At 49.6% G+C, this 273213-nt stretch overlaps 18 protein-coding genes and 1 long non-coding RNA gene across 63 annotated transcripts in view; 7 read left to right on the top strand and 12 right to left on the bottom strand.

The window, feature by feature from the left end:
- The first annotated feature begins 1633 nt into the window (after window positions 1-1633).
- IHO1 (interactor of HORMAD1 1) lies at window positions 1634-24758 on the top strand. Of its 11 annotated transcripts, none has more exons than XM_086846949.1 (9): window positions 1793-1993; window positions 2395-2554; window positions 2981-3067; window positions 10013-10172; window positions 11526-11683; window positions 13504-13552; window positions 14203-14290; window positions 21513-21616; window positions 22433-24758. In XM_086846949.1, coding segments are annotated over exons 3-9 (1875 nt in total). In that variant the 5' UTR covers window positions 1793-1993; window positions 2395-2554; window positions 2981-3065; the 3' UTR covers window positions 23747-24758. The 11 variants fall into 11 exon arrangements, with proteins under 11 accessions (XP_086703071.1, XP_086703070.1, XP_023791041.2 ...); XM_086846948.1 differs by having other exon boundaries at window positions 1852-2010; XM_086846950.1 differs by lacking the exon at window positions 1793-1993 and adding an exon at window positions 2041-2195.
- Window positions 24759-27464: 2706 nt separating this feature from the next.
- On the top strand, window positions 27465-31999 carry PRRT3 (proline rich transmembrane protein 3). The gene is made up of 4 exons (XM_086845985.1): window positions 27465-27541; window positions 28343-29451; window positions 29538-29678; window positions 30118-31999. The coding sequence occupies exons 2-4, from the start codon at window positions 28362-28364 to the stop codon at window positions 31851-31853; spliced, it is 2967 nt and encodes a 988-aa protein (XP_086702111.1). The 5' UTR covers window positions 27465-27541; window positions 28343-28361; the 3' UTR covers window positions 31854-31999.
- An 81-nt stretch (window positions 32000-32080) lies between these two features.
- Window positions 32081-35264, bottom strand: CRELD1 (CRELD disulfide isomerase 1). Of its 2 annotated transcripts, XM_086845996.1 has the most exons (11): window positions 35070-35264; window positions 34524-34606; window positions 34335-34445; window positions 34160-34251; window positions 33880-34056; window positions 33696-33791; window positions 33523-33606; window positions 33314-33409; window positions 33087-33230; window positions 32711-32976; window positions 32081-32589 (listed from the first exon to the last, which is right to left on the bottom strand). In XM_086845996.1, the coding sequence occupies exons 1-10, from the start codon at window positions 35250-35252 to the stop codon at window positions 32756-32758; spliced, it is 1287 nt and encodes a 428-aa protein (XP_086702122.1). In that variant the 5' UTR covers window positions 35253-35264; the 3' UTR covers window positions 32081-32589; window positions 32711-32755. The 2 variants fall into 2 exon arrangements, with proteins under 2 accessions (XP_086702122.1, XP_086702124.1); XM_086845998.1 differs by lacking the exon at window positions 32711-32976 and having other exon boundaries at window positions 35070-35259.
- Window positions 35265-35968: 704 nt separating this feature from the next.
- On the bottom strand, window positions 35969-40600 carry IL17RC (interleukin 17 receptor C). Of its 3 annotated transcripts, none has more exons than XM_086845988.1 (17): window positions 40112-40600; window positions 40017-40038; window positions 39559-39932; window positions 39265-39376; window positions 39154-39198; window positions 38877-39016; window positions 38621-38680; window positions 38417-38471; window positions 38142-38326; window positions 38012-38062; window positions 37883-37928; window positions 37663-37772; window positions 37486-37554; window positions 37356-37413; window positions 37128-37223; window positions 37014-37052; window positions 35969-36595 (listed from the first exon to the last, which is right to left on the bottom strand). In XM_086845988.1, the coding sequence occupies exons 1-17, from the start codon at window positions 40502-40504 to the stop codon at window positions 35982-35984; spliced, it is 2469 nt and encodes an 822-aa protein (XP_086702114.1). In that variant the 5' UTR covers window positions 40505-40600; the 3' UTR covers window positions 35969-35981. The 3 variants fall into 3 exon arrangements, with proteins under 3 accessions (XP_086702114.1, XP_086702113.1, XP_086702112.1); XM_086845987.1 differs by having other exon boundaries at window positions 38621-38683; window positions 40112-40340; XM_086845986.1 differs by lacking the exon at window positions 38621-38680 and having other exon boundaries at window positions 40112-40594.
- A 44-nt stretch (window positions 40601-40644) lies between these two features.
- IL17RE (interleukin 17 receptor E) lies at window positions 40645-45051 on the bottom strand. 7 transcript variants are annotated; one of them, XM_086845995.1, is made up of 16 exons: window positions 44936-45051; window positions 44840-44855; window positions 44224-44379; window positions 44019-44125; window positions 43819-43942; window positions 43606-43745; window positions 43456-43524; window positions 43289-43355; window positions 43013-43200; window positions 42800-42847; window positions 42651-42696; window positions 42386-42534; window positions 42246-42314; window positions 42117-42168; window positions 41940-42041; window positions 40645-41750 (listed from the first exon to the last, which is right to left on the bottom strand). In XM_086845995.1, the coding sequence occupies exons 1-16, from the start codon at window positions 45035-45037 to the stop codon at window positions 41143-41145; spliced, it is 2043 nt and encodes a 680-aa protein (XP_086702121.1). In that variant the 5' UTR covers window positions 45038-45051; the 3' UTR covers window positions 40645-41142. The 7 variants fall into 7 exon arrangements, with proteins under 7 accessions (XP_086702121.1, XP_086702118.1, XP_086702117.1 ...); XM_086845994.1 differs by having other exon boundaries at window positions 41027-41750; window positions 41940-42168; window positions 43606-43748; XM_086845992.1 differs by lacking the exon at window positions 44936-45051 and having other exon boundaries at window positions 44224-44893.
- A 76-nt stretch (window positions 45052-45127) lies between these two features.
- RPUSD3 (RNA pseudouridine synthase D3) lies at window positions 45128-52036 on the top strand. Of its 5 annotated transcripts, none has more exons than XM_086846008.1 (9): window positions 45128-45554; window positions 46794-46861; window positions 46938-46982; window positions 47067-47163; window positions 47252-47359; window positions 47428-47512; window positions 47585-47711; window positions 47794-47933; window positions 48015-48280. In XM_086846008.1, exons 1-9 carry the CDS (start codon window positions 45520-45522, stop codon window positions 48183-48185), a joined length of 876 nt encoding a protein of 291 aa, XP_086702134.1. In that variant the 5' UTR covers window positions 45128-45519; the 3' UTR covers window positions 48186-48280. The 5 variants fall into 5 exon arrangements, with proteins under 5 accessions (XP_086702134.1, XP_086702133.1, XP_086702131.1 ...); XM_086846007.1 differs by lacking the exon at window positions 45128-45554 and adding an exon at window positions 46333-46429; XM_086846005.1 differs by lacking the exon at window positions 45128-45554 and adding an exon at window positions 46341-46477.
- Window positions 45163-46384, bottom strand: JAGN1 (jagunal vesicle mediated transporter 1). Its single transcript, XM_086846011.1, has 3 exons — window positions 46253-46384; window positions 45953-46050; window positions 45163-45873 (listed from the first exon to the last, which is right to left on the bottom strand). Exons 2-3 carry the CDS (start codon window positions 46039-46041, stop codon window positions 45411-45413), a joined length of 552 nt encoding a protein of 183 aa, XP_086702137.1. The 5' UTR covers window positions 46042-46050; window positions 46253-46384; the 3' UTR covers window positions 45163-45410.
- On the bottom strand, window positions 48569-54965 carry TTLL3 (tubulin tyrosine ligase like 3). 5 transcript variants are annotated; one of them, XM_086845984.1, is made up of 13 exons: window positions 54862-54965; window positions 54558-54676; window positions 54115-54226; window positions 53946-54041; window positions 51618-51941; window positions 51347-51475; window positions 51165-51279; window positions 50960-51067; window positions 50542-50710; window positions 50326-50474; window positions 50004-50250; window positions 49490-49925; window positions 48575-49416 (listed from the first exon to the last, which is right to left on the bottom strand). In XM_086845984.1, the coding sequence occupies exons 1-13, from the start codon at window positions 54862-54864 to the stop codon at window positions 48670-48672; spliced, it is 2754 nt and encodes a 917-aa protein (XP_086702110.1). In that variant the 5' UTR covers window positions 54865-54965; the 3' UTR covers window positions 48575-48669. The 5 variants fall into 5 exon arrangements, with proteins under 5 accessions (XP_086702107.1, XP_086702108.1, XP_086702109.1 ...); XM_086845981.1 differs by lacking the exons at window positions 53946-54041; window positions 54115-54226; window positions 54558-54676; window positions 54862-54965 and adding exons at window positions 52066-52225; window positions 52302-52679 and having other exon boundaries at window positions 48569-49416; XM_086845982.1 differs by lacking the exons at window positions 53946-54041; window positions 54115-54226; window positions 54558-54676; window positions 54862-54965 and adding exons at window positions 52066-52166; window positions 52249-52679 and having other exon boundaries at window positions 48569-49416.
- Window positions 54966-55166: 201 nt separating this feature from the next.
- Window positions 55167-58244, top strand: TADA3 (transcriptional adaptor 3). The gene is made up of 8 exons (XM_023935283.2): window positions 55167-55716; window positions 55842-56092; window positions 56278-56383; window positions 56536-56677; window positions 56822-56925; window positions 57027-57136; window positions 57270-57455; window positions 57532-58244. Exons 1-8 carry the CDS (start codon window positions 55510-55512, stop codon window positions 57722-57724), a joined length of 1299 nt encoding a protein of 432 aa, XP_023791051.1. The 5' UTR covers window positions 55167-55509; the 3' UTR covers window positions 57725-58244.
- Window positions 58245-58590: 346 nt separating this feature from the next.
- On the top strand, window positions 58591-62235 carry CAMK1 (calcium/calmodulin dependent protein kinase I). Its single transcript, XM_086845999.1, has 12 exons — window positions 58591-58681; window positions 59096-59203; window positions 59912-60043; window positions 60288-60362; window positions 60432-60570; window positions 60663-60789; window positions 60884-60959; window positions 61054-61166; window positions 61269-61347; window positions 61444-61531; window positions 61618-61744; window positions 61822-62235. The coding sequence occupies exons 2-12, from the start codon at window positions 59118-59120 to the stop codon at window positions 61875-61877; spliced, it is 1098 nt and encodes a 365-aa protein (XP_086702125.1). The 5' UTR covers window positions 58591-58681; window positions 59096-59117; the 3' UTR covers window positions 61878-62235.
- On the bottom strand, window positions 62182-64096 carry OGG1 (8-oxoguanine DNA glycosylase). Of its 5 annotated transcripts, none has more exons than XM_086846002.1 (7): window positions 63820-64096; window positions 63457-63737; window positions 63201-63380; window positions 62940-63118; window positions 62720-62861; window positions 62578-62627; window positions 62182-62505 (listed from the first exon to the last, which is right to left on the bottom strand). In XM_086846002.1, exons 1-7 carry the CDS (start codon window positions 63927-63929, stop codon window positions 62434-62436), a joined length of 1014 nt encoding a protein of 337 aa, XP_086702128.1. In that variant the 5' UTR covers window positions 63930-64096; the 3' UTR covers window positions 62182-62433. The 5 variants fall into 5 exon arrangements, with proteins under 5 accessions (XP_086702128.1, XP_086702129.1, XP_086702126.1 ...); XM_086846003.1 differs by having other exon boundaries at window positions 62720-62825; window positions 63820-64007; XM_086846000.1 differs by having other exon boundaries at window positions 62182-62627; window positions 63820-64007.
- A 129-nt stretch (window positions 64097-64225) lies between these two features.
- BRPF1 (bromodomain and PHD finger containing 1) lies at window positions 64226-75953 on the bottom strand. Of its 4 annotated transcripts, none has more exons than XM_023945838.2 (13): window positions 75114-75953; window positions 73269-74228; window positions 70847-71003; window positions 69621-69752; window positions 69154-69282; window positions 67866-68178; window positions 67050-67361; window positions 66214-66501; window positions 65978-66125; window positions 65301-65437; window positions 65097-65215; window positions 64838-64992; window positions 64226-64752 (listed from the first exon to the last, which is right to left on the bottom strand). In XM_023945838.2, the coding sequence occupies exons 1-13, from the start codon at window positions 75707-75709 to the stop codon at window positions 64569-64571; spliced, it is 3630 nt and encodes a 1209-aa protein (XP_023801606.1). In that variant the 5' UTR covers window positions 75710-75953; the 3' UTR covers window positions 64226-64568. The 4 variants fall into 4 exon arrangements, with proteins under 4 accessions (XP_023801606.1, XP_023801607.1, XP_086702138.1 ...); XM_023945839.2 differs by having other exon boundaries at window positions 65316-65437; window positions 67050-67364; window positions 75114-75922; XM_086846012.1 differs by having other exon boundaries at window positions 65316-65437; window positions 75114-75733.
- Window positions 75954-76391: 438 nt separating this feature from the next.
- On the bottom strand, window positions 76392-83295 carry CPNE9 (copine family member 9). Of its 4 annotated transcripts, XM_086846018.1 has the most exons (21): window positions 83178-83292; window positions 81642-81682; window positions 81506-81552; window positions 81197-81300; window positions 80974-81013; window positions 80274-80350; window positions 80005-80068; window positions 79788-79891; window positions 79602-79706; window positions 79189-79230; window positions 79021-79096; window positions 78897-78950; window positions 78723-78784; window positions 78395-78441; window positions 78137-78318; window positions 77816-77943; window positions 77598-77700; window positions 77465-77522; window positions 77247-77320; window positions 76946-77130; window positions 76392-76845 (listed from the first exon to the last, which is right to left on the bottom strand). In XM_086846018.1, the coding sequence occupies exons 1-20, from the start codon at window positions 83252-83254 to the stop codon at window positions 76978-76980; spliced, it is 1638 nt and encodes a 545-aa protein (XP_086702144.1). In that variant the 5' UTR covers window positions 83255-83292; the 3' UTR covers window positions 76392-76845; window positions 76946-76977. The 4 variants fall into 4 exon arrangements, with proteins under 4 accessions (XP_086702144.1, XP_086702143.1, XP_086702145.1 ...); XM_086846017.1 differs by having other exon boundaries at window positions 76392-77130; window positions 83178-83295; XM_086846019.1 differs by having other exon boundaries at window positions 76392-77130; window positions 77247-77385.
- Window positions 83296-83667: 372 nt separating this feature from the next.
- On the bottom strand, window positions 83668-114737 carry MTMR14 (myotubularin related protein 14). Of its 3 annotated transcripts, XM_086846014.1 has the most exons (19): window positions 114501-114737; window positions 114287-114432; window positions 110052-110160; window positions 108938-109013; window positions 108164-108224; window positions 107513-107635; window positions 106912-106985; window positions 104099-104169; window positions 103427-103501; window positions 101070-101136; window positions 100017-100102; window positions 99702-99778; window positions 99423-99459; window positions 97896-97966; window positions 97222-97271; window positions 96875-97013; window positions 93993-94169; window positions 87200-87355; window positions 83668-84042 (listed from the first exon to the last, which is right to left on the bottom strand). In XM_086846014.1, exons 1-19 carry the CDS (start codon window positions 114720-114722, stop codon window positions 83865-83867), a joined length of 1995 nt encoding a protein of 664 aa, XP_086702140.1. In that variant the 5' UTR covers window positions 114723-114737; the 3' UTR covers window positions 83668-83864. The 3 variants fall into 3 exon arrangements, with proteins under 3 accessions (XP_086702140.1, XP_086702141.1, XP_086702142.1); XM_086846015.1 differs by lacking the exon at window positions 87200-87355 and having other exon boundaries at window positions 114501-114667; XM_086846016.1 differs by lacking the exons at window positions 83668-84042; window positions 87200-87355 and adding an exon at window positions 93091-93541 and having other exon boundaries at window positions 114501-114667.
- Window positions 114738-116163: 1426 nt separating this feature from the next.
- On the top strand, window positions 116164-127188 carry LHFPL4 (LHFPL tetraspan subfamily member 4). Its single transcript, XM_086846671.1, is given in 5 exon segments — window positions 116164-116628; window positions 125827-126063; window positions 126245-126261; window positions 126571-126933; window positions 126936-127188. Coding segments are annotated over 5 exon segments (1194 nt in total). The 5' UTR covers window positions 116164-116222; the 3' UTR covers window positions 127107-127188.
- A 2283-nt stretch (window positions 127189-129471) lies between these two features.
- Window positions 129472-195650, bottom strand: SETD5 (SET domain containing 5). 3 transcript variants are annotated; one of them, XM_086846024.1, is made up of 24 exons: window positions 195370-195650; window positions 169152-169326; window positions 165279-165384; window positions 164203-164411; window positions 163824-163882; window positions 163229-163416; window positions 162145-162183; window positions 160384-160626; window positions 155216-155364; window positions 154791-154908; window positions 154268-154377; window positions 153736-153982; window positions 153465-153545; window positions 150835-151137; window positions 149679-149999; window positions 148954-149196; window positions 145471-145600; window positions 144025-144278; window positions 141652-141708; window positions 139762-140229; window positions 137810-138096; window positions 135046-135179; window positions 131991-132064; window positions 129472-131812 (listed from the first exon to the last, which is right to left on the bottom strand). In XM_086846024.1, exons 2-24 carry the CDS (start codon window positions 169220-169222, stop codon window positions 131210-131212), a joined length of 4494 nt encoding a protein of 1497 aa, XP_086702150.1. In that variant the 5' UTR covers window positions 169223-169326; window positions 195370-195650; the 3' UTR covers window positions 129472-131209. The 3 variants fall into 3 exon arrangements, with proteins under 3 accessions (XP_086702150.1, XP_086702147.1, XP_086702148.1); XM_086846021.1 differs by lacking the exon at window positions 195370-195650 and adding an exon at window positions 195058-195221; XM_086846022.1 differs by lacking the exon at window positions 195370-195650 and adding an exon at window positions 176550-177440.
- On the top strand, window positions 130903-141236 carry LOC147650987 (uncharacterized). Its single transcript, XR_015275022.1, has 3 exons — window positions 130903-135234; window positions 135663-135800; window positions 140991-141236. It is a non-coding gene; the product is annotated as an uncharacterized LOC147650987 (long non-coding RNA).
- Window positions 195651-197562: 1912 nt separating the features above from the next.
- On the bottom strand, window positions 197563-208483 carry LOC111935303 (SRSF protein kinase 3-like). Of its 2 annotated transcripts, none has more exons than XM_086846029.1 (12): window positions 208405-208483; window positions 206523-206645; window positions 205024-205161; window positions 204757-204865; window positions 204187-204274; window positions 202608-202695; window positions 202258-202364; window positions 200247-200409; window positions 198957-199042; window positions 198400-198507; window positions 197897-197966; window positions 197563-197813 (listed from the first exon to the last, which is right to left on the bottom strand). In XM_086846029.1, the coding sequence occupies exons 3-12, from the start codon at window positions 205067-205069 to the stop codon at window positions 197647-197649; spliced, it is 1032 nt and encodes a 343-aa protein (XP_086702155.1). In that variant the 5' UTR covers window positions 205070-205161; window positions 206523-206645; window positions 208405-208483; the 3' UTR covers window positions 197563-197646. The 2 variants fall into 2 exon arrangements, with proteins under 2 accessions (XP_086702155.1, XP_086702154.1); XM_086846028.1 differs by having other exon boundaries at window positions 207410-208441.
- A 584-nt stretch (window positions 208484-209067) lies between these two features.
- Window positions 209068-273213, bottom strand: part of PLXNB1 (plexin B1) — a 77540-nt gene continuing 13394 nt past the window's right edge. The window contains exons 1-38 of one of the 3 annotated variants that reach the window (XM_086846027.1): window positions 266992-267302; window positions 264777-264838; window positions 247260-248403; window positions 242622-242804; window positions 242094-242222; window positions 240222-240322; window positions 239427-239559; window positions 238586-238742; window positions 235646-235754; window positions 235439-235547; window positions 233988-234851; window positions 233739-233864; window positions 232550-232672; window positions 231474-231567; window positions 231058-231224; window positions 229878-230029; window positions 227918-228023; window positions 226403-226539; window positions 225607-225783; window positions 225249-225417; window positions 223892-224134; window positions 222452-222628; window positions 221970-222118; window positions 221654-221754; window positions 220670-220887; window positions 220303-220481; window positions 219749-219815; window positions 219044-219190; window positions 218395-218572; window positions 217459-217562; window positions 216720-216804; window positions 215839-216005; window positions 215325-215485; window positions 214936-215083; window positions 214165-214229; window positions 214006-214081; window positions 213577-213651; window positions 209068-213029 (exon numbers count right to left, since the gene is read on the bottom strand). In XM_086846027.1, coding sequence (XP_086702153.1) covers window positions 212925-213029; window positions 213577-213651; window positions 214006-214081; window positions 214165-214229; window positions 214936-215083; window positions 215325-215485; window positions 215839-216005; window positions 216720-216804; window positions 217459-217562; window positions 218395-218572; window positions 219044-219190; window positions 219749-219815; window positions 220303-220481; window positions 220670-220887; window positions 221654-221754; window positions 221970-222118; window positions 222452-222628; window positions 223892-224134; window positions 225249-225417; window positions 225607-225783; window positions 226403-226539; window positions 227918-228023; window positions 229878-230029; window positions 231058-231224; window positions 231474-231567; window positions 232550-232672; window positions 233739-233864; window positions 233988-234851; window positions 235439-235547; window positions 235646-235754; window positions 238586-238742; window positions 239427-239559; window positions 240222-240322; window positions 242094-242222; window positions 242622-242804; window positions 247260-248393 — 6615 coding nt within the window. In that variant the 5' untranslated portion in view covers window positions 248394-248403; window positions 264777-264838; window positions 266992-267302 and the 3' untranslated portion in view covers window positions 209068-212924. Of the gene's footprint in view, window positions 213030-213576; window positions 213652-214005; window positions 214082-214164; window positions 214230-214935; window positions 215084-215324; window positions 215486-215838; window positions 216006-216719; window positions 216805-217458; window positions 217563-218394; window positions 218573-219043; window positions 219191-219748; window positions 219816-220302; window positions 220482-220669; window positions 220888-221653; window positions 221755-221969; window positions 222119-222451; window positions 222629-223891; window positions 224135-225248; window positions 225418-225606; window positions 225784-226402; window positions 226540-227917; window positions 228024-229877; window positions 230030-231057; window positions 231225-231473; window positions 231568-232549; window positions 232673-233738; window positions 233865-233987; window positions 234852-235438; window positions 235548-235645; window positions 235755-238585; window positions 238743-239426; window positions 239560-240221; window positions 240323-242093; window positions 242223-242621; window positions 242805-247259; window positions 248404-264568; window positions 264839-266991; window positions 267303-273213 lie in introns of those variants that run through there. The other 2 variants (XM_086846026.1, XM_086846025.1) reach the window with 2 other exon arrangements.

A 273213-nucleotide genomic window follows, 5' to 3' on the forward strand; every position in this document is an offset into this window, starting at 1 on the left:
TGCTTTTGAGCACAAGACCAGAATTCCATTTGAATGAAGGGAGAAAATTTACCAGGAAAATGTTAGAGGACATCTCAGGAATGGAGAGATGAGGGTCCTGACCACTTTTGCAGACTGACGTGTTATTAACTGAAGAGCTGCTATGAATTTCTAATGAAATGTGCTATGAAGTTAAAAAAGTTGAAACAGTATATTGCTGTCTATCTCCTGGAAGCTTCTGCTAATTTTTACTAAAGGAAAGACTACAGGTATCTGGCTACCCTCCCTAGTGCTAGAAGCCCAGACTGTTATTTCAGATATAAGGAGAGCTATTGAGCCAGCGCCTGGCAACGTAGTTAATCTCTCCAGAGCTTGTTATGGACGGGGGAGATGGAAATGGAGGTAGCTGTCAGACCTATAATTAAAAAAATGTGTTTCCGTATAGAAATTTCTTTCCGTTGTCAGGAGAGATGGAAATACAAAAATCTCATTTATCATATTCCACAAACTTGCTAGACGCTGATACCAGAAGGCTCCAGCCACATCAGAAATAGGAATAGCTCTTTCTAAGTACCTAAAATAACATGTCGAGCCTTATCACCAGTGCACACAGCACCAGCAATTCCTTTTCTAATGGCAGTGGAAGTACTGCAAATGGGTACAGGACTCTACAGTCTCTTCTGCAGGGAGATCTGAACCAACTTCTCAATCGTGAGCAATAAAATAGTGGAAAATCACTGTTTATGATGCAGGGCCATATAGGGTCTGGATGCACAGCAAGGCTCTTGGCAGCAGTGCCACATACTGGCCCTGTACAACAGAGCCGTAGGCAGTTCAGGAGCAGAACAAGGCTTTTATTTACTTAAAAATCACGATAAACATCAACATTTCCATCAGCTTGGCACTCTGGAGGAAGTTTTGCCTTCCAGCCTACGGTTGCCTTGGACAGCCCAGCCACTACCCCATCCCTGAAGTCCAGGCTGCAACTCTCTACTCTGGTCCTAGAAAATCAACCCATCAGAGTCTTCTCATTTAGCGGGGATGTATCAAGCTGCCTTGATTAATCCAAGCTATTTAAACCAACTCTAGTGATGTAATGTCAAGCAACGCAATGCAGTGAAATTGCTCCAATAAGGTTTTTTATGGGTAAAAGGCCAGAATTTTATCTTTTTATCTAAAGTGAAAGCTTTATCTACATGGGATTTGATTAGGAAACCAGATATATACATCAAGAAAGCCATTATTTTGACACCCCTGAGCTCTGGGCTGCCTTTAATCCTAAAGACAAAAGAGAATAAAGGGGAATGTAAGTAACTTCCCTGATCTATCCATGAATTTATGTCAACCTTATTTCTGCAGTGGTTTAGTGCTTAAGGAGTATCTTCAGAGCCAGGAAACAAACATTTTAACTAGTACTGAAATAGTTTTGAATTAAAGGAGGAAAAAATAGGCAAGCAGGCATGCCTGTTTTACATTCCTAAACATGGGGGTTACAGAACCACAAGGCAAAAAATCCAGTAAAACCATATTTGAGAATGTTTCTCTGGGGAATGTTTAGATGGTAGTTATTTTTGTCATACTTCTGATGGATGAAATTAAATCCTTCTGCATTTCTGCCAGAGGTATTTACATGAGAGACCACACAGCCTCTGGAAATGAAGGAAATGGGTGATGTGCTCCCATGGGAGCAGCCCTCAGTGTGCCAGATTCCAAGCTTCAGCTTTTTCTTCCTCCCAGTGTCCCGTGACGAGCCCCTGTGCCCAGGGCTGTGCTTCCAGGTGGGGGGCAGTGGCTGGCTTGCAGAGTGACTGGAGCTGGGGCTGATCCTGGCTTCATGGCCATGGGGTAAGATCCAGAGATCCCCCAGCCTCAGGGTGAGATCCAGGGACCTTCAGCACTGAGGTGACCACTGGCACCCTCAGCACTGAGTGACCACTGGGACTCTCAGCTCCAGGGAAGGAGCCTGGGACACTCAGTCCTAGGGTGACCCCAGGGACCCCCATAGGACCTTGAGGTATCTCAAGCCTCAGGGTAAGGTCCAGGGGCCTCTGGCCTTGAGGTGAAATCCAGGGACCCTCAACCCCAAACTGAACCCAGGAACCCTCATAGGGCACCCAGGCCTCTCAAGCCTCAGAGTGCGATCCAGGACCTCCCAGTTTGGGGTGACCCCAAGGACCCTCAGGCCTAGATTGACCCCAGGGACCCCCAGCCCTGGGGTGAGACCCAGGGGCTGCCCCAGGGCACTGAGGCCCCTCAGGCCCCACAGGTGGGCAGGCCTAGTGGTCGGCTGCCTCCCAGGCCTGCCCTGGGCCTGCAAGGCCGTGTGCCCCTGGGCTGCCCCCACAGCCACAGGACACCGGCAATTCTGCCCTGAGTGGGGCTGGTCATCTCCTTCCATCTCCCTCCTCCCTGCAGGGCTCTGTGGCACCATGGCTGCTGCTGGTGGGGAGAGGCCATGAGGGCCAGGGCCATGGTGTGGTGTGGGGGCTCCCTGCCGGGGTGTCAGCCCTGACAACAACATGAACTTCAACGTCTGGAACATCAAGGAGATGCTGAGCACACCAACAGCCCTTGGGTGAGCATGAGTATGGGGAGATGGAGAGGAGATGGGGTATAAAACCAAACACCTGGCAAGGGTGATGGCAGTGAGATGAAACATGTCCAGAACTCATCTGTGGCTAATTAGGGAAATCTAATGGGAATTCATTAGCCTCCCCTGGGATCCTGTTTATGCTCCCAGCCTGCCAGCACCACCATAGAGCTACTATTGGTGGGAATCTAAAAATCAGCATAGGCTGGAATCTGTACCCTTGTCCATTCAGGGTGCATTTGGGGAAGCCCTGTGAGCTGTCCTCATCTCATTAGATAAGTGAAGTGTTCCTTTTGCCTGTGCAGAGGGCAGATAGAACGAATCGTGATGTGCAATATTATTGCACATTATGTAACTCAAAAATTATTCCATATCCTGCATTTATACACATGGCTTGTTTTTTCCCAGCAGAAGCCAAAGAGCAGCTAGAAACCCCCACATCTACAATCTACAGTGAAACAACAAATATTCAGATGTAAACATCTGGAGGGCAAATATGTAAGACAAGCTGCAGTTTGTATTTCAGAGCATCCTTTGTATCACATGGCTAAAAAAGGCAGTGGGACTCATCCCCTGTTTGACTCCAGAAAAGCAAATTGATGAATTTGGTATTCTGATCCTCTGTTAGTTAAATAACCCACTTACATAACTAACTTGTTCAAATTCACAGTTTCAGTCATACTGTCTCTTTGGCCAGATGTTACCACAATGATGGATGATAATGAAAACATAGTAGTTATTTTCTTGCCCATTATAAAAATGCTTGTCATATAGATATGAATTAATTTAATTTTGCACAGATGCAGGGGGCAAAGAGGAGCCAATTCAGGGAAAAACGTATTTATAACTGTCACAGTTTTGTCTTTATAATTGAGCATTGCTTAACTCTATTGTCTTCTTGGTACTTGTGGATTTATTTTATTTGTTTTTTGGTGTTTCTTTTAGTTTTCTGAGTTTGAAAACCTGTGACTTTCCTTTCTGTCAGAGACTGAGAAGGGGAAATTTAGAGAATATATGAAAAAGACATCATATTATATATAAAATAGATAATCACATTTTTATATTATATACAAGATATGTAAGATTATTATTTTATTTTTTAAAATAAATAATTCTGTGGAGTTGTGCCATAGGAAAGGAAATGAGTGGAAGAAGTACAGATACCTGTTTGGAAAGGGATCACTTGAATTTCTTCCTCCTCCAAAGTAGTCTATCACCTACAGCATCTTCCCTTTTAACTCATTTATTAATGCAGGAAGAAAATATAGGCAAGATTTTAACACCCACTCCTCAGCGTTCCACATTTTTTACAAGTGAGTTCAAAAGGGTCAAATAGGGCATAAAATGTTACTGGAAATGCAGCTGGGTTTTTGGAGGAGGTAAGAAGGGGGAGAAAATTTTCTGTGGACAATTAACTTTTTCTAAAGGAAAGAAAATTTTCCCACAGGAACATGTGTGTGTGTGTGTGTGTATTTGAAACAGGGGGAAAAAGTGTTGATTACTTTTCCCTGGCTCACTTCTATTACTAGAAACCTTTCCCACCACAGCAGGGTATGCTGTTTAATCCCCAGAAAACTCTTTCAGGGAGCTTTAAAAATGAAACATAAAATCAGCGTATAATCTAGGCAGTGTATGACTCACTCTGTGAGTTCTTTGCAAGTTTGAGTCAGGGTGTTACTTCTGAGAGCAGCTGCCACCAGGTCCCCAGGAAATGCAGAGCTCCAGTGATGCATTACTCTCACAGCCACAGCTCTGTACAAGCCCAGAAATGCTCAGGGTTTTATTTGTTAATTGTCAGACACAACAGCGCTTCTCTGCAGAAGTATTCTCTGAGAAATTTCTCTGAGAAATAGGGTGTGGGGAACCAGAACCCCTGTTCCATCTGGTTTTATATATGAATATTGACATAATAGAGATACTAAAAATGAAGCAGAGTGAAGATTATCAGGTTGGACATTAATATCAAGATGCCAGCTATTTTAGAGGGTGGAAGGGGGGCACATGACAGCTATACTGGGAAAACATAGTCTCAGTTGAAGTGTATTGACAAAGGACATGGTTTTTATGGATTGAAATGCCAGCCTTCATTAGAGAAAGTGCCACATTAGAGTGGTGCTGCCTCCTGCCCAGCCAGGAGGGCTGGCAGAGGGAGATCACAGAGGATGCAAGAACAGCAGCCACAAAAGCAGTGATGCTTCAATCAGCCTTTGATTGACTGGGTAAGCATCACAGGGGTGTGATGCTGAAAGTACATTTTCACACACCATCAATATCTGCCTTGGCCAGGGAGCTCCCTGGAGAAGAGACACATTTTGCTTTGGCCCTGAACTGAGCACAAGATCCCTGTTCAGGCTATTTACTCTTGTAGTGCTACCATGAGAGTGGCAGTAAGGAAATGGAGTCAGTATCTCTGCAGGAGAAGCAGAAGCCAAAAAATCCACTACTGTTAATTAAAATAAAAAATACTCTGGAATAGTAATAAGAAAACTCATTAAAAATAAATTAAACTGTACAGCCCAAAGGGTTAAATGTTTGCCTGAGGCAGAAAGATTATTTAGACTTGATTATTTAGATTTGAAATTGAAGTTATGAGAAATTGCTTGTACCATGACAAAAGAAATAACTTGCTAAATGCATAAAAGCTACTCATATACTGTCTTCCAAAGATATCAGAAGCAGAAAGCCTGCCAGAGAGTAAGGCCAAGAAATTATGAAAATATTAAGGAGACATTCTAAATGGATGCTTGAAGTTAAGGCCTACTTGGGCCACTACTCTCTGTGGTTTATTTCTGCTGTTGAGAATAACTTCCAAGTTTAAAAAACTAATTCAATCCATTATCCCATGAAATTCCATCCCACATCACAAGGTCACCTAGTTTGAAAGTTGTATTAAGGTTTGAGAATAAGCAGAAAATGAAGGAGACAGCCAGGACAAAGACCAGGAGAGCAGCTGTAAATTTCCAGAGCCTCACAGGAATGAGAAACCGGGGCTATGAGTGCAGGCTGGAAGATAGCTTCAGGCTAGAGAGGGGTGTGGCAAAAAAGATCCCTGTCTCCAGATGCATAACTTTTAATATGGTTGGGGATGCATTTTGTGGGAGCAAACAGGAGTACTCTGCAGAAATCCCAATCTCTTCTTAAAGCAAATGCTCTGTTGTAACTGGCAACCAAGCTCAGGACAAAATACTAGCATAGATTCCAAAGTAAGGATATCTGGGTAGCATTGAATCACAGCTGAATGAACAATGAAAAAAGTAATAGAAAGTAAAAATGACCTTGAGAAATTAAAATAAGACCAGAGGGATTTCGAACCTGAAATCTGGAAACTGGAGGCAGTGTTTGAGCTGAATAACTGAGAGGGATTTCATCGTGGTTAATGCATTAGGGCCAGTGCCAGAATCTGTAGAAATTCCTTTTAGGATGTGGTGCAAATTATTTGCAGCAAGCAGGTCATGCCATTCCAGGGGCCAGAATAATAAGGAAGCAGAAGAATAATTTTCTGCTGTGACTGTTTCCAGTGAAGATGTGGCAAATGGCTGGAGGCTGCAATAGCAGCTTAAACTCCTTGATTTAAACCCCTCCAGCTCCCCTGCACCCGAAGCCAAGGCTGATCCTTGCTCATTTGCTGAGCACATTGGCAGGCAGCTGACAGTGAGGATGAGAGCAGTATAGCAGAGCTAGAGACAGTTCCTATAGATACAGGCTATAGCCAGGAGGAAGAGCAGGTGAATGGCAGTTCCCAGAATTTAAATTGGATTTGTTGTGATTCACCCCTGGTCCCTAAATGAGGAGAAGCAGAAAGGGCTGAGAGATTTTCTGGAGGGGAACCAGGAGAAGAGAGACTATGGCACTGATCCTACTCAAGACACTGCTACTAGGAGAGAAAGATCTCTTCTTTGGGAAAGAGGCTTTACTGCACTTTGAAGAAATGTGTCAGAAAGGTGTAAGTGAGCTTCACCCACAGTGCTTGAGAAGAAGAGAGATGTTGGCACAGCTTCAGTGGGGATGACAGAACCAGAGAAAATCACTTAAAGCAGCACTGCAGATAAATGTTACGTTGAAAATTGTAGAAGTTTCAGTTTGCTTTTTCAAATGACTCTTAAACCTTGGTGTTGGCACATTAGGATGGATCCAAACAACAGAATACAAATATCAGTTCTTAAAAAAAGATTGATTAGGCCTATGGCAATTTACAGTTATGAAGCTTTAGTTTGTCAATGTCCCTAGAACATCTAGGAAACATAAGAAGAGGGTATTTATGGCATGCCATGTTTGTTTTGAGGTAAGGCAGAACCTTTGAATGACAGGTGAATGTTTGTATGTGATTGTGCTAAAGTATTTGGAATGGAAATTAGAAAAATTAGGAAAATGAAAGAAGTTCCTGAAAGTTCTAACTCCTCCTCTAAAGGGGGAATTTCCACTGACAACAAGGAAACAGATACTGGGAAGATCTAGCTGACCCCTCAGATATGCAGAACGCTGCAGATTTTTTTAGATCACACTCATATCACGAGAAAGGGTTGGAGATGCCAATATTGCAATACCTTGCAGTAAGTTAGGTAGGAAAATGGAATCATTTCACCATCGACAGTCAGCAGAGGATGATTAGCCATTTTTTTGGAGCTGTCAAGAACTTGTTTTACATATCTAAAGTTGGTTTTACTTTGGATGCATATGCTAATGCCAGTACCAAAGGAATGTTATGGGCACCAACACACACGGATGATTTGGGGCATGGCTCATGTTAGCAGAAAGCCAGAAGTTCTCCTGAGGTAAACTATTGCACTCCTCACTTAGGAGGGACTGCTAAGTGGGATTGCATACCTGGGATGTTTCCTTGCTGTTTATGGGAAAGGGTTTATATTTAGGACAGAACATGCATCCCTGCACCTCAGGCATTCTGAGGAGAATTGTCACGTGGTTAGAAGAGCTGGAGTTGCCTGATCACAGATCTGATCCCACATGTGATCAAGGCTGTCTGATCTCTCTGTCAGGGACAGGCCTGGGCCAAGCATGGCCAGGCTGATGACTAGCCCAGATGGTCTTGTTAGTAAATTAATTGCCAGCAGTGTTAAGCAAGGGAGAAAGAAATCCATTGCTCAGGGGAATGAGTATATTCAAAAGAGACATCTGTTTCACCTCCCCCTTTAATTTGCAAAAGTACCGTGATTCCTAAACCAACTGCTGAGGTAGTGGACTTAAGACAGAAAAACTGGGCTCCAGTGCAGCCAACAGCTGTCTTTGGTTGTAGTGCAGAGTAAGCCTGGGAAGTCCCTTGGCTCATAAAGTCCTTTCAGCTCAATACTCCTCATAAAATCTTTGTTATAAGAATCTTGGGCTTCGGGTATTAAATAACATGAAGCATCCGAGAAAATGAGCATATTGTGGGGTGTGATATTCACCAATTGTACTGGACACTTTCAAAGGAGGTTTGTCAAGACTGTAAAGCATCTAAAGATTATAAAAACCCTTCCTCAAACCAAGACGGAGCTTTTTTTGTCTGGAAGACAGGAGGATTTAGAAAACTGGTGCAGGAGATGTGCTACTCACATTGCAGGCAGGGACTGTGCCTGTGTGTGTGGTCATGGCAGCCCATGTGCTCACATCTCCCCCACATACTGCATGTAGATTAAGAAATTTTATTTTATTTTATTTTTTACAAAGCTTAGCTAAGATGGAAACAAGAAGCTGTGCAAGTAAAATTGTATTCAGATTTTTTTCTTAGCAGATTTGGGGTCCAGAGAGAGATTAAGGGAGAAGGTTTGAATTCAGACAGACTTATCAGGCTTTTTGAGAATCCAGAAACCCATACCTGATCTATTTTTGCCTGAAGCTCAGTGTACTCAGTGAGCTTAAAGCCAAAAGTATTAATATGATACTGTCAGTGACACTACTATATAATGGAAACTGAGCAGTTCAAGTACTGTTGCTAAATCCTTTCCCTGTTGTGTCTAGGATGTTTGGGCTCTTTCCAAAACTAGGGATTAACCAAACACATCACAGCTAATAAATGTTGGGGTGATCATCTCTTGTTATGCACATGAGTTATTCTCCAATTCTTTCTCCTTTACTTATATCATTTGATATGGAAGAAAAACCTTGCACAAAATTTTCATTAGTTATTTTCATTTATTTTGGTCTCTAGTTTTCAGCTTCAAAGGGAGCAACACATCTCTCCATCTTGGTAGGTCAAAAAAAACAAGAACTGAGAATATAAACCCAGCACAGTTTGTTTTGTGTTTGGTCCTAAACTAAACGCTCTGCCAGACCCTGTGGATGTGGAGCAATGGAATAGTGATCATTTAGACTGAAAGAGAGTAGATTTAGATTGATTGTTATGACAAAATACTTTCCTGTGAGGGTGATAAGGCACTGGCACAGGTTGCCCAGAGAAGCTGTAGATGCCTCATCTCTGAAAATGTTCAAGGCTGGAAGGGATGGCACTTTGTGTAATGTGGTACAGTGGAAGGTGTCCCTGTCCATGGCAAGAGGATTGGAACTAGGTGATCTTTAAGGTCCCTTCTAACCCAAACCATTCTGAAATTCTTTGTGAAAAATGAAAGAAGTCTTTTGTATGTATTTTTGCTAACCAAATACTGAAGCCAGCCTCCAACACAATGAGAAAAAATGCAGCTGTGCAGGGAAACCCTTGTCTGAGGGAAGCTGGTCCTGTGCCACAATCCTAGTCCATAAAGCAGGAGAAGAGTATAAAAGTGTTTCTGAAGAAGAGTAGAATCAGAGCAACACAGCAGAAAATCAAGGGTATCTAGAAAAGATTTATTTGAGTAATGCTCAAGGGAAAGAAGCATGTTTTTTTTGAAGCAGCATGTTAATATGTTTGAAATGCTTCCAACAATTTGTATCAGTTCATCCAGCCATATGCTATCTCTATTTATTTGTTGTTCTACTGTGTCAGACTTAAGGCATCTGGGGAACAAATGCCCAAGAAATGTCAACTATTAGTCAGAAAGCTTTATTCTCTTGGAACTGCCTTCCAATTCATTGAATCAACACCTGAGCTACAACAGAAATTGTTACTCAGAGTAGCTGAAAGGGAGAGACCCAGCACTTGCTAGGAGCCCAAGATGTCTCTTTAACTAAGACTGACTGGCAAGGCAGGTAGGATGAGCTGTTTTAGATGCCCAGTCCTGGGTTTGGTCTTTTGTCTGCAGGACATGCTGGAGAAACACCTTCGCTCCTATAAGGTGAATGTGAAACTACCACACTCTATTTGTGTGGATGTGCTAGTTTAAGATAACCCGTCTGGTTTATCTTATAATTCTACCTTATGCCATTATAGGAACAGCACCTTCCAAGCAGAGAGTAAAAATTAACATGTTGGTGTGGGCCATGACCAAGCAGTTCAAGCAGGCCATGTAGGGAATTTTGTTTGTCTTTTTAATTGCTCCAGACTTATTCACATCCCTCTCTGCACCATTTCAGGCCTAATAAGTTTTCCATGCGGAGCAGCACTGCCAGTGATTACTCGAGTCTGAGTGATTCTCAGCTCCTCTTTGGCTCCCAGTTCTGCCCGGAGAATGTGCAGTCGGCAGCAGCACCACTGGAGCTGGGCACGCAGCCGGGACAGCAGAACTCCCAGGATGTGAGTCTTGCTCTCAGTCAGTGCTGTGCAGGCACACAGCCACCATTCAAAGTTAATGGAAAATGCTGAAATCAGGTGGTAACATTTGCAAATGTCAGTAACTGCTGAAATCAAGTTATCTTCTTCCTACATGCACATATTTACTGTGACAAGACAAAGTAGCAGCGTGGTCAGATGAATGTGGTATTTATAACAGATTGCTATAAATTATTATCGAGATGGGTATTACTTTCTTCAATCACATTTTTTAAATTTACTAAGATAATATGAAATTATTCTCAAAGTAATGTCTTTAGACCACCTACCTAACCAAGTTAGAATACTGCATCTATTTTCTTTCAAAAGTTATGTGTTTCACTTTCTTAGCTTTCCATAAGAATGAGAGAGCTACTCGGTGTTTGCTTCCCTGCACTAACAATGACCTTGCTGCATTGTTGTTATGGTAGGTGCTTGGATGTTTTTGGATAGGGATGAAGAGTTTCTATGCTCACAATGTTCCTCCTACAGCTCATGGTTTCTGATGTTACCAGCCACCACTAAAATACTTCCTGCATTGCTAACAGAGAGAACCAGATCTGAATAAAGACACCTGGAGCAAAGATTAGGAAAGAGCAGTGGTGCCAGCTTGGAGGCCCTGGGCTGTCCTTCAGTTCCAGATGCTATCTGCTGTCCTATACATTTTGCCTAGGAGCTGTTTTCATCAGACACAAAACAGGAAATGCACTTTTCACTATGAAAAAAAATAAATGGAATTTACATTTTCTTATGTTTTAAGGAAAAGGCATTTCCATTTTGGTCACACAGTGTCTGGAAATTTTGTAGAACGAAGCATTCATATTAATATTAAATTTCTTGTTCTAAAATGTGTATTGAAGCATGTGAAAAACTCATCTACAGTCTGTCAATGTTGCTAGTTGGCAGCAAAATGATGTAATCCATCAGGAAATTCAATAAGATTTTTTTTAGATTCCTGCACAGAGAGATTCTACTGACAACTTGAACTTTTCCACAACTCCAGGAACACTGAAATTCATTTATAGTCTCTGTCTTGGACATAGAAGGGAAAAAAAACCTGCATGCCTTATAATTGTAGCAAACTGAAAATCTTCAAGATGAGAGAAAAGCCTGTGTCTGGAGGAATTTGGGCTGGATCCCAGTTCCACAGGAAGTTGATCTAACTAGGCACATTAAATGAGGCATAATCTCAAAAAATTCTTAATCTCCTCATCCAATCTAATCTGACATGTCCAATCACTGTGATGTCAGTCTGCAAAGCACTGGATAAACAAATTGTTTCTTCTAATTAATGTTCTGATTATTTTTGTACTTCAACACTTTTGTTTTGTGTCACAGAGCGAGCCCAGTATTTTTACCAAATATCAGACAAAACCACAGTTATTTGATGAAGAAACAAGAGAAAAAGGTTCTCTTAATTTTGGTACAGGAAGAGTGAAAAGTGTCTTGGAAAATTTTGAAGTGAATAAGAACAAAATAAAGGATAAATATGACCGGTATGTAGACATCCACAGTAAATTCTTTCTCTTCTGGTGGTTATCACTCCCTGAAGTTTTTTCTTCCTCTCTTACAAATCTTTTCTCCAAGAAAAGTATTTTTAAGATTTTAAATAATTTCTAATTGGAAAGAGTCACAAGGTAAGAGAATAGGGTTTATTTGCAATTTATGTAACACATTCAGTTTTAAGACCTATGGAACAGCAAAACTCTACCCTGAATTTACTTTTGTCTTTCTTTATCTAATCAGCATTGTTTCTTTTTTTTCTGTACTGATTCTCTGTTAAAACTCTTATTTCTCAAAATTTTGTAGGCTATGAGGGGACTGATAAAAGGGATTCTGAGGATGGCCTTCACATTTGGGCCAGATGAGGGGATTGCCAAACACATTTGTGTGCAGATTACATCTTCATAAACCTGCACACATCTCTAGAATTTTATTTCCATACAAGATTTTTATGTATTTTTTTTTTTTTTTTGTAACAGACAAGTTATTTGCTAATGTAATTTACTCTTTGTCAGATGTCAAGAATTACATGTACCTGTAGGTCATGAAGGACTTTAAGGAACAAGCCAGCAATTTGAAGCTCAAAAATGAAATATGGCAAACTCCTCAGTGCACCTATAAATAATTCTTAGCACTGTACATCTTGTAATGTAACATCCAAATTGAAGTGTGTTTTTATTAAAAGCATTTGATCAAATCTGGCTATGTATCTCTCTTGCCTTTTCAATGGGCACTATGTTTCTGATAAGACAAAATTTTGTTCTCTATTGCCTATTACAGGAAGATTTTTGTAATGAAATGAGAAAGTAGTTTTAAATATTTAGACATCACTTACAATTTTTCTTTATTTTTTCTTTAAATGCTTTTCTATATGCTACTTCCTACACTCCAGACTTCCTCCCAGGTTAGAAGCCTGTTTTTAGAAATAACTATATTATCTTTTTTTTTACTTACAAAGATAAGTGTATAATTTATCAATTTGTATCCCCCACAAGTTTGACTAAGAAAATTAGTATCTTCCTTTCCATAAGGCTAGAGAGATTTCAGAAGCACTTCCTAATTCTCATAACTAGATTCTCCCTGGCCTCTCCATAATTTTTGCTGTTGTAATTTAGATCACTCTAATGATTGACTTAAAATGACCCAAATCTTCAGAGAGGAAAAGATTATCACTTTGCTTAGCAACCATCCATGCATTTTGGTGTGGCAGGTTAATCATGAATGTAGCCTAGTTCCTGATACTCTGTCTCAATTTAAAAGGATAGATAACAGAAACCACAGGCATAATCTCAGGAGAAAAGGATTTGCAGTATTTGTTATTCGTGGCCTGGGCTTTGTTGATGCTGAAGCTTTTCCCGTGTTTTTCCCAGTTATTTTAGTCCAAACACAATACCCATGTATTGCAGCAACCTGCAGGTCACCGCGCCGGCTGGGTCCTTCTGAAGGAGATAACATGGTGATAACACCCCAGCAGCTAATGGCCAGTTGTGCAAATGCCAACTAAAAATCTGATAGAGAGGCCAAAAATCTGAGAGTAAAACCCCCATAACTTCATATGTATGACATATATGGACATGAGGGTGTATGTATTTTTTTCTTAGTTTACGTTACAGAGTCAGTGTTTTCCTAAAACAACTGAGGTGACTTCAAAGGGTTATGCCCCCCAGAGTAATCATGTTTCCATGCTAACATTTCATACTACACCATGCCTTGCAGTGTTTCCTGTCTCATTTTTACAGTGATCTTTTCAATTTTTGAACATTTTGGTAAATTACATTTCTGGTTCATACTTGTTTGTTTTTTTCCATTTTAGTGAAATCCTAAGTTCCTTTATTTCCAGCATCAAAGACAGGCTTCAAGAGGTAAGTTACTTCAAATTCAGGATGTAAAATAATGAAGAGTTAGAAAGACTGCAGATCATTCAGTGTTCACTTTCTCTCCTTTGCCATGATGATATATAAAATACTACATTATGTGTCTTAAACACTCAAATACTTTGAACCAACAATTATAAGGTTTTTTGTATATACCATTGCTTTTGTGGCCTTAGGGTCAAGGTCTCTAAAGAGACTTGCCTCAGAGCCAGTGGTGGAATTTCTCTGGGTCTCTGGAGCAAAACAAGCTGTAGTGACAGCTTGCAAATACCAGTTCTTTTCCCCTTCTGCCTGAAGAAAGCAGTCTCATCAGGATTAGTCATTGTGGTCGGAAGGTGAAGGTCTCTCCCCCAACACTTCAATAATTAATTTCATTAGTTATTACTTATCCTATTTTAAAGATCAGTATCTCTTTTTTTAAATCTGTTCAGATTTCATGAGCCTTTGAGCCGTCCCAGATCTTCTTTGGGGCTGCAACCAGCAGCTGTACAAATTGTTTCAAGTGACAGATAAACAACCATTTTCAGACTGTTCCATTCCATGAGTTGCAGTCATTGTTCTGTGGCATCTGGGGCTGTGATTTTGCAAAGAAAGAAAAGGCAATGTTTTAATTTTCCCATTTGCCTTTGTTTTTGCAGCTGAAAGTGTGCTTTGAGAAGTTTGAAGAAATGTTTGATTCCAAACTCAAATCCAGTTTGGTTTGGCAAGAAACCCTTTCCAAGACATGTAAGTCCTTCCTGTGTTCCTGTTAACAGCAGAGGGCACAGTCAAACTGCCAAATATCAGTGTGTTGTCTGGAGGCTGAGGTGAAAGGGGAAAGTCATGCCACTCGTAGCTGTTCTCCCTAACGGAGGAGAAAAAATAAGACTTATCCATAGTATGGACTTCTCAGGTTTTCCGTTCCTACTCTAATTTTTTCCCTTTCTCTGCTCTCTTGTACTTAGGTTTCACATAGTTAGACAATGTGCTCAAATAGGTAAACACACCTCTGTTTTTGTGTTTTGCCTGGAGTAGAATCATTTTTAGACTATCTGGAGTACTAATGGAATACATGGTAAAAATTATTTAGATATTTATACCCTGAATATCCAGTTTCAGTTTTTAGGGCTTTCTCAGATTTTCATGTTAGTTTGAAGTCTTCCATTGCTTCCCTGTGCTTGAGGTGATTAAGTTCTGTATGTAAACAAAAGTAGTATTGCTCATTTCTTGAATGAGAAGCACATAGTGAAGCACGCTATTGCCATGATAAAGGGGTGACCTCCAGAAAAGCTAATAATGTAAAATACTTTTGAATAACTCTGTCTCTGAAGTGGCTAATCACAGGAATCTTTACTGAGGGAAAGTGCTTCAAGAAATTGTTTCTAATTTAGCTTAGATCTGAGCCTTTGAGAGTACATTAATTTTTAATGCTGGTGTGATGCTTTATCAACACCCTGTCAGGACTGCACAGAGCTTGCTCTGCTCTGTACAAGAACAAGACGCCATTTTCAATACACACGAGAATGTGAAGTGAGTTGTATCTTGTGAGATGAAGGTAGCAGACCTTCACAAAAGCATAATAGTATTCACTGTGTGGCAAAATGTGGCTTCCACAAAGCACATCCTTGACAGATAGTTTTAAATCAACAGAGCCCTCTCAGGCAAAAAGAGTGGAGCCTGATGCATTGTACTGGAGGCCATGATAGACTGTACATTTGAAATGCCAATCTCATTCTACTAAGAACACTCCTTTGCTGTGCTTGGCAAGTGCTCTTAGTGGGACCCTAATGTAAACAAGAATCTGTCTGCTTTGGCCAGCACAGCAAATTCCCTATTACACATTTTCCCATCTCCTAATTACTTCAGTGCCTCAACTTGTCCACTCTGCAGCAGGACTTTGCCTAATTTCGCATACCTCATGTACAGAAATTGTTGTCATGGCACTGAAAATCAAATCTATTGTTCATGACTCCCCCTCTTCATTCCATACCATTTACTCAGCTGTCCTGTCTCTTTTCCATATCCATTTTAAATGAATGTGCCTTGAATGAAATGAGAATCCTCCCAGAGGTGCATGCTGCTAGATTTTCAAAGCAATTGAAAAGAAAAATTGGAACTTTCTGTAATGCATCATGCTGCAGAATGTTGAATATATAATGAAAATCATCACATGCTGCACAATGTTGTTCTTTTTATATTTCTGGGAGGTTCATCTATCACTGGTTAATTGCAGATAAACACTGTCATTTGACTGATATCACAGTGATGGATAATCAAGTTCCCACTAAATAGATACCTACGCTAGTGCCTTGAAAAGAGGCAATTCCCTTGAAAAACCGGTATAAAATTCCAAAACACAGGTGATCAAGAGCTAAATTTAGAGTTAATAAAATTCTGAATGCCAGTGAATGATTATATAGTACCTTGGGATGTGGGTGACATGGCAGAGACATGTTAAATCATTGGCAGTGGAGGATTTCACAGGTAGGAGAGAAGTGCAGAAGATGAAGAGAACTAGTGCACCAGGACAGTCCAACAGTTCTGAAAAGCAAAGGAAGGTGGAACTTGAAATCAAGTCTGTCTTCATTAAAAGCTTATAAGGAGTATCACAGGCTGCATTTTTAGCAGTGGGGAGCAAGCACATTTGGCACAGTCTGCATAGCCACCAGGCAAGAGCAAAACAGAAAATATTTTTCAAAATGTATTTCCAAAGCATTTCCAAATGCTGTTGTGCTGGCATGGTCTGTGCAGTAAGATTTTTTAAAATGTTCTCTTTTGAGTGTCCATATGTGCTTGCACACATTGGATAGAGCTGTGTCTGGCACTGGAGATGAGACAAGGTTTGGATGAGCAGCTTCCACAGAGGCACAGGTGCTCTGTGCCTTGCTCACATTTCAATGTGCAGTGCACAGGGATGTAAAGAGGCAGACAGACCCTGTGGCCTCAGTTCTTCCACCTTATATACATACAATTTCTCTGGTTGACTTGCCCATTCATTATTTGCTGTTTCCTTCTGGTTTCCACTCCCGTAGCTCATTTCTTTCCATATTTTTCAGATTTTAATTTATATACCCACATTTCTATCAAAGCCTTCTATTTTTTATAAAAATACCAATTTTCACCACTCAGCCCTCTCTGCACTACTTTGCTGTTCAAGTATCTGGTAGTTCCAGCTGTGACAACTCAGAACAGCTGAATCCTCCACAACACCCTGTCTGCAGTGCACATGAGCAGCATCCTCCCAGCCATCATGGCACAGCAATCCTCTGACAAAGGGTGACAAAGTAATGTGCAATATGTCACTTACAGAGGTATGAAGTGATGCAGCTCTCTGACAAGATCTGGTGCCTGGTGAGCAGTTTGCAAACATGACTTGCTTCCAGACTCCCCAGGCCCAGCAGCTGCTGGCAAAGTTTCCAGGGGAAATGGCTGTGTTTAATATGATGGGATTTGAGCTTGTTTACCTTGAACTGTATGGTCCAGACTGGGACACCCAATACAGACTCCTTTATGTTCTGTATGGATTGAAAAGTCAAAAACTTTGAAACTTATTTTAAAAATGTTTTTCCATGTAGCTGCTAAGTAGCCATGCAGTGACTAACAAAGCTATTGAGGTTGAGAGACTTAACCAGACTCCAAAACACCTCAGCATGGATGGTTAGAGGAAGTGTGGATGTTCCAGTAGATACTGAAATCCCTCATTGTCACAATTCAGGGCTTGGAGCACCATGTGCTGTAGCACAGGTTGAGGTCAGGGGCAGCACATCCCACCGTCCCCTGATGCAGGTGCTATCTGATGTCTTGTGGAATGGAAGCCAGGCTAAGCCAGCACAAACCTGCCATCTGACTGCTTGGAGTATATCTGAGCATGATGCAGCCATGACAGCCCAACTGTCTCACCCTCTGGCACAGCTCCATGGCTGCCCAGGGAGAACATGCAGTGCTCTGCTGAGCTCCAGAGCTGTCTTCCCTGCCCATGCCTCACCAGGTTTATAGCACCTCCATTTTTCCCTACTGAATCTGGGTGTGGGGGAACCAACTTCCTTTCAAAGTGTTATTTAAAGCTCCTGTGCAGTTAGTGCCAATCTCAGGATGAGCTGCATAGATGATGATAGAGAGACATCAGAAGCAGTTGCTGTTTAATATTCCTAGGCTGAGAGGCTGGTGCTCTCTCCCTTGACTGCTTAGGCTGTAGTTTTCAGCTGCTGGAGTGCAGCTGCACCTAGGTACAGGCTGATTTGCAGGGAACTCTCTGCAGCACAGGGTGGCAGCCCTACCCTGAGATCCTTCAGCCTTTTATCTCATGCCAGATTTCATATTCCAAATGTTATTATTGTAAACAGTAGCATCCAAAGACAAGGGTACAGCAAATCAAAACACAGCGACTCAGACTGTAAAAAACTGCTTTGTTAAAATTACCTCAAGAGAGGCACAAGTCTGTGTATAAGTCACCCATTAACTGAGTAAAGATTTTCTTGTCTGTGATCAAGTTATTCAATAACTATCTGCTGCAGGGTTTTTTTGAAGAAAACCTCTGATGCAGCCTTTCTTGATCATATTCAAAGACAAGAGACTTGACTTAACAGGGGCCTTGATCTGATCTAATTTGGCCGTCTCAAGGCCTGGTTTTTTTTGTAAGCCTTTATTAACACTTATTTTTACCTTGTTTATTAGTGTTTGACAAGTCTGAACACTCCTCTGGGTATGGAAGCAGAGAGGGAAGGAGAGTGCCCCTCCTCTGTACTGAGGGTTTTTTCTGCAGAACACTCCTACACGTACAAATGAAACGCTTTCAAAAGGCTGGCTGCTGGTTGCTTGCCGGCAGCATGCTGTGCTGAGTCAAATGTATGTGCAGATCACAAGCCCAGTGGATGCAGGACTATTTTTAGACTGAGGATACTATGTTGAAGAAGAATAGACAGACCAGGGTAACCAGAAAGTTTTAAAAATAATTCTGAGCTAAAATTAAACATATGGGGAAGAGCAGAAAGATAAGGTAAGCTTGGAGATGCTGCCCTTTCTGTATCTTCACTATGTAGACATGGAAGATGATAAAGCGACATGAAAGGAGTTTCTTCCTTTAGTCACTGCTGCTTTCCTTCTTTTTGTAGGTTGGCAGGCTCCCCAAAACCTGCTCTCAGATTTCAGGTAGCCTTTGTGTCTAACCAGGGAGATGAAAAGTCTAGAAGGCCCACTCAAACATTCACTCCCCCGTTACAAACCCATTCTTCAGGTTATAGATTTCCAGGTTTCTAAAACAGTCTAAATCTGTCAGAGCAAAACACTAGAAGATTAAAAACAACAACCAAATTGTCTGCAACAGCATATTTTTTGAAATATGTGCAGATAATTCTCAGAAATCAGCCAAGCTACAACAGAGAACAAGGCAAAGCCATGTGGTGATGTGCATCCTGAAATAATGGAGACATTCTCCTTGAGTTCAAGTCCAGGAGGTGGTTTTAATTCAATGTATGTGAGGATGATGCATGGATGAGGGAACTGCAGGGTTCCTTCTCCCAAAAGACAGCTGTGTGTACTGTGCCCAAGCAGGACTCCTTCAGAGGAGGCAAAGTCAAAAACACATCTGGGCACAGGGAATTCCTGGTGCCAGGAGGTGCCATTCCTCATGTTCATCCCTGAGCGGCACCTCCAGCCCTGTGCCACCCCACACCTCTGCTTTGCGTGGCTGAATGAGACAAACACTTTCAATCTCCTTTCATAAGAGGAGATTACCATGTAAGCACTTAATTAACTTGTAGCTTTTCTCTGCCCATGTCTTAGTTCAGTCTCTTTCTTTCCTTGCACACAGAAAGCTGGGAAGGTGTGTGAGCTTCCAGACACCCTGGGGTGCATAGCAGTTCTGTTAGCCAGAGCTGGTGCACTACCACGCACCACACTGCCCTGTCTCACCTGTAGCTTCTGCTGCTGACATTTGCATCCTCATGTTACTTGCTAATTAACTGAATGCCCTTTGGCTTTTGTACCAAGGTGACTAAAGTAGATTTTAAGCCTGTTTAGCTCATGAGAAGGCCTTGGTGAGCTTCTTTCAGGGATGCCTTGTCCCCTCATTCCACTCAGCTCAAGAGCTGATGTTTCCCCTTTAGTTGAGGCTTGTTTTTTAAGTTTACCCTCATTTTTTTTCCTTTTTATATTACATGATAACTTCTACTGAAAAGCTTTGTTTGAATCTACAGAATAGCCACTGTGTTGTCTTTGTCAAAAAAGTCACCTGTCTTGTCTTAGTGCATTAAATCACAATCCACCTTTTATAAAATCTTGTTCTTATTCAATTTCTCTCCATATCTTTGAGTACTTTTCTCCTCAAAGTCTGCTCTAAAACCTTCCACCATATGAGAGCAAATTACTAAGCCCATAACTGCTCAGATTTTTTTTCCTTTATTCCTTCTCAAAATTTTAAAACATCCCTGGTTTTTTTTTCCCAGAAACAAAGCCTGTACAATCACTTTCTGCCTGCTGCTAATAGTTTTTAGCTCTTTAACAAATTCCATTGACAGTTTGACAGAAGGGCACAGCTCGCTGAGATAATTAAGTCCCTGGAAACTTAATGAAAATAGCTGAGCAGGAGGAGAAGGGATCCCCAGTGCCCTGCAGCTCTGCAGCCTGTGAGCGCAGCACTGTGGGGCAAGAGGTGCACACCGAGGAGCTGAGATCAACACTGGTGAGCAGGAACAGCTGCAGATGGCTCTTCTGACCTCAAAGTCAATCAAACACCTTGGACCTGTATCAAAAGAAGATTCATTAATTGCAGAGCTCTTGTAGCAACTTGTTGAAATGTAGGCTTTATTCTGATTTTTATCAGGAATGCAGTACTCCAGCACTCCAGGCTTTCAGTTATCTTGGCCCATTGGTTTGGCAGTGCTTTACTTTAGCAAGAGTGCTTTGGATCCTGCTTTATGACAACCAGCCAACATTCCACACCATCTGTACACACCTTCCTGCACCCTTCACAGGAAAAACCAGACATGTTTAGCTCTTTCTCTCTGCTCTTTCTCAGCTCTTTATCTCTGTCCTAATTTACAATTTTAAAGTAGACTTCCACAAGATTGCTAAAGATTTTTCATCTCCAATCTCCACACACACACTGCAAACTGTGTTCCCATCCTGTAGTGTATTAGGCGCAGCAGTGGTTCCTATTAGAGTAATTGAAGCTGTATGGGGGAGTTATATTCTTATCCAATCATATAACACAAATCCCTGTTTTATCAGTTTTTCAACAAGGCTGACTGAACCCAAGAGCAACTTGCTCCAATTTGAAACCCTCGCAGGGAGCCTGTGCCTCCACAAGACTCTGCTGGGGCCCCCACTACCAAGTGCTGTGCACAGTTGCCTGATTCAGGTGGTTTCTGACCCCATCTTTTCCCATGACCAGAAAATGGAAATTCCAATTCTTTGCACACTCCTTCATAACTTCCCTCTATTCCTTCCAGCATTTTTCCTTCAGTTTTCAGCCTTCTGTGCATTTTTGACACAGTTTCTCTGGTTGCCCTTTTTAGCCATTAATCTTTTACACCTCCATCCTGCTCAAGCCCCATTTACCATCACCGGGTTGCATGAGAGTGTTGTTTATACAGGGGTGTATCAGCTATACTGGGGTCCCCCTGCCTTGGCCATGCCTGTTGTGCACCTGGCAGACAACCAAGTCTCAGCCTTCCCTGCTTTCAGCCTACCAAATTCTGCAGCTTTGCACAGCCTCTCTTCTCCAGCTGCCACATTACCAGAGGGCAGTAAATGAGGTTTGGCCTATGTGCAGCGTCTTATAAATTTCAAGTGTCTTGCATTAAAAATCCACCCCATTGCTCATTGCTCAGGGTTTGGGGAGATCACAGCAGGAGAATTCATATGGTGATTCATGCCAAGCCATGCAGAAAGTAGCAATAGTACTGATGGCAGTTTATTCACATTTACAAATGAAAGACCAAATGTGGTTTTTATTGATTTCCCTGTTTAGTGGAAGATGCTCTTCAAAGTCACTCTAGCTTGATGCTGAAAGCTTTGACAGATAAAAGTCAAATGGAGCAGGCACTGCTGGAGATGGAGAGGAGACTTGCAGCCGTAAGTGAAGAAATTAATCTTTTATTCTGAATGCTCATTCTGAATCTCTCCTGCTTCTTCAAAATACTGACCGAATATTAAATTGCCTTTGAATGGTGGATTATAAAGCAGACTGCTCCTGTTATAATGAAAGGGGAAAGATATATTAAAATGCTAATTCTAGGCCAGACACTGACAGAGGCTTACCCAAGCACTGGCTAACAGTGCTGTAAGCTCTGATGAAATCCCCGTCAGTAAGAGAAGAAGCCAACAGTGCCTTGTTGTGGCAGGCTGTGTGCCTGACGCATACAGCAGGCTGTGTGCCTGAGCTGTCACAGCTCCTGAGTGAGGAGCACTCAGTGCTTCCTCACCTGACACATGCCTTTGCTGGAGGAGATGGTGCAGTGCATGTCTGTGAGGGGAAAGCACCTCGCAAAAGTGCAGCACCTTGTCCCTTCTGCCAGGGAGAGGAAAAAAGACATGAAAAGGAAACAAGTGGATGTGAGAGATACAAGAATGAACTGTCAAAGACCTCCTGATCGGGTCTGATTTCTCCAAAGGCCCTGTTGCAGGAATTGCTTTTGGCAAAGATGTATCACACCAGCGTGTGAGAAGGCAGTGTTCCTAGGAGAGGGGGCACACGGTGGGTTAGGGGGATCTCCAATCCCAAACCTCTCACCTTTGTGGGATACTTTGAGGATATCTATTACACAGGAAGATACAATTGCTAACCTTTGGGTCAATAACAAACTGACACATGATAAAAAAAAACTTTCTTACTATTGTGCTTTTTTTGTGTGTTTTTTACTGCTTCTGCTTTGCCTTCTGCTTCCCCAGAAAGATATGGAGATTTTGGATATGAAATCCAGTATCCAGCTGCTGAAGGAGGGTGTGGAGTCACTGCCAGCCCAGCTGAAAGACCAGTTCCTGGAAGTGTGTAAAGAACTTGGCTTCCCGAAGCTATGTAATAGCTCAGCTGAGCAGCATACACTTGCGTCTAGTGCCAGCCTGCCCCCTCACATGATAGATAAGTCATCCCAGACCTACCCTGGGCTGTGCCAGCACTGTGTCCTGAGTAAGGAGCACCCACACAGGCCATGCTGCCCAGGCAGGGGAGTTTGCAGCTGCTCAGGCTGGTCTCATTTCCCCTGTGTGACAGCAGGGCAGCAACAGGAAGACTCTCCTGGAAGGAACCAGGTCACTGGAGATAGCACATCTAACCTAAACTCAGCCTCAGGAGACAAAGCCAGCCTCATTGCTACAGCAGCCTGTGGCAGAGATAACACCTTTTATCAGGAGGTGAAATGTAGTTTGGAGACACAGAGCTGTGCTGACCATCCTTGCATGTGCTGGGCTGGCAGACACTTTTTGGGGAATAGTCAGAAGAAACAAGATGCTGTACCACTGGAAGTGCCTCTACCAACCCCACTGAGAAAGGCATTCAGGAGAGGCACTCGAGGGTTTAAACCCCTTACACCATCACAGCAGCAGCAGCCTCAAGTTTGCCACCATTCTGCACAGAAAGCTACACCTAGGCAAAGACACGGCGACTGGTTCACAGACCACGAGGTGGAAAAGGCAGCTGTAGGGAACAAAACAAAACAGAGTCCAGGAAGGATGTCCTGGAAAAAAGAAATAGGGAGAAAGAAAACCTGCTCCACTAAGAAAAAAGGCGAACACTCTGGATGTGCTGACGGTGGGCTGAAGCAGAGGAAGGCAAATGGGATTATTGACTGGGAAAGCTCCAGAAAAAAATCCCTTCCCAGATACTTGGTTGATCTCAATTCAGAAAACTCTGACCTGGTTTTTGCAGCTCCTCATCAGCAGATCCTCAACAGTGCTCAGCTGGGGCTTACAAAGAGTTTCCCACCAGTGCCACGCTCTGATAAAAGCCTGCAACAACTTGCAAGCAGAAAGAGAAGTCCTGAAACTAAAAATACAATTAATGTTTCCAGTGTAAAAAGGTATCTCTTGAATTCCTCTCCTGAGGAGGATGTACTTTCCTTGTGTAGCACAAAGGGTGTAAAGAAAATGAGCTGTTTCAGCCTCCAAAGCCCCTCAAGCTCCAAGAAACCACATCCTGTCAATCCACTGGCTCAGCAGAACACAGACTGTTGCTCTTTACTGTTTGATTGTGATTCTTCTGATTGAAGGGGTTTGTTTCATGCTTGGAGCCCTTAGTGAATGAACATTTCAGTTGCAGTTTATTCCTCTAAGTGTGTTACCTGCTTAGTCAGAGGCAAGACTCTGGCCTGGATGCTTGAAAATGCTATTGCCCAGTTTGAGATATTGTAAGGGACTATGTGGGATCTAAACAGGGCTCTCCCCTGGCTTGGAAAGCTGAAGAATTTGTATTGCTTTACTTCCCTGCTCCCAGCAGAGATGCCATGGGCTTGAGTTACCTTAGCATTTACACAGCAATGAAGTACCTGACATTCCCACGGAGGAGAGGGCTGGCAGAGCAGAGGGTCAGCTCAGTCAGATTTGAGATCTATTGGAAACTACTCAGCTAGAGCTATACAACGCTATCTCTGTGGCCAGAGGCTTCACTCTGTTTCTTACTTGTAGTATTTGTGTTGGTTTGTTCTGTAAAAGTTCGGGATATTAGTAGAGTAGTGTTGTTCTAGTTGATTTACATCAGGTTCAGATTTGTCTCAGGAGTTGTTTGTGAACTTTGGGCAGGGACAGGTTTAACTGAGGAAAACCAAACCACATCATCTCAGGATCATCCACTATTGTATATCTTCTCCTTACAGGCTTAAATTCCTCGGTTTCAGAGATTCCAGGACATTATTTTGTTTCTACTTTATTTGTCTTTTGTATCTCTTGGCTGATTAAGTAATTCTCCAACATACCCTTTTCAAGGGCAGTGGTTCTGAGAGACCAAAGATGGGACAGGTAGATCCAGCAGATGAGATGTTAGACAGTCCCAATTCTCACAAAGCAACTCTTTTCAGGGTACCCAGCTGTGACTGTGGGCAGCTCCCACTGCTTCGGGCATTTGTGTCACATTTGATTTTTGATCTGAAATGTTACCAGCAAAAGAAACATTTTGGTGTTGACAAAACCGTATTGCCACAAATTCAAATTATCCAGCTTTGTCATTCCAAGGAAAATGGCTGGGATCCCTTTTTCTGTCTTTAATAAACTCATGTTCACCAAAGCCCAATGTCTCTATGCTGTTGATTTTTTTGGGGGGGAGAGGCAGAGTCCTCTCTGTCCCAGCAGGAGAACAAGCAGCTGCTCTTTAGCTGTTTTAACTTCCTTGGATTGTGGAATTGTCAGGATTCTTTTTTTAGCTCCTCTCTGGTTTTTAAAGATGGAAACCTTCACCCTTCTGATTTAACATTGGTCCAGTGATGTTAATTAACAAGGAGAAAGTGGGGGGTGGTAGTCAGAGATGGGGAGCCTCCAGAGCCCCAGGACACCCCTGTCAGCAGAAGTGGTTGGTGATGGCTGCCAGTAGCAATGGCTGTTTGTTTTGTTTCACATTGCCCTTGTGTACCCGCCTCCCCAGCAGCCCCAGCACGGCCTTTGCTGGGCAAAACCTGCCTGGTGGGCTTCCCACCCTGTGCACTTTGGGATTGGCAAGGACGGGTGCAGGTCTCTGTGCAGCCCCTGGTCTGGATGCAGGGAGCTCGGCAGCACATGGCTGAGCTTGGAGGGACCTCTGGAGGTGTCTGCTGCAAGCCCCTGTGCAGAGGCAGAGCAGGGACTGGCTCCTTGGCAAGCCGAGATGGAGCCTCAGTGCCGTGGGGGGCGATGCAGGGCCGCCCTGGGGACCCCTGCAGTGCCTTGCCACATGCACACATTGGAACAGAGTGCAAAACAAAATCCCTGGAGATGGAGGTGTAACAGCAAGAGCAGCCAGCAATGCCTCCCCCTGCATAGGACAACTTCCCTGGTGAATGGGATGAAGCCCCAGGGTGCCACCCCGGTCCCCACAGTCCCCCTTTCCACTCAGGGTCTCCTCCAGGATTTTAGCTGCCAACAAGAGCATTTGACCCAATATGGCTGTGACAATGGCAGCTCCTCTCCCAGCCTTACTGGACAAAAATGGAAGCATGCATGCTGCATGGCAGCAGGTTCCCCAGACACTCTGCTTGCATCCTGGTGGAACTGGTCCTGCCTCCCAGCCTGTACTCCCAGCTCACTGTCACTGGCTCCTCGCTGCATCAGCCATACCCCAGGTATGTGTGGTTTCTCCAGGCCTTTGCCTCCACAGAGCTACCAGTACCAATGCTTGTAGGGGTCTTGCCCCACCTTTCAACCAGGGAGGGTGCCTGCAGCACAGCCAAGAAGAAGTGTGGAGGGCACAGGGCAGAACCATAAAACACATACATTGGTCAGGAAAAAAAGATAACTTGCGTTCCAGTCTGTCAGGGCATTTAATCAGGGCAACTTTTTCTGAAACTCTGAACCTGGAGTTTTGGAGCTTTCTTGGGGAAGAACCCAGGAGAATGGGAAAAACAGTGATCAAAAGCCTGTGACACCCAGGTGGCCATGGGCACAGGGGCTGAGAGAACTGGTTGCATCCTCCACCCAGCATCCCCAGCTGAGCAAGCAGCAGGCAGGTGGCTGCTGCAGCAGCACAGAGTAGAGGGCTCAGCATTTCATCTGCCAGTGAGTCACTTGGCAGAGGAGGAAACCTCTGACAGCACCGAGGATGTGGAGGTGGCTGCTGTGCTCCTGCCTTGTGCTAAAGGTGCTTTAGATCCTGCTCTCTTCCCATAGTCCCACTGCACACTCAGCACTGCAGCTGCACCTTCCTCAGCATGAGACCATCCAGCTGTGGTGGTGCTCAGTGCTGGCAGTGCGTGGTGTGGTGCAGGATCACTTTGCACTCTCCCCTTGTGCGGCCTCTCCAGCACTAATCCCCAGACTAGCTGCCTGCCCCGCCTGCTTTCTGGGGCCCAGGGTGCCGGCATTGCCCAGATTCTTGGACCCTGTGCTCAATTGGCTGCCACAGCCCCCTGATCCCACAGAAGAGTGTGGATCAGGGACCAGAAATGCCTCATGCACTGGTGGTGAACACATTGCCCCGAGAATGGAGAGGTGGCAGGGAGCAGGCGTGGGGCACTGTGTGCTGCTGCCAGCATACAGGTGCTGCCATGGGGACCTGAGGTGTCACATGTCCCTGCTGGCCTGACGAGAGAAGAGCGATGGTGATGGCAGGACTTTGCCAAGGCTTCGGCGGCTCAAACACTGCTGAGGTGCAGGCAGGGAGCTGGAGTGCAGGTGTCACCATGCAGGACATGTTCCTGAGCTGATGTGACTTTTTGACGCCATGGCCGTACCATTGCCAGCTCAAGCCCTGGCAGGGTGGGCAGTTTTCCAGCCGGACAATTAAGTAGATTAACTGATTACCTGAACCTTGGCAGGGTCCCACAACCCAGTGGCTACCAGGGTGCTGCATATCCGTGTCGGGCAGCTGGGAGACAAGCGTGGGGCAGGTGTGGGGTAGAGGCCCCCCAGACCTTCCTCAAGACCCTGTTAGTGGGTCGGACTGCCCCCTCCCCCCCCCACCCCTGGGGGCCGCGGGACCAGTCTCGGACTCAGCCCGCTGGCACCGCGCTGCTCGCTCCGGGCAATCCTGACTGCCCCGCGAGCAGCATCCCCCCTCCGCCGCCCCACCGTGTCCTGGCCCCCGGGAACCTGCCTTGGCGCCCCTCCGGAGCCCACGTCCCGGAGGATCTGCGCCACGGTGATCCCGTCCCCGGGAGTCCACCCCAGCTGAGCCCCCCGGACCCGCCCGCCCCCGTGCCCGGCCCTGCGGATCCCGTCCCGGCGGCGGCCTCGGCCGTGCCCCGCGCCCCCCCTCCCGGTGCGGGCGGGCTCCCGCGCGGGTGCCCGCGGCTCGGGGCGGCGCGTGACCGGCTGCCGCCGCCGCCGCCGCCCGCTCCGCCGCAGAGCCCGGCCCGCCTGCACCGGCACCGGCACCGGCAGGTCAGCGCGGGGGACTGCGGCTCCCGGGGCACCAGTACTGGGGCCGCCACTGCTGCGGCGGGCGGCGGGGGGGGGCACCGCGGCCCGCGCATCGCGCACCGGGCACCGAGCGGCGGAGCCGGCCCGGCGCGCTGCGGGCGGGGTCGGCGGGATGCGGCGGCTGCACCGTCCCCGCTGTGGCCCCGCACCAGTCGCGGCTCCACTCCGCTGCGCAGCCCCGCCGGTAACCCGCACCGCGCCGCGGGGCCACCGCTGCAGCACCCTGGCGGTCCCGGCCCCGTTCCCGGCCCGGCGGGTCTGAGCCGTGTGTGCGGCGGCAGCGCGGGGCACCGGGCCGAGCATCCCCGCCGGGATGCAGCCGGGACGCGCCAAGGTGAACGGTGCGCGGCGGAGCGGGGCCGCCGGCAGCGGGGACATGGGGCGAGGACACTGGGGATGGAGAAGCGGGGAGGTGACGCCGGGAGGGACGCCGGGATTGAGCACCGAGGAGAGGGCACTGGGGATGGAGCACTAGGAAAGGGACAGCGTGGATACTGGGGGTCGGGACCACTAAGCACCAAGGACCACCCACACCGGAGATACCGGGATGAGGAACACCAGGAGACACCGGGAAACAGAAGACTGGGAATGGGGCCTCTGAGGGTGGGTACGGCTGGGAACAGAGCCCAGGGCTACCCGGGAACGGACAGCCAAGCCACTGTCTCTCTCCCTGGCCAGTGGCACAGCAGCCTCGTGGCCAGTTACACGAGTTCCCTGAGCAGCTGCAGTGGATCCTGGCTCACCAGACTCCCATCCCCACAGGGTCGACTCGGTCCTCACCATGACTGCAGCACAGCTTGTCACCTGGGGGATGCTCCTGGCCACCGGGGTCCCTGCCAAGACCCAGGGGGTGTTGCCGGCAGGGCTGTCCTTAGGTGGGGACCCCTTGCACAGCCCTGCCTGGGGACAGCAGTGGCCAGGCCCATCCCCCACCTGGGAGGCATCGGGGGAGCCGAGCGGTGCCGGGGCCCCAAGGAGTGAGCGCTGGGGGGTCAAGCACCCCGTGCACTGGTCCCCACCGCTGCAGGCGGGGGATGGCACCAGGGCACCCCTGGAGATGGAAACCACTGTGACAGATGCTGATACCAAGGTCTGGAGGGATGGCAGCACAGTCCCGGCTGTGGCAGACGAGCCATTTCTTGCCTGGCAAAGGCACGAGGCTGAAGGCCAGGACAGCTCCCTGCCCCACGGCTCTGCACAGGGGACGTCAGGCTCTGAGGTGTCCACGAACAGAGGGGCAGACTCTCCAGAGTCACCCTGGGCAGGGCAGGACCTGTCCTTGTCCAGGCAGAGTGTCTCCAAGAGAGTCGGCAGACCCAGCCCTCAGCCAACCGTATCTGCCATTGCCCCGGACGCCAGGCTGGCAGCGGGGATCAGGACAGCAGATGCCCATACAGCGGTGGAGGGACACACAGCCGCCCCGGGGCTTTCTCAGGATGCACAACTCACTTCAGCCAGCAGCCAGTCGGTCCCACTGGGCACAGCCCATGTGTCCAATTCCACAGACGCGGGGCCAGCCTGGAGTCCCCATGCCAGCCCTGGCTCTGCGCAGCCGGTGGGCAGCTGGGGGGACACAGGAGGGCCCCCCAGCCCCTCCCCGGCCCTGCCCAGCTCTGCCCCACGGCTGCGCCACACAGCGCCGTCCTGGGCGTTTGCCGAGCCCTGGACTCGAGTGCTCCCGTCCCACCAGCGCAGCACCCGGAGGGCCCCACTCAGCGCCGCCACCATCACCCCTGGGGATGCAGCCCCCCGCACGGACCCTGGGACTGCGGGGCAGCGGGGACCCCCGGCCGCCGCAGGGTCTGTCCTCAGCACCGGCCCGGCGCCACCCCCCGTCTCCAGCACGGCCACCCCCAGTACCCCGAGCAGAGGTAGGAGCCAGCGCAGGGCGGGGGGATCCCTCGGCGGGGACCAGGCCCCCGCAGGTGTCAGCGCTCTGCTCTGCTCTCTCTTGCAGGGTTGCTGCCCGAGGAGGACGTCGGCTCCCCGCAGCAGGTCCGGGGCGCCGTGGGCCCTGTGAGCGTCCCAAATGCCACCAAGACGACCCCACAGCCAACGGCACATCCCACCACGGGGACGCTCGGGACAAGGCATCCAGGTGATACAGGGCTGCGTCCAAGCTCATCCACTCTGCTGATGCTGCGGGAGCCCATCCCTGGGGCGTGTGGGCTGCGGGGGGATGGCAGCTATCTTGGGCTGCCCAGCCGAGACACAATGACACCTTCAATCAGGATTGCCACCTGACAACGGCCCTAATCTATTCCTGCCAGCAGGGATTAGCGCTAAATGCTCGGTGGGTGGGGGTTTCCCCAAGGGGGCGGGGGACGTGACCGAGGATGTGCCACCCCTTGCACTGCGCGTCGTGACAGAGATCGCCGGGAGGCACCGGTGGGCATAGCCCCAGCCAGCACAGGGCATGCCCCGCTGCAGTGCTGGGGTGCCACAGCTGATGCAGCCCAGGGTGGAGTGCAGGTGTGGGCCGAGTGCCACTAAGCCCCCCACTTCCCCTTGACCGTCCTCCTCCTTCCTACCTGCAGACATGCCAGGGACCCAGACCCCAGCGTCCAGCACCGCGACCCCCTCCGCCACGTGGCGACGGGCAGGGATAACGCCTCAGCCAGTCCCCCGAAATCCATCATCACCGCAGCCACAGTCCAGCCGTGCCCCCGCCGCGTCGGGAGCCAACACGACCGGGCTGCGCTGGGCCGAGCTGCAGCAGCAGCTGGGTTTCTCCTGGGAGGCCCATGTCTATGGATTGGCTGCCGTCTTCCTGCTGCTGGCGCTGGGCTGCCTGGCCGGGTTGGCGGGGACAGCCATCCTGCGGCCCGCACACCTTCCCCACGTTGTGGGAGCCCAGGGGCTGCTGCTGGCCGCCTGCCTGCTGCGGGCCACCTTCCTGCTGCTGGATCCCTATGGGGCACGGGGCCGTCTGCCCGCTCCAGCCCTGCTGCTGCTCAACACAGCCCCTTTCCCCCTGCTGCTCGCCGCCTTTGCCCTCCTGCTCCAGCGGCTGCAGCGCCTGGCCCAGCTTCAGCTGCTGCCATCCCGGCTGCGGGGGCTGCCGGCGCTGGGGACTCTTGCTGCCCTGCCGGGTGCGGTGATGGGGGCCGCCGACCTGCTGCCGCCTCGGCTGGGCCTCACCGCCGCGCTGGGGCTGCAGGCTCTGGGCTGCTGCCTGGCCGGGCCTCTGCTGCTGCTGGGGGGGCTCTGGGGGTGCTGGCGGGTGCTGCGGGCGCCCTGCGAGGGGCCGGGGCCGCAGCCGGGGGCGCTCCTGGCGGCAGCGGTGGCGGGGCTGCCGCTCTGCGGGCTGCAGCTCTACAGCGCTGCGTGGCTGCGAGGGGTCCTGGGGCCCCACGGGCGCTTCTCCCGGCCCGGCTGGGCGGCACAGCTCTGGCTGCGGATCGGCGAGGTGGGCACGGCCGTGGCGCTGCTGGCGGCCGCCGCCGAGCCTGTGTGCCGCCGGTGCCGCCGCCGGAGCCCCGCCGGCCACTCTTGCTGGGCCAAGGCACTGCGGTACTTCTGCGCCGGCCGCAAAGCTGAAGCACCCGAATACCCCAACAACTGCTACGACTGGGCCGGTAGCAGCACCGGTGGCACCGGTGTGGAGCGAACACCCGCCAACGACATCTCCAAGAACCTCATCCGCAACCCGGCGGAGCAGCTGCCCCTGCGGGCTCTGAAGGACAGCAACGAGGTCTGGGCAGCTGGTACCGGGATGCCGGGGCTCAGCCCCAAGTGCCCCAACATGTTGGCCGCCCGCTCCTGCGCTGCCTTTGAGCAGGGCTCGTCCCCCTCCCTGGGAGAGTTGATCTTCCGCCCGCCGTCCCCCATCGACCTGCGCCGCAGCATCGACCAAGCGCTCTGCCGCCGCCACCTCCTGCACGACGGACTCTTCAGCCGGCCCCGACGCGGCTCCGGCTCCTCCCTGCACGGCTCCCCAGCCCCTGACAAGACCCCCAGTTTGGGGCGCATGGTGCGCTGCAGCTCGCTCACGGAGCTGCCCGGCCCCCGCCAGCCCCCCGGCACCGTCACTGTCACCGTCACCGCCTCAGCCAGCTCGCTGGAGAGCAGCTCACTGAAGATCAGCTGGAACCCCTGGCGTCATGGGCTGTCCTCACCCGACAGCCTGCCCCTGGACGAGGCGCCCAGCCGGGCCCCTCTCCTGGTGCCCGCTGGAGCAGCCGGCTGGGAGCGCGAGGGTCCCCACGCCTCCCCAGCCCTTGGCAAGGCGGTGGACTCCCGCAGCCTCTCCAGCGACACCATTGAGCTCTGAGCCCGGGACAGGCAGAGACTGGGGTGCAGGAGGACAATGAGCCCAGTGTGAGAGTGCAGGGGTTTGATCCTACACCCCTGTAGGGCCGGGCAGGGGTGGTTCCATTTGTGCCAAACGAGAGAAATAAAGAGTTTATGCTGGGAGAAGACAGTCCTGTTGGCATGTGAAAGCGGTGGCAGGCAGCAGCACCCCCAATCCCCGCCAATTCCCACCCTGAGCAGCCAAGCTGGGTGTGCAGAGCTTTATTTCCTGAGATATGGACACATGGACAGATGGGCACACCCCGACAGACAAACCACGGACAAATGCAACAGCCACACTCATGCATCCCACAGGGCCCCCTCACTGGCACAGCACCCTGCCAGTGGCTAGGGGCCCCTGGCACCCCAGCCTGGGAGGGGAGATGGGCTCTGCCCAGGGATGGAGGACAGCTCTCGCAGCCACACAGCTCAGGGCATGGGGGGACCCAGCCTCCCACTCTCCCACAGGGAATGGCCTCATGGGAGGGGAGTCCTACAGGGCCAGGAGCCCCAGCCTTGGGACAGATAGCAGGTTCCCTCCCTCACCTGACCCTCCACGCCCTCACCTGTCACAATGCCAGGCCTCTCCTCCAGAGCACGAGGAACTGGGGGCAGCATGCTGTGCCCCCCACAGGATGCTGCACTGCCTGATATCACCCCTCCCAGCCAGAGGAGGCTGTGTGGGAGCCCCCAGGATCAGGTACTCCTGGCTCATTCTGCAGGGACAGGGAAAACAAGATCCTATGCTAAAGGGGGGCTGGGGGACGCATGCAGGGCACAGCATCATGTGCAGGATGCGGCCTTGGCAGCCAGTCCTGCTTGGGGGAGGCCCTGTACCCCAAGCTGAGTCTGCCCCTCCACTTGCACCCAGCAGTTCCAGAGCTATCTGCCCTTCATGAAGCCATCGAGGACACGGTCACTGCGGTCAGAGAGCCAGTAGCCGGCCATGGCGGCCACGGCGCCGATGAAGATGGCGGTGAAGACCATGTCACCCTTGGCAGCCAGAGTGGCAAGGGCACAGATCATCACACCAAAGAACATCTGCTGCAGCACCACCACCTCGTCATCAGTCACGTCATCAAAGAAGCCCTTCTCTGGGGCATCTGTACGGACAATACTCGTGGGAGGGCACAGCTGACCAACAAGAGCCCCCCACTGTGTCGCACACCCCCTGCCCAATGCCCATGTTCCCCTGTGCTGCATTAAGCCATACCAGGGGGCTTGTCCTCAACGCACTGCCCGTCTCGGCGGATGTGGCCTTGGGCACAGACGCAGCGGTAGCTGCCCTCTGTGTTCTCACACACCTCCTGCACCCCTGTGCACACTGGCTCCTCGGCACTGGCACACTCATCCACATCTGGAGGGGAGGCAGGGCTCAGGCAGGGCTTGGACAGTGAAGAGGGGGAAGTATGGCCTCCAAGTCCATAGGGAGGCACTCACCCAAGCACTTGGCTCCATCCCGCCAGTAGCCCTTGTTGCATTTCTTGCAGCGAGCCGGCCCAGCACCCATGCAGCCAATGCAAGCCGTGGAGCAGTCTGCCTCAGGGAAAGGAGACAGGGTTGCTGCTGGAGCTCCTCCCCAGCCTAGCCAGGGTTGGCCCCAAGTAGGGAAGAGCCACCTGCATGAAAACTCCCCACCTCCCCCTGACCTCGGCACTCGTAGGAGCCCTCTGTGTTGACGCAGTACTGGTTGGCTCGGCAATGCGCCATCTCTGTGCCACACTCATCTATGTCTGCAGGAAAGATGGGAATGGCCCCACTGAGCCTTAGCTCTGGGGATGCAGCCCGCACAGCCCTGAGCTCATCCCTGGCCTTCACTCACCGATGCAACGGTGCTCATGCAGCACCCAGCCCCTCTTGCAGCGAAGGCAGCTGGAGTCCTCGGGCCCTGTGCAGCGCCCGCATGCCTGGTAGCACTCTGTGGGCAGGGAGGGCAACGTGGACACAGGCAGGGGGCAGCTGCCTGTACCCACTGCCTGGGCAGCACCGGTAGAGCCCCCACGTACCAGCGCACACAAGGTGGCTCTTGTTCCGTGAGGCCTCATAGTAGCCGTCACCACACTCGGCACAGAAGGGGCCACCGTAGCCCGGGCTGCAGACGCAGAGGCCGGTGCCGCGGCGTGTGCCGTCACCGTCGCATCGCCCGTTGCCACTGCAGGGCTGTCGGGGCCCACCGGCACAGGCTGCATGAGGAGAGACCAGCCAGCTGGCAGCTGGGGCAGGGGGCAGCAGCCAGGGGGGCCCCTCCAGCCCTACCAGCACCCTGCTCATCCCACAGTTACTCACACCGGCAGTCTGGGCCGTAGGTGCCAGGTGGACAGCAAAGCATCAGTCTGTCCACACACAGCCATTGGAAAAAGTCAGGGTGCTGCTGCCGCCTGGGGAGGGGGAGATACAGCATTCAGCCCCCTGCCATCCCCTGTGCCCCCTGTCATGCCCCTGTGCCTGTCCCCAGACTCACTCATGGAACCACCACTGCTCCACGTGCTCCTCACTCCGCTCCAGCAGTTGGTGGCAGGTGAAGTCCGAGGGGGCACAGACACCCTCCAGCACCTCCAGCAGACGGGTCTCACTGCAGAGACCCGAGTCAGTGTGGGATATTACTTCTGGAGCAGCTGGGCTCCCCCAGCCCCTCACTGGGGTCACTTACCTGTGCTGGTACTTGGACAGCTTCTCCTCCTCCCAGGCTGTGTTACCCCCACCAAAGCCCTCATGCTCTGTCCGCTCCAGGCCCTGGGTGCATGGGGGAGTGGCAGTGCAGGCATAGCACCCCCCCAATAACCCCTCTATCCGTAGGGTTCCATGAGACACATCACTTCCAGGGACTTGCCACCCTCTTCCCTCCCCAGAGCCCAGTCACTGTGCCCCTTGGGAATGCTGCAGGAGTGCCTCCACTTCACCACCGTCCCACCCAAGACACCCCTCTACTGGGCCCAGTCACCCCCCCCTTACCTCCCGGCCTGTGATGCCTCTGGGCCCCCCAACCGCATCACCCCACCCAGGACCCTCTTCGTCCCTGCTCACTGTCACCTCCAGGCCGTGTCCCCCACGTGTGCCACCCGCGGGTCCCTCCCGTCACTGCCCCCAGCTCCCCCCCGAAGCAGCGGCTGTGTCACCCCACACCCCTCGATGCCATTACCCCCCGCGCGCCCCCTCGCCGCGGCCTCCATCATTCCTGTGCCCCCCTGCCCCGCACCCTGATGAAGCTGTCGGTGAGGCCGCGGCAGGCTCGGCACGGCTCAGCCCCGTCTCGGTGGGGGTCGGGGTCGGCGTGAGCCGCCAGCAGGACCCCCCCGAGGAGGGCGGCCCCTAGGAGGGCTCCCCCCAGCCCGGGCCCCCTGCGCCGGGGCGACCGCGGCAGCAGCGGCAGCGGCCCCATCGTCCGCCCGCCCCGCCCGCACCACGTGGGCCACGCCCGCTGACTCAGCGCCCGCCGCCCCCGCCAATGGCCGCGCGCCGCCGCCGCCGGCCCCCCGCTCCCAGCCAATCCGCGCCGCTCCCTGGGCCCGCCCACCAGCGCCTTAAAGGGGCCGCGGGCAAAGGCCCGGGCGGGGGTAGCGCCGATGGGCTGGAGTCGATGACCCCGCACGCAACGGGGCCGGTGGTCCGGAGCGCACCGGCCCGGTCCCCGCCTGGTCTGGGTGGGGCCCTCAAACATCCCCCACCACCCCCGGCCAGACCAGGCCGGTTCACCTCCTCCTCCCCCCCCGCCAACTGGTCCAGTTTCCTCTCACTGTACCCAAATTTGCCCAGTTCTCCCTCATCTCACCCTAAACTGGTCCAATTTCTTTTCACACTTTCCCCTCAACTGTCCCAGTTGCCAATCACCCCCCCAGTGAGCTTGTCCAGTTCCCCATTACCACCCCAAATTGGTCCAGCTTCCCTTCATACCCCTAAACTGGTTCAGCTCCCCATCCACCCTCCAACCAACCAAACCCCCTCCCCCTTCATGCCCCAAACAGCCCAGCCCCCTTCCTGTCCCCCCCTGTACCTCCCCATCATCCCCCTCCACACTATCCCAGTCCACCCCATCATTCCTGCCCAACCCATCCCAGTCCCTGCTGGACTCAGAGCTGGACTCACACTCAGCAAGAGTACTGTCACCCCTTTATTCCCCTACTGCTCGCTGCAGAGCCTCGGCCACCACTGCCACATATGGCTCTAGCCACCGGCCCCTCTGCCGAGCTGGTCCTGCCAGTGCCTGCAAGAACGCCTCCATCTCGCTGGGCAGTGCGAAGGCAGGGGCTGCCCGCAGTGCTGGTGGCACTGCTGGCACCGAGGTCTCCAGCCGGGCCACCACATAGTGCCCACCAGCACTGGCCACCGCCAGCACCGGCATGGCACAGGACAGAGCCGCCGCAAACACCTCGCAGGGCGCCACAGTGGGGACATCATCAGGGCCAGGGTTGTGCCGGGGCCCAAGGCTGCTCTCAGCAGCCCTGGACTCTGGCACAACCCTGGCCCCGGTGTCCCACTGATGTGCAGCAGCCACGGCTGCCGGCGAGAGGAGCAGGATGATAGTGTCACTGTCACGCAGTGCCCGGTGGTGCTGGGCGTGCAGCCAGGGCAGTGGCCCCAAAGCCGCTACCCCGCTGCCACCCCCCGGTGCTGCCACCACTGTCAGCCCCAGTGAGTGCAGAGCTGCCATCAAGGCACATGCTGCCCGCTCCGCCACCGGCTCTGCTGCATGCACCAGCAGTGCCCGCCGGCCGTGCAGTGGACCTGAAGGGGGCAATCATTAGTGTCTGGATCCCTCTGGGCACCCTGTACCCACCCTATGGTGGGAGGCATGTTGGGAAACACCCACGATGGGGGAGACCATCCCCTGCCTCTGTTGCCCAAGCTTTGCAGCACCCCCTGTACCCAAGCTAAATAGCCCCAATGGGAAGCAGCTGAGACCTCACTGACGTGAGTCCCCCAGTTCCCTCTACCTACCCTAAGGGACAGACACAGTGGGAGGCAGGTTGCAATCCCTCTTCTCAGTTCCCTAAACCCCTACACACCTGTCAGGCAGGCAAACATGAATTAACCCAGGTAGGAGACCCCCTCACTCTGTCATCTGACCCCTCTGCGATAGCCATAGGCTGCCCACTCGCCCTGAGCCCCCACTCTGGGATAGGCACAGGCTGCCCACACTCACCCCTAGAGCCATAGCCAGCCCTCAGGGATTTCAGCCATCCTGTGGGGAGGAGAGGCAGTAAGATCCCAGAAGGGATCCCAGGCCAGGCACAGCCCCCAGAAGTGCACTACTCACCTTTCATGTCCTCCTTCTTCACCAAGAGCAGCAGTAGGAGACAGGTGGCCCCCAGGAGCACCCCCATCCACACCAGTGCCCAGTGGGTACGCAGGTCTGCAGGGCAGAATCTGCATCCACCAAGGGCCCCCGACACCCAGCAGAGATCTCCTGTGGTTCCACAGGGGGGTCCCCTCCCTCAACCCTCTATTATCCCTCCTCTTCCCCACTGTGGCTGTCAGTACTCACACTTCTGCAGGGGACAGGCCCAGAGTGCAACCCCAGTGCTGTTCAATGGGTGCCACAGCTGTGGGAGACACAGGGACATGTCAGACACTGCCCAGTCCCTGCCCACTGCCCGCTGGCTGCTCACACTGACCTGCTGGCACTGCCCTACTGCCACATCCTGCTGCAGCTCCTGCTCCAGCAGTCCAGGGTGCCCTGCTCCCTGCAACAACACAGCACATCAGACAGCAGTGCCACCACTGCTGGACACAGGGGTCCCTGTGCCACCAGGGCCACTGCTGCCAGGACATGGAGGTCCCTTCCTCTTTACCGTGCTGGTGAAGCTGGCAAGGGGTGTGCAGGCACCCTGCTCCATGGCACACAGTGAGGTATTCCCATGTTCCAGCAGCAGGAGGTCATCAGGGCGGCCGGGCAGCGCTCCTAGGAATGTGCCAGGGGGCTGGGTAGGTGGTGAGAGGAAGCCAAGGAGGGCCCTTCCCCCCAGCTGGACCCACAGGCTGCCTCTACCCTCCCACTCCAGCAGTACTCACGGTCCCGCAGGCACTGGGTCAGCCGGACCTGCCCACTGCTCCACACCTGCCCCAGAGAGTGGATTAATAGTGCCTGGGGGTGATGTAGAGCTGCCCGTGGGGCAGCTGTGGGGCAGAGCGCTGTCCTACCTGCACGCAGAGGTTGGGGTGTGGCTGCAGCCCTCCAAACTCCTGGGGTCCCTGTGAGTGGAAGGGATGCTCCATAACTGTCACCACCACCCTTCACAAAGCCCCCAGTGCCCCACAAAGCCCCACTCACCTGCCCCCCAGCAGGCTGCTGCAGGCCAGGGAGGGGTTGGCAGGGCCCAGAGGGCACTGGTTGCCAGCAGGGCACCAGCTCAGCCAGGAGGTCGCAGGGGGCTGAGAGAGAGGAGGTCAGCACCTGCCCCTCGACATGCAGGATCAGCTGGCTCTGCGCCCACAGTCGCTCCCAGGCCTCGGCATCTGCAGCAGCAGAAGAGGGGTGTCACTCCATGTGCTGTCCCCTCAGGTCCCATGGTGTCCCAGCTCCCCCCAGCCTCAGAGTGAAGGTACCATGAGAGAAGGGGCACAGGGTGGCCCGTAGTGGGTCCTGGGTTTCCAGCCAGACCTGGGAGTGGGGAGAGAGACAAGAAAAATATCCGTGCTGTGACTGTGACCTGGCTGGACCCCATGGAATGCCAGAGGAAGATATATGGAGCTTGGAGCCCCTCTTTAGTGTCATCCTGCCACCCCCGTGGTGCCTGGTTGGATGCCCACCTGCAGGCAGAGGCAGGGCAGCACCTCATCGGCAGGCAGGACAAAGTTCATGGGACTGCTCTGCTACCAGCAACCAGATGTGGGTCACCCCATGGCAAATCACCATCAACAGGGTCACCCAGGGAGATGAGCCCCTAGGGGACCCTCTCCCAGCACACTGCCTATAACACAGACACGGCTTCTCGGGAATGGGGAGGAGGGCAGTGACTGGAGAACAGACAGGGTGGGGGGGTCAGGGAACAGGGTGCATACTCACCGTGGTCACTGCACGCCCCGGCCCACTGCTGCCATGGCTACGGTTGTGGTACAGCCGGAGTGTGTAGCTGTGCCCTACTGCAGCCCCCTGCACCTCCACAACCACCTCCTTCTGCCCCGGGGAGACCCGCAGCCTGGGCACTGTATCAGAGGCAGCTCAGGTCACCCAGCACCGTGGCACAGAGCACGGCACCCCCAGGGTCACTCTCAGCCCTGCTATCCAGTGCCTGGCTCCCCCCAGGGGATGCAAACTGAGGCAGGGTGACACCAGCACCTACCTTGGCACTGGGGGACAGCAGCCTGTGCTGCAGGCCACGAGCAGTCTGTGGGGACAATGAATTAGTTGGCAGGGGGGCTGGGTCCACTGCAGGGGACCTGCCGGGACTCACCTGGCACCTGCTGCTGCTGGCTCAGCCTCTGCCGGCCCCGTGAGTTCATGTATGCTGAGATGTGGAGTTTGGAGCCCAGCGGCGCCTCGAAGCACCGGAAGATCACCCAACCCTGGGCAGGAAAACCACCACCCGACTGTGGTGAGGCACTGGCACTGCCAGCACCCACCTCTTTAGGGCACAGGAACGGGACCCCCGTGCCAGAGAGATGTGCTGACGCCAGTGCCCACATCCCCAGTGGCCAGGGACTGACACTGTTGGGACACCCATCCCCAGTGCCCCACATCTACGCACCACGGTTCGGCCGCGCAGCATGGGGCCCGAGGGTGCCCAGACCTCCACGGCCACGCAGCGGGATGAGGTGTATGCGTGCCCGGAGAGGAGCAGCAGCCCAGTAACGTTGGGCTGGGACGAGGCAGCCCCAGTCACTGGTGACCACTGTCCCCCATCACCGCTATCCTCTATCTCAGAGGTGCCTGGCTGCACGGAGAGACGGGGCTCCGTGGCGGTGCTTGTGGCAGGTGGCAAGGCCAGGCGCACTCGTGCCTCCAGGCAGGGTACACAGGCCATGGGCTCGGTGCAGCGCAGTGCCGGCTCCAGCCGCAGACGAGCCAGGGCCAGCCCGTGCCTGGGCCCCGGGGGCTCTGTCCCGCACAGCACATCGGTGTCTGGGGGGACAGAGAGGACAGCATGGGGGCGAAGTCCCCATGCCCCGGGTGGGGTGGGGGCCATGGCACGGTGACGGCACTTACCCAAGAGGCGGCAGGTGAGGCCCTGGGGGAGGCAGGGGTGAGGCCGGAGGTGGTGCCAGGTGCCCCAGGCCTGCGCGCTGCTGACTCCAACCCACCTGGGAGCAGGCCAGGGTGTCGCGGGGGTCCCCACGGCCCCCCGCCGACCCCACCACCAGCACCAGCAGGAGCTGTCCCAGGGCGTTCATGGTGGGGCCGGGACTTTGGGGTGCCCCGGCCCCACGCTGGCTATTTCCCAACAGCTTCTCTCCTGGCTCCACGGGCCCCGCCGCCGCCGCCGGCTCCCGCTTCCTGCTCGGATCCCGGACACCCGGGTCCTTGCGTGGCGTCAGCAGCCGCCCTGGGGTGGGGCCTCCTGTTCCCGCACCGGCCACGCAGGGCTCCGCGCCCCGGCACCCTTGGAGGGCTTGGGGCCCCACAGAGACGAGCTGGCTCCGTGGCACGGGCACGGTGCCAGGCTGCCCCGGACAGCCGCTGCGGCTGTGGGACATGGTGTGGCAGCCGTGCCGGTACAGGCAGTGCCCAGCCGGGTGCGTCCTCTTGCCCCTCCGTGCTGCGGAGGAGCACTGGGCAGCCCCCGACCCTGCAGGGCACCAACGAATCCCCCCGGTACAGCAGAGAGACAACAGGGCAAGGTGGAATGACACCTTTATTGCTTCCACCCCAGACCAAGTCCTGCTGGCAATGCCAAGGCAAAGAGCAGGGCTAGGCTGTGCCCAGCACCTGCCTCTCCAGCCACCTGTGCCTGGGCAGGGCAGGGAGCCTCCTCATCTCTCAGCTTCTTCCTGCACCATCCGAACCCCTCGCTTGGCTGCGGCATCCAAAGGGGCTTTTATGGGCTCTCCTCTGGAGCAGGTATGGGAATAAAGCTGCCCCTGCTCAGGACAGCATCTCCACTCCCGGCCACACATGACCAGCTGGATTGCTCGCTTCGGCCTCAGCAGCACACTCCATGACTGAGGCCAGTCCTGCTTGGACGCTTCCCGGGGCACCCATGGGTACCCTTCCTGCCGCCGCAGTGGGCACACCCGGGCTCACCTGAGCCCCGCTTTTTCCTGGCAGAAGCCCTGCGTTCACCAAGGAGCCGGGCCCAGCCCTGCACTCCCTGCAGCACGCCCAGCCTGGACACTCAGGTGCCAGAAGCTGCCCCGGGGGGCCGGGGCGGGGGGCTGCCCTCCCCAGTCCCCACCTCCAGCAGCCGATGCAAGAGGCCCCCCACCCTGCCCCGACGGCAGCGGCGAGGGGCCGGGGGGCTGCCCCGCAGGGCACCCAGCAGACCGGGCAGCTGTCGGGGCAGGCGGTAGGTGGGTAGGGGCCGAAGGGGTCGGGGGACATCATGGGGGCTGCAGAGCCGGCTGAAGTATGCCAGGACCCACCCACTGCCGCTGCCCGCCGCCCCCAGCTCGCCATGCAGGCATGCCATGGCTGCCCCAAAAATGTCATGGGCATCCCCAGGCGTCCCGTCGGCCATCCCGACCTGCCACCGATGAAAGAGCCGGGCACTGCCCTGGCTCCAGAGGAGGAGGACAGTGCCACGCTGGCGGCCCACGCGGCCCCGCTGGGCATAGAGCCAGGGCAGGGCGCCCGCCTGACCCAAGCCACCCGTTTCCCACAGGTCCAGGCGCACATCGCAGCCCAGCCCTGCCCGCAGCCGCTCGGCCAGGGCACACACCAGCCCCAGATGCTCCTCTGAGTCTGGCGAGTACAGCAGCAGCACAGGGCGCCCGCCAGGGACACCTGCAGGATGGAGAGGACAGCAGTGACAACTCAGCTCTGTGTCGTACTGGCATCCCCTGGGGACACCCCGGCATCCAACAGCATCTGCCATCTACCACCCTGGGACCCCCTGCAGCCCAGGAACTGGCACCCCCTGGCATTCCAGCCCCTTTTGCTGTCCCTCCTGCAGCCCCCTTGGGTGCTCCTCACCATCATCTGGCCTCCAGGTACCACGGCAGTTGAGGAGTAGCACAGTCACCACCAGTCCCAGTGCCAGCACCAGCCCCAGCAGCCCAAAATGCCTGCGGGAGACTGGGAGAGGGGCAGTAAAGGGGATGTCTGCCCATTTCCACTCCCCCCTGATTCCCCTCCGGAACCCCCTCTCACCATCGGGACAGAGCAGCTGCTTCCGAGCAAAATGCACATCCGAGCGCCACACCTGGGGAAGGGGTTGGGTAAGAGGGGGACCGTGTTGGGTCTCCCATAGCACAGATGACAGCACAAGAGTCACCTTACCAGCACGCAGCTGCCCAGGATCTGCACTGGCAGCAGCAGCGCCAACTCCCCTGGAGCAGAGCCCTCTGGCTGCAAAGCACAAGGGCAGGGTCAGTGTGGGTCTGTCCCAACCACGTCCCCCCCAGCCCTGCACCACTCACCTGTGTGACAGTGTAGAGTGGGGCCTCAGGTTCACACTGCCCACCCCGGCGCTGGCACAGGGCTGCGCTGAAGGCTGCAGGGATGCGGGAGGTAAGGTGCAGGCGTAGCTGGAGCCCCCACACACTCACTGAAACGTTCCAGGCAGTCTCTGCAGCCACCAGAAAGAGTAGTGAGGTTGCAGGATGCCCAGTAGGGTGAGGGGTGCAAGAGGTCCCAGGACAGGACTGTGCTTAGCCCAGGGCTGCCCTTGCCCATAGATCTCACCTGGCTGGTGGGGACACTCCACATGGCTGCTGTTCTTGTAGGAGAACTGAGGGGAGGTGGGATCAAGAAAGGGCAAGGTGAGCTGCCCTCACCCACCACAGCCCCCCAGCCCCTTCCAAGATGGTGCCCACCCACCCACAGGGGCTTACTCGGAAGCAGAGCTGGGGGTGCACGTCCACCTTGTCCAATATGTACACCTGGAACAAATGGAGAGTGTAGCACAGTTACCATCTCTGACCCACACAGTCCACAGGCATCCTGGTGCCCACCCACTGCCCTATAGGGACCCTGAGATCCAGCGGATGCCCCAGCCAGTGGCACGGTCCCACATCCTGTGACACCTCAAGATCACGAGGCCTCACCTGCCCATCCTTACTGGCTGTGGAATTGGGGATGTCATGACAGGGTGCAGCCTCATCTGGTGCCTCCCTCCAGCAGAGGGTGGCCCGTGGGTGCAGGGGGCAGGTGGCATTCAGCTCCATCGCCATCTGGTCCTTGCTGCTGGTGCTGTAGTCGTGGAAGTGCACTGAGGACCACAGCTCAGGACCATCTGTGGGGCACCACATCAGTGGGGTGGTGAGACACCAAGGGACACCCCTGGGACTCATCTCCCCTCCCCACAGGCACCAGGCACTCACATGCATCTGGCCGGTCATGGAAGGGGCAGTGTTTGCTCCTTGGGCTGTCATGGTGGGAGTAGGAGGCCTGGGGCAGCAGAGCAGGATGGTCAGGGCAGGATATGCCCCCACCCCTCATGCGAGGGCAGAGGAATGGGTTCTGGTGGCTGTAAGGGAGGGCAACCCACCTCAACGCATAGGCAGGGCACCAGGAACTCATACTGCAGTGAGATGTGGTGGCCTCCTGGCACCAGCACCTACAACATGGAGGAAACATCAGCTGTCAGTGATTGTGTTCCCCAGTCTGGGCCGGGGGTTTCGGGGGGCAGAGCCGTTACCTGCTGGTGGAAGGGCCGGGGCAGCTCCTCACACTCCAGGGCCAGCTGGTGGCACAGCCGCACCATGAGGGCAGGACCCGCGGGCACCCACACCTCAATGGCCCGCACCTCAGGAACCCAGGCATGGGTAAAGACAGGCCCTGCTGAGCAGGCAGGGGGTTACAGCTGGTACCGGCGTCCCCCCAGGACACCTCCCAAACCCTTCAGTCTCACCAGGTGGCTCAGCGGTGACCAGATGGCTGCAGCTTAGGGAGAAGCCCCGATCTGGGATGGTGCGAAGGGAGACGAGGACTTGCTGCCCGCTCTCTGCCGGGAAGCAGTCGAACTGCACCTGCCACTGCAGGAAACAGGGGCTCACTGGGGGTACTCCGGGCCTCGGTGTCCCCCGGCTCCACCGCCCAGCGCAGACTCACCGCTGAGCTGCCCAACACCCGGCGTCGCTGCCAAACCTGCAGCCAGCCAGCCCGGTTGGAGCTCAGCTCCAGGAAGGTGAGCTGCAGTCCCCGGACACCGCCGAGCTCTGCGAGAAACCGGCGTGGGGTGCTGACATGGGTGGGGGGACGGGGTGTGTGTCCCCTGCCCCGCGGGGAGGCCCGGCCCCGCCACCCGCGCCCGTACCTGAGGTGGGGAGGGCCAGGCGCACCCGCAGGCAGGGCTGGCAGGGCTGCGCGGGCAGGCACAGCCGGGCACGGCTCAGCGACAGGGCGGGCGGCTCCAGCGGCCGCCCTGGGCGGGAAGGGCGGAGGCAGCGGGGGCGGCTCAGCGTCCTATCGGCTGCAGGGGGAGAGCAGACGGGAGACGGCCGTGCGCCGGGGGTCCCACAGGCAGCAGGAGCCCCGGAGACTGGGAGTGCTTGGAAGGGGGAGAGCCCCGGGGAGGTGTATGCGGAAAGGAGGTGCCCCGGGCAGTCCTGGCAAACCGGGAGCCCTCCGGTGATTCGGAGCCCTCGGAAGTGGGAATTTCTGGAGATCGGGAGTCTTCGGAAACAGGGAACCCCGGGGATCCGGACTCTTTGGAAGCGGGGAGCCCCAGAGGCCAGGAAGTCAGGAAGTTTCGGGGATCGAGAGCCCTCGGAAGCGGGGAACCCGGTACCCCGGAAACCGGGAGCGCCCCCCCTTCCCCCCATCCTCCAGGACCCAGTAGCCGCGGGCAAGGGAAGCCCCACCATGCCGCCGCACTCTGGAGCCGGGCAGGAGCAGCCCCGCGCTGACAGCCCTGCCCCGCCGCTACTCACCGGTGGCCCGGCACTCCTGCAAGCAAAGAGACGGGGATGAGCGCGGCGCCGCCCGCCCCCCACCTTCCCCGGCCACCTCCCTTCCCCAGCGCTCACGAAGTTGGCGGAGACCCGGAGGCGGGTCACGGCGGCCCCGGTCCCGGGCGGTAGCAGCAGCAGCAGCGCGGCGGCAGCGGTGAGCAGCACCGAGCGCCCCATGGCCGAGCGCCGCCACTCCCCGCCCCGCCCCGGGCCGGCCCCGCCGCATTCCTCCACCGGCACGTGCGGCCCCGCCGCCCCCCGCCCCCCGCTGCCAGGCGGCGCTTCCTGGGCGCAGACTCGCGTGGGAGAGCGGACGGTGCTTTATTTCCATAGAGCAACACGCGGAGGAAAAGGGCACGCACCCCAGGGACCCTCCACGGCCCCAGCCCTCGGGGGATCTCCCCCTTGCGTGAGAGCCCGGGGCCGTGGCGTGTCTCAGACACCCACCCCATGGTCCCCGAGGATCCCCACCCACCGGAGCCGCGCCAGCGCTGCCCCACAGGACTGAACTGCAGAGCTTCAGCACCTCACGGAGCCCACCTATCCCCACTCATTTCTTCTTCTTCTCCTGCGTGCTAGTGAACCAGGAGTCCAGCAGCTTCTTGCTGTAGTAGAGTTGCCAGCCATGCACCTGCGCGGCCACCACCACCACCAGGTACATGACAGAGACGGCCGAGAAGCCGAAGATGAAGCGGTAAGCTTTGCCGTGGCGGTACAGCTGCTGTGCCATGGGGAACATCTCCATGGCCCCGTAGATGAGGGGAGCCATGGAGAAGAGGCCGGTGCTGATCATGGAGAGTACCAGGTAGCTGATGTTGTTGCGGGGGAAGGACAGAAGGCCCAGGAGGGAGGGCAGGATGCTGAGCAGGTAGGGATACTCCCACTGGTAGGGCATGGCCACCTGGTCGTGGGGCAGCAGCTTGAGGTGCCCCACGACCATCTGGGCCAGGAGCAGCAGCCAGATGACCACATGCGTGTAGATCAGCTTCTTGATCTCCGACTTGAGGGTCACGCTGGGGAGAGAGTGTGGGGCCATCAGGGCCTGCTGGGGTCGCGTGTCCCCCCCGGAACCCCGGGAAAGGGGACACCTACCTCATCTGGTAGTGCGAGGCCACGCGCTCCCGGTGCTGGAAGTCGCTGCCGTCGGTGCCGGCGGCGCGGGGACCCCCGCGGGAGGCCATGGTGCTGTCCTGGGGACACACAGCGTCACACGGGGCCGCCCTCCCTGCCCGCCTCCCCAGCGCAGCCCCGCCACAAGCCCCCCGGGCCTCCCTCCCACAGCGACAGCCCCGGGGCTCCCTCCCCGTGACCGCCCGGCCCTCCGGGACATCCGCGGGGTGACCCCCCCCCGCCAGTGACACCCCCGGCCCGCCGCTCCCCGCCGTGCCGCACCTGCGGGCGGGACCCTCTGCCCGCGCTTCCGCTGCTCTATGGCCGCGGCCGCCGGCTCCGGATGCCGGGGGGAAGCGCTCGGCGCAGGCGCGGCGGTGCCGCCATGGCGGCCATCGGGAGCGCCGCCGCCGCCGCGCGAGGGCTGGCGCGCCCGGCACCGGGAGCGCGCGCCGCGGGGTCAGCGGGGCGCGGGGGCGCGCGAGGGCGGAGGGGTGAAAACATGGGGTGCGTTTATGTGTGCAGAGAGGGCGGGCGTACATGGGGTGCCCGCCCAGGGGTGTGCTGGCACCTGGAGATGCACACGCGTCGGGGCTGGTGGGAGCCCATTGTACCCGAGGGTACAGAGAGGTTATGAGACTGGGACCTGTGGGGTTGCAGATGTGTGAGCACAGAGGGGCTGGGGAAGCATGAGGGCGCAGAGACGCGTGGAGAGGAGGGCAGACAGTGGTGGGTGAGATTTATGGACACGCAGAGTGGCGTGCAGGGGAGGTGGCTGGGGGAAGTCCCTCCTGTGTCTGCCTGCTCACTCCATCCCCTGCAGGTGGAGGCGGCTGCTGGGCCCCAAGGAGACGCTGAGGCTGTTGGAGGGCTCCGTGGTGCACCGGGAAGGTACCTGTGACAGGGGAGAATGGGAACAAGGGAGACAGTGAAGGAGGTACCTGCTGACCAGACTTTCCCTCATTAGGAGCCCTGCTGGCGCTGAACAAGCCCCCGGGCCTCCCCATTCTGGGTGAGTACAGGACAGCAATGGGGGGTCTGTAGGGGTAGCTGCACGAGGGGCTCAGTGGGTGCTGACCCACCAGCATCTCCTCAGGGCGCCCTGGGGACCTGAGCCTGGATGTGCTGCTGCCGGCACTGAGACGACGCCTGGGCCTCGCTGCTGAGCTCCATGTGGTGAAAGCTCCTGCCAGGTATGGTAGGAGGTTCCAGGCCGGTGGTCCTAGGGTGGAGCTGGGACTGCCTTTCGCCCACCAAGTCTCAAGCAGCCATGTTCCACAGGGAATATTCTGGCCTTGTCCTCCTGTCCAGCTGCTACCACACCACTAAGAAGCTCCAACAGTTCTTCACCAATGCTCGCTTGAGAGGCCAGTACCCTGTCACGTATCGGTGAGTCCTTGGGACCCTGCCATGCTGGCACGGGGGTCCTGTCCCCTTCTCACCACCTTATCCTGCAGTGCCATCACCGTGGGAGTCCCGGCGGAGGTGGAGGGTGAGATCTGCACTGGGCTGTGCTGGCAGCAGCAGGGGGACAGAGCCATGGTAAGGGGGTGCCGTTGGGCTGGGGGCATGAGGGATGATACCCCAGGGAGTGCTGAGGGCTGTGCTCTGCAGGTGGTGCCGGTGCCAGCCCCAGGACGCCGCAGCCTGGCCAGGAAGGATGTGAAGAGCACCCTGACACGCTATCGTGTGCTGAGCGCCGTGGGGGGCTGTGCTCTCCTCCAGCTCCAGCCCAGGACAGGTGAGTGGCCCCCCAACATCTCCACCACCCCAGCCATGCTTCCTGACCCCTGCAATCTCACCTTCTCCCTGTTCCTCCCCAGCCTTCCCAGAACAGCTCCAAGTGCACCTGACACTGCTGCTGTGCCCAGCCCTGGGTGACCATAAGTACTCTTCCCACGTGGGGAGGGTGCTGGGAATGCCCTTCTTTCTGACCCCCGAGACTGCCCCGACCCGCACACAGGTACATGGCCAGGGTGGATGCTGGGTAGGGCATTCAGCACAGCCCTCAGCAATCCCACTGAGCTGCCCACTCACATTGCAGGTGCTGGATGAGGAGTTGGTGTCCCAGCTGGGGCTTTCTCCACGGCAGCTCTCTCACCTCCCACTCCACATCCACCTACAGGAGCTAGTGCTGCCTGAGGGTCCCCTCTGTGCCCCCCCTCCACCCTACTTTCTGCACACTCTGCATTGCCTGGGGCTGCCTGAGCGCTAGGAGCCCTAATGCTGCAGGGGGACAGCCACTTCACCCTTCTGCTCTCTGCCACCCCATTAAAATCCACCCCTGCTGCCTGGGTGGCTCAACACTCAGTTCTTTTCTTGGCACACAGAGGATGCGTTTTTCCTGGCTGTCTGTCTGGCATTGGTGGGGGCACCAGCCCTGCCACCACTCTCTGCCTGCCCTGGTTCCAAGTGCTAGAATGCAGCACTGTCATCACCCACTGCAGCTGTCTTGCAGGGGCGACCACAGGCAGAAGCAGAGGCAGCTTTTCCTGCCTGCTCTCTGCCCTGGCAGCCCCAGTTCCCACCCACAGCCCCATTCCAGGGGCAGTCCTAGCTCTCTCCACAGCTCTCATGCACAGAAGGTCTGAGACAGACTCCTTATCACAGAATTATTTTAAAGCACGCATGAGGGAGGAGGTGGGTACCACAACACAGCAGTGGGAACTCTTTGGGATGAGAAGTGCTGCAGTGTTGGCCTAACAAAGGACAGGTGGAGCTCTGTCCACTCCTGGGGGTGTCTTAGTGTCCCAAGTCTTCTGCATCCCAGTGGGAGCTGCCACGTGCTTCTGCTCCAGGCACAGGGTCTTGGTGCTCTGTGCAGACGGAGGTTGTCGCTGGGGCTTGGCGGGATGGAAGGAGCGTGCACAACCCTGGGATAGCCAGGGTTTGCTGGGGGTTCCCCGGGGTGGTGGCACAGGCACCCAGTTCATGGGACAGCCATTGATCCGGAGCTGTGCAGGCAGGCAGCCGAGCCATGGCAGACCCTGGCTCTCAGCAGAGGAGACCTGAGGCTTTGGTGGTGCTGGGGGGTCAGAGCTGGAGGAAGAGCAGTGGTTCTGTTGCTCCAGAGGAGGCAGCTTCTTTGTTGCTGCTCTGGGCTGGGTTACCTGGGTGGTTCTGCCCCCTGGCAACACAGACTGCTTGGAGGCAGTGGGCATCGTGGTAGGAGAGCGATGCCATGTTCTCTGGGGAGCCTTGGTGGTTCTGACCCCTGGTGACAGGAGGAGCTTGGGGACACAAGGCACCATGGTGAGGAATTGATGCTGTGCTTTCTTGGGTATATGGGTAGCGCTGGGCCCTGGGGACAGAGCGTGATGGAGGGCAGTGGCCACAGTGGTGGGGGGCTTGTTCTGGTCTTGCTGCTGTGCTGGGTGGAGCTTCTTCAGGGAACAGCCTTTGACCATCAGGTTCACACGTGTTGACAGGGGCTTGGGCACAGCTGCCTGCAGGGAGACAGCAGGGAGTGGGGGGCTCAGTGTGCCTGGGGGGTGTCTGCCCCCCATCCCCTCAGCCTACCTCCTTGTAGATGAGCTCAAACGCTCCAATGGGACAGGTGGGGTTGTCCTTGCGGTCGAGCACGAGGCGCAGCGTGTCCCGCTGGACGTTGGCACAGAGCCGTCGGGTCACCACCGAGGAGGGGCTCATGGTGGGGCAGGAGTTGATCTCCAGCAGCCAGGGCTGGAAGTCCTCCCCGACAATAAAGTCGGCCCCATAGAGCTCGAAGCTGCCCTTGCGGAAGCGCACCTGGTTCTGGGCGCTGCGCAGCGTGTTCAGGATCGCCGCCTTCATGCCGGGCACCAGCATCTGGTGCCAAGCATCTGCCTGCCCCAGCTGTGCCAGGTATTTCTGGAACTGCTCGTTGGACCAGATCCTGTCAGGGGGCACACGGGGGTCCTGGTCTGGTGATGTCTTGTACCACTTCTGGACAGAGACGTTGCAGAGGTGCCTGGCACTAGGGCAGGGAAAGTGTGGCTGGGTCAGAGGGTGCCAGGGTGCTGGGGTGTGGGGAGCTGGGGTGGGGGGCACTCACCGCTCCAGGTGACACAGGGAGAAGGGCTGGGAGCAGAAGCGCAGGTAGCAGTCTCGGTAGAACCAGACAGTCAGTGGCTTCCAGTCAGTCACAACAAACCATTGCCGGATGTCAAATTTGGTGCCAAAGATGGTCAGCAGCCGCTCCACGTACTTCTGCACCACCCATCTGCCCACCTGAACTGAGGGTGCCATGCAGCTCCGTGCCAGCTGCAGCACCTCCTCCAGCTGCGTTGTGCAGACGATGCCTGGGGAACACAGTGACTGTGGGATCCCTCCTAAATGGGGAGCTTCTGTGTGCTCCCCGCTTCCCCCAGCCTTACCCCTGCCTTGGGATTCAGCACCAGGCTTGAGGATCCAGACGTTGAGCTTGCCCTCCATGTCAAGCTGGGGCAGCTGCTGTGCCAGGCGCCACAGCAGGTTCTGGCATTGCTTCCGCTGCTGCCGGGTCAGCAGCAGCCCTGCCCCCTTGCTGTGGGGAGGAAGAGGCCGTCGGCATCAGCCTTGCCATGGTGCCCCCCATCCCACTCAGCACTCACTGTGCCACGTGGTAGTATTCGTGCAGGAAGCGGTCCCAGTCAATGCATGTCTTGCAGGGGGACGGGGTGTTCCTGTCGATGTCCTGGTGCTGCAGAACGCCCAGGTGCTGCCTACAGACCTCCAGGGCTTCCTCCACCAGCTCAGGGTACAGGGGGGAGGCTGGCCATGCTGTGGAATGCTTGGGGTGAGAGACACGACTCCTATGCCAGCCTTGGGGCCAGAGCTTCTCTGTGGGATGGGTAGCTTTGGGTGCATGGGGATGGGGTGGAGCGCAGAGCACCCATAAGGTGGGCAAGCAGGAGGGAGTGAGGGATCCCAGGCCACAACCATGAGCAGTGGCTATGCCTCCAAGCTCAGGCATCATTTGTCTCTACTCTCTGCCATCACCCCCAGGTGATGTCACCTCCATGTACTCACCTGCTCCCTTGGCATTGTTTGGGACCTGCTCAGTCCCCACTGGCCTGTCCCCAGCCTCCTCCAGGGCCAATTTGAGCAGGCTTCGTGCTGCTGTCAGGCGGAAATCCTCTGCAAGAGGGAGGCATCATCCCTAGCCAGTCCTGCACAGGACATTGGAGCAGTGGGAGCACAAGGAGGGACAGGAGGGCAACAGCCTTCAGCTCACCAATGAAAGTTTCGCGCTCATCCACATTCCCCAGCCGGTAGCACCGGGGGAAGAAGGTGTTTGGGTCAGCTTGCTCAATCCATGGCAGGTTTTGTAGGCTGAGGCACAGCCCCTCCTGTTTAGAGGAGGTTGTCAGTTCCTACTGGACCTCATCCCCCTCCCCAAGGGCTCCAGCCTCCCACCTTGGTGGTGAATGCATCCACCCGGGCATAGTGGTTCACCACGTTGTCCTGCTGCAGCAGCTGACGGTCAGTGGCCTCAAGGAAGTTGGTCCAGATGAAGTTTGGCAACTGGTCCCGCACCAGGTAGGACTGGTGGAGGAAGGAAACCCGGGTGGGACACAGAGCCCCCATCCCACCCTCATCCCCTGTCCAAGGCTGTGCACCCATGCTTGGGGTCCCAGGGGAAGGGTGTGGGGGCAGTGGCAGAGCTCAGCCCCAGCCCTCTGCTAACCATGAGGTCATGGATGCCGTTGGGGTCCTCATCACACTGCTCTTCCTCCTTCTCTTCCTCCTCCTCAGCAGGTCGCCATGGGTAGTGCGGGGGGTGTTTGGTCCCCAGAAAAGGCTGTGCCCCCCCACCTGGGTTCAGCAGTGCCTCCTCCTGCCCACCACCACCATTACTTGGCCCTGTCTCCTGCTGCTGCTTGTCTTGGTCACCACGATGCTTCACCATCCGTCTGCCTGTGCTGGGGACCTTCCTCTCCACCCAGCCCCGGGCTCGCATCAGGCGCCGGATGATGGGGTAGGGGCCCTGTACTGTGAAGATCTTCTTCTCCTGTGCAGAGACCAGTGGGCTCAGCCTGCCCCAGTCCTGGTTCCTCTGGCTCACCTCTCCTGAGCCAGAAATACAATAAATGCAAGCAAGTGGCATTTGTAGGGTGTAAAATCAGGTCCCTCACCTTAATGGCCATCTCCACATGCAGCTTGGCCTTTTTGAGCTGCTCAAAGTTAAGCAAGTGCTGGTGGCCAACCTGGTGTCTGGTGGTGGCTGCTGAGTGCCCTGTGAGGACAGCCTTGTCTGAGCCCACTGTCCCCAGTCCCACAGGGGCTGCCACGGCCCTGGAGAGGTAGAAAACACTGACCTGCCTTCCTCTGACTGACCAAACCTCGGGCCCTTGAAAGGGCAGTCTCTGACCTGCTGAGCCTCGTGTCAATGTCCCAGCTGCACCTCACAGTCCCAGGATGCCACACTGTGCCCTTGTCCCCAGCCTGCTGGGCCGTGGGGTGGCTGGAGTGTACCCTGCTCAAGTGCTGTCCCTGTCTGGGGTGGGGTGTGCCTGGAGTGCTGCTCTCTGTGTCACATTGTCCCATGGTAGATTGAGAGCGAGGGGAGCTGTGGGTGGCTCTTCCTCTCTGTGCTAATCTGGTTGTTCTATTCCCCTGTCCTGCGGGGGACTGAAGTCGGAGTCCAGCACAGGACATGGGCTCTAAACCCCAGTACCACAAATGTCAGAATGCAGGATGTGGTTCTACCAACCCCAGCACCACTGTGATGTCACAGCCCCCAGCTCCAGCCACCACCACAATGGCTCCACTGCACAGAAGGGGGGACACAAACATGCCCACAGCCAGCCAAACCTCACACCCTTCCCAAAATCCTTCTGTGCCCCACACCCCAAGCCCCTTGCTGCCCCCAGGCTGACTTCAAGTCCTTTCATGCTCTCCTGACACTCCCCACGGCTCCTCACCATCAGGGCTGACCCCACTGTTTGCTGTTGCCACACTGTGCCCATACAGTTCCATGTCCTACTCCCATTCCATCATCTGCCCCCCAGGGCCACAATGCCCTCCCCCCCCATCCCCTGGTGTGGCCCAGAGCGGCGGGAGGGAGGAGACGGAGGCAGCAGATACAGCAAACAAGACTGTTTAAAAAACAAGACGAGACAGGGGCAGCGGCTGGGGCCGCTCTGCCGCAAGCGGGGGCTGCTCCCGCCCAGCCCAGAGAGGGGCAGGCAGGGCCCGGCCCCACCCAGCGGTCCTCGAGAAACGGGAGCAGGCACAGGCACAGTGCCCGGTGGGCACAAGCACAGGGGAGCCACGGGGTCCTGCACCACGGCCTAAAACTGGAGAGAAAACACACTGCTGTTAGTCCCTGCTTGAGCGGTCTGAGAACCCTCACCACCCTCCCGGCAGCTGGGATGGAGGCTGAGTGTGGCCACTGCTCACAGGGATCCATACTCTGCCTCCCCAGGCACTGCACATCCATCTCAGCACCCACCAAAAGGATCTCATCCACCCAAGGCTGCTGCTGCCACTGAGCAAGCTCTGGGGGTCTCAAAAGGTGGCACTTCATGAGCAAATGGGATGCAAGTGCCTTTGGCATCCTCTTCTCCCTGTGTCCAAGAAGTTCCTTGGGCAGGATGTCAGCTTGTCCTTACTAATGGGACAGGGGGGCTCTGGGCACAAGGGCCACACTGGCTTTGACCTCACACCCCACTCCCCAAATCAGAGACCCCTCCTCCCATTTCAGAGCCTCACATTCTTAAGGAACTCCTCTGCCACGATGCGGGCCCTCGCATTGACAGAGAGTTTCATCTCACTGATTTCCTTGTCGATCTCTTCCATGAAGTGGATGACAAAGTCCACTAGCTTGTGCTTGTACATCTGCTCCGTGTGGAAGTTTGTGATCAAGAAGCTGATGTCATAACCCTGTACAAGAGAGAAGCACCAGAGGGTTTAGCACCGAAACTGTTGGCCATGCAAACTCACATGCACTGGACACCCTCCCAGTGCCAGGAGTGGAGCCAGGAGTTGCTTTGTCCTCTCCCTGTCACCTCACCTCCACGGGCTTCCTGCGCAGAATAAAGAAGTTCTCAGCCCTCATCATCATAAAGCGCATGAATTTGTGGCATAAGATCTTCTCGATCTCATCAGCCTGGAGAGAGAAAAGGGAAGTGAGGCTTCCCCACAGGCTGAGCTGCCAGCCCCCTGCCCAAACCCCCCCTCACCTGCTTCACCGCGATGCTGACGCGCACAGAGTTAATGGAGCCCTCGATGAGGACCTTCTCCTTCTCGTTCCTGCTGATGATCACCGGCTGTAACAGCAGCTCTTTGCTGCTCCTGCGAACAGAGGGAGGGCAGGAGTGACTCAGAATGAAGCATTTACTGGTGGGAAACAGGGAAGGGGAGCCGCAGGGATCATGGGGATGTGGGGGCTTTGCTACAGGATGCTCCTGCGTTCCGAAGATGTTCCTCCTCAGAGCAGATGCTCCCTCAGTCTCAAGCTAGATCCCCTTCCTCCTTCCCGCAGCTCCCCGGCTCCCTGCCGCCACCGGCCCCGTGCCTAAGGGCTGGGGGGTGCCCAGTGCACGGCAAGAACGGGCCAGCGGCCCCCAAGGTGGGCAACCAGGGCTCCGCAGGGCTCCCCTGGTGTCTCCTCCCGCCCCCATACCTGACTTCCACCTCGGGCTTGTTGTGCCGCTCCACCACTTGCGAGGAGAAGTTCTCCAGGCACAGCGCGGCCTGCAGCGTGGCGCGCACCGCGTTCAGGTACGGGCGCAGCGTGGCAGTCTGCGGGGACACGGCGGCGGCGTCAGACCCCCGAACGGAGCCCGGGGGTCAGGTCTCGGCCTTTGCCCCAGCCCCCGACCTGCAACCCGCCGTCCCCTCAGCCCCTCTCACTCCGCCGGCCCCGATTCCGACCCTCCCCAGCCTCCCCGCTACCACGGCCCCTCACAGCGAGCCCCCCGCCCTACCATGGTGGCAGCGGCGCTCCGGTCCGGGCAGGCGGAAGTGGCTGATCACCTCTTCCGGGATGCGCGGCACCTCCCACTGCGGCGGGAGGGAGGGGGGGCGGCGGGAAGCTCCCGCCCTGCGGCCTGGCCCCCCCGCGGCACGGAGCCGGGTGGCGGCGGCGAGACTTCGCGCGGCTCCCCCCGCGCCTTGCAGCGCTTGGTACGGGCCTGTCAGCGCTTCCATATTAGGGAAGGGAGATGGAGGGCGGGCTGGGCCAATGAGCGGTGGCGCGGGGCGCGGCGCGGCCAATGGGGAGCGCGGGGCGGGGCGCCCGCGGGGCCGGAAGGGGCGCCCGGCCCAGGCCCGGCCCCGCGGCCTCCGCTGCGCCCCGGGGCCGCCCCCGCCTTGTCCCCGCAGCCACCCGGTGATCTCCCTCCGGTTCCCCTCGGTGATCCCCCCACCGGGTTCCTCGCCGCCTCGGTGATCCCCCCGCCTTGTTCCCTCAGCGGCCCGGTGATCCCCCACCCCGGGTTCCACAGAGCCCCGATGCCCCCCGACCCTCCGTAGCCCCCCACTCCACTCCCTTCCCTCCCGGCTTCCCCTGTCCCCGGCTCCCCCGTGCGCCCGTCGGTTCCCCAGAGTCCACTCGGTGCCCGGTCCCCACCGCCATGAGCGAGCTGAAGGACTGCCCGCTGCAGTTCCATGACTTCAAGTCGGTGGACCACGTGAAAGTGTGCCCCCGGTACACGGCCGTGCTGGCCCGCTCGGAGGACGATGGCATCGGCATCGAGGAGCTGGACACGCTGCAGCTGGAGCTGGAAACGCTGCTGTCCTCTGCCAGCCGCCGCCTTCGCGTCCTGGAGGCTGAGACACAGGTGCCGGGGCCACAATGGGTCAGGGACAGACTCTCTGTCTGGCTCCTTCCTACCAAGGGGCTGCTTCTGGTCTGCTCCTGCCCAGCACTGGGCACAGGACCTTACGGTAGATCACTTTCTTCCAGATTCTGACAGACTGGCAGGATAAGAAGGGTGACCGGCGGTTCCTGAAGCTGAACAAGGACCATGATGTGGGCACATCTGTAAAACATGGGAAGCCCAAGAAGCAGAAGCTGGAGGGCAAAGGGGGCCATGGGACTGGGCCTGGGCCTGGCCGGCCCAAGTCCAAGAACCTGCAACCCAAGATCCAGGAATATGAGTTCCAGGATGATCCCATTGATGTGCCCCGCATCCCCAAAAATGATGCTCCAAATAGGTGTGTGGGTGTTGGGAAGTATTTGGATCATCTTTCTCCTTCCTTGGAGCACATAGCACAAGGGCTGCCTCTAGCGTGAGAGAAGAGGGGCCACAGGGGTAAGGGGACATGTGTCACCTTCCACATGCTCCCCTGCAGCATGTGGAAGGTGACACATCCCTCTCACAGTTTGTACATCCTTGCAGGTTCTGGGCATCGGTGGAGCCGTACTGTGCCGATCTCACCAACGAGGAGGTCAGAGTCCTGGAAGAGCTGCTCAAGCCACCGGAGGATGAGGCTGAGCATTACAAGGTGAAAAGCTCCTATGCCCTTCCTCTGCCCTCTCTCCCCATCCCCTCTGGCACTTCACAGTGACTATTCCTGCCTGGGATGCTGCTGTGGCACTGGGGAGGTGGGAGGCAAGGCAGAGGCTCCAGGAGCTGTGCTGAGCCTTGCTCTTGCAGATTCCACCTCTGGGGAAGCATTACTCCCAGCGCTGGGCACAAGAGGACCTGCTGGAGGAGCAGAAGGATGGAGCCCGGGCAGCAGCTGCTGCTGACAAGAAGAAAGGTGTTCTGGGGCCACTGACTGAGCTGGATACTAAAGGTACCCCAGTCCCACCCCTGCCTTTGCCCAGAAGGGCTGGGAGTGCTTGTGCCCAGTGCAGCCACACCGAAGAAAGGCTGCACTGCCCCGCTGCTCATCTCTCTGCCTTTGGGGGTGCTTTTTCCCTCTCCTGCTTCCTCCTAGATGTTGATGCTCTCCTGAAGAAGTCAGAAGCCCAGCATGAGCAGCCAGAGGATGGGTGTCCCTTTGGTCCCCTGACACAACGTCTCCTGCAGGCCCTTGTGGAGGTGAGGTGCTCCACCGACCCCATGCCATGGTGGCCTGGCACTATGGGGCACTGCTGCCAAGACCCAGCACCGTAACCCTTCCCTCGTGCTCCCTTTGCTAGGAGAACATCATCTCCCCTGTTGAGGACTCCCCAATCCCTGAGATCACTGGCAAGGACTCGGGAGCTGACGGTGCTGGCACATCTCCCCGCAGCCAGAACAAGCCCTTCAGGTGAGCAGCTGTGGCGGGCCCGGAGCTCAGCAGTGCCCCTGCGTGCACCGAACACGCTGCTGGCTCCCTGCCACTGTGAATCCCAGGGAGCAAAGAGCGTGTGGTGGGCAGCAGCCACTCTCCACCCTGGCAGTGTCCCCCACACCAAGTCACTGGAGGGGCGCATCAAGGAGGAGCTGGTGGCCCAGGGCCTGCTGGAGTCAGAGGACCGTCCAGCTGAGGACTCGGAGGACGAGGTGTTGGCTGAGTTACGCAAGAGGCAGGCAGAGCTGAAGGCACTCAGCGCACACAACCGCACCAAGAAGCACGAGCTGCTGCGGTGAGAGCAAGCAGGCAGGGATAGGTGTGGGCAGGGGGCTGCCCAGCAGGGCCTGACATCCTCCTGTACCCCCCAGGCTGGCCAAGGAGGAACTGCACCGGCAGGAGCTGCGGCAGCGTGTCCGCATGGCTGACAACGAGGTGATGGATGCATTCCGCAAGATCATGGCTGCCCGGCAGAAGAAGCGCACACCCACCAAAAAGGAGAAGGACCAGGCCTGGAAGACCCTGAAGGAGCGGGAGAGCATCCTCAAGCTGCTGGATGGGTAGCAGGGACCAAGGACCCCCCACTCTGTGTGGACCTCACCTGCAGGATGCTGCCCTGCCTGAGCCCTGTCACCACGGGATGGAACCGGCACAACCTCACCCATGCCCTGAGTCTGCTCAGCCTCCCTGCTCTGATGAAGGAGCCCAGCTGCTGTCCCCTCCCTGTCTGGGGCTGTCACTGACCGAAGCTGGGCACTGCGTGGAGTTGCGGAGGTCCCTCCCTTCAACACCCCGACCCCGGCTGGTGGCTTCCACTCCCGTGTCCTCCCTGCACTCCCCTGTTATTCGGGTGACATCAGCCAGGTCGCTGCAGGGGCCAGATGTTATGGTGCGGTTCTCACGGTCCCCTATCCTTCTCTGTGATGCGGAGCAGGGGGAGGTCCAGCCCCCACGGGTGGTCTTGAGGGAGTGGGGAGGGGAAGGGGCTGGAGGGGTGGGGGGCCCGGTGGGTGGGTGGCCGAGCTCTCCGTGTACCGGTGGTTTCTATTGCCGCGAGCACGGGCAATAAAGGCAGCCGTGTGCAGGTGATGGTGTGGTGATAGTTGGGGACGTCACGGGGGACAGCGCTTCCCGGCTGTGGGGGTGGGTCCTGCCGGTGCTGGGCTCAGTCTGGAGAGAGATACGAGGAGTGGCGGGGCTGGGGCTGTCCTGCAGTTCCACGCGTGTCCCCCATTCGCGTCTACCCAAGGAACGTCCTCGCATCCTCACAACAGATGCGCAGGGACAGCGTGCGGGTGATGCCGCGCCGCGCCTGGCGCTCTCCCCGCGCCTTTCCCGCGTGTCCACGCGCGCCCGCGGTCACGCGTGTCCCCCCCTTCCCACCGCGGCCAAACCACCCCCTCCCATTGGCAGCGGCCGCGCGCTTGCCCGCCCCTCACCGTGACGTCAGCGCTGTCCGGCGGCGCCGCGCCGGGAGGAGTCGCCGCTGCTCCGCCGCGGGGCCCGGGGCCGGGGCCGTCGGTAAGGGCGGGGCGGGGCGGGGGCGGCGTGCCCACGCGCGGAGGTCGTGCCCAGGCGTGACACTGAGTAGCGGCGGTGGAGCTGCGCATCACCTGCGCCACGCAGCTCTGCTCCCACGCGTGTCCCGCCCGGCGCGGCTGTGCAGGCTAGGGGGCGTGGGGAATGGCGGTGGGGACCCCCCCATGCACCTACGCGTGTGTCTGGAGCCCTCCTGCTGCCTGCCCGCCCCGCACCCGCCCCATGGGCGGGCATCGGGAGGGTCCCAGCATGTTTCCCCACTGGGGCAATCTACGCCAAAACTCCTGCGTCGACACGGATTGTTCCCATCACCCCACGATGCCCCAGCATCCTGTCCCCCGTGTGTCCCCGTGCCATCCCAGCACGCTGACAACCTGTCCCCCACTCGTGTCACAGGTGGGAGTGCCCACAGGGCACCATGCCGCTGGGGCAGGATGGACCCAGCTGGAAGAAGAGGATCGAGGATATTCAGCGGATCTATGATTTCCGAGATGTCTTGGGCACGTGAGTTGTGGACTGGGGTGACACGCCAGCGACAGCCCACTCCTAGTGATGGGTCTGGCCCCTCAGGCTTTGCCATGTGGCAGTGACCTGCCATGTGGAACCAGCTCAAATCCCGGCCCAAGGTGGGACTTGCATATGAGGGGACATGCTATGGAGCACAGGTGCCACCTCACTCTGGCGCTTGTTCCCTATGCTGTGGGTACCTGAGGGTGGTCTCCTGGCTGGCAGAGGGGTTTCTGGTGGTGCCCACGGCACCGTAATGCTCTTAGACTGGATTAGCAGGTTAATTACGTCAAGGCTTAGGGCCCAGTGAAACACACAGCCTGTCACTCCTGTCTCTTCCCCACCTGGGCACTGCCAGGGGTTCTGGTTGGCTCCTGGGTGGCCATGGCTGCTACAGGGTGGCACAGCAGAGGGCTACTGCAACCCACATGGGGGCTCAGCCCAAGCACAGCTCGACCTCGGCAGCACCACAGCCTTATCCTGCCTGATATGGGGATAGTGCAACCGCACTGGGAGGGCGGACGATGCCAGGCATCCTATCGCTGGCAGGGTCCCTGTCTGGCCATCCCAGCAGGCCACTCCTGCTTGCTTTTCTCCTATAAATAGCTGGACTTTCTGCCTGTCGCCATGACAATCATGGCATGGCGGCATCGGCAGCTCTGGCTGGTGGCCCCCGTGCCCTGCTTATCCCTCACCCCCCCCCAGGGGGGCCTTCTCCGAGGTGGTCCTGGCAGAGGAGAAGGCGACGCGGAAGCTCGTGGCCATCAAGTGCATTGCCAAGAAGGCACTGGAGGGAAAGGAGACCAGCATTGAGAACGAGATTGCCGTCCTCCACAAGTAGGGGCTGTCCCAGCGCCAGGGTGGGGGTTTCACTCTGGGGCCCCCACACCCACACCTACACCCACACCCAGCACAGCCCCCCACTGCCAGCGCTCCTTACCACATGTTATTGCCAGTGCCCAAAATAGCCAGTGGCACGTGATGACCTGTGGAACAGAGCCTGGCTGCTCCCTGTCCCCTGGGGGCTGCTGTCGGGGCAGCCTGGTGCCCTCTCACCACCCCTCTGTGCCTCCCCCTGCAGAATCAAGCACCCCAACATTGTGGCCTTGGACGACATCTACGAGAGTGGCACCCACCTCTACCTCATCATGCAGCTGTGAGTGACGTTGGGGGGCTCCAGAGGGGTTGGGGGGGCCATGCTGACGGGTGATGCCCATCCCTGCAGGGTCTCGGGGGGAGAACTCTTTGACCGCATTGTGGAGAAGGGCTTCTACACTGAGCGGGACGCCAGTGCCCTGATCCGACAGATCCTTGATGCTGTCAAATACCTGCATGACATGGGTATCGTCCACCGTGACCTGAAGGTGAGCAGTGTTGAGGGGGGACACACACAGCACTGTCATGGTGGTGGCAGGAGGAGACCCCAGTGTCACTCCTGCCTCTACCTTCCTCGCAGCCCGAGAACCTGCTCTATTACAGCATGGATGAGGACTCCAAGATCATGATCAGCGACTTTGGGCTGTCAAAGATCGAGGGCTGCGGCAGTGTCATGTCCACAGCCTGTGGCACCCCTGGCTATGTGGGTGAGCGCCTACCATGGCCTGCCACCACCCTAGGTGTGGGGTTGGGATTCCCCCACAGGTTGGGCTCCCCCCTCACCGCTGCCCTCCCCCCCAGCCCCTGAGGTGCTGGCACAGAAACCCTACAGCAAAGCAGTGGATTGCTGGTCCATCGGAGTCATTGCCTACATCCTGTATGTATCCCCCTTCCCACTCCTTTTCCCTCCTGGGGGCCTGGCACCTTGGGGCTGCTTGGGACCAGCAGCCCCCTCCCCACTGCCCCTCTAGGCTCTGTGGTTACCCCCCTTTCTATGATGAAAACGATGCCAAGCTCTTTGAGCAGATCCTGCGGGCCGAGTATGAGTTTGACTCACCCTACTGGGACGATATCTCGGACTCAGGTGAGCTGGGAGCACCAGGGCAGTGGGGCAGTGGTGCAGCTTCATAGTACCCAGAGGAATGGTGGACACAGGCACTCAGAGCTGCTCCATGCTCTGTCCCAGCCAAGGACTTTATTCAGCACCTGATGGAGAAGGACCCTGGCAAGCGATTCACCTGTGAGCAAGCCCTGCAGCATCCCTGGTAATGGGGAGACTTTTGCTGTCTGCCCCCCTCTCCAGCTCACCCCACAGCAGCTGTGGGGTAGGGGGGCCCCTGCTGAATTCTGCATTGCTCTAGGATTGCTGGGGACACAGCCCTGGACAAGAACATCCACCAGTCAGTGAGTGAGCAGATCAAGAAGAATTTTGCAAAGAGCAAGTGGAAGGTGAGTGTGGGTGCTGGTGGGTGCTAGGGGGTGCAGCAGCCCCTCAGGCACTCCATACCAGCTGACGGAAACTGTGGGGTCAGTAGCAAGCTTTCAATGCCACGGCGGTGGTGAGACACATGAGAAAACTGCAGCTGGGAACCAGCCAGGATGTCCCTGGGCAGACGACTCCCACCAGCCCCGGCGAACGGCTGGTTGGGGGGACCAGCAATGGTGAGCCCCAAACCCCCTATCCCCATCCCACACCCCTTGGGGCTGCCACCAGGATCTCACCCTGTTCCTCCTTGCAGGGTCAGAGTGTGGGCGCCCACCCACAAGCAGAGCTCAGCGTCTCCCACCAGACTGAGCATGGCCCCACAGAACTGCCTCCAGGGGGGTCCAGCCCCCCATGGGCACCGTGTAGGGTGGGGGGCTCTGCAGTGCAGGAGCAGGGGAGATAGTGTGGAGGCACCCTGCTCAGCTTGTCCTGGATATGTGAGGATATGCCCCCACTGCAGCCTCACAGCAGAGTTCTGCATCAGGGCAGGAGCACACCACAGAGCCCCCCAGCTTGGGGCTTTGTCCCGGGCCCCTTCCCATACCCCTTCCCTCCCTCCACGCCTGGCCTGGCACCGTCCCACACCTCCAAACCCCAGCATGTTCAAGGAAAATTTTCCAAATGGATGTTTCTATTTTATTGCTTGTAATAAAGGCAAGAGGCCAAAGGTGCTTGGCTCAGCTCTGCACTGAGGGAGCTGGACACAGCCCTGACCCCCAGCTTCCCCCAGGCACACAGTGGACAGGTGACAGGCAGCTGTCCACACCCCTCCATGCCAGGCTGGCAGCAGGTGCAGTGTCCCACTCAAGTCACTGTTCCTTTCGGGGTGTCCTTAGAGGGGCCCACCCCCATGGCTGTCCCAGCCTCAGCTCTCCCAGGCCTGATGCTGGCTGCCGGCTGACTTCTGGCCTTTGCGGAGGTCAGCACAGAACAGGACCTGGAATGGGGAGATAATGGGGTGGGCATGGCTGGGGTGGGGGGTAAGGGTGCCAGGATCTGGGGTACTCACTGCCTGTGCCCAGCCGGCACGAGGGCCCCACAGCCCCCGGAAGAAATCGCCTGTGGAGAGAGGGTGAATGCCAGTGTGGGGGTACACTTGCACCATCCACCATCCCTGAGGGTCCCACATCAGGATGCAGCCCTGCCCTCACCGATCTCTTGGTAGGCCCGGGGGGTGAGGCTCTTGCCGCCCAGCGCCACGCCGTAGCGCTGCCGTGCGATGTGCCAGACGTGGGTGTCCACCGGCACCGCCTCTGCCTTGTCCAGGGACAACAGGCAGACACAGTCGGCCACCTGCCACCAGCAGCACCCAGTCAGTCCCCAGTGCTGCTCACTGCTCCCTGTCCCACCCACCCCCATCCTGGCACCCACCTTGGCACCTACACCAGGCAGGGCACACAGCACCCTCCTGGCCTCGGCGTAGGGCGCGGTGCGGAGCTGGCACAGCCCCTCGGTGCCGAGCCCCTCAGCGATGGCTCGCGCACTCCCGCTGACAAACTTGGCCCGGTAGCCAAAGCCCAGCGCCCGCAGCCGGGCCTCGGCATCAGCGCCTGCGGGGGCACAGCAGAGGGACGTGAGAGGGTGCAGGGCAAGATGAGCTGGAGTGACAGCCGCGGGGTGGTGGTGGTGGACCTGTGAGTGCCGAGAGGGATGGGAAGGCATGGAAGGGCCGGGAATCGAGGCAGCAGAGGCGGCGGCCGAAGGCCTGGCACAGGCGCTCGATCATGGCAGTGATGCGGGAAATGTGGTTGTTGGACGTGCAGATGAAGGAGAAGAGGCACTCGACGGGGTCCTGCCGCAACACCCGCACCCCTGCAGGCAGGATGGGGTGAGGGGACGCCGGACAGGTGCTATGGCCATCCCTTACGGCCCCGTGGGGCCACCTCACCTGGGAAGTCACTGGCCACCTTGCGGAACAGGGGGTCGGCCGCCCCCCAGCCACGGTACAGGGCTGACAGCTCCACGTCCAGTTGGAAGTAGTCGCGCAGGATCCGGTCCGTCTCTGTGGCGTCCAGCTTCGCTGCTTTGGCGGGGCACCCATCCCGCTCCCCCTCCTGCTCATCCTCCTGGCCGTACACCGTGTACCAGAGCCGATCCCCGTCCTGCCGCAGGGTCCAGACGCGGCCCCCTAGCACACCCGTCCAGGCCCCCGGGCTGCTCTCCCACCACCTGCCGCACACGGGGGCGTCGGGGCCGGCTCGGACGCGCCGGACTGGGCAGGGGGACCCCCGAGACCCCCGGGCTGGCTCACCGAAAGCTCTGTCCCGAGGAGAGCACCAGGTCCAGGCGCAGTTCGGCCGGGGGGCACGGCAGGCAGCGCCACAGGGACGGGCAGGCGCCCGGGGCGTCCCGCAGCTTCATGGAAGTCGGGGAGCAACTGCGCGCCCCTGCCCGCGGGCTCAAGGCAGTGCCCGGCGCTGCCCCCCAGCCCCGGCCCGGCCCCACACCTCCCCCCAGCCCCCCAGCCCGTGCCCCCAGCCCCGCACCGCCTCGCCCGGCCCCACGCTCCCCACCATAGAGAAACCCGGGCGGGCGGAGCGCCCGCCGCTCCCCGCCCCAGCTTCCGCTCGCAGCCGGAAGCGGGGCCGACGCTGCCGCACGTCCACCCCGCTCCCGCTCCCTCCCCGCCCGCAGCGGCCGCGGCTCCGCAGCGGAGGTTTATTTTCTAAGAATCAATAGATTTTTCTTCCTTCAAAATAAATACAAACAACGTCCGAGCGCGGGGCCGGCCAGGGGCTGGGCCCAGGAGTGGGGGGCAGCACGGGGGTGCGGGGCGCGGGGGCCGCTCTGGGGCACTGCGGCGGCCAGAACGGCATCCCGGGGAGCGGCGGGCTGGGGGGAGCGGGCACCGGGAATGGGAGAGTGGGGGGGGAACGGGGGACCGGCCCCACCCCTCCCGGTCCCCCGGCCCCCCGTGGGTGCAGGCCAGCTGCACGGCGTGGGGGTCACCGAGCCCCGTTTGCCCTGAGATTCGGCGGGGGAGCGGCCGGTGGCACCGGCTCAGTCGCTCTCGCTGGAGTCGCTGCTCTGCTCGCCCTGCACCTTGTTGCGGTGCTGCATGGCGCGGTGGTAGGCGATCTGCACCGACTTGCGGATGTTGGACTTGCGGCCCTCCAGCATCTTCTCTTTGTCCAGGTCCTGGTTCACTCCCAGAGGCACCAGCTTTGTCCGGGGCAACCACTGCCTGCGGAGAGCGGGGGGCCACCTCGTTTGAGGGTTACAATCGTCTCTGGGGACCCCCCCCCAAAACCCTCGGCGCCCTGGCTTACCAAGTGCGCTTGTTGTCAAAGAAGAGGACAAGGTAGAGGTGCTCGCGTGCTTCCTGAGTCATCTGCTCCCCCAGCTTCAGCACCTCCAAGGGGGGCACGGGGATGGGGACACCATGGTGGAACATGCCTTCCCGCGGCATCTTGGGATCAATGATCTGCAAGAAGAGCAGGGGAGGGCTGAGAGAACAGGGACCGCAAGAAGCAGTCTTCAGGGAGGGGACACGGATTTCAGGAGACCCCGATGACAGGCAGTACTCACCAACGCCGGGTAGGAGGGGTAACCCCGGCACTTAGCCCACACCAGGTCCAGGGCATCCAGGGAAGAATCCTCATCCTCAGACAGCCACCCCGTGCCACGCCCCATGCCCTTACGCACCACTGTACAGGAGGAGAGGGGAGTCAGCTGTGTCCCCCCAGGTGATGGTGCCAGCCAGGCACATAGCTGCACAGCCATAGTACTTACTGCCATGCCCCACACCTCGTCCCGTGCCCACGGAGTAGGACTCGTTCTCCGTCCCTGATGTGTCCTCACTGCTGTCCTCTGGGAAGTTCACTCGGGAGAAGGAGGGTTTCCCTCTGCCCTGCTTGGAGGGTGTTGTGCTGTGGAGACATGGAGCAAAGCCATCAGTAAGAGTCACGTTAAGCTTCCAGAAACTGTTTTCCAGAGGGCTAGGCTGGTTGGACACCAGGGCTTGTGGCCTCCAATTGCTGGCCTTGGCACCAGGAAGGACTTGGCAGGGGTACCAAGCAGAAAGGTGGGATGGTGCTTCTGCCAGGGTGCAGACTCTCACTCAGTTCCATTTGGGAGGACCAGAAGAAGTGCCCTGGTCCAAATCAGAGATGCAGGCAGGAACCTGCTGGTGCTGGCTGCTGGAAGGGTCAATGACAGAGCAGCCATTGTACCAATTCAAAATTCCCTAGCTCATGCTTCCTACTAGCCCTTTGCTGCACACTTACACCTTTAGATTTTGCATTAAAAAAGGCACAAAGACTAGACTTCTAGGGATTAGCAGCTGAGCTGCACGATGAACAAGATGGGGACCACCAAACAGGGTGCTCAACCAGAAACTCAAGGCTGAGAGCTGCCCACTGCCACCCTGGGCAGCACAGCTGTCAGCAGAGCTGGGCCACAGGCAGTACCTCGTGCGGTCTGAGGCAGCGCTGCTGCTGCTGCTGCTGCTGGACTCCGAGTCGGAGCTGCTCCGGGGAAGATTGCAGTCATTGCGGTACACCAGGAAGCTCTTCTTCACAGGCTGGTTCCCACTGCTGAAACCGTTGGCTGGCAGGTCTGAAAAACACACCAACAAAGAGCATTACCACCGCAGAGAGCCTGCCACATGCTGCCAGTGGGACCACAGCTGCCCAGTTGCACTCACCCATGGTAGCGTCCTCTGTGGACTTGTCACTGTCACTATCCGAGCTGGAGCTGGGGCGTGGGCTTCGCCCTCTCTTCCTCTGCCGCTGGGAGGACCCCATTATTGGCAGCTGGGGGGGCCCAATGGGGCTGCTCCCATGCCCAGGAGTGATCTGGCTGTCTCGATTCTTCGGGGGGCGTCCTGGACGTTTCGGAGGGCCTGCAGTTTTAGGGTTCTTCTTGGAGAAGAGCACAGAGGTCCTCCTGCCAACTTCATGTGCTGGAGTAGAAGAAGAATTAGGACCCAGACCTGGAAGAGGGAGAAAGTGTCAGCTGCAGCCCTGATGGCAGGGACTGCATGGCAGTGGGGTGTCACAAAACACCTTTGTTTCTGGGGAACATTATCTCAGAAGATCCTCCCTCACTTCAGGAAGAACCTGCTTTCCCCAGTTATTAGGGGACAGGACTGGGATGCAGAGGTGGCAAACCCCAGTGACCCACGGTAGCTCTGCCTGGAGCTTTTGCTGTGCTCCCCACAGAGCCCACCCAGTTCAGCATCTCCATCCAGGGAGCTGGCAGATGGCCTATTTGACTCTCAGCCCTGGGAGAGCATTTGGAGCTCAGCAGTCCCTGCTGCTGCAACTCCCTCCCATGACCTCTGTCAGGAAAGGACACTGAAGGCAGCCTGCTCTATAATGCCCCTAGAATCCAGGCAAATGGCCAAGCTGACAGGTCCCGTCAGGAGGAAACAATCCACCTCATGCCCCATATCACAGAGCTAGAACTGTCACCATCCATGCCTGTCCAGAGGCAGCTCTCCATGGCTCGCCAGACAGGCAGTTCTGGAGGGAGCATTACCTTTGCCAGTCTCCTGGCTGCTGCTCTCCTCTGCAGCACTGTCTGTCTGCAGGTCCTTCTCACAGGGGTTGTGGGACTGCAGGACTCCCCTGGCAGAGGAGCTGTGCCGCTCCAGCCCATCCCGGCCGAGGTCCCGCGGGTGTGCGAGCTTCCGCCGTAGGACTGTGATCTCCTTCTTGATCATCTTGGCCCGACGGGACCGTCCTATGCTCTGCTTGCCAGCATTGACCTCGTCCAGCCGCTCCAGCAGGATCTTTAGCTGCTCCTCCAAGGGCAGGTGCTTCTGATTCTCCGAGAGCAGCAGCCGCACATCTTCTGGGGAAACAAAGAGGAGCAGAGGGATGAAAGAAATCGGGAACTTGTTGGAGCTCCTCTACCTGAAACGGCATGAGGCAATCCAGGCTCCCTGCAGGGGAGAAGATGACATGGCACCAAACACCTGTGAGCCCTTCAGAGAAGTTACCCTAAAAGACCAAGAGAAGTAGCCCTGTGGGAAGTTGGCCAGTTGGGGACTACTGGAGAAAACTACTGGAGGCTGATCAGCAGTGTGGAGAATACCAGGGTTCGCATTGTCTGGAACAAGGATGCAACAGGAAAGAAAAGACACACAGACAAACCACTGCCTAGAACCAACCTAATGGGGCTGATAAGTACCTGGCCAGCAAAACCACCAGCTCTCCAGGGAGGGGGGACACACAGCCCAGCATTCAACTTAACCTCCCAGAGGAGGCAGATCAGACTCTCTGGTGCCTTCATTCTGCCCAGGCTTTACCTCTGAGTAGCCCTCATACCCCAGGACAGGGAACAAGTACCCACCATCCTCAATGTCTTGGATCTGAGCCTCTTCCACTGTTACACAGTGGGGGAAGTGCATGCCTGTCTCAAAGTCAATGCCCATCTTCTCTGCCTGCCGGCGAGCCTGCCGGAGCACGGCACCTCCCTGCTCCCGCAGACGGATGGCTGCCCGGTAGAAGATTGTGTCTTTGGCATTGTATTTCAAACAGTTGTTAATAATCAGGTTGAAATCCTCCTCAAAGTCATCGAAATTCAGATAGCGATAGGCTTCTAGATTTTGTTTCATTGTCTGAAAATCCATTGGCTTCTTGATGTGATCCAGGTAGTCTGGGACCTGCATGAGGAAAGAGCCAGAGTTAAGAGCCCAGGAGCCACAGTTAGCAGTACCTGCTCCAAGAAAACAGTTGTTAGAGGAATCAGGTATCACTCCCTGTGCTCTGCCCAAATGCACATCGGGGAATGCCGTCTGCTTTTGCAGCTTGAGGAACAGCAACGCCTCCGGACTAGGAAGCCCATGTGCTGTGCTCAACCTGTTAGAGCGGATATGCACTCCGAAGCATTTTTACGGCTCCAGCACACACGCCAGCATCCTGTCCTCAACTCCTGCCTGCAGGCAGCTGGGATCCAGTATGCTACATGTTATTCCCTGGAGAGGGAGCTGCAAGTGCAGCCTCAGGGGTGAGTGTTAGCACGGAAAGGTAAAACAGAGCCATCCAGGTGGCAGCACTGGCTGCAGGTGAGATGGTTCAGCCTTCCTCCCCATCTGCTAAGATGCCTCCATGCTGACCTGCTGCCAGAACCTTGCAGAGACCATGTGAACTTTCGCCATGTTCCTAGGCAGGGACTCAGTGACAGTCTCAGGAATTATCTCCCCTGCCTGGTAGCAGTGACAGTCTAAGGGTCAAACCCATCCCTGTGCTGTGCTCAGTCATCTAGCAGAGGCCTTCACAAAAGGACAGGTAAGAGCATGCCAACTGCTAAGGGCTGGCACTTTGTCTTTCCCAGAGGGAATCCCCAACTGCTCACAGATCCTGGGGTGTCACCAGTAACACATGTAGAGGAAGAGCCAAGTCCTGTGCCCCAGCTGTCACCAGCTCAGCTGTTCTGCATTTGGCTCACTCAGGAGGGGCACTGCTGCACACCCCCCTCGGGTGAGTGAGTGGTGCTGGGATGCATGAGCCAGGACTAGGATACTCAGGGATCTTTTGGTCCAGAGTACACCCTAGGCAGCCCTTGGCACAAGCAAGGGACAAGTTTGAGTGAAGTAGAAATCTGGGGAGGGGGTTCTTACTTCGTAGATTTCTGTTACCTCAGACAGAGGGACCGGCTCACTGAAGATGTTGCCCGTGTCTTTCTCCTGCAGCTGCTCAAGTGTCTTGCGGAGGAGGATGAGGAAGGGGGTCAGTTGCATTTCCAATGCCACCTGCTGCACTTTGATCTGAAACAAAGGAACAGAGGAGGGCTGAGCCCCTGGCCCCAGCCAGGCAGTAGGGACCGTCCCCACGAAGCAGCAGTGTAGTTCTGCAGGACAGCAACCACTCTCTCTCCTTGCTGAGGACAGGGACCACCCGTCACCCCTGTTTCTGGGGAGCAGAGGTGTAACACTGGCTCCAGCACCTGTGTGTCCCACCTGTGCCTTGCAGAGCAGCCACATTTGCTCGGAGCCATTGGAGCAGGATGCAGCACAGCCGAGGGGACCCCGGCACACCTACAGCACTCTAAGGAGCCCCTGCTGATGCCCACCCCAGCAGCTCCCCAAGGAGGGACAATTGTTACCGTCTCTCTCTTGAGCTTCTCCCGCTTGCGTATCAGCTCCACCAGCAAGCGCGCACGCTCAAGGTCATGGCGCAGGCGCTGCCATGACTTCAGCTGTTCCTTCAGGGCCCAGTTCTTATCCTCAGTGTCTCTCTGTGGGAACATCAGAGACCATGAGCTGATAGAAGATGTGCTCCCATCTCCACCTTCCTGACTTTGTGCTGGTGCTCTTCCCTGGCAAAGGGAACCAGCATGCCTGACCTGCTGGTGCAGCAAAGGTCACAGCTCCTTTCTTGTAATCTAGGCAGGTGATTCAGGATCAGTATCACCTCTGGTGAGAGCTAAATACCTGCCCCTTGGTCACCAAGCCCTTAGGATGTCAGAAGATGCACATCCTGAGCCTCTGGAAATATTCCTCCTAACATGACCGACTGACTGCCTGCAGTTGCCCAAGATGTCTATGCTGCTGCTCACAGCTCTGACAAAGTGCAGCAAGTAAAAAAGGGAACACAGCCCTGGTTGCTTTCATTTCTGGAGCACCAAAAAAATTTGGCAGGCTTTTATCCTGCCATAGCCAAAACTGAGCAGAAGCAGTCTCAACTCTTCTCCAGCAAAAATAGTAAGAGCGGACAGAGGCAGGAGAAACCCCTGCCCAGTCATAGTCATCAAAGGGCTCAGAAAGAAAGATTTACAGCTCAGATGGGGAACCAGAAGAAAAATCTTCCTCTCTGGCACCAGACTTCACATCTGTAAAATGGTGACTGTGGGCTGGAAGCAGCACCCGGAGGGAGCACTCCTGGAGCACTATCAGAAACTGGAAGTGAGGCTTTGGTTCATTCCAGACTGTTTCTGGAGATCCCTGTCCATCTCTCTCAACACTGCCTGACACAGCAGCCTCATATTAGGGCCATTTCTGACAGGTTTGCCACCACCACTGGCTAAATGCAGGCACAAGAGAGAAACTATCTTCAGCATGGCAGCCTGAGAGGGCAGGATTCCCTTCTTGTGGCAGGCTGCCAGTGGCGTCGCTGCCTGGCAATTCTCTGAACACTGAGAGCGGAGGAGAAGGTGAAGCAGCAAAAGCAGCTGGGACTGCCCTTTCCTCATCTGAAAGCTCATATCCCTGACCCCCATTCTGCACCTGCAGGCACCACATGCAGCAAAGGTTCTGAGCCCACAGCTCCAAAGGCGCAGGAAGCACGCACACAGCCAGGGTTCCCTGCAGCCCCGCAAGAAGCAGCCCTTACCTGGTCGCAATTTCTCTGTGACTGCAAGTGTGTCTGAAGGCGGCGGAGCAGGGGGACACCATTGCGGGACTGTCTCTTCAGAGTCCAGTAGCTATGCAGCCTCTGCATGAACTGGCTCTTCCTCTGGATGGTTAAACGGTTTGTAATCTTACTGAGCCTGAGGAAAGGAGAGGAACCACAGAGTCCATCAATGAGACAAGCCTGGCTGCTGCAGAAGCCCTGGCTAGGGACATGTAGCAGCAAGGCCACCTGAGAGCAGCTGAGAAGCTCCTCAGGCAGAGAACATCCTTTTCTGTGGCAGGAGTTTGTGTAACACCAAGGCACACAGGGTTGGCACAACAGAGGATGCCAGGAAATGTGCAGCCTTGCCTCTCTGTAACACACTTTTCCTTTCTACTTCCTGTCAACTTTTGGGCAAAGCCTGGGGCAAGTTGGGGTGCAAGACAGCCACACTGGGGGCTGGACCTCTAACAGCTCCCACAGTCCCTGAGACAAAAGTGTTATGGTGCTATTACCCCAAAACCATTATTTACCTGGCTAAGGGCCACTTGCTGTGACACAGGGTCTGGACAAATGTTACCAGAGAAACTCAAACTCTGGCAAAGCATGTCAAAGGAGCAGGAGGCACGAGTAAAACAGAGGTGCCATCCAAGACTATCCTAAACAGCCCAAAACACCACAAAAGGGATTGCTTACTTCCTACAACAGCAGATAGTCTGGAGCAGCTGGGACAGCCTTGTTCAGCAGAGTTGGACAGAGATGCCCTGCTAGCAGAGAGACAAAGGGATGAACCCTCAGCATCTCCCCATTTCCCAGGGACAGCCCTTCTCAGGGGATGACCCAACCTGCCATCAACCTCAGCTGAAGAGACTGGGAACAGCAGCCTCATATGCCATCACTGGCCAAGCATAGCTCCCACAGGAAGACGTGGCATTCTGGCAACAGCACCTGAAGAAGAATTAATCCCAACAGGAAGGCCTGGGAGAGTTAACAGCTTCTAGCTCAGTGGATTTTGCTGTGAGTGCAATAGCAGCAAGACCCTACAAATTGCCTGCCAACATGTCCACACATAAGAAAAGACACTCTTGACATGGAACAAGCCCTGAGTGAGCAAAAACTTAAGTTTGGAACACAAGCAGACTGTGGCAAAAGGCCAGCAGCCTTGTGTCAGACCTGCCTCCCCAAGTCACCAGAATGCTGCCCAGAGAGCATAGCCCACGGTTTCTGTGTGCTCCTTTCCAACTGCACAGGAGATAAGCCTTGAGGGTCTGAGGGTCTTGACAGACCCTCAGTCCCATGATCACAACCCCAGCACAGCTCATGCCACAGGAAGGAGGACAGCTCAGCAGCTCAGGATTCGTGGCTTACCACCACACAGGCAAACGGTTCCATGCCCAACCTGTGCTTCTAGTGCCTGCTGCACTAGAGTGACAGTGAGATCCAAAAACATTCTAGGATGCCCTTATGCGCTTTTACATGCTGCTGAGGACACCCAGAGTTATAAACTACACTGACAAATTCTGGCAAGGCTCTTAGATGCTCTTGTTTTGGGATGTGCACACCAGCACAACAACCTAGCAAGACCAAGGAACAGTGAAGTTTCAACTGTAACTACAGGGTGTTTGCACCTTCCCATGAAATCACAGGTTTGGAATGTGACAGAAACAACCCCTAGGGAGGCCTCATGCTGGGCAATCAGCCTTAGGACCACAACACCTCGGCAGGCAGGAGTCCTTGTGCTCTCCAGCCATCCCTCCTCTGAAGCTGAAAGACAGCTCTCAGCACCCGTGGCTGCCGGCCCTGATCCAACAGGCAGTGCTGAGGAGGAGCAGCTGCTGCTGTGCCTGGCAGAGAGCACTGAGGAAGCCCAGCAAGGAGTACATGGCGGCTGGGATGGATGAGCTCTGCTCAGCAGAGCATAGGGATCCCAGACCTCTCTGCTCCAGAGCCAAAATAACTCTGGGATAAGCCCGTTTCCCAGGCCTGAATCACTCCCATACTTCTGTCTTTTGCCTGACACAGCCTCAGGAGAAAACAGAGCTCGGCAGAAAGGAGAGCAGCTCCCTCCTCCCCGCTTCGTTTACTCCGGGTGCCTGAGGTCAGCACAACAGGAAAGGAGTGCTGGGAACCTCCAGCTGCTTCCTGATGCATCCGGCCAAGTTCATTTTCTACTGTTAAACTAACACAGCTATTTCCTGCCCTGCTGAAGGCCCAGACACCTTTGCAGGGCAGTGCATGGCCCTGCCTCTCTGCAGGATTCCCAGAGGAAACCACCACAGCCCTCTGTGGCAACAAAAAAAAAAGTGAGAAGTAACTGCAAAAAGCTAAGGAGAATAAGATAATGCCCACATGGAAAGCAGGACACAAAGCACGGAGGAAAGGAGAAATTTCTCCCTACTCCAGGGACGGTGGCAGGTTGTACCTGTGGGGAGGGATGCAGGGCACGGAAACCACAGGTGCTGCAGCTCGCTTCTCCGCCAGGATCTTCCGTGCCTTCTTCATCTTGATCCTAGACTTGGCCTTTGCTTTTTTGACTTTCTCAGAACTCCAGCCCTTCCCCTCCTCCTCTTCCTCCTCATCCTCCTCTTCCCCCTCACTGTGGGAGAGGGCGGGAAGCCTGCGCACAGAACCTGGCGGTGTGTGGATGTCGCAGTAGGCAGTTTTGCGCACACTGAAGGAGGTACCGTTAGCACCCGTCTCCCGGACGGGCTCCATCTTCATGTACAGCCCGGCCTGCTGGGCACAGGTGACATGGAAGGCAGTGTAGCAATTGGCTTTGTGACACTGGATGCAAGCCCCAGAGCCACGCTGCTTGCAAATGTAACAGGTCAGCTTCCAGCGTGCAGGTGGGATGTGCTCAATGCTGTCGATGGGCTCCAGGAAGACGGTGTTGGCAAAGCACACCTCTGGGATCCAGAGGGCACAGACCACATGTGCCCAGCGCCCATCGTCCGTCTGCTTGAAGGCCCCCCCCTTGTTTGGGCAGAGGGCGCAGTCCACAGCGCGTGAAGGTGACTGCAGGCACCGTCTGCAGAGCCACTGTCCCTCAGGGATGTAGGGCACCCCATAGCACTCCTGGTGCACAGCCAGGTTGCACATGTCGCAGAAGAGGATGACATTGCTGTTCTGACACTCCCCGTCGTTGCAGATGCAGCAGACTGCATCCTCATCCACCAGGGCGTTTGGGTCCCCCTTGTTGTGGCTCTCGAAGTAGGACTCCTTCTCTAGTCGGTCCATCAGGTACTCAAAGATCTCCTGGGGAATAGGACTCACACCTTCGTTCTTCCGCCTCTCATTCATGATGTCCAGCCAGATGTAATCCTCCTCATCCATGTCGTACTCCACTTCCTCATCCAGCTCCTCTGCTGACTTCTCAATGTACCTGGAAAGACAGCATGGGAAAGTAAGGGCATGTCTGACACAGCTGGAGCTGCTGAGCCCCAACTCCAAGATATGTCTGTGACTGAGGGAATGCTCAAATGCTCCAGCTGAGCCATAAGATGAAATAAAGAAACAGGAACAAGAGAGGAATGTGCAGAAGCAGGAGGTGCTGCTGCACCCTGACTAGAACAGCGGCACAGCAGCTTGGAGACAAAACAAGGTCTAAGGAGCAAGGTCAGGCCTTGGAGACTCATCAATGCAAGGAGGGGGCCTGCATGTGCCACCCAGCAAGTCCCAGTGCTCTGGAGGCAGCAGCCTCATGATCAAGACACGATAACCATGCACAGAGGCACCATGTTTCGTTAACTCTGGTTAGGGGGCTCTGTTAACTCCTGCCTCAGGTATTAACTGGGGCCACTGCATCCACCAAATCTCCCACAGAGTACTGTAGGATAACAATTAAGAATTGTGCCCACAAACAGACAGATCCTACAGTACACCTTGGTGCTGAAGGATATCTGAAAATATCCTAGCACACCTCCAAAGAGCAGAATGAGAGGCAAAAGGCCACATTTGGGTTTTGTTTTGATTTTATGTGCTGTTCCAGCATAGAAAGAGTGCAGCAATTAAACTGATGGCAATGACCTAAGCAGCAACTTAGAGCTCTGTTGATGCACCAGACCCCCTCAGAACTGTGATGTGACACCAGGCAGAGCCCCAGGAGCCGGAAGCCATGGAATAGCCAGTTCTACGAGACCTGGGAGAGGCAGACAGAGACCATTCTCAGGAGCCACTGGCAAGCCACTTGAACAGAGTGGGGCCAATTCCACCTCCAAACCCAGGGCATGAGCCTAGGAGTCTCCTTGCACCCAGCCACGGACAATACCTGTAGTACGAGGTGGGACGAGGCGGGGCGTCAGGGGTGTCCTGCTCCAGCTCTCGGTACACCACCTCGGGCAGCTTGGGGGTAGTGCTGGCCGAGGCGTTGTGGTGATGGTGGTTGGAGTCCTTGCGCTTCTCCTTGTTCTTGTGCTTCCCAGATTTGGGCGGGACGCTCTGCGTCTCCGTGTTCTCCTTATTGCTCCCATTCTCGGGCACCTCCTCGGGAACATCCTCGTCCTCGGACACCACGTCGAGATTATCGAAGATGCTGATGCGGTGGACGCGGCCATGCAGGTCCACCTCCACCATGCGCTGGGCCTGGGCGTAGGTCATCACCTCTCGGCCGGGCGACTGGGAGGTCTCGGAGGGGCTGGGCGACTGCTTGTTGGCGGCACGGGCCTGGCGCCCCTTCTTCTTGTGCTTGCGCAGGGGGGTGTGCTGGGGCAGGGGCGGGTTGTCGTGGTCATAGTGGTACAGGTGGTACTCGATCCCGCTGTAGCTCTTGTAGATCTTGCGGCAGGTGCCCACCGGGCACTCGTAGGGCGGCTTGGTGGCCCGCAGGTTGTGGCAGAAGGTCTTCACGTCGAAGTCTACACCCATGGCGGGGCCGCGGGGGCCCAGGCCGGGCCGGGCCGGGCCCCCCGCCCCGCCGCCCCCTCCCCGGGCCCCGGCCGCCCTGCCCTGGCTCCCCGCTGCCCGCTCCCTCCCTGCGGCGGCGCTCCCCGGCGCGGGGCCGCGCTCAGCGGGCGGGCGGCTCCATGGGCGGCGGCGGCGGCGGCGGCGGGCCCGGGCCGGCCCCAACAATGGAGCTGCGGCGGCGCCTGGCGCGGGGCGGCCGCTGGGTAAAGCGCCGCGCCGCCCTTAGCAACCGCACTTTCGCCACGGCACCCCGAGCAGCAGCACCGGGCGGCGGCGGCGGCAGCGAGGACGGAGGGAACGGGAAAGGCGGCGGCAGCGGCGACGACGGGGCGGGGAGGCCACGTGGGAGCGGCGGGGCCGGGCCGGGTCGCGCCGCGATGGCGGTGGCGAATCTGCCGCCTCGAATCACAGACCGCCCGCCCCGCCCCAACCCGGCCCCCCTCGCCCCCCTCACCCCTTCGGTCCTCCCGCTCCCTCTGGACCCCTCGGTCCCCCGGGTCACTCCAATTTCCAAGGTCCTCCCGGTTCCCCCGGCCCGGCTACACGCCCCCCGGTACCTTCGGCCCCCCTGACCTCCCCCGCCCCAGCGGTCCTCCCGTCCTCCTCAGTCTCCCCGCTCCCCCTGCCCCAGCACGGCAACAGACCCGGTTGAGCAGTTTATTTACAGTCGGTAACGCAGTAGAGACCCGCCTGCCCTCCGCCCCGGCACCCCGCGGTGTTGGGAGCCCCGGCCGTGGGGCAGGGCATGAGGCAGGCCGGCCAGCCCGGGTTAGCAGAGCCGGAGGAGAGGGCACAGGCAGGAGCGGGGTGCAGGCAGGAATGGGGCGCAGGCAGGAGCAGGGCGAGGCCGCTGCCCCAAGGAGCAGCGAGGCTGAGACCCTCGGCAGGCACTCAGGGTCAGCCTTTCCCCGGGGCAGACGCCAGGCTGCTCTCCCGGGACACACACACGCACACACCGTGTCCTCCCCGGTGCTGGCCCTGCCTGCACTGCCACTGCCGAGGGACAGTCCCGCCATGGCTGCAGGACATCTGGCAGGAGGAAGAGGCAGCCGAGGATGTCCAGCCCTGTGGTCTCACTGCCAGAGGTGGTCTCAGCCCTGTTTTGACCAACCATAGCAGCTGATTATCTCCCTAATGGGGCTACATCTCCATAGTTAAGCCCTGACCACCGGCAGAAAAAAGGTGATATATCCTTGCCTCACCAGCCAGTCCCATGGCTCATGGAAGAGCTACTCGGGACCTGCCTGGCGAGGCTTGATGTCACGGGTCTTCATGTAAGAGAGAAGCTGCTCGGGGATCTCAGCCAGCACATCCTTGGCCAGGCGGGCCATGCTCAGCACCTGGTTGCCTGAGTCATCCACGTAATCCCGAAATGGCACAAACTTTGAGGGCAAGAAGTTTGCAGTCAGGTTGGAAACAACTCTATTGGTGTGGGGTTCAACAAGGGGGACTGAGCATCTCCCACCCATGGCAGGTCTGGATTCAATGCCAGAGTTACCTGTACAATGTCCCTCTCAGCATACCGTCCCCGGGAAGACAACCGTACCTCATCACCATCCAGCTCCTCCATGGCTGGGGGTGACAGCTGGTGTCACCAAGCCTCGGCGGGGTGAACACCGGGGATGGAAACACCGGCCCTTTGGATGCCTTTGGCATCCCAGAGAAGGGGACGATGTTTCCATCCCTCTTCCCTGGTGTCCCCAAGTCCCAACTCACCCTCAAACTCAGCTGGACCTACTCCCACGATGATGATGGACATGGGCAGGGAGGAAGCCTGTGGAGCAGAGGAGGGTGTCAGCCAGGATAATGCCCATGTGAAGTGAACTCAGAGCAACAAGGGTGCACTCACGGTGACAATGGCTTCCTTGGTTTGCAGCATGTCAGAGATGACACCGTCAGTGATGATGAGGAGGACATGGTATTGTGAGCCATCAGTCACCTGGGCAGCTGTCCTATGGGGAAAAGGGATGGGGTCCTTCAAACACCCCACTGGTGTGGGCCAATCAACCCTGCTGTGGGACAGATGACATTTGGGGATGGCAAAGGGGACAGTGCCCCAGTGCTCACCCAGCCACCTGGTTGATGACAGGAGCAAAGTTGGTAGGACCATAGAGCTGGACAGTGCGCAGGCTTTGGAGGTAGGACTCCAGCACGCCTTCAATGCCAGCACAGCTGGGGTTCTCTGCATTGTTGTTCTGGGGACAGAGATGAACACTTGGAGGGGCACTACAGCTCCTGGTGTCCCCCAGGCTGTAGGATGCTGGGGCAGAATGTGGCCAGGGTGCTTCCCCTCTGCACCTAGCTACCATGGACACCCCAAGACCAGCTCTGCCCCACAGCCAGGGGGTCTGGGTTCACTCTTAGCCTTGTCTCACAGGGAGGGCGCACCAGAGGAAACTGGTGGGAGATCTTGCCGTCAGGTGGGACTTTGGCACCAAAGCCGTAGGCAGGGAAGAGCTTGTCACTGTCGTAGTCCTGGATGATTTCCCCCACTGCCTTCAGTGCCAGGGCATAGGCGCTCAGCTGGTAGGGGCTCACGTAGTGCAGCGAGGTGGGCTGTGATGGCAACCCTGCAGCACAGTGCCCATCGCACCCCATGGCCAGCCCCACGGTGATGGGGACCCCCCAGACACCAGGTACACTCACCATTGGAGGCCGTGAAGTCAATGGCAACAGTGAAATTCAGCTGTGTCCTTTAGGGGGAGAGTGAAGGAGGCTGCCGGCCCCATGGCACAGGGATACCATCTTCCAGACCCCTAAGTGCCGGTGTTTCCCTGCCCAGACTCATTGCCTGGGCGCCCCTTCCCCAGCCAGCACCCCACAGCCCCATGCCACCGTTCTGCATCTACTTCCCAGCCCCACTGCCCCCTTGTCACTTCTTGGCTGAACCTTCATTGTCACCACTGTCCTTGCCCCAAGACCCCCAGCCATGTGGGATCTCGAGGAGCCGGGGGGCTCCTGGCCCCCCACTCACCCGCCCCGTATGTAGTCAACGAAGGTGAACTCAGACTCAACGGAGAAGGAGAGCAGCGTCACCTGTGGGTGCAGGGGATCAGGTCTGGAGCCCCCCAACCTGGCACACACAGCACGTGGAGCAGCACCAGCCCTTGGAAGGCAGGAGGCCCAGGAACTCCCCAGCTCCACTCACGGTGCCAGAATTCACATATTTCTTCTTCTTGCATTTCTTTCTGGGATTCAGCACCTGCAGGCAAAGCAGTGGGTCAGTCTCAGCATGGAGTGCACCCTGCCCTCACCCTGACCCACCATCCTACCTCATACACTGTGAACTGACTCTGTGCTCGAGAGAGCTCCCGGTAGCTGGTGGCAAATTCCCCAATGAAGTCGTGGCTGCAGGAGGAACACAGGGTCAGTATGGCCAGGCACCTGGGTGAGAGGTGCCCTGGGAATCTTCAGCAGCACCCTGATGTCCCTTCCCTCACCTCCCATCCCGGTCCCAGTCGTACACATCTATCTTCACTGTCCTGAAAGTGAAAGCACATAGTGGGTGAGCCACCAGCCAGGCTGGCACAGCCCCTCCAGCCCCTGATTTGGGGACACCCAGCCTCACAGCCCAACCCACAGTGAGCACCCTGCCCACCAGCTTCCAGCAGAACCGCCCTGCCTGCCCAGCCTGTGGCTCTGCCAGGAGGGAGCGGGAAATTTGGGTCACGGTGGGGGCCCTGGAAAGGAGGGGGATGCCTTTATGTAATTTGGGTTGCAAAAGAGAAAAAAACCCAATCAGGACCCAATTCTGAGCTGCCTGCCACTGCAGGGCCAAGTCCACAAAGAACTCCTCATACCCTGCTCTAGCCCCATGGCTGCCCCTGTCCCTGTCCCCATCCCCATTCCTTACCGGTCATAGTCGCCGTTGCAGAGGGCGCGCACAGGGATGGTGAAGGGCTGCCACACCGGGTTGAGTGTGTTCTTCACCACCTCTGTCTTATGGCAGATTGTAAAGCTGAGGGGACAGGCCAGGGTTGGGCCATGCCATCTGGTGACGCTGGCACCCCGTTCTGCCCCACTGGGTCCCTGTGCTCACGTGCCATCCTCATTGCTACGATAGAAGACGAGGAAAGGATCGGATTTTCCAAAAAAGTCCTTCTTATCCAGCTTGTTGGCGCACAGCTGCATCGTGACGATGTCCTGGGGACAGGGACTGTCACTGCCATCCACCTCCTCACCCCTGGCACCAGCAGCTTCTGTTCTGAGGGACCATGCAGCCCTCTCCACACTGCAGCCGGTACACGGGTACTCACCCGGCAGTTGCTCAGCTCCTCGGCCAGCAGCAGGATGGTCCCACACCGCTTCCCTGGGACACCCCTGGAACCAGAGGCACATGGTCAGCTTGGGGACAAGGAGGACAGTTCAGGGGCAAGAAGTGAGGTGATCTGGGGCTTCTGTCCCACAGCTGGTGGTGCTTGGCAGTATGACCAGTACAGGACACGCAGGGAGAGATCCAGTGGGGCAGTGGTGGAGACACAGTGTGGGACCCTCCCACCTCACCTCACCACATGGTGTTACTCACGTTAGGGGTCTCTCCAGGCGTCCCCGCTGGGACCCAATCACCTCTCCCAGTGCCACAAATGCCTGACCCAGGAAGTCCTGTCCCCCAAACAAAGCATTGTGAGACCCTGGAGGACTGTTGCTCCAGTCCCCCACCACCCCCACCCACCACTTTCTCTCCCCATGCACCATGCAATCTGACCTGCCATGAACTTGGCTCTGGGTCACCCCAAGTTTCCCTGAACCTACACTGTGACCCAAGAGCTACCTCGCAGTCCAGGACTCATTGTGCATCCCCAGGACTACCCCAGGTATGCACTCCATGTGCCTTACACTCATTCTGTGCCCCCAAGGCCAGCCCACATCCCTGGACACATCCTGTGTCCCCCCTCAAACTGCCCTACATGCTCTGACCTGTCCTGGACCCCTTGGGTCACCCTAGACCCATCCTACTCCTCAAGAGCCAACCTTATAGAGTGTCCTGGCCCCATCCTGCCCCACCATGCACTCCCATGAGGGCTGGGTTCCCAGGGCAGAGCAGGGGCTGGTGTGGGGCAGGCACCTACCTTCTGCCAGTCCCCATGGGGCACAGAGAGATGAAGAGCAGGTTAGAGCCTTCCAAGGGGGACTTATCCCCCCCAGACAGCACCCACACAGGGCACAGCCTCGGGGTGTCCCACCATGGCATCACACCGAGTCCCCCCGGCACAGATTGTGCTCACCTGCTTTAATGCAGAGCAGCTCTTGGAGTCCACGTTGTAGCTGGTGTGGGAGAGCAGAGCCTTGAGCTGGTGCCTGCAGGGATGCTCCAGCACACAGCCCCACTTCCCCACCCATCTGGGCTATTCAACACTGTATTCTTATTTATTATCCTTATTTATTACTGACTCGGTGCTTTGTTCCACCCTCAGCGGGGCCAAGCCCTTCCCTGGCCACCCTACTCACACATCAAAGCGGAGGTTTTGCTTCTCCTCGAAGTAGTAGTCGAGGACAAACTTGCGGACAAAGTCGGGGTTCAGGGTGTTGTCGATCACCTCGGTGCGTCCGAACTGGAGGGAGAGGGGTGAGGGTGGCCCCCCCCAGGACCCGTCCCCATCGCAGCTGCCTCGGCGCTAATCCCGGTGGGGGATTAGCGCTGCTGGCGGGGCCGGATCATTAGCGTGGACGGGGAGGGATCATTAGCGTGGACACGGGTGGCCATATGGGCCCGTTTAACCGAGCCGGGGATTAGCCAGGAGAGGGGGCCACGCTCACCTCCTTCCACTCGCTGCTCCCCGAGACCTGCACATAGAGGACCACCACTGCGGAGAGAGGAGCAGAGCCAGGCTGCCGTGCTGTACCATGTCTGTGCCATGACATGCCATACCCCCTGCCTGGCTCTGCCACCCACCTGGGTCGGATTTGGAGAAAGTGTCCATGTCCAGCAGGTTCCTGGGGGAAAAGCCGGCCGTGAGCCACCCTGAGTGCCACCCACCTGCCCAGCAACGGGTCCCCATGTCCATCCCCCTGATCTCAGGTCAGCACCATGCCAGAAGGCCATTGCTGGCACCCATGGATGACAGCATCTGCACTCCCAAGGAGACAGGCTGGCTCCCTCTGCAAGGCTCGGTGGGGCAGCAGGGCAAGCGGCGAGCAGCGTCTCCAACGCTGATGATGATTGAACATGACAGGGAACCCATTTACAGGATGAAACCTTCCCCGATGCCGCTGGCTCCGGCTGAGTGCCCACCGGGCCCCGGCAGCAGGAGCTTGGCTAATGGCAGGGTGTAGAAGTGAGAAGAAAGGAGACACTTGGAGCAGAGGCTGAGCAGCCAGTGGGCATCCCCCGACACACCTACCGGCAGAGCGATTGATCGTCGTCTTGTGCGCGGTGTGACACCGGAAAGTGCCGGGGGATGTTACCGGCTCTGCTGGGATACTTCCCGCACCCCCGGGGTGGCAGCACAGGGTGGGATGGGGCAGGGCCGGGGGCTGCGGGGCTAAGCCAGCTCCCCTGGCTTCAGCACGCAGAGGAGAGACCCCTCCCTGGTCTGGGTCCTGGGGCTGCGAAGCCGAAGGCTGCCCCTGCCCTGGGTTGTCTCCAGATGTGACCCTCCGTCCCTGCCTGGAGCTGCCCGGTCCCGCGGCCCCATAGTCCCTCTGCCTGGTGTCCGGCAAGCCGGCAGCGGGGGCCAGGGCTCAGCCGCGGGGAGAGGGCACGACAGCCCCCGGCCCAGAGTTTGCATAGCTCAGGGATGTGCTGGAGGTACCCATCCCGGTCGGGGCGCTCCGTGCCACAGGACCCACGCCAGGGGAATGCCACCCTCCAGCAGGACGCTGGTGCCTGTCCCTGGGAGCGGGACCCCCGGCCGCGAGCAGCGGAGCCTCCAATGTGCTATATTTAGCAGCCGGCAGACCGGCTCATCCGCCGCCGCTTGACCGGCGGACCCTGGCCAGAAGCTGGGGCACAGAGCAGCCCCTCTCCCGCAGTCCCCATCCAGCTGCCACGTTCCCGGTCCCGTCGCCTTGCACCGAGCTCGCCGAGCCGGGCAGCCGCTCGCATCAGCGCCGGCACCCCGCGCCCCGCCGGCATCACCCACCTCCCACAAACATCGCCCCGCCAGCGGCCGGCCCGCGCCCCAGCCCCGGCTGAGAGCATCGGGTCGCTTCACGCAGCCGAGCCCGGTGACAGCATCCCATGGGACCCCAGGAAGGGGACGGGACGGGTAGCAGCAGGGCAGAGGGACGCTGGGCATACGCCCTGGCACCGAGAGCTACCCGGGGAGAGAGGAGGACGCGCAGCTCGCAACGCCTCGAGCGAGGGGCTGACCGGCGGGCAGCGGGACGCAGCGAGCAGCCCCGCAGCGCATCCCGGTGCGTTTCGCACCCACCCGTGTCCACGGACTAGCCGCCGCCCTCCCGCTCCCTCGCCCGGCTCCCGGCTCACCGGCAGGACACGGTGAGCTCCACCTTGGTGCCCGGCACGCTGCCGGCCGCCGGCTCCAGAGCTCCCGGAGCCGCCATCCCCGCCCGGGCGCCGCCGATGCTCCGCGCCGCCTCCTCCCGCGCCGCCGAGGAGGCGCGCCCGGGGGCGGGTACGGCACGGGCACGGCGCGGCTCGGCACAAGCACGGCTCAGCACATCTCGAGCACGACGGCCCTTCCCTGCCGGCAGCGGGGGCACCAACCCGGGCACCAGGGGGTTCGGCTCCTGGGGCTCAGCTCCGCCGGAACGTCCCGCCCGCTATTCCCAGTCAGGGAAAGAGGGGGCTCAGTCCGAATCCCGCCCCGCCGGGGGCTTCCTCCCGGGTTCGGCTCGGTGTTATTTCGGTGCCGACGCTCGCGAAGAGTGGGCCGGGCTATTTATAGTGAGCGGCGCCCCCGACAGCGCGGCTCCCCCGCGCCGCCCCCCGCACGCAGCCCAGAGAGGAGGCAGGAGAGGGCACAGCTCGGGTCATTTACTGCAGAGACTCGCCGAAGACCCCCGCACCCCCCAGCCCCAGGCAGAGGGGGCTGGCGGCAGGCGCTGGGTGCAGCAGGTGCCCGCACCAAGAAGAGGGTCCCAGGACTGCTGGGGGATGCTCCAGCCCGTTTTCCAGGCAGTGGAAACGTTTCCAGGTCTGGGAACGCCGTGATCAGAGGGTGCTGCTGCCTCTCAGTCCCACGCCCCGCACGAACTGCTCGAGGAGGCCACCGATGGCCCCTGAGGGGCTGGGGGGCACGGCCTTTAGGCCGATGGTCCGGCTGTAGTTTGCCAGAAAGGCAGAACGCACTTCCTCCAGACGGGACTCACGGTCACTCGCTGACACCAGTCTAGGAGAGAGAAAGGGAGGTCAGTGACTACAGCCATCCCTCTCCACACCCCAGATCTCACTCCTAAAACAGGTCCTGTGGTGCTCAACAGGCTGCAGTGGATAAGGCAGTGCAAGCCCCAAAAGGCTGTCCACAGAGCTGGTGGCAGCTGGTGCCACTGCCTCCTCATCCAACCCAACCCACGGAGCCACTTGCAGCCTCAGTCTCCTGCTCCCCACAGGGTTTCCTTCTTCATACATCCATCCCACTGTCCCCTGTTTCTCCCACCACTGTGGTGCTCATAAGGCTGCAGTTCATAAACAAAGTGGTGCTTTGGCCAAGTGGGTGCTGACATCAGTCCCTGTGCCAGCTCCCTCCCCTCCTCACACAGATGATGCCTGTCCACAGTGCTGTGCCCAGACAGCTGCTTCCAACCTATTTGCAACCATCCCTCACTTCCACCAGACCCAGTGTGTTTGTGCCAGCACAGACAGCTCTCTGGAAGGGGGGATGAGAGGGAGCAGACAAGGTGACAAAAGCCCCAAGGAACACTCCAGCCACAGGAAGAAGAGAGCTGAGCAGCGCTTTACTTCTGCTCCCCAGCATGGCTGTTCTCAGCAAACAGGAGCAGAGTAGGCCATGACGTCCCATGGGACCTGCTCTCCTCTCCTGCTGATCCACGCACCTGGTTAGGGGCAGGGGGAAAACAGCAGAAGGAAGGCGAGACTTTGGCTGAGGGAGCCAGGGGAGAGCAAAACTGGGGCCCAGAGGCAGCTGTTCCAAGCTCTCCAGCCTAAAATGATCCTTGCTGTGGTGCCTCTGCGACATGCCAGTGGTTCCCAGAGAGATTAAGACATTCCTCAAAGGTCACTCCAAGGGCACAGTGCAAACCTTCCCCATAAAAAATTCTCTTTAATCTTCCAGCGCCTGGGCTGGCTATAAATTGGCACAGCTCATCTGAATGGAAGTGTTAACCACCCACAGCCAACAGCTTCGGTCCGGAAACAGCAGCAAGAGGATATGGTGGGAGGCCTATAAACAGCAAGCGATGCCGAGGCAGCCAACCAGGCCGCTGTTTACTGTGTCTGATAATAAAGAGAAGCCAGAGGGCAAAAAAAGGCAACAACATATCTAAACACATTAGTGATGCTTTTTGGCAACCTAATTAGGACATGGAACTCGCAAACCTGCTAGAATTTAAAATAAACTCCATGAAAGCAGGACTTACTTGCACCCGAGTTCAGCGATCTCAGATGTCACGCGCAGAGGTAAGCGAGGGCGTGCAGCAGTTAGGTCCCATGTCTTGTGGCTCTCACACCTCTTTACAGGGCAGATTTTGTATTTGGGTTTTTCAGTTTGTTTCATGGAGTGAGACACTCCAAGGCACAGGGTCAAGCAGCCAGCCACTGCTCCACACCAAGCCCTGCAGACTGGCTGCAGAATTTCACCCTGAACTGCTCACCGCGGAGGCAGGTCGTGCTTCCTTGCCAAATCCACGGCACTCTGCCCCGCTACACTTCCTACAGCCTGCCCGCTTGCCTGCAGCTTGGGGTGCGGGATGAGAGGAGGCTGTCAAAGCCCCAGCTCGAAGTAAGCCCTGACAAGCCCCACACAAGCACAAGAAGTAGGCTGTGAAAAGCATACCTTCATCGAGCTGCTGCCAGTGAAGATGCAAAGTGGGAACGTAAATGGAATTAAAAGAAAAAAAAAATCATACTGTGTCGGGCTGCAAAAACTGGGATAAAACCACAATGGAGTCCTGAGCAAACAGGGCTGATGCAGAGCAGAGAGAGGGTGGAGGCTCTGTGTTAAGCTCAACACAACACCGCTGGGAACTCTTCATCCTTTCAATGCAGTGCCTGGTCCCAGCACCTTCAGTTGTGCAGTCCCCAGCCCTCAAGCAACACAGCTTTAGTGAATAGCTGAACAGGGCAGAGCACCCACAGGAGAAACACCACCACTGTTCTCTTCTTTTTGAATCCACTGCCCCAAGCAGTCACTCTCCAAACGGCATAAGCCTATCAACTTTGATTCATGTTTCTCTACTGAATTCCCTATTCTGACATTGGATCCAACTCCAAGGGCAGCAACAACTTGCTGGTGATCAGCAGTGACCAAGCACAGCCAGGCTCAGGACACAGTAAAGCAGTTACTATTCAGATGCCCATCCTTCATCCCTTCTCTCTTGCCCATCTCCAAACTACTGCAGGAGCAGCTCAGTGTGTCCTCAGGAAAGAAGAACAAATCCTGGCCAGGCCATGTCCGACATCTCTTGCAATGTTTTGATCTGTCAATTCATGGATCTTGTAGCTTCACCGTAACTTGAAGGCAGCTGCTCTGCTCTGTTCAGCAGCACAACATGCACCCAACACGAGATACAGAGCCAGGGCAGGCAGCCTGTCTCACAGGACAGGTTTTCATGTTGTTTGCCCTCTGCCTCCAAAGCACGTACTCAGATCTCAGTAAGGGACCAAGCATCTGGCAGCAGCAGCCCTGATCTGCCATTTCAGTTTCTTGATGGCGAGTTTGCAGCCTGAAGGCACAAACCAAGGTTCTCCTCTAACAGCAATTAAAGCACATCTCCAGTCTTTCAAGCTTCCAGAGGTGGATTATTTCTATTTGGGGAGGAACATTTGCCTCACAGCCATTTCACATGGCAGGATGTGGCAGGACACAAGGTTTCTGTGGCTCTACACTGGCCAGGCACAGCACCTACAAATGATGCTGCACAAGCCAGACAAAATTTGGGTTACAGAAGGAAAATCCTTCTCTTACTCCAGCAAGGATCTGACCCCAGTGGGGAGATGAAGATGAGCAAAATCGAAAAGCAAGAAAACTGGGTTACCAGTCCTGTCCTAACAAACATGAATCCTCAACTGCACTCAATCATGCTCAAATTCAGCATCTTTGAGGAAGAGAGAAAAACCTCTTCTTTCTACAGAAAGTAAAGAGCTCCTCGTCATTAGGCGGAGAAAGTACCATTTTCTTTCCACGTTCACCATAAGCAAAGAATGCTCAGGGACTGAGTTTGTGGATAGAAAACATCAAGGCAGAGAAGATGGAACAGTTTGTTATAGGCTCCCAGGCTTCTCCAAAAATGCCAGAGTGATAAAGTTGCAGTGCTTGCAGGCAGCCAAGAGAGAGACCCAAGGAGAGATCCTGCATTTGAGACACTTACAGGCAAGTGCTAGAGAACTCATCCGGGAAGCTGCAAGGGAGAGAGGCGTCTGCGCTCAGGATTGCCTGCTCCCGAATACTGCCACACCCTGTCACCATCTGCCAGCTGCCAAAGTCTGTGGAAACGGAAGATCCGGGCAGAGAATGGTCCGCCGATCTGGGGCAGAGAGAGAGGGAGACGGTGCGATCAGTCAGATCATTCAGCACACGCTTTCTGCTGGTGCTACTGCCAGGGACCTGCCGGGCTGACGGCCAGCAGCGCCTGTGCCAGCACTGTTGACACTCAGGGACCAGGGTGCAACATGCAGCTCAGGCTGGGCTCCAGACCAAGTCTTTCCTTTGAAAGTGAAGGGAGAGCCAAGCTGTCTGAGGCCAACAAAGCAGCAGGAGCACACCAGGAGCTGGACAGGAGAGAGCCAGCATGAAGCAGATGGCCATGCAGAACTGAGAAACCCATTAGTGAGATGGAACAGCATATCCTGCCCTGAATCCTTCACTGATGTGAAAGCTGTGCTGTACAAGGGACATTCCCCTGTTGCTTGTTGTAGCTGTTAGCACATCACAGGGCAGCAGGGCAAGTCAAGGCTGTGACTTGGTTAGTGCTGGGAAAGACTTACAGATCATTGTCCTGGCAGCAGTTAGAAAGCAGATCACTCCTCAGCCATTACCACCAGATCTGAACAGAGCCAACGCTCAAGATGTACCCAGGACACCTACCCCCAGCACCTGAACATCTCTTCATTTCTCTGGTAAAGAAAGGGCTGTGCCAGAAATGAGGTGACAAAACATCTTTAGGACAGGCTAAATAGCCAAGGAAGGATAATTGTTTGATGCAATCTCCCACCAGGAAAGAAAGAAGCATGAAACATGGTAAGTGAACCTGAGGAGTCCCTCCAAAATCTCAGAGAAGAGGGCACAATCACTTGAGACAAACCCAGAGCTCTTGGCTTCCAAGGGAGCAAGCAATTATTCAGCCTTGCTGCACGCAGAGTCTACATAGCTGGAAGCACAGCCTGTGGCAGAGCTGCTCAATTACACACTACCAAGATCTGGATAATTTATCTGAGTTCTGCTGGGCAGAGAGCAATGCTTCAGCTCCAGCTCTGCTGGGCCAGGTACTTGCACGCTGTCTTCACAGCTAAGAATAGCAGTGGCGCACTGCAGCTGCTCCCCAAGGGACCAAGAGAACAGCCAGAAAGACAGGCTCTCCCACAGCAAGAAGGACCTCAGCTAGACTGGAAGGCAAGGGTGGGAAGAGATGCACAGTAGGAAACCTATTTGCAATCTCAATCTAATTCCAGGCCTGCCATTTAATTAGTCTGATCGATACAGCCAAGTTTGAGCAGTGTGAAATGTGGTCCTGAGCTGGCTGTGCAAAAAGGGAGTCACACAATTCCCTGTATATCAGCTTCCCATCACAGCTACAGTTTGGGGGTAATATTCAGGCTCTGAAAGGACATGACAGCAGAAATCAGGAAGAGCAGAGTTTCACTGTCTCACACAGATCTTGCTCTTTGGCTGCTTAATGAACTGAGGAGTGAGGGTCAGAATATTGGGAGAACCCTCTCTTGCAAAATGCTGCTTTTCCTGGGGTATGTAATGCCAAAGTAAGAATTGGGGCACTTCACTGAAAGCAAAAGCAAAGCATGTACTGTTAGAAAGATCTCCAGGAGATCAGACAGGGATAACCTTCCAGGGAATTTGTAAGGGAAGGGAAGCAGCTGTTCAGTGACATCTCCTCTCCATGACTTTGGAAGATAAAGTAGAGGGAGTCAGTGTGAAGGAGAGCAGGCAGAGTGTTTGGGCCCACAGCACAGTGCCATGATGGAAGCACAGTGGGAATAGTGCAGGATGCCAGGGAGAAGCATGGAGGAATGCTGCTTCTGTGCAGAGTGAAGAAGATGTCACCTCCCTGAGGGCACAGCACAGCCAGACAGGAAAAACAAGAGTGTCACACATGGTGACAAGAAACTGAGCTAAAGGAGTAAAGATATCTGTAGGCAATAGGCTTGGGCTGAAAGTAGGCAGAGACAGGATTCTGCCAGAAAAAGTAATGAGTTGCTGAACAGAGGACAGGTTTGTGCCCTTGGAGAGGGCAAGCATGAATGGCAGAGGAGGGCTTAGACTATAGCAGGATCTCCAGGTTAAGAGTTCTGAGAGCAGAGTTCTGCAGCTCTTGCAAAGGGAGAGTAGTATCTGAAACCTGCTCAGGAGACTCTGCCCACATGGCAAGCCATGATCCAGAGCACCAAGGACAGCAAAAATATCCCTCTGCCCAATATCATCAACCACACTAATCAGATAAGTCTGTGCTAAAGAAGGTGAACATAAAACTGTTTTTTGCTTTGGGTGTGTGGCCTTGGCTTCCAGCTGCTGGTCACCTTCCATGGCTGTCAGCTAAGATTAGACTGATCTTACACCACCTCTTGGAGGCAGATCAAGTCATCTCTTGAATTCTGCCATGGACAGGCTGATAACAGCACTGTGTATCTCCTGCAAGACTGACTTGGTGACTCTCTAGTCCTCCAGCCCTTCCTGGGGTCCCCAACCCTGTCAAGCAGCTGTGCAAACTTAGTAAGATTTCATCTAATGAACAACACTGGGGTCTAGGAGTTCAAGGTAGTCAATTCTGTGTCTTGCCTCCAGGCACCAGAACACTTGTTGATTAATTGAATAAACTGATTGACTCTGCAATAAGTCTAGGTAATTTATTTCCTGGCCCAAAGATGTGAGCCTAGTCAGCAGAGCTAAGATATTGTGGCAGACCTTCCCCTCTATCCCTGAGGTCTTCTCAAGGGAGGGTCCTGAGGAAATGCCCCAATCAATAAGTATCTTGAACAGCCTCAAGAGACAGCAGGGGCCAAGCCTGGGAAGACACAGCATGGGAAATTTTGTGTTCACACTGCAACGGCAGCAGAGATTCTTAAAAGTTGAGCTTGGCTTGAGACCAAGACTAGATGTCTGGGGTGACTGCAACCCAATGCAATCCAGTCAGTGCTAGAGGTGAAAGTCTTCCTGTAATTTCTACCCTGAATACTTCTTGTAAAGTCTTATTGCAGAGGCCGCAAAAGAGCTTCAGTGAGGCCCTTGGAAAGAGCTGGAACTGCTGGGACACCAGAAAAAGTTCCCAAGTCTGTAAGAACAGCATGCCTGCAGTATATGACAGCCATGCCAGAGGCTGGCTAGGAGTGAGGGCAGCCCTGAGTCTTGGGAAGCAGCCGGACAGCCGGGAAGCTGACATGGTTAGAGGAGATGAGATACAGCCAGTCTTCAAGTCGCTGTCTCTGCCACAGATATCTAATGGCAGACAGAAAAAGAATCCAAGTGAGCTTCACACACCCACCTCTTCGGGTCCACGAGTGGGAAGAAACTCCCTCAAAAGTGCAAGATTAACTAAATTAGATTAGCAAAACAGAGATGAGCTGCAAGCTGTTCCTTCACACAAGAAGGGACCTCTTGCAGCCCATAAACTGGCAGCTCCTAACCTGGAATGGTTTCTTTTAATTAGGTCAATGCTTCTCATGCAACATGCTGTACAAGACAGAATATTTCAGAGCACATGGACACTCACTTGCCTGCCAGAGAAGAGTCAATACTGGAGGCAGAGCAACAGTCAGGGATCCTTCCCTTTCTTAATACGTAACTGAGATGAATGCCAAGTGCCAACAGCTAGGCTCCCATCCTGCCCCATGCTGCCCCCGCTCACCTGACGTATTTCCACACACCTAGAACTATTTGGGAAGCAGCTCATTTGCCAGCATATGCTCTTGCCTCAAACCAAAGCATTAAGTAGGTTCTGTACGTACAGACAGACTGGTGGCAACCTGGAGTAAAGGGCAGCCCTTCCCACCTTTGCGTGGGAAATGTTGGCAAGGAGTATGGCACCCTGCCAAGAACAGTGAGCCCTGGCTGAATCCCAGACAGTTCTCTACAGGCTGGGATAGTGCCCGAGCAGCCCGTTCTCTGCGAGCACCATTTCTGATTGCAGCACATAGTCATGTGCCAGCCAGCAAGCCCATTTTGTGGCATGGTCGTGCAATAATTACAGAAAACAATTCCTGTAAACAATTCCTCTCCTACTGTGGTTACTACCCCAAGCTGTCACGTTGCACATACACCTTCTGAGCGAGAAGGAACAAGACACAGTGCATACACAGTCTTTTCACTACCAACAAAACACCCAAAGCAATGGGGCAGCAGCTTCTCTGTCCCACTCTGCTCTCACTGTGCTCCCTCCTGACCCACAGCTGAGCCATCTGTGACCGCTGGTCAAAGTAGATCCTCTGCAATTTAACTCATCCAGATCGCAACTCTCTAGATCACAGTACTTTGGGTTTTGCTTAATTGACTTAGCAAAAGCACATTCAACCAAAGATTATCCAGCTGCTAATCCACATTAGTGCTATGTAGACACACACTAAATCCCTGACACAGACACAGAATTTTTTTGCAGTGTCATGGGGTGCTTAAGACCGCTAGTGTCAAATGCAAATACAGGAAAAGGTTTGCAAACTGCAACCCCGTCACGTGTAAGGGGTTCAATTTGAGGCACAGTGCCATATTCAGAGCTCTCTGTAGAACAAGCAGCACCTTGTCCTAGTCTGCAAATAGTCTGCAATATCCTCCTGTGTGTTTGTCCTCCGCAGATGTGATCTTACCATCATATTGGAATAAGCTAGAAAGACTGACAGGAATTGCCTTTGTAGTGTTTTGCCTAACAAGAACTATTCTGGGATTTACAGGTACCCAGGACCCCTGGATCAGAGCAAGATTCACAAGACAGGCTGGTAATGTGACAGCAGCAGCCTGTTGACATTGTCTGGCCAGGAGAGGGGCTTGGCTTCTAATGGCTTCTTCTACTGGGCATTTGTGACCCCTTCTTTTAGGACAGCTCAGTTCCCCGCTCCCAGGCCCAGTCCTTGCCTTTCTGCTCTCTCCAGAGCTCCCCTCCATACCAGCACCTGGACTGGGCTGTTGGCCTGAACTACCTGAAGGATACCTGCTGGCATTTTACAAGCAACCATTTTAACCACTGCAGCAGCAGTTGAGGAAAGTATTTTGTTGCTATGGCCACATGAACAGAGGACTGGAAAATCAAGTACAGTGGTTTCTTCATCTCAAGAGCCCTGGGTGTTAACCTGCCAGCATCACTGCAGGAATAAAGGTATTTCTGGCATCCTGATCAGTCTCTGTGCTCCTGCTTTTCCATCTCAGTACAATTTTTCAGGAGGCAAAGAGACAGAATTTACCTCCTCCTTCCATCACAGTCCTCCACCAAAATGAGACTCGTTGTTTCCTTCAGGGTAGAAAATGGTGACTGAAGGTACTGTGTTATCTACCAGACCAATTCAGACTACCACAGTTGAAGCAGGGAGATCAAAAGCCAAGTGGAATGACAGAATTTCTTCCAGGAGAAAACATACCATGCTTAGAACCCAGAAACTGCAACCCATGACAGTGTCTGATAAGGCAACCCTAACCCTCACTGTGGTGCTCTTCTGCCTACACTCCTGTTTCTCCTCTTTGCTCTTGCAGGGCAGTCTGGCTGAAGCATTACAAGCTGCTTCTTCCTGAGCACTGCTGCAAGGTTGCTACCAGCAAGCACTGAACAGCCTGTCAGGCCTTGGGAATGGCACAGGACCACACACAGGAATTGTGGCACTACCATTGTAAACAAAGCAGCTCCCAAGACAAGCTGTTTTCTTTCCAGTATTTTCTTCTCTTCTTGGGAGATTCTTTTCATCTTACAGAAAATTCAGAGGTGGGCCCCAGCAACAACTCAAACCCCTCCTATTGATGTCTTTCCCTGGGGAGAACAGTTAGCATCATTTATGAAAACTGTCAGACACTGGGATTTTTCTCTGGAATTGAGAGACACTTGTTAAGAAAGTCTTATAAATTTTCAATGCTTTACTTGTTTGTTATTTTATTTTCCATATGATGAGAAAGTACTCAGATTTGGCTGGTGGCTGACTCAGAATCACTAGAAAAAGACTCATCAGAAAACCTGCAGAGGCTACACAAGCATTTGACACTGTTAATAGCAACCTCTTATCTCAGAGTCTCTTTATTCCATGTTGGTCTAAACACATGGTGTTTGCTCCACAGGCTCTTTTCTTTCTTCCCTAGGCCAGCTCAGTGCTAGACTCTGCCCTATTGCCGCGTCAGACTCCAGAAGGGTGCCTTTGTTATGGTGTGAGATTAGGCTCAGGTCCAGGGTCCCCACTCCCCAGCAGGAACACACAGCCTTCTTGGCAGAATCCTTTGTGCTGGCACGATGCTTGCAGCTTGCCCCCAGCAGATTCCTACCTCTGCTTGCCACCAGCACCCAGTTTTTTCCAACCTGCGTTATCAGGAGGGTCACCAGGTGAAAAGGGGGACAGGATAGATGCAGAGTGAGGTCTGTTTGGTTTGAAAAGCTTCCTTCCCCAAACACCACAGCCATTTCAAACCCTGCTGGATGCGTTAGACAGAGAAAGTGCTCTGAACTGTAAGCATGCAGGATGCAGAGATACCAGAGCTCAGAGTTGAGGCATGCGCTGAGGACAGGCATAAGACAGCTGGCTGTTATCAGCACAGTTCCTTGCTCCTCTAGGGGCTCAGGCAGGAGAGTCTGTGTTTAATGGCCAGCACTTCAGACAAGGTCAGACTAGAGCAGAACAGGCCTCCCAAGGTTTGTTCGTAGATACAAGCACAGGCGCTCCAGTGTTTCCAAAGCCACGCAAGTGCAGCCCTGCACTCCCTTTACCAGACACTCATTTTGCTGAGAAATGCCCTGCTCTGTCCCATCTCACCTGGATCCGGGCACTTCTAGTGGGCTGCTTCCAATCCTCAGGAAGTTATCAGAATGGGTTGATGAGGAGGAGCTGGAGGACTTGACTTCAACCATCCCTGTGGAAGGCAGCCTGTCTTCAGACTGCTGTGCTCTGCTCCAGAGCACGGCTTGTGGTGACGATGCACAGCTCTTCCTCCTAAGGGGTAAAGGACGTGGGTGAGAAAGCTGACTTTTCTATGTACTCCAACTAGGCAGCCTTTCCACCACAGCCTGGAGTTTAGCCCAGCAGCTACAAGCTCTTGTTTCCACTGAACCCGCCCTCCTCCCTCCCAAGGAACCATGAGTCACGGGTAAACGCTCAGGGAGGGGGTACACTGAGCTCAACCCATCTTAGCCCATTCTTTTATAGATCACCATCCACGTGACCTGGAAATCAGAGACGGGAGAATGCATCAGCCCACACACACACAGCGATTGCTTTGTTTAGTCTAGCAGCAAAAATGCCTTGAGCAAGGGGCCTCCCAGCGGGGAAAGACCATTTCAATCTGCTCCAACTCCACAGCGCTTATCAGCCCAGGTGGGCGTTCGTGCGCACCGAGGGCGACGGAGACACGCCAATAGTGTTATTTTCCCTTTTAGCAATTCCCTTTGGGCACCACTGACCACACTTCTGACCATGTGCTTACGGCTGACAGCCACTCCTGGTGTAGGTACACTTCAGTTCTCTCTCTGTCTATGCTGACAGCCCAAACTGCTCTGGCTTCTTTCCTTTTTCAGACTCAGTCATGATTCACTGTCCATTGCTGCATCAGGCCTTAGCTCATGGTACCATCAAACTACATGTCAAACAAGCATGCATTTGGGACTAATTCACATCACTGCTGCTCCATGTTCAGAAGATTTTCCTTCTTATGTCGGTTGTTTGGTTTTGTTTTTTCCCTGGAAGAGTCCCAAGAATTTCTCCCCTTCCGAAACCACACTGAATTGGACAAAGAACTCCCTATGTATAAAAGTAAAAAAGAAAAATTATGAAGCAAACAAACTCAAGGGGAAAAGATGTTATTCCTCCTGAAACATGGAAAAGCATCTCAGCTTTGTGATCTCAAGCACTGTCAGCAAGTGCAGCTAAAGACAGGCTCATTGTATAGTGCGATATCCTCTCTTCATTTCTTGAAGGGTGTCCACCCTCAAACATCACACCACAGCCTCTCTTAAGCTTTATTCATCTCATGTTATCATAGCTGCCAACATCTCCAAGTACAGCCTGCAGAAACAGGTCTGAATAGCTAAAAATCAAATGCCTCTCCCTGCACAGAGACTGTGAGGTCACCTGTTTTCAGGGCTACAAAACAAAGTACATCCTTTCATGCTATGCACAGCCCAGCTCAGCTAGCTTGTAGCAAGTCCTATGTATTCTCCAGACTACAGAGCCACAACAGCCTGCAGTAAAACATCCGTGACCAGTCTCCTCACTGAGCACTCATGGCAAGGCTCACAACCTTCCCCTTTCCCAAGCTCATGTCCCCCAGCATGGCCCAAACCATCCCTGTGGAGCAGCTGCTAGCCCCAACACAGCCTGATGTCTCCCACAGAAACAAAAGCAACCTAGAGCTTGGCAACACACTGCAAAATCAAGCCCTCATCCACACAAGTGCAGCTATTTTCTGCAGCATGCTTTGGTCATTTCACATCTTGTAAAAAGCACACATAGGTTCTGTGCAGCAGTCTGTGTGTCCTGAGCATTCAGAGCAACATAAATGCTTCAGTTTTACTACCCTGCAGCCCTGCAAGTGAGAAGTTGTTCTCTATTTGATTAAGTTGCTTTGATGTGGATAGGTAGGCTCTGTGTGTTACAGGACTCTGTGTTGCTCAATTGGCTAAGAGTTTGGGACTCTCCATCTCCATTTTGTGATTCTGCAGGGATAGTCTCCTTTCCCTTCTCAGCACTTTAAATTGAATATACAATGTGCTTTAGAAAGGCTGCTGCCACTAGCATGGCTGCAAGCTCCGTCCCAGAGGATTTAAAATGCCTCCAGCACAACCCAGATTTAATTTAAAATAATTGCAATATAAAATAGCTTCTTCATATGTGCTGAGGGAGAGGAGAGAAAAATTAAACTGAGAGGGGCAACCCTACAGCAAGACTCTGAAATCCCCAAACAGCACCAGAAATTCCACAAGTAAGTCCAACACCTGTCCCAGAGTAGCGGAGTTGCCAGACACCTTCCCCACTTCCAGACTGCCACCTGCATCCCCAGGCAAGTCCTGTGTGACCCTCTACTAAGAGGCAGTACTGAAAACTCTGTGTTCTCCCCTGGAAATGTCTCTGAGCAGTGCTGCAGGCAGGAACCTGCTTTCAGTTCACATGCCTCATGCTGGTAGAGGGCCTAAAATTTACAGGGAATTCTTGGCCACCCAGCCCAACTCCCACTAACTGCAGACACTCTCCGTGTATAGTGCCTTTCCTGAACTCTGATTAAGCTTCATTTTAGGGCAGCTAAACCATCTCCACTTTCCCCTGGGGAGGCTGCTGTCAAATGTAATTTTTCTGGTAGCTTGGAACTATCTTTTAAAAGTAATGAAATCCTTTGTGGATGAAGTTTAACAGTGAAACTGGTGAAAATGAAACAAATGTGCTTTACTCTCATCTATGAACAAACTTAAGAGCATCCCTGCAGAAGCCTGACAGCCTTTTCACAGGGGGTGGCCTCAAATTTTTGGTGCAGAAGCTCTAGAGTACAAGCTGCAGCAAAGCTTCTGACAGCCAAATTCCTCCCCCCACTGTAAGGAATCCATGCTACAGAGAGCAGAGCTGGAGGGCAAGACATTTCAGAAATATTTTTTCTATCAGGCTCAGAGCCAGCCCCTTTTGTTCAGCCCACTAAGTGGTTATCTCCTCACCATGCTGCTTGAGCCTGTGCTCCTGCTGGCATCAGCTCCACTGCTTCATAGGTAAAGCTCCCAGCTGCTCCAGGGGAACTTTCCATACCCAGGGAAAAGTCACTGCTCAGGCTTGTGGTACTGCCTCGGTCTTTCTGCTCTAGAGAGAAGAAAACAGAGCTACCTGAAGACCAGCTCGATTTCTTTCTCTCCCTTTAAGCAATACACTTCCCTGTGCTCTGGGCTCTTGCAAGGCCCCACAGGCAGCACATCCATTTGAGGGTCATCCTGAAGCTGGGAACCCGAGCTCACAAGCAATGAACCATTAGCAGCACCCAGGGGCACTGATGCTTGACAGCAGCACTCACTGAGCATGCAGATCTCTTCCAGGGTGAAGCCAGGTGGCAAACTCTTCCTTCTGGGGAAGGAAAGACAAAGTTACCTCAGGCACTCTTCAAGGCAGTGTGGAGGCTGGCCATAGCCAGGTCGCTGTAACACACAGCAGATCAGAGTAGTGGGGAATTAACTATGCACAGGCAGAGGGGAGAGGATGGGCCAGTGTGCACATCCTAACAATCCCAACCCAAACTCCCTGTGCTTTGAGAAGCTGGTAACAGCCAACACTGCACATGATGTGCTTATTCAGGGCATCTAGGGTGGGCTTTGCTTCTTTCTGTCCCTCCTGAAATAAGAAGGGTTTATGCTGGGCAGTCCATAAAAAAACAGCCACCCCTCTGTCCCCACCAGTGCCTGATGGAGCTTGCTGTGCAGCCTGCTTGAGCCAGGGCACACATCTCTGTGTTCATCCGTGCTAAAGCAGCCACGGACAGTTGTTAAGCAGAGAGCACATTTCAGCATGGACAGTTTTTCAGAGCACAACGTAGCACCTCACAAGCCTCGGCCCCGTTTTGCAGCCTTCAGAGTGCAGAATAAATTAAAGAAAACTGGGCCAGGACACCAGGGCTTCCATTTCCCCAAAGAAGCAGCACTAACAAGCTCCCTGGCTCTGTAGCCCATGCAGCAGCAAGCACAGGCTCCTTACCTCTGTGACTTCAGAGCAGAGAACTCCTCAGAGGTGATGTGCTTCAGAAAATTGAAGCAGAAAAAGAAAATCTGAGCAAAGGGAAAGAGAAGAGCGGTTCAGGAATGAACCCGAGGCTCCGTGCAGCCTCTTATCTTGGTGAAGAGGTGCTGGCAGGAAGGAGATAACAAAAATCTGCAGCTACCAGCCTCCAGTGTGCCATGGACTGCCACAATCCCATCCTGGGCCTTCTCTTCCATATAAACTTCCCCCCTGCCCCCTACCAAGGGAAGGCCCAGAAAGGAAGGGGAAAGAGAAGTCTCCTTTTCATGTACACACGCTGCAAGCCCACAGCAGGTACTTATGCCATTGGTGCAGAATGGAACAGAGATGGCAGCAGCTGCTTATACACCCAGGTAAGCAGCAAACCCGGCAGGACTTGCATGGTTAGAGCCACATGCTCCACCTCAGCAGCAGACCAGTACCACACCTGGAAGCATGAGCTATCTACATTTTGTGGCCCCAAAACTGTGCCCTGCCACACCCCAGTCTGCTCTGCATCATTCACCCCACTGTGCTTCTGACACCTCACCCACCCTATGCAGAGCTGTGCCCTTCTCCTAGGAGAAGTGGGGAGCAGGGAGTGCCAGAGGCAGCCAGGCACCCCTTCTCCTGCTGCAGCTGACTCCACCCATGACCAAGCAAGCACCAGAGCAAAGCTCTCAGGCTTGAGCCAGTACAACTCTAGGAAAGGTATGAATAGGAGGAATGACACTAAATCTTTCAAGGGATTCTGTTCCCCTGAAAGATGAAAAATAGGCCAGGGTCCTGTCTCTGCTGTTTGAAGGCAGGAGATTCCTTAGTAAGGTGAGAGTTTGAGGAGCAGAGGAATAGCAACAGGGTAAGCAACACACCCCACCTCTTCTCTATTCAGAAATTATACTGCACTATACTGCAACTATAGTCAGAGCAATCTTTTGCTGTTAAACAGTGAAAGATTTTGAAGATAATTACTTCCACTCATTTTAAGTGCATCCCAGACCCATATGTGCACCCAAAAGCACATCCCACCAAATTCACACACTGGAACCAGCACAAGCTGCTCCATGAGCCTGTGTTCACATGCAAGCCACATGCAGCTGCAGCACCCAGGCAGGAGGGCTGGCACTCAGGACAAGCACACAAGACTATCCAGCTTTATTTTCAAGGAGTCACACACCTTAAGCATCCTTTTCACTGCTGAGCTGAACAGCAAGTCCTAGCACCCTTTGATGTGGGGTCTGAACACTAACGGCACAGGAGAGAAACTGGCAGGAGTGACACCCCCCAACAAAACTGCAGCCTGAGAGAGAAGTAACTCCACAACTTATACATCACAAAGTGACAGGGCAAGGCTCTTACCTCGTATTTCCAGCACCTGAACAATCTTTTTAGAGCCCAGCCACAACACTGATACTACCACGAGTAGGCAGTGAATGCTGCTACCATAAACAGATATCCTGAGAACACAAAGCAGTGCTCAGCCAGTGCCCCAGACTCAACACTCACCTCCTCTCCTTTACTGAGTCGATCAACTAACATGTGCCTGGAAAGAGAGCAAAGGAAGCTCAGTCACATGCCAGAATCAGCAGAAGAGTACAAGCTGTCAAGAACAGCCAGATACCTGAGCCCTTAGGTAAGAAAAAGGTACCAACCCTTCTTGTCCCAGCTCACTGGGAACTGCTCAAACATCAGCCCTTGGCTGTGAACAAACATCAAAGATGACCCCTCAAGGCTTCTCCCCTGTTGCACAGGGATGCACATGCAAGTAAAACTTATCATGCCTACCCAAAGAGAAACCAGTCATAGGCCACTGTCAGGTAGAGAATCTCAGCTGGCTCCAGGGATGTGTGGATCAGCCCATCCTGCAAAGAAAATGACACAGCCTTCAGGCAGCAGCCCTGGGGACTAAAACTTGGGAATTCATGATCTGCTGAAAACCATCACAGTCTTCCTCTGTGCCCATCTTCCTCTACCTGCCTGTGACAGCACCTCCAAAGGAATGTTAGGAACATTAACAGCTCCACCACCACTTCTGGGTGATAGTCAGTCACCCTCCAAGCAATCAGCCCCAGAAACAGAGGAGGTCAGCCAGGTACTTACAGCCCATAAGGAGAGGCGCAATAAGGAGATGAAGAGAGGCGTTCGATCCCAGCCGGATATACAGTGCACCAGGAGCCCGCTGTCATCTGTTTCAGAGGTAGGAAGGAGAAGGAAAAAAAGGAATATTGCAATGAGAGCAATGACTTTTTTTTTATGGCAAATCTGTAGAGACAAGCTACTCTCTGTACCCACAGCCCAGGCTCAAGAGCAGAGCTCAGCCAGAACATTCTGTCTTAAATACAGCAGCCAACAAATTGCTCAGAGTGTCCTGGGTTGTCAGCAGCACCAGCTGATGTGCTGTCCTGGTCCTGACAGCTGCTCAGGACATATAGTGATTAGATATGAACATCACTTTACTACCCTGAACATACACCTACCCAGCTGTAACCCACTATGACAATCTATTCCTACAATGGTGAGAAAACAGCCCCAACTGAACATTTTTTCAGTCTCACTAACTTTCCTGCTGCACAATGAGCACACAAAAGGCACAAATCCTACACCCTACAGAAAACCCACAGGTACTGCAGGAGAGTATAGCTGGCCATGCTGTCAGAGCCAGCCACGGCTCCATCCATCAGTACTAGGTCACAGTGCCCAGAGGGAATGAGACCACACAGGGCAACAGACACTCTTCAAAGAGTTGGGGTGTTCTTGATGAAAGAGGGTGGAAGGGGCTCTTAAACAGGTACCAAATGAGATCCTCTGTTGAGGAGACAAAACACAGGTAACCAGCAAAACAAGAGCAAGAGTCAAAAAGCAAAGACACAATGTTCCTTCTCTTCAGGTTTAAAGTAGTAAAACAATAGGCTAAGTTTTCAGATGTCCCTTCGTGTTCAGGAAGAAAGGGTTTTCAAGGAATTAGTAAGTCCCTCTCTAAGAGGACAGCTGGAGTTCTGAGATGGTAGGACCATTACCCTGTTTTGAAGGGAGAGAATTAAAAGTGACTTCTGTATTGAGAGTTGATCCACAGTCACACTAATACCATCAGCTGTTCTTCCAGGGACAGGGACTGCTCCAGTTACACTGCTGGGAGCAAGGAGTTTGCCTTACCATCACTATTGATAATGGAGATCAGTAGCTTCAGGTAGTTCTGTGTCTGTTGTACAAGGTCCCAGCTCTGCAGAAAGAGGAATGTTGATGGTAAGGGTCTGCCCACAGCAAAAGGCTGCTCTGCAGTTCAGAGCTGTTCTATCCAGAATAGCAGCAAAGCAGAAATAACCACATGGCCATTCCTCAAAGTGACAGACTTCTCCTTTGTATCAATCTCCCCACCCTCTGCAAAAGGCACTCTAGGACAAGGTACCAGGTAGGAAAATAAAACAATAAAATGCCATCTCTACTGTCTTCCTGGCTTGCAGCCCCAGAGCTCCAAGAGAGGCAGCTTAGAGAGGCAGCAAACACCTGCAGAGCACTGACCCAGTTCTGCACACGTGCACTTTTCCAAGTGGTTGAGCCACATTCCAGCCATGTGTGCAACACCAGCAGCACAATGGGACGTGCAGGCCAAGGCCAGCGGCCTGTTCCCACAACCCAAGCACTTTGCTCAAACTCTGTGGTCCCTGAAAATGTCCCCAGCAGGCTGCTGGCAGAGGGCTGACCCTCAACCAGCCTCCAGACAGGCACTGGACTTCTTCAGTAACTCCCAAGAACTACAGAAGGGCTCTGAACTCAGAGAACTCCAGTACTACAGGACATCAGAACAAGCCCAAGCTTGTCACTTGACCATCGTGTCACAAGCAGGTTCAGAGAATTTCAATGGTTTGATCAGAATCAGGACTAGCTCAAGGGAAATAAGATAACACTGGCAAGGAAAAAGCAGAGTGGGACACATTTCACGCAGAAGTGTTAGTGATACAAGTGACATGTGACCACAAACAACAGAACCCTCGCCGTGTGCTTGCATGTGTGCACATCTGTGTGTAACCACACTGAAGCCTAGTGTCAGACAAAGAACATATTGCTCAGCCACGAAGCCTGCCGAGCCACAAAACAGTAGGAAAACGGGGAACACAGTCAGCCTGCAGCAGAAAAACACATAATTACAAAACCTTTTATCTGCCCAATTCAATCCATCTTCTGCTTATTTCAGAAGGCATCATCCAATTATCCAGTCTGATCTCTCTATACCACAAACAAGCAAGTTTTCTTCAGTTGCCCCACGTAAAGCCTGAAGCTTGCACTTGGCAACATCTTTGCCCAGAGAAGTATCTCAAATAGGGGTGACAGCTCATTACTCCTCTGGCAGCATGTTCCAGCAGATTATCCTCAAAAATAACATGCAATACTGATTTTCCTCATCTGAAGATCTGATTTCAGATGCAGATATTGCTTCCTATGCAGCTCTTCTTTTTCCCCAGATTGAAGAGTGCTTTAGAATTACTATTTTCTCCCTACAAATGTACTTACACATTAATCAAGTCAACCCTCCATCATGTTAGTGATTAGCTAAACAGACTGAGAACTTCAGTTTTGAGTGAAACATGTTCTCCGGACCTCAAATAATTTCTGCATCTATTTATTACACTCTCTTCAATTTTTAATATCCTTTTTAAAATACTGACTGCTCAGTATTCTAGTGAACGAGTTTCTAGCCATACACAAGCTGTAGTTCTATTAGTTCTGCTTCAACTTTTCTGTGATTCTGCATGTGTTAGCACTTAAACAGTACTTACATCACTGACAACAAACAGGGAGCTCTGCTGGTTCTGTGGTGCTTCCAGCCACAGAGCACAGTAATGTGACATGCTTCAGCACAGTCCATCCCAACAAAACCTGGTAGACCCACTGATGTGTGAAATGGAACATACTAATCAGTAGTATAAGGTGATACTCCCTGGTGTGAGCAAAGGTAGACTCTGAAGCTTGAGCAAACAGAAGACTTCAATTACTGTTTGCCATGCTGTCCATAATAAGGAGTGGAAACCTGCCATGGTCAGTTATGATTCTCTGCTCCTCTCCCATAAGAAGGCACCTTGCACGCCCATGAAGAAGATGCCCAGTCCCTTGGCTCTGCTCACAGAGGAGAAGGTTGACCTCTGTCAAGATTTCCCACAGCCAAGGCAGGCTGCCCAGGGCAGGCCCAGACTGTGAACAGGTAATACTGCTTTCTGTTTCCTGTCTTGTTCCTTCCCTTTGTTAGCAACCTATCTCCTTGATGGATTGCAAATTTTCAAAAGCTACAGAATAAGGTTTGAGTTTACAGGCAGCTGCCTGAGGGCACAGCAAGCCATGGAGCTTTCGGGTACAGGATTTCCACTGCTGTTCTGAGCTGTCAAGCAGCCTCGCCCCCACTGGGATGCTATGAAATGAGCCAGATTACAGCAGTAGGAGAAAGTAAGACTTCAAATCTCTCCTGATCCTTCCTGAATACATCCCTGACCTCCCACAGAGACATCCACTTTGCTCACCTGGTACTCGCTCCAATCAATATTCAGAGATTGGGTCAGAGAGACTGGGATACTTAATGGAGCATCTACATAGTCCTGTAAAAAAGCCAAACACAGTTGGTCAGATAAAAGCCATGACTTGAAGAGAGTGAGTTCCAGAAAAAAAAAAACAAACAAATCAAAAAATGCCAAATGGTGCATGAGAAGAAAACATCTCAGCAAAGCATCTTTGAATGCAAAATCCTGAAGATGTAAGAATAAACTCAGACTTTTGGAAGGACTAATGGACAAGAGGAGTTTTTATGTGTTCCCAACAATGAAACTAACTGGGCATGTTAGTCTCTGAATATCTGTAAGACTGCCCCACCCAACCACCCCTCAGCTGGAGACAGAATATGAAGAAAGAACTGAGAACCAAGGCTATCAATGAGGTCAGAATTCAAAATTGGAAGCAATCCATACTTTCCATGAGAGGTCAAGCATCCTGCACTTCAGGACAACGGTTCATCTATTTCACATATGAATTTTACAATCAATAATTTAGTACGTTTCCTATCTGTTTTGTTTGTCCTGTTGATTTCCTCCTTGTGATCAGAAATAGGCACATGACATACACACCATCACTGAGGAACAGGGAGGCAAGACTTAAGCCCACTAAAACACAAGGCTCTCCATTTTGTAACATCCATGTACCTGTTTCCAGTTAAATATGAGACCTTCAGCTGTATAATCCCGGTCTTTGTAGTCCTTAAAAAATTCACAGCCTGAAAGAAAAGGAGATAATGAACAAGGATTCAGCTAACTGGTATCTAACAAGTGAAGTGCCCTGTGGGACTGGGAGTGCTGGCAGCCCCAGGCTTCAGAAATCCAAACCAATCAAAACTGCTGCCTGTGAGAAGAGAAGAGCAGCAATCCTCAGTACACTGTGCAGCATGGCCTCCAGCAACAACAACCCAGGGCACTTAGCAGTACAGACACTCACACAGCAAAGGGCAAACTCCAAATACAGCAAATGGGGAGCCTGAGGGACTGATTTAATTTTTTCCTGAACAAAAGGTTTCACCAAAGAGCTATGTTTTGCAGGACCATGGACTTTTGCACAGATCTAAGGCATCAGCTTGACATGCTGAGTGAGAAGGAACCACCAAATGGTCTTGGCAGAGCCCCAGGGAAAGCCAACTTTCACAGGGCATCTGCAGCAGGTAACAAGAAAGGGCTGTCAGAGGTGGCTGTGATTTCTCTTACATTTAAGTCTTCTCTTTCAAACATAGGATTTACCCCACCTGAAGGAAGGAGTAACCATGTAACCACTTCAAAGCTGTCCCCTAAGGCTTCCCCTCCAGAAGTGTGTCCTTTGGCTCAGGTCTTCTCAAACAACTATTTGAAGTCTCCGCTGCAAGCTGCAGTCACTTAGTCACAGCTGAGCAGCACCATTAGCACTGCGGCTGACTGCAGGCTACACAAAACACCTCTCCCAGTGTGCTGTGTACACCTCAGCAGTGCCACAGTGCCCACACCACCCAGACACCCCTGGGCCAGGCACCGGACATGGAGAGAGATTCCCACCCCACAAGTCACAAGTAACTTCAATGGAAAAAAAACCCAAAAACCAAGTAAAGAATCTTTGTGCAAGGATAGGACTAATCCTCAAATATACAGTCAGGACACAGTCTGTCAGTTGAGATTTAACTCCAATTAAACAATGACTTCATGCAAAGAATGGGGGATTATGGCATAAGTGTTGGCATCCACAAACACTAAAAGATTCAACAGATACCCCATTTTAACTCAAGTCTTTCACTCCAGGCAGTTCTTACTCTTTCCTTGGTAAAATCTGTCTCGATGGCTGAGCCCAAAGAGTGGTGGTGAATGGAGTTAAATCCAGTTGGTGTTTGTACTGGGGCCAGGCCTATTTAATACCTTTATTGATGATCTGGATGAGGGGAACAACTGTACCCTCAGCAAGGAGAAGAGTCACCAGCCCTGGAGATATTTAAAAGACAGGTAGATGTGGCACTCAGGCACACAGTTTAGTAGGGGACTGGGCAGTGCTGAGTTGACAATTGGACTCGATGATCTTAAAGGTATTTTCCAACCAAAACAATTCTATGACTGTTTGGACACTGCCTTGCTCACCTAAGGCAACAGGATCTCAGAATAACTTCAAAAACAAATTATGAAACAGAAATTCTTTCAGTACAACCCTGGAAACATTAATAAGAATGTATCATGGCATTTGGCCAGTCACTAGAGGGGTTGCTGATCCTTAGATGTGTATGCCTTAGATTTAACAGAATGACAACATTCCCCCATGGACCAGCACTGCTGAAATCAGGCAACATCTGCAGGGAGTATTTGCAGTTTTATAAGGTTTATCTCTAGCGTGGCAATGAAGAGCTGCTAAAAGAAAGCAGCTGTCCCAGAGGGCAGAAGAGGAAGGACCATCACTGAATAATATTGCTTACCATATGCAGATCCCCATACAGAAACAACTCTGCAGCTTAACTCTATAGAGTCACTTCCTCATTCCTTACAGCCCTACAGAAGACCTATGTACACAGTCTTTCTCATGTTCCAAGTCTGGTAATGTGTGCAGCAGCAACATATACCTCTGCTATGTACTACAAAAATCAATAATACTCTTATTTCTGCACACTTTAGCAACCTGCATGGCAAACTCGATAAAAATCTTCATGCAGCTTCTCTATTGTCACTAATTTCTGTATAAAAGGAAATACACCTTTAAAAAAATGTTTAAGAGTAACAACTAGCAGTCAAAGAAAAGTCTGGCTCTGGATCATCCACCAGTTTTGCTGGGTTTTGGTTTTTTCTCCTCTTCCTTTCTTTGTGCACTAGGGAGAAAGAAGAGTCTGCAGACAGACCTCAAGCACAGCAGCCTCGCATCTGATCCTGTCGCCAATCCTGACATCAGCAGGCAGGCAGGAATATTCAGTTCATCTGTAAGAGTGCAAGTGACCCAGCAGCGGTTGCTAGGCACAGGGATGGATATAGCCAGGGAGACAGGCTGCAAAGGGCTGCCTCTGTTGTACACTGCAGGCTCAGGTGAACTATTCTGCAAGCACTCAGGATTTCTTACAGTGGAGCTCTGAAACACTAGACTAGAAATTACCCTTAAGAATTGGGTTTTTACATAACAGAGAACAAGATATATATTTTGCATCAAGTAGTAGTTTGGAGTTGCAGAGATGTCAAAGGCCATCTTAATCAGCTACATCTCTGGGACTTTTCCTACGTGCTTGAATTAATAAGGACTGTTGAGAAATTATTTTGCCACCTCAAAGAATGCCTAATAATAACTCACACTGCCAGAGCATCCAGGTTCATTGCACTGGTCTCAGTTTAAAGGAGTTTTTCTCCAGCAGAAACACAGGAAGCAATCATCAAGTCACGGTCATTTCCATAAACACACACAGAGTTATTTCCCAGTCCCCAGAAATGGATTGTCACCTGTCCCTTGTGAATCCCTTTGGACATCATTCCTGTACCTGGATATGGGATGGAGAGAAGTGTGAAATCAGCGTAACGTTGAGCTTTGTCCACCTTCTCAGAAGACGTCACACTGCATAGGACAAGAGGAGAACAGCAGATATTTACAGAGTGTTTTTCACACAGACACCAGCACCCAAAAACCCACCTGCTGTATCTCCCTGCACTATGACTTGACTCAGTTGTGAGCAGAGGCAGAACTTACTCAACACATACACATAAATAGGTACAGCCCAAAATCACTAAAGCTTTTCTCTGAGATAAACAGGAGAAGTATCTCCCTCGGTTCCTATGCACAGAGGGCACCTTTGCTGTCTCCCTTCTGAAGGGGTGACTGTCTTCTTACTATAAGCTCTACAGGGAAAAAGCCATTTAGACTGCAGAAGACAGATACAAGCAGCTCTGTTGCCCATTTATACAGTTTTCTGTGATCTAAAACCTTGGGGTCTTCTTTACAGCATCAAATAACCTATCCTGCTGTGTAATTCTTCCAGGGATTGCTTCCAGGATGCTGAATGCACACCTGACAGCAATTCACATGTAAGGGCTACACTAGCTGCAAATCAAAGCCTGCATAAAAACAAATGAACCCAGACTCACTTCAAGCCAAATTTCACCTTCTTGTTTTCCACCATCAGGTCACAGATGTATCGGACAGACAGGTATCGAAGCAGCTTGATGTCGTGTCCTCTGACCTTGTCAAACAGCTGGGAATCTGCATTTCTGCAAGACAGAACGAGACAAGCAAGGTGAGCATGGAAGACTGACCAAGTTGAGTCTGATTCTTCCCAGCTAAGCCACAGTTCCTCCCTGAACCACTTCTAGCCATAAGCAGCACTCCACAGGTCTGAGTCAGACTGCAACCTCTGTGCTCATAGCCTCTTCCCACATCTAATTCCTTTCTGCAACAAATACATAATATACAGTACAATTTCTACACCCTGGAGATGTACTTTTTGATGAAGTAAACACAGCTATGCCCTTCAAATACCTTTTTTTAATGGCTCTACATATTCCTGTCTCCAGCCTTTCCCTCTGGCAACAGATTAGCAGGCTTCAGCTACACTAGGTTCAGCCAGCCATTAATACTCAAGACTCTTTTCCAAAAGCAAGGAAAGTAAGCCCCTGAGCCTTGTGATGGGTCTTAAGCCTATGTCCAAAATCCAAACTAGAAAAGAGCAGAACTGAGTGCCTGAGCCAGACAGCTTATGTCCAAACTCCCTTTTCCTCATCCCAATGATGCATACAAACCTAAATGCAGAGTCTTCCTCGGAAATGTCTTCTGCATCTGCCCAAGCATCATCAGAACCTCCTACAAGAAAGGCATTAAGAATTGAAGCTTTTGTAAACCAACTTGATCCCAAATCTGACAAGGTATGTACACTAACAAAAAGGTCATGGTTTGGTGCCTTCTTTTCACACCTAAATGTGGCTCTCCACATTTCCTCTTCCTGAAAATCTTGTTTTCTAATGTAGTCCACTCTTTCCTTGTCATTGCAAAGTACCTGGGCAGGTCAAACCCATGACTGACAGCCAGAGGACACCTCAATAATAGTACGCAGTGCTTTTTTAAGCGAAGCTTCAGCTCCCACACTACAGACACCCACTATTCCCCTGAAGAGCCTTCCCTGGAGTCCAGTATATCTCACTATTAGCAGCATTGATTCCCAATGATTAGTCAAGCAACAGCAAGTTCTAATCCTTTTTCCTCCACTATTCCCATCCCCAGTGTTTGGGAATTGGTACCCTGAATCCTTTGTGATGCCTTTATTTGCCTACGTTTCCTGTAGCTCACTCTTCAGCCTCAAGTTCTTTCGTCACTGAGCTGTGGCACTGTCCTGTAGCAAAGTGCTTGGAAACCAGACATGAGGTTTCAGTCTTCGCTCTGTTATGCTAAGCCTGATACAAGCAGCCCATGCTAGAGCTCTCACTGGTCTTAGGAAGAGCTTGGCCTCATGTGCAGGTCCCTGTCCCAGCACTGACCAGCCTTACCATGCAGACTGTGATAAATAGCTCCTCACTCACCAGAGAAGATATAGTTGTAGCCAGTGCGCCCATAGAGCTCACCCCAGCCGGCCAGTGTGGCTGATCTGCAAATATGCTGGAGGAAGATTTTTGCATTAATCACACAGGCTCCAGGAGTCTTTCCCTTATCATGACTATTTGCTGTCAGGTTACATAGAAAAGGTTGATACCTACAGCTATCATCTCTCAGCTGTCTGCCCTGCAACCGTGGTCCCTGGATTGAGTTCTCTAAACAAGGAAAACTCCCAAGTGCTTTTATCTGTAGCTGCTTTTTAAATCATATTTCCATTTCCAGTTCTCCAATGCATTAAGATAGTCAGTTCCTGCCAAGTTAGCAACACATGTTCTGTAAATGCCTTGCTTGAGCCTTATTTCCACATTCCTCTGGATGAGATTATGGATGGCCTCAAGACAACTCTGGGCAGTTCACTTCTGCAGAAAAAGGTCAGCAGATGCAGTCCATGATGGCTTCAGTCAAGCTAGATTAAAATTGTCACAGGTATGATTTTGCTATTCATACAGTATTTCTAAATTCAACTAAGAAAACTGAATTAAGCTACTTAAATTCTAAATGAGACTATTCCTACAGGGCTTCAACACAGTTTAAGTAATTTACATAAAAATGAATCTAATTTCACTTTCTTACAGATCCCCTTGCAGACAAGCCTACACATTCATAAGACCATTTATGCAATCTTGCCTCCCGAGGGAACAGACAAAGGAAACTTCTCTCTCGAGAGAGGAAAGTTACTCAAAGAGAGCTGTTGGGAAGAGCAAGGGACAAACAGGGACAATAATTATCTTTCCCCTCTGAAATGCCAAATATCTTAAAGATTTCAAAAGAGACATCTAGAGGAGGGAAAAAAAAAAGCTAGATCTTTGATGCAAGGCTCATGACTTGGTGGGGGAGAAGAGCCTGAAGTGCCTGGAGACAACTTATGCAGCGTAGACAGCAAATGCTACCTGCTAATACAGGCTGTCTGCTTGTAGTTAAGCACAGATTTTTATACCACTTGGAAAAGTGACAAATGACTGAAAATATGTCTGCACAGTTCAAATGGCAGAGAGAAAGGTAATTTTCTCAGTAAAGACAGGTAAACCCATGAAGCTTTACCTTTCCCTTGTACAGAATGACTGGGCAAACAAAGCGTCCTCTACACCTGGCCATCTTACTCCGGTTGATGAGGTCCTGCAGTTTGCCAACCTGCACAGTGCTCTCATACCTAGTGGGCAGAGATTCAGGTCAGTACACAGAGCATGTTCTCACATCTTTCAGCAAAGCCACCACAGACACCCTGGGCTGCAATCCCATCCCTTTCCCTAGAAGTCAGCTCTGAAGTTAATAAGCATACAAACACTTCTTTGAGAATTGCTTCTGCTGCTGAAAGACACATTTGGACACTTTTCTGACTCCTTTCTTTATTTTGAAAGACCAATGCACAGTACATAACAGCACCATCGGGAACTGGCAATATGAGCACCATCAGTAGGGTCTGCCACAGACTTTAGACGTGGATTACTGGGGAAGGACAGCCAGTCTCTACAAAAATACATGTTCTGTTTTCCTCCCTATCACCTTTCCATTCGTAAGCAGCTGAGCACTACCATCACAGTAAATTAGCTATCAGTGATAGTTTTGCAAGACAAAAAAGAAATATAATAGAAAATCAAATCTTGAACACTCCATGATCCTCAAGCATTTGTGTTGTCAAGTAATTAAACAACTATATCAGCTAGTGGGTTGAGTAGGGTACTTAGATTACTGTCAGCTGCATCTGCAGAACTACATTTTGTTTGGTTTTCTTGTTGGAGTTAAAATAGAATTGTGCTTCATACAGGAGACATTTTGGAAACCTGTTAAAATTACTCCAGTTTGTCCAAGTATCAGCCCACATCTGACAGGAATCCAAATCACTTCTGAACTACACAGACCTCCAGAAGGAACTGTCAATGCAGAGAACTAGAGTGGGAACTGGAGAAGCATCCAGAGTGATATATTAGAAACCAGATGAAGTCTGGACATACAAAACTGCATGGCTATGCACTTGGGTGTGATTAACAAGAACTTCCAGTCAGCCCTTTCCAGTAATGGAGCACAGTAGAAGAGTCAGATGAACTGCCTGATCTCTGGATGTTAATACATTCTCAACATGGTAAATCTGAAAAATGGGAAAAATAAGATCATGGGAAATTCCCTAGAGAGATGTAGATGTAGCAGCATTACAGTGCAGAGCACAGGCTCTCAGCTGAGATAAAGCATCTGATTCTAGTGACCCACCCCTGCCTAAAAAGGCACAGGAAGATGAGTAGGATGGCCAAGGGACTGTCCATGCTGCAAGAGAAACCAGCAGGGTCTGATGGGAAGGGCAGATGAAGATGAGCAGATGCACAGCAATATGTGCATCAGGGTGAAGAATAGTACAAAGGAGGAGGAGGAGAACTCAAATGCAAAGGACAACCCTGGCCTAAGAACAAACTATATCTTTATGATGGAAGGTAATGAAAGTTGCGAAACTTCAGAATCACTGAGAGTGTGGAGCAATGTACTAGCAGCTGACATTCTGGGAAGGATTGAAAAAAGAATCTATTATTAAAATGCAAATAGATCTGTTTATGGAAAATATTATACAAGGTGGTACCAGTGGAAGTAGTGAAACAGAAAACAAGACTTTCAAATCCTTTTATTTTTTTCTAAAGAAGGATTAAGTTCTCAGAATTCATAGTAGTCGTTTAAGTTTTTTTCATGTTTTCCTGCATATACAATATTTTGCTGTCCAGCTCCAAAGACCTTTGACATATATCAGAATTTAAAGAACAAAAACCCAAGCCAATCTTCTTTAAACAATGTGAACATGAGGGTGCTAATTGGAAAGGCAGGAAAATGTGGGCAAGTGTGAGAAGAGATGCCTCCGTGTGTAATTCCAAACACCAAACTACTTTGAAACTCAAAAGATTCTGATACATAGATTTGGTTGTGAGGCTCTTTTTAAACAAATGCATGCAATTAAGCAATATATCATATCCTGCACTCTGCTCCAGCTCCCTTTACATCGCCTTTGCAAAAGCAAATATGGAGGGAACAAGAACTTAAATGTGGTGTTACCAAAATAGCTCCATGGCACTGTTTCCAAGTCCAGAAGATGAGAGTCGACAAAAATGAAATACCTGAAAGATCAGAAATTGTAAGAGAAATACCTCTCTGGGAGCTGAGACAAGGCAACAGGTTGCACTCACTGCACATCCCTGGAGAGGTTTCTGTAGAACTTGGGAATGAGACTGAGCAGCTTGGCAGGAACCCAGGACATGGAGTGAGCAGGAAGCCCAGCACCCCACTGGGGACATGGATGGATTAAGCCATCAAGGGGGAAGATGCTCTAAAGAACAGGTGTAATGCTTTTACAGGAACTAGTGATTAAATGCAGCATAAATAGAAGTAAAATCTACAGAAAAAGGTTCAAAACACACAGAATTCCTCCTGCACCTGCCTGGTTTTGAAAGTACTGTTAGCAAACTTTGATCAAGCAACGTCCTTTCTTCCCCCAGCTGCCCAGCTACAGAATTAACTGACTTGGGTTAAAAATACCCATTTTTTGCCGTTTTCCCACAAGGCTCCAGAAGCAGCTGTACTGGCAGAAATGATGGTGCAGAAGAGAGTTTGTACATGTGAAAACTGCTTCCAAAGCACCTCAGTATTCTCAGAGGTGTGAAGCTTCAAGTAGATCTTACCAGCTGATTACAAACATTACAAAGAAAAACCAGAAGTATTCTAGGTCAGATTGGAATTGGATGATCTTTAAAGTCCCTTCCAACTCTCAAGCCATTCTGTGGTTCCACAAGAGGCAGAGACTCTATCCTAGATGGAGATCCTGCTCACTGAAGAGGTTCTTGCCTTCCTTAACACAAGACATGCAAATGTCTCTATTTCATAATTATTCCACAGGAGTAAAATGATTAAACTAAAACCTGCATTTGTCTAAAAATCACTTAGATGCTTTTACAAAAATCAACACCCTGAAATCAGGAGAGTGATGATGAAATGCGGTCTCTTTTTGTGACTCTCTTTGGGACAGTAAATCAAAACTTGCCAAGAATCAGTATAAATACAGTTAATTGCCACTGCTGGCTTGAAAAATGTCACAGAAAAAAATGGGGCACCAAGTGTAAGTACTTGTTTTGAATACTTGTCAGAAAAATTAAGCATCCTCTCCTCTTGCAAGAGCAGGAAAAGCAGAAGTATTTGGTTTCCCTTCCCTAAAGCTTCTCTAGTTACATTTAACAGCTTCAAACTTCAATTTCCTGTTTTTTGCAGCAAGGAGTTTAATCTTTTCTAATCTCATCCAACTGTTAGTCAGAAATTCTCCCACCTGGTAGTCAGTTGTGGCTGGTTTCCAAAGACCCCCTCCTACAGCACCCAGCCTACATGCCAGCACGGCAGCTGATGGTTTTCCTTCCTCAGGCAAAGCAGCTGGACATGTGAGAAGGACTTGTTGACTCTCCTTTTGAGCACATTACTCTTGTCATGGACACACAGTCAAGACTGCAAGACTGCATTATGTTTTGTTGAAAGATAAAGTAAAAGTGAGAGGCTGTGGTTGGAGCTGGAAGGAGCAGCTCATACTCAGCCAGAAATGAGATCAACGTGATCCTGAGCCTGTGGGTCAAAGTCCAGAGATGTGTTGGCTCAGACGTGCACCAAACTGAACAAGCATTTCCCGTTAGCTCACTAAACCTCAGCGCCCATTGACCTGTTCAACATGGTGGGCAGAGACAAAATAACCTGGAACCTCATCTGGAATGACAGAAATATTTGTCTAGACTGTCTTGTCTGCCTAGCCCCATCAGACCTCCTGCCACAAGATTTGCAGACCAAAATTTCCCACATCAGAGGCCTTGCTGCAAGAACACATGTGCTTCATCAAGACAGGGAAAGCATCACACAGGCTTGCTCCCAACCCTGAGCCTTCGGGCGAATTGTAACACAACAATCACCAGGAACCAATGCTGTGTTCAGGTTTACTCCAGGGTCACATGCAGCGGAGCTGGCGCTGCCCCGGAGCACCCACCCCGTTTCCTTCACACCCCTCGAGTAACAGGCTCAGCTTGGCAGCTTTCACCAAGGCGGCCCAAGAACCCTGGGAGGAGCCCCACGGGAGCTCGGCAGCCCCGGCAAGCAGCGAGGGGAGTCCCGGCAGCGGTGGCTGACACCACCGGCTATAATTAGAGCAGCGCAGCCCGCAGGGCTTCCCCGGCCGGCGGGAGCCTCGGAGCGCCAGGCGCGGAAGCTCCCGAGACAGCAACTCCGCTGGGCGTCAGCTGCACCGGACGGGACACGGGAACCGGGGGCCTTACGAGTCCCGGCTGACGCCGGCGTCGCGCTCCAGAAGGACGATGTGCCGCGGGTAGTGGGCGCAGATCTCGCCGTGCATGTTGGGGATCACGCTGTAGCGATAATCGCGGCCGAAGAGCTCCAGGCACCGCCGCTCGATCCGGTCCACCTGCGCAGAGCCATCGCTCAATGCCCGCCGCGCCGCTCCCCGCGCCCCCCGAGCCCCGGTGCCCTCACCTTGGTAGCGGCGGCACCGCCGCCGTCCTTGGCGCGGTACTGTACCCGGGAGAACTCCAGCATCAGCTCGGCCAGGGCGCGGTCCCCGGAGCCCGCCGGGGGGCAGCCGCGGGCCGCCGCCGCCGCCATGCCCGCGCCGCTCACCGCCGCCTCGGGCCCATCGTCCCGCCCGCCGCTTCCGCCCGCCCGCGACGCGCCCCTTCCGCCAGCTCCCGGCGTCATCGGGGCGCGCCGCGCTCCGCCCCGGGGTACCCAGCCCCGCTCCGGGGCTACCGGGCTCTGCTCCGGCATCGCGTTAAGACCCGCAGAGGGACGCGGCAAACGCTGTCAGGACTCGCCGAGTGGGTCCGACCGTGGCGCTGGCCGGCGTGCCCAGGGCGCTGCCCTACAGAAAGAATCCCGAGGCGGGTTTTAATTAAAGAAGGCTCTCTCGGAGTGTGGTCGCATGCACTGAGCCTGGGGCAGAGGAGCTGCGGGGTGAGCGGTGTAGCTGCCCGGAACACGGCTGAGGGCGGCACTGGCCCGTGTGCCCGGGCAGTGTCACGGAGCCAGCTCGGGCTGTGCGTACTGAGGGTGACGGGCACTGCCCGTGCCCAGCCGGAGGCACGCGGCTCCTTGGCTCTTGCAGGAGAACACAATGTGTTTTTTGTCTGCATTTGTCTACTTTTCAAATCAGCCGTGAATCTTTATAAGCATTTAATGACAGCCGAGTTCAGCTGCAGCTAACGCAGTGCATCTCGCTGTCTGAGAATGAAACTGGCCCGACACGGTCGGTCTCTGCTGAGTTTGGGACCGGTGTGAGGCTGACAAAGCGGTGGCAGGATTTCACAAGGGCACCTGCTGGCATCCAAGTGATGACAGCCTGTGTGACACTACTGGCATAGCCATTCACCCCAGCCCGGTCATCCACCACACCTAGCCTGACGCACGTTGTGTACCCCAGCCCTGTCACCACATCTGACCTGGCACAGCCGTGTACCTGGCCTCGGTCTGTCAGAGGTTTTGTGTCTACTCCTGTTGCCCCAGAGGGGGAGCAGCCACAGTGGCGGCAACGTACTTGCTCCATCTCCGCCAAGAGGGTGGGGAAGGTCTCCTGCCCGTCTGGGGGGCTACGCCGGCAACCCGCGGGCCTTCCCCGGACTGCTGAAGGCTGCGGCAGCACGGACGCTCTCCCTGCGGGCGCACTCCGGCCAAAGGCACCCACGCGGGGACCTTCCAGCATTTATCGGAGCCATGCCTTGGGGCTGCCCCGGGCGGAGTCGGTCCGGGGAACGGTCCTGCCGGATCAGGGGGGAGGAATGGCCCCGGGGATCCGACCCGAGCCAAGCCGAGTGGATCCGAGCCGAACCAAGACGAGTCGGTCGCAAGGCGACCCGAGCCCGGCCGAGCCCGAGGCAAGCGCAGCCGAAGGCGGAGTGGTCCGATCCCCGGAGGGCGCGCGTGGAGGGTCTCGGTTCGGCTCGGGCTCGGCTGGGCTAGGCTGGACGGGACCGGACTGGGCTCGGCCGGGCTCGGCTCCGCAGTGGCGGGGGGGCGCACGGCCGCGCGCGCGCGGCGGGAGCGCGCGGGGCGCAGAGGCGGCAGCCAAGATGGCGGCGCGGGTGTCGCAGGGCCCGGCAGCCCGCGGGCGCTCTTAGGCCGCGGCCCCCCCGCCCCGCCGACCCCGGGCGGGCTCCCCGCCGCCCCGGCCCCTCCCGCCCTCCGGCAGCGGCGGCCGGCAGGATGCTGCCCTCGCAGGAAGCCTCCAAGCTGTACCATGACAACTACGTGCGGAACTCGCGCGCCATCGGCGTGCTCTGGGCCATCTTCACCATCTGCTTCGCCATCATCAACGTGGTGGTCTTCATCCAGCCCTACTGGGTCGGCGACAGCGTTAACACGCCCAAGCCCGGGTACTTCGGGCTGTTCCACTACTGCGTGGGCAGCGGGCTGGCGGGCCGGGAGCTGTCGTGCCGCGGCTCCTTCACCGACTTCAGCACCATCCCCTCAGGCGCCTTTCAGGCGGCCGCGTTCTTCGTGCTGCTCTCCATGGTGCTGACGCTGGGCTGCATCACCTGCTTCGCCCTGTTCTTCTTCTGCAACACCGCCACCGTCTACAAGATCTGCGCCTGGATGCAGCTGCTGGCAGGTACACACCGGCACCGGGAGCCACCGGCACCGGGAACACTGGCCTGCCCCGGGCCTGGCGGCGGGAGACGGGTGGGGAGAATGTGGGCAGCGCTGAGCGTGCGGGACTCCGGGAGCCCCCGGCAGTGGTAGTGGGATCCCTGGCTACAGGGAACACCAAGGTTGCTCAAGGAAGCTGGGCTGAGTCCAAGCACTGCAGGGCCAGGATCCAGCCCTACAGTTTCTTGGGACACCCAGGCCAGGTGCTAGCGCTGACAGATCTGCAGGAATGGGCACCAGTTGGGGACACTGGCACCGAGGGCTCCGTGGTATGCCCTGGCCACAAGGAACACAAGGGCTGCTCAGGAAAGCTGCACTAGGTACAGGTGCTGTGCATTCCTAGGGCATCGCAGCCAGGAGCTGGCCCTAGGACGTCCCAGGACTTACTAGCACAAACAGGTCAGGCACTGGCACTGACAGAGCACCACAAACAGGTACTGGCTCTTGGCACTGGCACCTGGGTCTCCCCAGGCAGAGGGTGGCCATAGGGAACATCGAGATTGCTCAAGGAAGCTGGACTGGTACAAGCACTGTAGGGCCATGGGTCTTCTCAGTTAAGAAATGTCCTCTGGACACTTCAGGGCTTCCTGGGACATCCAGACCAGGCATTGGCACTAGGAATGGTGGCATCTGCTTGGGGCACTGGAACCTGGAATTCCCCAGGCAAGGCCTGACACCAGGGAAACATGAGGCTCCCTGGGACACAGCTGGAGAGAGAGCTGGATCAGGGACCCACCTCAAGCAACCCCAGAGCAGGCACTGACCCTGGGATGCCTGGATAGTCTGGAGCACTTCAGGACATCCTGGGCTAGGGACCAGCCTTGGGGTACCTCAGTGCACCCCAGTCAAGGACCAGCATTGGGATGCCCTTCAACAGGGACTGTTGCACAGAGGCAAGGACTAAGTGCAAGTTGGCCTAGGACACACTGGATCAGCTCCCTGAATCCCTGGGGATTCAGACACCCCAGCACACTCCACATCAGGGAGTAGTCTCCTTGTCAACCCCAGACACATGGGGTTGTCTCCAAGAGATACTCACTTTAGGGGAACACTCAGCCCCCAAAGGGACCCCAGCACTGGAAGAAACCCATGGATGGATCCCCCATCCCTGTAAAAGAACCCTTCAGCTCCACCTTAAAGACAAATTGTACCCAGGCCCCTTTTCTCCTGAATCATGAAAGGGCTGTGAGGACAGGCCTTTCCCACCTCTCTCTAGTGCTTCACACAGAGGAATACTGTACATTTACCGTGATGTCTCCCCAGACATGACCACTCAAGCCTAGTAATTAACCTCCCCTCCAAAAGTGACACTGCCTATAGATTCTCCTTAGCTCCCTCCACAAATGAAACCCCACTGTAGATGTACCCCAAAACCCTCACAGACTCACTCCTCAAAGTGACACTGTACAATAACCCAAATCTTTCCCCAAAAGAGGATCTGATGCCTATATTGATAAGGATCCCAAGTATCCCATTATGCTCAGACTTCCAAGGTGTCCTCACACAGGGTCTGTCCTTTTGGGACAAAGATCCTGAGGAATGATGTTTAACTTCCATTGGTAGCAAGACTCTTTGCTTCCTTCTCTGCTCAGTTTTACCAGGTGTGGACAAGTATGGACAAATACTTACCCTCTACTGCATACCTAAAACTTCCACTGGGAAGGACCTATAGTGACTCTTATTCCTAATGAAAGGACCTCATTCATCCTCTCTGTTAGAAGGGCCCCAGTCCTTAATGTGGAAGGATACAGTCTCTCTGTGTGAGGACCTTTCAGCTAGCCCAACTCTTTCTCTTGCAGCTGGCTTGGGCTGGAGAGCCTGACCTCCGCTCACCCAGATCAGGACCACAGTCAGACCTGGAGCTGCCTTGGCTTATCAGGAAATTCCCTCATCTTTAATTTTCCCTGTCCTGAAGATTTATCAGTTTAAAGCAAGCTCAGAGCCCAAATCCTACTGATTGTCAGCAGCTTAATCAAGTGGCTTGGAGTGCCCAGCTGCTACTGCTGCACAGGGAGCTGTGTGTCAGAGGGCACTGCACTGGAGGCAGCCCTGGGTCTTCTCCCTAGTGCCTCCTGTCCTGTACTGGCTCAGGTTTGGGTGGCCATGACAGCACTTCGATGTTGTCACCTCTGGGTACCCTTCACCTTGCCTTGGGGCTTGTCCTTGGTCACACTTTGCACCTTGTAATTACACATATTGCTTACAACTGCACTTGCAAGAACCCTGGGTGCTCAGCTCAGTGGGGCCATGGGCTGGCTCTTCTGGCCCCAGCCAGCCCAGGCTGGCTTGGAGCTCTCCCAGAGCAGCAGGGCTCCATGGCTTCTCTGTTGGGGAAAGTCATAGGCAGCATTAATAGACACTGACCCTCCACCCTGCCCTGAGAGAGGACAGTGTGAGAGAGCTGCTGTCCTACAGTACAGGCTGATGTTCCTGTCAGAGAGGGCCTGAGTGCAGATGTGGTGGTGTGGTGTGTCCAGCAAGAGTCTTGTCTGGCAGGGATCAGGCAGGGCTGAACTTCCCTGGGCACAGCTGAGGCAGCCACAGGTGGATGTGTTACCTTGTGCATGGAGAAGGAGCTGCCATGACCTATGGAGAGAACATCACAGGCCAGATCTTATGGGCAGGGCAGGGACGTAGCCTGATGCAGGCTCTGGCACATCATGTTGGCAAACTTCAGAGATTCAACCTGTCTGGGAAGTTGGAGGATTCTGCCAGAGCAGAGAGCTTGGAGTAGCAGGGAAGGAAAGGACATTCATCCTTACTCAGTGAGGGTTTAGCTAAAGAAGGACTTGCACTACTACAGCAGAAGCAACTGTGAGGCCCAAAGTCTCTTGGTCTCACTGGTGAAAGCCAGGTGAGGCAGGTGATGGGCAGAGAGATGGGGCAGAGGTGTCCCCACCCCATCCCTGTGGTATGGCCAGTGCAGAGTAAAGGGCTGCTGATTGTGGGCATGGGTGGGCTCTTCAGAGGAGAAAAGACAAGTGCAGGAATGTGGGGGAGGAGGATCCAGAATTCAGGATCTCTTTCAAAAAAACCCAAAAAACTAACCAACTTTAAATCATCAATGTCTAATTAGTGGACAACAATCAAGGCAGGGTTTAATTAGAGCTTGACAGAAAGCTCCAGCTCAAAAGCCACTGCCCCCCTAGGAGGAAACTGGATCTAATTAAGAGGAAAGACTCTGCTTTATCACAAATAGAAATGTGGCCATCTGCCCTGTTCAAAATCCCAGTAACGCAAAACTGGAGATTTTGCTAAATCCTTCTGTTATAAAACCAGAGATGGGCCCTTAACATGAGCATGTCAACAACTGTATGACTGACAGCACCTGATGCCACCCCAATACTCCAAATTAGTGGAGGAGCACCTTCAGAAAGTTCCATGGGATGATGCTTACTTGAAGAGAAATGGGCTGTGAGGGTGATCCCTCTTGGGATTTGTCTGCAGGAAATCAGAGCATAGGAATACAACCATCAGGCTGCCCAGGAGCCTGAGGATTTCCTTTGATTCCCCACTACTCTGCTGTAGCATAAGACACAGTCACCCTGTGAGTTAAGTCAGAGCTTTGAGCAAAGTTGTCCTAGTGCCCAGCATTAATGCCCTTGCAAGACAGCCCAGCCACCTCTGTGTGACACTGCATCCATGTGCCTCCCATCAGGATGATTACCCCAAGTGGATCCAGGGCTGTTTCCAGAGAATCTTTGATTTTGTACTTAGAGTCTGTTGAGGGGCAGAAGAGGAAGCCAGCTGAGCACACCATCCTGCTTGCATGGAGGAACTGACTGGACACATTTTAAGGTGTTTCCCTGTGCTCCAGGTTCAGCAGTCAGTGTGGTGAGACCTTCACAATCCCTCCCTTAGGGATACACAACACATGGGGTGTCTTCCCACCTGGGGCTGTGCTCTTGGCCTTTGGGCTGGGCTTTGTCCTTATCAGTGGCATTTTGGCATTGATTGTGCCACGTCCAGCCACCTTGCCTGATGGAGAATGTAGTAATACGTATCCATCTGAGCTCTTTCCTCCTTTGGGAGACTCTCTTCAGAGCCACACTCACCTCTTGGATGGGCCCTTCCAAGGCCTGAGAACAGAGGCAGATTCCAGAGCAGGGCTTCATCACCCTCAGCTGTGTTTGCCACCATCTGAGTGGGGACCCCTTGCATTGAATGGTTTTAGTATATCCGTGGAGAGGAGTAGTGAAGGAATTGTTCCCAGTTGCTGGGCTGAGCATGGTGGAGCTGTGTGATGGTGTGGCCTTGGTCCCAAGGGAAAGCAGGATCTGGCCTGAGTGAGTGCTACAGCCCCAAAACTCTCCCTGGTTCGGCAGCAATTAGTGGCTCTGCTGAACCACATCAGGACAGGCTCATCTTCCTGACTGTGACTTCCTGGAGACCCAAGTCCTTTCAGAGACTTTGAGGTTTCAAAATATTGTTTTCATGGATATAAAAGTCATTCATTGAAATTCTTAATGATAAAATATGAGGCAAATACCGCTGCTGCAAACTGGCTTAGGGTGTAAGTGGGACAGCTGCTGAGCATGAGACTGCCCAAGGAGGTTGTGGAGTCTCTTGTCTCTGGAGTCATTCAAACCCCATCTAGACATGTTCCTGTATCACCTGCTCTAGATGACCCTTGGCAAGAGGGTTGGACTAAATGATCTCCAGAGTACCCTTCCAACCTTAACTATCCTGTGACTCTGCAGTTTGTCCTTTCTCTGTCAAAGGGAGAAATATTGCCTGTGTATGAACCACTTCCACCTGCTGACCTTGCAGCAAAAATAACAACACTGCAAAAACCCTCAGCATTTGCTGAATTACTGTCTTCTGGACCCCCACAAAAGCTTTCCTGAAGATTTCCCTCTTCTTTCCCTACCACTCAGGTCTTGCAGAGGGGACAGGAGCCGGGCTGCAGCCCATCCCTTGCATCCGTGCAGCGCCGTGTGCTCCGCAGCAGCAGCAGCCGCGGGGTTTGCGCGGCAGCGCAGCTCTCCCGTCGTGGCTGTTAATGTGCCTGTGTACTCGCGGGGAGGGGCTGAGCCGGGCGTCTCGGAGCCCTCGTGTCCTGGAGCTTACATCCCTTAACTGTTGTTCCAGATAAAGTAACTGTCAGTTCTGATTCATACAAACTCATAACTCTATTCTGAATCCTGCTGATTTTTTGGCACAAAAACAGCCTGTGGAGCAAAACGCCGTAAGGGAGCTCGTGTCTGTGTAAATGGCCGGTGCTCGCTGTCCTGAGCATGCTGCCCTTAGTGTTGATTTATTTTTGAAGGATTTCAGTTTTTAGGGGTAAGAAGGGGGACTGTGTTTGTTTCCTTTCCTTTTGGTGCTCAGCTCTCAGGAGGTTTTCTGGTGAGAAGCAGCCACTCTAGACCCCAACAGCACAGCCCAACCCATGTTTCCCAGGGTTTTTGGATGTGCTGTGCCCATGCCAGGTTTAAAAAGCCCTTTTTGGACCCAGTGATTGCTGGTTTTCCCCCCATTACCCCACATCTTCCCATTTGTGTGTTCTGTGGAAGTGTAATGCTCTGAGGAAGGTCACATCTTAGCTGCAGGGCATGTAATGAGCTCCTTCCACCCGTGGCAAGCAGAAGCAGTAAAAGCCAGTTTTCACTTATACCTGCAGACTAAACTAGACGGAAAAAGTAATTTTAAAAATCAGATTTTAATTCTGCAGGCACAGCTGCTCAGGACAGAGGCAGTGATACTCAGCAAACATAGAGGTTACTCAGACAGTCCAAATTAGCTAAATGCACCTTGTACCAGGAGATGTTATCCTGCCAGGAGGAGCCTCCTCTTTCTGCTCAAATCTTGCTCCAGTGTTGCAGCCTGAGTCATAACATTGCATTCCCTTTGATTAATTTCTTTTGTGAGGATATCAAAAGCCCTTGAGATGCCCATGTTGTTTCTAATGAACCTTGACAAGGGAGCACTGAGGAGTGAGAATCCATGAACCATCTGTAAAACCAAGCCAAGAAATGCCAGCTCTATGGGGCCAGAGCCCCAGCCCCAGCATTATCATCTTCCCTCTGCATACACCCTGTCCCAGTGATCACTGAAATGCCTGCACTCAAAACTGTTTTTACAACTGGGAAAATTCTACAAGAGGGACATGGAACCCAGGGGCTACAGGAAGGATGGCAGCTGTGGGATGTGGCAGACCAGCCAGCCACTGACAGTGAGGACTGGCACCACACCCTCAGAAGAACAGGAATTAAAAGCAAAATGGACAGGAGTTAGGGTTTTTTTTCTTCTTTTATAGTGGCTCTTCATACTAGTCATCACTGGTGCTTTTCTTGTGGTTGGAAGGCATAGAAATAGGCTGCTTTAAACAAAACCCAAGCTTTTCTTGCAGGTCTGCAAGGGGTCTTGGGGCATCTGGAGTTAGGTGCTGGCAGAATGGTGCTATGGGCAGAAGGACAGGAAGGCAAAGCCCTGACCCCACATCCCTCAGAGCTGTTGGAGAGGGCAGCGCTGAGGCCTGTGGACTGTGCGGGGATCCCCTCTTTGTTCTCGCTCTGCTCTTCAAAGTCACTCCTTGCTGCAGGCACGGGAAGGTGTTTCCAGGACATCGGGCGGCCTGGGGATGTGCAGAAAAGGGAATTGCTTGTGACAGAGCAGAAGACTCGACTTGCTTCTGGGAACACATAGGACAGATGGGAAGAGGAGGGCACTGAGCTGCTCTTCACCAGGAAAGGACCAGCCTTCAGTAGCACAGCACCACCTCAGCCACTTCCCAGGGAGCTGTGGAGTAGTGAGGGGTTTTTGGGAAGAGGCCTGTCACCCTCAGGCACAGGGATTTGGGTACATGTGGTGACTTGGGCACATGCCTCTGCCTGGCAGTAAATTTGTTGTTTAATTCTGTCAAATGGGCTGTGAGTGCTTGGGCAGTGATCCTGCAGCTGCTCGGTGGGACAGGGCACAGACTCCCTTTGCCCTGGTGCAGTACAGAGGAGGCACACGGGGACACATGTGAGATCACAACAAACAGACACAGGCTGAAGCCAGGCAGTGTCCTGGCAGTGGCCATCACTGCCTGTCCGCTGTGACTGTGCTGTGACAACTCACTGCATGAGTGTGTCCCATACCTTTTTGAGCCACCTTACTTTTGCCTTAAACCCCATCTCTCATGTCCTCCATGAGTGCTGTGGCTCTCCAGCATGTTAATCCACTGCCTCATGTGTTGCTGCCTGTCCTGCCACGTTTGGGTCCTGCAGATGTCCTGGGAGACTCTCACATTTGTGGTGTTTTCAGAGCAGTGAGCTCTTGGCAGGCTTCTGTGTTACCTGGGCAGCTGGACCCACCTGGATCCTGAATAATAGCTCAGAAATGCAGAGGACATGCCAATGCCTGCAGCGTCCAAGGACAGACCCAGGGGCTGCTCTTCTGCTCCTGTGAAGGACTGACTGAGGGCTGTGCACAAAGGCTGGGAGCCTGCCCAAGCCCTTTGCTGGTGCAGGTAAAATTAGTACCTGATTCTTTAACTCATATTTGCCTACCACCTTGGGAACAGCCCTGTTCTTTGGGCCCAAAGTGGCTGTTGCTGAGGCCTGCTGCTCACCCAGGTAGCTGGAGCTTCTGCTTTCTATGCTTTCTCCCAGCCTCACTGCATACCTGTGGTCCTTTTCTCCCCCTCAGTGATTTCAGCAGATCTCTTACAACTGTGCCAGTTTCCAGGCGGGGTTGTGCCAGCCTGAGCTATGCCATGGGGGGTAAACCCACCCCCTTGCTGGGGATTGCCACAGAGCACCTTAGCTTGTTTCACAGCTGCACTGCACTGGGAGTTCAGAGAATCCTAAAATCCTCTTAGCATTTCTGCTTTCACAGGAGCAGTCCCTGGCACAGGTCTGCTGCACCTGATCCCCTTTAATTCAGGCCCTCAGCTGAATTAATGCCATCCTATTCCAAGGCACCCAGGTCAGCAGCAGGCCATGCTCTTCACCATTTACTATTACCATTGGTGCTGGTTGTGTTTCCTTGCAGTGGGATGTTTTTGGGTTGGCCCAGTCCCAGCGAGCAGGGAGCTCCTCCAGACAGGCTGTGCTCAGTTGGAAGTCCCTGGTGATGATGTGCTGGAGATGCCGGCTTGGTTCTATGCAGCCATGAGGTGCTGGGGTGGTACCCGGGCTGTGCATTGCAGTAAATCAGCATGCAGGGCTTGCCACTGTCCACAAAGACACTTTCACCAAGGGGGTTTGCTATGTGGGTGGAGGAGTCAGAGACCAGGCAGCAGCTGTGGCATGACATTATGTGCCAGTGTCCCAACAGAGTCCCTGTCCTTTCCTGTGTGCAGCTATTTGTGATGCGAGGGCTGTACCTACTCTTGGTGTGATGCCCTGCAGGCACTTCCCTGCCTTCTGGGATTTCCCTTCCCCGTGGAGAGCAGTTCAAAACACATGCCAGCAGGCAGAAAGCTCATGCCAGACTGCCAGCTACCTGTCTGCAGGGTGTTTGCTGTAAGGGATGGAGAGATAACTTCTTACTGGTATGGGCACATGCCTCTTGGTGCTTCCTTAACTCAGGGCAAAAGTACCTGCAGGGCACTGCAGCCAACATCATTACTATTTTTAGCCTTTCCAGCTGATAGGGGTGAGGAGCTTTTGTACTTGCTATAGTCAGAAAAAGTCACCTCCTTAGCTTGACAGTCACAGGCTTTGTCTTGACATTTCCATCCTTGTGTTCTCTGATGTCTCCTTGTTCAGCATAGAGTGTGCTGGGTGGACGCCTGCTGGGAAGATGACCCCTCTGGGACTGGTGCTTGCAGGCTGTGTGGTGATCATGTGGGAGCTCCTGGGGATTCCAGTCCTCTCCATAGGCAGCATCTCTGCCCACAGTGGACCTGTAGCTCCTGCCCAAATACAGGGAGCTTGCAGTGATGAGGGAAGCCCGTGTACAGCCACTGATCCTGTTGCCAATGCTGGTAGAAACGAAGAGCCTGAAGTCCCTATTTGTGTGTGGGCCAGGTTTGGGACAGCCAAAAACGCAGTGCCTGGGACTCCTGAGGCAGTGGTGGCTGTCACCTGCCGTGTTGCCTGGCTGTCATGGGGCCAAGGTGGGCTCCCTGCCAGACACGGGCTGCACTCATGTACTTGACTGGGGGGCCCAGTGCCAAGCATTGCCACTCGATTGTCTCTGATTCTTTCCCCTTCTCTCCTTCTTGCAGCGCTCTGCCTGGTGCTGGGTTGCATGATCTTTCCTGATGGCTGGGATGCAGAGACCATACGGGACATGTGCGGGGAGAAGACAGGGAAATACTCCCTGGGCGACTGCTCCGTACGCTGGGCTTATATCCTGGCCATCATTGGCATCCTCAACGCCCTTATCCTTTCCTTCCTGGCCTTTGTTCTTGGCAACCGGCAGAATGACCTACTGCACGAGGAGCTCAAGACAGAGAGCAAAGGTGAGCACCATGCTACAGGGGGAATCCTGGGTGGGAACAGCCGCAGGGCTTGGCCCCTTTGGCAGCCTGGCAAAGGTCCCATGGACTTAACTGCCACCTACAAGCAAACCAGGCTGGGCAGGGTGGGAAGGAGCTGCTGAGCCTCTGCCCTGCCTGACCTCTCTCTCTTCTGTTTCCACAGACTTTGTTGGCACTGCGGTAAGCCTTGAATGTCACTGTCCTGTCCCCTGTCCCTTTGTGGTGTCTCTGGGTGTGACTGTGCTGGGTGTCTATGGGGATTGGGACGGGATTGGGACGGGATTGGGATGGGATGGGTTGACCCTGGTTGTGCAGGCAGAAGGGTTGGAGGCAATGGGGCAGGGAGGCAGCAGAGACAGGGTGGCAGTGATGGGGACAGGCATATGCCTGGCACATGCAAGTAACACGATTGTGCAGTAAGACCTGCTCAAGACCATCCCCAAACTGCTGTGCTTTCCCCACAGAGGATATAAGGCTGACCATCCGCAGCAGGACCCTCTTCCCATGGCCAGCAGCCTGGGCGCTCCCTCCCTGTCCTGCCCTTCATTTGCTGCCAGCGGCCACACAGCGTCCCGCGCCGCCCTCCGGGCCCCGGCGCCCGTGCCAGGGATGCGCCAGCCGCCCGCCGCATCCACGGCCACCTCCATGTCCACGCCGGCACCACCATCCCACGCACCCTGCCAGCTCCGTACCCACCGCTGCCTGCGGGCCGCCGCTGGGGGAGGATGCCTCAAACCCGCTTTGTCCAAGAACAGAATCCAGCTGCGGTTTTGTTTCAAGGAAGAAACAGTCTTGGAGTTTTTAACAGATTTCTACATCCCCAGGACTCCTGACCTGTTGCCTCCCACCCGAACGCGCACCCAGTGACGCCCCGTGCCGGCTGCTCCGGGTCCCGGACCCCTCCCCACTCCCATTTTGTACAGCTCCGTGAACCTGTCTCCACAGCCAGGGGACCCGGTGGCCGGGATGGGGCACAACCCCTACTTTTACATGTAAATTCATATTCTCTAAACAGGGTAAAGTGACTCGAGCCCCCTCTCCCCCCGCCCTGGGAGTCCAGCCCAGGACATGGTGGTTCCTGGTGCGTGGCCAGGGCCGCAGGCTGCTGTTCGCTCCCCTCAGCACGGGGACCGCAGGGGCCTTGCTGCTGCCGGCCGTGGGACACCCGACTCGCGCCGCCGTTGAATGTAAGCCCTGGTAAGTGGGAGCAGCTGAACATGCAAAACCCCCGGGCGGGCACAAGACGACTCCCCCCGCCAAGACCCCTCCCCGAGCCGGCCGCGGGCTGTTGCCAAACGCCTTCCCTCCCCATCCCCATACGGTGCTTTATCTCCACTGGTGACAGCAAGGCTTTCCCTGCCACACGGCATGGCCGGGTGTACCCGAGCACTCCTGTACCCACCTGGCCTCCTGGCTGTAGCTCACTGGCCCGCGGTGATGGCGTGTGGGGAGCCGGTGGCCGCTGCCCGGCACAGCGCTGAGTCCAGCGGCCTCCAAGGCCCACACACAGCACCTGAGAGCCGACACTCCGGCACAGGTGGCTGCAACCCGGCTGTGGCTCTGCCGGCCAGACCAGCGTGTGTGTGTGGGCCTCCCCTGGCCACAGGGGTTTGGGTCACCATAGCCCTCGCAATGCAATAAAGTCCTCAGCACTGGCTGTGTCTCAGTGCGAGCAGCTGGCAGGGCCCAGGGCAGGGCCTCCAGAGGCTTGTGGGGGCCCTGGCAGGGCTGGCCCCAGGCACTGGGCAAGGCCAGGGAGCAGGGTGAGTGGGAGCAGGGAGCAGAGTGGGACTACGGGGCTGGGATGGGGCCACGGAGCATGGAGGCTGCTGGGGGATGGCAGTGAATGGCTCTGCAGGACTCAGCACCTCACCAGGCACGAGGGGCTGGCTAGAGCAGGTAAGTGGTGCCCTGACGCCCTGTGGGGTGGCGGTGGAACTGTGCTGAAACACCATCTGGGAGCCAAAGCCACCCGGGATGGAGTGGGTGCCAGCACTCCTGCCAGTGCCCCCTGCCAGCCATGAGCCCAGCGGTGCCCACATCCCTCTGACAGCTGCCCCCCAGAATGAGGTCAACAGGAACCCGCAGCACCCGGGTCTTGCCAGCTTGTGAGTGCTGTTGCCAGCTGAATTGGAAAAACAAACCAAGAAAATCAGTGGAGAAAGGAATACAGTAGCTGTAATATATCTGTATTTTAGTACAAAGTTTGATACAGTGTTTCACAAAACCTTATTGAAAAATATAATTCAAACCAGACCAGCTCGGAGCCCTGTGTTGTGGGGAGGGTTGGGATGGGTTCTTCCGGGCCATCACCAAAGGAGGTGATCTGCAAGAAGGCCAAAGAAGCCCCTGTGAGTTTCTTGAACTGTGGTGGGAGCCCACCCTGCAGCCTGTGGAGCTGAGCCTCCATCCACATGGGCTGGCACACAAAGAAGGTCTCTGGAAAGGGTCTGTCCTACTACACGGCAAAGAAGGGGGTGGGGCAGGGATCCTATCTATCCCTAGGAGCCTTTGAACCCACCCCTTCTGCCTGTCCACACTGCACAAGTGGTCTGTCAGCTCACTAACAATAGACTGTCAGGAACCTCCTGAAATTCAACAAATTCCAGTGTCTTGATGGAAAAAAACTACATGGCTGGTCAGTCTAGTGGCATGATCTAGCAGGGGAGTGGGGAGAGCATTCCAGTCTCTGAGGGCAGCATGGGGAGCTCTGGGACTTGCAGAGAGCTCTGGCCAGGTCTGCTCCCCTGGTGTGGGGCACACTCACAGCCCAGGTGAGCCCTGCAGATGGCAGAAGAGGCTGAGAAGAGCCGGGTTGCTGCTACCCAAGTTGCTTTCAGGGAAGGAGCAGTGGAGCAGAAGGAGCAGTGGAGATGGAGCCACTCTTTGTGGGGATGCAAAGGGATAGAATGAAGCATGACAGATGCTGTCCCACAGTGTCAGGGGTTCTCAGTGAGAACCCAGAAGCCATGGGCACCTCAAACCAGCACTTGATTTCAAGACGCACTTGGCATCCCCACGCCAGGCTCAGCCCATGCCAGGCTTCCTAAGGAAAAGGCAAGCAGTATGAAAACCCTAGATACCAGGTTCTGGCACACCAGAAAACAGGTTTTAAAACAGGTGCAGTGGTGCAGGGGACATCCTCCACATCCGTCTCCTCCCCAGATGAACTTGAGCAAGAAGAACAGCAGCAGCAGAGTGAAAAATTTCACAACCCCAGCCAGAACCTCAGGGAATTTCCTCATGAACGCAAGCTCCCACAGTAGCTCCTAGCTTCACCTGGCAAAAGGCAGATCTGCAAGGCTGCTCCTGCAAGGATTTGGCCCTCACCCCCTCACCTTATGTCCTGGGCACCAGCGCTTGAGGTGGTAAGAAATTCCACAATACTAGTTTTCAAGTTAAGTATTTTTATTATCAAAATTATTACATCTCTTGTGAAAGTTCAAATGTTACAGCATGGTGTAAAAACTCCACTAGAGTAAGAAGCTACAGCCCCCACCTTTCCTAGAGCTTTCCAGGGTCCCTCCCTCCTGCCCCCCTGTTGTGCCCAAAGGTGCTGGAGCCTCTGGGCAGGGCCCCCCGGCCCCCTCCCGCCACCTGGCAGGGCAGAGCCCGCCTGCCCCGTGCTGCTCAGAGCATGAAAGGGGAGGCTGCACCTCCAGGGCTAAGCCAAGTGAAGTTTACACCTATTTTATACAGTATACAGACACCCAACTGCGGGGTGACAAGTTCCATCCCAACACGCTCACAGCCAGACAGTGTGAGAAAGTTACTCTTTGTTTCAATATTTTAAAAGTCTCCCCTAGGCTGAACAAACACCTGATTTCAATTGTGAATTAGAGAAATCTGTAACAGTCCTAAAAAAAGAGGAAGAAGACTGTGCATCTGCAAGGAGAGGGGAGACAGACTCACAGCATTATGTTATCCAAGAGAAAGGAGAAGTTCCACTGCAGCACCAGGGATGACACCTGTCATATATTAGCTAACCTACTATGGTTATAACTGAATATAAAATTAGATAAATAAAAACACGCCTGATATTACAGTAAACAAGTGAGAAAGAAGCTGGCAATCGTATGGAATTGAACACACAGCGCACTGTGTCTGGGCTGGCTCTCCTGCCATGCTCGGCGGGTGACAGTGGCTGAGAAAGACCCCACATGGCACTGCCTGGAGAGCCTCTGGCTCGGCACAGACCGGGTGCCCACCCACCACCACCCCACCACTGCCCCTTGCAGCCCTCCTGCTCCTCTGCCTGCAGCCCCCCGTGCGCCGCAGCATCACTTGACCGATCAGGCCCCGGCCATCCCCTGTGTGTTGCGCACCAGCAGCCAGAGAGCCCCCGGCGCGGCAGCACGTGGCAGCACAGCCCCAGCCGTGCTCCTGTTCACAGATTCCTTAAGCGACCTTAGAAACACTTTCACAACAGACCTGCAATGAAGCAGCACATGGCAGCGCACCCCGGATCCTCTGCAGCCACAGGCACACGCTCCAAACCCCTCCTGTGCTGTTTGCATTCACGGAGACTCTGTTCTGGAAAAAGCTCCAACGGCGGCAGTGGTGACCCAGGCCCAAAGGCAGCCGTGTGTGCTTGTCTGCTTGTGACTGGAATGATCGTAACGGATTAAAGCCCTCCCCAGAGCGCACTGAGAACCTGACCTATAAAGAGATTGGAGTTAACTTCCCCCAACATTTCCTTTAAACTGCTTTTGAATTCATAACTGTGTCCGTGCTGCATGTGTGACTGTGGCCATGGGCACGGACTAGAGACAGAGGCTGTGCCACAGTCATTGCACTTGAACCATTTGCGCTTTTTTCCTCCTTTTTTTTTTTTTTCTTTTTTTTTTTTTTTTCTTTTTTTTGTTGTTTGTTTCTTTTTGTTTTTGCAATGTACCCACATGTCAGGGAACTGCTTTGCTACAGTCTCTGCCTCAGAGAAATCTGTGTTCTCCTACCAGGCCAGAGGCCAATACTGCTCACAAATCTCACCCGTGCATTTTCGACCTCAGCCTCTGACCCCTGGCACCCCAGCATCAGGTGCAAGCTCCCAATACTGGCCCAGGAGCCACTTCCAGAGGTGACTGGAAGAAGCTATGGGCAGTTTTGTCCTCCTGAAGTCCAGGCAGCCCTAGGAAAGTCCTGTTTGAGTCTTTACTCCAGAACCTTGAAGCTGCTGCAGTCTGTACTGATGGACACTGCTTCCCCCACGGTGCGGATAGTGTTGTGCATTAGAAATCACTGCGCCCCGGGAGCCCTGGTAGAGAACAGACTGCCCAGAGTTTGGCAGGCTGATAGTCCGCAAGTCTGACTGTAGTGACCGAGCACTTTGGGGAGCGGAGGAAGAGCCTGACACGCCTGTGCAGGGCTGGGAGCCCGACTCCGAGGAGATTGAGTCCACAGCTGTCTGCTGTGCCGGGCTGGCAGCCGCAGGGCAGCTCTTCCTCAGGAGGCTGCTGCTGACACTGCCAGAGTGCTGCTGGCTGCTGAAATACCCCGAATTCCCTGCAAACAGGGCAGAGGAGTCTGTGGAGACCGAGTGGGCAGGGCTGGAATATGAGGTGGAGGAGAGGGATGTTTCCGAGGAACCATGGGACAGGCTGTGTCCTGTCCTCTGTGCTGCTGCTGCTCGGTAGCTGTATCCAGGAGACGGCGCGAGGTGCCCTCTGTATGGGGAGGAGCTCTGCTGGAGCAGGGTCTGTGATTCTGCCTGGGGACTGTCAGACTGCAGCAGCTGAACAAAGCATGCGGGAAAAAAGGAAAAAGCATGTCAGGCTGACTTCCCTGTTTCCTACCTGCTTCTCCTCTTAAGATGCTTAGTGCAGCACTGTGAACAATGGCAGCTAAGCACTGTTTCCCTCCTTATAAAAGCTTTATTTCAGAATTGGCAGATAAGATATAAAAGCATTTACCTGGTAGCTGTATCGAGAAGGACTGTAAACTGCCGGTCCTTTGTGGGCTTCTGGAGTGTCTCCTTCTGCTGCATCTGCAATGTACAGGCAAGATGTTAAACCTCACCCCACTGACTGAGGCCACAGCAGCTCCCTCTCAAATGACACTGCACAGCCCAGCCCTTGTGTTCTGCATTCTGTGCCAGCCTGGATCAGAGCAGCCCCCCCAGCCACCAGCATTTCAGAAACTGAAGAAACCCAGCAAAAGGCAATTGGGAAACTTCAACGTGTGTGAACAGCCACATCTGTAAGAGTGGCTGCTCCCCTCACACCAGTGTGCTCTGGTTTATCACAAAGCTCACCTGCCTTGGACCACATCTGGAGATAATACACAGACAAAGCCAAAAGCTCCTCTGGCCCTTCAGTAGGGTATGAGAGACAGAAGATGATTTCTAGGGATTCAGCAATTTCTCTCTCAGTCTTGGTTACAGGAATCCACACGGGATACAGTTACAGCTCAGGAGACAAAACTGCCCTTCTTAGAGGGCTGTCAAAAGGATCCTGTGGTGGGTTTTCCTCAAAGGCAGATATAGATGCTTCCAAAGACAGACATCCCATGCTGCCATTTTGGGGACTATGGTTTACAAGCCAACTGAGCTGCTACAGAGATACTCCTAGAACTCAGAAATGCATGTTTTTCTAAGAGGCCAAGATGATGGAAATGCTTTGAGGTTTGAAGTGCATCGGCAGCATACAGCACACACTGATTCATCTCAGATATGTGACAGACCAAGAGGAATAAAATGGTTCCAAACAGAGTAAGCTTTTCTTGCACTTCAAGGGTGGATGAGCTTCTTGTCCTACCATATCAATGAACTTGACCTGGGGTAGGCAAGAAGTACTTATTCAGTGGCACATCCACTGTGCCAACTGTGTGCTTCAGCTGCTACCCCTGTAACCACGGCTGGTGATCCTGCTTTCTGCAGGAGGGGTGAAGCTATTTGGACTAGAGGATTTCACATCAGAGTTCTCCTACAGACTAATTAGACAGAACTGTTTATCTGCATCATCTCAGGGATTCTCAGCAGCCGCGTTTGAAATGCCTCAGTGAAACAGTGTTGGTATTAGTATCAAATTTGTATGGCAGATGTGTCTCAGTCATGAAACAGGACACGCTGCCTCAGTCTGTTCTGTACTTCTGCCAGACAAATCTGGCTTTTCCCCAGCTGCACTGGCACAAGCATCAGTGCCAGTAGTGCCCGTGGTTCTGCTGCCATTGTCCTCTCTGTGCTACACCACAGTGCTGAGTTAGCTAACAAGGATCTGGATGTAGCTCTTGTATGTTCTTGAGGCTCAGAAATTCCCTCAGGGCACAGGCCTGCACATGGGTGTGAAGCTCCCAGAATGTGTCCTGTGCCACTTTCCATTTCTGAAATGCCATCGATGCAGCAAGGGGATGTCTGGTGACGTTCCAAATACTGCAGAATGGCAAAATTCAGAAGTTTAGGGCATGTTTTGTTAAAAAGTCATGCACGAAAAGAGCTGTTCAATCCAGAGATCATTGTGATTAACAGAAATCAAGTATGAGAATCACAAGAAATCTGAAGATTTATGGAAGAAATTGTTTCTTAAAAGGCTGGGCACACCAGTAGGGCTGCACAATTTACTGGCAGTACCTGTTCCCAGAAATAAACCATGACAAGTTAAAGACTACTGAAAGACTAAATTAAAAAGGGTAAATAAACTATGACCTTCCTGAATTTGCTTTATGTAAACTTAAAAACCAGAGCAAACATTTTCCTCCCCCATTCTCAACACCTGCACAAGGGAAGGACATGAATAACTGCTTTTCTTGGCTGTACTGGCCTGTGTCAACCTAAAGCATATATGAAGTGAGAGGTTTTGCTGACAGCAGCTGCAGTTCTAAGAAGCGTGCAATGCACACAAATTCCATTTCATTGCTACATGCCTCATCAGCAAACCCTCCAACTTCGGGATTTTTTGGTTCCTGTTAATATTATCTGTTACAGCATCAAGTGAAAATGTGCATCTTCATAACTCCTCCAGGTGCTACCAGGAACAGCAGGGACTCAGCCACCCATTTGTTTCACTAAGAAGCAGAGCAGCAACTGGGGGAGGGGAGGTGGCTCAAAGAATCTAAACAAGAATCTAAACAAGCTGCTGAAGAAATTGCCAGAGCAAGCAAAAGAAGAAAAAACGTACTTTGCTGCGCTAGGATGAAGGAGACAAGACGACTTCTTTCAGCTGCAGCATTAGGTTTTCACAATTCAGAATGGGATGAGGTTTATGTAACAAGAAAGAATTTATCACTGCAGATGAAAATTTAACTCCATCGTAATTCTTGGCTGGCACTGAAGAGCCAGAGATGTACAGGTTATATTGGGCAAAGACTGTTACAAGACACTGGATTTTGCCTACCTTTCTAAAAACTAACCAAAAAAGCCACTTCCTACTAGCATGGGAAAGACAAGGAAAAACTTCCAAAGGGGTCCCATGAAACTGCAGCGTATTTGATAGGGAAGAGGACCTCATCTCAAGACCAGATGAAGGAAAAGCACTGAAAAAATGTGCTTAGGTGTACAAAACCAGGAGAACTCCAAACGACAACTCAATTTTCAAGGCTGGTTTCAAACAGCCTTACTCCAGCTGAGGAAAAATCTGTTTTGGAATGAAGTACATACTTGCCCTAAACTGCTTAGAAACAAGAACAAGAAACAATACACTTGTCTGAATGTTCACCCAATGACCATTAAATGATAGCTTTTTCAGAGCATAGGAGGTGGTAACCCATCTGTCTGAGGATAGAGAAACTGTCCCTGTCAGTCAAGGTGCAGACAGTCTTGAATTCAATCCCTGGAAAAAATCTAAAGGTCTTCCAGGTCTAATAGAAGAGCTCAAGCAATATCTGAATAACAGTAAAATTTGATTTGCAGAAGGCAGCTTTGATAATGTTAAAGATGAAGATACAACTAACCAACTTAACAGACAAGTTGGCAAATTTTTCCAAGCACATAATTTCCCACCAAGCAAACATCACAAAGTTTCACCATCCTACCTGCATCTCTCTCGAGAGCATTGTCCTGGGTGGGGGAGGATTCGTGTCTCTGGGACACCTTTGCACCGCTCCGCAGCACCTTCTCCAGCATCCCCCGGCCCTCCCGCAGCCTCTCCACTGACGTCGGGACCATCCTGCAACAAAACCCCAACAACAGCTGAGGATTGCTGCGGCATGGCTGAGAGCAATGTGAGCAATGCACAGGGGATCAGAGGCCACCAGCTTTTTAGATAGATGAGGAACAAACTTCTGAACTGCTTTTGCCATGTAAAAAGCCTCCAGTGGGATTTCAGACTGCTGGGCCCTGCTATCACTATGCCACTGCCCTCAGAACACTAAGTCTTTAATCAAAAACGTGGTAAAAGCATCCAGTTCAGTAAATCACTTGGCTACAGAAAAACTGTTTTGCGATTTCAACACTTTTTTGAAAATCCTGGTGCTGGCTTAAGATTAACTGCAGTTATCAGTTACATTCATTCAATCTAAGCAGAAGCAAACTTAATACCTTTATGATAATACAGTGCCAAGACAATATAGTTGGATACTGCAATATTCCTGAGCAGAGCTAGCGGGGTCATTTTGCCCACTAATGCCACTTTGTCCTTTTTATTTTGTAGTATGAAGACTCTCCACTCAAGATAAATGCTAGATATTGTTCCATTTTGTAAGTGTCTTGTCTAAGTGTGAAAAAGAGGTGAAGTGGCTTTCCTAAAGCCAAACTATTGAAGAAAAACAGAGCTACAGACAAACCCCAGGTCAGCATTCCATCTACCACACACAGGACCATCCAAATCTCTCCGGAAATATGTCTTTTAACCTATAAACAGCATCACCATGACCAGGGATTTACAATGCCTTTACTCTGGACACTGATGAATTTGTGCCTTAAAAATGCCTGAATTTAAATATTTAGATTATATTAAATGCATTGCATATGATGCAAACATGCAGATTAACTGCATATTGACTGATTTCTGTATTTAATTTTTGTTAAGATATACTGAAAACTGTGCTTTCCATTAGGGTTTTTTTACTATTTGGTTTGCTTGGACACTTGTTTTCTGCAAGGCTGGGTTTACTGCGCAGCAGCACATCTGTTTACATTGTGATGGCTTTATCCTGGCAACTGAAATAGACAAACCATTGTTTTTGTTTTGTTTTGTTTTTTTTTAATGAAAGCTATTCTCAATTATTGCAGAATTCAGCAAAAATCTGGAAAACTCTACACATTAAGGCATGGAATTTTAGTTCCCATTAATTTCTTCTCTTCCTAATATTATTGTGAATGTCTGGAAATGTATCTGATATATAAGCACATGGAGTGAAAGATGAAACTGGATCACTTTATCTCAGTAACAGGTTCTAATATATTTTTTAAAAGTAGAAGGTGAGTGTATGTTTGTCAGCCGTGCCCAGAAACACAGAAACCCAAGAATTTTAAAGGCAGCAAATCTGTTTAATCCCATTACAAAACGTATCAGCATTCAACTTTATATCCAGCGTCCCATAACAATAGGATCTTTATTCCCACACAATACTTACTTCTGAAACCATGTGGGAAACTGAAGCCAGAGCAGGACCTGCTGAGGGAGCAGCAGATAACACAAAAGATGGTACTAAAGCAAGGATGCCACACTGACATCTCACCCTGAACTAGTTTTAGTTCACTCAGCTGGCTGGCTTTTTTCTTGCTCTTTTACAGGCAGAAGGAAGTGGCACAGGAGGAGAACGTCATTTTATAGAATATTTGAAAATAGAATAGTGATGATAACTAATCATTAGCAGACTGCCTCAGCTGTGGCCAGTCCCAATATCTGGCATTAGGTCATGTGGTAGACAGAAAACAGTCAGAGAGGTAAAAGACAAATTATTTCTATTAAACTCTGCTTGAAAAGTGATGGAAAAAGGAAGGAAACAGATTTTATTACTCCTCCAAATTCATCCAATTGCTTTTAACACAATCTTCATACTTGTCACTGCCCTCAGTGCTGCTTTGAATGTCTCCCCCTGGCATTACCCAAGCAGTGATCAATCATCTATGTGGAGATCAGCATCAGGAAAGGGGAGGTGTGTATCTGTGTGTGCCTTTCTGCTGGTGGTGTGCACAACCAAAACCTGACTCCAGAGCAGCAGAGCCAGCGCCCTACATTGCTCCACTGGCACTGTAATGCCACACTTGGCAATTCAGTGCATTACTTCATGTTTTGGACCAGGTTCAAATGCTTTTAAGACTTTCCCCTTATCAAACCTTCTCCCAGTAACCATGATAAAGGTGGTTTGTCCATGCCTTAGGCACACCACTGACCAGAGTCTGGTAAATCAACAAAGCTGGAGTTGCACAGTCCCTGCTTCTCAAATGCAAAGTTACAGAGACCCGTGAGCTTTCCTTCAGAACAGGAGTGGACTTAATATCACTCATGTCCAGAAAGAGTGAAACCTCAGCAAAAAAAGACCTGGATTAGACTTCCATTGCCTGGGCAAGACCTTACAACCCAAGACCTCAAAGGGAACTGGTGGAAGAGCAACAACTGCTTGCGTTTGTACCTTTCAAGACAGATTTTTGATATCTAAACCAAGAACTAAAAGACAGGATGAGAAGAGTGCTGGTATCCTTCACAGTGGTTTAGCAATTATGAAAGAGAACAATACCAAGAGACCCAAATGAATCCATCTCACTGCACATATTGTTATGGAAATGCTCCCTGGGGAGTTTGGTCCTTCCCTGTGGACCAATCTCAGGCTTGCCTGGAAGGGTAACACTCACCACCTACTGCTGATGCTCTCCTGGGATTTACTGAGCGATGATGAGGAACTACAGCCCCTCGAGTCTGGTGGGCTGATGTCCTCTACGTGAGGCAGGGAGGGATGAGAAGGGGAGAAGCCACTTTGTGGGGAGGACGGAGTTCGTGCTGTGGAGCCTGACAGGCCATTCCCGTCCGTGTCAGTCCCGGAGCCGCTGCTGCCCTGTCGGGTGGGGGTCCCTGCGCCGCGCCTGGAATCGCCGCCCTCCTTGGCCTCCTGTTTCCGCTTGCGGTACTCGAGGAGCGATACCTGGGTGAGAAAATACAGCCGTGAGTCAGGGAACACACAGGAACAGGCCCATGCACAGTCCAAAAAACCTTCTGAGTCTGCAGGTAAAACTTGAAAAGGTGTATTTGGATTATCAACTCTTGCTGGATCTGCAGGCACTCCAAAAAAGAGCTAAGTGGTGCAAATTCAGACTGCCATGTTCACACACCTGTTACTTTTTGTGACCAATACATCAGCAGAAACATCCAGCTCATTTGCTTTTCTAACCATCTGGATTTTCCCATTACTTCAGGAGATGCATATTCAAACAACAAACTTCTATAACCTCCCTCCTCTCAAAACCCTCCATACACTCTCTCCAGTGTATGCCATTATGTAATTTTTTTTCAATATCTGTACATCTCCAAAACAGATAACAAGAGTCTTCCTCACAGAACTGGTATCTTCAGTTCCCAGTTCATCTGTACCAGTTCAGCCACGGTAACACTAAAAGCTTGGTGAAGTCTTGCATGGAATTTTAACTGCTTAGAGCAGTTACGCTCTTATGGAGGCATTGCAAACTTCCAGCACTAGCACCAAAACAAACTGCTTGTAGCCAAGGTACAATGTGTTTTGGGCAAAGCAGTCTCAGATTTGTCAAAGACATCAACCAAAGATAAAGCAGCCTCAGAACACAAGGTCAGCAGAATGAAAAAGACACAAATATTTCCAGCTGAACATTTACCTTTCAGTGCCTTCCCTCAGAGTTATAATGAGGTTTGGAGCCATAAAGAACTCACAGAAGGCAGCTCTGCTGAAGAATTTATCAGCTATGACTCAATGCCCGTACAGAAGGCTTTAGGATGCTAAAATATTGAACAGGGTATTTCCAAAAGTAACTCAACCTATGAAGGTTTTAAGTTAAGTGTAATTTTTAAAGAAAAAACAAAGGAAAAAAAAATCAAGATACTCCAGAAATGGAAAGGAAATAAGATACTTAATCCAGCTGGACCCTTATACAAGTGATCTGAGTTACTACACTTGCCATTAAAAAAAAAGTCCAAGCACAGGAAAAGGCACTGATATTTGTCCCATGAGTACCCAATTTTATCACAGCACTACCTTGACTTAACATTTTATCTCAGTTTTAGTTCTATGAGCGTCACTGGCGTGCTCTAAGAAACCAGTATGTATTTGCTTTTGTTAAACTATATTCCTGTGTTTTTAGTTTTAAATAGCTAAAATTTAAATAACCTTTATCTTACTTTCATTGCAATGTTATGGAAATGTTCTAATATGTTCTAGTAAACAGCCTGTGTTTTCTTTTGAAATATTAGACCCTCTTTTCTTGTAAGGACCCTTTTCATCTTGATAAATAACACCACCACCAGCTGTACAGCTGCACTGTGTTATTGCTCTGGGTCCTGTCTCAGTTTAACAACTGTTAATGAAAGCTGCCATCATCCTGCTCTTTTTTTCTGTGATCCCAGAAGAGGTATTTGTACTGTGGTGTCTTTTTTTCCACTTCTCACATCAAAATCTTGCCTAAAGGGTAGTTCTCTCTCTTGTAACAACTGTTTTCACCCAGGCCCTGGATGCCTGGATAACGTGCCCAGACTCTCTCTGTTCTCCCTGTCTTTGCAAGAACCTGAGGGGGAACTGTAAACATCATGGGAAGCTAAGAATTTCTTTTATAGGACTACGTACCTTCTTCCTTTGTGGCGGATTCTGGGGAGCAGCTCTGGTGCCCTCAGAAGCCCTCTCGCTGCAGGGAGACATGGATCCATGCACTGTCTCTTTGAGCAACCCTGACTCGTGTCTGCTGAAATACCCTTCAGCAGGAGAGCTGCAGCATCCTGCTTCTGAATTCACTGGCTTCCTCTCTCCCAAAGGAGGAGAGCCCCGCAACAACCCATCTACACGTGGCATAGCGTTCAATGGGGAGAAGGCATACATTAAATTAAACTCTGTCCGAAAAGCCTGATCAGAGCTTCGTAGCAGCATCTGTGCTTCCCCACTTTTCCCTGGGAAGTTCATCTCTGAAGTAGAGTTTATGGAGGATTGCGGAGCCGCATCAGAGGATGCAAAACTGAGCAGCGATGGTCGTTCCTGGCAGGTGTTTGCACTGGAATCCAGGTACCCACCCTTCAAATCCAAGTCAGATCGAAGGCAGACCTGGAAAATCCGAGAAGGATGTAGGAGGGGGGTGGGTAGTCAAGACAAGGGTCAAGCAAGAGTAGGGAGAGAAATTTAGGTCAGAAAACCTTTTGTACAATCTAGCTTCCTGTTTCCCCATTCCTTTCTGATTACCCCTTTGGTTCTTTACTGCACTGTTCTGCTTGTTCCACAGGGGAATGACAGAGACCAAATAATGATCAGTTCAGCTGTCCAATATGAGATGCCCTTTTCCTTCCAGCAGTCCTTCTGCAGCAAGAGGATAAAGCTCAACCCTATCCCCAGGCAGCTCATGAATTAAACTCAGCATTTTCAATTGCCTCATACATCCTCAAGTTGATGTTAACACAGAGCAGTAGCCAGGAAAGAACAGAACAGACCTGCTGTCTTTCTGCTGTTTTATTAGCCAAGTTCTTGCCTGCCACAAGTCAGCCTCTACGAACTTCCTAACAATAAAATACCCAGGACCTCTAAGCCATTTGTTTTCACTTAATGTGAGCTTTGGAAATCTCTAACAATAGTACATTCATTTAATTTTTACTGCATTTTCACATTTTACCATTTCCAACAAAACCACAATGGCATCATCTTTGTGCTGTCAGTTTGTGGGGCACTAGGCAATGATACAACAGTATATTCATTTATCTACTTAAAGTGCCAAAAACCCTCCAGGGCAGCAGAATAATCATCTTCTTCACCACATTAATATATCAGGATCTCAAACAATGAGTATAACTGGCAAGATTTTATTCTCTTTGCAGGACTACAGCACAGAGGGAAAAACCAGCAGCACCAGGCACCAGCTCTGCCCTCCTGTTGTAGCTGAAAAAATGCTGTATTACAGCTCCAAGTAATCCACCACATTTGAGATGAGCACATATTTTTTACTATGAAACAGTGACTGAGCAAGGCAATTCTTCTCATCTTTTACAACAGATCAGGGTAAGCAAAATATTATTTTTTAGCATCTCCTCAACATTTTCAGTCTGGAAGTGAGTAGGTGTTAAGTCAAGGCTGAAGAGAACAGGTCAGGTGTACTGCTGTGTGCTCATAAGTCACAACTAGTGGTGAATGCTTTCCCTTCCCCAGCACTCATTTGGCCACTATACAGTAAATTTCACAGACATTCATGGGCTGGGCTGAATCTGAAATTAGTGATGGTAATGCCAGGGTCCCCAAATTTCTTGCATGCACCTCAGTAGCTGAGACATACTGAGTCTTTGCACTGTTTCCCACTAAGGTCAACAAGCAAATCAAATTCAAGTCTTCAATTTGTTTGTTTTGTTGTGATCACCCTGGAAATTCTTCTCAGCCTTACTGTGACTAAAGCTCCATCCTTATTCCCAGTGCCTGCACACTCCTCCCTCCCCTCCCACCACGCACACCCAGCCCAAAAACTCCCAGCTCAGGTGCCATAACTACCTCAGGTGACATGGACTCGGGCCTATGCGCAGGGGAGCTCTCAGGGGAGGATACGTTCTAGAGGAGGGAAAAGCATCTAGTTATTCATCTACTTCAAAAGTCAAGAGGCAATTACAACGTACAAAAGCACACAGGTTTGCAATGGCTATTCTAAACAACTATCCCAAGAACTGGCCCCAGCCTGGACAGCATCACGGTTGGTTAAGTAGTTTCTAAAGCTTCCTGGAAGCACAGATAGGACTGGGTTACTGCATCTCATGATGCAACTTAGTACCTAAAACAGAGCATATGAATGTTAAGAAAAGCAGCAGCTAACTCTTTATATTTCTGATGCTGTCAGACAGACTTGGGACCAAGAAGTATAGAGAAAGACACTTAAGATTTTTAGTCTGAAAAAATGGGAGAGAAGAAAGTTTAGCCCAGAAAGTAAACTAAGATCCCCCAAAGACTAAAATGACCTTTCATAGACATATATTATAAAACAAACATGTCTCTTTCAATCTACTGTGGGCCACCTTTCCAGCTCAAGTCAAGAGAATAGGTGTGAGCAGCTTTATGAAATGTTGCATCATCTGAACACCTATCAGTGAAGGCAGTGTATGCATGTGATAGCACACTTAAGGGCTCTTCCCCTTCCATGCTACTGAGCAGGCCTAAAAGAGAAGCAGAGAGGCAAGATTCCCAGAGCTACGTTGTTAGAGAAATATAGCAGGAGTTACTGTTTTCTGCAAAGTAAAAAACCTCAGAAAACAGGAATCTCAGAAATTTCTTAACAAAAAGTTCTGACAAACTCCACAAAAAAAAGCAAAGGCATGTCATCATGCTTCTGGCTACTCTTACGAATATGGATGGGCCAAGCATCTTCTAAATTGTTTCCACTCTAAAAACATCACAAAACTGAGTCTAAAGAACCTCAATCTGTAAAAACCTGATAAACAGAGCTTCGGAAGCTTGTGGTGATACAAGTTTTCTAGAAATCAGTCAAGAAGGAAGTTTCTTAAAAGCCTTCAAAAAATGTATTTCCCAGCAAGACAAGATGGCAAGTCACAACTTCTACTTGCTTGAAGAAGTTTGTGAACTGATGGAAGAATTTTTCTGTTGCTCTCCCCCCACAGTGCCACAGGTTTATACTTGCAGTCACCCATTCAAACTCTGGTCCAGTGAGTTAAATTTTTTCAAGAGGAAAAAAGGTATAAGGGAAGTAAATTATAGATACCCAGTGAAATAAAGGCTAATTAACACTAAGGTGGGACAGGAAAGGAGTGATTAGATTGTGGAGGTTCATGGCAACACTGTCCTGATCTGCTGCCTCAACCACTGCAAGGGTAAGGATTGTTTCTAGTAAAGCTTTTCTTTCTGCATGAAACAGTCTTTCATCTCTCTCCTCAATGCTCCACAATCTTCCCTGCTAGAATCTACAGACCTGCCTCTCAAACAGCTTGCAAGAAAGGGGTCTCAACCAAAATAATCAAAGCACACGAAGCTGAAAGTATCACAAAGGAGTATCTGCCCTGTTGCAAAACAGAGGAGAGATTCCTGCAGGACTGTCAGTCCCTGGCATGGAGCAGGCCATCACTGCACCATATTTTTTTTAATGGTTCTAATGAGCAGAGTATGAGTAGCTGGCTTGAAGTCTTCCATGAGGTTTTTTAAATGAAAATATGCAATACTAAAAAATAAAATGAAACCTGCAAACAGCATGATCCCTATTCACAGAGTGGAGTGTCCTGACTTGATGAATACTGGTAACTCTCCCACAGAGTTTAGATCAGTAGAAACCACCTACACAGACTGCTCATTAATTCTGCTAATTTTTGCAGAAGGAAACTATCAAGAAATCCAAAGTATTAAGGCAATTTCCTTCACCCAGTCCACTTAAAGGAAACCAAAGAATATAGTGGAAGATGACATGAAGTACTGCTACCATATTCAGGGTTACTGAAAGCTGTTTGAGGAAAGAGGAGCCAAGGATGTCTTACAGCCTCTGAGAAATGGAGTACTTGTACTCTTTGGAAGTGGCAGGGATTGAAAACCCCATTGGCACAGAGATCTCTAGTGGGGGAGATGATTAAAGATCACTGAAAAACCTGAGAAGTTTAGGAGCTACTCTGCAGAAACAGAAAAAAAAAATAAGACTAATGTCTAAAAAGTAAGGGGAGGGGAGTCTAGCCTGTAGCAAAGTTTGACACTCCATAGAGCAGGAGATCTGTCCAGAAGTGAAGCAGAAGAGAAAGGCAGCAGTGCTCTTGAGGCTGAAACAGTGATGCTGCTCAGGAATACATACTCAAAAAGGAAGGTGTCCCTTGTGCCACCTCTGCTGCAATTATTGCTGCACTTTTCTTTTTAGCACAACCCAGTCCTGGGCAGATTTACCTCGAACTGTAGTGGAGTATTGCAGCGGCTGGCAGCCAGAGAGGGGATGGGTGAGAACATGATGCCGTAACCATTGCGAGTCTCCTCCTCGCCGGGCAGGGATGAGCAGGGTGTGGCCAGCTGTGGGCTCGCTGCGCCCGGGACCGAAGGGACGGGAGGCGGGGGGGTGACAGGAGACAGCGGCCGCAGCAACTTCTTCACGTTTTGCTCCATCAAGTAGCGAGACTTCCATTTCTTCAGGGGACTCAGCAAGTCTGAAACACAAACTGAGTTGAGGACACGGCTGAACTGTTGACCATGAGCAAATCACATGCTGTCTTCTTCCCCTTACTACCCAAAGAAGCCCAGGAATCTTCAATGCAACTACAAAAGACTCCTAAAAATGAAGTACCTCTGAATGATTTCTACATCAATGTCTAGATACTGGTAACAGAACAATACATAATCAGGAACATGCAGTGAACAAAGAAAGTAAATATTTCAACTAGGAGCAAGCACAAGAGGGAGCTAGGGGAAAGGAAGACAGGAAAGGTTAAAAAGAGGAGAGGAGAATAGAGGAAAGAGGTCAGAGGTCGTGTTATTCTCACAAACAAATCAGAGGCAGCTCAGTTATCATTACCTGAACCTAACAGTTCTCTATAGGCTACATCAATACAGCCCAAGCACATTTCCACTTTACACAAAGGATTAAAGCCTTTCCCTCAGACCTTCCTATCTTCAAAATATTAATATTTTTTTATGCTTAGTTTAGAAAAAAACCCAAACAAATCACCAGTAAATTCTACAGGTTAGGTCTTGCTTGAGATGTACATTTATTTGCTCTGGTGTTCTGATTATTTCCTATTCATCTAACTTTTCAATAATCAAATTTGTATTATCTGTGTGATGTCTAGCTTCCTGTCTGTCATCCTTGGAAAACTGAGACCTGATTGGGCTGATGTTCACTCTCTTTCTCTGTAAATTCAGACAAAATATTTAACCATTCTGATGCTTTATTCACAGATTTTAGCTTCTCCATCCTTGGGACTCAGTCATTTGTTTATTACACACATGCCTGTAAGACTGCTACAAAGTCTCCCTAAAGTCAGCAGGTATTTAGTTTTCCTTCTAACAGCATCTTGCTGAAAAGAGATGATCCTGGGCTCTCTTCTCTCTACCCCTTCCCTTCCTTCGGACAAGACATCCCAGAGCACTGAGATTGATAATGCAATGTTAAGTGATTATCTTTTTACAGGAAAATACTGAGAAACTTTACAGATGCTCAAGCTAGAATGGGTCTGCAGAAATTTGAACAAATGACAAAGCAACATTCTCACCGACCCATAAGCTGTGCCATCAGGTAGCAGGACACATTAAGATGTCACCTGTACAGCTGCCTTCGGTATCCAGCACCTTCCCCAGTCTGTCTCCAGGGCAGAAGCTGCCCTGATGGTGCTGAGCACTTACCTGTGTCATCTTTGCAGATGCTGGAGGAGCTGCTGTTCTCATTGCTTTGGTATAGACACTGGGTTCTGTTCTCTTGTGGAGCTGGTGAGGTCTGAGTCATCCCCTCTTCCAGGGCTTGTTTGATCCAGCGCTGAAACAGAAGGAGACTGCATAAACGTGAAACTCCTCGGGTACTTTCTCTGCAATCCTGCAGGATGCACTCCAACTCCTACACTTGTGTGGAGCAGGGCAGGCTGCTCAGAAGCCTGGTGTTACCTTGCTGGCGTGAGCTCAGGTGGGAGTGCGTTAGAACGACTGTCAGCGCTGAGCCCACCACCTACTGTGGGGCCCTTCCTGACATGGGTTCTGGGAGCAGCAATCATCAGCAGTAACAGAGATAAGTAAAGAGCTAATTATAAATATAAAAATGCAGGACAGGGGCACCTAAAACTATTAAAACAATAATAATTTAATAGGAAAGGGACACAAATATAATTAACTACCTACAACCACTGATTTTTGAAAAAAAATAGCTGTTTCCTGCCTTAGAGTGCAAATTTGAACAAAAAAAAAATCTAATTGAAATGCAGGCAGCAGTTTTCAAGGAGGGTAAACCAATAAAAGAATAATAAAAGCAAATCTTTTCTTCAGCTACTAATAAAAAAGGTAAGTAACAGTAGTCTTCTGAACATGGACAATTAAGAATGTTTCACATCTCACACAAGCGAACATGAACTGAAGCTGCAGCAAATCAGCTGCTGCAGTGGTTCTGCTGGCCCTGTATCTTGATACAAACTGACTCCTGATGGCAGGCAGGAGCCTTTGCTTATTGTACTATAAAGGTAACTGTCACAATATCAGGGAAAATACTCAGGTGATCCAGTGAAATTACAGCAAACTGTAGAAAAAAGCAAACAGCAATTTTTTCATTTGTGTAGTTTACCCAGGGGACTCACTTTACCAGAGTCTTTTTGTCCTAGAGAGGTTTAAAATTGTACTTTTACCTTTCAGCAATCCACAGTTCATCTGCATGCCAGCAATGTGTATCCTATTAGAGATACACGTGTGTGTCTTATGATTCCTCAAAGCTATCGTGAAAGTACATCACAAACTCAGTGGCCACAATCCTCAAAGTGAAAACTTCAATGCGAGGATGAAGAGCAGGTGACAGGATCTATTTTGATGGCCTTCACTATGTACAGCAGACGATTCTTCTCTGTTCAAATGTAACTCAAGGGATTCCACTGTGGCCGCCAGCAAAAGGGAGAAGTGCCAGCCAGTCTGGAGCACCTCTACCTCAAACGTGGCATCTGATCTGACAGCCAAGTCACTGCACAGTGTGTGATTAAGGTGAGAGCAGGTTACAGTTCAGTTTCCTTGCGAGGTTCAGACACTGCCATGCTTTGGATGCAAACTGACATCATCAGCTGAGTTTTTTGGCACAGTTCTCAGTAGTTTAAGGATGAGGCCTGCTGACAATCCAAGAAAATATGTGATCTATTTGAACAGCCTTTATAAATCAACCTCCTTGGCTGAGTAGTCAAAAGTAGACAAGACACAGATCAGGTCTTGAGAGAGTGTATCATCAAGTTCTAGACCATTTCTAGACCTAAGCTGGCTGAAAAGGAGACGTTTTCCCTGGGAGTTTTCTACACATTCCTGAATATGAGGAGCAGATTTCTACATCTTCAGACTGTTAAGTCATAAAACCACCAAATGCTAAAAAGCATTTTACAAGGAAAACCCAGAGATCTCCTACAAAATGGATGAAACCCCTCACTAGAACAGGTAACTATTATTTACATTCAAAAAGTAGAAATCTAACAAATTATTTCTGCAACATCTGTTTTGGACACAGCAACTTTCAGTACTTTATTAACTATTTAATGGAATAGGCACTGTATTTAAGTTTTCAGATTAAGAAACAAGAATGCTACATGACACCATTAATAATTTTCCTACTGAATTGGGAAATGGATAGGAAAAAACACAAGACAGCTAGCACAGGCTAGAACAATCACTTCTACAATTACAAGCTACAAAACTAATGGGTTGTTCTAACAAACATATTAGATCACAAACTGAACCTGAGTTTAAATCAACTTGTCAAAGAAAACCCAGTCATACTGGGATGCACAAAATGCATCCCAGTGTGACTGGGTTAGAAGACACAAAGCAATTTTTCTGCTTTGAAAATGTCCCAGCTGAAACACAACATCCAGTCTTGGACACCTTCAAGGAAGGTGTGGAAGTCATCCATAGTGAGACTAATCCACTCCCTGTCCAGCAGTGAGAATTATCATTCAACTAGAACAGAGTCAAATGCAGCAACAGATACGAAGACTGTTCCATGACAATAGTTTTCCCTCAATTTTGAGCTTTCTGGCTCAAAATTGTTGTACGGCTCAAAAAGTTGTACAGCAACTACCCCGAGCAAAGACTTCCAATTAACACTGCCAGCTTTGCTCTGGATGTTTCTCTCTTCCCTGGGGTTCAAAGAGACTGTTAAAGCTCAAAAGAAGCTCAAACCTTGCAGTTCTCAGCTGAAAGATGCATGAGGAGGTTGCCGAGGCACACAGAAACAGACGTGGTTGTCACACATCTATATACAAACCATGAAGAGCTTTAACTATGAAGGAAATACTGAAGAGACTGTTAGGGCACGACAACAAATTGGCTGAAGGTGGAAAACAGTAAAGTCTGAAGATTCTCTCTGGAAGAATACCCTCAAACACGGGAAGGCAAAGAAACCAGGACATGGTACCTGAAATCCACCAAGACAGGGAGAGCAGAAAAGATTTCTGTATAATTTTTCTCAGGTAATCACACAGGAATTGAAAGTCTCTGAGCAAAACCAACAGGCAACAGGGAAGATGGATTCCAACACAAATCTGGCTGAGTGAACTACTCTGCCTTCCCTGCAGATGGGCAAGACTGGCATTTCCTGGTAATCTCTGGAGGAACTAAATTCTTGGTTGAGCCGGGTTCAGGCTTCCTGCATGGCCTCAAGTATCTGCTGTAGATAGGCAGTCTGTGATGCCAAATGAAGAGCTGTGGACTTGTTCTTGTGAACAGGCAAACTCAAAGCTTTTAAACCACAAAGGCTGTCCAAAGACAATGGATCTTAACTGAGGTAGTGGATTCTTGAGGTCCTCTGCAACACTGTCCTATCCCCACAATGCCAATCATCCTCTGACTGTGAAAGTAGTAACACAAAACTTTCTAAGGGAAGCAATCAACACTTTGAATTGTGTATGCTGGATAATAAACAGCCACTGCAGATCCAAAAGTACATGTTTCTAAATGGGCAGTCACAGAACAGTTGTTCTACCATGGCAAAAGGCAAGGATGAAAACTGAACTCTGGCAAGGAGATCAGCAGTCATAGCCTGGACACTGCATCAACACATTAGCTCAGGAAATAAACTCCAAAAGGATACAACTTTACAAGGGGGCCAGTAAGATGAGTATACATCGTGTAAAGGTAAGACTCGAGCAAACATACCTTCTTACAGGAGCTGTAAATGCCATCCAACAGAAAAGGCCTTCGACGTCTCTCGGGGTTGAAGGGCGAACCAAAGCGAATGTAGTGTTTAGGTGTGGTACAAATCAGCGGGGAGTGCACGAGACCTGGCAACATATTTAGGGTAGTTGCCAAAACTGTTGGGTCTGTAGTAATGCGCAGAGGACACTCAATTGGACACTCCTGCTTTTCTGCCTTGTCGTTCAGCCATTCGGTGACAAGGTACTGAAGGAGGAAACACATGTGTCAGTGCAACCAGCACAGGAGAAGAAAGGCAATGTGGCACAAAGGTGTATGGGAAGCAATGCCCAGGTCAGCCCACAACCTAAAACTCCCTTCTCTTCAACAGGAAGGACTTCCTATGTCAAACCCAATTCTCACCTGTTGGAGACAGAACCCAGTGTCACAGATGTAGCTCAATTTTATGCTCCATTCATCTTCTTAGAAGATTCTCCAAAAACTTGATCACCCTGTTCAAAACTAGCTTCTAGACACAAAACTAAATGTATTAATAGCTAGTTTATGCCCAGTATGTGGCAGCTGCCTGCTAGCTTCTGCAATTTTTCCTCCTTTTCAACTTTATTCTAGCTTGTACAGTTGCAGTCACATTCCTTCTTGGTCTTCAATTCTAAGCTAAAAGTTAACCTCTTTGGTGCATCCTAAATGAACACCTGCCATCCAAACCTTGAGCACTTGACTGTATTTACCTTTTTTGTTTTGGGGTACTTTACTGCAGCTCGATTAGACTGGGATCCTGTAGCCAGGATAGCAGTTGGATCAGATCCTGTCAACTGTCTGCCTTCTCCTGGCCCTTCCACATTGCTGACATCTGTTGTGGTTACCAAGCTGGCAGTGCTTCCTTCCTCTGGGACAGCCTGTGTGAGTTCAGCTTGCTGGGAATTGGCTTGTTTCTGCCTTCTCAGTCTTTGTGCTGAACTGGTCCGGTATCGAGAGAAGCGACTTTTTGGTCGGGGCCTGGAGGGTTTTGCTGGAGCTGGCTTAGTCACTGTTTTTTCGGGGACAGCATCCTACAAAATAAACTGTCATTAGTCTGAGCACCTCTAAGAATATTCCTTTTCTCTGCATACAGGTTTGAGAATTGAGATTTATTTATTGACACTACCTGACTCTCAAAATCTTGTTGGACTCTGTGCTGGTTCATAAGATGGCTTGGGGACCCTTCAACACTGGCACATTATCGTTTTGTCTTCTGCATTCTTAAAGGACAGAACATGGGTCTTTAGGAAGAAAGCAGCAATCGGAAACTTGCTGCTTGTCTCAAGGTAACTGCTCTTACTCCTGACCTGAGCTGACATGAAGCACTCCAGGGAAGTGTCTGAGCCCTGCCCTAAAACGGGAACACATGCATCCAAAGTAGACTGGGTTAAAAAAAACCCAAACAAAAAGAACAGAACTTTCCATCACTGCACTTATGCATCCAACTTGAGCTCACACCAGTACAAAAGGGGTTCACCTGGAGCAGGAGCTGGGCTTCTTCAGCCCAGAGAGGACTGAGTGGGATGTAACAGCAGTCTTCCTACAAATAGCCTGAAGCCACTAAGAAGATGCAGTGGTGCATCAATGGACATACACTGAAATGAGAGGTTCAGACTGGATACACAACCATTTTTTTTCAGCCTAACAACCATGAAATGCAAGAGATGCAATCTCCATCCTTGGAGGTTTTTAAGAGTAGACTGGGTAAAACACTGGCCAGCCTGGCCTAGCTTTAGAGCTGTCCCTCCCTAACTCAGAATGGACTAGACAGCCCACAAAGCTCCTCCCCACCTGAACGATCTTATGATCAGAAATGCTGCAACTGAGCTTTGTACAAGATAGCAAACAGTTCTATCTTTGTCTTACCGCTACTTGTGAGGATCGTCGTGTGTTCACCCCAGTACTGCTCGTACTGTTAGAAACAGGAGGAGGAGGAGGAGGAGGAGGAGAAGGAGGAGGAGGAGGAGGAGGAGGAGCACTCAGTGCTGAACTTCCATCTTCTGTTTCAGGAGTCTCTGCTTTTACTTCTTCCAGCTCAGGAGCTTCAGAATTGACATTGATTTCAGCATCAGTGCTGTTACGGTCTGACGGTTGCTCTCGTCTCCTCTTTCTCTTTTCTAAGTTCTCAAACATGTGCATGATGGCTTCTACCTTCCTGTCTTCCCGGGACTACAACACAAGGGTAAATTGAGGTAAGCATGGTGAATTATGCATATAAACAAGTCAAGAACAGATATGGGAAGCAGCACAAAGAGAACAACTGCCAAACAACAATGACAAAAGCCAGACAGAGGACAGAGAGAAGCAGTTCTTATCAGTTATTTGCATTTTTCAATATGGCAAATTTCCCAGAATAACAACATAATCATGTGTTTGTAGCACAAGTAGAAGAACTCGACTTTGTTCTTAAATAGGACCACTTAGATACTACTGAGTTATATTTATAAAGCAGCCACAAGGAAATGCATAATTTTGAAAAATTAAAAACTGTAAGAAAGCATAAGTAGAGTGAAGAGATGACTTGGAAACAAATAGAGTTATTTGCAAATGACCAAATGTTAGAACCAAACAGAAGCCAGGGGCAATAGAAGTACATGATTCAGTAATTTGCAGCACACAAACTGATTAAAATGTTCAGATTCATTCTTTTCACAGCAAGAATGTCAGAAGATGAACCAGCTCAAAAATAAACGCTCTGGTCTAAGCAGCTTACAGTGGATAAGAAAATCAGAACATGGAGAGAATAGAGAGGCAAAACAAGTCAATTTATTAGGTAAACAGAAAGGACAGGAAATCTTATCACCTGGCTATATCAGAAATAATTGCTAATTATGCATATAAAAAGCCCAGAAGTACAATAATATTGCAGTGACTGGCAAGAATCAAGTGGGTTTTAGGAAGGGGGTCAAGTGTCTTCTGAGATTTATCATGATGAAAGTATTTTGGAGCCCACAGCCTGGCCTTTACAGTTTTCTATTAAAAATATTACACACACATACACAAACACACACACAAACAGAGACTGAGGAAACTATAGATATGGGTATTTACCTGATGCCCAGTATAGAAAACTGAATCGCATTAAAGCAGATTAACTGCTGCAACCTACAGGAACAGGGCTTACAGGCTGACGGGAAACTAACACTTCACTTAGGCTTACTGAACTATTCTGTCCCAAAAAGAGATCAGCCTCTCTGCATTAAAATGAAATCTTCCCTCCAAGCTTTAAGGCCAATCTGATGGATGACTGCTGTCATTCAAATTTCAGTGGAAACTGACTGCTTCATCTCATCTGTTCTAAAAAATCCATCAGTTAACCCAAGGATCTCTCTGCCGGATGGCCCTTGGCTCTCCAAGTTGCTGCACTATCTAAACATTTAAAGCATTCTCAGGAAATGCACACTTGGCAGATCCATATCCCTCATTAGAGGAAGAAAGGTGATTACGATATTGGTGAGCAAAGAAAAACAGCTAATTCCTAGCTTCAATACATTTGCTGGCTGGTAAAAGAACAGGAGCAATTTCTCTGTTTTTCTTCCTTGGGTTTTTGGTTGCTTGATTGCTTTAATTGTGTATTTGCATTTTTGTTTGGATTTTTCTCTTGTTTATTTAAATTAATGAATTAAGAGCCAGAACAGCTCCATTCACATGCATAAAACATTCCAATCCAGGCAGCAATCCCAGGAGCCATAAGCAACACAAGCAAAAAACCACCAGGTCTACTCAGTAAAGATGAAGGCTAAAGGATTGTTATTATCAAAGATCCCAGAACACTAAGATATATTTTGATCAAGAAGACTGCTTAAGATGACAGTAATTTGGAAACACAAAGATTTCCTAAGTGCCAATAGTATTGGTGGTGGTCTACCCTCTCACTAACTTTTGCAACTTGATCCTATCCTTGTCCCCATAAGGCAACATGTTTATGAAACCGTACACTTAGCAGATACCTGTTTACAAATCTAAGCCAGCAAAAACAATCAAGTTTTATGAAAAATCAGGTTCTGGTTCATGGTATGATCGCATCAAAGATATCCCTGTTCACTGAGCGGAGTAGGACTATGTGACCTTTGACAGTCCCTTCCAACTCAAACTATGCTATGGCTATATACAGTGCCATAAATTCTTGTACTGGCAATAAGGAAGGGCAGTATGAACATAAAAAAAGGTCCAATTACCTTTTTGGAATCTGCTGCTGATGGTTTTGCTAAAGGTGTGTTTTAGACTATAGAACACCCCTGACAGTAAAATCTTTCAATCTATAGTGTATCTCCTAATCTGCAGCAGCCTAACATAAATCCTGTGATTTGAAGTCAACCAAACCTGGGTGGGTTTTTTTTGCCTCCTTTTTTTTTCCTGCTGTTGTTAATCAAATTACTGAAGATCACTAACAGATGGGATTTGTTAGAACAAGTGAAATAACCAACTGGATCTGATGATCACTACATGAAGCAAGTCCTAAAGAGCGTGATACCCAGACAGAGAGAGGTACTTGCCCGTCTGCTGTGGACCAAAGCTCCCTGTTCATCTACAGACTCCTCTTTCTCCCCTTCTTGTTTCTCCTCCTTCTCTGGTACCTGAGAGAGAGACGTAGATTTAGTAACCCAGTACTGTTTCAAAGTTACTGAGATTTCTGTGGTAGTTTAAGGTGCTAAAGGTTAAAAACAAGGCTTCTTGCAGTTTCTGTTCTGAAGACTGCAATGCTATTGGATCAGACTCCTGCAGCACTGAATAGTAACATATATAACAAGGCGACAGAGATTTTACCTCATTGTCACTGACTGCTGCAGGTCCCTCAGGAACTTCCTCAGTTTGCTGACTGCTGTTTTCGTCCGACGCAATGCTCTGCTGTTCCATTTCTAGCTCCTTTCGACGGGCCTTTCGCCGGCGTGTTTCTGCCCCAATCAGTGTGCCTAAAACAGGTGGAGGTAGGTGTTCTGCAGCATTTGGGCTACGTTTCTGCACAGGGCAATTCCGGTTCCCCTTGTGACACGCACAGTCCACTTTATAATTGCTGCTCCAAAACACAAACATAATTTGTGTCACTCTTCATTTCTCAACCCCTGCACAGAGACATTCAATACATCTCCTACTAAACATCTCACCACGTGCCAAAGCAAGGACTGCAGGCTACCTTATGGCCTCTATTGTAGAATATGCCAGCAGAACTGGACAGAATAGCCGGGAAATGCAATTCAGTAGAAAACGGAGCAATATGTAGAATGCGAGGAAAGGGCTGGAGGAAGATGTCCAGTCCAGGAGGGCAGTGGAGAGCTCCTGGGCGAGGTGAAGGACTCACCAGATGTTGTACTCATAGTCAAAGGCGATGGTAACCTCTGTGTCCTTGGCAATGGTGGCAACAGCATAGATGCACAGGTGGATCATCCCATCAGCAATCACATGACGAACCTTAGTAAACAAAGTAGAAAGAAACTGACGTCCCCACAGGCTGCATTTCCGACTTCCAAGATGGAAGCCTCCTTTTGCAAAGTAGTTCCTATTCTACTCTATGAATAATTATCCCAAATGCTTCATAGGGAAAATTCTGGTTTGCTGCTCTTCTCTCATACTGTCCTTTTCCACTTACAACTGCTACCAGCTGCTTACTCTCAGTATCTTTGTGCAGCCAAAGGAAGGACATAAAAGAAATCTTTCTCTTCCAAAAAAACTTCCCTCATGTTCCCATACTGTCTCATATTCCAAGTTAAACCATCAAACAAGCAAGAGACACAGAGAATTTGCCACATTTTAAATTAGGGAAAGCACTAAGCTTATGTGAAACATGTATTTGCAATTACAGTGATGATGAAGAAAGAATTTACCTCTGCGTTTGGAGTGCAAGACCGCCTGATGAACCTGGCATCGTTACCAAAGGTGCGGGCATCAACACACATCTCAACGCCATTGAACTTGGAGTAGAACAGCACAAAGGGATATGGCCTGGAGAAGCAACAGAACATCTCAATCCCAAAAATACCCAATTTCCACAGCACTGTTGTTAACAGGTATCCCTCACTTCACTGGAAGCACTATTGCTCTGGGGGCTTATGTACTTCCAACAATTTAAAAGATGTATTTCAGAGGGTTTGGTCCATAAGCAGAGCATCAAGCTGAGGTGATATATTTGATTTCCCATTTCTACAGAAGGCACAGCTGACAGGACCCTGTAAGTGAGCACTATCCCATAGAGACACCAGTCTCCCTGTGCCATGATGCTCTCATACCAATCATTTCATAGTACTCTTACTTTTTGAAGAAATGCCCATTGACCTCGAATTGCTGCCGTAACATAACTTTCCCTCGATACTCAATTATAAGGGTATCTAGTGCCAAGTCTCTTGCTGCCCTCAGGATCTTCCGGTGCTTCTGAACCCGAGTCACCCTTCCCAGCTGCAGCTGTAATAAAAACCAGAGCAAAAGAGGAAAATTTGAACCAAGGGCCTCTAACTCATGAAGAATATTTTACCTACATAAAAAGAAGAAATATTCTAATAGCAACACACAGAAACTCTGCCAGTTGAATATACTGTTCATTTTGTAACAATTTAGTAATGACCAATAACCTTGATAATACTTATTAAAATCAAACAGTATTTATTTCTTTCCTTCAAATCTATTATACCGAATAGTTCAGTCTTGCAGCTAGGAGGCATAACCAGATCTGTCACTTGCTACTAACTGGGAATTGCTTTGCAATTATGGCCACTTTCACAGCCAGAATAATTCAGATCTTCCCTAAATTATGGGTTGTCACGCATTCAGAGGAAAAAATGCAAGCTTTTCCTTCTGCAGAGTACAGTAAATTCCAGCAAACAGGCCAAAGACTTAAGTTGGCAATTTCCATCTCCATCCAGAAACTTCTCTACATATCTCTGCTCAGCTAGTGCTGTTTATTTTTTATTTTTTTTTAATGTGAGGAAATAAATTTTTAATGAAGTAGTGACAGTTTGTTAAAACGTATGTTAAAGTCTACTGCTCTATTACAATGGATTTTCACAACAATGTGTCTTGACAGCATGAAACCACAACATTCTTTCAGTACAGACATCCAAATATGACATTATTTTATGGAATACTGGAAGGGATATCATGAGCACTAGAGTATAGAACAACTTATTCCATAAAAAAAAAAAACCCAAACTTTTCTTACTTAACAGATTAACCTCTCTGCAAGTAAAGATTATGTGAAGATGACTGGCTGCCTCACCACCAGTGCTGTGCCTGTTCCTTCCTAAGCATTCTATTCACTGCTCATTAGGGCCAAGTTTTGATACTTTTCCGGAGTGAATTAAAGCATAAGTGTTCTGACTTCAGTAACAATGACAGTCATGTACCTAAATTAGGAGTAAACCACAAAATTTTACTGAAAACAAGTTCCCAACTTTTCCTGAGGGAACTCTCATTAGAAGCAGCTACTGAGCACTCTGCTGAAATGGATAAAAATTAGTTTAAGGGGCTCAGCCTGAATAATGACAGAACACACAACATTTTAACCTTGTGGAAATAGAAGTTCATGTCTTAAGGCAGCACTCAAGCATTGGGAACCCACCAAAACCCTCATAACTGAGCACATGAAAATACTGAACCAGAGATCTTTTAAACCCTTTTTCCTGTGATCTTGTATGTCCTCTGTATAAAACTTCCTCAGGAAAATTACTTTTGTTAATAATAATAATTTAGTTAAGACATTATACTGTAGATCTTGGATGGGTTAGTAAAGTAAGATCTGTTTGCTCACTTCTCTCACTGCAGGAAAAAGACAGCTTTACAAAAATATTAATTTAAAACCTATTCAGATGGGAGTAATGGTCCAGAGCTCCTCTTGAGGTACAATCCAGTGCTACATTTGCCATGCCTATGAGGTTTATCTGTCTTATACCACTCTATCTTCCAGCAATTGGGAAAACCTGGATAGGTACTGGAGACTGAAAAGCCTTGCAGGGTGTTCCTCCCTTCAGGTCTTGGGTCCTGACAGAAGGTCACAGAGGATTCCCCAAGTCCATTCAAGTGGCATAACAGAAACATGTTATTTCCAGACTAAGACGCCGCAGTGTTGGTCCTGATTTCTAATCAACAAACCCACAATAGGAGTGAACTGTAGGACGAAACTGTTTACCCTAAATGGAGTAGTGGATAAAATACTTTCAGTACTTTGTACTATCCAACAGTGGCAACAAAGAATAAATAAATGGGACCAGATTTCCTAGTGTATTACAGGAGATAAGAAAAAAAGTGTCTGAAGTTATTAGATTAACTAGGACCCAGTGTGTACCCAGTTGAATAATTCCGTTCCTTTACTATCACCGATTTGTTTTTTATACTTTCTCATCTAAGCTGGCCCTACACAGAGGGTTGGACCAGATGACATTCAGTGGTTCCTCCCCACCTAAACTGTTCTACTACTCTAAGAGTATAATGAGATCATATCTTTCAGAGATGCAAGTTTATGTCTGGTAGCCTTCACTCTCACCTTTGCCCCATGACTGAGTTGTATTACTCTTCACCTCATGCCATAAAACAGCTTGGAGAATATAGGTGGGATAAGGTGGGGTGATCAGAGGAGAAAGTCCCTGCAGGAAAGAGAGGCTCTGCATCTGTAGAACTTATTTATCTGAGTTTGGTGAAACAGGAATGATCTCACAGCTCTTCTGGTAAGACACAGCTCAGCTTGTTTTCATTCTCTGAATATAGAAATATGAAGCAGATTAGCTGCCATGCTTTCATGTGTGAAAAGAACAAATGGTTTTATTCATGTCACAGGCTAGGGACTGCTGACTGCTAATCAGCCAAAACTGTTCTGATATGTTTGCAGAGCAACATCTGCATAATTCTCAGTGGCTTTATTTTATAAAGGCCCTTTTGCTCTTCACTTCAGAGTGTGAAATCAGTCAGGGGTTTGAGCTCAAGTCAGCAATTATCAGAGGCAACAAAGGGCAAATACTAACCCTGGGTTTGGTTTGGCAACAACAGTCAGCAAAGTGATTCATAGCTTTCAGTTGGTCGAGCAACCAGTAGCCAGGACTAAGATGATTTTATTCATAACACCAAACAGCTTTGTATTTTCACAACTTTGCATCATGAGGACAGCTGAGAACTGGTTTATCATAAAATCACAGAATCATTTAGCTTAGAAAAGCCCTCTAAGATCGGGTTCAACCCACCACTGTCCAGTCTATCGCTAACCCATATCCCTCAGTGCCACATCAACAACTATTTCAAATACCTCCATGAATACTGACTCCACCACTTCCCCAAGCAGCCTGTTCCAGTTTGGTAAACCTTCTGGTAAAGAAAAAAAATTCCTAATACCTAATGTAAACCTCCCCTGGTGCAACTTGAGACCATTTCCTCTTATCTTACCCAAAACATCCCAATGAACAAAATCCCATATGCTCCATGTATAGCTCTTAACCCATCTTTCTCTACTCTTCCTGGTTTGAGGAAGCTTTTAGGTCACATCTCATACTTGCATCACTCTTAACCTAAGTCAAATGACTCTCTGAACTATGAAGAGTTTGCAGGGTGTATAAAACATTACTTTTATTCCTTACTCCTCTCTCCAGAGTCTTCAGGGCCAAAGAGAGCAGCAACAATATTTCTACACAGCTGGGAAATGTATATTGGCACAGCCTCCTGATTTTTTTCTAGCTCAAAGTACCTATTTTCCCTATCTCACAGAATAGCTATTTTTGTGTTCGATAATGATACCTAGTTAATAGACAACTGATGCAAACCAAGAAACCTTCTCAGTTTGAAGGCAGATGAGATAAATGAGTGGAAACAAAAATAGAATGCAGTGCACGAGAGCACGTGCTCCACACCTATGCAGGTGTCCTCCTCACAACACTCCACAGCCACCTCCTGAGCAGAGACAACAGGACACAGGAGCTGACAAGCCACAACACAGGACAACCACCTGGTTTTTCCTCAGTGTCCAAGAGAACCTACAAAGTCACAAAGTCACAAAGTCCCCTGACACCATCCCAGCATGTGCAATGACAAGAACCTACCAGTACTTGTCACTGTTTACAGTAACTACAGCTCACTATGAAGCTTTGCAAGTTTCTATTTTTTTGTTTCTTTTGCATGTATCACATTTGGAGTCTTCTGATTTGGAATGCTGGCAACATTTTCCAATGGGAAAACCTATGTCTGTACTGGGAAGAGAGAGGTTGAGAGAGCATGACAAGAACAAGCACATTTATGTATGGTATATTTTAGGGTCCTTTGTCGTGCCTTACATGTATCAAGAAACACAGCATGTGTTTTATTACTTACTACTTAAGAGTTCTCCAAAAACCCATGTGAGGTAGACAGAATTGGTTACATTTAGTTTTAAAAAATATTAAGATTTCTAGAGAAGTAGAACATTTTCTTCCCTGCCTTTCCTCAGCTGCTCTCTTTAGAAAGGCTACTCACATAGCCTGCATGTAGTGTTTTCTCCCCAACCCCTCCCCAGTAAATCTTATTTATTGCAGAACCAGAGGGAAGAATGGAAGAAAGTTTGGACCAAAGTCCTCCTTCTGCACTCTCCCTTACCGGCAATATCTGTGCTCTGCCTGAAGTGCTTCACCTGCATGAAAGCAGAGGGAAAGGTGGGAGGGAACACATGGACTTCACTGAGTGAGTCAGCTGATATAAACAAGAATGATTCAAGCACAAACATATACCTGATATTCAGGTTTCTGACTTTGCTCCCTTTACACAGAAGAAGTGCCTCACTTCTCTTTTGGAGCCCACACTTTTGGATGCAACTATCTCCATTCTCCTGGACAAAGAAGGCCCAGAAAAGCCTGAATTTTGTTGGAGTGCTGTGCTCCATTCAGTAAAGCACAGGTAAAATGAAACCCCAGCTAAGAGGAACGTGAAATGAGGAGGACATACACCACACAAACACATTGTTTTCCTGTTTCTGCTTGTTTACATGCACTCCATAAAGATGGCAAAACACTAACACTGCTAGAAAGTTAGGGAGAGATCAGTTTCCTAAAATCAGTTGTAGTTGTGCAGTATTTAGAAGTAACAAGAGTCCAAATAATCCAAAATACTGAAATAGTTCTTTTAAATAGCCTTCCACATAACATGAGTCAAGAAATAAAAAAATAAATAAAGTAGACTGGAAAATTCAGGTGGAAAGCAGGAAATTTCCTATCTCCAGCAAGTGACAGATCTGGTTTGCCTCAGGCTGTTCAGTGACCAAAGTATTTATGGTAAAATACCTGTTAACCACACCACAGAAATGTGCAAAATATCCCCAACGTAGCAACACTGATTTGGTCTAATGCAAATATTTGTGAATCTCTCTCTGTACTGACATAATTTCTGATTCACTGTGTATCAAACCTATGCCTGCTGGTCTGAGCTACCATACTGCTCACCCATGCCCTACTCCACCTCTGTCCTGCCTGTTCTTACCTGCATCTGGGACCCAATAACAGTATTATTGCAGGCCAACTCTGTTTTATTGATTGTGTCCAGCATAGCAGTTTTTCCCACATAGTCTTTATTTGAGTTTAGATGACGCTCCAGCAAGTTCTGCACATCAGCACTGTACTGGTTCGTGAAGGCTTCCTCGTACTGGTCCGTCCAGAGGCGTATCCGATTCTCCCACCCTTCAGCTGTGTTTTCATCCAAGGCATGTGCTTCAGAAGGGGAATTCTGCACCAAACAGCAAAGAATGAATGGATAATACACAGCAGGAAAACCTATCCACAGTGCTCCAAGCACATGAATAAGCTACAAAAAAAGGCAAATCTGTTCCAAGCTATGTAAGTGCTGGTTATGAGGACCCATTTTCCAGCATCTGCACCCTCCAGAACAGGGTACAACAGTGTCACTTAGAAATCTACTGAGATTTCTGTGCAGAACTAAGGCCTCTTGAAAGTTGGTACTTGGCACTACTACACAAAACAAAATAAGGCTAGCACATGGCCAGAAAAAAAAAAAATATAAGCCACTTCGGAAAAATAATTAAGTACATTAAAAAAGCTAAGGCACAGAACACACAAAGGCAAATAAATTTCATGTAGGCTTGTCCTACAGTCAACCCACTCATGGCTAACACAGTCCTCGATGATGCTGACTGCATCTCAAATCTTTGCAGTGACTGATCCAAAAATAGTCCTGAGCCTTCTAGCTAAATGGTCACCAGAGTTTCAAGAAACTGAATGTAGAGCATAAGCTAATACCCAGAGGGTTAAAACTGCAAGTCCTAAGCAGAGCAAAGAAGAGAGGGCAAAATCAGGTAATCCGTTTAGACTGTCTTTTAAAGGAGGGGAAAACAGAAGCTGGTAGAAAGAAAAATACTTAAGCTTCATTCTCTACTTGGCAGTAATTGAAGTAGTTCAATAAATATTCCAGAGCTCAGTAATTCAACTGGCTTCATACAGCACTGAGACACATATGACATTGAGGTCTTAGTAACAAGGACAAGTGAAGAGCAATCATTATTTTAATCATATGTATTAAATACAGTAAGAGTTTTCATGCATTTTTACCCTCTCAAGTCACTTGCATACTAAGGTGCATAGGGACACCACAGGATTGTCCTCTTTCCTCTGAGCCACCTGCTAGAAGCCACTGCCAGCCGCAGTGGAACTGAGCAAACCTTAAGGTTTAACTTCTTGTGTGTCCAGAAACAAATTCAGCTCACAGTTCAAGTCTACTTTTTCTGTCAAATAACCTTCCTATTCAATGGCCACACCTCTCACTACTGCAGGAAGTCAGAGACAAATATACCGTCCCATTCATCCCTAGTAAGAGGATGTGGAAACAAGGCAGCACTACTAGGGACTCACAATATTAAACTTGTGAACTACTTTGATGTCCAAGCTTGAAATAGCTTTGATGCAATCAAAAAATAACTGCCCTCACAGAAGAGCAGCCACAACCAGTTCTACATCCCTTACATCAAACACCCCACTCCCAAGTGCCATGAATCAATCACCTCTTGGAACTGGATTGCATTATCTGACTGGAAGCTATCAGAAGCAAATGGAAGGTTCAAGGGGCAATTCCTGTGATACCCTTTTGAATAGGCCTCCTTGTGGTGCACTGTAAGGTTTATAACAAGGCTGGTCCCACAATCAGAAATACTCTAGGCAAACCAAAAGAGGAACAAAATAAAGGGAAAAAAAACCCCACCACCAACACAAGAAGGTTGTCATTTCTACTCACCTTCATCCTCAGAGACTTTCGTGAGCCCTCTCGAAAAGCCTGTCCCCCAGATGAGAAGAGAGAGAAAAACAAAGTATTATGAATTTCCTAAGAATTAGGATCCCAGAACCACACTAAATCTTACTCCAATCCTTAGTAAGAGATGGCAAGAATTACAGGAAAACCTATACACAAGAAACAACGGACCAGAATAGAAAGCGACTGCAATGCAAATCCAGTGCAAACTGCTGAAAAGCTTGATGGCCAGGATTTTTGAACTAAAAAAACCTGCCTCACACTTGGTAAAAATGTCAAGATCAAAACCAAAACTGTCCCAACTAACCCCACCTGCTTTGATACAAGAAAGGTCCAGCAACAGAATCAAGGTGGTTCTCAGCAAAAAAATAACCCCTCTAGACCTCACGTAGCTCCTGCCCCCAGGATTTTATTTAATCAGTGCCTACCATAAGAACTTCAAGAGAAACTTAACCTGTGGAAAATCATGGTAAAGCTGGCAGATGATGGGAAGGAAGCAGTTGCTCACACACTTGCACCCCAATATAAGCAATTCTAAATCATTTCAGTCTCCAAACCCTCACAAACAAGACAGTAAAATCATCCCTCAACAAATGTTCATCACTACCTACATAGTTTTCCACACAGACACTATCTCTGTCTCTGAAGAACAGTGCCAATAAGCTCTGCAGCCCAAATTCCTCAACAAAGCCTGCTAAAAAATACCATGCTCCCTTCATTTTTCATTCCATTCGCAGACTGACCCTTTTCCACAAACAGCCAGACCCCAAAAGCTATTTCCTCAAAGCGTAATACAGCAAAAGGAAAAAATATGTAATTGAGTCCAAGCGCTGAGCATGAATGGACAGCATTGGGAAACAAGGGTGGAGCTCCAGCAAGGTAATTTTTAAACCAACAGCCACGTACTCGAGCAGGTCACAAATACAAGGCGTCCCATTATTACACCCGAAAGAGCAATTCTTGACAGGACAAAAATTTCTTGTCTACTACCAGCTTGCCAACCTGCTCCCAACAACACTCTGCACAGCATTTGGTAGGAACTGCAGCAGCCTTGTCTCGCTCCCCATACCTTGATCTTTTTGGCCTTTGGAGCAGCACGAGCCTTTTCCGTACTCCTCTTCCTCTTCTTGGGTTTGCTCCTGCGGACGCGGTTGACAGTCAGCGTGATGCTGGTCGGTGTGTGCTGCGTGGCCGTGTACAGCACTGTGGAGGGAGAGAGTTCTTCATCCCAGCTCTCAGTGGCACTGCTGTCCCCGCCTAGAGAGACAAGTGCTTCATGAGCAACAGCTTCTCACCCTTGAGAGCACAGTTTATCCTTATGTCCATTTTCATCAAGACAACTTGCTGCCCCTGCATAGCTCTTCCCTGAGAGAACTATTACCACCTCTGTTTTCCCACCCAAACTGGGAACAGGTGTTGCAAACTTCTGATATGTCACAGAATGGCACTGATGAAAATTCTCCTTTTCTGTTCACAAGATAATCTGATTTTCCCTAGAGCTAACTGAGGTGAAGCGTAAGGAGAGGAGAAAATCCCAGTGGTAGGGAGGCAAAGAACATTAGCTGGCACTGATCACAGTTAGATAATTACAACATCCAAAAGACAAAGGTCTTGAGGAAAGAAAATAAAAGTCACCATTATCAGAATTATAACCTCAAACTCACCTGACACGTTGTCCTGCTTCCGGCGGCGGAGTCTGATCACCTTCCCCCTGCTCATTCCTCTGCCAAAGGAGAATGCACAATTGAAGCTGGTTTGTAGGAGTAAAGTCACTTGAAATTCAACAGGATGTCACAAGATGCGTGCCCTCAGTGGGGCCCAGGATGATAAGAACATCGATTTAACATCCTCATCTCCACTCCTGGTGCCACCAACACTTGTCAGGCTGACAACGCAAAGGAGGAGGGTCAATACTGGGTAAAGCACTGGAAAGAATGCTCCAGTTAGCAAAAGGAAGTCTGTCCCGCAGCCCAAAGGTGACACGGTTCGGTATGAGCAGTCAACACAAGGAGCAGCCCAGATCTGCACTGCACCAAAGCTTACCTGCACTTTTCACACTTGAGGAGGAAACCATCTTGGGAGACACTGCAGTGGCACCAAGCAGGAATTGATTCTCCTTCTGAGGAGCTTTCACTATCCCCAGAGTTCTCATCAGGAGAGTGCAGGCCATTCAGTTCTGCACGAGGTATAATGGTCTGGACAGGAGGAGAGGCTGGCGGTGTTGGAGGAGGAGGGGCTCCATAATTATGATCCTGAAAATGAGTATTTGCAGTACTACTTTTAATGTGAAGATATGATGCCTAGAAACTGAAGTCCCATATCCACAGTTCCCAGGTTAATATTTAACTGGTGTAAAACAATAGCCTGAATTCCTCAACCTACCAAGAAGGTACAGTAATAGTTCTGAAACATGTAAATTACTTCCTTCAGCACCAATAAATTAAACTCAAAACATATGAAAACAACCAGGCTATTTCAACATAACTGCTAATAATCTGAGATGACATAAGTGGTTAAACGGTGGAACCAGCTGCCCTGAGATGTAGAGTTTCTGTCTGTTGAGATATCCAAAACTCAACTGGACATGGTCTCGAGCAACCTGCTCAAGAAGAGTCAGCTTGAACAGGGAGGTTGGATTATGTGATCTCAAGAGGCCCCTTCCAACCTCAGTGATTCTGTGACACCCTGTTCATCCCACAGCTTCAAGCCATGCTCCCACTCTTCCTGACTGATCCTTGACTCTCATTGTTTTATGTTACCACTGTGAAAATCTGCACAGTTAAAACAAGTATAAATAGTGCACAATAAACTAAATGGGGCATAAAATTACCACCAGGAAAATATTATATATTCATATATATTCACACTTCATTCATATACTTCATTCAGTTAAAAATCTATCGCCTAGAACACTAATAAAGCTTGCAATAGAGTATGCAAGACTTCACAAACAATAAACACAGAAATGAAAAATGTATGGCAAAACTCAGCTCTAACTTAGTGTTCCCTAATAAACAAGCCAAAACTCCTGCGGCTTAATAGGCAAAGAACTATGGAACAAGGAGAAAAGAGTAAAAGTAGACAGTAAAGAGCTGATTCACTGCAGAGAGAGTACTCACTGCGTAAGGCAGCCCGCGATAGCTGTGTTTCTGGGTGGCCCCATAGCCGTGGCTGGAGTACACATTCTTCTCACTGACAGCTGGACTAGCTTCCACAGACTCTGGGCTGCAGAAAGGGCCAGAAGTAAAACCCATCAATACAACATCATTTTTTTAGCGCCAGTATTTCACTGCTCTTTTCTATTGAACACATGAGCTCAAAATGAAGAAATTTCAAGAGATCGAGGTGGTGTCATGCGTTTCACCAAGCATCATGTGTGCAGAAGCTGTACAGGATGAACCTGCTTTCAGAGTAAGGGCCACCCTATACAGCTCATTAAACTAGGTCTCAGTCTGGGAAGTTAAAAAGGTAATTAGCATGTAAGAAGTTCAGTTTCCTTATTGTTGAGAAAATCTGGTCTAGTTCAGCATCCACATCTGAATCCAGCTAGCCTAATCTCAAAGCCACTGAACACTACTGCCATTTTATCTCTGCAACAGCTTATTTCAACTGCAGCTAAGCAGCTTTCCTGCACCTGCGCTTGTTTCTCTGTCCCTCAGATACCAATTGTTACTGAGCCCAACATCCTATGATAAAGCCTGCAGGAAAATTGCAGCTATCCTGACAGCAACTACCAGGAATTGGAGATTCCTCTTACAAAGAGACAACAAAATCCATGACCTGGACAGACAGCGGCCACAGATAGATCAAATTCACCCTGTGCTTTCTATACAGCAGCCTGCAATGAGCAGAACAGGAAATCTGCTGCTGAAGTACAATACACTCTTCCACCACAGGGTGGTGAAAAAAAACTGCTAAAAATCGAAGGTATATCCTCAGCAGAAAGCTGCAGAAACCCTACTCAGAGAAGGGACAGCTGCAATTCAATGCAGGGGATATTAGATAATGAGGCTACAGACAGAACACCAGCATGGAAACACGCTGTCCTCTGTTACAAGCAGAAGTTACAAGTCAGATAACCTCTGCACAGATCAGAAGTAGGGACTCTATCAGAATACAGCAGAGTATTACTGAATCATGTCTGCAGATGAAATCTTCATCAAAATTACAGTGTGGAGCTGAGCAAGCAGGGAAGAAAAATACAGAAAAGGAAAACTTTACCTTGGACCTCTGCTGCTCTGGTGAGATCTCACAGGATTCTCAGTGGGTCCTACATGGTCAGCGTGAATCAGGCACCATCAAACAATGGCCAGCAATCACGCGTGAGGCAGTGCTTAGGCACCCAAGAAGAGTAACCCCTTGCCCTTTGGACTTCCTATTAGCTCTTGAAATCTCTGCTGCACTGAAGTTTGCCCCACCCTGCCACTCAGCCTCATCTATTCTCCAAGGCACCAATCTCTGAGCTTCTGGCTTATTCTGGAGTAAGGTGGATCTGTCTTTGCAACATAAAGGAGCAATAATTTATTGTACAAAGAACTGCAGAAAGTAGAAGACGTTACATCTATGCAAACAACACTTCTGTAGCTCAGGATTTAGGTGCATGACACGATAAATTCAGTTGGTTTTCAATATGACTACAGCCAGCTAAACTGTCAGAAGCAGGAGCTACAGATGATTTCTCTCAAAGGATATACTTCTTAATAAAGACGTATATGTAGAGCTTGCCACATAATCCAGCCTTTGCAACAATCCTTTAGGACTTTCAGATTGGTACAGTGTCAAATCCATTCACTTTTAATAACACTTTCAGAAATATTTCAATATTAGAAGAAGAAGAGCCTAAACAGTCTAAGCAGCAGATATGTCCAAGTCACCCACTTTCCTAGCCACGGTCAGACTGGAATACCAGCAATGCTGCTGCAAGCATTAGCAGTAAAACTTCAGGACTGTTGATGCAACGGTGTCCAGGGGCAACAATGCTGGGGCCCATGCTTCCTCAGCAGCAGCACACCAGGGAGCTTCCACACCTTCCAATATGCAGTCAGACTAACACAGCAAAACTACTCTGCAACCTCCATGTCACCCTCAGATGAAAAGCAACACCCTACACCATTTTCACCTCCTCTCTGTATCAGAGGCCAGGGAAGATGCTAAAGCTCAGCCAGTAAAGAGGATCAGCTAGTTTTCCTTTTACTTTCCCCACTGTCTTCGTGATGCACATCTTGGAATCAGTTCCTTGTAAGAGGCACGAAGCTCAGGTACCCCAGACTTTATGTATCAAACCAGAGAGTTTCAAAGGCAAAGTGAAAGACAGCCTTAACTTTGAACAGACCCATGAAGGACACTTCAGCAGTAACAGTGCATCGATGCAAAGCCTGGAGAATAAACTCCAGGCATTCCCGATTTTCAGAAAACAGGCAGAGAAACCAATTCAGAAATCTTCAAACACCTTTTTTCAAAGCACTCCAGCCTAGCCTCAAGTTGGACCTACAAATTTCTTACAAGGGAGAAAGAAAATGCTTTGCAGAAAGTTTACAGTCAGTCTTTTTGATACTTAAATGCTACAAGGGACACATGCGCAGATACATCTGGATCTTCGCCCTCCCATGCTCAGCTTTGAAAGCAAAGTACATGAGCAAACTATTTAGCAATCTTTCTCCTGTCATAAACAGTTTTAAATTCCTGCATGTTGAGTCTCCAAAGTGCTGCTGTGGGAGAAGCAGGGTGACAAGCAATACTAAATGTTATATCTTGAAATGTGAAAGATCATGTAACCAGTGCAGATGAGTGACTTACTAAATTCTGATTCCCCATTTAAAAACAACATGTAAAAATGTGGGCTTTAGGATGGAATGAAGCATCACGAGGAAGAATGGCTAGAATGGGGTCAGTGCCAAGACAGACAAAAAAGAGCATTAGCAGTCTTGCAGAGAGTACGACTGTGCAGTCAAACTCTATGCATAGTAAAATCAGGGTGAGATGGAAGGGGAAAAACAATGATTCATACCTTAGCCCACTGCTCTTACAGATCAAAATTAATAGAGTCTGGAGCAATTTCTGTTCTACACTGATCCAGCTGACATGCAAGTATTTGCACAGTAGGTACCTTTAAATAATACACGGGAAAAACCTATCTCGAAAACGTCATTTGTAGATTTTTGTAAAGATACTACAGCCCATGTTTCAAGGAAGGATGCAGGTAAGCAGGAGGTAGAAGCACACAAAAATAAACTTCAGCCCTCACTCTTGTCCCTGACAAAATCATACTCTCTCTCATCCTAGCTGACACCATTCTAACAAGGGTCTTAAGAAGAGATCACAATGCAGTATTTCCTGATTTTGAAATTCTCCTGACTCTGCAGAAGCAAAGTCTTTTAAAAGAAATATAAGTCCCCTCCAAAAGGCTTCAGAGATATGGCTGCAGTGAGAGCCCTGCAATGGTCCTGTGGTGGGGACTCCAAAGGATGCTCCTTGGATTCTGCTCAGGAGCAGAAACAAAATAAAAGTGCCTGCCCAGGCTGATGCTTTCTCACATCTCTGTCAAACTCCAAAAGTGTCCACAAATCAGTCAATACAGGACTGGTACCAAGTCTGAGCTGATAGGCTCTACTGACAGGAAGGTTCAGCACACTGATCCCTCACATTACAGCTCCTGGAAAAGGAGCTGGCTTGTACCATGCCAACGTCAAACCTGGGTACAGCAAACGCACGACTGTCTGCACTTGAATATAGATTTACTAGTCAAGCTGATACAAAACCCATGGCTGAGTGCCTCATACTATTGGAATTCTCCTTTACCATATCCTCTGTCAGACGTACCAATTTCTGTAACACTGCATTTGTTAACACCCATCTCTCATACAGCCAGTGGACCAGCAGCCCCTTTCTCCCAAGTGGAGAAAGCACTGGCACCAATCCTACAGCCCGACTCCAGGTCAGCCCTCTGGCACCCTCCCGTTCTCCTTTCTCCTCATCCGTGGGGTAACACTCACTCCGATCCTGCAGCCATGTCGGAGTAGGACGTATCTGGTGTGGTGACTCCCAGAGGGATTGCAATGCTCATGACGCCCGTCGGGGATCACGGAGTCCAGAGGGCAGCGACTGGCCGCTCCGAGGGCGGAGAGGAGCCGCAGAGCCTCGGCCAACACGTCACGGACATGGGGAAACCTACCAGGGTAGAAACAAAGCATTGCATCTCTGTTATGGGATGAGGTCTCCCTGTATGCCTCTAAAGAAGGCTTTCACAGAAAAGAAAAGCAGAAATAGATTTCCATCAGTGACATGCCACATCATTTTTACTTCATTTTCATATGTAGGGCCAGGGAAGAGGTAGATGGTAGTAGTTTGGTGGGGACATTGGGGTTTTTTTTACAGTGTTGGAGTGATATGCAATGAGCTGCTTTGCCTTAAAGCTGATAATGATAGTTCCCCCCTCCCCCAGGTAAACTTAGGACTAATTATCAGATAAGTAATCTATTAGCTCTTTCTGCATATAAGCAGCAGCTGTCAACTATCACCCACAGCCCCCCACCAGCATATTTTAACTATTTCCCTAAACTGCAGGCAAAATCCCATCTCTGTGGACAACTAGACAGTGCCAGGGTGGGCCGAGCTGAGACCTCTCCCCAGCCATCAGTTTGTATGTGCATATACAAGGCACATATATACAGCACAGGTGAGTGTGAGCGGCAGAGCAGCTGTTCCCACACCACCGACCCTGGGCCACGAGGCCCCTCCTGGACTCCGCACCAGTGCCTCAGTGAGCCCTGACACAGCGGGCCTCGACAGTCCCTGCAGGCTGCCCACGGCAGAGCCAGGTGGGGCGGCTGGAGCGGGGAAGGCGCCGCTGTGCGCGGGGAGCCGGGGCGGCTCAGGGCGGCAGCGGGGCGCAGCCGCCGGCCGTGCGGGGGAAGCCCGGCCTCCACCTCCCCTGCTGACCACAGCGCTTCGCTACGGCCGCGAGAAATCGCCCATAAACGCGGACTTCCTAGGGTCGGATGGCGGCCGGAGGTGAAACGGGATCAGCTCCTCGTTATGTAAATAACCTCAATAACACAGATGAGCATAAAGGAGCTATTATTCTACGCAGCTTGAGAGAACCTCCCCACAACACAGAGAGAAGCTGCGTTTCTGCACGCAGCAAAGGTAGCTCCAAAACCAAAGAAAAATGGTGACAGCCACCCTCTCTGCACGTTAAAGTTTAAGGGCAGCCTTGAATACTTTCCACTGCCTTTCCCTGGCTCCGGCAGCGCAGACAAGCCAGGCTGCTGTCACATGCTCCCCGGCATCTCGGGACTCTGCCAGCAAACCCTCCTGGGCTAGAGAGAGGCCGTGAGCCAAGTTTTCCTGTGGGTAGTGAATTTCTCACAGGGAACTGCCTTTGGACACCAAAGTCCAGCCATTGTTTAATACACAAAAACCCCAGAAAGACAAAAACACACGCTCACTATAAGGGCAAATGAAGAGCGAGAGTCAGAAAGTTTAAATGCTACATGCTATATTGCCTTTTCCTGTCTTAAAAGGCAGGCCACTTCTCTTGGAACAAGGAAATACTTTCCTACTTCAGCATACATCCCTATGGAAAATCTTTCAGACAGTATGACAGGCATACAGTGAATTACAGAAGTAGCACATAAAGATTTCTAAGTGGTCTGTGGCAATTCCCTGTTATGCCCCAAAGCAATGGTCTCACGGGGAGGTGGGAGATGAAAAAGGAAACGGGCAGGACTAAGCTCTCAAGCAGTTCCAACCCAAGACAGCCCAGTGTCCTTGAGTGTGTCTAATGGGGAAAAAAAAAAATAAAAAATAAAAAAAAGAGAAGAAAATAAAAGGACCTTCCAGGAGTGTCTTATTTACCCTTTGTCATGCTTGTAACAAGAGCTGTGATTTCTACACTGACACAAGATGAGACAAACTGCTCCTAAAATACAGCTAAAAGCTACAGACATCAATCCCTGCTTCAACCGAGTTAGCAAACTCTAGCACAAGGTTAAAATAAATAAGACAAGTTTCTCAGTGTCTGAAGCACCCTTCCCTTTAAGGGATGTGGAATACTCTTCCTCTCCCCACACCCAGAAATCTTTCTAAATACTTGTTTAGATGTTTTTCCCTCTATCGATCTCATGTCTTTGCCAGTGACCATACCCAGCTGGCAGCAGCCCGACATTTCATCAGGACAAATTCCAGCCTCCTGCCTGCCTGTGACTCAGCAGAACTGGAGGATTTCAGGTGCAAGCTTCTGGACTAGAGAGTCACAGGATACCTGGTGAGTCCAGGAGTAACTGGGACAAGTTTTCACCCACTTCTCATAGGAAACCCTCTTTCTGTCAGCATTGTACAAATGCTGCTACACTGATACGGTCTGATAACTCCCATTTTTGAGGAGATTACTGGAGAAACATGAAATAGCAAACTGAAAGGTTAAACAAGGCAAATTCCAGTTCACTTTTGTGTTGACCCAGCAATACTTGCCCAACTATCTCCCATGCTCAGATTTTACTGTTTGGTGCTACTATTTTATGTGTACTTTCAATTCTGACAATGTAAAAATTCAAAGTGAACTGTTGAGACCAATTTCAAGTGCTGTCCAAGACCACATCACCTTCAGGCTACATTACAGTCTGGACTCCACAAAATTTGGCCCGCTAACATGCAAAACATCAGCCTGACAGAAAATGCTGGGCTTGAGATCTAAATGTTCACCTACCAAACTGGCCAATTTCCTGTATATTCAATCCCCAAGGTCCTTCCTACCTCTACCCCCAAAAATACTGCTGTACAGGAAAAAAAATAGAAGTCACTCCCAGTTCTCTCTGCTGTCACTGGAAGAAGTTTTTCTAAAATTCAAACTCCTAATTCAAATCCAATGAGCTTCAGACCACAGCACAAATCTGTCTCACAACACAATTCTTCTTGAAATCAAATAGAAATGGGAATTTTGATGGTCTAACAGGTAGACAATATTTAGCTGGTTTTGGAAATGCAGCATTTAAAGATAATTTTTCCCCCACATTTGGTACCTACACACCAGCCTCCTTAACCAGTCATACCACTATAAAGATACCTGGTCTTCCCCAACATCATCAGAACAGCCCAGATGAGCATCCACCCACGCAGCCACCCCAGCTGGGATCCCCAGTTCTCACTCAGCACGGGTCACACGCCAAGGGACAGACCCATTGTGTGTGGCTGCATTGGCTACACTGTGAATATATGCTATTCAGTTGTTTCAGGTAACATCCTGTATTGACAGAAAGGACTGTAATAAATCTAAGCTGGCCAAGCAAAGGTTAATCAACACCTGCTGCTGTAACAGTGAATTTAATTTTTGGAACTCTGTTTAGGATGCAACAGCTGCAGCGCTGCATTGGCTCACTTCCACAGCCAGTGCCATCCATGTACAAATAAAGCAGATGCAGAAAATTTACTGCTGGAAACTCTCTTTATTACTTGTGGTGTTAAAAGTCTGTACTAACAGGGCCAATCAAGCATGGTGATTCAAAGAGCTCACCAGAGCTTCCTCCTTCAAGATGTGGTTGTTCCTGTTTTCATTTGTGTCCCAGTCATACAGACACCTCTGGGCACCCATGGTGTGCAACACTTGGTGACAGAATCTACAAAGTATTTGTGAACGTCATGAAAAATTCACTGGTTCACTGGCAGACAAAAATCCCTGGGCACAGTCTCACTGACTGACTGCATGTACTGCCTAAATTCAGACACCATCACCCTTTGGTGCTGTTCAGGTGATGCTGTACAATCTCAGGGGGGACAGAACATATCGCTTGCACCCTCCCACAGTCACAGATTCAAGGGCAAAGCAAATGGGGGAGGACCAAGATTCATCCTGTTCCTCTGCAGGGTCAGTGCACATCTGTAAGCCTGTGTCCACAGAGAGCCTGAAATACTTTACCACTGTGCATCCAGTATCTCATGCATGGCCACGAAAGATAAAAAGGTAACACTGGTACAAACATATCATGGACAAACTGACAAAAACTTTTTCTGATTATGCAAAACTTCAACATGTGAGCCAGAGCAGGGAGAACAGGGAAATCACCTCCATGTGCACTAATGATGATCACTTCTTGTTCACAGATAGTAAAGGACGGGTAAGAGCTTCCTTTACCTCTCCCCACACTTCCCAACAACTTCAGTTACTGAAGTCCCTGACTGGAAACAGATTCCAAACTTCTGACAACACAGAATTACTACTGTCTGAACAATAACCACCATCATCTTCTCCATGCTCAGCAATGGACCTCTAAGTCACCTACAGAGGATCAGCTCCATGTATAATGAGTTGCACATCTTTAAGCTCCCATGCCATTACCACTCATACCAAATTCAATGCACTTTTTTCCTCCTGCAGCTCATACTGCCACAGGCCAGTCCAGAGCTGGTGGAAAACTGGTAATAGCAGCTCTGCCGTGCAGCCTTCCTTGGCATCCTCTCCACCAGCCTCATTTGGTACAGAGACAACAAGGTTTGATGAGTTCATACTCACACTGTCATCTGCACCAGTGGCAAATCACTCAGCATGTGGAGGAGTGTAACAAGTGTTAGCATTTCAGATCTTCATTCATCTTTCCCCCTGGACATTTCAGAATAACCAAAATCTATAGGACATCTAATGTAAACAGGAACAGCTTCCATTACACTATGCTAAAAAAGTCCTCTCATCAACCAGTGCCACTCAAATATGAGTGCAGTCCACCTGAGTCCAATCAAGCATTGCCTGTACATAGACAGACCTCATGTCAAGGTCAGATCCTCACAGAAGGGAAAGCACCTTTAGAGCAAACAGAATCAGATCAAGGTTTTCTGTGTTTAACAGTTAGGTCCAAAAATTGTATCAAATTTCCTGAATTTCAGACATGTTGTTCTATAAGGACATCTAAACAGACACAGGGGCAGAGCAGAGAAATCCTTATATCATTAGCTCCAACTTACTGTGAAATAGATTGCTAGAAGTACTTTAATTGTACCTCAATCTACCAATACAAATGCTTAGCTCTGCTCTGAAAACAAGCTGTGTTCACTAAGCAGTAAGGCAACAACTGAGCCAGTTTTAAAGAATGAAATATTGATAGAAGTATTCACTATTATCATTAGACCCATATATCATCTGCTAGTGGGCTGACAAAGCTAGACAGCAATTCTATCCCACAGGGCCTGGAAGAACTCAGTCCTGGTCTACAACAGAAAGGATCAAAGTAACAGGCAACACTGGTATTCATTACTAGCTATGCATACCATGATAACCAAATTATTGACAAAGTATAGCACAATGGTTAAAGATTTATCTGTCTTAGGCCTTTCTCAAAACTGTCCCCTGGTTTATATGTATGCAACCATATGCAAAAAGAAATGCTTGTATGTACACATTTGGTTCAGAGTTCATTTTGCTCTCTGGGATCTAGAGAACCTTGACAAAATACCGACAAGCTCTTAGAACAAGAATAGCAGCATATTAAAATTGTAAAATGTCAAAAAGCAACAACCCAGTGAGACCTGTTCCTGCTTACCACACTGACAAGAGCTGGAGTCAAAGATCAGGGAATAGCAAGACTATTGCTTTTAGGATATGGGTGATTTAAAATACTTTTGGTATCAATGGGCCATGCATCAGTCAGGTTGTTCCATACAATATATGAAATCATATTAACAATTCCCATTATTCTTGAAGTGTTTTATGAAAGCACTATGAACTACCACAACAGATGTTTATGAATACAGCTACTTAGCTAACATCAGCATGATCAAGCTGTTTAGTGAAAGCTATGTAAGCCAGTATTAAAACTGAGGTATAAGCAAGTTAAACTGTTTTTTATAAAATTTGGAAACAGATGGAAAGTTAGTATATTTAATAAAAAAACCTAAACTAGGTTTAAGCCATTTTAAGGCAATTTTTACCATATCCATCCACAGGAATACATCATTTTATCTCATGAAAAAAACATCAATTTTAGTTAAATTTACTCTGTGAACTACACCTTAAGGGACTACAAATGATCAGAGAGCAACTGAGAGAAATTAAACCATCAAGCAAAGAAATTACAAAATCCATGGCCAAGTACTCTCAGCAACTGACCCAAGACTGCAGAAATTACTTTGAAAAGCAAAAAGAATAACCTCAAAACTTTGCTGCTGCTTTGGCAGTCAAGACATTATACAAGCCAAAACAAAATCCCATTTTTCTTTTGAAATCACTAAAGATGTCAGATCCGATGATAAAAAATAGAAGAGAAATTTAGTAAGAGATTATAAAAGGGCAGGTAAGACTTTGCCTCCAGAAGCACCTTCTTACAGACAGTTCAGTCACATCCTTGACAGTTCAATATGCTCCAGAGGTGAAGATGTCAGACAAGAGTTTGTTTGGACTTTCTTAAAACATCCAATTTGCATCACAGAACCTTACTGGAAAGTTTAATTTCTATTGATTTTAAATTGGTTGAAGAGTCACACATAAAGGTAATTCCATAAAAATACCATATTAGAAAGCAGAAGCAAATTACAGAGTAGCAGTGATCCATGGCAGACCCAATTATTCTGAGGTATGTTTATATGGAGGTGGCAGACACACGCCAGGGAGCTTTGCCTGCACTCCACGCTGATGAGAAGGGACCTGGCAGCATTTGCATGGTGCTGAGCAGGTGACACAGACAATGTTTTAAAGGAATGACAATAATGTAATGCAAAAAGGACTATCCCAACCAAGAAGGTCACAACCAATATTAAACTCCACGTAAGTTTAAGGGTCATAAACAGAGGAAATCTTCAAGAAAATATCACAACACTATAAAAATTTGCAATCATCAAAATAAAATTAAAATAATAACAGAAATAGCGGAGAAATTCAGAAAAATCCCATATACTCAAAAAAATCCCTTTCTATGCTAAAAATGTTGCTTTATAGTGGCTCTATCTCACAGCATTCCAATGATGAAGGTAGCAAATTCTTCTAACAATAAAGCATTTAAAATTATATTTTTTAATTTCATATATTTTATTATATTTATTATATTTTATTTTTGCAAATACTCTACTATTGTCTGGAAAATATATAGTAATACAAGAGGGAAAAAGGATTACACATAAGGCACCACAGTTGAAGATACAAAAATTACTAAAGTACATGGAACAAGAAAAAGAAAAATATCCCTTTTCTCTTCCAGTTCCACAAACTTTTGATTTTGTAACAGTCATGGAGCAAAACTATTCTGCAGTGCAGGGAACATATCCTAATTGCTATGCTGGTCCTATACTGTGAGGTTGCTGCTCTCTTTTCCCATGAGGTGAAGGAAAACAGTCAAATGTCTGTATGTCACAAAAATGCAAACAAAAAGGTTCAGAACAGATACTCTGAGATTAAGAGTTTGACAACCAACCTCCAGTGAATCCAGCTGTGGCAGCTGATGTTACTGCTGCGACTGTCTCCTCTAAGTCTTTGCCAAAACAGGTGGCAGGAAGGAAACACTGCCATGTCTCATCAATTGCAGTTGATGCCAAGAAGACTGGACTAAAAGCAGAAACAGGTAAAATACATATTCTCTTTTAGACACTCTTCTAGGGGCAATACATTTCTGCAATGGGGCTGATAACTAGGAACAGCAATATTGGAAACACCACTGCTTAGTCCACTACACCTTGCCCATATATATCCCTAAGCTTCCAGGTTTTAAGAGAGCTGCCTGCACCAGAAAATGGCTATGGACCAAGTAAGACTCAAGATTAATTTAAATAATGTAAGTAACATTGGTTCAATCTTAGCAGACCAAAGAGTTTCCTTGTTCTAAATTTTGTTGCTTGTGGATGCCACAGTATTCACATGAACGGTTTTATCCATGCAACTATTAAACTTTCCTAAGTAGACAAACCTTAAATTTAAAAGCTTGTCAGACAACCCCCTCACAAAGAGAAAAAAAACCTTTAGACCTTGAAATTGCATTTTGAAGGTATTTCAGAAAGAAAAGCCTGTACCACATGCAAGGTCAGAGGGAAACTCGGCAATAAAGGGCAATAACTAGGATCAAATCCAAAGCCAGAGAATTACAATTCCCATGAGAATTCAGACAGTCCAGAGTCACGGGAAGTCGCTGAATATAGAAGGGGAATCAGCAGAATTTACTGGCACAGAGCAGTATCCCAAACTTACAACCAGCGGAAAGCTAACCACTAACAAGTTGCCAGGAGTAGGACTGCAACCTCCAGTCCTAGTATCGGAAAAAAGATTTCTGCATAATCCCACTAAATACTCTCTGCCTGTGCCTCGAGGTCTCGCTGTACGTCCTTTCTCCATCTATTTAAGGCCCCCACGTGACAGGGCTGGCTGCCCGGCCACTCCCCGCCGGGGCAAACAACCCAGCTTCAGAGGAGGCTCCAGCAGCGCTTCCAAGGCAGACGTTGCATCAGCCAGGTGTGCAGGAAGCGGCAGAGAAAAAGCAGCTGTTGACGAGGGGGCTCTCGGACGGAGGCCGCTTCAGGAATCCCATGGAAAGGACGACAGGAAGGAGAGAGACGCTCCGCACACAGAACAAGCTTCATCGGCTTCAGAAAGCCTTTGTGCTGGGGCTCCGGACCTGGCCTTTCTCCCAGAGATGATGCAACACTAAGGAACAAGGTCTGTGCCAGAGAAAACTATTCACAGGCTATGCAGATGGCAAGGCAGCCAAAAGCTCTCGGATCAAAACATGCCAGAGCCCCCCAGGCCCGGCAAGCCCCCCCAGGCCTTCCTTCGTGCCCCCAGGACTCTCTATTTCACACTGCAACCTGGTCCGAACACGACCCTGGCTTAAGGCAGAATGAAAGACTTTACAATGGAGAGAAAGAAGTAAAAATAAAGGGGAAAAAAGAAAAAAAAACAACAGAGAAGGTGTTTTGAAGTCCTGCAAAAATCACAGCTCGTTCTCTGATCTGTTGGGAGGGAAGAGATGGGAAAGAGACTGAGCTCAAAGGCTCCGATCTCCCACACAGGGATCCTCCCATCAGCGCGGCTTGCCAGCGCACGCCTGAGCTCCCCAAACACGTAGGGCAGCTCTGCGCTCGCCGGCAGCCTCGGCCTGCTCTCACACATCAGGAAACCGCGCAGGGACTGCCCGGGCAGCCATGGCAACATCACACAGTGTGGCAATTATGGAGCCGCAGCTCCCACGCGAAGGTTCAGCCCTGCTTTCCATTACAGGACTCGTTTTGACCCTTCCCCCCCAGCCCAAACCATCAGCGAGTGCCATTCCAGCTCCAACCTGGCCTTTGTGGTTTGTGACTGGCAAGTTTTGCAGCCTTGCACCTGGGCTCGAGATCATGCAAATACATTTTTCTCTGCATTGTAAGGAAGTTACTCCTGGCTTGTGTAATACTCTGGTGCTGCGTTCCACAAACACTGGTCTGTCTGATGTGCCTCGAGTGGGAAACCAGGTGACAAAAACACCTGCAACCCGTGCTGCACATGGCAAGAGTCAGATCGAGCTACATAATCACTGTTATGCATTAAAATCCAGTGACTTTTACAGGATTTTGTAAATATTTCCATGCTGGCAGGTTTCAAGGCTCAGCCCAGTGCACTGTCCCACCACATCCCCTTCTTAGGGATATCTTCCTAGGAGACATCACAAACTGTAGCACTTGCTCAGGACCTGGTGCCCAGCTGCACTCTTGGTCATGTCAGATGGTTCTGGGACCCCTAGCAAATTCACATATTTCTGGCAGATGTGCTTTTCCCAGTACAGTTAAAGAGCAGACTGAGTCAGCAGGACAGTGGTGCAGAGGAATCGTGAGGCCCAAAGGCAGCATCAGCTAAAACCCTTTAGCTCCCCTTCCGGGGCTTCCAACCACTCAGTGATGCTGAACAATGTCCAGGGGATTTCTTTACCATGTTTCACTTTCCTGAATGAACTGCATCTCACATACAGTATTTTGGCACTGGTAAGATAGGCACTGATCCCAAAATGCAGGTACTACTGACTCAGCGTGCCCCAGATCTGCATGTTGGATCCTCCACGTACAGTGGGTGTTCACCCAGTAGTCAGATTTACAGAATAAGACAGCAGCCAACAATATTTTGGCCCAACCAGATTTTTAACGAATTTTTATTAAAAATATAAATTTTTGTAAGTTGTTTTGTTAAGTTTTTTGTACAATAATGTAATCACAGACTTGCTCTTACAATCACAGAGAAAAAGGTGTAATGCTTATTCTCTTAGGTGCTATGCTTAGTTTGGGAAACTCCCAAATATCTACTTCCTAATTGCTGGCAAGAAATGCAAAGCTTGACAAGACAGTGCTGAGACCCACAATCACTTCTTTGAATAGCCCATTTTTTTATTAACAAGATAAAAAGCAGATAATCCAGTTGAACACATTTTCAAAGTAAATGCAGATGACCAGAAATTAGCAGTATAACACCTGCAACCAGTGACTGAAAAGACAAAAATCACTTAAACCTGATTTATTTCTGATGACTTGGACATAAATTAGTAATTTCTCCCTTTGAGAAGAGCACAGCACATCATCAACCACCTTAACTGCTTGTGGGTGGTAACACAGGAGCACTGACATCAAACAGTTGGCCAAGAGTGCTCACATAGAGCTCACACGAAAGCAATGCTGAGTGAGTGGTTCTGTAACACATCTTTGTAATGCTATCTGCTACCTCCATCTTTTTTGAATGTTGAATTATGAACATAGTAATACATTCAGGATATTTTTCATATTGTCATAAATGCAACTAAGCACATGTATCTACCACCACATGATGAAACAAAAGAGGTCGAAATACAAGAAGTTGCTCAGGCTGAAGAGACTGACAGCCCTCCTCCAGCAGGTCCTTTCCATAAGCCTCGTGATGCTGTGGAAGGGGGAAAATGACACAGCTGAAAGGGAAGGCAAGGAAGAGAGACATTTCTCTACTCCTAAACTAAGCCCTCACAACCTCTTTTGTGTGCAGCACTTCCTGTGAGCCGCTCCTGCAGGTTAAGGCAGACAGGGCTGTCTGGACAAGGTGAGTAGCAGGGGTTGCTGCACTTGATCTCGAAGCTGGAGGTCTTTGCTTTGTGCTGTGTAGTGCCCCAACACGTTCCTGCAGTTTGCTAGCCCTCTAGCCCTAAGCAAGGAAACTTCCAGCTGCCAGACAACTTCTCTCCCACCTCAGAAACAGCACATTTTATGTGACAAAGTGATAGAAAATGTTCAGCTGCCTTTTCTTCCATAGGACATAGAAGCATTTTCTTACTGCACAGCTGCAGAGGTGATAGCAATGGGGCTCCTCCCTGGCTGGACCTGAAGGAGGAAGAGAGGAGAGGCAGGAATGCAGCCACACAGGAGAAAAGAGCAGCCCAGGTAGCTCAACATTCTCCTCTGCATAGGCAAGGACGAGCATGCATTCAGGCAGAACCAACTGGGAGAGCTCCACCTGCACAAAGCAGCAGATTTTAAGAGCTACCAGAAGGGAATTTAAGAGCTCTGCATGTCTGCAAAGGCATCTGGAACAAGGTAATCTATGGAAATATAGAAACTTGGCAGTCATCAAGGGAGTGGTGGAATGCACAACTGCAAATAAAAAGCCGAAGCATGATCTGGAGCCATTACCAAACTGAGTCACTCAGTTTCCCAGGTGAATTTACAAAGTGATGGACAAGTAGAATTTCTAAAGTACTCTCATTTGGATGGTATGAAAACCAGCAAACAAGTGCCATTAGAACACCACTTCTAACAATTATTTATTTCAAACACTAATAAGCTTTCTGAACAAGGCCAGTTAACTTGAGAGATAGAGAATATCCTACATTCATTTAAGAATGAAACCTACCAGGAGAGTCTGTGCTCAATCTCAGAGGAATTATAATCATATTGCCATTGTGAATTTTTTTTCATACTGTTTCTAAAAAAGGATGAAAAAGATTTACAGACTTCTGCTGCGGTCAACCAGAATGCAGGAATGCTCATCTGAATACAGTGAGTGTACACAGTTACATCAGGGCTTCTCTGTAGGGGCTTTCAGAAAGCCCTAACCATATCTTAAACATCTGAAGCAACACAGTATGGGAAAGAGCTGCGTTCCAATGATGCACACCACAAAGCATTAAATTTCAGAGTTCCCTTCACATCTTATGTGTGTTATGCAAGGCAGTATTCTAGCACCAGCTTAACTATTTCTCTACTAAATTAATCTTAATTTCATGATCTTGGCTGTGACTTCAAGTTCATGTACCTGAACTTGCACCAACTGATCATGGCACAAAATCTTCAAAGATTCTTAAACTCCAGTGTCATGAAATGAGTATTATAATAATTTAAAAAAATAAATCACAATATATTTTCTCCAAAATTAAGCTGGGCCTTTCGTAAAAGACTAAAATAAATGTTTTCTCCTTTCCCCTTGCCTGTAAACAAATCCAATGTTTAATTACTATCATTGCTAAGAAACTGTATTCAAAATTGAATTTGTCTAACCTCAGCTGATATTGCTATGCCTTTGTCAGCAAATCTCACAAGTCCTTTTACAGAAAGATCAAGTCCTCTCTCAATTGTCTTTTCAATAAGCTGAGTAAGTTGAGCTCTTTTAAACCTCACATCATGAGGCTTATTTTCCAGTCCCTGGATCATTTCTGCAGCTGTCCTTTGAATTCTCTCCAAATACACTGGCATTCTTCTTGAAGCATGGAAACCAAAATTCAATTCCAGTATCAGTCTCAACACTGCTGTGTTTATAAGATTACTTATTTTGCTTCACATTCCTTTCCCCCACTTTTTTTTTCTCCTCCTCAATATGCCCAAGAATCACATTAACCCTTTTAAATAAAATAATGGCCCAAGTACAATGTAGAGGCAACAAGCTGTAAAAACCTTAAAGCCCCTTGAGCTACTGCTTTCCAAAATGCTGTTTCACAATTTATAGGTGGGTCTGCAGTTTTGCTAACAAATGCATCACCTTGCAACTGGATGGATTCACATCTTTTGTTGAAATGTGGTGGCACAATTCAAAGATCCCTAAAAATACTTTATTATCCCACCAGCACCTCCCTAGTGATCAAGAATCACCAAATATTTTATGCTAATCAGACAAAAAGAATCTAAAGAACAGTGATTCAAAACCTGATTTTAAAATCTATAAAGCTAGGTGTGTCCTTGCCAATTTCCAGTCTCAGATATTTCAGGTCTCCACTATTAATGCAATTTCTCTAGCACAAACACTTCCAGTATCAGAGTACAGCCTTCTTCCTATCTTTTGCCCTCTCCACCTAAAACAGGCATGTCCTCCCACACCTCCTACACCCAGTCTAACTTGCACTCAGCCACTGAATAATCCAGATTTGAAGGGACCACTGAAGGTTAAACTGACTGAAACACTGTCTCCCTCTCCCCAAAGCAGGGGCCAACTTAGATCAGTTGCTCGGGGCATTGCTCATTTCTTCTCCAGGGCCACTAAATCTTTGAATAAGTATGTATTTTAAGGCCAAAAATAACTTTCTGATGATCTGACTTTCCACCTAACAAAGACTGGAAAATCTCACCTAGTCATTTTTACACTTAGCATTGAAGCTTACATGAGAGCTAGGCCATGCTTGTCAAGCATGGCCTGAAAAACAGTATATAGATTGACCATAAAACTCATGCAATACACTGCAGCCTTGAGGTCCTCAAGCAGCATCAACCCAAGCCATTAAGTCTTCACAGTGAAGAAGTATCATGTATCTATGAAAAAAACCTGTAGAACTTTTTTTTTAGAACTAAAACTACATCAAATACTATCTCAGAAGCCTTTGAAGAATGTTTCCAACTACCCAAGTGAAGCTCAGCTCCAAGTACCACTCCTAAGGAGACCTTCCCCTGCATATATATCTGACTGAAGATGCCAGCTTCCCCAGTTTCATGAAATGTGTATTAATGGGAAATTTATTGCCAGAATTTTAAATGTCATCTTTCATGTCCACAGTCGTAAGATTTATCAGCTCCTCTCTTTATCAATACATTTATTTAACAACACACAACATCAGTTTCCTTGACTACCTAAACAAGGCTGTCCATCATCCTTTAACTAGCACAGAATATCTCTCAACTCACACATGCCAGTTCCTACAAAGCTTACAAGTTCCTGCTTGTCAGTAAGAAAAATCTCCCCCACCCCTCCAAAACCTCCGTAATTATATAAACAAAGGACTTGTGTGGAAATACATTTATCCGTATAAAAGCATTTCATAACAGTCAAGTTATCCCCCTTTCCTTGAAGAACAGCTATGCGAAATCCAAGTGACTAAGAGCAGGGCTGCATGTAAGGTAACAGCATGAACTACTACACTGAAATTAGAGACATTAGCCAAGATCCTGTGATCTCCTCATCTTACGTTTTCCTCAAACATCAATTTTTGGCCCTGTCAGGGATGAACAAAACCTTCAGTCTGATTCAAGAGAGTCACCCTTGTTCTCACGTTACGTTCTCTACTCTCCTGTCTGGAATTATTAGAGCTGTATTCTCTGCCAACAGCAAGGAATCTCTTTAAGCTGGAAAAAAAATGTGGAACAGAATAAAATAAAAAAAATCCCATCACATGAGTAAATGAGGCTTGACAGTATGATGGATGCTGCAGGTTCACAAGTATGAAGGTACTCCTAAGATGATGGCTTGCGCCTGTTACAGCTTCACATCTTCACATAAGCATAAAAGATTTGCCGCATTCAGGAGGGAGATGCTCAACTATTTAGATCGGACGCATTTTATATAAGACTGAAGATGACTAAGTCACAGCTGGACAGATTATGTTCTAGAAACAAGCTATGCGTTCCTCCCTGTACCTTAAACAACAGCATTTCCTCATCTGCATCTTTTCTCCTTTCTCTTTCAAACACAAGATGCTGAATCCTTGCAAGAAAAAAAAAAACCCAGAAAATATTCAGGGCAATGTGCTTTAACCAAAAGGAATTTCACATGCACCACTCATCATAGGGCTAATTTGATTTTGTCATTATGGAAAAACTGAGAACTATCGAGACCTCAGCTGGGTAACAGTTGGATAGGAGAATGATCTCAACACAGAAGGAAAACAGCACAGAGAGGAATTATCTTCCTGAATAACACAGATAGATTTTGTGCACACTAAACATTCAAACACAATTTGCCAAAGTACTCTGAAGGCCCCTTTACATAGCTTATCAGTCCTGTGGCTACAAATCAGTAGCAGCATTGTTTAGAACCCAAACTACCTTGGAGCATTACAAAGCTAGTGAAAACAGGCAGGGAAAACACCCTGGCTCATACTACCATGCTTCCCCATCATCAACTCATACAGATGTTTTCACCTGTAGGCACTGTGTAATGCACTCCCCACCAACAGCAGTATTAAAACCACTGACAGCTTTACTGAAAGAAACTGAAGATAGTTAGAGAAGGAACACTACACTACAGAACATGGACATGCAGGCAGAGGTGATGACTGGCATGGGTGAGAGAGCCACCTAAAACTGCAATTTGCACTACTAGACCAGAAGCCAAAAAAAACCCCAAACCAAACATGCAAGATACCCTATGTGAGCCAACTCCTTTTTTGTGCCTAATGTTCTTATTAGTAAAATCAAAATACCACTCCTGAGACACCACATAGAGTATTTCTAGACATGAAAGCCAGGGCTATATCTAGTTCTAAGCAGAACAGGAGTGGGGACACATCATCCTGCCAGCATTTCATCTTGAACTTTCAGGGGGCAAAAAGCACCTGAAAAGAATTTCAGTCACTGGCCATTTCACACGTTTCATTCCTGGTCAGTAAAAGTAAGGACCCACACATGCAACCTGGGAGAGAAGCGGCAGACTCCAAAAATCAGTGATGATCAGTGTAACTGCAGAGATTTTAACCTTTGCTGAATTATACCTTTTCAATACTAATAGAATTCCATAGAAAGTCCCATTGTTCAAGATTAATTTCTACATTGTAAACTCATCTACCATTTCAATAACAACCATCTCTCAACAAGTTCAGTAAAAAGTTTCCATCATTTTTAAAATATGTGTCAAGGCCACTTTTTTCCTCCTTCACAACCTTCTCTTCATGTAAAACCAAAAATTTTAGAATTCCTTTCAAGTATTTTCCCCAGCCCAGTGACTCTCATGGGAACAGACTGCTTCACTATTACTCAGAAAAAGGAATGACGCCTAAACTCTGACACTGGAAGAGCAACAGAAAGCTACAAACTTTGCTTACAAGAACAGCCTGCTCCCTATTCATCTCTGCTGTGTGACACTGTTTTAAAAAACAAAAAAAAAACCAACAAAAAAGGGATTTTTCAAGCTGAGGATTTCACTGAGAGGATCCTGGTTACACTTTCATACAGTTCTGCAAAAACCACAGAACTTACATCAACATTTGGACATCCCATTTCATTCTCCCCGAGATCTTCTTTCAACATGTGATTCAACAAATTTCTGCTGACCAGTTTCAAGCTGACAGTCCCAAGCTGCACCCAAGAGAGGTTTAACTAATGACTGTAGGTTTCAGTGCATACTCTCACTTTTAGAACATGCTAGTGCTTTATTCTTTATTAATTTATTACTGCTGTCTGCACATGTAAGACTTAGAAATGCAGGAGCAGGAAACAGGAACTGTGACACATCAATTTCAACTCTTGTGTTGTTCCATGGCAGCTTCTGGGAAAAATCTTTTCCCAGTTTGTGAGTTTTTCATCTTATTACAAATTCTGTAGCTGAACATTTCATAAAGGATACTACTCTGAACCTGCCATGGCCAAAGAGAATCCACTGGAGGTGAAACCTGTGTAGTCAGATGCAACCAATTCTGTGCTCAGCTTGACTTTGAGCGACTCACACCATGATCCAAGTGTTTCAGAAGCTAAGCTGGAAAGGTAACAAGCACCACTCTTAAAAGCACTAATGGTGATTTCCATAGGTGTGAAAAGAATGCCAACAGCCTGGGACTTGGACATCCAAGTGCCTCCCACCTCAGGCAGAGCTTGCAAGAAACAGCCCATCCAAACAGTACCACTGCAGGGTAGAGTTAAGGTATTTCCTCTGCGTATCTCACAAGTCACAGCTTTAACCTCAGCAGAGATCTTCCAACTGATAAGTGACATATCTAAAGAGACAGATTTGGGATGGCATACTCCAAAATGCAACGTCCTAGTAGAACTTTCCACCTCCCGCCCAGCCACTGCCACAGATAAACAATGTGTTCCAGCCCTGAGTCCTTATCCTGGGGCATGGGCATAGACAAGCATTCAGATGGAGTTCCCAGACATCACCCCAGTGCTTCCCTGGGCATTCAGCTGCCACACTGCAAAAAGTCACAACCGCTGTTGGCTGTAAAGATTAAGACAGCACATACACTCTACTTGGTTCCCTTATGACAAAGTGATTGATTTGGGGCTATTTGCAAATGTTTTCATTAAATAAAAGATTTCCCTTGCAACAGATGAGATTTCTTGCTTATGAGACATACTGCTCACACCCATCATGAATTTTTTTTGCACAGCAATACGCGTTTGGAGATGTCATGACATGCTAGCATTTAAATACCTTTATTCTAACACAAACAGCCAAAATGCTGCCTCAAGTTCTGTTAGACCAAGTAGTCTCACTAGGTATGAGACAAAGCCTCAGCTTGCAGTGAGCAGACAGAGCAGCACCCAACAGGGTCTGCAGTGCACAGACAATTGCTTTATTTCAGATTTGCTATAACCAAGTTTTCCATATTAAAGAAATAGGATTGAAGTTTCTGCTGCAACTGGCCTTGGCTGAATTACATTTTTGTATTGTTTCAGTCATATTATATATATATTTTCAGTGAAGTTACACGGAATTCATGCCATGATTTTTTCATACATTTGACAGTGTATCTTCAGTAATTTGTAATTTTCTGCACACCTCGGTATTTCATTACCCATAACAACTGGCAAGTAAATACAAAACAAAGACTTTTTAATTCCTAGGCTAAAAAAAAAAAGAAACACTGTGTGGTGCATTTACTTACACAGATTAGTACTATTTTTTTATACTAATTAACTTTTTGCCATCTTCCAAAATGAGCCATCACTCCAGCTTTCCGCTGTACTGACTTTCTACGAAAGTATACCTATAATATTTTGCTGTTTTGAAAGAGTTAAGCACCAAGCTTAGGCTGTAACACTTCTCCACCATCACAGATCAAGCCTACATTAAAACTCACATCCAACCAGCTTCTCAAACAAACAAGAACTAAGGGTTTATCTAAATAAAGCACTCTACACACAGTGATCAACGGCACAAACTCACAGACTAGCACAGGTTTGTCAGCACGCAGTGGATGGTGGCTCACTCTCCTTTCAGAGGAGTGTGAAGTTCCAGGGGACAGCCTGAGCTGGCCAAGCTGGGTGTGGCACCGAAAGGCGGAGACCCTGTTCCCCTTCTCCGGTCCCCACCACATCCTCTGCACTTCCACCCATATGCTTTCCCCTATTTATTTTGTGAGGGCTCTGGATGCCTGACAAATCTTGCAGTGAGCCAGTTCAGTTCACTATCTTGGCAAAAAAATAATCCGGCAAAACCCAAAACATAAAATAACCCCAACACGGCTTTCTGCTGGGTTAGCAAGCTGGAAGAGTTCAGAAAAGGAATCCAGCAGGAACTAGAGCTGGCAAACAAAAAAGGCAGAACTCCCCATTGGGTGAGAGAGCAAGGGGGAACAAAACTTCCCCCATTCAGCAACAGAGCAGTTGGATATGCTCAGCTGTCTCGTGTAACTTCACCCGGAGTAACCTCGCTCGCAGGGTGCAGTTCTGCAATAGTTTCAAGCTGACTTCAGCTGGCACAGCTTCAGTGCAGCCTCCTCATCCCTCCCTGCACTGGTGCTAACCTGACCCCACAATCAAGCAGTTCAGGCAGAAGCCAGCAGAAAACTCTTCCTTTCAAATATGAAATGCACTTGTTTTCTGGATGGTAGTCTTCCTGAATAGTTCACTACAGGGGCAGGCATGGGCCAGAACAGAGGCAAAAGTGACATTGGGAAGAACAGGGCTGTCAGCCTGAACTGCCATGGAACACTACTGTGCACCAAAAACCTGCACAAAGCTGTACAATGAATATACTGTGCGTCACAAACAACCATTCCAGTTTAACACACCAATTTCCATACACAAGCAAACCCTGAGGTACAAATTAGAAGAACTGCACAACAAAGCGAGTTTGTGACAAGCTCAGAACCTGACTCTCACCCTGCAAGTATCCTTGTTCCCTCTTAACTTCCAGGCCATCTTGAACCCCAACATCCTTAAGTTCATAAAACTGCAAGAGAACTTTGAAGCAGCAAGCCAGTCTCCTCTACAGTCTAACAGAGCCTACTTAACTCAATCAAGCAGTCATCTTTTCTTCAAAGGTTCACTTTAGATGTATTTATACAGGAAGCTTCCAGATCTTTGCTGTAGCAAAAGTTAATCTACAGCCATGTTACTGAGAGCACTCTTGTAACATTATAAGTTATTCCAATACAATGTCACTGAAACACAGCAAATAATGTTTTAGTGTCTTTAGTTACAGGCCACACAAGTGCAAAAGGCTTGCGTACTCTTCCAAGTATCTATAAATTGATAGTGCAGTTCAGGTTGAGGCATGCTATTTTAAGGGCTCCCTGTTGAACCCCCAGGGCACTTCAGTTTCCCAAATCACTGGTTCTCAAACTTTTCCCAGTGTACTCCTTCCTGCCTACAAGCAAGGATATGTTCTCTCTCTCCCATAAAAACAGTTGAGAACTGATCCTTGGCAGCAGTTTCTACACCAGCATTCTGCAGGGCTTCCAGTCCTAAAACCTGACTTAAAGCATTCCCAAAAAGATGCAATCTGGGCAGAGGCACCACTGGGAAACATGACCACACTGAAAAATACAGCTCTGTTCCCAGTCTCTGCACTACCTGGAGCTGTGATGAGAAGTTTCAGTCTTCCTGGTCCCATTCTTCCACCAGCTATAACCTCTGCACTTCCCATATTCTCCTCCCAGAAACAAAAAGCAACCTTCTGTCCTACAGTGTAAGCAATACTGTCTTATGTGGGCTTCCTTATTCAAATATGACTGTCCACATAATCCTCAAATTTTCTCTGCCACTTATTTTCATGATTCAAAGTCATGCAAAACCAAGAGGCCACATAATCTGATGCCAACAAACTAAAAGTCCAAGCTGCATCCTCTTTTTTTCTTTTTTCTCCTTTACTGAATCAGTAGCAGCAGGCTTGTTCTGTTAAAAAGTTTGGTGGCAGGGTCTCACATGCCTTCCTTATCAACAAGTTGCATTTCAAACTTCTTGCTTTAAAGTCAAGAAAGAAAGAATCAGAAAGAACTTCATACTGTTTTCCAGGTTGCTGGCACAGTCACTGAAAACATTTTGTCCTGTAAATTAGCAATGCTGCAGAAGAAAACCCTGGTATGAGCTCTGTGAGGACAACAGGAATAGGCCTGAGTCACTAAATGAGCAGCTACCAAATCCAGACAATATCTTCTTGTCAATGTGTATGATTGCAATTATAATCATGCTCTAAATATGAACACATCAAAAGCACTGTGACCTTTCTACTATGAAATTACTTTGAAATATTTCAGGGCATTTTGGTTTTAAAGCTAACTCACATTCTGCCTCAAAAGGCTGCTTGTAAGTGAAAAAAAAAACAACAAACCTAGGCTTCTTTAGAACAGGATGAAAACACAAAAGTTTGCTGCCTTGAAAACTAGATAGATCTGAGTGTTTGGGATACCTCCCCTTTGCTAAACTTAGCCCTTCTGTGACCCTCAGGGAGGAATGCAAGACCTGTCTACGTTATCGAGTTTATAAGGATTACACTTTAGCATAAACAACAGATCATTTCTGAACTTCACTCTAAAAGTCAAATTCCTGACCATTTCTCAATGCCACTCTTCTGCGTTCCTCTCTCTTCTTCCCCCCTTTTTTCTTCATGTTTGGTGAATGTGGGACTATTAGATTCCTGACCACAAAAGAAATTACTTCTCCCGCTTACTAAAAACTTGCCACTCAAACTGCTGACAAATCCTCCCACATTTTTCCACCTTTAAGTCTGAGTACATCAGTACACTTTCCTGAATATTTCCCATATTGCTCATTAAAATAATTGGGGCTTATGCATGTTTAGCAGGAGGAAAATAAAACTCACCAAGAAATACTTTCTTTCTCAAATATATTAATTAAAATATAGTTTGTTTGTTCTATGTGTTTCAGCATTTAAATTATATTTAAGAATCAGAATGATGCAGACTTACAATTTAAACAACCATACTGATAGCTCCTGTATAGGACTTGTGGCAACAAAAACTAGCATTAAGACTATTATTTGCTGAAGATTTCTTTTTTTGGGCCACAGCTTTTCAAATTCAGACTCATTGGTTGAAGTGAGGGAAAAATCCCTTTAGCTATTTTTGTTACAGGAAAATACTACTTCACTACTGGCTCGGGTTGGGGGAGGGGGGACGATGAACCAGAATCTCCTGATTTGTCCCGTAGATCATCCTTCAAGACGAAGAGCATCTTTGCTAATTATAGAAAAAAGAAAAATTAAACTAGGAGCAGTAGAAAAACTGTTTCTCAGCATGCTCAGTGGGCATTAGCTGCGATTTCAGCAGCTTAGCAAGTCCCACCCCTGCGTGAGCTCAGCGGGGAGGCCTGGAGCACTGCACATTCTCCCTGCTCAGCAGGGACAGGGGCTGCAGCTCGACTGATTTGCTACAGGAATACTGGAAAATTGCCACCAAAATAGCAAATCCTGTGGAAAAAAAACAAAACCCTAACCAAGATCCCCCAAGCAACTTCAATAAGGAATTAAAAGGAAAAAGTGGAAAAGAAATCCCAGCTCCTATGGTCCTATGGTTTCAAAATGCTGAACTCTTGCTGCATTATGGTCTGGGGCTTTTTCCATGATCAAAATAAGCAAAAGGTTTAGGTTAAGCCAGATTTATGCAAACCCATCCCTAACAATGCAAGTGCAAACTTACTGTGCACTAACTCTTGCCACAAGTCAGTCATGGGAGCCAAAGACTGGCTGTAGAATCTGTAAAAGCTGTAATATCCATAGATATTTTTCTTTGAATTTGGAAGAGGAAAAAAAAACTAAATAGACAAGTAAAATACAACAACATTTTTATTTTAAAATCAAATAGCAGCTTAAGTTTCATAAGGGCAACTGAGACTTAGCTCACATGCTATACACTTAAGCACATTTAACATTTCAACTCAAGCACTGCTACTACATCTTGTACACATAAAGAACACTTTGCCTATTGCAATCTTTCCCATATACTGCACACAACACGGCATTTCACTGGCAAAATTTCAGAGTTACACACACAAGCAGCACCAGAGTAAAAATACAAATGTGCTTTTGTAATACAGCAATAATGTCATGAGAACAATGATTTTTGAATTTTCAAACCTCTGAACAGTCATTATGTTTGTTTTAATATTGCCAGAATAGATAGAAACATTTTTATCTCATCACATCATTCAACACAAGTTTGTAAAAGTCTGATCATCCAAAATAGGAGAAAGCATAGACTGGACAAATGAATAAATTACTTGTCTAGGACATCACACATTTAGCTCTCCCTTGCACACTTGTCACCTGGAACTTTGCATTAAAAATGTGGCTTTTTTACTTCAAGGATAATTTGGAAAACTTAAATCAATGATTGCTGGTTGGGTTTTTTCCCTCCAGAAGAAAAGAGTTTAACTTTTTCATGTTTTGAGATTCCAGTTCAATGCCATCCCATTCCTTTATTTTTTCAACTTTGATGTATTAGTTTTAAAATAAAATCTCGCGGTAACTGAGGCTCTTTCTAAAAAGTGATTTAAATGTACATGGGATTTCATCACCCCACCTTGCAGTAGGGAAGTATCAGACAACATCAGCTAAGGAATATTACTTTCAGGTCACTTGGGATTTGACAGTAAAATGAAGAGCCAGGGCCTTGTCAAAGCGGTGCCAGTTATCCAACAGAATGTGAGGCAATGGACCAATTCCCCATTATAACCTACAGAGAGACTGTAAACAACCTACAGAGAGACTGTAAACAAAGACTAAGGGGCCATGAAGATCACTTTCTGTATTTCATTAAAACAACTAACAGTTTTCATATTCACAAAATTAAGAGTTCAGTACTGGTATCATGTCACTCCAGGTTAGGCAATGGATGACACCTCCAGCCCCAGAGACAGATGTGTTTTATGGGGGTTAAAAGTTCCTCACCCCTCCTTGTGAGGCAATTTGGGTGCTGCAGATCCCCAAATATAAAAGCTACTCAGAATTTGGCATCTACCACATGATTGCTGCCAGTCAATCGGATTTAAGGGCATATCTTAATCTCTCTCACGTTATTCTGGTCCTGGAATTTTCTTGCTTCAAGCTCATAGTAATTCTGAGTTGGGTAACTCAGGCCAGGGCAAGGGGCTCCCCATGATAGGTGTTAGTTTACAAAGATGGCAGTGTTTTCTAATGCTAATGTATTCCCATGCTGCATACCTCAACTAACAGTTTCATCTCTAACAAACGCACTGGAATATGCTGATAGCTCCAACTCGACAGCACAATATCATACAGACAGGGGCCAGTGCCAAATGGTTAGTTAAGCAGATAAGAAAGGCACTCATTCTTCCTTTGAAGGAAAAAAAAAAAAAAGGAAGCTATTGCAGTCAGGCAGACAGAGTGTGGATGGGAGCTGGCAGATTCCACAATACAGAGTCACGTCAAAAATGGCCTCCTGCAAACTGTTCCTTCGAGCATTTGAGTCAATCGAAAGGGAGGAATCTTTTCCCAGTTAGCCACAGGAGTTTTACCTCCCTATTCCACAGCAGAGCAACATTTCCTATGCATTTTGACATACAAGCATGAAAGAAGCTCAGAGAATAAATTGTATTCTGCAGCAGAGGGAAACTCCTCTCCCCAGTTTGTTTCCAGTCCCAAAGTTGAGCTGGGACTTTATTTTGACAGTTCCCTGGTCTGTGAATGGAAAATCCCTCCTCAGCACTAGCAGGCTGGTGTCTGCTGCACACACCCACTGCACACAGCAGAAATTCCAGTCAATAAGGCAAGTGGGGCCCAGGCGCTGGAAGGGGAGGAAGGAGACATACAAACAATAAGAAAAGCATCTGGCTCTGTTACTGGCTGGGAAGGAGACTGGAGTTCAAAAAAGACACAACTGCAGCCTTCACTTCACAGGAAGATCATATCAATTCTTGCTGCCCTACTTTTCACACAGACCAAAATATGTGGAAAGGGTAACTTGGGGCTTCCAACCCACACTTTAATGCAATTCCATTAACTCAAGATTGGTGATGAAACCCACCATGGACCTTTTTGTCCCACAGGACCAAAACATACCCCTGTTCCTGCTTTAGGCCTGTGGAAACAGCCCAAAAAGTAAAGTCCTTTGCTGAACATGAGCCAGCCATCCCTATACCACCACACTAATGGAGGCTGCTCTGCTGTCCTTCCCTGGAGATAGCAGCCAAGTCTAGTGAAGCTTCTCTCATAGCAACCAGAGCTCCAGAGCCAACAGCAGCTGCTGTCACTGCCTTCAACGCTTACCCACAGGATCCAGAGCACAGCAACACCCTCCTCCCTGCACCTCTACAGCAAAAAAAAAGCCCTGAATGCTGGCAACAAGATGACTTCCTGGGTCAACCACAAGAAGCAAAAAAAACCCCCAATCCTAGTATTTCCTATACAAGTGAAAAAAGGAATCTCTGAATATTGAATAAAATAAAAAATTCCTTTTTTGGATTTAGATTCTGGCAGCAACACCCAGTCAGGGTGGGGGCAACTGCCTGAAATCCATAATGTACTAGCACACCATCAGACACCAACATCAAGTTCTTCCCTCACCCAAGGAGAGGGATTCGCCCCCGCCGTACCCCAAACGCTCTCATTACATCATGGCCCGAGCCCGCAGCAGCCATAGGAGCCGTGCAGCACCCCGTGACCTCTCCAGCCCCGCAGAACACCCTCCACCCCCCAAGAGCAAACCCAGGATCTCAGCTGGTGTCAGAGGAACAGGAGGACACGGCCGGGAAGGGGCTGCGAACCCCCCCTCGCTGCTACACCCATTTCCCCGCTCCCACAGGGCCACACGCGGCCTCGCCTCTCTCCCTCCCCCGGGACGGCGAGACACTGCCCGGCGCCTCTTCCCCACCCGGCCCGGCGGTGAACTCCGGTCACCGGCACCCAAGGACGAGCCGCCGGTCGACAGTGACCTTGCCGGTGCCGTCGGGGGTCGGAGCGGGGCCGGGGCGCGGGCAGCGCGGCGGGGAACCCCCCCATGCGGCGGCGGTGGCCGCGGTGACGGGCGAGAAAATGCGGGAGGATCCGCGCTGCAGCCGCCGGCGCCGGGAGCGGGGGTTACGGAGGAAGGCGCCGCACGGGCACCATGAGAAAGCAGAAAATGCAGGTCAAACACCGCCTCCCCCGAGGCCTGGAGGGGCCGGCGGTTCGGGGCGGGCAGCCACGGCCCGAAGGCTGCCCCGAGCCGGACAACGACCCCCGCGGCCCCTCGGGACAATGCGGGGACACGGGGGCGAGGAAAAAGCCGGGCTGCAGCGGGGCTTTCCCCGGCGCTCGTCCTCACCGACAAAGCCCCGCGGCCGCTCCAGCCCCAACTCCGGCCCTGGCACTGCAGCGGCCGCCAGCGTCCCGAGCCCGCGCACCGCCGGGCCCGCCATGATGCCCGCACACCGCGCCGGACCGGGTCAGCTCGGGCCGGGCCTCAGGGAGCTCGGCGGGGCGCTGCCGACCGGGCTGCCAAGGCAGGACAGAGCAGAGCGTCAGACCGCGGGCCGCGCCAGAAGCCCCCACGGCCGTCCTCCCAGCCGCCCGCCCCAGCGTTCCCTACCGCCGCCGGGTACGGCCGGTTCTCACTTGCCCGCGCCTACCTGGCCGGCCCGTTCCCCGGGCCCCTGCGCGGCACCAGGCCCGGCTCGGCGCCACGGCGTGTTCCGGGCAGCCGGCGAGAGCGAGCGCTCGGCCGCGGCAGCGGCGGCCCCTCCCCCGGCGGCGGCGGCGGCGGCTTCTCCCCGGGCCGGGCGGAAACGGCACTGGGTACACGGGGATCCCCGGCGCCGGCGCCAGGGGCGCCCCGGGCACGCCCACCCCGCTCCCCGTTGGCTGTCACGCCGCCGCGTCCCGCCCCGCCGGGGCGCCCGCCGCCGCCACCGCCCCGCCCTCCCGCCTTCGCCATTAGAGACCTCGCCTGGCGGCCCCGCCCTTGCTGCCGCCTCATTGGGCTCCACGCGGCCGCCCCGCCGCGCACCCCACGGTCGCCGCGCCCCATTGGCGCGCGGCGCTGCCGCTCGGCGCCGAGAAGAGGGGGGCGGCCGCCAGCAGCGTCGACGCGCTGCGGGGCGGGTGGGCTGCGGCAGCCTCCGCCGGGCGAGCCGCGCTACGTGCCGAGGGGCGGGGCCGGCGGGACGCGATTGCTCGGCGCGGGGCGACTCCCGCGTCGGGACACGTGGCAGAACGAAGGGGCGGTGCGGGGGGCGGCCGGGAGGTTTGGGCGGAGGGGGGGCCCAGGGCGCCTGCGCGGCGACGCGCGCGAGGGGCCTGCTGCGCGGCACGTCCGCGCGCGCGAGCTTGGGGGGGGGGGGCTGGGCCGGGGGTCCCGTCACGGGGCTGAGACCGCCCCTCCTCGGGCCGGGCCGGCGGGACCAGCGCACCCACAGCTGGCCGGTCCCCGTCCCTGGAGCCCCGAACAAAGGCCGCGGGGCAGTGAGGCGGAGGGACAGCCCCTTCGCGGTAGGAGGGGCGGGAGAGCCGGGCAGGAGGGGCCCCGCGGCTCTCGGTGCCCGCGCTCGGCTGAGGGCCTCCGCCCGGTTCCGGTGCTCCGTACGGCGGCTGCTCGTAGTGAGCGATGCGTGCGGTCCGCAGCTCTGCAGGGACGCGGGAGGAATGGAGCGGACCCCGGGCGCGGACGGAGCCTCAGGCTCACGCAGGGGGCCGTGCAGCCGCCGCCCCGCTCGGGGGTCGCTCGGCAGAGGCGGCGCACGGGGAGTTGTGGGCGGGCAGTCGGCCCCCGCCGCGGTAGCTGGCCCGGCCCCGCGGGAGGGCGGTGCGGCCGCTGCGGCGCGTCCCGCGGAGCCGCGAGGCGGGGACAGCCGGCTCGGGTCACGGCGCGGCGATCCAGGCGTGCTGCAGGCTCTGCGCGGCGCTGGCGCGGCGCTCCGGCGCGTAGTGCAGCGCGGGCAGCAGGAAGGCGGCGAAGGCGGCCGCGTCCCGCGCTGTCCAGCCGTGCCGGTCCGCCAGGATGCCGGGGAGGCTGCGGGGGAAGAGCCGGGAGAGCCGCAGGAGCGCCCCTGGCAGAAACAGCGTGGGCACAGCGCCTCAGTCACACCTGCACGGCTGAGGCTGCTGCGCCTCGCCTCAGAATTAACTCAAAGCAGCCTGAAAGATCTTAGCCTTCTTGGAATTGCTTTGTAAGGTCCACCTGCGGTGCCCCTTGCAGGTTTAGCTCTCGGGGGTTTCTCAGGAACCACCTTTCCAAGCTAATGTTTGGAGTCTGCATGTTCCGAGTCCTTTTCTTAGCTGAGAATGTGCCAAGAGTACACAAAGTGTTCCCAGAAAAACCATGCCAGAGCCATTGCTGCTTGTACCTGTGGCCTGCCCACGGTCACCCAGATGCATCATGCTATTTCAGTGTCAGAGCTCGCAAGACACTCCTGTTGAATTTGTTATGGGCCAGCCAGCTCTGTGGGGCTCAGCAGAGTGTATGGTTGAGCGAGAAGCAACCCTTGTCCTGGAGAGTGCATGGTGTAAATACAGTGATTCAAGTTAGGCATGTATGGTCAGGCCAGGTTGGTTCACAGGGAGAGTGAATGTAGAACTAATTTTGACTCATTTCTTTTAAACACCTTAGAAGACGTAAGTGCGAGCAAAGGATGTGGGTGTGCAGGGAGGTGCTTGTTAAATTCATTCCAGCATGGGACCAGTACTAAGCACTGAATGAACTGTGGGTGGGTAGGTAAGCATGGGAGCAGAGAAGGATGATAGGCCAGATTGCAGAAGGGTGGAGTCATGTGATGCCTTGTGGTCAAAGAAGGGTTTCAAGACTCATGAGTCAAAGGGAAAGGAACTGGGGAGAATAAAACAGAAGAGATGTTACAGTTGGGTCAGAAGACTAAATATAGCAGCCTCATTGGAAGGATATGAGTGCCCCATTCCTGGTCATCATTGTTTTCTGCCAGCGAATGGGTGAAATTCAGCCTGTTACAAACTCCTCAGCCTTCCTGGCATGGAGCTGTTTCCTGTCTGTATTTCCATTTTCTCCAAATCCAGAGGAGAAAGAATGGAAATGCTTTCCCTGTTAGGCATTTGCTATAACCATCTTTCAGGATTTTGCATTCATCCTTGGAATACTCATGGACTGCAAGGATAGGCAAGGCAGGGAGTGTTACTGCTCTTTATGAAATTTCCATTTATGTTCCATCCCTGCTTGTAGCCTGCATTGTGTGAGTAACTTTTGGGGGAGTTCAGCATGAGCTGAGTAGGAGTGTGTCAGATCTGCAGTGATTTTTAAAATAAACTTCCTTCTGCCAGTTCTTACCTGGCCTGCTGAAAAAATTTGTTGACTTGTTCCATGAGAAAAGGATTTGAGGAGGAATTCTTCCCAAGAGTTCAATAATACGAGCAACATGATCTAGATGGAGGGAGGGAAGACAGATTTAGATACAGACTGTAACACTTCTGTCAGTGAAATGAATAAAACTCATGGAGTCCTACCATCATCTCTGGAGAAGTATTTCCCGGGTTGAGGATCAAATAGACACTCCCCAGTTGCCATTTCAAATGCCTAGAAATGGAGTAGCACTGTTAATTCACTAATTACCTTGGAGTTTTCCGTGCCCACTAGCTGATAGTACCAATTGCCCTCTTTATCACACAAAACTGATCCTAAAATATGGAAATACTCACACTGCCTTGATCTGTACCACAGTGAAAAACCTTTAGTTTCATCAGGATGAAAAGCAGCATGTGCCTGATGCAGGCAAGCCTCTGAGTTAATCTACATGGAGTGTGAATTGCCTTAAAGCTTAAACTAATTTAGGAGTGGGTTCTATCAGCAGCAGACTTTTGTCCCAAATTGAGTGAGTGCCAACAGCCCCTTTTGCCTTCTCAGAAAGGAAGCTTTCTTTACATGGATAGGTGGATGCTAAGGACATGCTGCCCTGGCCAGGTAATGTCTGTCACCTCCCCTACACACAAAGTGTTGTCCCCAGTCCTACCAGGCAGGCTGTACTCCAGATATCCGCAGGGGTGCCGTAGTCTAGTCCAAGAAGCACTTCCAGGGCACGGTATGGCTGGGTCTGTATCTCCTTGGAAAAAGGTTTGTACTAAAACAGAAACAAATTCCCTGTGGTTGGTGTCCCTAAACCAGTCACAGCAATGCTGGTGGCCGCAAGCTTCTTGTGCAGTGACAGGACATTGGGGACACAGATGAATGTGTGTTCTCAGCTCTGCACAGGGCATGGCCAGCACGTTCCTGGCCATGCCCACTGACACCAGTGGGAATCTACCTCCCACCATTTCACACTGAACATAGTTTAAAATTTTCAATTGTAGGCACTAACTGCAAAAGCTGGAGAAACGTCCAAAGCTGGCAGTGTCTCAGGAAGACAGTGTGCAGCTTGGAGCTGAGAGTGCCAAACATAACACCCCGCAATATCAGCATCTCTGAAATTGCTGTTCAGCTGTAAAGGGACAGAGAGACACACAGTGTGGGATGGAAAGAAGCACACAGCATCCCACATTGTCATGGAATGGAGACTCGGAGCAGACTCACTGTCCAGCATGCGCTTCCTAGATCTGCAATTTTCACCTCTATGCTCATTAAATCAGATTCTTCCAACTGATTGCCAAGATCACCTCCTAGATGGAAATGACAAAGAGAAATCAGGCCTTTCTGAACAAGCATGTACACAGCACTTACCACAGGAGAGGCATGTCTGCCTTCCCTTAAAGTTTCTCAGCCTAAAAGGTCCTAAATACTTTTTATCATAAATCAAATGCCACCCCTCTTTTTTGAAGGAACACAAAAGAAGACCTGGTACCCAGTAAAAACATAAGAGAATGTTTAGGAGGACAGTAGCTTGGAGTGGAACAGTGTGACCATATGCTCCTGTCCTGCTGCAAGGTTCCTCTAGCACCATGGTTAAATTACTGTAGGCCCAGAGGAGAGCACCAGTCAGAACCAAAACATCTGTAATTTCTCCTCAATCTTCAGTAATCCTGGCTGTCACAGACCTTGGACACAACCTGCTTGGCAAGCAATGTGGAAGTTATGCTTCCATATGATTCCAGAAAAAGGTAATTCCTGGTTTAGTGCCTTACAGTGAGCTGTCAGCCTATGCTTAATATTGTGATTTTCTGCTCCAAGCAAAAGACTGGGTCACTAATTTAACATTCCTTGATTGCCCCAGAGTTTGAGAGACAAAACAACACTGTCATGGGAGAAATGCTCACAGGAGAACACAGTGCAAGGATAATATAAAAGGTCTCATTGCTGAGAGATGAGATAATTGCTCAAGAAACTCTCCAGCTCTACATCTTGTTCAATATTCACACCATTCTGTGCAAATAAATTATGTCTCAGAATGCCCTGAAGATTAGCAGCACATACAAATCTCCCACAAACCTCAGAAATGATTGAAATAAAGAGCAGGAGTGTCATGCAGCTTTCTGATCAAGCCATTTTGTATGTAAACCTTTCAGTAGTTGAAAACATCAGATACATGGAACTGTCCTGTACCTAAAGCCTTGACAGTGAGTTCTGAGGTCATGGTTGGGTTGTAAACAGATATCTGTGACCTGTAGTTGTCCTTCACATAATGGAGGACCACATTTCTATAGGTGCCTTGAGCTCAGCCTGGTGTTTGTGTTAAGCAGAGAAAGGAAAGGGCTTTCAACAGCATAAGCTTGCTATAATGTTTTGTACTGGCTGTAATGTTTTGTACTGACTCTTGCAAGAGATGTGAACCTTTCCTAAGGTATCTGTACCTGCTGTGTCTCATTTCTCTCCTGCCAATAAACACTTAAGTCTGTTTCCTTGTTAAAAAAGCCCTGGAGTGCTCACCTGCTCCCTTTAGCCTCACTTCTGTTCCCTGGTCGCAGTCGAGTGTATCCATGAGAAACCTTTGGAGCCTTTTGCTGCATCCATGCAGCAGGATGTTCTCCGGTTTGATGTCTGCGTGGATAATGCGGCAGCACTTGTGCAGGAAGTGCAACCCTGCCAGCACCTGGGCAATGAGGCAGCGCTGTCACACCAGCCCAGAGGGTTCCCACTGTCTCTCCTGCCCCAGCAGCAGCTGCCAGAGCGGGCAGACACAGCGGGAGTGTGTGTCAGGGACAGACTGGGCACGGAGGGTAACTGCTGGCAATAAATGGTTTCCTGTTGGGGTGGCCTGTGGGAGCAGGCTCTAGGGTTTCATCAGCCCACACGGCAGCAGAGCCCCAGGAGCAAGTGCAGGCCTGGACAGCCAGTGAGGAAAGGGCTGTTTGGGGTGACACATAGCAAAAGGCAGCATGACAATCCACAGATACCAGCATGGATGGGCAAGCCCAGGGGAGGGGGGAAGAGGATGGGGCTGTGAGGAGGCATTATGATTACAAAGCTGAACCTTCTCCTGAAAAAACATTATTGTTTGTATGGCTGTTGTGTCCTGGGACCTCTGTGCCTTCCCACTGATTATAACCACCCCCCAACTTCCATTTGAATGACAGTGGAAGGATGTCCCATCATACGAGGAAAGAAGACACAGGATAACAGACAGGAGGGGGAGAGACCATGAGTGAGTGCAGCAAGAGAATTTCAGGGCCCTGCAGGAGAGCCATGTAGGGAAAGAACAGCTTGTGATGCAGCAGGGAGAGCCTGGCCTGTCACAGGGGAGAGATAAACAACACCTACCAGAGATGAACAGTCACTATCAGAAATCAATAAGAGAAAAAGCTATGGGAAGATTTAGGTTTGTTTTTTAACACTCTGGTCAGTCATAAAGGACTGGTAAATATTCTGTGTATTATCGAAGTCTATTCTGGGATGAACACCAGGCCCAGGGAAATATCAGCCTTAAATGGTAACTGTGAAACGTGGGGAAAGATTTAAATAACTAAACTGGAATGAATCAGAAGTAAATACTGCCCCAGTGCTGATCTGAAGGGGGAAAACAGAGCTGAGATTTTACAATTAAAGCACATAATGTATCAAGCAAAAGCCTGAGTGTGAAATGGAGCACAGAGGTAATGCCACTACATTTTTGTGTGACTTACTCAGGTGTTAGTGGAACTTCTTTAGAGAAAGGAGAGGCTACTACAGAAAATAGGATGAAGGAGGAAGCAATTTTCTTCCTTAGTATCCCTAGAAGGGCACAGGAATCAGGGTAGCAAATCTTCATCTTGGCAAATGTACAGACTTCTGATAAATCTTAGCACAAGAGGCAAGAAGTAATTTTAACTATTCTGAGGCCTCACTCAGGTTTCCCATTCCTCAAGCAGAGCCAGCCCTGAATAAACTCAGTTTTCACCATCTTTTAAATAGGCACAACACATCCTTAGAAGGGATGAAGGAAAAATTTGCTCTGTACAGTGAAACCTCAACATGGAAAGAGAATCAGCTGACCAAAACAGCAATTTAGAAATTTGTGTAAAGATAGGAGGGAGACCCTGAGCAGCCGTCAGTGTCGGTGGTACCATGCAGAAAGCTGCTGGAGCTGGCAGCTGGAAGCCAAGGCAAATGCCAGCAGTCTGGCATTACTGCCAGAGGGGACTCCCCAGGGCAGCAGGAGAGCAGAGATGGTTTGCCCACAAGAAGTAAAACACTGGAAGGCTGTTTGTTCGCTGCAGTTTCTACAAGCAAGAGAGAACCCAATGATTGCTGAGCTGATAGGAATGGAAGTGCCAGCCCTGCCTCCCTGGTGTACATCTGCAGGCTGTTGGCACTTTGTGGCCCTGACTCCTTCCCAAACCTGAAGAGCCTGCAGGCTTAAGAAGTAACACCCAAGCCCTTCCCCTTGGGAGGAAGACTGTGGCATGTCCTGCAGAGCCAACAGCCCCTTGGTGCCCTTGTCTGATTGCAGCTAAGTTCTCACCTGCTGTAAAGACTTTTTCACAAAAGGCAAGGGCAGTCCCTGGGCTGTGTAGTTTCCCATCAGACATCGAATGGAAGGACCCAGCACCTCAAATACCAGGCAGGAATGTGGGAAAGAGTTAGGGAATCACTAACAGGGAAAGGTGTTACCACCAACCTTTGCCTTTGACCAAAGCAAATACCTCCTGATTCAGCCTCTCCCCTCCAGCCACACCCATGTGCCCTGGTCCAGCTACAGTCCTGCTCATCCTCCTCATGGCAGCACAGCACTCAGGTTTACACCATCCTGTGGCTCTCCAAGGCAAGCCCAGGCTTTGCTGGTCCAGAAAAGCACTCTCCACAGAAGGATATGGAAACCATTCTCTCCAATCATTCTGAAGTCGTCTAACAAAGAGACGATGTTTTCCCCTGCCAGGTCCTTCTTCTTCATGCAGCTTACCTGAGGGGGACAATGCCAAGAAAGCTGCAATTAGAGACATATATATATGTACAAGGTACAGGCACCTTGTACCTGTGTTTCATCCTCTCTGACAGACTTTCTCTTCTGGGAGTTGGCACTTCATGACAAATCCCATGAAAACAACATCAGGAAAATTAGGAATGAGTTTCTGTATGTCATGTCTTGCTCTTGACCATCTTGTCTTGCTCTGGGACCATCACACTCACAGCGTCAAAACACTCACTCCAGGCAGAGGTGCTACCCCCAGCACCACACACTTCTGTGACAAGGAACACCAGGGGCTTGCTCTCCCAGAGCACTTATCCTGGTACAGCAATTCATGCTGGTTTTTTCTCTCTTCACGGCCACAACTGCCAGGGTTCTGGTTTGGCTCATTTTACAGATGCAAGATCCACCTGCACCAGTGCCAGACTGTTTGTTCTGCCACAGCAGAAGTGAGCAGCCCTGGAAGCAGAGACTGGATCACCTCTCCTGGCAGCTCTGCAGGCACTATCCTCCCAGTGCTGGTGGGAACAGCCTTGGGAACCAGCTGTGTGCTATTGAATGCTGCTGCTGTGGTCAGGCATCTCTCATCAGGGGTAAGGCTCACTCTCTACACAGGGTTGTGCTGATGTGTAGAAAAGCAGCCCTCTGATTACATTAAATTAATGCCGCTTGGTACTTCCTCTTGCATTACTGCATCTGGCTCATCTCCCTTCAGATAGGGCCTACAGATATACCAGTGTTAACTCAACCTTTCTCAAACCTGTTGAAGAAAGGCAACAGAGTAATTTAAAATTAAGAATTTAATAGCTTTTACTTATCTTGAGCTGATGTATCTTTGTATTTTGAGCAAACTTGAAGAATTATAACTACAAGCTTTCTAAAACTAGCAGTTCAAGCCAACTTCAAAGGCAACTTGCTACAACCCAGATACAGGCACCTAATTACCACCTCCATTAGCAGAGGCCAGAAGCTTTCAGACTTCAGATATTTATTGCATTTTGATGCATCATATTTTTTTCTATTGCAGATATTTCCTTTTACTTCACTATCAGTGTTGTGATACAGCAATTGTCTGAGTGACATTCCTCTGTGAATGACACAGGTACAGCAGACACGCTCCCATCTCCTGCTTAAAAACACTACCACCTTCTTCTGTTGATTATCCATCTTATCATTCTGCAGATTCCTCATTTTTGCTGGATTTCAGTCTCAGCTAAAAGAAATGGGCTGACAGGGCAAGTGGGGCAAAGCTAACATGTCCCAGTATGATGGAGGAAGAAGAAGATACCTGTTTCAGAGGCCAGTGCTGAGCCAGGGTGATTTGTATGAATTTCCTAGCTTTTGTTTTTGGTTTTTTTTTTCCTATTCCCCACCCAGCTCCTTGGAGTGAAACCTGGAGGCAGAGGAAATGATGAGGCTGATACTCAAACCTGAACTCAGTGGCCATCTGCTGGAGCAAAGCACAGACCCACAGAATATACTTACACAGCGGAGGAAAGCAGCCTCGTGCTGGGCAGTCTCAGCAAAGCCTTCCCTGCTTTTCAGAACCTTCACAGCTACCTGCTTCTTCCTCCTGGGAAATGAATCACAGCTATCAGCCAACGCATGCCAGTGGCCCTGACCAGCAGCACTTCCCTTTCTCCCAGTCAGCCAGCCCTGGGCTCCCCGGGGAAGGCACTGCCCTTCTGCAGGCACCCTTGGCCTCAGTCTACAGCACACCAGGCCTATGGGCATCCCTCCCACTGGCATCTGGCAGCACAACTGCCCCAGGGGCCAGCAAGGGACTGGAGAGAAAAAGAACATGGATACTGCTGGGTCTGAATGAGAAAAGAAAATGCAGAGCAAAGGCCAATCCCACCTCATTTACATTCTTTGATTTCTGGGGACCAGTTCTGCTCGTTGCACCCCACTGATCTTGCAGTCAGCTTTTCCCTGTGCTCAGGGATGCCTGGCATTCTCCCAGGCTGTGCTCTGCTGTTTCTGCAAGAGGAGCCAGCCCTGCCCAGGACATCAGCCACCCCTTCCCACCCCCCTGAGTGGCACTCAGCCCCTCACCTCATGTCCTGGCACAGCCAGACAGTGGCAAAGGAGCCACATCCCAGTTTGTGCAGCACCTGGTATCGTGTGTTGAACACCTCTCCCTCCTGCATGGGGTGGTGGCCTCCTGTGGAAAACCATTGCCAAGAGATATTAGTGACATCTCTAAATGCTCTTAGACTGAACGAGCAGCTGAGGACAGCCTGACAGGTCCCAGTGGCCTCCTCTAGCCTGGGAAGAACCTGGCATGATCTCATCTCTGGAGCCTCATGCCCAAGGACTGACCTGTGCACTGGGCTGATGGCATCTCCTGCTGCACCTGCTCCTCCATGGCCCTGGAGCACAGCAGATCCTGGCACGAGGGGATGGAGGCAGTGGGACACAGGTGGTGTGATCTTCAGCACTTTAGTCCTTTCAAGAGAGCTGGAGAGAGCTGCAGGGTGGCCATACCTCTGCTACGCCCTCACCCCTTTCCTTCCCATTCCCTTCGGCAGCTGTTGGAGTCAGGCTGTTAAAAGCGCTTCTGGCACTTCAGGGAGACAGGGATTATTTTAAGAGTTCAGAAGAGGAAAGCTGGCAGGCTGGTCCGGGCCAGGGCCAGGTGGGAGGCTTAGGTTTCCTAGTGTGTATTTTCAGGGGCTTAGCAGGGTCTGTGGGATCCCCTCCCACAGCCAGGGAAAGCACCCCCTCCCTATCCCCATCTTGGCTGAGGAGGGAATTTGGGCTTTGGCTGGCAAAAGGCTCCTGCTCCAGAGGGGTGTGAAACAGAACTTGCATTCTAAACATTACAGTGCTGCTCCTCTGCCCATAGTCCAGCCCTGGGACTGGAGCATGGGTTTATCACTGACCATCCTGTGACATCCCAGCAAGGCCACAGGACATCCTGGCAAGGGGCTGTTCCTGGGGTTTGTTACTATGACAGCCCAAGGCATAAACACTAAGCACAGACAGATTGATCCAACTGCTGTCCCCCACTGCCGCAGCACTGACGTAGTAGTGGCTTCAGTAGTGGTCACCTGAAACAGCAGCCCAGAGCCCTTCTTGCTAATGAAATACAGATTTAAGCCACAGTAGCTAGGGCACTCCCAACTCAGCCTTTCATAATTTAGAAATATCATTTGCTGTACAGCTGAAGCTTCAGGCTAACACACACTGTCAGGGCTTGAGACAGGTGATAGTAATGCCCACAGACCATTAGCACAAGTAGAAACATTGAACTTTAAATCCTCCAAATCAGGTCACTAAAGCTAAGAACTATCTGAACCAGAAGATTTTCAGAAATAATTATAGAGGGCTGGCAGTGCTGCAGGGGGTTGTTCTGAACAGTAACATCTTCCAGGTGCTGAGACAGAGCACCTGTTTTGACTTCCTCAAAACATTAAAGTTTCTTTCTACATGCTGATGTTCCTCTCCCAGCTCAGCAGCCAGAGGCACAGCCTGCTTTTGGGCACTCAGTGAGCTCCCAACAGAGTTTAGTTGAGGGTCAGACTGGGCTCAAGACTTTCATCCTGTCAGGGAAAACCCAAAGTGCCAGAGCTGATGTTACTCTGTTCACCCAAGCCTGCACAGAAGTCTGAAAGGAGCTCAAATGCCTCCCCCTCCTCACATTTCTATACCTCTAACCCTTGCACTTATGCTGTTCAGAATCAGTCTCTTTAGGTATAAACCTCCCAGATGCTGCATGTATGCATGGCCACTCTTTACAGCAAATACTCTCTGACATCTTACCTATGAAACAGAACTGAAATCAAAATTTTCCTTATTTGTGCACAGGCTAAGCTTACCTCACACACTCCTGCACCACCAGCATCTGCCTAAGCCTTCTTCACTCACAGCATGAAGACAGCAGGGCCTGAGCTGAGAGCAAGCAAGCTTTAGTTCTGTGGCTTCTGTGGCTTACCATTCACCTGCCAAAGGAAAACTCATGAGTGTGTGGAGATGGGAGTTCAACAGCTTCTTCCCTTGGTGAAGTGCTCTGGTGATAGGAGACTTCAGTGAGAAAATAGGACTCAAAGTGTAAGACTCATCCTAGCCCTAGGCCTGATGGAGTTTTTGGGCAGTTCACTGGGCCCTGGTGGCCTTGTTGCTGCAGAGGTAAGACAAGTCTGTCCTTAGGCATGCAAGGTTTCCATCCACCTTCTCCGGATGCTTCTCCAGGCAAAAGATGAAGAGTGTTGCTATGCAACTTGGTGCAGGAAAGTGAAATGCACTTTTCTAAGCTTTGTGATAAAGGACAATTGGTGCTTTTAATCCTTCATTTCTTGACACTTTCACATTAAATACAACTTCTTTTGCTTTTGCCATTCCAACTATTTTGTGCTGAACCTACTGAACTGCTGCAGGCCTGGACTAGCTCAGAGAACTTCAGCCCAAGAACTGCTTCTGCCTGGTTTGTGAGAGCCATGGACAAGGAGCGATGCTTCACGTCTGGCCTGCACTCCTTCACCCAACCTGCATGGAATGGTGTACAGAGCTGCCCAACACCAGTCATGCCTTATGACACTTGGACCTTTGGAGTGCCAGAACTCACCAGAGCAATACACACTTTCAGCTTCAGCACGACCACAGATCTATCAGCCCTTGCTGAGCACAGCACCCCTGCAAGTCACAGCACGCAGCACACAAGCGGCCCTGGCAGGGCTCTGAGCCCCAGGGCACGGCTCAGACTCACCATGCAGCAGCTCATGGGCAGGACACGCCATTCCCTTTGTCATCTGGCTCCTTCTGGAGCTCCCCAAAGTGAGATACCAGCTGGTCCTGCTCTGATTTTAGTCTGCACTGCCCCAGGAGGGATGTCCTTGAGCCCACCAAACTTCTGCATCGCTGCATGGACGTGGTGAGGAGTGGGGCAGGGTATCAGATCACAGCACCACTTCTGGGAACAACCTTGGCTTTGGGAGAGCAGGAGACCTCAGACAGCTGCGGTGGATTCACTTTACTGCTGGCCTCTCCCTGCCTCCCTGGCAGCAGGCCTGTGAGCCTGCAGTAGATTCATAGTCTCCACAGCAACTATTTATAGCGGGAAATTCACAGCTCTACTGAGATGGAAACAGAGAAGTCCTCCCCCTCTGTTCTGCCTTCTCCAGACCCAGAAACCGTGGGGCTGCCTGACTCTTCCCCCTGCTCCCAGCAGTGTGTCAGCAGGACTTGCTCCTACGGCACCAGCTTCTGCCTGGCAGAGCCAGCCCTGTTCCCAGACCACTCCGTGTGCCACACTGCCAGACCTGAGGAACCTCAGCCTCTCCAGCAGAGCCTCCACACAGTCAAACACCATCACAGCACGGTGCTGATGGCCACAGAGCCCACGCTTCCCCTGCTCCTTTCTCTTGGCGAGCAAGTGAAGCAGCATCGTCCCTGCAGGGGACCCGAGCACCATGCGACACTGGGGAGGAAAAGGCCACACACAGTAAGAATCACATTTTTTTTCCCCCACTGCCACAAGCTGCAGCCTCACACTGGAGCTGGGTACGGCCTGGGCTCCCCCTCACTGGGGCCCTGGGCTCGAGCAGCTCGGGTTTCCTGGCTGAGGCTGCAGAGAACGGGCCCCAGCCCTGCAGCAAAGGGTTAACCCTGCCTGCAGTAGCTCTGCTGCAGCTCCAGGCTGCCAAACCCAGGCCAGGGCCTCCCAGAGCGGTTCTCCCCCTGCCTGTGCCCCTCTGCTCTCACCTGCCTTCCCTGCACTAAAAATACCAAGGGAGGGGGCAGAGGCTGCGCCAGGCCGGGTGCTGAGCCCGGGGCAGCATGCAGGGGACGAGTGGTTTGTGACCCCTTAAAGGGCAACGAGAACACCCAGAGTACAGAGAGGAGGGACTAAAAGAGGGGGAGAAGCAGACTGTACAAAACTCTGCTAGTAAAAGAAGAGGAAGGAAGAAAGGACGACAGATGGGCCAGGAGCCAGATTGCTGTCTGGGAAGAATTGTGAAATTCATTTAAGAATTAAGTTGTTTTGGTAAATTAGGAACACTGGCGGACAAGAGCGTACCTTCAGCAACCCTTCGGCACAGTGAGAGACCACAGCCAGAGCTGCCATGTGCCCCCAAGGCCAGCCCAACAGGAGTGTCTGTGGAGAGGCTGCCTCCTCCCGTGGGCAGGGACAGTATTTCAGCTCTGGAAACTGCAGAGGGATGCAGGTGGAAGGCGGGACAAGGTTTTCTTGAAGAAACAAAGCCTAGGGAGGACAGAAAAGCCGCGTTCCTTGCACAGCTTCCAGGTCCTGGTGCTTAGGAGTACACAGTTTCCACTGAGTACACAGTTTCCACTGAGGAAGAAAAAGAGGCAAATACATTCTGCATAATTGCATCATCATGCAATACAAGCATGACACAGAGGTTGTATATTAAAATTTATTGAATTATTGTGTAAGAATTCTCTTTATTAAATTCATTTTGACTCTAAACTGATTATTTACAGACAAAACCTTTTATATCACCAATAGATTCCTACATCTCAGGACAGTATCTACAAACAGTTATTACACTATGTAACAAAATTCAGATTTTTTTTCAAGCTTTTTATATTAATTATTAATTCAAATTTGAGAAAGACAGTACCTTGGGTGCTCTGAGCAGAACCTAAGGTGTGGCAGGGCATAAATGCAGGTCAGGCCATACCATAACAGACAGACAGACACACACCAATTCACAAGGCTGGGAGAGGGCAGAGTAACCACGACAGAGGACCAGGAAAATGACTACAAGAGCAAATGCCCTGGGTGTTCTGGAAACCAAAATAATCATCCCCACAAGAAAGGCACACACACACACAAAAAAAAAAAAAAAAAGGCAGCATCTTGCTGCAACCAGGGCACACCCTGAAAAAGAAATGGCATTCCACCAAGGCAGCAGCATTCAAGAACCCTCTATTTTCATTAAAAAAGAAATCAGCCATAATTTCTACCAAAACAAAAAAGCTTTCAGGTACAGCCTAAATTTGCCACCAGAGAGATGAAAGCAAGAGCTCTCACATTTACATCATGTGGGCGCCAGCTGTGCTTCATCGTGCCAAAGGGAGAGACATCCAAATACACAAACGGAGATTTATCTTAATACTGATCAGTTCTCAGCCTTTCACCCAGACCACGACAGAAGCAAGTCCCTCCCCTGACCACAGCACTAAATTAAGCTGGATGCCTGCCACTTGGGAATATCACCGTCCTGGGAGTCCACTGGAGCAGTGACATCCCTGTGTCCCACAGCAGAGGACCGGCTGCGGTGGCAGGGCTCTCTCTGCTGGTGCCCACAGAACTTGCTACCTGTGAGCAAACAGGAACACCCAGGCAGGATTCTCTGTCCTTGACAAGGAATGTCTGGTTGGTTGTGGAATCAGGCAGAGACTGGAAAAAACTTGGAAGGATCATGAGGAATAAATAAATAAGTTTTCCCTGCAATAGGGAATTTCATAATAAAACCTGTTTTGTGCAAATTTAAATGCAACAGAACCCTGTCACAGAAACGGATTTTGCCACAGGAGAGGGGCACAGACAGAGATAAGAGGGGCCATGCCTAAACACACAAGTTGATCCCAGTGAGGGCCTTCAGTGCATGTCCAAAGGGAGGAGGATGCTGATATCTAGAACACTGAGGACAGATGGATGGGAGGAGATGGGCACTACCAGCTTTCCACCCTCACTGCACCTGCACTGGGCAGTGTGTCCAGCCAAGCAACGACAAGCTGAAGATATTTAATAAGTCAATCACCTATGTTTAGCTCTATTTTTAGGACTTGACTATTGCTCTAATAAAAGCAGACTTTCACAGGTACACTCAGAGAAAGCAGATGATTTCCAACATCCAGGAACACTACTGAGAAGCAGGGAGAATGTGGATACCAGTGAGAGGTGGAATGAGAATTAAGCCTCAAGCCACCCTGTTCTGGGAAAGTGCAGAGATAATTCTGCAAAAATAGGGGCAGACACTGACAGTCTGCAGAGCCAGAAATCCAGCAGGGATTCTGTGGCTTCTGGGAGACACTCAGCAAGCTGGAGAGGCCACAAACCAGGCCTTGTTTCCTAGGGCAGAAAGTCCATCCACCAACACACAAGGGGACGATGCTACTCTACCACTACACCTGCACCTGCCTCAAACCAAGGAATCTCCTCCTGCAGTCCCTAAAGGAATGGGCTTTACTAACATGCATTGCATCGGCTTTTTCCCATCCAGAAGTCCTTTCCACCACTCTGCTTTTTGGGGGGACCAATTTAATCAGATTTAGTTAAGACAAAGGTTTCAGAGATGCTAAGTTCCCATAAGTTTTGTGGAAATGGGTGGTCAGGCTGGAATGAAACCCTAACTGGTCCTCAGCTGGGAAAAGAGGCAAACTCTGCAGCCCCATTTTTTCCTGGCAGCAGCCAGCCAACCACCCTGCTGCTCTGTACAGCAGGATAGGAGCAGAAGGTTGCACAGGGATGCTCATACTCTGGGCATACCATGTACCTGGGAATACTGCTATACTGCTGAGAGAGGGTCACAGAAGAGCCAGCTTTGTAGGGAGAGAGGCCAGCAGTAGCCTGCTCCAAAAACAATTTTGCAACTGCACAGCACTCGCACAAAACCACAGGGCTGATAGAGCAGGCCTGGAATTACTGCTATATGCCATGTAAAAGAGGTAGGGATGTGGTCCTGCTCTGTTCTAGCTCTGCTGCCTCCTGGCCCACATAATCACCACCTCAGAGAAGTGACAGAGGAGTCAGACCTGCCTACCTGCCCCAGGCACACAGGACATCAGTGTTGAATTAGCAGCAGGGGGCCAGCGGGGATGAGAACAGTAAAGCACCCTTATAAATTAGTTCCTAGAAGGGCAGAGGACTGTTCACAAAGGAGGAACTAAGGAGGGAGCAGTGAGGAGCTGCCCAGTGATAGCTGCCAACTAACTGTGCTTGTGCCTGCTCCAGGCCTCTCCTCCATGCACCAATCATTTCTTTTTGCAGGACACCCATCCTCCTTGGGAACATCACGGTTGTGCTTGACAGCTCCTTTGAGTTCACAGCTCACCAAATAACCCTTCTATGCGCCACAACAGGAGAGTCTGAGCAGTGGAGCTGAGTTAGATGTAAGGCAAGCCTAAGGGTAGAGCACAAAGAAAGCCTGGGACTGAGCTGTGGGGAAAGGCGAGCTGCTGGTATGACAATGGAGACACCTACAAGTTATCCCTGCAGACAAAGCAGTGGAGAAAACTGCTCCAGTGCTGACAGACGTTTGTAAGTAGAAGTGCACAGAGATACTTCTCCAAGAAAAGCTTTGTCTCAAAGCCACAAAGTTAAACATTCTCCTTTAGCATTTAAATACATTAACTTTCTGACGGTATTTACAAGTCCAGTTCAGAGCAGCAGAACAGCTGGACACTGGAGGAAGGGGGAGTGGCACAAGGCATTTGTTGTGCTTTTCCAAAGAGCAGGACAACCTCTGACCACAAGGAACCAGGAAGACAGATCCGAGCTGAGACACTGGAGACCGAAGCGAGCCAGGTAGTGACTCTCACACACTGAATTCGTCCTGAGGGAAAGGGTGAAGGAGTGCTGTTCATTTACAGTGGGCCCCATGGCAAGCACCCATGCTGGTGAGCACATTCCAGCCAAGCAGGTGCCACGCAGAGACCAGAGCACTGGGGAGAAAGAGACCTTCACCATCAGACACTCTCCTTTCTACATCTGGGACCAGCAGGGACATTGCTGCAAGGAGTTTCTCAGGAGCACTTGCTAGCTGGGGACAGAGGTTAGCACAGCAGTCAACCCAGGAAAAGCTTCCTGATCCTCAAGGAAGTGAGTGGTTGCAGCAGGGAGCGTTCCAGCACTGGAGAGGGTATCCGTGCAAGGCTGAGGACTCCACAGACACAGTGCTCGGTGTTGTCACCTGGCTCTTCAATAACATGGTTTGGAAACTTGGCACATTCACATAACATCTGTACGAAGGACCGGTGTGGCCCCTCAGCAGTCTGCCAGGGAAAAACCAAAGTTTGTCCTTTTTTTTTGTTTGTTTCATTTTGCTTTTAAAAAGAAAAAAAAACTGTAAAAAAATATTCTCTGAGATGCAAGGACGCTTGTACTTTGTACTGCCTTGGCCATCCCCTTGCTCATGTCACCCGCAGGTTCCTCGGAGAGTCTGGTTCCAATGGCAGCAGGACACCCTGTTTATCAACTAGGATGAGCACTGGCCCCATTCAGCCAGGGGAGAGCAGTCTGTCTGTGCCTGTCACAAATCTGTGACTTTATTCTCCACAGCTGCTGCAATCTGTTGCAGTCTATATCCAAGCTGCATCTTCTGTGCTGTTGGGTCTTCTTCCAAGGCAGTAATGATCTGCAACAAGACAGAGCTCGCTGGCAACCTTTCTGCAGCACACAACACTCAACCACCTCAACTCCATGCATTGTGGAGAACCTCAAACTGGAAATTAAGCATGCTCTAGTCTAGAGTGGGTATGTAGTAATTAATCTCAAATTAACCAAAAAAGAAGTATTCTAGATTCATTGTAGTAAACTACAGACTTCACAGGGCAAAAAGAATGCTAAACTTCTCACCTGAAAATTAAGTCTTTAGTAAATTAATCTAGACTAACTGCATTTATTTTTTTTTAAGTAGAGTATTTGGATACTGGAATAAAAATGAAGAAGCACACATGAAATCCCAAGAGCTTCCAAGTTAAAGATAAGTTCATTTTGCTGATCTCCTCCCTTATTCTTTGATAAGAATAAAGGAAACTCATGACATGAGTTATGCATGCCAATGAAACAATACATGGTGTTGGAATAGTCTAGCTGCTCTTAATTGTTAATTTCTTGTAGTTTTTTTGTTTGGGTGGTAGAAGAACAAAGAACATTCATACCTGCTGGAAACACACACTCACCTGGTCATAGTACTTATTGATGTATTTGTACAATTCATGCAGAGCCACCAGGGAATTGAGGTCACCTGAGTAATTCTGTTTGTAAGAGAAGGAATTAGACAAACCTGTGAGACACCTAACAATTGTCCTGTCAAATTCTGTGTCCTCACAACTCATTAAGAAAGCAACAGCCAAGTGAATTCATGAACAGTTCCTAGCAAAGGAAAAATCACATGTATTTCTTGCCCTGAATCCTTGACTACCCCCTCTTCTCTCCAGTGCTACCTGGCAGACCCTCACCCTCCCTGTGGTGCAGGGCAGCCACCAGGCACAGTCACTGTGTCTGAGCAGAACTGCACACTCAGCTGGAATATCTCATCTTTGCACTAATAACTCTCTCCTGGATACACTGGTGAGGGGCCGGATGACTTCTGAAATACTTTTATTTACCCGTGATAGCTCAGCCAGGGCGGAGTTCATCTCCTGGTCACTGGCAGAGATGGTCTGACGAATGTCTGCGTAGTACCTAGACAAGGGCACACAGGCAATTTAGTGCATGGTCCCTCCTCCTCACTGCTGAAACTACAACTCCTCACATCCATCACTTACCTTTCCACCATCTGCTTGTAGCGAGGAATGTCCCGGGCATAAAGCAGCTTATTGATTGGAGAGTCCTTGAACATCCAAAACCAGAATTGGTTACGAAAAACTCCTTTATTGTGCTGTGGGCTAACCTCAGCAAATAACACCATCACTTCCATTTTCTGCCATTTGTTTGGGATCAGGAATTTTTGTCCTCTGCATGGAGAGGCATTTCAAATAGCAGGCTCTCTTCTACTAATGCAGTCTGAGGTACCCTGAGATATGCTGAGGAAGAGACCCCTGGGATCCCTAGTCCAACCTTCCCCTTGGAGCTGGATGATCACCAGTATGAGATTACACTGGCTATGACTTTGCACAGCTGATGCCTGATGTGCTTCAGAGATCCACCCATCCCATCTCTGGTGACCTATGCAGGACTGTTCCACTCTCAACACAGGTGAGTAGTGATGGTGGAAAGTCTTTCTAATGGCCAACCTGAATGTTCCAAATAGCATCCCTGTGACTCCCTGTGACTATATGCCACAGCCAACTAGAGTTTAGCTCTGTCCCCCAAGTAGCTGCTGTAAATGAAGAGCACTCCTCAACAATTTCTTGTTGTTAAACAAAATCCTATCCTCCCTCCTCTCCTCACAGCCCCACTACTTTCCAGCTGCACATGGAAGCTGTGGGGAGCCTGGCCTGCTGTCCCCATGGTGCTATGTAAGCATTATTGCCTTCCTAAGGCAGCACTGCTCAACCCTCTGTGCCAGCCACGCTCCCTTCTCCCTCTGTACTCACCCGCCCTAACTTATGATCAGCTATTGTACAGGAGTCCATGAAGGTCTGTGCAATGACCAGCAGCACAGCATCCACATTATCTGATGTCTGCACATCAAAAACAAACTGTGGGTTCTTGATGATGTTGATCCAGAACCGCAGGGGGAGGCTGTAGAGAGGATGGAAGTGCAAACAGGCATCAGCAAAGGCAGCAGCTACAGTGCCAAAAGATACTCTATGTTTTACTGCATCTCTCTGCTTTGCCCTCCCATCAAAACCAGCTCTTCACCCTATGGTCTGCTGCTCTGCACTTGCATTTTTCTCCTCCTCAGTAGGCAGAAGTTGCTATCAGTTTGCAAGCGCTAAGCAAGTCAGCAGTGCCTCCTCCAGGGCCCTCAGGAACACCCTACCTGTTTGTCTTCCAGATATGTATGGTCTCAGGGTCTGCAATCCCATAGTGTATGGCCTGCTCATCTAACAGGTCAAAGAAGTATTTGACTGCCAGAGGAACAGGGCGGTTGGTACTTAGGATCACCTGGAACAAGTCATCCACAAACTTCTGCAGAGTACCCTGTGGAAAATCAAGTAGGGCAGGGTCAGCATAGGCAGGGGAGAGTAAAGAGCCTAGGCCTCACAGATGAGAGGTCACCCTCTTCCTCTCAGTGACAGCCCCTCACTCATCCAAGGGTGCTCCACTCCACTGAAGGAAGCAGCAGCAAAGGAGAAAGGAGGCCCCTGTGGTTTGTGGAACAGAGGCCAGGGAGAACCTTGTGAACAAAGCAAAATGTAGAGGAGACTCAAATGTACTCCAAGCCACTGCAGGTAAAGGGTATTGCTTCATCTTCACACACACCCCTGCAATCTGCTGGGGGACAGGAAGGAAGGCAACATCCCAAGCACAACACAATCTGTGCTACTTCTCACCTTCATTGAGAGCAGACGTGTGAGATAGATCTCTGGGATTGCCTTGGCCCGCTCCCGATCTCTCAAGCTCCCACGCCGATGCTTGGGAAGCTCTGGCTCTTCTGTTGGTTTTACCAGGTGCCAAAGCTTGATCCCACCTTCATCTGCATCCTCCAGCATTGGTGTTTCTAAACCAAGCAATTGTTTACAGATGAGTGTTGGCTCTCTCACAGTACACCTTGGCCAGGTGAGCCCCAAGAAAGCAAGATTTTCCAGTATGTCAGAAATATAAATGGGAAGGAATCTCTGGAGGCCTCTATCCAGCCTTCTGCAGAGCACAACCACTGCCAACAGTACAGCAAGTTGCCTTTGTTCAAGGTCTTGGAAACTTCCCCAGACAGAGATGCCACATCACCCCAGTGGTCTGTTTCAGGGTTTAAACACTTTTTTTTCTGAGAAAGTTTTGTTCCATATCCAATCTGAATCTCTTAGGCTGCAGCCTGTGGCTTTATCCCTCATGCCACAGGAGTATCCATGGAGTGGTTCACACTGCCAGGCAGTAAGGAAGCTGCCTGGCATCCCATCATCCCCCTCAGGCCATGCTCAGCACCTGAAGCTACTAAAATTTCTGCAAGTTGCAGACTGCAGTCAGCCCTAGAGAGTCAGACAACTGTGCTTGTTCTGCATTTTCACATCCAGCCCAGCCTTCCTCTACTCTCACACTTTTGCTTTTCTCTGACCTTACCTGACCATGCTTTCACATTTCCTGACAATCCTATGAAGGTCCAAGGCATGTGTCAGCCTTCTACATCAGCATAAAGCTGGGGCTACAGCAAGAGACTCGTCCCAGTAACTGGCAAATGCTCTAAAGTAATTTTATGAGAACAGGACATCAAACTCACTTTCTCCTGGGATGTAATCCTGATTTTCCCTATGGATGTGCTTGGTCAGACGTGGGACGAGTGCTACTGTTGCTCCATCAGGCACCTGCACACAAGCAAAACAACATTCAAAGCATGTTTCTCATCAGCACAACAGGCAAGTGCTTGTAGAGCAAAACAGGCTGTACTATCATTACAAACAGGGACAGAAACAGGGATTTTGAGGCACCATCACTGTCTTTCCTGAGGGTGAGAAAAATCTTGTCTGTACCAATTAAAAAACAAATGTTCAAAGCACAACAAAGATAATACTCAGGGACTGAGGTCATTCATATCTAGAACATGTTGCAGCAAGGTACTAACATATTGGTGCAAGATACAACACACTGGTGCAAGGTAATTTTAAAAAAATCCCTATTTCCATTGTTAGAAGGTACTTGGCAGCTCAGTGCGTCATCACCTCCTAACTGATCTGGCCTGGAACAGGAACAGATCCAGTACATCACCTTCACTGCAGTATGAACATGTGCCTATCCTTCCAAGTCCTACACATGTCCACATCTCAGGTACGGGATAAATTCAGGATTGTGTTTGCTGAAGTCAGGCTGCAGCCACAGCACTGACTTAGTTTGAATATACTCTGCAAGAAAGGTCCAACCTTTTGACAGTGGTCCAACCAGGAGCCAGAGCCACAAACAGAGCATGACAGCATGCAGAAGGATAAGAGGAGAGAAAAGACAATGGCAGACTGAGCTCTGACCTTGTAATGCTGAAGAGTGTTCAGACGTTTCCAAGTTCCTTGAACAACAGATGTCACATCCTCATCGGACAGTATCAGATGACCTGCCAGCCCTGATCTCCACTCTACAGCCATTGAAACACAGAAAATGAAAGGATTAACTGCTAATTTGAGGCATCATCTACGTCAACCTGGCTGACCCTGTTAAACACCCTCTGGTCCTCATCAATTTTTACCTGTTCTATTTCATAGACAATATAACCTGAGCAAGTGCCTGTAATGATGCTGAGTCCTGCAGTCACAGACCCCTCTGAGCACAGGGACAGGTGGCCTCGTGGCTTCCCAGGTTCCACCTGTCATGTTCCTACAAATCATGTCAGATTGTGACTCTTCAAGCAGGTGGATCAAACCAAAAATATGCACCCATAGTTCTTATCAGCTACTATCTCCTCAGTACCTTCTCATCCCTAAATGTCACCACTATTCATCAACAGAATTAAGAAGATGGAAAACAGTGTTTTCTCTCCCAATGAAAGCTCTACCATTCATTAATTACCATGGGCAAAATCCTCCCTGGTATGTATTATTAAGAGGCTGCCATTGACTTCACTGCCAGGAAGTGCCAGTCTATGCCCACAGCAGCTTTGCACTGCACTCAAATCCTCCTTCCCCCTCCTACATGTTTTCCATATTTTTTTTCCATATCCCCTTGCCCAAGCCATTGCTCTGGTCTAAGTCTGGCAAAGATGACCATGAAGTGAAAGAGGCTGAACCCAACTGCTTCCTTCCAATCCCTGTCTCTTTCTGTTACAGCCTCTTCCCTGTTGTGTCCTAGCCAGAGTGGTGATTCTGTCATTCTCAGCAGAGAATGACAAATGTCACACATGCCACAGGGCTGTGCACAGACTCATTCCTTCACTTCCTCACTGAGTTTTGTCACCAAAGAGCTCTGCTTACCGAGGTCCAGAGTGTCTGGGTCTGGCCGGTGACAGTATGGTGTCCCTTTATAGATCTGATCTAGGATCTTCTCCTTCACCTGCGTTATGGTGTCACAATCCAGAACTTTTGCAGAAATCCCTTGAGAGTCTTCTGCTCCTCCTGCACCAACTCCTGCTTGTGTCAAAGCATTTAAGGTCTGAGGAAGAAAAGGTCACAGCTACTCAGCTGAAAAGATTACATCTGACACATTTACACCTTTGATGGTTGGCATTCAGGCAAGTTAACAGCTAGTCCTTTCACTGGAAGATTCAGAAAAGAAAACATCACAGATGTTAAACACCTCAATCTTGTGTTCTTAGCCTTGTGTCAAGAGCTGGATGCCAGTTCAAGAGCACCTCGGAGGAGCTTTGATGTGCCATCAACAACGTCATGCCCTTATTTCTAGACACAGCAAGCACATAAACCAGATGACTGTGGTGAAGGCTCCTATCAGCCTGGGGCAAAAGCACCTGATTTAGCAGAGCTCTTCATCATGTAAGAACTTGTGCTGCTGGAACAAACCTGGTTCCCAGGAGACAGCAGCAGGCTGCTGCACTTGTGCCTTGGTTATGGGAACAGAGATATTCAGCCCTGTCATACCAATGAGGACAGAGGATTTGGTGCTTACCAGAGTGCGGTACTCCAGGTCCTCTCTCAGAAGGCGGTTGTCATTCAGGGTATATTTGGCTTTCCCTGTCACCCAATCAACTGGCCCTTTGTCCACCTGGTGTTTGATTCCTCGAAACAGCATGTAAAGGGGCTCCCCGACAGAATCCTGGCATGGAAAGGAAGGAGAGAACTTCAGCTTACTCCTCCCAGCACAGCCCCAGGCCTGGAAACATAGATACCAAGCAGGACTGAGGACACAGCAGCTGAGCCACAGTAGGCATAGACAGAGCCTGTGCCAACAGTTCCTGCTCCATGCACAGGAAAAGTGCACTGTCCAGCTACCAGAGAGATGCATGTGACCAAGGCATTGTTCTACCTCTGTGTCACTAATCTGACAGAATCCTTGCCACCTCCCCCAGCCCTCCAGCAAAGGAATTAGACCAGCATCTGTCCTCCCATGCACAGACCAGCCTATGGTCTGTGTATTTCAAGATAAAGGAGCTACACTGAGGCCTCCATGACCTGGTGACACATCCTGGAAACGAGTGGTATTGATACTGATTTAAGAATCCCTGTTCCCAGCGAGCAGCCCAGCTCTTATTCCTCACCCTGAAATATCAGGGTATGACCCTGGCACTTTTTCAGCTACAAGTGAGGCACAAAGCAAAGCTGTGCCTGTCTCCCCTCTTGGCCCCTCCATATCACAATGGGACAAAGAGCTCACCCTCACAAACGCGTACAGGCAGATGGACATCCAGTTGGTTAACAGCTTCTCTACCACTGTTTCTGTCCTAAAAGAGAGCATCAGGTTGGTCACAGGAATGTGGCACAAAACAAAGAGATTTGGAGGTAAAGATCACTCCCTTCGAAAGAAGAGCACATTAAGTCATGATACAGAATGGAGACAAAAAAAAAGCCTTTTGAGATCAGCACAATTAATGACTTTGACACTACTTATTGGAAGCACTTGTCAGCCTGAAGGAGGCACCAAATTACAGAATTGGAGAGACAAGAAGCAGGGAACAGTGGAAAGCCTCTGGTAGGTCTCAAACAAGGGAAATGTGTTCAGACCAGAAGGATGGACCAGATAGGAGTCTACTGGGGATCTAAACATGAGAGATACCTCAGTTTAGCTTCCAAACATGGCATGACTGTAAACCCAGGGACCTCTAAACAGCAAAGTGGGATTAGAAGACTTGGCAGAGCCTTTCAGAGCTTGCCAGCCAGGCAGCAAGGCTCTGTCCCCTCAGCCTGTGGGACCATGGCTGGCTCACTCACCTCCGCAGCATCAGCTTGGGGTTCTTGGCCACATACTGCTCCACAAGGTCATTCAGGAGTGTTTTGAGGATGTCAGTGAAGTATTCCAGCTTCCCATGCAGTGACACTGTGAGCAGTGACGCTACATAGGCCCGGTCTCTCGGAGAGAAAGTGCGCTGGATCTCCAGGGTGTGGATGAACTGGTAGGGAGAGAGATAATCCAGTGTGTGAATTTGCTGAAAACAAAGCAGTCACAGCTGCTGGCTCTTGAAAGAAGTGGTGCAGGGAACTATTAAGGAATGAACCTTAACAGACACTGCCCACCTCCTGCTGCCAGTGCCACAGCTTTGGCCCTGCAGCAGGCTGCCAGGAGAGAGAGGAACATTACCTTGGTGAGGAATAGCTTGCTGTTGAGGAGGTTGGAGAGCTGAACCAAGCCCTGCTCCACTGTCTGCCGTCGGCACTCGGGGATGTCAAGGTCCCTTTGCAGTGGCGACTCACGGTGGCCCGGAAAGAAAATACGTTCTGCATAGGACTTGTAGTCTAGGAAGGGGATCCCTGTGCCCACAAGATCACTTGTGAGGTCCATCATCTCAGTCATTAGGTCTGAGGGAAAGGAAAATGCCCATCAGGATGACACAACTGACATGATCTCAACTGATGGTGCAGAGCATGAGGTAAGTGGAGGAACCAGGGCCAACAGCATGGGACTGAGAAAGAGGAAGGATGTTTCCTGTCAGGAAAAGGCATATTGGGGTCTCATTGCTAGAACATTTAAAACTAGACTAGGCAGCAGGAGAAATAGCATGAGGAAAGTTCCCATCAAGAGCTGGCTTCCAATTTTATAAAGAGAAAGTCATTATTGAGCACACACCTGTGGTTACAGGAATTACTTACAGCAAAGATTGAGTATTAGAGACCTGCTCCTTACTCCTTCACATATTAATTAGGGACTACAGTCTCAGTCACCTGCAGAGTTTCAGAGCCCCAGGTCTCCTACAGTTGTAGAGAGCTGAGGTACAAGGTTTGTAAGCTCAGAACATGGACTGCAATTCAACTCGCCCTACACAAAGACTGGGCTAGTAGTTGTCCTTAAGATCCCTCCAAATGTGCTGTCTCGACTTTAGTTCTTCATCTGAGTCTGGAGGATGAAGTGGAGAAGGAGAGAGGTCTTTATAGTTCACTGTGCTCTGAATTAAAGAATTAAAAAAGGAAGAATTTGGCTCTGTGTTTCTGTGCACTGGCACAGGATAAATTATTGCCTGCTCTGAGCTATGCAGACAAGTACACAGGAATGGGAAGAGAGGTAGGGCTGAGGGTGGTTCTGCAAATTTCCCTGAAGTTGCAAGAAGCCAGGAGCTCAGTGACTGACCTGTGAATTCCTTTTTGCATCTGTCCCGAACACTTGTTTCCAGATTTTCCAGCTGAATTTGAACTTTCTTGTAATCCCTCAGAGCCTGTTTGCTCTTCCTCCTGCAATAAGAAGCAAATGAATGAACGAACCGCAGTGCAGACCGTGACTAGCAGTGCAACATGCCTCCCACATCCAACACCACCAGGGGCTCAGAATTTGGCACAAAATAAAGAAAACTGTAACCTTGTTTAGGCCCAAGAGGTACACGCTTGGTCACACCCAGTGAAAAACAATGTGAGGAACTAAAGGCCTCATCCATGCCAGAACTTCTTACCTGTATATGAAGACAATGACCAGAACAATCAGTGCCACAAAGGATGCACCGACACCCAAACCAATCTGTGCCTCCAGTGGGAAGGTGAGCTGGCTTTCTGTGTCATACTGCACTCGGCCCAGGAGGAAGTTCAGGTTTCCCATCTGAACCTGTAAGAAGAAAGCATTTACCATGATGATTCCATTCCTCTGTGCAGGAATGAAAGACAAAGCCACAGGGCTTCTCCAGAATGAGCACAGGGGGCACATAGCTGCCCAGAAGAGCTGTCCCACAGCACATTGAACCCAACTATATTGTTTACTTTCAGGCAACTTTAGCCCTTAAGAACAGAATTTGAGAACAAAACCAGTTCCTTGCCCCTCCTGTTACCTCCCCCATCCCTCAGCAGGGCGTCTACCTTTCCTTACTTCACATCCCACTCCCACTTCTTGCACATGCTTCAAGAAATGACAGAATTTCTGTCAGGGCTGCCAATTCCCTACCGTGAACTCTGGGAGCAGGTCCGTGCCCTCCCGCTTGGTGCGGTGCCGTGGAGCTGGCTGCTCCGAGGGGGGCTCGCAGTAGAGGTGATTCCTTGTTAGTGTCTTCACCACACAGATTCCTTCCCCTATCATAGCCATAACTTCATCCTTGGAAATAGCCAGATCTAGATTTTCCCCCTGAAATAGATTTGGACAGCACATGAGATCAGGGAAAAAACAACCACGTATTGCCATGGCTTCAGAGAAGTTGGAGGAGAGCACTACCATGAGATGAAAGTAGCCTTTTTTCTTTGTTTAGGCTCACATGTAAATAGGCTGCAGGAGTTAACTTTGTAAGCTGAAAAATTCACTTGTATATGATTTAGATTTAGCTTTAGGACCTATAGCACACTGCATAAGTACAATTATAAATAGCCTGTCCTCTTAAGGCTCTTCAGCCAAAACACAGCTAAGCTCAGCTCTTCACTCTGTGTATTTAAAAAGGTAGTCTCATGTCAGTTAACCTGTACACTCAGGGGAGTCAATCAATGCCCTTCAAATGTGTAACATATCTGTGCTATTTCTCTTATTTGCTTTAATTTTGGGGGATTAAGAGTTTTTCTTTTTTTAATAAAACCATGCTGACTGATGTTAATGACATTTTTATGCTTTAATGCTTTTTAAACCTGGAGCTCTGTCAGGGTAACCCGACAGGCTGACAGATCAACCTCCTTGTCTTTTAAAGTTCTCTTCCAGTGTTCTAAAACTGCCCTACATCTCCAAGATGCATTCAACTCCAATGGCAGTGGTCTAGACATTTCTAGGCTCTTACATCCTCACAGTTTTTACCCACATGCAAAAAGAGAGCATGTGGAGAATTTACACCTACAGCAGCAGCCATTACTTTCTTTGAGAGTACTGGGCTGAAAAGTACCTTTCCATACATACTTTTCCAAAAGAAATACCTCAGAATTTTTTTTTTCTTGCAGGTACAGTAAAAATAGAGAAACTGTGCTCTTCTGTGTTATCTTTAATGAGTGATTTTCTTGCATCCTTCACTTAGTAACAGGTCTTCCCCACGGGCAGGATTCTTTTACTCCTAAGTTACTTCTAGAGGAAACTGAGGTTTGAGAGAGTCAGCAGCTGAGAACAGGATGTAGGGATAATGTAATACTAATATCTCATATACAAATAGTTAATTAGGATTAAAAAAAAAAAAAACAAAAACAAATCACAGAAGTTTCTGTAAGCCCTGTGAAGCCCCTAACAATGATTTATGGACTCAAGATGCTTTTTTGATGCACTCTTTTCCCTCTTTTTATGTACTGTTTCTCACAGGCCAAAGCAGATGTGCTGTGACAGGTTGTTACCTGTCAAATGCTTTAAAAACTTTGGATGCAGCATGACACCAACTTAAAACTTCATACAAAGAACATTAATTCCAGCTGTTTTTTGTCTTACCTCCACAGAGATGACACTTCCTGGCTTGTGACGATAAGGTTTGGCAGGGTCCTCAGCATTCAATGGTTTTAGGATGGGGTTGACTTCATAAGAGAAAGGCATGGGATGCAGTGAGTTGAAATCAAAGCTCAGATTATCCAGAATAAATTCGAGTTTGATACGGACACTCCTCAACAGCAGGTTAATGGCTGGAGTTTTGCACAGGATCAGGTAGGAAGAGTTAACAAGACATGGCTCTTCAAACTAAGTGGAAAAGGCAAAAAAACAAGTGTCAGTAATGGAACACCAATGCTTCTCCTGCAGCTTGGCAATACTTTCCACCCCAAACAATCTGGGGCCAGTCTGCATTCTTCTAATCTGGAGAAATGCCAGAAGAACCCTGCTTAACTGTAAAGGGGAAAAATCCAAGATCTGAGGAATTCCCCATGTTCCTATAAAGGAAAGCTTTCATAGCACTGGTTTTGCTGGAAGGTCTCAGCAGTGGGAATCAGCTCTGACATTCCCCTGGCAACAAATTCTGGACAGAGACCAGCTTTAGATTTCCCTGCTCTGAGAGAATAGGACCAAACACCTTCAATGCAAGGCTGTTTTCCCAGTCTGAATGCTCCTGTGAAAGTGTTCCCATGGTTGGATATGTTTTATACATTTGATGAAAGTATTAGAGTATTTTTCTTTTCTGCCCTACAGCCACAAATCTTTCCTAAGAACATTGATAAAACCAGCTGTTATTGATGCATGTACATCAGGAACACATTTATGTACAGGAAGCTCCTCATCATTTGCACTAATAATGCAAATCTTTCTTGTACTTAGGCCACCAAACCACCCTCTACCTCTGTAAACTCTGCTGCATGCTCTGTGACCTTGGGGCCACATCAATACCTCTGTTATGACCCATCTCAGCAGACTGGCAGCAGAAGAGCAGGAAATTATTGTGGTGCTGGTAATTTTACTGCCTGGTTTTGTATCTCAGAGTGAAAGAGATCCCAGGAACTACAGAGACAGACTGAAATATACAAAAGGAAGAATCTGAGCCACAGATACACTGAGCCACACAAGCTCTCTGGCTGAGATGTAGATTTCTTTATCTCCACGCTGCTGCCTTGCTATTTCTGTCCCACATCACAGTCCTGCAGAGGTCTAGGCAGAGGCAGACCCAGCCCATGGAAATGTTTGTGAAAGTGCTTAACCTCTCAGTCTGGCAGGGAACATTTCCATGGACCAAGACTGTTGGTACAATCCAAGCAGATAACACCAAGTGGTGGGAGGAAAAAGCCCTAGGGACAGAAATTCCACCTCTTCAGAGGTGGAACATCAACCCTTGCACACCCACATCCCCCATTGAGTGCTGTGCTACCTGCTGGATGCTGCACAGAGAACCCTCAGGACACTCAGAGTCTGGGATGATCCTTCGCCATCGCCCCACTCCTCGGCGCCGGCGTTCAGATGGAGAAACTGTAACTCGGATTTTTGGTTTCTGTACAACATCCAAGTTGTATCCATGAACTCTGAGCACTCTCCCTCCACTGCAAGACAAAAGTAGCTGATCTGACTCACCTGCTATTCATTAGCTCAATTTTGTCCATGCTCCCAATCCTTCTGTTTACACTCATTCTTACAAGCCTGGCTTTACACCAAAGTGCCACTCAGAGAGATTCCATTGGTGCTGCAGCCCCAGCACACTGCCCAGGGGAAGGGACACTCATTCTTTCTACCTGAGGAAGCTCTTAGGTGGCTCTGCAAAAGTGATGTTGGGATCCAGAGTGTATCTAAAGAGAGATCCTTCTAATCGCCGCTCTTGCTCCCCGTATTTGATGGTTACTGGGAGTTCAGTGGACACATTGCTGGGACTTGTCTGGCATGCCAGTTGATCCTCTGTCATCTCAGAGAGGCTTGAAGAGACAACAAGAACACGGGATTAACACAGCTACTGCAGAAACAGATTTTATAGTACTGTGCCTTTCTCTTTGCAGAAAGTCTGCAAACCTCTTCTGCTATTTTCCTAAATCTCATGCTGAAAGCAGTTGTGCCTTATCTGTGCAAGTAATAATTGCTGGGCAGCTGTCAGGAGCAGCACATGGACAAAAAGCAGGCACAATCGCTGTCCAGACTGAAGGGACTGGACACATGCTACCAAGGCAGTGCACCTTCTCACCAGCCGTGGGGTGAGGCAGGTGTATGTGTCCCAGGGTGCAAGAGAACAAGCAGCTCTTGGGATCAGGCTGCAGGAACCAACTGCAGCTCCCCACCAGCAAAAGCAGACTGTCAGGATGGGTTACAGTTCTGTCAAGGGACAAGCAGAACAGAAGTGTGCAGCCCTGCTCACATCCAGGGAAGGTGGGCCAGAATCTAAGATAGTTGAGGTTGCTGCCATGACCCTCACGGGGAAGATCCCCTGGAACACAGAGGAAAGCAGAGCTCCAGCAGCTCCAGGCAGCATCACACCCTGGGAGTCTCTGAGAAGGACTCAGGGCAGTGCACAGCTAGCACACTGGCAAGTTCTGATCTTACATTTGACAAGGGAGGTCTCCAAGCAGGACACTGATCTCATTAGGATGCCCAGTCAGCAGCTTTGAACCTAGAAGGGTAAGGCAGGTGCCTCCTGCTTTGGGACCCTGAGTTGGAACAATGGATTTCAGTTCTGGATTCTAGAAGAGGGAGACAAAAAAAGAGGGGGAAAAAAAAAAAAAGGAAGTGAATAACAAGGACCTCAAAAGACAAGACAAGGAAATAAAACAGCAGAATGTGTTCAGTGTCCTCCAGTGCTCTGAATACAGAAGCTACAGATCCAAACCACAGGCAGGCCTCAGCTATACTCCAGCAGCTACTTTACTGGGCAGAGGAGGGATCAATCACACCAGCAAGAACCACAAATCAAGAACCTTTCTACAGACTGCCAAAGGCATATATGGATGCTGCAAACAGCAGAACTGTGAGCCTCACACACAAACTTGAAGATTAACAGTCCAAAGGGATTGTTCAGATTAGTAATTGGATTAATAACTCAGGTTAGGGAAAACAAGGTAGTAAATAAATTGCCTGTTTGCCTAGCAGATGAGGAGATTAACAGCAGGGAGCCCTAAGACTTTTTGTTGAGAACTGCGCTGTAACAAAAAAATCCTCAGTACCACTGAGGAGCTGCAGCAAAATTTAGAGAAACCAGGCAGAGTGACACAAGTAAGTCACTGCTGACAAACAAAAATCAAGATCTGTGAAGTAAGAAGGAGGAGGGAGAATACAGGATAAAAAGCAAACATGTACACCATTGCTAGTCTCTAAATAGCATCCTGATGATGACCAAGAGAAGAGCAACAAACATAATCTATTACATAAAATGGTTCTATCAAGCCAAAAATAGAAGAGCTTAATACTTGTCAGAATCTCTTCCCCCTTCCCATGGGAGAGGGGGACATGCAACTAGATACATAGCTTGTGTATTGCACAGAAAGTAAAAAAAAAAAGCAGTTGTATTTAAAAGTTACTTAAGTATTATTTCATAGCTGCTGGGTTTAAGTTATCAAAAGGCTATCAGAAACATATTTAAAAATGATAGGAAACATTTCTCCATACAATGCACAGGAATTTTGGACTTACTGCCACCAGCTGCTGAAGAAGATAAAAGCATGTTCAAATACCAATTTGCATATTAACAAAAGAAAAGTCAGAAGTCTTAGTAAGATGTTAAGCCATCAGCAAAAAGAAAAAATCTTCGAACTGGAAACATAGAGGAAAAATACAGAGTATCTTTAAGTATTTAACAGTTACCATTGTCAAAAATGAATAAAATCACTAGACTACAGGATCTTCAGTATTACCAGTACAGCTGTTTTTATAATCTAAAAAGGAGTGAGGGAGGAACAAACCAAACCAAACAAAAAAATCCCAGTACACCACACAACACAAGCAGCAGAAAAATCAGATAAAAATACCAGCGGCAAGTGCCTGATAGAGTCCTGTAGTTCATACAATAAACAGTCATTTAGCAGAGACACTGGGAAAACAGGGGGAATATTATAGTTTTATTACCTGATAGGTGAAAACATGACCAGAAACTCCACGGCCTCCTCCAGGCACTTCCACCACTATATGCCCAAACCTCTCAGTCCAGCTCCCACCAGTGACACACACGATGCTGCAGGACAATCCAAGAACAAAGTCACACCAGGGGAGAGCAGGGGAGCTGCGTCCATTGCAGCATGTCCTAAAAACATCTAGCAACCACTTCTTCCAGCCCTATCTGATGCTCAGAATATGCAACCAAACATTGAGAAACACCTCTACAAAAGCTGGGTTAGGTGCAGCAGAAAAAAGCAGGGAGCAGTTCCAAACAGACCCATCTTAAGATTAATATTTCTGGGACAGACAGGATGAATCCCACTGTGTCACAGATGCACAAAGAGTCCAAGAACACTTCTATTTTCCAAAGCTGATCAAAAATCAGTTGCATCTGGAGGGATCTCAGGCCAGCAGTGGTCAATTCACACATTAGTGCTGTGTCTGATGCAGGAGAAGACTCAAGGTCTGGGTTTAGTTGTCACTGATCTTTAGCCAGTGGCTTCTGCAACCAGCCAGATCCCCTGATCTGCACCAGCCATTCCTCCCAGCCCTTTTTCCAGATGTAATTTGCCATGGGAGATACTGACAAGATGAAAAGTCAAACTACTTAGAACAGAGCAGCAAGGAGTCCCATGTTACAGCATTGATTTTCTAACAGAAAAGCTAATCTGCAGGAGACTTCCCGGCCCTCCTGCATAGCAGGAGATTAAATTTGTCGGGGCCTTGCTCAGGAGAAGGTTCCAGGTTCACAGCTATATCCCCTCAACCAAAGAGGCTGAGGAATTTGAACTTAGGCAGTGCAGTCCCAGCCAAGACCCTGTGATGCCAGGCGATTTACAGATACAGAACACAGACAGTGCTAACCCCAGAAAGATTATGCTCTAATTCTAGGATGAAAACAGAAAGCAGATGGATACAGACAAACAAATTGCACAGACAGGACAACACTGCTCATCACAGCAGGCCATTCCCAGCAAGATCTTACCTGGCTCCTAGAGGGAACGGTGCTACAACTAGTACTACCATGGAATGGAAAAACATGCTTGTGACAGCTCTGATAAGAGGTTACTCACAATTGCTCTCCTCTTCTCCTGCTGGTTGTTTGGCTCCTGTCCTTCCCTTATCCAAAGCTCCCACCTACCTGCCCTGCCACAGGCAAACTACACAAATATCCTTTTCTCCTTGCTTCATAGTTATCATCCATTCATACCTCTTAACACCTAACTACTGCTTTATTATTTTGTTCTGCCCTGGCCAGACACACCAGCTGCACAATTCTCTGTCACTGACATAAGCCAAATTCAGCAGGATAGGTCTTTCTACTTCTCATCCTTCTCCTTGCCACTACTTTTTACAAGCACTTTGTGACCTGTCAGGCATTCCTCACCACCAGAAGAGTGGCCCTGGGGCCACCAGGACTTCCTCATCTGTCCCAGGAAGAAGGGATCTTTTCTTTGAGTTTGTTTCTGGGGGGAAGTCTCGCTAGCAAGTGAAAACTGAAGTCTACAGGTGTGCCTTCAACCACGTGTTCCCATCCTCACCCTGTGTTAACATGGTCAGGCTATTTCCCTATCAGTGACACTTGCACAAGTCATGTCCTTTAATTTATTGAAATCTCCTGTGGCTGAGCGAGACACCCATGAAACTGCAGGGTTCTGAGCCCACAACTCCCTGACACGATTGTGGGCTCTGTCTGGGCAGCGTGCTGGAATACGGCATCACCATTTGGCTGTCTCCTTGTACACAACCTTATCTCTCTAGGGTCACTGCCTGAGCAACTACTCTCACAGTGACCTTACTCAGGGCACTCCCTGGGAATGGGCAAGGCTCAACACCTACTACAGCAAAGGCAAAGACATCTCAGGCTGGGTCAGCAGCCAAGGGAAAAGCCAGCGCCTGCCTCTGGGAGGAGGTTTCACAGATACTCTACCTGCTAGAGATCTCATACTCTTGAGCATCTACGGCACAGGGAATTCCTGCAACAGTGACAGTTTCTGCAATGTCTTGATGTTTCTGCCCGAGGTTTGAGCCAGTGATGGTGATTCTAGTGCCACCTTCCACTGGTCCAGACAGGGGGTACACCTGCAAAGACATCCATGCATGTGTCAATGTCACAGTATCTCAGACCTCCACAGTCTGGTGACTAATCTACAGCACAGGGCCCTTCAGCTGCCCCAGAGCAAACTCTGCCTTCTCCAGCCACTGCTGTTGACTCCTTTTACTGGCTTGGACTAGTCCCAGGTGGCAGCCTCATCAGAAGAAAGGCCATAAAGAACACCACAGTTGGAGCCTTCTTTTCCGTACCTCGCTGTTGCCAGCAGTCCCCACCCAGAGGTGATAATCCACTTAGAAGGCAAATACTGCTCTGCTTTGCCTTCCCATCAACATGCTGACCACTGCACAGGGCACTTCTCCTGAAGAGTGGGAATGCACAAGCCAATACATGTTACTAGTATTGAAGCAGCAAGCACCATTCCCCCCTCAGCATCAGGACGACAATGAATTGCATGCTGCACAAATGTCAAAGCTCTGTCTCTGAGCAGCATCCAAGGTAAACTAAGACAAGATGCAGCACATGGATGTTGTGTGCCACTGAAGGGAGGACAAGCTGACAGCAAAAGGGACACATGGCTACAGACACTTGTCATGTGGCAGTTAGCAAGAAACATTTAAAATAAACAGACAAAAATTATTAATTCCAGTAACCTTTCATGCCTTTCCCACCGTTGCTGTGTTGTTCTCATTAGGTTTTAACCTCCTTTACCCCAGGGCTTAATTGGGCCAACCTGTTTCAGGGTCTGGTTCAGGACAGTTGGAGGATCCATCCTGTGGACCATTTCCCAGCTCCTGGATGATTCTGGTGTGCCAGTTTCAGCTGAGATACAAACGAAGCATTCCCCACTGTCCTCTACCAGCAAACTGAAAGCCCAGCAACAACAGTCTAGAATCTTCACAACACTGAGGGACCCCAGTTGAACCTCCTCTTCAGAAGGTCAATAAATTAATGAGCTGCACTGTTTGCACTCTAGAGTTCACATCCCTTTGATTTCCACTGCAGAACAGAGCCCTCCTTGCCCTGTGTTCAGTACACCAGTGAGCAAATTACTCACAGAGTGAATGAGAGGTGCTGGACACAGGTCTTCAATTTCTTCTTTGCAAGAGCCCCTGAAGATACAGCTGGGGTTATCACCTCCACACCACACACAGTTGTACTTTGAGTCAGCTGTTTGGCAGCGGCTACAATCAGTGTGTCCCACAGAGCAGTTGTAAAAAGTCACTGCAAAGGAGAAAAATTCAGAGGTATCTGCAAACATCCCCATAGGGCACAACATAACCCAGCAACCTGGTGTCTTTTACAGACCCCACTCCTCCTGCCCCCGTGACAAACCACAAAAGTGAAGCTCTGTTTTCCTTAGTTTTCTTGTGATAGGACTACTACAGGTACAAAAAAACCTCACTTGAGAATTTCTCAATTCCCTTCCACCTCATCTGCCGTGTTTTTACTGGGAAGGCATTGCACTCCTACCATGAAGATCTGCAGCACTGTCCACTCGAAGGTGTCGTCGCCTCTGTACAAACACCACAGCATTGAATTCGAGTTGAGGTGCTGTGTAACTGTACTGCAAAGACAAAGATCAAGAGGACTTAACAGAGGCAAAAACAAACCAGCTGAATAGGTAAGAAGCACCAGCATCCATACTGAATAGTGCACAGCACATACAGGCTACATGGAGCTTCCATGCACACAGACAAGGCAGTGTTAGTTGGGGCAGTGGCAGCGCAGGCTTCTCCTCACTGGTTCACCATCACAATTCTGTTCTAGAAAGAGTAGCAGGTTTTGGTTCACTAAGATGAACACTGAAAACCAGGTCTGTGCTCACAACAATACTTATCTAAATTCCTAACTGCATTCCTAAGTGGCCAATTCCTATCTACAAGCCACCTGCTCAGAAAGCTGCTCAAGATGGCATTTATGTAATTTCAGTACAGCTGACAGTGTAGGATCACAATTGGTTTGCAGGGCTCATGTGCACAAGAGCCTGTGCTGTTCTTCTCCCTTAACTATATGAGTTTATGAACTAAAAATAACATCTCTGCTTGCAAATCTTGCCTTAAGTAAAATTCACACAGCATCCAGAAGTGTACATGTCTGTTTTAATTTTCCCTGATAATTTTAAATCCACGGGCTTGCTTCTATCACCAAGGACAAAAACAGTACTAGCAGCATTTTTCTTCTCACAAAAGAACAATCATCATGGAGGTTTGACAGGAGTCATGATGCAGATAATGACAAACAACAGTGCCTCAAGCTAAAGCAGGAGTGGCACTGTGCTGGCCAGCTCAGAAACAGCACCATCCCCTGCTACAGCCAGTGCAGCAACAGGTCATGTGGCTCAGACTGCACAGTCTTCCTGAGGTTGAAGGTACCAGTACTGGCAGATAGCAGCATCACAGCTCAGGGCCCCGGAGTACTAAATATTCTACAAATACTTGTGCAAAATATGCTCTTTTCTCCAGAGCTTGCCTTCCATCCTACTCATTTGGTGAGCAAAACCAGCACCCGTGTGAACTCTGAAATGGCACAGTAATTCCAGCACTCACCTGGTTCATCTGGCAAGTGATATAACAGAGGGACTTGTTTGTTTCTTCTCCTTCCACATAAGCTTCCATCACCACTGTCCTCCCCTCCAAATTCAAAACACACTCATAGTCCCACTGCTGGTCCTGCAGGAGGAGACACATGGCACCACTTCTCAGTGACACAGAGCTTCAGGCTGCACAGGTGTCCTCCTGCCTCTCCAGCTCAGCACCTTTCCCCAGCCACCAGCAGCATGCTCCTGTCATTCCTCTTGTTATGCCAACTCTGTGCTATATTCAAAGGCTCTCTATGCTGTGACTGCCTCCATGTATGAAAGGCAAACCAACATGGAACACCTAGAGGGGAGTGTGTGTGTCACTGTGCAGAGAACTGATTCCTTGTAGAGAAGTCTCCGTGGCATGGCAAGAGAGACTCCTCTCCCTAAGTAAACTGAAGAAAGATTCTTTTAGAGTAGTAAACTGACTGAAAGTCCCAGGTTTTGTCTCTTTACACTGTCAGTGGGAAAGAGAGTGTGGAGGTGGAAGAGAAGTGTTCTGAAGGTTTATTATGATTTTTTTTCTCATAATTTCTCTTTTAATTCTGTTAATAAAGTTTTATTTATACTCTTTAAAGTTCTGAGCCTGTTTTTCCCTCCTCCTCCTGGTACATATCTCACAGCAGAAAATGAATAAATAATTTCTAGTAGGTGCATGAGCATTTAGCCAAAATTACATCCACTACATTAATTGGTGCGTTGGCCGAGAAACTCAAATTGGCGAACCAAAACCACTACATTTAAATAGTGTTTCTGCCCAGTTTCGAACTAAAACCACCACAGCATGCCAGAAAGGAAAGGGAACAGAGGACTTGTCTTTAGCTTGTGGAGACACAAACAAACAGGATGGATTCAGCAGAAAGTTATTCCAAGAACTACCATCTGCAGTGCAGCACAGGTGCAATTTAATCCAAATACATGCAGATCATCTGCAGCAGGTTGGTGTACACCTGTACTCTCCCATTCTCGGGGTGACCCACACACCAATACCTCCAGCTGTGGAATTCCTTATGCACAGAAATAGGTTATTGCTCTAGGAGAAATCTAGGCAGAGTCATGCCTGTATCTTATATTTTTAGCAGTCCAGTGGCCAGGGTGTCCAAACAGTGCCCTGCATTAATGCAATTTATTGATGGTGATGGCATTGTGCTGACTACCTGATAGAGGTGGAAGTTCTTTCCCAGCAGGGTTATCTTCCTCGCCACATTGACTGGAAACAGCGAAGATCCCTGGATTCCCTGCACACAGGGACATGCATTTGGACCCCAGCTAGGCTCTTCACTCTGAAAAAAAACCCACAGGACATAACACCTCCTGTGTGCTGAAACACTAGACTGGCAATCTGTTAAAAAAACTTCAAAGAGTTATGGCCTTAGACTATGAATTACAAAAGGCCAGTAACTTACCTCCTCCCAAAACTCAGGGGCATCATACTGATAATCGAGGTCAGGGTGAAGGATCCTGGGAAAGTCAGGGACATCCCTCTCTGAAGAATCACCATCACCCGACAGAAGAGTAGAAGCAGAGAAAAGAGATGTGTCATTCTCAGCCTGCAGCAAATCCATCCAGTCCTCTGTGTCCTGGAGCTCTGTGCCTTCCTCCAGCAGCCACTGCGGGGAAGCTGATGTTGGGAGCTCTGAAACAGAGAGCTCAGTTCCTGGCAATCCAGGAGCATCGTCAGAGACAACAGGGCTCCCTGGCACCTGGCTGGGGGTCTGGGGAGATGAGATGGCAGGTGTCAGTGCCTCTGTGGTAGGAAAAGGACTTGGAGGCCACTTGAAACTGGTGACATGAGGGGAAGGTGTTACGGCTGCCACTGCAGAGGTGTGCAGAGGGCTACCCACGAGGGTGGTGGGTGGGTCTGTGTGCCAGGCCTCCTGGGCTGTGGCTGGCCCTTCAGTGGGCAAGGCTATGTGATCCACGTTTTTAGATGGGCTGGAGAGGACAGATGCAGCAGGAGAAGTTGTCTCTGGCACAGTGACAGCAGGTTTGTCTGCTGGCGGTGGCAGCGGGGATTCCGTGGCAGCCTGGAGAGAGGCGGCTGTGGTGGAGAGGCTCAGGTAGGTGTAGCTGGGGGTGCGCGCGGGCTCCGTCGTCACATCCGAGGCTGCCGAGGGCGTGACGTGGATGGGCTCCGTGTGGGGCACAGTGCTCGGGCCCACATGCACAGGGGTGGTGACGGGTTTTGTGGCCATGGTGGGGGCTGTGGTAGAGGACTTGGTGAGGGGAGCAGCTGAAGAGGGATACACACTCGAGGTTGGGATCTGGGCCTAGAAAGAAACAACACGGTGGGATGAGAAGAGGGAAAGAAATGAAACAGAATAAAACCCAAGCAGAAAAACACTCGTTATGACTTCCCACAGACAAGAGGCTGCTTCACCCTCTGGATTTTAACAAGAGCTACATCTTTTGCAATAGGGTTGGGGAATGTTCACAGTGACGATCCAGCAACACTCCCTCTTCCCACAGATGCCTGCACTGGCCTCCTCTCAGAGAGAAGTCTGCTAGTCCTCATCCTCCACAAAAGTGCAAGGCCACCTGTGGCAGCTGCAAACTGGGCACCTGTTCCACCTCCCTGTTGCAGCCTCCCTGCCAGCTTGCTCTTGTCCTTCTACTTTGACAACACTGGCTGCATAGTCCCAGGACAAGGGTGATCTGCTTCATCTGATGGCACTTCCTCAGAAACCTGTGGTATCAGGGATGCAGAGTCTTGTGTCACTCCAAGGGGAGCTCCTCTTTGCTCCAACAGCTCACTTCCTTGCTTGATGTGACTGACAGCTGCTATTTTACCTGAGAAGAGATCTGACTCACTGAGGCTGTGAGAGCACACAGGACTGGGACTGAGCTTGAGACGCACCCTTTCATTGTAGATAATGGTTCCTTCCTCACAGGCTGCTTTGTGGGTGCAGAGGTGCTGCTGGATGCACCAGTTACATCCCCAGAGACTGCTCACACACTTCTGGCACCTGGAAGAACAACAGAAAAGCAGCTGCTAAGACAGGACAAACCAGAAAGGAACAGCCACCCTCCCTAAAACTACTGAAGAGAAAAAGCAGGTGCTCACGGTGCCGATTTCCACAGCAGGGCCACTGCAGCACAGTCATAGAAAGAGAAGTCCACAGAAGCAATGAAGATGTCATGGAAACGCACTATAAGCTTTATGGTGACATGATCTGAAAATGAAAATAAAAATTTCTTAGAAATGGAGCTACAAGTTTGCCATACTGTTAGGAGACACAGCGTGCTTTAGGATAGACACTGTCAAACACTGAGACAGATTCCCTTCCATGCTTTTAGCACCTCAATCACTGGATTATCCTATGGACACTAAAAACAGGTTGGACAAGTTCATCAGGAGTGTTTTGTGACAGCTCTTGCCAACCCATGGGAAAGAAGCCTAGTCTGAAGATCTGTCCATCTTTATCTCTGTAATTCCACTGCCATCTCAGTATTACAGGAAGAAGTAACATTGAGGCTCAAAGTTGATTGTCTTCTTTTGTCATCCAAAGGAAAATGAAACCCTTAGAATTGATGTGCCCTTCACAGGCTGCCTTCACCTTGAGAGCTTTGTTCTATGACCAGACTAAGAAGTGAGTCTGGGAAGAGGTTTATAAGATTTGTAATCTCACTTGCAATGACAGAAGGCTTATCTTCTTCAAAATCCAAGTCTCACATCATTTACAAGCCTCAGGATAGCCCTGCTCTCTGTGGGAAGAGACTGTCACTGTTTTCTGTAGACCAAATAGCTGCAGAGATGGTCAAAACTTACTGCAGCTGATAGCATCAACTGGAAGGAGATATTTTGCATATGACAGTACTAAATCAGCTAATTAATCTTGTCCCAGACAAATGTCTCCAACCTTAGAGCTGGTTATTAGTTCTCCAAATAATGGCAACATATTGCATTCTCTGCTCAACCCCAGGAGCTGTTTCTCTAAGGCAGTTTGCAATAAAAGTAACCAGAACCGTGTGCACTGCTCCTCTCAGAATGAGATTTTAGAGCTCCTCTTGCAAGCAATCTCTAGTCAGAACAAAACAATCAACGTGTGAAGAACCAGTCAGGTCTAAGCTGGGCTCCTGATAGGATGGAAAGGAAGGAGTAAGCTAAAAAAACAATGATGAGGGGTGTTTTGAAACCTAGGATGTGCAGAAAATAAGGGTATATCCTATGCAGCTGGAGGCTGGAGTCACTGCAATACTGCCAACTCCTATCACTGTCACAGAGGTGATTGTATTTGGCAGTGGTGGAAGGGCTAACACCTCCCAGGATTTCAGGGTTATGACACCATATTTATAAATATTCCTTCCTCCAGAAAGGCCATTATTTCCCATGACTGCCAATAAATGCTGTTTGACAGTACAGAAGATGAGGTCGAGCACTTGCAGATTGAGAGCAAGAGTTTGTACTACTAACTTGGAGCTCAACAGCTACACATGATGGATGAGCTGGTATGCAACCTTTAAAATAAAGCTGGAAAATGGCAAATATTTTAGTGAACTGGGGAAGTATTGTAAGTAGGAACAGGAAAGCATTGGTATCTGAGGCCCTAATGAGATCTCATTTAGAAAACAATGTATGAATCTGGTTACCAGCTCCAAATTAATCTTGAAGCCACACTCAGCAGAGTACAGAAGCCACACAGAGAAGGAATAACAGTACAGTGAAGGAGATAGGAAGTCTGAGGAACAAGAGAACATGAAGAAGAAGCTGTCACAGTTAAACAGCAAAAATCTGTGCTAAGAACACATGGCCATAGTTCACTGAGTGGGAGAAGCACTATGGAAGCAAAAGGACAACACAAATAGATCAAACAGACAGAAACCATCCACGAGCAAGTTTATGCTACAGGAGCCACTTGATAAGTCTCAGACACAATATGAAAGTACTGTAGGTAAGGCATCTTGGAATAAAAGCAAGACTGACTTACAAAGGAGTTGATAAGAATATCTGAAGCCTGGAATAATGAGAACTAGACTGTGGCTTTATCTACATGATTTTTCACAACTGTGCTTAAATTCAGGCCCATACAACTAAATAGAGAAGCAAATCCTGTCCCCTCTGCTTGCAGTGGCAATGCTGAAGCCCTCTTCCCTCTTTGCCTGACCACCCTGAATGAAGACCTGGTGGATTTGTGCCAGACTAAAGCAGTGTGAAAGCCAGATGTTAAAATACTGCAAATAATATTGAAAATGAAGGAGTTTGGGACTGAATGAGTGTGTTAGCTGAGTTTTGGTGTTATGCTATGTCCATGGAGATTGCTCCATACCTATTAGCTGCATATTTACACAGAAAAATTTGTTCAGCCATTTAGGTGAATGGTGTGGAATGTGTCCCAATGGACATCTGCCTTTTACTTCAGATGAACAAGCTCTTTGAAGAGATCAGCTCATCAGAGTTCACACTGACAGGCTGAGTAAAGTCCAATGCAAAGAAAACAAATCGAGAACTTTACAGGTTTTTCAGAGTGGCCAATCAGCAATACTCAGCCAGCTATTGTTCACAGGCTGACTGTATTTTCTGAGAATATGCTGCATTGCAGATTTATTTCTATCTTTAAGGACCTTGGGTCTCTTCTTGCCTTTCCTTACATGTACTTCCATCTCCCACTACATGGATTTTGAGAAGGTTGCATTTTGTTTGGTTTTAATAATAAATCTAAATTTATGAGAGTTTTCTCTCCAGATTTATGAAAAAGCTGCCAAACCAGCCACCTCTCTAGACTGCATTTCAGATCACATTCAGATTTGCATACAACCCTTCAAACAGGATCTCCTTTCCAACCATCAGATTTTGGCATTGGAATTTGGCAACAGCCCAAAATAGCACAGGATGTGTGTGACACAAGTAGAAAGCAAACAGATACTATGAGGAATGAAATGAACACCTGCTGACAGTCCGCATACATTCATGGCTGTTAATCCTGGCAATACGATGACCTACAACATACTTTCTCCCAACAATGTTATCAGAGCTATCATGCTCCATTTAAAGCATTTCACTAACCTGTTCCTGTTGGCAAAGCTGGTGCTTGGCTGGGATCTGGAGAAGGACACATGATTCCTGACTCTGTCAGAACCGCTGGGCTTTCGTAATCTTCAAAATAACATGAGTAAAACTCTTCCTCGTGCAGAGAGGGTAAGTCCGAGATGGCCAAGAATATCTGTCAGTTGAATAATATCCACTAAATAACTTGTCTTCACTTAATAAGATTTTTTGGTTCTGTTTTTTCAAAGGAAGAATCCCATAAAGTAGTTATCTACAAAAACACTCATTTTCCCATAATGTCTCCTAGGACTGACTGTTCCATTCATCATCTCTTGCCATTCCCAAACTGAACTTGGCATCCCTCCAGCAACTGACAACTTCCCCCATTGCTCAAGTCTCTAGCAAAAGACAGGTTCTTGCCACAATGACAGACTTCAAATCACTCCAGCACCTTCTTAGCTTTTCTGCCAGCTATCACATGACAGGAGCTGTAATTTTGGGCCACTCTTTTCAGGCCTTCCTGACAGCAAGTGACAGAAACACTGAAAGCACAGACACAGGCACCTTATAGATACCAAAACAAGGAGGATCCCCATCCAAGCAGGATACATACTCCAGAATACCCAGTAACTCTTAGCAGGCAAGGACATTTAGTTTTAGGGAAAACAAAGAAACAGCTGAGCAACTGAATTAATAGCTTGGCTGTACCAGGAGATAAGTCCCTCATGTGAGGCAGACAATGTGCCTCAAGGTTCAGTTTTCACCACCCCAGTGAAAGCAACAGAAAGACTTGTGAGTCCTCAGTTTGCACAGGACTTTCTATAAGCTTGAGCATCATCAGAAGATCACCACCACTCACATTTCTCTTTTCCTCTCTGCTGATATTGGCTGGAGTTAGTGACTGGACAGACAGACACTTCTGTGTAGAGTTAAAGCTCCAGAGCCACTGCTCACTCAACCTGGACCGAAAGCACTCGGAGCGACGGCTGCACCTGCAGGGAAACAGCAAGAAGCCTGAGCAGCAGTTTGTGTTTGGCTTCCAAGCAGACACTGGCTGTCTCAAGCCTTGCTAGAGTCATGGGGAAGCTGCTATACAAACCACTGAAGTCCCAGCCTCCCACCACCTTTAATAATAGGATGAACTGTTGAGAAATTATAGATGGGTAGGCACTTCTTGGGTTTCAGGGGTTATGAATAAGTTCCTGTGACTTTCTACAGGGAAGCAGAGTCAGCAGGCAGACACAGACACTGGAATAAACCATGTCTCATTAATCAACATCAGTAGGGGAGCAAGAAGTGAAAGAGAGCTAAATAAGACACCAGAAGAAGAGGTAAGATAGTTTCTCTAAACTTGCAATGTGGTAGTTTGAGCTGAAGTCACACTAAAACAGGTTGAAATCGAATGAACAGAAGAATCATGAGTGGTGCCAAAGACCCAAAAAGCAATAGAAAGATGCCCCTCTGTGCAACTGCTATTGCTGCTGGAAGTGTCTTAGGAAAGCAGGAGGAAGAATGATAAGTTAGAGCAAATATACCATAAAGGAACTAAAAATAAACTAAATCCAGACACAGATATAAGGAAGAGAGTAAGCAGAGGCAATCTCTAAGCACTCTCCCTCCAAAATCCTTACAGGTGAAGAGGGATCTATCTTACCTTCCCTGAAGGACACACCAGCCACAGTAGGGATCTTTCAGTGCCAGACAGGACTCACAGTCCAAGTACTGGGAACATTCCATTATGGGAACCTTTACCACCTGTCAGAGAAAGAAATGAAATGTGGAAAACACAGTATACACAACACAGCTCTCAGGTCATTGGCTTCTTATGCCTAACTAGCAAGCCCTATCATCTGCATGCTCATCAACAACTTCTTGATCCTCAATTTATCCTCCCATAAAGACAAAGAAAAAATGAACAAGTTTCCAGAGCTCATCTGAATGGCCATTTCACATATTGGTGAAGGACATTGAAACATCAGGCTGTAGAGAGGCACTGAGAAAAGCAAACTGTATTGCTATTCATCGGTTATTCTGCAAGACATTTTGCAAGGAGGAAATTTTATTTGGCCATAACACTGCATTTTAACAAAGTGAATTACAGAATAACTGATTGAATATCATCCATTCTTTTTCTTTTCTGGACTCCGCATGTGAGATCATCTCTTCTGACATGCAGGTAACTGAAGCTGGAGACAGCAGCTACAGCTGAGGCCTCTGAATTCATCTGCACTTTTGCCCAGCTCTACCTGGCAGTGCTATCATTTTGACTGAAAGTAGACACTGAAGCTTTGATCAATGCAGAACAAAAACTTTCTGCCATCTTGGGGTAAATTTTAATTGCAAAATTCTGCTTTAACTTACCATCCTTGCTGATTTCAGCCTTTTGCCCTCTTTAATCCACTACTACACTTCAGCTACTACTGTCAGTTACTCTAAAATACCAACTTCTAATCCCAGACCTATTACTTTTGCTAAGTACATGATATAATTAGCATCTTTTAATTGGCAGAACAATCACTGTTAAGGATATATTTCAGATTTCCCTAATCTTCTTCCTCTCACAGATCTCAACTCCTGCTTTGAAGTGTTACAAATTTTACAAGGATCTCAAAGTACACTGGGGGAGTGAAGGGAAGCAGTGGCTCTCATTTTTTGTTTGTTCTTTCCTTCAGAGTAACTCAAGGACTGCTTTTCCTTTGGCAAAAGGATCCTTTTCTTTCCAGCTCAAGAAGCTGATACAAGTGGTGGTATAAATCCTCTCAAATAAAGTCTCCAGAGCTGGATTTCCTACTCAGCAGACACCAATATCCCAATAGCCTGAGACACTGCAATGCTTCTTCTCCTCCAACTGCCTCTAGGCACATATAGAATTACAGAAAGCAGGGGTAAAGAGAAAGGTGCCTCACATGGGTCCTTCCACAACTTGATTTCATCTGCAAGACTTATCTCCCTGGTCAGAGAACAACTCTGCTATCTGAGGACATTTCCCACACATTACTGCTTTTTGTACATTACAGAAGAACAGCTTGATCTTTTAACTGGTTAAATCCAGAAGTGCTACACTTTAATTACATAAAATCTCTCTTTTCTCTTTTTAATCCCCTGCAAAACCAAGATGGTTCACACGTGAACCCAGAGGCTTTCTTCTGCTCAAGTGGAGATGCAAACTGTTGTCCAAATAGCTCCTGCTCAACACAGCAGAACCCAGGAATTGGTGGTCCCTTGTATTCATGACACCAGAGCAGCTTTTTACAGCCTGCAGTTCACATTCCTCCATCACTGCTGATACTGCCTGACAGACTTCAGAAAATGCACACACAATGGATTAGGGTAACAAGGCTTTCTCCATGCTTCCTCCAGCTTTTGGGGAAGGTCAGTCCCCATTCCTGTAAGAAGACTGGCAGACAGCTGCTGCCCAGCACAGGCTTAGCCAGGTAGTTTCCCTGCCTCCCCCACTCCTGTCGGCAGGTTATCTGGACATCTAGTGCTTTCAGCTCCTCTGTGGAAGGGATTGTATTGCTCTTACCATTGACTGGGTCATGACAAAGAGGTGCTCCTGCAACTGGTCGAACAGCAGGTCTCCACTCACCATGCTGTTCACCTGGATAGACACTGAAGCGTAGGTGTGTGCCTCTCCCTGGGCTCCCAAGTACACCTGCAAGAGAGTCGCAGCTATGAGTAGGCAAAGCACCACCACAGGAGCTGGGGGCACCCGTTCTACAACAGGAACAAGCTGGAAGCACTGCTGTGTGCAAGGATTTTAACCTCCCACCAGAACCTCTGTTCAATGACTCCAGCCACATGAAGCACATGCCCAGAAATACCTGTGCAAACCACAAAGGATGCACCAGCCCTGCTGCTGGCTCACTGCAGATGTGACCACGTCTGGGGCATTCACATTTTCCACAGGCAGTAGAGGGTGAGAAGAGATCGTCTGATAACAATGACCTTTAGTAGGAACCCAACTTCCCAAGAAAGAGAAAAACTGCCTTTTTCCCCTTCTACCTGAGCATCCCTGGTTAGTTTTATCCCTTTTGCTGCATACAAATCATACCTTGTGCAGCCTTCCTCTGCTGTCTCCCAGAAAAGCAATGGTGTGGCCATCTTCCACATTCACTGCCACAGCTGTCAGACGGGCCTCAGTTTTCTCCAGGAGCGGGGCTGCTTCCAAGGGCACCCGGCTGGCCATAGGGCTGGGAGTGTGGTCAGAGCCACAGGGGTAGGCATACAGGGTGTCCTTTTTGGAGGAGTGAAAAGAACAGGGAAATCAGTACCAAAAAAATGGGTACAAATAACATTAGCACATTTAACACTTCCCACCATCCCCTTCTACCCAAATTCCTCAGCAGTGAATTCAGTTTTAACACCTCTAACCTTTTTTACTGAGGGCAAAACCACCCATATTTTAATAATTAGTTTAGGTATGTTGGCTGTCTGTACCCTCACAGAATCCTGCAGACATTTCAGCCAGTTCATTCAGCATCAGTAATGAAATGCATTGAAACTCCAGTTCTCCAAAAAACATTGCTATTACACATTGCCATGATACTGCTTTGGGGAAGATTTATTGTGTTTTCCTGAACAAAGGGAAAGAGAATTTCTGTTTCCAGTGCAAAGCCATCTTGTGACAAGTTTCACCTCAAGTAATTTGAATGGTTTTGTGGTAACACCTACAAGTTAAATTCTAAGCCCGAAGTAGAATCCCAATGCCTGAAGTAGAATCAGGACATACATAAACACAGGGTGGGACACAACCTGCTCCAAAGAGCTTACTAACTGCACTTAGGAATCAAAGAGCACATACGAGAGACATCGTTGCACACTGCTTCTAAGTCTTGAGAGAGTTCTGAACATTAACTCCACTGCTCTGAGCAGAAACAGTCATTCTTCTGTTCCAGTTAGTTCCCTCCCAGTCCACTAAACCTTCACTTACTGCATTCTCTGAAGAGGGACAATGAAAGCTGCCAACTTATTTACTATTTGTTATGTGCAGAGCAAAGATATCCCGTTATGATTCATCTTTTTCCTAAGTAACAAACGGTTTTGTCTAGAATAGTTCCTGTGTTGCTTTATATCTTTCTTGGTGCCTTGTTCCATGTTCATTTCAATTTTATAGTATCCTTTGGAGACTGAATACAGGATTGTTCATCCAACAATTAATATCTAAAACATCATTTTTTAATTTATCAGTGGCTTGTCTTCAAACAATGTGGCTTGTGTAAATTCAAGATTTTCATCATCAAATCCCTTATGGATAAGGTTTTCACTCTCCTCTCCAGCCCCTTACTAATTACTCTGACAAAGCTGAGCACAGACCACCGTGCAGTCCATACTGACTCCAGCTCTCTCTCTTGCCTCAGGCAACATGGTTCAATTTAGACTCCTTGTGAGCAGGGTTACGTATTCCTTCTGTCTGATGTTTGCATTTGGCAGCTCAGGCTACGCGGTACCAACCGGCACCAGGCAATGGAGCTGCCCCTGTCAGAGATCCATGATAACAGCACATCATGGCATTCCTGAGGCATCTGCTTATCTCCACTCACTGCTCCTGTGGAAAAACTGGCCCTTTCTCCTCTCTCCTCCCATTTCTCTCTCTGTTTTTTTTTTCTTTTTCTGGTGTGTGTGTGTGTTTGTGTTGTTGTTGGCTTTGTTTGTTTTTTAAATACTTGACTGCTTCCTGGAGAAAATAGAAGCAATTGGCAGCTTTTGGTAAGGTCTATGGAAATCCCACAGTAAAACAGATTTAACCAGCTCAGCTCTGTTTCCTTCTCAAATGCATTATCTTAGAGGAGAAGCAAGGCTTGACACAGCAGTTCCATTAACAAACCATGCCAGTCAGACTAGCACTGCTTTCAGTCCATTGCTTTATTGTTTTCCTTTCAAATTCTAATTCAATATTTTTTCTGCACACTTGGTGTAAGGTTCTGACAAAGTCTGAGGAGGTTATAGCTTTTAAAGATTGCTAGTTTTTACCATCCTCCAAATTATCATTCATTTTTAGTGGCATATATTTCTTACCACCTGTCATTTGATTTTTAAGCTTCTTCCAATCATCTTATTGTAACTTAAAGATTTCTATTTCTCCAGCTATCCAATTCCTCTAAGATTTATGAGGAAGCAGGCCACTGCCAAAACTCCATGCTCCAAAGCATTAAGTGCTTATTCTGAATGGGATTCTAGATATCCTTTGCAACCTTTGTACAGCTTCTGGAGCCTAATGACCTCACTACTGGCTGATTTTTCAAAGACTGCTTAAATAAAGTCCACATACAAGTCAGAAACATTTGTAAGCCAGTTGTGCTCAGCACTGCTGTTGCCTATTTGTGATGCCAAGGGCAAGTCACTTCACACACAACATTTATCTACCATAAACCACCATGACCCGTGCAAGCTCCCCTAGCACTGGCACAGCCCAGCCATGGCCTCATAGGGGCTGTCTGTATAAAGTACTTTTATAAATTTACATAGAAGCTGTTTGAATTGCTTGCAATGAATAACATCTTGGCAATGTTGCAGAAAATGCACTTCAGGGATCATCCAGTGTCTTAATGAAATCCAGCAGCTGCTGCTGTGAATTCTGCTGTGTAAATCCTATCTGCACAGGTAGGAAACAATAGGACAAGCTCTATCTATGCATGAAGAGGACTAAAAACAAAAGGACAAGGTATATGCCTTGAAAACTACACCCACAGAATACGTGCAGCCTTCCCAAGCCTTGTAGAAACATGTTCCACGCTTCCAACTCATCAAGTCACTAAACAGCATCTACATAGCCTTCTGCATCTCATAACTAACAAATCTCCAGCAAACTGAACAAATGAACTGCAACTGAAATTCTTATAAAAACAATCTGGGTGGGTTTTTTTCCCCAGTTGAAGAGATTGTATTGAACTGTAAAACTCAATTTTAGCCTCCCTTCTTTGGCTGGAACCCAGAGGAAGCACTAACTAAGGAAAAGGGCATACCTTATGCACTAGTTGGTTTGGAGGCAGAAAAATGTGAAATTAATTAGCGTTATCCTTACATCCAGCACAAGCTGCCACCATTGAAAACAAGTTAAAACTGTTCCTGTATAAAATGTCCATTGACAGCCATTTCCACTCAGCTCTGACTGGAGCAGGCTGTAATTGGCACAGACCTTTACATGATGTTAGATACAATTTGAACGACAACCGCTACCGTGTGCTGAATGGTGAAGGATCAGGTTTGTTAGGACATTTACATATCACTGGACACACTTGTTAATAAGACACCACACTGTGGTCGGCCCACTCAAGCCAAACCATCCAGCTGGGACCCTGGGATCACAGAGACTGTCTTTTTCTCCCACCTTGTGCATTCACTTCTCCATTGGACCAAATGGTATAAGGGTACTCTACATCATTTTGAATGAAGGATTTTTCTCATCTGCTCATACCTGTTTGACATTCGACTCCCTTAAGCTCTCCTAAAAATCACTTATGACAAGTTTTTCCATGTCGCCTTTCAAGGGACTCATGGGGCATGCCTAAGAAATACAGTGAAAGCAGGACATCGAGCTGGGCCGTCTCCTTCCCAACTCCTACATCCTCCTCCACGTCTTCTCTTTACCCTTCCCTTGTCCCACAAAGTCCTTTCAGCTTTAGCTACTGAAAGGAAAACCATAATTTTAAGACTGGTTTTGAACCACACACCCAAACCCCAGAAACTTCTAAAGCTCTGTGGTACCACTTTGCTCTTTAGAGCACCAGGCTGGGAAGAGGCAATTCTCTGGACAAACTATTCTGTAGAGGGAAGACACAAGATAACATACTGCTCTGCTAAGGGCCTGAAATACCCTTGGTGCAAACAGGCTGCTCATAGTCACAGAGCCTCATACCAGGACACTGCTGCTGCCCTGTGTTTGTATCACTGTCTCTCATTTTGCAGCCAGTGTGGCTGCCAGATGGTGAGAATTCAGGGTCACAGCCACTTTAGGTCACATTTTTATCCTGCAACATCCCATCATGCTTTTGTCACTGAACTTAAAGGATTATCACCTCTTACAGCTCTGGAGAAAAAGAGCCAGCTCAGGAGAAGGTCCTTCTTGTGCCCAAAATTCTGCAGGACTAAAACAGTCTACAGGAAACTGGGATTTTAACAGAATTAAGGTTGGAAGGGAACTCTGGAGATCACCTAGTCCAACCCCTCTGCCAAAGCAGGGTCACTTAAAACCTGTTACACAGGAAGGTATCCAGGAGGATTTTGAATGTCTTTGTTGACAATTGGTTTTGCTAATGTTTCTTTTTGTTCCTGAGTGCCCATGCAGGAAACTGTTGTGAGGTGCACTTCACCATAAGCAACAGGGATCCAGCATACCCCTTAAATTCCCTTCCCAACACACAGGAGCACGTACACATACTCCTCTCCTTCCCTGCAGTGCAGACCAGGAGATGACACAGATAAAGAACGACTTGAACAGCAGCTTCGGTGCTCTTGCCTGGTATTGCCACAAGACAGGCCTCAGGGCCAGGTCACACCAGATGCTCTTCCCACTGCCACGTACAGTTCCTCTCCCTCTGCAAGGAATCCTGCCCATGTGGGACATGAGAGACTGAGCCCAAAGGCTTTTAACCCAGATTTCAACATCCATCTGTGTAAGCAAGATAACTTCAGGAACACAGAGCAACACAAGAACACACTGCAGACTGCCCAAAAGTGCAAAGCCACTTACCGCTGGCAGCTGGACACAATTGGAACTGACATCATATTCAATATATGCCACTTCTGTCCCTTCTTCTGACTTCCCATCTCTCATGTAGCAAACATCCCTAGTCCAGTTGGTCAGGCGATCCACCTCCTCCATTGCGTAGACACAGAGCGCGGACTCCTCGCTCAGTTTCCCAGAAGAAGCCTGCCAGGCAGAGAAAGCTGCGAACAGCACTTCCCCCTCCGTGTCCAGCTGCCCCTGGGCCAGCTCCTTTCCTGGCCAGGTGACATAGGCTGCTTGCAGGAGGCTGTATGTATTTGCTTTGCTCTGGCAGAGCAGAGGTAACTCCACATATGAGTAATAGTGGGAGTCATCCAGGCAAATGCGTGAGATGTAGGTCTTGTACTCACGCGACTGGGATTTGAGGTCACGCCGGTAGAAGAGGAAATAGACACTGGAGCGGTAAGTGAAGGATTTAATGAAATGGTGGTTGTACTCTGACAGCCGGCCCACAGCCAGTTTTGCTGTTTCTTCATAGGAAAAAATGGAGTGAGAGTCTGTTGCTTGAACATCCCCCCCATGAGCCCTGAGATTCCGGGTCGTGATGGGAGGAATCCCTCCTCCCACTCCTCGGCTAGTGTACCCTCGTCCCACAAACAGCAAGGGCACCTCATCCTTTGAGTAAGCGATGAGTCCCACAGTGGTGATATTTGGATCATTGGCAGCAACGTACTGAGTGTCCCCAGGGCTCTCCGGCCGGAAGAGGACGTGGTCAATGGACGCCAGGCTCCTCTTCTCACAGATTCCCTGGTGGATGCTGCCACACACGATGAGCTCCTTCTGCACAGTGTTCACCAGCAGCAGCTTGTTGTGATTGTCAGTATGGTGTGCCTGAGGGCACTCCAGCTTTGACACCGGGGGAAGACAATCCTTACTGTCCAGAACTGGTCCAGTCTGAACCATGTTCTCCAACAACAGGTCAGATGTCAGCTGAAAGAGATAGTTGGTGGCCCCCAAGTAAATGGTCCCAGATTCCAAGTCCATGGACAGGTGGAGGAATTTTGTAGCATTGTGTGAGAATGTGACATACTGCAGTCCCCGTGGAATTGATGCCCCCAAGAAACAGAGAACAGGAAGGAGAAACGTTCCCAGAGGCATGGTAAACACTCTGCAAGAGAGGAAAGGCTGTTATAACTCCTTGGAGCCAGGAGGAAAGATTAACACTCAAAATCCTTCCATAGCAACCACAGCAAGAGGCCTTCAGGAGTATCAGAGATTTAACTCAGTCATCTCCATAACAAGGTGACAGGCACAGCATCCTCAGGAGAAGCTGCAATACTATAACATACTGAAGCTGATCACTACTGATCACTACTCTAGTAACAACAGAAAAATCCACATTTAACTTGACTCCTGCACAGCTGAGCTATGATGCTGTATTGGAAGTTCTCCAGACAGGACTAAATTTCCATAGGAGCCAGCACATTGCATACAGTGTTAATGAGCAACACCACAGTAAAACAAACCACTGTCTAAGACAAACACAAACCTGCAGGACCATTGTTTAAATAAACTGTAGCTGAGATCCCATTTGGAGCAAATGTATAAGCCCTTCACTCTGTATGTGATCTAGATATAATTCAACCCTCTCTCTGTTATCACTTATTGCCATCAACAGCCTCTTGTGGGTCTAAGGCTGTTCCACTCCAAAAGAAACCTTCTCATGGCACCTCCGCCACTGAGTACCACCCACCCAAGCAGAACCTGGGTATCAGGATGAGGCCTCTGGAATATCAGTCACATCAGCTCTCAGCCTCCCCCCTGAAGCCACCAACAAGTCTGCTCCTAGTCCTGCCAAGCCAGACTCTGTGGGACCCTATCTCCTTGGGAAGTTACACAGCACATCCAGGTGAGGGGGAGACCACCTTTACCTGTTCACCTGTTACTGCACTCCCTGGGGAAGAAGTCTCTTATTGGCACTCATTTCTCCACAACACTTCTCCCAGTACTGTGGAAGGTGATTTAAACATGCCCGTTTTGTGGACAATGCTCTATTCCTTCCCTGTCCCATGTCTCAAAGTGCAAGCAAGTCCAGGTAGGATGGATGTTGGACAGACCCAGGAAACCACCAGACCTGTTCAACTCCTCTCTAGAGGATATTTAGACTAACTCCTTTTGAAACCTACTGTGATCCTCTCAAGCTGTGCCATGGATGGCAACAACTGCTCCGGACAAAATGGAGAACCCCACAGCATGGTGGAAATGTGGTAATAAGTACCTGCAACATTTAGATTAATGCTTTCCCCATGGAGAAAGGGAAACAGCTGCAAGTACTCAATAATTTACTATGAGTACCACCTCATTTAAATTGAGAAGTAGGTGGTGATGCAGCTGTGAATCTATTTCCTTCCTCCCCTCCCTCCCTCTTGCAGACAGGGTATCAAAGCTGCATAGAGCTACACAGCTGCTAAGCTGGGTCAGAGGCTCCACAGAGCTGATGAGTACAGTATCTCCTCCAGAACTGGCCTGTAATCTGCTGCGCTCATTTTGGCAACTCAGCTCCTCGGGGGTGATATTAATTTTGTAGTTAAAGTTATGAAAACTATCATCACTTCCCTCCTAGGGCATCAGCCCTCTTGGGTCTTCCTGGTAAGTTCAAAGTGCTTTTAGCTCAGAAGTGCTTAAAGCACAGAGGTAGAAAAAGATCTGCAGCATTTCAAGACTAAACTACTCTAGCATTTACTCCAGGACTTAACCAATTTAGGACACAAACTTCTCAACCCACAAACTGTCTTACACTCACTCCATACAGCACCCAGCACACAACGTGCAGAAAACACAGTAGCAATGCTGAGAACAATAGCTGTAAAACTCTAGATCCATCTTCTACTCCCCTGCTATTGCAAAAAAAACCCATGGAAGTTTGCTTTCCAGCTCCTTTGTCAGTAAAACTGGCATCTTTGCTCTACCTAAAGACCAGTTGAGAGGATTAGTTTACTTGTGAAATCCAGCGGATGGAAGGTATTATAAAAACAACACTTTATTAAATATAGGCTTTGTGAAGCTCTGGAAAAGCTCCACTTCACACGGTTCTTGTAGGTAAGTAGGCAGCACTGTCAGGATATGCCCGGGCGCAGGAATGCCGGCTCTGGGCTGGCAGCTTTCCGCCAGAGCACACAGCCGCTGATTCACACTGCACCAGAGCTGTGTTTAGGCTACGTGCACACTGGGGCTTTTGTCTGCCCTGATAATGGACACTTAGTGCTTTCTGCTTCAGAGCTATGAACACACTCTGCTTCACCCAGACCAGCAAACAGCCCTGAACTACCCTAGGAATCTCTTTTCCAGGGGGTAAGCGAGTGCATTGTAGCACCTGAGAGAAACCCTCATCATGTGGGAGATGTTATGTGGGAAAAGCCAGCAAATAGACACACACACAGAAGGTCACAAAGCAGATCACTTTGACTCTATCCTCTCAGGTTTACATCAGCAGAAAAGATCTTGCTCCAACTCCAACATGCTAGTTATTTTTAATGCTTTTTCACCATTTCTATTGGAGATAACTTGATTTAAGAAACCCCTTAACCACACAGCTGTGTCTATACCTCTGCACTGCCATCATGCAGATATCACAATGGCTTGTTGTGTGACTGTCTGGAGTCTCCTCAGTTTCAAAGCTGAAAATGTCTGCAAACAAAACAATAGGCTAATGGACATCCAACAGCAGGAGCTTGACTATGTTGTGAACAGCAACAATGACATGGAGAAGAGAATCTTTGATCTGGAAGCAGCTGAGAATCACAAGACGTCATTATACTACACCACTCTGAGGAATCTGTAATCTTCTTTTGAGCTAATGCAACCTTCCTCTGCCAGCACTTACACAGTAAAATCGGCATGTGTCTCCAGGATTTATGGATTCTGAAACAGTGGCTTTCTGGCTAGGGGTTATGCCTACAAGCTGCACGACTCTGCTGTGTCCCACAGAGCCCCACTGGCAACCGCCAGGGCAGAGCTAACCAGTACTGCAACGCAAAGCCCAGCACATGACACTACTCTTGCTACATGGATCTTTTTACAAGCTCGGTGATCTGAACCTATCCCAAATGTTTCACTGAAAGCATTTTACCTATTGGAGCACCTCTACTGGAAAGAAGTTGGAAAATTAACTAGTCCTTCATTCCAGTGGACCATAATCAGATCTTGCTGTGGTCAAGGCTCTAACATAGAGCTCCTCTTCCTTCAGTCACCAATATCCCCCTGGAAGTCACTTTGTTAAGAGCTAGTTCTTAAACATGATCCAGGTAAGAAACTACTGCCTGGTCCTCATGACTCTGTGAGAACAGAGAAAACAAAACAAAACGGTAGTACAGCATGTTCTGCAGGCTGGTTCTAATCACCCTGCACAATGGATAAACATTGAATACAGTGCTCTTTGTTGCTCTTTGCTAAAGACCCATTAGCAAATGAACTTGTATTTATTGCTAGGTGAGCAAACATACATTAGAAATGAGCATGACTCCGTAGCTATCAGTAGCTAGAAGCATTTGCACCCTACATGAGAATAGAGAGGAAGAAAAGACAGCAGCATCTTTCGATTCCATTTTCCAAGTTGCTTCTCAAGCACAGGCATCACTGCCTTTTTTATGCTTGCCTTTCAGTTAAGCCCATCACAGCCTCTCCAGGAGGACAGGAAGGAGGAGGATAACCTACATTTAAATCTGATGGTTTCATGACAGGCTACACTACGGAGCTCTTTATGGATTTACTGAACCGTTCTGCTTCCTGTGCTCATTGCTAGTGTATAACACAGCTGTTGTAGACAGATTGCACTAAAAGTGTGTAGCCTTTAATTAGTTCTGAATGCAATTGCCAAGGTTTAAAGATTCCTTTTAAATATTCCATTTTTTTGATGAATTCCCGTTAAATAGGAAAATGCTCCAGACAATACTCTAAACATTGCCTCTAACTCACCATAAAATATTAATATCCAAATAATACTGCTGAGTTTCATTTATTTAATCTGGATCACAACAGAAGGGCTGGGGGATTAGTCAGTTCTGCCACAGAATATTTATATCACAGCCACGTAACAACCACCAGTAACATTAAAGCAATGGCACTATTGTGTTACTTAAAATTTGAAGTAAGACCATGTTTTCTGTAGCACTATTTTTACCTCTCTGACCTCATGTATCCCTCTGAGAAACTTTACTTATTTATTAAAGAAACAAACCCAGAACTCATTTGAACACAATTTTAACAGCATATGAGATTATTCCAATCCTCACTGATTATTTCCCTAATACCACATTCTATCCTCCAAACATGGAGAGGTCAGCTATGTTCCAACTTCCAGTCTAGATTTCATACTCACCACTAAACCCAGCAGAATTAGCCTTTGGAAAAAAATTAGGTCTCTGAAATCTGTCCCTCCAATTTCCACTGTATCATTTGCAGAGCCAACCTGCAGTGTGAGCACTAAAAGATTTAAAAATTAAAAGCACCATTCTTCCAGCTGCACGGTGACCCTTGTGCTCCAGCATATTCAAATGCCCAGCAGCAGGAAGACGACCACTGCTATGTTTTCTGCTCAAAAGCCCTGAATTATAGCCCCCTTCTAAGCTTCATATGCTCAACAGAGACTTGCTGTTTTCTGCTGTGAACGATGGCATTCTCATTAAATAAATAATTTTTTTTTTTGAGTCTTATTTACTACTACCAGGCCAGTTCCCTGTTCTGTTGTTTAAGAAGACTTGCAGCAAGCAGCTTCAGCAGGGATGAACACAAACCTCTGTTTTCCAAGTAAAATTGACCCCAAGCAGAATCCCAAGTCCAAGCAATCCTGTCAGAGCAGGATTGCCAGAATGACTGGCACAGACAAGGGAGCTCTGTTATACCAGATGTGAGTAACACCAAAGCTGAGGTCAAAATAACTTATTAAAAAACCCCAAACCTTTAAAGACAATATCAAATATGAAATGGCAAGGTGGCAGAAATTCTGTACTTCAAAATTAACAGCATTCTTAGATAAATACTTGGGAAAATGATGTTTTTTAAACCCTTGATAGTTACTGCTGAACATTACAAGGTACTTTTCTGGAAGGAAGTTGAAGTTTTACTAAAAGAATGTTGCACAAAATATTGTCTACTATGTGATACTTCAATAGTGGTTGTGCATTGCTCTTTGGAAAAGAGTCTGGGGCTACCTAAATATTACTTTCATCCATACTGGAATTAACTGATAGTAGTAGACAGGTATTTCCTCTAAACAGCTCAAGCACAGCTAAACTGTACCTTTGCACTGATGAAAATGTGTTCTAAACACTAAGCTTCCAGTACAACTGGTTAATGAAGTGTTAATGATTAATACAGTGTTAAATAGTGAACTTTTTACAAACCAAGACCAATTACACAAACATTGTCAAGGAATACAAAGTAACCACAACATGCTTACTGTTGAAGAAGCTTTCTTCTTCTATTATACTCTATTGTACTCCATCACTGCAAATCAAGTTTTCCATTTTACCATCCTCTCAAGCACTAACTCAATGTGAACTCAAGACCATGTTGCATGTGCATTTTTAAAAAGGGAAATTGTCAGCTGTGAGTTTCACAGCATCTTAACACAACCAAAAGATAACATTCTGCTAGTGTTACACATTTGGAGATTAAAGTCCTTTAGGATCTGCTCCAACTTTCTGTGTAACCAAACCACAGAACACCACTAAACATCCCTTCTAGCCCACGAGCTCCTGACTAAAGTCTCCTAGTGATACCAGGATTTTTTCTTAGGGCTCCTAAATTACAGAAACTACCACCTTAACCCAGCAAGCTGATGCCTGAGGGTTCTTTACCCCAAGTAAAATGCCTTGTCGTATTGTCTAACTTTGCTTGTCAAAAAATATTCCAAGTCAAAGAACCTTCTAGTCACTTTTTGCATGAACAGTTTGAAACTAATCCTCCTTCTTAATCCTCCTTGGGCAAGAAGATAAAGACAGCTATTCTAACTCTGACAGAGGTCCACCTACAGAGAAACCCTAGCTGCAGAAGCAGACAATAATAGATGCCTAAGAAGTAGACGAAGGGCAGACAAGCATAATGCAATCCTTCCCTTCCACGTCCTGCCAGCTTTGAGCTTTCCCAAATCACAGATTGCAGCCACGTGTAATCCTTTGGATGGATACATTAAGTGGTCTGAGCTTCATCAGTCAGAAATACTTAATTTTTCTAGTAGCTCTCTGAGCTCATCCCAATTTGTCAACATCCTACGTTTTTAGCTACCTGATCTGGATAAGTATTCCCTTTCGACAGGACCTGACCTGGACAGGCCACCCCTTTGGCTAACACTGCACTCAGAGCAAATGTTATTTTCCCCAGTTTGAACCCACCAGTTCTTCCATTTACCCACACAAGAACCCCTTGATGTTATAGCTGCCACATCACATGTTACATTTGCATGCGGACAAATACCAGAAGTGATTTAAATATTCTTTTAATTAGGGAAAAAAAATAGTTAGGAAAAAAAATATCCCATTCTCTTAGAGTATATCCAAAGAGCCTAGACAGGTTTACAGCAGTAATAAAACTCTGCTAGGAAAGCAGGGCTTAGTGAAGTTAGCCATCCAGTTAGCTCTGCTGAACAAATTCTCTGTTTCTATGATAATTTACATAAATCTAAGCCCATCACTCCACATAAAAACAAATTTGCTTGCATGAGTTCAAGAAGTCAATTGTTGCCCAAAGTATAGATGAATATGTGGAACGGAGAGAAACCCCTGCAACACCCAGGAAATTCCAAGCGTAGATTTCTGTTTAAATGAGATCCAAGAGACAATTTTTAATCTGGTTAATATTAACAAAACTGATTTTTAAAGAATTGTCAGCTAGGACTATTGGGAAAAAAAAGTTAATTTATTGTGGAATTAAAGTCACAGTCCCTATCATGATTTAATAACTAGTTAAAAGACAGGTGTTTCCCTGTCAGAGGTGGTTTATCAGTGAGATCTAAGAACTTACTCTGATCTGCACTGTTCAGTATGTTCACAGAAGATCTGAGAAGAGAATATATCTAGAAGTGGCAAATTTTATCATAAAAAAACTAGTAATCACAATCAAATTCAGAGAAGGCTAAAAAGTAAGAGAACTCATGCACTTTAAAGTAATTACACAATACCTTAGAATGTCAATAAATACCAACAAAAAATATCCTAAGTACATAAATACAATCGGATCAAAACCAGCTGTTATCATTCAGAAAAACTTTGAAAACTTGATAGGTCAGTTCAGTATTAAGTACCAAGCAAAAAGGCAAAAAAGCCTTTGGAATAATTAGGAAAGAAAACACGTATCCCCATTATGCTGTCAAATGCTGAAGGCAGTTCTGATTCCCACATCTGAAAAAGGAGACAATAACAAAAGGGACAACAAAGATGACCAAAAGCATGGAGCAGCTTCCATATAAGGAGAGATCAAGCAGAGCAGGACTTTGGACGGACAAAGAAACAACCAGGGGGAAGATATGGAAGAGTCAAGAGGTCTGAAACATTACAGTGTCAAGAGGAAATATATGGAGTTATCAGTGGAGTACATGGTTATACTACCATACTTTACAATGCAAAAACAAGAGAGCACTCACTAAAGTTACAGACAACTTTCCTAAGTCAGCTCAGGGACATTCTCGCTGGATGTAGAATATTTCAAATAACATTTAAAATGCATAATTAAATTGTAGAGCTCACTGCTGTAGGGTGTCATGGAGACCAGAAACATAAACAAGTGAGAAGAGGGATTATATAAATTAATGGAGAATGGATATAGTCAAGCTCAGATGATGAGATACAACTCCTTACCAAGCAGGGCCCTAAACTGATGATGGTCATAAGCTGAGAGGCAAATGGAGGCGGGGGGGAAAATGAAAAAAAAACAAATCAAAACAAACCCACCACATTATACATGCCCTGTTTCTTACAATCCTCATTAAGCATCTGCTTCTGGATCTTGTCTAAGGCAGGACACTGATCTAAACAAAGCTTTGTAATTTGCCCCAGGATAATATTCTATTTAAACTTCTATTTTATGGTACATTTATAGACTTTATTTATTTTTAAATATTAAGAATGTACTCCAGCCCTGCCTAATCACATATTTAGAAGACTGGAAGCCTAACCTCCCTGGCTGTTTCTAAAGGCAGCATCTCTTATGTTAACATTTAGATACCATCTAGCTGAATCCTGACAGTGCAACACAAAAGTTAGTGCACACCATGGGAAAGTGAACCCAGGGCCAGAGCCACAAAGCACAGAAGTGGCAGATCCGAGTTTAGCACAGCCACAGTCCCTCTTTCAGGAACAGCTCCTTCCTTGTCTGCCAAGCATCTGATGGAAACTTCTCACTCAGAGCGAACACAGCAGATCCGTGTGTGCTGTCGGAACAGCCAAGCCTTGGGCAGCGCTCAGCAGAACCACGATCGCCAAAAGTAGGTCAGAACCATCCGTTCAGGGAGAAAGGAAAGCTGGAGCACACCAGACTGGCCAGGTATTACAGAAAACCTTCATCTGGGATTTCATCACTACTTCAAACAGATGTGATTCATATTTTACCGGCCTCCACCTCAAACAAAGCACACCTTCCCAACCACACTGCCCTCCCTGTCATGAGAGGCACCTCTCCTCCCAGCCTCAGCCAGGATCCTCCTGTTCTCACCTTTGGCTCCACCAGCTACAAAAGCCAGAATCCTGCTCTGCCATAGCTGTTTCATGCCAATTTCTGTATAGCAGAAATGCCCAGCTGCTTCATCCAGAAACAGCCAGGACAGTACGATCTCAATGTAATCACTTCTGCCTTAGAGTCTATTTTCCTTGGCAGGATGCCCTGCAGAAGGAAGAGAGAAGACCTCTGCAACCAGCACATGCTTCCCAGAGGACAGGACTGTGACCCCTAACCAAGCTCTCACAGAGGAAAAGGTCACACCCCCAAGGCAAGATCTTTTGCATCCAGCCTGGCCTTGGAGCAACCCAGAACGAGAGGAGAGATGCTTCAAACATCCTATGAAACTCCTGTGAAAAAGCACCAGTCCTACACTTCCACTCCAAAAGGAAACCCCATGGTCTCCATGCTAGCATCAACCCTGCAGGTTTGCACAGTGGAAGGGAGAACAGAGGCCAACCACAGGAGGATCTCATGCCAGCAGTGGTACAGACCACAGGCAGACACACAAGGACCACATCCCGAGCTCCACCATCCAGTTGTCAAGATGCAAATGAGAAATGCTAAACACTGTAGCTTTGAATAAATCCTTTTGCTCTGCAGACATTGAGTAGTGCAGGGTTCTCTGTCCTGTTACAGAAATTTTCTTGACACCCCTTAAGTCTCAGATTTAGTACCACAATATATCTAATAAAGAACTAAAATGCTCTAGATGGACAGGAAGAATTCTTCTTGGTGTTTTCCTTCGTGTCAAATAAAATTCACTTTTCTGCTCTCCCCTAATCTTCTGGAGAACCATACATCCTGACAGCAATTTGACAGTCCTCCCCTCTCACTCCAAGAGCGTCAGCAGTTCTGGCTACAGCCATTAATACAGGCAGTAACATGCAAATACATTTAATGCAATGCAGCCACATGAGTAGTACCTACTCCATCCCACCCAGCAGAGACAGCAGAATAAACAGAACTCCACATCACTACCACAATCTGCTTGTGGTTTGCTTTCAAACCAAGATGAGGTGGATTCTACCTTGTATTACTCAAGTTATGTTAAAGCGTTATCAGAAGTGACGCTTTGATCAATTATCTTCCACGAATTAGTGCCTCAGCCTGGAAGGTTCTCAGTCATCAGCTGTGAACTACCAGGCTCAATAGTCTGGCAATTAGGTTACAGAGGTCTGTTAGATAATGATCCAAACTGAGGTGACCAGACACTTTCTTCCACTTCAGGAAGCCAATGCCAAGGCTTTCATAAAGCCAGTAACAGATAAGAACACACCATGCTGTTCAAAAAGCCTGGGGACCTTCTCAAGCTTGGGAAGCTTCACACCTACATAACACATCTAAGAAACAACAGCTCCCACCACACTACTGCAGAAGGCTGAGCAGGTTAAGCACAGACCTGAGAGCCATGATCAACTTTACCCCAGTCTCAACAGCTCTGAGCAAAGACTGTCCCATGCAGGCTGGATATTTAGTGCTTTCAAATGAAGTCCAACATGGAATGGTGGCCCAGGAACCATCCACGAAGGGCATTCAAGGTGCACACGGCTGAGGAGTTGCAAGCTGGCACCAGCCATGCGATCTTATTCTTCTACTGTACAATCACAGCCCTCCATGCCAGACACTGCTCACACTTGGAAATTCTTGTTTCAAGCATAAAATTCAGGGCACCAGACTGCATAGAGAGAGGGGTGAGAGAACTATTGCTGTGCACAGGCCATCAGGCAATGGTCTCCCTTCATACCACAGTAAATCCATGGCCTGGAGGAGTGAAAATAAACAACAGGAAAATTAAATGGCAAAGGAAGCAGAAGCTGGGACCCTGCAAGATTTGGTACTTGGAGAAATAAACCATACAGAGCAGGAATTCTCCAGTCATTTTGTTAACATGCAGATATCTAGTCATGTCTTATCCAGAACAAGGAATTTTATAACAAGAAAAAATTCCCAATAAGAAATGTTATACCTTCAAGTGGCTTTACAAACACAAAGTTTTTGCTCACTCAGATTAAGGAGATCCTAACTTTTTCTGGCAAAATATTTCAGCTCCTGGTTCAGGGCTGAGAAAAATTCTTTGGTGTTGTACAGAAGGCACAAAGGTTCAGAACCAGCTACCTGCTCATGAGAGCCATGAATTTTAAAGACTTTTCAGTTGAGACTGTTCTTCATCTGGTTTGCTACCCTCCCACCTGCACAGTCTGACAGCCACTGGCTGAGCAGGACTGACTGGCTCATCCTTTCCCCTTTCAGGGGAGCCCAGACCTTTACCCTAGGGCTGCAGGGATGCACTAAACAGGTCTGCAGTGCCAATCTGAAATGCAAACTGCTATGAGCAGGAATTTCAGCCAGTATAACTGGCTGACTGTTGGCATTTCAGGAGCATGCTGCCCTGCCAAAGGGCAAAAAAGTGCCCAGGAGACAGGAAAAACAGATTTACAGTGGTTTGTTGGGAACAGCATTGAGTTCTACAGCTGAGCAGCTGCTCCTCTGCTAGAAAGAACAGCTAGACAGAACAGAGAGACTGGTAAGGAAACAAGGGAGAAGTATGCACATCTGTGCTAGAAGGATAAACCATAGTCTGTGGTCAGAACAGTTCTGTTTGCAGACTGTCCCAGTTCCAGGCACCCCTTCTCTGTCATTTTAAGCTGTGTACTCCACACACATGGCAGGGACTGTGCCTTCCTCTGGGAAAGGAAACAGTTCACTCTGCCACACATAGATAGCTAATCAAAACCCCACAGAAGCGAGGCTCAGACAGCACTTTTCAGACTTGTACATGGACCAAACTGAGCAATCAGCCACCCAGTGTCAACCCAGGAGTCTCTGGTAGAGCTGACACACATTTAGCCTCATAAAAAAAGTTTTAGTTTAAATCTTCTCAGGGCTTAGTGGGAAATACACTGGTTAAAATCGTGGCTCAGCTAGGAATAGAAAAGATCATACCGGCTAAAGACGGGTTCAAACTAAATCTAATCTGGACAGACTATCTGGAGAATGGCAGACAGGTCCAGCACACACAAGAACAAGCTGTGAGAGAATCACTGCTTGAGCCAAGCTACTGGTGAAAACAATAATTGAAAAATTGAGAACAAACCAGGAAAGATACTCTGTAAATGGGATAACACCTGAGCCCATTGCTACTCTGCAATGATGAGACTTAGGGTTTGGGATAGAAACTTCCTCCTTCATCAGAGCTGACTAAATCAAGATAGTGGGGGACCAAACAACAGGAGAAGAACTTCAGTCCCCTCCACCTGGTGCCAGTCTTCCCCAAGGTGACCCTTGTCGTAATTCTGCATGTACTCCACCTGGATTCTCCCTCAGTCCCAGGCCTATCTGTATTCCCCACAGCTGTAATCCGAGCACGCAACTCCTCAGCCACTCCATGGAGTAATATTCACTACAGAACATGATACACACACACAAGACTGATTCTGTATCCTGGGAGAGGTGCTATAGCTCCCCAAAATACACCAACTCAGTTTTCAGTCATAAGAGCCTGCCTCCAAGAATACACAGCACCATAATTCCACTGCCGGTCAGCTTTGCATAGCTGTTCCCCAGGGATCACAGCAGCAAAGTTAAAACAGAAAGTTTCAACTGCCCCACATCCCCCCCAAAAAAACAACTCAAAAGGATACTGCCTAACAGCAGAGACCATATCTCTAGAGACAAAACAACAGATAGCATGACATTGTTCTCTTCCTTCTGAAATTAAAAGTTCAAAGGAACAACCAGGGCTGTTCTGTACTGTGCCCTCTGCATATTTGGGTAAGCATCTAAAACCAAGTGCAACAGCTGACTTTCGAGGGTGAAACATCTAGAAGTGAGCTCTGTTTTTGAATTATTTTTAAATGTTTAGACAGGACCTAAAATAGGACCAGTGTTTTGAGTACTTCTGAAGAGTATGAACCTCACGTAGGCCATGACATTTTTAGTTTGAAAAAGTTTGGAACAGAGGTTTTACTGTTCATGCATCAGCTTATCACCCATTTTAGCTTAATTTAAGTTAGAGTCCATTACAAGGCAAGAAACACCATTTCAAAGGAGGGAAATGAACAGAAAAAAGTGTAGGTTATCAGCAGCAAGGCAGTCTCAATATAACCTACCATTCCATAATAGCAGGAACAGCATTTGCCACAGAGAAAAGAGGAAAGTCAGCTTCTCTGCTTACAATATTCATCTTCACACCACTTTTCCTACCTCTGTAGTTTCTAGAAATACACTTTCTGTCTCTCTTCAAAATCAAGTCAACAGCCTGCAGACTCCAGCAGCCCAAGGCAGTGCCTTCAGCAAGCAAGAGGTGCACGCTAAACATCACAAGCAGCACAGAACTAACCTAGAACCAAGCTGTGCCGGTCTCTCTCTTTACCAGTTTTATTAGCATCCCCCTCCCACCCCATGCTGACAAACGAGGCTGCACTTGTCTGGGTCTGGCCTGACACACCAGACTGAAGCAAACACATAGTAGCACTTCACCTGCCTGAATACTCTCCCAGGCTTCAACAATGAGCATCTCAGGGACTTCCTGGGGGAAAGGTGGTTTCTATGCTCTTAGTAAGCTTCAACAGCTCCTTCTTCTATGGACCTTCCCCATGTTCTCACATGCACACAGATATTTGGCATTCACAACATCATGTGGCAAGAAGCTTCCATTAATTCTTGCAAAACCATCTTTAATTCTTAATCAAGAATTAAGTTGTTACTTGGTTTTAAGCTTACTACATGCTGTCTCCACGCAATACCTATTCATACTTCCAATGGAAAAGGAAAAAAAACCGCTGCTCCCCCTCTAAACTTTCCAGGTGATTCAGGAATTGAAGATAACTGTCATTTATTGTTTCTCAGGTGGGAGAATCCAAACTTATTCTGTCATGCTTTGTATGGAAGGTAACACTCACCTCTGTTCACTGCTGCTGTTCCATTTCTAAAAACTGAAGATACCTCTATTAAGATGGCAATGGTTTTCTGAAAGTTGTAGAAAACTCAGCTTCCATAAGAGCTGGAGGAACTAATGTGATAGTTATCCAATACAGCAGGGATTCCCCACTTCTATTGTGAATTGCCTGTCTGGTAGTTCTCTGTTAAAATATTCAGCTTAACTCCTTAAACAGTTTGTTCAAAAGAAAGTTTACATTCAAGCCACAGCATCCAGCTGCACCCTTCTTCCACCAGAACAGGGTGTACTTTCAAAAAACTTTCTCCCCCTGTTAGTTCTTTGAAATACAAATTATCTTATATTTGAATTAGCCTGCCCTGATCCCTCACAAGATCATGTGTCAGAGCTTTATTCTGTCATACGTTCTTCACAAACATTTCAATCCAGCAGTTTTTCCTCAAGTATGGGCACGTTATTTATAGATTTCCTGACACTACACAGAACAATATTGTTACCAGACCTTGTTCTCCTGCAGTCATATAACAATATTTGGGTTTGGATGGTGTTTGTATCATGACTCCCAAAAATCCTGAGTGATTTCTACCACAAATACAGTAACCCTAATTGCTTCCTACATTCTTTATGAGATATAGAACTTTGTTAATAATACATGCTTAGCTGACTAAGCAACCTAAACTTTCCTGTCAGGCTGACATAACTTTCCTGGCTTTACTCTGTCCTTTGCAAGTTTTACTACTAAGAGTCAAATAAGAGTTTTTTAAAGACGCAGATATGTAGAAGTATAACTGGAATTAAAAAAGAGAAGGAAGGTCATTAAACTCCAACAGAACAATACATTACCTAGAGTTACAATACTCAGTGCTAATAGCTTCTTAAAAATATAAACCTACCCCATCATTTAGGGTTTTGAACCACACTCTAAGGGTTAGAAGGAACACTTCACCCCACAAATGGTCCATAACTCGTCCTGATAAAAACAAACAACCCTTCTCCCAAGGTTCTATTAGCACCTGAGGTGTTTTCAGAGGCAGAGGTAAATGTTTCTCTTGAAGGATTCTTGCCTTGCACACAGCACTGCAGTTCTGTATTTATCTTTACTCTTAAAACCTGGTGGTGTACAGAAAATAGGACAGAAAATCAGTCCCTGAACGGCTTAAAAGGGAGGGAAGAAAAGGGAACAAGTAACACTCTCCTAGGTAACACCAAGTTGCTACTCCGGCTGCACAGGAATGAAGTCAAGTGCAACTCAGATAATAACCGTAACTCCCATTTCAGAAGTCAGTTTGTTCAGACATGATCTTTCACACTTAAAGGTACTAAAAAGCATATCCTCTAGTGCACTTCTGCTGAAGCACTTTTTCAATAGGATCTGGACAGAATCACCTCAGTATCTCAAAGAATACAACATACAGTCCTCTGGCCTCCTTAAGATTTTGTATTTTTTTATGTACCCTGAAAGTATGGATCAAGGAGAGTGGCCTGAATTCAAGGCATCTCAGGTACTTACTCATTCCCTATTTCAAACAGCTTTAATTTAGTGATTTTACTGGAACCACCCAGAGCAATGCTAAGCTGAGACAACCAGACTCTTCAATCTTTGTACATTTGTTGTATATATTCAGGATTTATTCTTGGGTGCTCCAGATTGAACAAGATTTTCTGAAAACTTGTTCTTTATTATCTAAAAGTTCCATCCAGGTCTACTACCAAACTTAAACACAGACACTGCACCCTAGAGAGGTCTGGGCTGGAGGTTGCTGTCTCATTTTGTTCATTGTTTTTATTTCTGCTGGTTTTCTTTCTCCTGATGTTAGAGCTGCAAACCCAACAAGCAGACATCCTTCTGATGAAGGGCTCCTGTACTCCCAGTGTTCTAACATGATACTCATCTCTCCAGTGCAAAAGTCAGTGACTCATCTACATCAGCTCCTAGTATCCAGGTGCCAAGGTTTCACTTCCCAGCCAGAAGTTCATGCAGATTTGCAGATCTCCAGAAACTCATTCAGTCTGAGATCTCTGGTGTACCACCCTACATTTGATATTCAAATTCTCATATTCAAATTCCATGTATTCACCTACAGAGTGCTTCTCCAGGCAAACTGACAGCAGAGTTGTAACTTTCCTGTTTAATAGGAAGCAGCCTGAAAGAATTCATTTTCAGGGAAACGTTTCTTCAAGGGTCTATAGCTGTCAACACCACAAAGCTCAGCCAGCACAAGCTCATCACATTCCATGGTGATTGACAGACAGAGATGAACATCACTCCTGCTCCAGGAGTCTGTCTTCAGGTTTGGCAATACTCACTGGCCCATTTCTACTTATAGATCACCATTAGAAACTCATGGTTTTATTTTGGTTTCTTTTTTAGTTTGTTTCTGCCTGTAGGTAAAATTTATTCCTTTTTACAGAAAATTCTAAGTTTAAAAGTTAGCTTTTATATTTCAAGTGCAGCACCACTGCAAAAGGTGTACAGTGGCCAGACTTTGGTAGCACTGTAACCCACAATTCCCAATCACTCTCTCAAGAAATTCGGGGCACCAAAGTAAAAAATGACAAGCAAATAGGCAACCTGTGGAATAAATACATCTGTTTACAGCAGAACTCTACAGAACAGAGCTTCTGTTGAAGAGCTGTCCTTCATCCTTCACAGGATTTCACTGCATGAAGAGAATGTTCCCTTTGCAAAGGGAACAAGTGAACACTCCCACACACAGCCACTCACTCTTTCCAGTAGACCACGTGTCTGGAGAATGTCCAACTGATCACAGGTGGTACAGTTGGTCAGGTGGGTTCGTCACGCAGCAGCATGCAGAGGCTGCCCAGCATGACAGTGGCCACACACACGGAGGGGATCAGGAACACGGAGGAGCCCAGTGGGCCGCAGCAGTCCATGGGCAATCCAGTGCTGACTCCCGGCACATTTTGCTTACCATCTGGGCTCTTGGGAACGTTGAGACACCTTCATTTCTCTAATTGAAGACTGTGCCTCAAGCTGGAAAAAACAACAGAGCATGAAATGCAAAGATTATTTTTTCAATAAATTAAATCTGTTGCACTTGACTCCCGCTGTGGTTCCATTCCCCCGAGAAGGCATGGTCTGGCCAGCTGCACAAAGTCCAGGCAGCCCTGGGAAAACAATGGGATCTTTTTCTTGCCAGGACCAGCCTTCCTGTTCACCCTTCTAACCATGGCATGGAGGACACCCCCAGTGTGTCTGCAGAGGAGAGGAGTCTGTTGGCATAGCAACCTGCACATGCTAACTCTCTGCTAATGAACAGGGATAAAATGTTTTGTTCTCATTAGGAAAAATACAGACACATTCCTGATTGGTGAGTAATGTCTCTGCCTCTGGGAGATTAGCTCAAAGCTGTGCAGCCTGAAACAGCCTCAATTCAGCCCACTGCAGAGCTTCCCTTGAACAGCCACTCTCCAAGGACCCAACATCTCTCAAGGGAAAGCCCACGGAGCTTTCTGCAGCACTTTGCCTTTGGGCCTGAGACAGCTCAAGGCGAGAATAATGAGAAGAGGCTAGACAGGAGCAAACCAGAACAGGCACAATGGGAACACACCCCCTGTCCCTGCAGGGAAGCCAGCTCTCGCTGGTGCCTTCGCTGCACCTGGGTCCCAAGCTACCTCCCAGCCAGGGAGAGTTTCTCTGTGAATCCACAGCAGGTCTCGTTGCACAGGGCTCAGATCAGCCTGGGACCCCAGCTCCCACTCTAGCCACATTTCGCAGTGCTGGGCGAATAAATGAACAGAGCAAAGAGCTGCAGAAAACTTGACAGCAGAGCTCTGAAAACATTAGGTGCCTGGGTGCAGAAAAGACAAGGGCTCCTGCCTACCAGTCTTTATTAGGATTTTGGCATTAACAATCAACAAGATCCACCACGACTCTGGTATTTGCAGAATATTTGCACCCTGTTGTTTTATCACCAAGGTCTGTATCTGGGTGCTAACCCAAGCTACACAAAGCCTCTGCCCACACAGGCAATTCTGCTTCCTGAACCCCCTCCCCTCTCCAGAGGGGAGCCTCCCACAGGAGCCAGCACAGCAAGTGGGAGGATCACAGTACTTCACTCTTTCCAAAGAACTGGGGCAGATGCAAAGCCAGACACCCGATGCACAAGCAAAAATTCAGTCTCCAACCACACCTTTGCCGGGCTTTTGGCATATCCTGGTCTATAAAGCACAAACACAGCCCAGCAGAAACAAACCGTGTAACTGTGCTCTGAGGCCACAGTTCATCTCTCCTTTATGCTGCTGCTGGGTCCCATTTGCTCACATCACTTCACCTTGCCTTGAATTCAAAAGCTGTTGAGAATAGGGACTGCAAACCTTAGAGGGCACTTAGTTTTCCTAGGGGCAGAACAGGTAGGCAAACTCCTTTCTCCCTCTGGTGGGAGATAGGTGCTGGCCGGGATAAGTACCTGACACAGATACACTCAGCTCCACAGCAAACTGGGATGTGGCAGAGCTCTCTTGCTCTCCCAGACTCCTGCACTGTTGATGGAAGAAGAGTGGGATTTACATGCCAACAGGCAGCTGCAGGCCGCGCTCTGGGAACCTGCTAACTCCCTTACCCAGCCTCTCAGACTCTCACCTGTCCTTTTCCTGCTCCTCAGAGCTTCAAACAAGTCAGCAGCTCAAAGTGATGCAGGAGGAGAAGGGAGACTCAGCACAGGGAAGGAAGGACTCTGCTCCCTTACGCCTTAGAGAAACGCAGATGTGCTGCAGGGAACGCAGTGGTGCTGCTCTCCCTCAGCCACAAACCTGTGTGTTAACCTGTGCTATGATCTGCCCACAGCACTGCTCGGGCTTCATTTCTACTTTATGTCCTTCCAGCTGAGAATTCTGTTATTTCAGTCCCTAGGCAGGCACTCTACTGCCTGCAAAGCCATCTTTCTTTGCCGAAGGGAGAGAAATAACCCAGGCTCTTGCCCAGCAGCGACAGACCCCGGCCTTGGCTGGCAGCCCCTGCCCAGCCTGCCGTGAAGCGCAGCTCCCTCCCAGACCAACACAAGGCCAGAGGGGCCGGGGTGCTGCTTTCCAGCCTCAGGCATTTCACTTGTTCCAGGCGATCCCTCCCCCAGCCCTCAGAAAGGAAAAGCCGTGGGAATGGAGCTCAACACCCCGAAGTCGGCTCACCCCCGGGCGATGAGGCGCTTAACTCCCTGCACGCCGGCGGGCAGCCCTCGGCACAGGGGACATCCCTCGGCACAGGGGACATCCCTGGGCACAGGGGACATCCCTCGGCACAGGGGACATCCCTCGGCACAGGGGACATCCCTGGGCACAGGGGACATCCCTGGGCACAGGGGACATCCCTCGGCACAGGGGACATCCCTCGGCACAGGGGACATCCCTCGGCACAGGGGACATCCCTCGGCACAGGGGACATCCCGGGAAGGGCCCGTCCTGCTCTCTGCACACCTGCACCACGGCCCCGCTGTTGTGCCAGCAGGGAAGGCACAGATCTGCCACTCGCCCACCACAGTCCCTCTCTCGCTTTCTCAGGACACTCGCCACTCCTGCAGCTCTACTTTCCAGTGTTTCCATGCTCCACCAGCACGCAGACAGCAAGCCACAAGAGGAAAGCCCTCTTTTCATGTTTCCACTCTCCCAGCAGGTCCCAGAGGCTGCCCACTTAACAAAAAGTTATCTTTACGGTGTCACCAAGGCACTTTTCCTCCCTTTTGCCCCACATGCTGCGTGCGGTCAGCCATCAGCCAGCATGTCAGGAGTTAAGTTCGCATTTCCATTCTCCTGACCTGCACCAACGCTGGCTGAATATCGAGCTATTCTTTGCAGCTTGATAAAGCATGAGAAAGCTAAAGGCCTCACACACTTCTCTTTTCACAGCTTGGCCTGCTGCCCACAAGCTGTCACTCCCTGGCACCCAGGGCAAAGAGAGAGAAGAGGCCAAACTGCAGCCAGCTGCAATGAATCACTCGCTCCCCATCCCTCCTCCCCAGGGAGCCCGGGTCCCTCCTTCCGGCAAGGGGATAATGTCTGCCTGGCTGCGCTGGCTTCTTTCACAGAAAAAGCCATCCTGGGGCGGGGGGGGCTCCTATTGCAAAAGCTGCCGCCACAAAAAAGCGCAGAGCAGCTCCCAGCAAGACTGAAGAACAAGGATTTCTGCTCAGCAGCTGGATGGCAAAGAACGCCTGCAAGTGTTCAGCACAAACACCACTTAAAAATCTGAAGTTGGTCATTTGTCTAAATTGCAGGAAATTCTGGAGGAAGGCTCAGGCACAGGATCTGATTTGAAGGAGACTCTTTATCTCTTCATGCCCCACTCATGCGATATTTATTTTGGGGGCTGATTTCCATTCAATCCTTTCCTGGCGGCCCTTTTCCTTCTCGCTATATCCAGCCCAATTACCAGGTTTCAGCCAAGCTTTTTCAACCACCACCACCACCATCCCCTCAGGTTTATTTTGATGGGTTCCATCATACAAACTGCTTCCACACATTACAGTTTGTTCTTAATTTTTAACACAAAACAGCAGAGGGAAATGTCCCGATCTCAGGGTCACTGGCATCCAACACAAAAAATGTAGCCAAGAAGGCACAGGAAGACCAAGGTCATCGTGTATTTCTTGCACTACAGACCCACATTTGGAGAGCAATGCTTTCAAAAGTTAAAGATGTCCAAGCTTTTGCAAGGTCAAGATGTCAGGTGTTTGCTTTCTGAGAAAGAGAGTATTCTTCAGTAAAACACATGCAAACTCAGCCCCTCTCCATCAGCCTAAGCATGAACTGAACAGTGGTACATGGATCCACATGGCACATGGATACCTCCATCCACTTGTTTCTGTCTGCTGCAAAGAATAATTTCACTGCACAGCAGCCAGCTCCTGCTCAACAACTGCATCTCTCCCGGTACAAAGAAAGGAGCTGCAAACTGCAGTTTTACTGGGAAGAGAGTTTAATCCCAAACCCCACAAAGGCAAATTCTCACTACTTCAAGGGCAGGATGAGAGGTTGCTTTTCTAACAGCATGTGCTACTGTGTTCAGCACCCCTCTTCTCCCATTAGCACTATCCCAATGCCTCATAACCCTAACAGCCATACTCTCTGCCCCCCATTCCTACCCAAGGCAGCCATTTAGACTCCAAATTCAGCATACCTGTCTGGTAGTCTGCTTCAAATTCGGCCAGTATGAGGGCAGGATTAAATAAATTCCTCTTATCTCTTCCTGCACTTGCAGGGTGATGAGGGAAGGAAGAGCTGCACAGTTCCCACCTGGCAGACAATGTGTATTTAAACAGTGAGAAACTCATCAACTTTGTTTGGATCACAGAGATGATCCGCAAAGGGTTTCTTTTATTATTGTTGTTGTTTGGAGTTTCAGGGTGTTTGTTTTTACAAAATCTGGAACAGCACAAAACAAAATCATGAAAAGAAACCTTTCTTGTTAAGAGAAACGGAAGGACCTTCACTATTCCTAAAGCCACCTTCATCACAAACTAAACCAAGTCTTAAAACACTCAGGGGCACAGGCTGTCAACAATCACAAGTAATCACAGTCAGTGCCACTTTATCAGGTTCTCTGCCAGATGACACACTACATATGGATTTCCCCTTATGATACATTTATAGCACTTTGTAAGGTTTCTCCTGTACATCTACATCAGTGTCTCTTCCACAGCACCTGCAGCTACAAAACTGGTACATTGAAAATATTATTATACTTAGCATCCATATGTTAGCAAGATCCGGGACTTGGGTTACCCCTTGTGCAAATCAAATACAAAACACTCCCTTACCATACTCACACACCTCTCTGCTGTGGGAATGCCAGCTTGTCCAGCATTGCCCCCCTCCTCTGGCAGAAGGATCTCTAAATGCAAAGCTTAATAGAAACAGTTAATATCTTGAGCGTGGCTCTGAGCCATCTGAGCTCTGTGTGTAATATAATCGGGTTCATAATGCCCAGAATAGCACTCTGGAGTCCTAGTACAGACTAAGACCTCACTGTATTAAGTGTTGTGTGGATAGTTGCAGTGGTGCAGTTTTCTCTTCTGTAAAATTACTGAGCACCATATACAGGAACCAACCATAACCCGTATTTTACAGAAGCTGGGACACAGGAGAGCAATGTATACTTTTCAAATGTCTTTTTTTGGCAGCTAAATCAAGTTAGTATTTTCACAGACACACTGAGGGAGGGAGGGAAGGGAACACTGAGGTTACTCTCTCTCCAGAGCAGACAGGCAAAAGCCTAGTTCAGCCAAAGCTCACTGAAGCTCTTTATGTTCCTGTTCAGTGACAGAGGTCACTTGTCGAAGCCTGAACCAGATCTGGTACAGGACTGCCTGCTAAGCATGCTGGCAAAAGGATCTGAGCTATACCCTCCTCTGCAGTTGTTTGTGTTTCTTCAGGAACACCAAAGACCTGGAGTCTGTCCCAACACTGCTTGCACTGCCTTTGCTAAAAACATGCCTTTTAGCTCCAAAGTAAAATTTGTCTTGAATTCTTTGTGCTCTGAAGAAAGCAAGCACATACACAGGATCCATGAAGAAAGTAATTGCGTGTGTTTGCCAAAACACTTCACTTATGCAAATTCTAATTTTCAGCACAGATTCCAGGATTCCTTTCCTACCATAAACAGGTTAGATCCATGTTTGAGCTGATTACCCTTTCATGCCCTTTAGGTTCACATTGCACAGCAGGTGCTGCTCATACTTCCAAAGCATCCAGAAGTCACAGCAATTCATTGATTTTTATGAAGCACCAGGTCATGCTTTCTGGCCTTCAGCTGATCACAGTTCATGAGATTTCTTCACATTTCAGGCTTAGGAACTGTATGTGTTTGAAGTGAATAGAGACTAGATGCCTTTTGGCAAGATGCCTGAGGCAAAGGCCTCAAGACCATTTCCCAGGCTAATACAAATGGACAGGCATCTCCTTGCTTCAACTTTTATTCCCTATTTGTGAACTGGCTACAAAGAAGGACATTCTCCTCTCACCTAAAAAAAAATCTGTGGTTTTTAGCACTGCTTTGTCTTTTTTTCTGCTGTGTGTTTCTCCCCAGAGAAGAGGAGCCCCATCAGCCCACGCAGTGTCTGATCAGAGTCCATCCTGCCCTGGCAGCATGCTCTCCCAAGCTAAACTGAACAGGTGGGGAAGGAAGACAAACTTCCACAAAGCTATTTCTTAACCAGATTTACAGTGATACTATGAAACAGAGTAGGGTCATGGGTGAGGGAAGATTAACACATTTATAGCTAACCAGCAAGACTGCCATGAGAGACCGTGACCTAAAACAGATTTTCAGGGAGAAACACCAAATCCAACAATCTCGTGCAGCTCAACTGGGAGCTGCCACTGCCTCCACTCTTGCTGTACCACTGCAATGCAATCACAGTACCACCTTTCTCACTGAAGTATCTGCTCCTCTAAGAGGAGGTAATAAAAACTACCTCGTCTTTTGCATGCCACAGATGATGAGGATCTGAAAGTCTGGGTTTTGGCATCTAAAGTAACTGCTGTGAAAATGTTACAGGAGATTTTTGCCAGAACAGGTGAGAAGAGCTTTCCAACTTCTTGAAAGAGATAATGCATACAGAGGCAACCCAGTGCAGAACTGCAGGGACAGCAAAAATGCAAATTTCACTGCTGTGGTGGACATTTCTGAGGCTGTCAGTGCAGGAAAGAGGAGAAAGTTAATTGCTGCTTCACCTGTGGTCAGGTAACTCAGGAGACAAGCCATCAGGATCCACAGAAATTCTGATTATCTTCTGGAATAACAGATGTAGTTTCTGTGAGAAAGATTTTTCATAGGGATATTTTTGACTATTGGTTGAATAACTTCTTTGTTCCAGAATCTACAGAGAAAAAAAAAAAGAGACTCTTCCTGCTATTGCTTTGCCATTCAAGACATTGTCATTGTCACCTTTCAGATGTGTAAGCATAAGAGACAGCAGCAGCTGAGCTGTAGTAATTAGGAGGGAGAGATGTGCAGGCCTTGTCTCACATCTTCCTGTTAAGATGCAGTTTACACTTTGGCAGGTTTGGCAGTCCCCAGTGAAAATAAGCCATCTGCATCTGCTCCAGCACACCATCCTCATTTCTGAACCCTTCAAGCAGTTCTGGAAAAATCAGCATTGCCTCCCTGCTTTTTTCAGGCCTAAATGTAGTCACAAACCCATTAATTCTCTTACAGTAATGCAGGAACACTGGCTCTAGACCTGTTCACAAGGCAACTATTTAAAAAAAAAAACAACAACCCAACATTTCCCATTTTATTCAGGCATCTACTGAGTTCCAAGTTCCACTGCTTTCTGTACTTGCAGCAGGGAAGCCAAGAGGGACGCAAGCAACCTTATTCAATTCTATTCACAAGCATCCTTCCTTGGGAAAGCCAATAACTTTCAGAGGGTCTCTGCAGACTTTGCTCCACTGCTTTGCACACTGGAGAATGGCTGGTTGGTAATCCTCTTTTCACTCAGTGAGCACAGACCCAAAGGTTTTCATGCCTGTGAGCTCAGAAATTTCCATTTCCATTTGAGAGAGACATTTTCCTGGCAGTTCTCAAAAGATGCATTTGTAAAATAGGGAAACAACCTCAAGGAATGCTAAAGCAAAGGAATAAAGCTGTACGTGGACAGCCTTTCTACCTCAGCCAGGAAAGGAAATTCCTTCTCAGCACCAATGCCCCTTAAACACAACCTACTCTGCAACTACCAAATACTTGATCAACACAAAGTGACCAGCTGACCACCCTACCCTGTACAAACACCAAACATTTCCCTCAGTTCCTGGGGCAACAACCTCCAAAATCCCAAATGAAAGAAAATGTCCAGAAATGTGTGTTTGTGTGTGCATGCAATGCAAGCAAAGAAAAGGGGTGCACATCAGGTGGCTGCAACACATTAGAGAGGTGAACGTGTTCTAATGAACTCACTACAGGAAGACACTCACATTGTGGTTTTTAAACTTGCAGTCCATAGACTTCTGTTGTCTCCAAAGATAATTAAAAAGCCAAATACATTGGTGTATCCGTATTGTAAAACGTTTAGAAGTTTGCAAATCCAACGAGGTTGAAACTTGCTTCTTCCAAGTGCAAACGATTTAGATGGCCCAAAGCCAAGTCCCAGGAGAAAGCCCTAGTCAGTGGCTCAGGAATGCCAGCTCTTAACACCAACCAAATGCATACAAACCCTCTGGTAGGGCAATTCACAATATCATCTCCCACAAAAACTCACTTAAAATTGCAGCTATCAATCACCTACTTACTTCTGTGCCAGGGAAACCTGACTGAGTCTCACTTTAACACTCTCCAAAGCAGTCAGCCGAGTGAGCTGTTTTCCCTGCCTTGCTTTGGGGAATTCCTGCTTGGTGTTTCTGTAAAGAGAAACAAGA

This window comes from Cyanistes caeruleus, chromosome 11, assembly GCF_971803275.1.
Source record: "Cyanistes caeruleus chromosome 11, bCyaCae1.hap1.1, whole genome shotgun sequence".
NCBI classification, from domain to species: Eukaryota; Metazoa; Chordata; class Aves; order Passeriformes; family Paridae; genus Cyanistes; species Cyanistes caeruleus.

What these genes read in the sequence shown, in the direction of transcription:
- IHO1 (XM_086846945.1), top strand. Translation starts at nt 2,499, where the DNA reads ATGAACTTCAACGTCTGGAACATCAAGGAGATGCTGAGCACACCAACA. An exon ending in ATAAAGGATAAATATGACCG is followed by an intron (nt 11,684 to 13,503) that starts GTATGTAGACAT and finishes TTTCCATTTTAG; the next exon opens with TGAAATCCTAAGTTCCTTTA. An exon ending in TCAAAGACAGGCTTCAAGAG is followed by an intron (nt 13,553 to 14,202) that starts GTAAGTTACTTC and finishes TTGTTTTTGCAG; the next exon opens with CTGAAAGTGTGCTTTGAGAA.
- PRRT3 (XM_086845985.1), top strand. Translation starts at nt 28,362, where the DNA reads ATGACTGCAGCACAGCTTGTCACCTGGGGGATGCTCCTGGCCACCGGG. An exon ending in CCCCAGTACCCCGAGCAGAG is followed by an intron (nt 29,452 to 29,537) that starts GTAGGAGCCAGC and finishes TCTCTCTTGCAG; the next exon opens with GGTTGCTGCCCGAGGAGGAC. An exon ending in GCTCGGGACAAGGCATCCAG is followed by an intron (nt 29,679 to 30,117) that starts GTGATACAGGGC and finishes TCCTACCTGCAG; the next exon opens with ACATGCCAGGGACCCAGACC.
- CRELD1 (XM_086845996.1), bottom strand. Translation starts at nt 35,252, where the DNA reads ATGGGGCCGCTGCCGCTGCTGCCGCGGTCGCCCCGGCGCAGGGGGCCC. An exon ending in CTACGGCCCAGACTGCCGGT is followed by an intron (nt 34,057 to 34,159) that starts GTGAGTAACTGT and finishes CTCCTCATGCAG; the next exon opens with CCTGTGCCGGTGGGCCCCGA. An exon ending in GGATGGAGCCAAGTGCTTGG is followed by an intron (nt 33,231 to 33,313) that starts GTGAGTGCCTCC and finishes CCTCCCCTCCAG; the next exon opens with ATGTGGATGAGTGTGCCAGT.
- IL17RC (XM_086845988.1), bottom strand. Translation starts at nt 40,504, where the DNA reads ATGTCCCACAGCCGCAGCGGCTGTCCGGGGCAGCCTGGCACCGTGCCC. An exon ending in CGGGGCGTGCAGTGACCACG is followed by an intron (nt 38,681 to 38,876) that starts GTGAGTATGCAC and finishes TGCTGGTAGCAG; the next exon opens with AGCAGTCCCATGAACTTTGT. An exon ending in AGCAGCCTGCTGGGGGGCAG is followed by an intron (nt 38,063 to 38,141) that starts GTGAGTGGGGCT and finishes TTCCACTCACAG; the next exon opens with GGACCCCAGGAGTTTGGAGG.
- IL17RE (XM_086845989.1), bottom strand. Translation starts at nt 44,773, where the DNA reads ATGGTGGGGCTTCCCTTGCCCGCGGCTACTGGGTCCTGGAGGATGGGG. An exon ending in GGGTGTTGGGCAGCTCAGCG is followed by an intron (nt 43,943 to 44,018) that starts GTGAGTCTGCGC and finishes TGTTTCCTGCAG; the next exon opens with TGGCAGGTGCAGTTCGACTG. An exon ending in CACTCTACACTGTCACACAG is followed by an intron (nt 42,315 to 42,385) that starts GTGAGTGGTGCA and finishes TGTGCTTTGCAG; the next exon opens with CCAGAGGGCTCTGCTCCAGG.
- JAGN1 (XM_086846011.1), bottom strand. Translation starts at nt 46,041, where the DNA reads ATGGCCTCCCGCGGGGGTCCCCGCGCCGCCGGCACCGACGGCAGCGAC. An exon ending in GCCTCGCACTACCAGATGAG is followed by an intron (nt 45,874 to 45,952) that starts GTAGGTGTCCCC and finishes CTCTCTCCCCAG; the next exon opens with CGTGACCCTCAAGTCGGAGA.
- RPUSD3 (XM_086846005.1), top strand. Translation starts at nt 46,356, where the DNA reads ATGGCGGCCATCGGGAGCGCCGCCGCCGCCGCGCGAGGGCTGGCGCGC. An exon ending in CCCGGGCCTCCCCATTCTGG is followed by an intron (nt 46,983 to 47,066) that starts GTGAGTACAGGA and finishes GCATCTCCTCAG; the next exon opens with GGCGCCCTGGGGACCTGAGC. An exon ending in CAGTACCCTGTCACGTATCG is followed by an intron (nt 47,360 to 47,427) that starts GTGAGTCCTTGG and finishes CTTATCCTGCAG; the next exon opens with TGCCATCACCGTGGGAGTCC.
- TTLL3 (XM_086845980.1), bottom strand. Translation starts at nt 52,588, where the DNA reads ATGTCCTGTGCTGGACTCCGACTTCAGTCCCCCGCAGGACAGGGGAAT. An exon ending in TGGATGCATTCACCACCAAG is followed by an intron (nt 51,280 to 51,346) that starts GTGGGAGGCTGG and finishes TCCTCTAAACAG; the next exon opens with GAGGGGCTGTGCCTCAGCCT. An exon ending in GAATACTACCACGTGGCACA is followed by an intron (nt 50,475 to 50,541) that starts GTGAGTGCTGAG and finishes TCCTCCCCACAG; the next exon opens with CAAGGGGGCAGGGCTGCTGC.
- TADA3 (XM_023935283.2), top strand. Translation starts at nt 55,510, where the DNA reads ATGAGCGAGCTGAAGGACTGCCCGCTGCAGTTCCATGACTTCAAGTCG. An exon ending in TCCTGCAGGCCCTTGTGGAG is followed by an intron (nt 56,926 to 57,026) that starts GTGAGGTGCTCC and finishes TCCCTTTGCTAG; the next exon opens with GAGAACATCATCTCCCCTGT. An exon ending in AGCCAGAACAAGCCCTTCAG is followed by an intron (nt 57,137 to 57,269) that starts GTGAGCAGCTGT and finishes CCACCCTGGCAG; the next exon opens with TGTCCCCCACACCAAGTCAC.
- CAMK1 (XM_086845999.1), top strand. Translation starts at nt 59,118, where the DNA reads ATGCCGCTGGGGCAGGATGGACCCAGCTGGAAGAAGAGGATCGAGGAT. An exon ending in TCGTCCACCGTGACCTGAAG is followed by an intron (nt 60,571 to 60,662) that starts GTGAGCAGTGTT and finishes CCTTCCTCGCAG; the next exon opens with CCCGAGAACCTGCTCTATTA. An exon ending in TTGCAAAGAGCAAGTGGAAG is followed by an intron (nt 61,532 to 61,617) that starts GTGAGTGTGGGT and finishes TGGGGTCAGTAG; the next exon opens with CAAGCTTTCAATGCCACGGC.
- OGG1 (XM_086846000.1), bottom strand. Translation starts at nt 63,929, where the DNA reads ATGAAGCTGCGGGACGCCCCGGGCGCCTGCCCGTCCCTGTGGCGCTGC. An exon ending in TCCTCGGGACAGAGCTTTCG is followed by an intron (nt 63,738 to 63,819) that starts GTGAGCCAGCCC and finishes CGTGTGCGGCAG; the next exon opens with GTGGTGGGAGAGCAGCCCGG. An exon ending in GGTGGCCAGTGACTTCCCAG is followed by an intron (nt 63,381 to 63,456) that starts GTGAGGTGGCCC and finishes TCCTGCCTGCAG; the next exon opens with GGGTGCGGGTGTTGCGGCAG.
- BRPF1 (XM_023945836.2), bottom strand. Translation starts at nt 75,709, where the DNA reads ATGGGTGTAGACTTCGACGTGAAGACCTTCTGCCACAACCTGCGGGCC. An exon ending in AGAAGCTCAAGAGAGAGACG is followed by an intron (nt 69,283 to 69,620) that starts GTAACAATTGTC and finishes CCTTTGTTTCAG; the next exon opens with ATCAAAGTGCAGCAGGTGGC. An exon ending in CACAGAGGACGCTACCATGG is followed by an intron (nt 66,126 to 66,213) that starts GTGAGTGCAACT and finishes TGTGTTTTTCAG; the next exon opens with ACCTGCCAGCCAACGGTTTC.
- CPNE9 (XM_086846020.1), bottom strand. Translation starts at nt 81,916, where the DNA reads ATGTTCAATCATCATCAGCGTTGGAGACGCTGCTCGCCGCTTGCCCTG. An exon ending in CGCCTGGAGAGACCCCTAAC is followed by an intron (nt 80,069 to 80,273) that starts GTGAGTAACACC and finishes CTCTGGTTCCAG; the next exon opens with GGGTGTCCCAGGGAAGCGGT. An exon ending in CGTAGCAATGAGGATGGCAC is followed by an intron (nt 79,707 to 79,787) that starts GTGAGCACAGGG and finishes CTGTCCCCTCAG; the next exon opens with CTTTACAATCTGCCATAAGA.
- MTMR14 (XM_086846014.1), bottom strand. Translation starts at nt 114,722, where the DNA reads ATGACGCCGGGAGCTGGCGGAAGGGGCGCGTCGCGGGCGGGCGGAAGC. An exon ending in TCATTCTGTACAAGGGAAAG is followed by an intron (nt 109,014 to 110,051) that starts GTAAAGCTTCAT and finishes ATCTTCCTCCAG; the next exon opens with CATATTTGCAGATCAGCCAC. An exon ending in CTACAACTATATCTTCTCTG is followed by an intron (nt 108,225 to 108,937) that starts GTGAGTGAGGAG and finishes CCTTTCTTGTAG; the next exon opens with GAGGTTCTGATGATGCTTGG.
- SETD5 (XM_086846024.1), bottom strand. Translation starts at nt 169,222, where the DNA reads ATGAGCATTGCAATCCCTCTGGGAGTCACCACACCAGATACGTCCTAC. An exon ending in GACGATCCTCACAAGTAGCG is followed by an intron (nt 150,000 to 150,834) that starts GTAAGACAAAGA and finishes TTTATTTTGTAG; the next exon opens with GATGCTGTCCCCGAAAAAAC. An exon ending in GAGAGCATCAGCAGTAGGTG is followed by an intron (nt 135,180 to 137,809) that starts GTGAGTGTTACC and finishes GTTTTGTTGCAG; the next exon opens with GATGGTCCCGACGTCAGTGG.
- LOC111935303 (XM_086846029.1), bottom strand. Translation starts at nt 205,069, where the DNA reads ATGGAGGAGCAGGTGCAGCAGGAGATGCCATCAGCCCAGTGCACAG. An exon ending in TGAAAAAGTCTTTACAGCAG is followed by an intron (nt 200,410 to 202,257) that starts GTGAGAACTTAG and finishes CTCATTGCCCAG; the next exon opens with GTGCTGGCAGGGTTGCACTT. An exon ending in TAGGAAGCGCATGCTGGACA is followed by an intron (nt 198,508 to 198,956) that starts GTGAGTCTGCTC and finishes TTTCTGTTTTAG; the next exon opens with TACAAACCTTTTTCCAAGGA.